At 45.2% G+C, this 274,214-nt stretch overlaps 1 protein-coding gene across 1 annotated transcript; it reads right to left on the bottom strand.

Annotated features, from left to right (window-relative positions):
* Nucleotides 1-61,505: 61,505 nt before the first annotated feature.
* On the bottom strand, nt 61,506-212,369 carry LOC134568169 (coagulation factor XIII B chain-like). The gene is made up of 11 exons (XM_063426526.1): nt 212,171-212,369; nt 211,180-211,353; nt 182,228-182,416; nt 142,243-142,425; nt 90,598-90,795; nt 89,585-89,764; nt 74,108-74,284; nt 73,284-73,481; nt 65,656-65,844; nt 61,622-61,686; nt 61,506-61,523 (listed from the first exon to the last, which is right to left on the bottom strand). The coding sequence occupies exons 4-10, from the start codon at nt 142,334-142,336 to the stop codon at nt 61,670-61,672; spliced, it is 1,053 nt and encodes a 350-aa protein (XP_063282596.1). The 5' UTR covers nt 142,337-142,425; nt 182,228-182,416; nt 211,180-211,353; nt 212,171-212,369; the 3' UTR covers nt 61,506-61,523; nt 61,622-61,669.
* Between the last annotated feature and the right edge of the window lie 61,845 nt (nt 212,370-274,214).

The raw sequence follows: 274,214 nt of genomic DNA, 5'->3' as shown, positions 1-274,214 counted from the left end.
AATATTGTTGAATGGGTAAGGCAGTGGCTGAGTGACAGGCAACTGAGGGTTGTAATCAATGGAGTATATTCGAAGCTTGGGCTTGTCACCAGTGGGGTACCTCAGGGATCTGTACTTGGACCCATTCTCTTTAATATTTTTATTAGTGAAATTGCAGAAGGTCTTGATGGTAAGGTGTGTCTTTTTGCGGATGATACTAAGATATGTAACAGGGTTGATGTTCAAGGAGGGATAAGCCAAATGGCAAATGATTTAGGTAAACTAGAAAAATGGTCAGAGTTGTGGCAACTGACATTTAATGTGGATAAGTGCAAGATAATGCATCTTGGACGTAAAAACCCAAGGGCAGAGTACAGGATATTTGATAGAGTCCTAACCTCAACATCTGAGGAAAGGGATTTAGGGGTGATTATTTCTGATGACTTAAAGGTAGGCAGACAATGTAATAGAGCAGCAGGAAATGCTAGCAGAATGCTTGGTTGTATAGGGAGAGGTATTAGCAGTAGAAAGAGGGAAGTGCTCATGCCATTGTACAGAACACTGGTGAGACCTCACTTGGAGTACTGTACACAGTACTGGAGACCATATCTTCAGAAGGATATTGATACCTTAGAGAGAGTTCAAATAAGGGCTACTAAACTGGTTCATGGATTGCAGGATAAAACTTACCAGGAAAGGTTAAAGGATCTTAATATGTATAGCTTGGAGGAAAGACAGGACAGGGGAGATATGATAGAAACATTTAAATACATAAAGGGAATCAACACAGTAAAGGAGGAGACTATATTTAAAAAGAAGAAAAACTACCACAACAAGAGGACATAGTCTTAAATTAGAGGGACAAAGGTTTAAAAATAATATCAGGAAGGGTAGTGGATGCATGGAATAGCCTTCCAGCTGAAGTGGTAGAGGTTAACACAGTAAAGGAGTTTAAGCATGTGTGGGATAGGCATAAGGCTATCCTAACTATAATATAAGGCCAGGGACTAATGAAAGTATTTAGAAAACTGGGCAGACTAGATGGGCCGAATGGTTCTTATCTGCCGTTACATTCTATGTTTTTATGTTTCTATGTAACATCTGAATGGTAAATTCATATAATGATGTTGCAAGTTTTAATTTCCCCAATGTCTAGCTGTGTGCAACTCTTAAATTCAAAGTTTCAGAGAACAGCAAATGCATACGTTAGCAAGTGGGAGAGCTCTAGTGCACAATTACCAGTACTTATGACTATGAGTTGCGGTCCAATAAGTACTTAATTGCCCAGGCCTGGGCTGGCCATAGGGCAAACCGGTCAAAAGCCTGGTAGACTGTGATGGCAATGGGCTGAGGCTGACAGAGGAGATCAAAGCCTAAAGAGGGAGCACTGCCACTTTAAGGGCTGGTGGGGACATTAGGTTCCCTGCAGTGAATATTGTGTGTGCTCCTTTGTAATCTGCAGCAATGCTCTGAACTGCTGGAGCTTGCAAGAGAGATAGATATGGTAATGGCCTGCACTTGGTGGAGGTGCAGACCAGAGATCAAGCACACTGGACTAATAGGGATCAGGATGCCCCTCTCCCTACCTGGTAACAACAGGGAGAGGGAAATAAATGTTTTAATTTTTTTTATGTTTAATAATTATTAAATATCCTATTCCACCCACTCCCTACACTGACACACACCCACACCATATCCCTATATACACACACTACACCGACTATGCATATAAACAGACACACACTATACCTCCTATACACACAATAAAATACCATGTACACATGCACACTCTATACCCGCAGTGGTGAAACTACCATGGTTGCACACCGTACCCTGGAGTTCCACCAGTCATTGGCAATGTACCTAAAAAATTACCTCAGAAACACTCATGGTTCTGCCGCTCAGTAAATGAGTTAGAGGCTCAGAGCACTGTATTTGGGTTACCTCGGTAGCACTCTGATTCATTGAGTGAGCTACAGACTGAGTGGACGTGCAGTCCATATACTCCCCCATTTCTGTAAGCGCTGCACTGCTGATGGAACATTATTGCAAATTTAAAGTGTAAGTAGGAAGTGGGAGAAAACTGCCAAAAAATGGAGCACTTGCAGGATACCTGAAGTGATATTTGCAATAACACAGAGAGCGCAAACTGAAACTCAGTTGAATCACCAGGCAAAGATTGGAAAGAAGACTTCAGGGACCATATCTGGACCACCAAAAATTATACCCTCCCTTCAATAAGGTAAGCAGGAAGTGTTAAAAAAGGTTTTTTTTTTTAAAATTGACATTACACCCACAAACACCACACTCAGATTACTCTGCACACAATCACATTCAGCCAGCCCTCACATACACATTCATCCAAGCCTCCCACACAACCACTCTGAGCCATCCCTCACACTTAGACAACTCTAGAAACACTCAGCCAGCCTTCACGAAAAATTTTAATTCAGTCAGTCCTGCACACATAGTTAGAGTCAGTCAGTACTAATACACAATCACACTCAACCAACCCTCACACACAATTACACTCAGCCAGCCCTCACACACAAAAATATTCAGCCAGCTCCACACACATCCACTCTCAACCAACCTCACACTCAGTCCCACTTAGCCAACCTCATAATCAGTCACATTCAGCCAACCAGGCCCTCGGCGACTTCTGCTAGGTCCTGGAGGTTTGGCCCTGGTTATGAGGGGGCCCTCCTGGACCTGGCCGGTGATGAAAAAGGTCTCCTTGCTTTGCCCTCTGCACCCCATACCTGCTTGAGGGAGCTTGTGGTCTGTATATCTATCAGGTGCAGATCACCCTTGCTGTACCCCAGAGCTTCTCTAAGGCTCAGTTGACTGTAGCCAGTGATTGCAGTCATTAACTATGAGACAGAAAATGAGGGAGTATTTGAAGTACCAATGGTTTTATTACCTAACCATGGACTTACAAATGGTAGCTAAATATAACCTAACTAGAAAAATAGTAGAATATATTATTTTTTTGTTAGGTCATCATAATGTTCAGTTTATCACGTATACAAGCCGGAAATCAGCTTACTCAGGTAAAACACCTTTAGATTGAGTTCCTTTGGGCAGGGCCTTCTTCACCAACTGTTCTGTATATTATACATTTTTTGTTATAATTAAATATTTGCCTTGTTTACTTATTGTCTAGCACTCAAACAGAATATGTTGGTGCTATCTAAATAATTTTAATTGTAAAATGGATGGGAGTGAATTCAGGAACGTGATGGGTCGGGTAATTTTGTTATTATTTGTTCTGTTAATAGCTTTGATACTGGAATGTTAAAAAAACAAAAAAACAAAAAAACTTTTTTATTTATTTGCTGTTGTAACAATTATTGTAATTAAAATAAAATATTTCAAAAAGGATTTCAAAAAGCAATAACAAATAATTATTTTTTGCTTAACTCAAAGTGCTTCTTTAAACTTTTTAATCACAATTTGTAAATTACAATTTGTTAAACAAATCTTTACTGGCAGCTGGAGTTGAGATTGTAGGAAATTCAGACCAGTATTTCTGGAAAGTATAAAAGTTCAAGGATTGACAAATATTTCAGTTGCTTGTGTTTAGGTCATTTAATATTGATTGGACCCTGGGCAAACATTTTCTTGGGTCTGATAGTCAAGAAATATGTCTATCAGAGAGTGTGTAAGAGGGAATAAGACAGAAGATAGGATAAAAGCTCTAAAACTGGAAAAAATAGGACTTCACCAAATCCCATAAGAATACACAAATAGAGAAAATACAAATATCCAGGAGCTTATACCATATAATAAATAAATATTAGATGTATACTATGTAGATAAATCAATATAATTCCAGAAACCTTGAAACATCCAGGAAAGAGTTAATAAACGGTTCCTTAATCTTATATATCAGCAATACATAAAAGTCCAATTTGTAGATAAATGAGGGATCAGTCCAAACATTAAAACAATTAATTAAAACCTATATAGTCTTTGAACATATATCATAAAAAACCTCTGACCTGCTTGGATATGCAACGCAGAATCAGATAAGGTTCTTATGACTTTTATTCTACTTTCATATAAGAAAGAAAAATGAAATGAAGTTTAAGCTTGTTAGTATCACAAACTAACAGCTTAATACACAGTCTCCAATATAAAAATCTTCGCTAACCGCCAAAAAACAGCAACTGTAGCAGACAGAATAAAAATAGATGTTAAAATGTTCTGTACTGGTGCTCTAGTCGTACTTTCGAGTACATCCATAAACATCAAAGATGACTTGTAGAAAATAGTAGTGTAAAAAATAGTTACTTTATTAGCTTTTTACAAATAATATAAGAATATAAAATACTGGGTAAATAATATACCACAACTTTATTCCGAAGAGAGAGAAAGTGAAAGGACCTTATAACCTGAACTGTTATTCCGGATGGCTGAGGATGGTGATACTCCACTTCCGAGTTGGTGCTGCAGAAGCTGGTGAGGACGGCGTCCGCGTTCTTCGGCACTTCACCTCCGACCTCACATCGAGAGGTGAGCCTCCAGAATGACGTCAGGTACCGGATAGAATCGTCTGTAGATGACTGAGTCCTGGCCTCTCCAACTCTCCTCTTCGTATTGATTTGTCAGCCTTATGTGTTTCATAGGGTACTGCCCTACTTCATCAGAGGCATATCATAATCTTAGTCCACATTAGTGTGTATATATATATATATATATACACACACACAATATCCTACAAGTCACCAATTTACTTCTAATTACATATCAGATCGGAACTTCAAATGGATGAACATAATATAAATACTAAAACTGTTATTGTGTCTATACAGGTGAAATACGAATGTATGTATGTCCTAACCACATAAATCAAACATATATATAAACAATTTATCTATAAAAATATATAAATCCATTGTTTCTGTCTTTTTGTCTATTATATTATATCAAAAATATATTAGTAAGATATATTAATTAGAACACGGAGCATTTTCATGTATGAGCAAAGTAAAATTAAAATTAAAATTCAGGTCCACATTCTAAAATGGAGAAAAAGGTAAAAGAATAATAGTAAATGGCACATAGAGTATAAAATAGAATAGATAAGAAATAAATATACAAGCCAGTTAATTAATACAAAAAAGGGGGGGCAGCAGTAAAACCCATATCTTTAAATAGAGAGAGTGTACCTTTTCAAGACTTCATAATATTTGATTGCTTATAGAAAATTTGTAGAAAATTTATCGTCCACTCAAGATTTCTATTTTGAGGATCTTAATATTAATGGTTATAGTAAAAATGCTATCTCTTTCTTACTTTATTCCTCAGCAGCAAAGAGAAAAATATAACCGAAAGAGAAAAAATGTAAAATATGAACAATATATAACAGATACAACCATATCTGCCTAGTAACAGGGCAGCCAATCAGCTTATAGGAACAGTCCATAAATGTCTTGCTATGCACTTCCACTTCCTCTTCTTTGCCTTCTGAACCGAAGACCCGAGCCGAAATATCCACTTCAGGAACTAACAATCGCCAACATGGTAGACGTCATCACAACGAAATCAAGCTGTAAAAACAGAGAAATAGGTGATAAACTCCAAACTTAGGATCTGAGTGTAACATATCAGAATCATGCGGCCTGTATACAAATTACACCATTGTCAGAATATCATATATATCACAATACAAAGACTACACCGCATACCCAAAAACAAGTAAATCATGGGTACTTACCGTGAGAGAAGAAGACCCCCCCGATTGAACCAATATCGTAAATCTGACCCAGACCCACGGGTGGGTGGGCGGGAATAATACTCGCCTCCGTGTCATTAATAAAATCATGACTTTACATAGTTACATAGTTACATAGCTGAAAAGAGACTTGCGTCCATCAAGTTCAGCCTTCCTCACATATGTTTTTTGCTGTTGATCCAAAAGAAGGTAAAAAAAAACCCAGTTTGAAGCACTTCCAATTTTGCAACAAGCTAGGAAAAAAATTCCTTCTTGACCCCAGAATGGAAGTCAGATTTATCCTTGGATCAAGCAGTTATTACCCTACATTGAAAGATTATATCCTTGAATATTCTGTTTTTGCAAGTATGCATCTAGTAGCTGTTTGAACATCTGTATGGACTCTGATAAAACCACTTCTTCAGGCAGAGAATTCCACATCCTGATTGTTCTTACAGTAAAAAAACCTTTCCTTTGCCTTAGACGAAATCTTCTTTCTTCTAGTCTAAACGCATGACCTCGTGTCCTATGTAAAGTCCGGTTTGTGAATAGATTTCCACACAATGGTTTGTATTGGCCTAGAATATATTTGTATAATGTTATCATATCCCCTCTCAGGCGACGTTTTTCTAAACTAAATAGGTTTAAATTTGTTAACCTTTCTTCATAGCTGATATGTTCCATTCCTTTTATTAATTTTGTAGCCCGCCTCTGCACTTTTTCTAGTGCCATAATATCCTTCTTTAGAACAGGTGCCCAAAATTGCACAGCATATTCAATGTGTGGTCTTACCAGTGATTTATAAAGAGGCAAAATGATATTCTCGTCCCGAGAATGAATGCCCTTTTTCATGCATGACAATACCCTACTGGCCTTGGCCACTGCTGATTGACATTGCACACTGTGGCATAGTTTGTTGTCTATAACAATTCCCAAGTCCTTTTCGTGTGTTGTTATCCCTAATTCGCTTCCATTAAGGGTATACGTTGCTTGTGTATTCTTTACGCCGAAGTGCATAACTTTGCATTTTTCAACATTAAATTTCATCTGCCATTTGAGTGCCCAGTCCTCCAGTCTATCTAAATCCCTCTGCAGCAAAGTAATATCTTGCTCACATTGTATTATTTTACAAAGTTTTGTGTCATCTGCAAACACTGAAACATGACTTTCAATGCTGTCTTCAAGATCATTCATAAACATGTTAAATAGAAGGCGTCCCAGAACAGACCCCTGAGGGACACCACTTGCCACCTCTGTCCAGCTTGAAAATTTACCATTAACGACAACTCTTTGTACTCTGTTTTTAAGGCGATGTTCTACCCAAGAACAAGCATTTTCATCTAGACCGATTTCCTTGAGTTTGAACACTAATCTTCTGTGTGGAACTGTATCAAATGCCTTGGCAAAGTCCAAATAGATCACATCCACTGCAACACCCTGATCTATACTTCTACTTACTTCTTCGTAGAATGCAATCAAGTTAGTTTGACACGACCTGTGCTTCATAAAACCGTGCTGAATTTTGCTGATAACCATGTTCTTCTCAAGGAATTCTTGAATATAATCCCTTAATAACCTTTCAAATATTTTACCAGCCACAGAAGTTAAGCTCACAGGTCTATAATTTCCAGGCAAGGATTTTGAACCCTTTTTGAATATAGGAACCACATCTGCCTTCCTCCAATCCTCCGGAACACTTCCTGAAAGAAAAGAATCTTGAAAGATTAAAAACAGAGGTTCACTTATTTCTACACTTAGTTCCTTAAGTACACGTGGATGGATACCGTCAGGCCCTGGAGCTTTGTTTATATTAACTTTCTTTAGTTGCTGCAGCACCTTGTCTTGAGTTAACCAATTACAATTATTCTGCAAGTTTTTAGTAGCAATCATTTGCACATCTATTGCCATGGGTTCTTCCTTAACATATACAGAGGAGAAATAGTTATTTAAAATTCCTGCCTTTTCCTGGTCTTCATTGACTAACACCCCCGTTTCAGTTTTTAGTGTAGCTACACTTTCATTTTTGGGTTTTTTAGAATTTATGTACTTAAAAAATGCTTTAGGGTTGGTTTTGCTCTCTTTAGCTATCATTTTTTCATTTTGAAGTTTAGCAAGTCTAATTGCCTTTTTGCACGCATTATTTGCTTCCTTATATCTTTTATAAGATGCATCTGATTTGTCCGATTTAAATGCTTTAAATGCCCTTTTCTTATTTTTAATCTCTTGTTTTACTTTTCTACCAAGCCACATTGGTTTTAATTTGTTTCTTTTATATTTATTTCACAATGGTACATACTGAGAAATGTACCTTTCTAATATTTGTTGGAAGATGATCCATTTATCCTCAGTGTTCTTTTCACTAAAGAGTTTATGCCAGTCAATATATTGTAAAGCTTTCCTTAACTTATTGAAATTGGCCTTTTTAAAATTATATGTTTTAGTATACCCCATGTGCTTTTGTTTTTTTGAGTTTATTTCAAAGGACACTATAGCTTGGAGGAAAGACGAGACAGGGGGGATATGATAGAAACATTTAAATACATAAAGGGAATCAACACAGTAAAGGAGGAGACTATATTTAAAAGAAGAAAAACTACCACAACAAGAGGACATAGTCTTAAATTAGAGGGACAAAGGTTTAAAAATAATATCAGGAAGTATTACTTTACTGAGAGGGTAGTGGATGCATGGAATAGCCTTCCAGCTGAAGTGGTAGAGGTTAACACAGTAAAGGAGTTTAAGCATGCGTGGGATAGGCATAAGGCTATCCTAACTATAAGATAAGGCCAGGGACTAATGAAAGTATTTAGAAAACTGGGCAGACTAGATGGGCCGAATGGTTCTTATCTGCCGTCACATTCTATGTTTCTATGTTTCTACTATATTGTGATCACTATTTCCCAAGTGCTCACCTACTTGAATGTTGGTCAAAAGATCAATGTTGTTTGTTAAAACCAGGCCCAGACAAGCGTCCATTCTAGTTGGTGCTTGTACTAGTTGTGACATGAAGGTGTCATTTAACAAGTTTAAAAACCTAATTCCCTTTGCTGAGCTACTAGTCCCTCTGTCCCAATTTATGTCCGGGTAATTAAAATCTCCAATAATTAAAGTGTTACCCAGATTTGCAGCTTTCTCAATTTGCTCAAACAGCTGTTGTTCCTCGTCAATATTAACATTAGGTGGTTTATAACATATCCCAACCAATAGTTGGTTTCCCTTATTTTCCCCCAAGCAGATATTTACCCATAAAGCCTCCACATTTTCCTCATCACATTCCATTTGCTTAAGATTTGGCTTTAAATCATGGTTGACATACAAACATACCCCACCACCCTTCTTGTTTTGCCTATCCTTCCTAAATAACATGTACCCATTTAAGTTAACTGCCCAGTCATGTGTCTCATCCCACCATGTTTCAGTTATGCCTATTATATCATATTGTTTAGTGTATGCTAATGCCTTTACGTCATGTTATTAGTAAAATCTGGGAATTTTATTAATGACACGGAGGCTCCTATTATGCTAGTTTAACCCCTTAAGGACACATGACGTGTGTGACACGTCATGATTCCCTTTTATTCCAGAAGTTTGGTCCTTAAGGGGTTAAAGCTGAGCCACAACTAACGAGGAAACATGTTCAATCTGGCGGAAATACAAATTGCGGAATGTAGATTCCTTAGACCAATCCGCCGCCTTCAAGATATCATCCAAACGACATCCCATCGTAGAAGCCTTCGATGCCATGGCACCTCTAACCGAATGAGCCGAAAAGATTGAAGTATCAATCCCTGCAGCGGAAAGGAGACTCTTAACCCAACGAGCCAATGTAGTCGAGGAGACCGGGAGAAACGGTGTCCTAAAGGAAATAAACAGTTGGGACAAGTCCGATGACTTCAACTGGCAGGTGCGATCCAAGTAAACTCGGAGACCAGCAAGAGGACACAGGGCAGGCCTGACTGAACACCTATGGGTAGTCCACCGACTTAGAAGCCGACTTAGTCTTCCTCGAGATGTTAAATGACATACCTTCGGGGGTGAATGAGATCACGTTCCAGTCCAAAGCTCTGACGTCCGAGACTCTCTTGCATAAAAGGAGACATAGAAGCATAACCAATTTCCATGACAACTGTTTGAGCGTTAACTCCTCATTACGGGGCCATGACTCCAAGAAACCAAGAACAACGTTAACATCCCAAAACGAGGGGGCGGAGCCTGAACGGCAAGCTGAATGGTCGCATCTTGAGGGAGCTCCTGCCACACATCGTGAAAAATAGCACCAAGACCCTAACCACAGCCTGAAACCATGCCGGGGTACGCTACCCAGATAGGGAGCGCCCTGGCGAATCGATTGATACCAGAAATGGGCATCTTGGACGACCACATCTTAAAAAAGGCACTCGGCGGCCCACGGGAGACGGAGAAGGGGAGAGGCGGCCGCTCTCACCGATCCCGCACCGGGGTAACTGAGATGGAGACACAGAATAGCAGCCTACCCACCCCCCCCCCCCCCAGGACCGGCGGGGGTTATCCCGGTCCACCACCCGGCAACTGGGCCACGACGCATGGACACAGATGTCAGCATAATGGCGGACGCCACATGCGCATCAGAGTGTGACTCAGAGGTGCCGGACCTCTCGACAAGACTCACAGCCATACTTACAGCCTTCTGGGCAAAATTGAAGAAAAGGGCACGGAAGCTCAAAGCCTGCAATCACTCACACAGTGAAAAACCCGAGCAACCCCGCCGTAAACGAGTTACTCCACGTACTAACAGCGCACCAAGATGGCGCCGCAAGCGAAACTGCCCCCTGCCTACAAACAAACACAAGACGAGACCGCACGCACCTAGGCAAGGACGCAGGATTCGACAAACCCTCCACATAACCAGCAACCGCCTGGGTCGAACCAAACAGCCACAGGAAACACCCTACCTTCCAACACGCTGGCAGACAAAGATGATACAGCGGAACCCACTTACAGCAGTCCTGATTTACCCCTCGCTGACTGACCTCCGCTGTGAAGGATATGCGGACCCAAAATCGAGAACCCAGCGACAGCAGCGCCCCCACATACAGCTAGGTCAGACACCTTTGCCGACTGCAACACCCGCGCACAAGCGGGGCATCGGCTGAACGGGACACACCAGTGATGCACCAGCCCTTCACCGCGAGGTGCAAGCAGGCCGGAGGACTGCCACGCAAGCTACACACACTCGCAAACCTGGACTTTCCCCTGCTGTCACTGCTGACCAGGTCTTACCTAACAAGTACCCCTCAGATGAATCTGAACTGATGCCACTTCATGTTATATTTTAATTTTATATTTACAGTCTGCTTTGCTTTGAATTCATGTCCAGTTAATGACAATAGGTCGCTGACTGACTGCCTTGCCTACAGGGAACCGTGTTAAATAATCTCATGTTAAGCAGGGTAAACTTGGGCCTAATTGCTTGCTAGAATTGAGAGCCTGTTGTAAACTAACATAGTCATATCTTGCCCATAAAGGTGCAATGCTACGAAGTAAGGCTACCCGGTTTTTGTTCTTCACGACTTGTTCCTCTTGAACTCTGGCCTGCTTTGCCTGGACTAATAGCTTTATTACTGGTTGGTTTATTGTTTTTTTTTTTATTATGTTTCCCTCTCGTTTAGAATCATAATAAGGTCTCCTGAATCCCTCCTGCATAGATGCTAATGTATGCCACTCATAACCCTTACCTCACATGTTGCTGTTACTTTTGTTTCTTCCTGGGGAGAAGTAATGTTAACTATGCACCACCTTAGATCTAGGCAATATAACTGTAAGCTAGAGAGCCCAGGAGACGTGGTCACACACTTTAGTAAATGCGCCCTAATATGCAATGTTACTGTTTAGAGTCGGTTACCATGTTCTGCCATTTTGACACCGCAGCGACTGGAAGTTATTTTTGCATAGCCTATAAACTGAGCATTGTTACAGAAACACTAGTTCTCATTATGCATCTTTAAACTGTTTGGGAACCGCACTGCAATATGTGAACGGACGCTTCAAATACCGCCGACGTGCCGAAGCCGTCGAAGTCCCTGAGGTAATCGAAGCGGCCGCCATTACAGTCGAACACGTGGCGGCGGCCATTTTAATGCAGGCACATGCGGTCATCAGCAACCAGTGTCCTCTCCGACGCTTTGACACGAGCCGAAGTACATTTGAATATTCGAACGCCGGTTTCGGATGGAACTTTACCGATTGTCCAGCCGGACCTCAACTGACCCCACAGCCGGAATCGGTGGAACTGGTTCTGGACTTACAAACCGGCGTGCAGTCGGCCTGAAAAGGACTTTTTAATATCTTTTGAACTATTGGGCGGATTCGCACGAAATTCGAGTATGTTGTTCCCCACTGTATGTCCTCCACAAAAATATAAGTTTTATTAATGTACTAGGTAAAATAAAGAAGTTATAAAAATGTATAAATATGTATAAGTTTCAGCTTGGAGATAATTGAGTAGATACAGTAGGAAACTCAATTATCTCCCAAACTGAGGGGAGGGCATTAGGGGGCTGTGCTATGTTGTTATTGGTTATTTTATACCTCCCTTTGGGAGGGGTGTGTGTGTACCTGATGGTAATAAAAAGCAGGTTGGGTATTCCCAACCTCAGTTCTTACTTGACCCTCAAATCGCTGCTTTGACTCGTTTTGTGGGCAGAAAGGTATCCTAGCGATGTGATAGCTAGTGGGATGACTCTACACTTACAGGACTCGTATGGAATACATTGGAATGGGTCCTCTCCCTCTTCAACAACTAGGAATCCAGACGTCCAAACGGTCCAGCTCTCAGCAAGCCTAAGGGTAACCGTAACATTTGGTGGCAGCGGTGGGATGGCGTCCTAGCGCAAGGAGCAGCACCCCAACAGCACTGGTATCGTATGAGAGTTAGTGAGGGCAACGCCAGTACCCGTACAGCGTCCCCACCAGCAGTCATGTTCTATCGATATGAAGGCGTAGATTTTGTTACTGAGGTACTGAGAAGAATAGCCAAATATGGCCCGAATCCCCGGAAGGAGATTGTTGATGCAGCTGTGCAGCAACTGCTTCAAGAGAACCAGAGGTCACGTGATCTTGAGTACGATTTCATCCTGTTAATGGTGAGACATGGTCAAGGAGATGAGGTAGCCGATATCCTCCTCCAACACAAACCAGAGAAACCCAAAGTAGAGGACTGCATGGAGTGGTACTGGAAAGGCCCCCAGCAGGCAGGTGGAGATGGGACCGAGGTCTCTCTACCGGCCCTACAGGGATGCTGGGCAGGCGGCCCAGATCCCCAACCCCAGGGTGAGTTACAGGGAGCGGAGAGCAACGACCTCCCTCCCCAGCGGCAGCCTGAGTTACAGGGAGAGGAGAGCAGCGACCTCCCTCCCCAGCGGCAGTGCACCGTACAGAGGGAAGAGACATCCAGTCTCCTTCTCCAAAAGCAGCCAGAGGTACCCGAGGCAGCGGGCCTCATAGACTGGTCCTTGGCGGACCCCCAGCAGGCAGGTGGAGATGGGACCGCAGTCTCTCTACCGGCCCTACAGGGATGCTGGGCAGGCAGCCCAGATCCCCAACCCCAGGGTGAGTTACAAGGAGCGGAGAGCAACGACCTCCCTCCCCAGCGGCAGCCTGAGTTACAGGGAGAGGAGAGCAGCGACCTCCCTCCCCAGCGGCAGTATACCGTGCAGAGGGAAGAGACAACCGGTCTCCTTCCCCAACCCCAACCAGAGATACCCGAGGCAGCAGGCCTCATAGACTGGTCCTGGGAGAAACCCCAGCAGGCAGGTGGAGATGGGACCGCAGTCTCTCTACCGGCCCTACAGGGATGCTGGGCAGGCGGCCCAGATCCCCAGCGACAGACCCAGCTACAGGGAGGGGAGAGCATCGACCTCCCTCCCCAGCCAGAGTGTGCCTTCCAGGGAGAGGAGACAACCGGTCTCTCTCCCCAGCCACAGCATGTTCCACAAGAAGCGGAGAGCATCGACCTCCCTTTTCAACAGCCGCAGGAATATCAGGAGGAGGAGGTAAGCCAATTTCCCCCTCCTCAGCTAACTCCTAACTGGGGCCCAGAGTTAACAGTGGAGATGTTAACCCCCACTGACCCCCACGTTCCCTTTGCCCCCGGGCAGGACTATGCCCTAAGTTCCCCAGCAGAAGAGCTGGCATCAGGACAGAGCGCCGCTGGCCTCTGCCCTACAGACCCCCTTGCTACAGGACTGGCCTGCAAACCCCCCACCCCAGCAGAAGCGCTGGCACCAGGGCAGAGTGCCGCTGGCCCCTGCCCCCCAAGTACCACCAGCTATTTGCCCAGCTGCGCCAGGAAGGCAGCGGGTGCTGCATTGTTACCCTACAACCTGGGACCTACAGGCCAGTACTATTTATTGTGGGGGGGCTTCTCTGCCAATGTTTATTTGTGGGTGGGCTGCGAGACTAACTTAGGCACTGACCGACAGAAGGTCAGGTGCCTGGTTAGTCTCCCTCCAAAAGGGGAGATATGTTACAAATCGTTATTTGTAACTGGCCCTTTAAATGGAAAATTGCCCTGCTTCCCTGGATTGTGGAGAAGCCTATTTGCCAGCCTCCTGCCTCATGACTATGGCCCCTGGAAGATTGTGCCCCTGAAAATTTATTAACTTTTATTGGTGTGTATGGCCCTTTAAGAACCGTCTGGGGACATATTGTGACTTTGGTGAACAATGCCCCTTTAAGACTATGTCCCCAGACCTGTAAAATAACTTGTTCCTGGCTTTCCCCCACTTGGTTCAGTAAATAGGGCTTACTGAACCGAGTACCACACAGGCGGACCACCCAGAAGCTAAAGTGTGCAGGCAATTTACCTCCCAGGCTGTGAGGTTACTGCCGGTTAATTGCACGTGGCGGCGGCCATCTTGGTTTACTCGAATGCGGTCAGCGGTGTATGCTAAAGATTCTGTGGAACTAAAATCGGCTACACATTCTGCCGAACACCGCTGGCCCTTACCTTCTCCCATACGGAACTTGCAGCTCCAGAGACTAAGTCCCGTTCGAAATGGGACTTAGTCGTTTTTTCGGCATGAAATTGACCGACCGCACAGCCCAAATCTATGGAACTGTTTTGGGCAGGAAATTGTGCTTGCGGTCGGTCATAAAGGACTTCCAGCTAACTTTTGATCCACTGGAGGGATTTGGCTGATTTTTGGAAGGGTTTATGTTTGATGTATGCTGATTCTGAATATGCAACTTTTATTGAAAGTTACAGTGTGTGTGTAAAAACTGTATTTTTATTGTATGTAATAATTGGTTTAACTGTTTATCTGAGGGGAGGGAATGTGTGGGCTGCACCAGATGTGTGATTGGTGATTTTATGCCTCCCCCTGGGAGTGTCCTGTTTGCATGTAACCTCAATAAAAGCCAGGCTGGGTGTTCCAGCATCGCAGACCTCTTCTGACCCTCTAACTTGCAGCCTCGACTCATGTTTGTAGGGGACAGCTATAATCACTACAGGGATTGCTATGCTCTGCATACTCCCTTAGCTACTGAGCTCTTGTAAGAGCTCTTGTTCCTGATCCTGCTTCGCTCGACAGAAGGAAGAGGTTCGCCTATTGGAACCTGGAGCCTGGTCGTAGGTCCAGGGCGCAGAGCAGACGGCGAGATACCAGCCCAGCAGCGGTGGTTCGTGGAGTCTGAAGTGCTTATGGTGGCTGCGGTGCGGATGGTCCTTTGGTAAGCGCTAGGAGCATCCATTTCTACGGTCCAACTTCCAGCCAGCCTGGAGGCAACCGTAACAAGCATGTATATGTATACCATAGTCACAAAATACTTACCCTTGATGTCAGTTTATATGCCAGTTGTTTATGATGTATGTTGCCAGCTTACTGACATAATCAGCGTTTAACTATGAACCAAGCATGACTAATATATACAAAAATTGTGCAGTCTAAATCTATGTCTATTAACCTAGAATCGCAGGTATCTGCTGTTGTGGCAATGCCTGCGTGTATGTACTCTCTATGCACACCAAAATAAAGAATAAAAAAAAAATAAAAAAAAAAAATCCCAAAACGAAGAATTCCTGGATCTCGGAGGTCTAGAGAAACGGATACCCTTCAACAAGCGACACACAAATGGATGTTGTCCAATCGGAGACCCGTCGATCCCCAGATGTCCGACTGATATGGCCGATCTATAGACATTAATGGTGCGATAGGCCAAACCAGATTCAAGAAACTGAGCACCTCATTCAGAGGGGCAGAAAGTGGATCCAACAGTCTTCCCACGCACCAGCCAGACCACACGCGCCATGCAGATTTGTAAGCTGTTCTGGTACCTGGTGCCCAGGCATTCTCCAAGAGTCGAGCAGTAGCTTGCGGAACGTCCGCGACACACCAGGGTCCCCTGAGATCAACCAAGCCATGAGTTGGAGCAGGTTCTGATCCACCAATTCGTGCGAGTTCCCATCCGGATCAAGAAGCACATCCGGTCGCATTTCGATCATCCGTGGGAAATCCATCGCCATCTCCAGGAGACGGGGAAACCACGGTTGAGTTTGCCAGGGGAGGGGAACTACCACCACCAACGTACAATCCTGTCTGGCCGAGTACGCCAGTGTCCGAGATATCAGGTTGAATGGTGGAAACGCAAAGTGACGCCCCTGCGGCCACGTTTGTAGGAACGCATCCACCGCCGCGGCCGATGGGTCCGGCCTCCAACTGAAGTATTGGGGCAGTTGGGAGTTTAGTCTGGACGCGAACAAATCCAGTTGCAACGGACCCCATAGCCGATCTATCAGCCGAAAGGTCGAAGGTATCAGATGCCAATCTCCTGAGTCTTTCAGGTAACGCGAATTCCAATCCGCCCATTCGTTGTCCAATCCCGGGATGTGTTCGGCCGTAACCGATACAGCGCTGTGGAGGCAAAACTGCCAGAAGTCCTTTGCCAAGTTCGCCAGTTGTTTTGATTTTGTTCCACCCAGGTGATTTATATACCTGACCGCGGACACATTGTCCATGCGTAGAAGAACGCAACAATTCCCCTGAGTCGGAGATAGACTCCGAATGGCGAATGATCCCGCTAACAGTTCCAGGCAATTTATGTGCAGACTTAACTCGACTTCGGACCACCTTCCACTTGTGGAGACACTGCCACAGCGAGCGCCCCAACCATGTAGGCTGGCGTCCGATTCTATTATCATGTCCGGAGCGGTACCGAAGATGGCCCGGCCGTTCCAAGCCTCCATATGGTCCAACCACCACCTCAGTTCTTCTTTGGAATCCCTGTCCAGGCTCAATTAGCTCTCGTATGAACCGCCCGACCAAAGATGGGATCCCTTCAGACGTTGTAGGGCCCGATAATGTAGTGGGACCTGGAAAAATCGCCTGAATCGATGAGGCCAAAAGACCGATCACCCTCGCCAATTGTCGTACGGAGAGAGAGGTGGCTCGTAGCGCACGCCTTATCTCCTTCTTCATAGACTTTAGCTTGGCCTCCGGAAGGAACAAGAACTGGGCGACCGAATCCACTTCGAAACCCAGGAATTCTATCCTCTGTACCGGGGCCACAATGGATTTCTCCCAATTTATGAGGAAACCTAAGCCTTCCAGGAGATTCACTGTCCATTCCAGGTGTCTGAGAAGTTGATCGGGGGACGAAGACATAATCAGTATGTCGTCCAGGTAGATAATCATGCGGACCCCTCGAGCTCTGAGGAACGCCACTACTGGCTTCATCACCTTCGTGAAACACCATGGAGCCAAAGATAGACTGAACGGCAGACAGGTAAACTGCCACTGACGTCCTTGCCACGCAAAGTGCAATAAGTCCTAGTGCTCTTCCGCCATGGGTATGGTCAAATAGGCATCTTTGAGGTCCAGTTTGACCATCCAGTCTCCTCAACGGAGTAGGTCTCTGAGACAATGAACACCTTCCATCTTGAAGTGATGGTAACGGAGGAAACTGTTGAGGTGTTTGAGGTTTATCACCGGCCGGACACCTCCACCTTTCTTGGCAACGAGGAACAAATTGCTTAGGAACCCCGGGTGATCGTAGGGGATTTCCTGGATAGCTCGTTTGGCAGAAAGTTCAGCGATCTCTGCTGTAATTAACCCGGACTGCTCTTCCGGTAACTTCAGTTCCTGTGGGACACAAATCTGGACAGGGGGAGACAACAAATCTAGGTGGAAACCCCTGACCGCATCCAGAACCCATAAAACTGTGGTGATCATGCCCCACATATCGAGAAATAGCGCTAGTCTGCCACCCACGCTTGCCCGTAAAACCATACATTCGGGGGTACTCACCGTAAGGGCATCTGTACGAAGGCTGTCCACGACCTCCTCGATTCTGCCATGGTCTCCCGCATGAGGGAAAGAAGGTGTTACAAATCGCTATTTGTAACTGGCCCTTTAAATGGAAAATTGCCCTGCTTCCCTGGATTGTGGAGAAGCCTATTTGCCAGCCTCCTTCCTCATGACTATGGCCCCTGGAAGATTGTGCCCCTGAAAACTTATTAACTTTTATTGGGTGTGTATGGCCCTTTAAGAACCGTCTGGGGACATATTGTGACTTTGCTGAACAATACCCCTTTAAGACTGTGTCCCCAGACCTGTAAAATAACTTGCCCCTGGCTCTCTCCCACTTGGTTCAGTAAATAGGGCTTACTGAACCAAGTATTACACAGGCGGACCACCCAGAAGTTAAAGTGTGCAGGCAATTTACCTCCCAGTGTGTTTGGTTACTGCAGGTTAATTGCACGTGGCCGCGGCCATCTTTGTTCAGTCTAACGCAGTCAGCGGTGTATGCTAAAGATTCTGTGGAACTGAAATCGGCTACACATTTTACCGAACACCGCTGACCCATACCTTCTCCTACACTTCGTTTTTCAGCTCCAGAGACTAAGTCCCGTTCGAAATGGGACTTAGTCGTTTTTTCGCATGAAATTGACCGACCGCACAGCCCAAATCTATGGAACTGTTTTGGGCAGGAAATTGTGCTTGCGGTCGGTCATAAAGGGACCTCCAGCTAACTTTTGATCCACTGGGGGGATTTGGCTGATTTTTGGAAGTGTTTATGTTTGAAGTGTGCTGAGTTCAAATATGTAATTTATGGAGATTGAATGTATAGTTTTAAAGTTACAGTGTATGTGTGAAAACTGTATTTTTACTGTATGCTATAATTATGTTATATGTTTATCTGAGGGGAGGAGACGTGGGGGTGGTACCATGTATGTGATTGGTTAATTTCAACCTCCCCCTGGGAGTGTCCTGTGTGTACCTTTTTGTAATAAAAAGCAGGCTGGGTGTTCCAGTCCTCAGTTCTTCTTGACCCTTCAAAACGTAGCCTCGTCTCGTTATTGGAGGGAATTGCTGTATCACACTGGGGATTGCTATGCTCTGCATATCCCCTGAGCTTTCAATCACTTAGCTCTTTTAGGAGCTTGTTCCTGTTACACTCTCCTGGAGGAGAGGTCTTCCCCACACGGTCCTGGAGGACAGAAGCCGATCCAGGGTGGAAGGAAGACGGCGCGGCTCCAGTTAAGCTACGGCGGTTGTGGAGCCTGCGGTGGTTGTGGTGTCGTCTGCAGTGCTTGGAGTCCTCTGTAAGCACTAGGAGCATCCATCAACGGAGGGTACTCGGTCGGAGTACATGGAGCTCCGTTACAGAAGGGCGCGGGCTTATAATCCTGGTAGGCCCGAGGGGCAGTAAAGGAACCTTTGTGAGTCCGTGAGGGACCTCGAGTTCCACGGCCGGGTGGACGGCTCCTATACCTCCCGGCCCCATGGAAAACCTTTGGGCCAAAAACACGCTTCAGGTTTGACTGGGCCTTATCTGGGGCAGTGAAGGTGCGTACAAAGGAGCCTAAATCTTTAACAAAAGACTCCCCAAAGAGCATAACCTTGGCTGAAGCACCCGGTTCTTTCACCGCTAGATTCACCAACTTGGGCTCAATTTTGAGCAAGATCGCCTTGCAGCGCTCAGCCGACATGGCAGTGTTTGCGTTGCCGAGAAGGCAAATCGAAGTAAAGGGGGTTGGTCCCTGCCTTAGCCGCCTCCAAAAAGCTTGGCAGCGGGTCCCAGGGTGTCCAGAATCTTGTCCTGGCAATTATGGAGTTAACACTCCAGTCCCTTTCTGGGTTTCCAACCCGTTTTTGACATGAACTGGGTAATTTGAGGATCAACCTCTGGCATCTTGCACGCCGCATCACGCACTGAAGGCCTCGGGCACTCAGCCCTCAATTTACTCCACCCCTCTTTGGATAGAGGGGTACGCATACGTAGTGCCAGATAACTGGCAGTGTGCACGGGTGGATCCCATTCCGCCAAGGTCATCAGGATCGAACAGGGGGTAACCCTGAGGATCACATATGTCCTGCCCCTCACCCGGAGGAAGCGCCGAAGCGTCAAACCCCGCCTCATCGCCGGTACTCCCTTCCTCATATGAGGCATAGTCAGGGGCATCCGAGTCCGTCTCCCCACTCTGATCGGTATCCGATCCATCATCACCACGGGCAGGCGCCCATTTCCACTTCTGGCCGATTTAGCCCGGCCAGCGGCTCTCTTTCGCGCTAACGCGCCATCTTGGACGGCCATAGGCACGTCAGTCAGGGCAGGTAACACCTGCATCACATCGGGAGAGACGTGTTTAGTCTTTGCCTGAGCCTTGCGACTCGCCTGAGGCTGTAGCACAGGCTGGGGAGTGGGCAAAAGAGAAGGGGCCAGGGGCTGTGTCAACGTCTGCTGAATGGTATGAGACAGGGACGAAGACACAGTCCCCATGGCCGAGGCCAGCGCCCTCTGCATGGTGGAATCAATGAGGGCCTGGAACTCTTGAGAAGGAGTGAGGCCCATCTCCCCAGTGATAGGGGTCTGTAAAGGATCCATACTGGGATAATTGGGGCTATCAGACCCTTTACCTCTAGCCTGCATAGTTTGCAGAGCAGAGAAAACACCACTCTACGGTAAGTAGAACTGTACCTTTAAATATATATTCACAAGGCAAGTGCAGGGTAGCAAATGTACCCTAACAGCAGAATGACAGACCAAATGGGGAAGAAACAATTAACCTAAACAGAGGGTTGAGTAACCCATATAGGAAATACCTTTACAGTAAATAAAAATGAGCAGGGAGAGGTACAGGGAGCCGACTGCCGAGTAACACCAGCCATGTGTGCGCCGAAGGCAAAAGATGGCCGCCACATGCAGGGCGCGCCATGGGTGCCTAGAGCCCCTCCCCCGTCAATGGCCGGGGAGCGCGTGCACCACACGTGGCCGGGAACTCCCTTGCACCAGCGCGTGCGAGGAGACCGATCGGGCCGGCTGATAAATATTTTGTATATGCATCTTTCTATAAATGTAGCAATCGATAATAGACAGAAATCTAGCAGTGAGGGAAACATGATAAACTGCAATGAAAGTGCAATTAAAGTGACAGTGATATAATTGCTATAAAAGAGCACATAAAAATAAGACATAAAAATAGGAAAGCAAATAGAAAAACAGCAGCATTGGGGAAACAGTAAGATATGGGGAGAGGAAATGAAACCCCAAAATGATAGTGGTAGTCAGAATAATTCTGAACCCATAGAATAAACATATAAAATAAATAAAATAGATAGAAAATGGGTTATTGTGTTTAATAGTGGAAACTTTATAAAAAGGCATTCAACTCAAAATCTACATTAAGACCCTTTGGTACTAAGGTGTTGAGGGTAAAAATCCATTTTGCTTCTTTTTGATCTAGATTATTTTCTAAATCTCCCCCTCTCCAATTAATTTCTACCTTTTCTATTGCCATAAACTCTAAACCTCCTGGATCTCCACCATGAAATTCTTTAAAATGCCTAGATAAGTAATGTGTGAGTAAACCCTTTCTCACATTACGTATATGTTCAGAGATTCTCGTCTTGAGTTGTCTTTTAGTCCTCCCCACTTGAGATATGGGCACATCACTAGATATATTACCCCAGATGTATTACAGTTCATGTTTGATGTGATCTTATATTCTTTCCCATCATCCACAGACGTGAATGTCACTCTCCTTTTTTCAAGTTTGGTGCCTTAGTGAAAATAATCTGGGGTTTATCTGATATAATTTCAGACAAACTAGGGTCGCTTTCAAGAATTCCCCAGTGTTTTTTAAGTATGTCCTCATTGTCAGGGCCGGACTGGCCCACCGGGATACCGGGAAATTTCCCGGTGGGCCGTCGGCACCTGGGGCCGGGCAGACATGTGGGTATGCTGGCGGCCGCTGGAGGAACTTTTCTGGCGGCCGCAGGGGAAGCTGTGCTGTGTCTGCTCTCCAGCACGCTACTGAATGAGACCGGGGCCGGAATATGACGTCATATTCCGGCCCCGGTCTCATTCAGTAGTGCGTGAGGGCGGGGGAGCAGACACAGCACAGCTTCCCCTGCGGCCGCCAGAAAAGTTCCTCCAGGGGCCGCCATCCCAGTTTCTTCTGCGGCCGCCATCCCTGCTCCTCCAGCGGCCGCCATCCCTGCACTGGCGGATCCAGGGGGGGGGCAACGGGGCAATTGCGAGGTTCTCCCTCTCCCCTGCCGGCTAATGCAGGGCTGGCCTGTCCAAGCGCCAGCCCTGCAATGTGCCTTCATGGACCGGAGGGGAGATCAGAGATCTCCCTCTCCGGTCCGCAGGCACTGTTTGCTGGCCGCCGGCAGGGGAGGGAGAGAGAGAGGACCTGGAGGAGCTCAGTCTGCAGCTCCTCCAGGTCCTTCTCTCGCGAGCACGGAGTGTTGCCAGTGAACATGGACCACCAGGGATTCCCCACCGGACCACCAGGGATCGAGAAATGTCCCCCCTCCTCCCTAAACAAAGGTAAGAAGGGAGGGGGGACATTATGTATATTTAAAAAAAAAATCATTTTATCAAATAAAAAAAAACATAAAAAAAGCCCCACATCCTTATCACACACACACCCTACAAACACACACATACACTGCCCCCACACACACACATTGTCCCCCAACTACATAGACTGCCCCCATACACACACATTGCCCCACATACATACACTGCCCCATACACACATTGCCCACCATACACATACACTACTGATCCCACACACATACACTGCCCACATACACACACATACACTTCCCCCATACACACACATTGCCCACATACACTGCCCCCAATACACACACACACACACCCTACACACATATTGATCCCCCACACACATACACTGCCTCATACACACAAACTTCCCCCCATACACACATTGCCCCCACTCACACTGCAACGCACACACACACACTGCCCCATTAACACACACTGCCGTCCTCACGTACACACTGCAACTTTCACACACACACACACACACACACACACACACACTGCTCACACAGTCCTTCTTACACAAACACACACACACTGCACCGTATCATGGAGTGTGTGTGTCTGTCTGTGTCATGGTCTGTCTGTTGTGGTATGTGTGTGTCTGTCGTGGTGTGTGTGTGTGTGTGTCTGTCATGGTGTCTGTGTGTGTTTTAAAAATAGTGTTTTTACTCACCTTTCCCCCTCCCCCCCCCCCTCCACGCTATGCTGGTCTCCCCTCAACTGGCCCTGCCTCTATGGCTGAGATCATCAAGCTTGCCATAGGATTGGCTGCAAAACGCTACACCAATCAGCATCTTCTCATAGAGATGCATTGAATCAATGTATCTCTATGGGGAACCTTCAGCGTCTCCAAAGCGTGGAGGACCTGCACACTGTGCAGCACACTGTGCAGCACTGACACAGGAAGCACCTCTAGTGACCGTCTGAGTGGCTGTCACTAGAGGTGTCACTTGGAAGCAATGTAAACACTGCCTTTTCTCTGAAAAGTCAGTGTTTACATTGAAAAGCCTGCAGGAACAGGCTATAGACACCAGAACCACTACATTAAGCTGTGTGTGTGTGTGTGTGTGTGTGTGTGTGTGCCTGCTAGTGAGCTTGCTTGCTTGCATGTGTGTGTGTGTCTGCTTCTGAGTGCGCTTGTGTTTTTATGTCAATGAGCTTATATATATCAGTGAGATTGTTTGTCTATGAGGCTGTGTATCAATGAACTTGTGTGTGTCGGTGACATTGGCTGTGTCTGCATGTGAGTATGCTTACTGTATAATTAAACGTTTTACTATAAAAGGACCAATATTTTATATTAGAAAAAGCAATATATATATATATATATTTACTCAATCATCTGGGGTGGCAAGACATAGCCTTACATATTACATGCGACAATATATGGCGCATTGACTTATGGGGCTGGCATATATTTTTTTTCCAGGGCTGCTTTGTATCCCCAGTCCGGCCCTGCTCATTGTCCTGTACAGTTGAAGCTTGATTATTAAATTGCGTAATGAATGCTGGTGTTTGGTCCTGTCCTGTCTGAGTTTTCAACTTTTTCTGTAGGATCTCCTCCCTTGGAATGCTTATGGCTTTTGTTAAGGCTTTGTCTAGAAGCGAAGTCGGATAACCTTTTGTTAAGAATCTCTGTTTCATCTCATCCATTTGTTGATTGCACACTTCCGGCTGTGAACAGCTCCTTTTAATCCTTCTAAATTGACTTTGGGGAATATTCTTAAGCCATGTGGGTTTATGATGGCTATGTAAAATATGAACAATATATAACAGATACAACCATATCTGCCTAGTAACAGGGCAGCCAATCAGCTTATAGGAACAGTCCATAAATGTCTTGCTATGCACTTCCACTTCCTCTTTCTTTGCTGCTGTCCTCAGACCAGCTAAGTATATTTTTTCTCTCCTGTATATTTGTGCTTATTATTGTTACCAGGATTGTTTACCTGTCGTAGCATTTTGTTGGATTGATAATTTGATTTCTAACTGTTGTTTCATGTGTTTCTGTGTATTTTAATTTTGCACTTGTATTTGTGTATTTTTCCATCCCCTGCGCCCTGCCCGGTTTCCCTGCCTGTTCTGCACTGTTCTTTTACAGGCAAGGGTCCCGGGCTAGCAGGGGACGTTTTTTCGCTTGGAGCTTTTCTGCTCCTTGGTTCCCCCTCCCTTACCAAAATAGGAAATCACATGGAAGGTATCCTCATAATGGGAGGGGATCTAAACATGTCCCTAGGCTCGAACCTAGACACCACATCCATGTCCACGTCCTACAACGCCCCCACTAAACTCAAGATTACTTAATTACTGGATAAAGCTTACCTGTTCGACAACTGGAGGATTACCCACCCACACACCAAGGACTACTCCTACTACTCCACGGTAAAACATACCTATTCCAGATTAGATATGCTCTTCCTCCACCACAGACACCTACACCTAATCCAATCTTGCAAGTACGGCCCAATCACTTGGTCAGACCATGCCCCGTTATCACTAGTTATCCAAATCCCTTCATTGACGCCCAACCGTACCCAATGGAAACTGAATGAAACCCTACTAAACGACCCAACCATCACTAAAACGCTCACTGATACAATACGACACTACTTTGAGGAAAACAAACCCACCATCTCCCCTACACCAATCATCTGGGAAGCCCACAAGGCGGTACTACGAGGTCACATTATAGCACTAGCCTCAAAGCTCAAAAAACAGAGAGAGGCACAGACAGCTGACTTACTCGTGGACATACGCCAACTAGAACAAACTCACAAACAAAATGTGTCCCTTGACATATACAAACAACTAGTGGACAAACGCACGACACTACAAACACTTCTTAACTCCAAGGTTAAACGAATGCTACTGCGCATTAAACACACTTACTACACACAAGGAGGAAAATGTGGCAAATTACTAGCGAGAGCCCTCCAACAAAACAACCAGGGGACATACATCACCACGATCAAACAGAAAGACGGCACACGCACACACCTCCTACCAAACATACTCAAGGAATTCCACACTTTTTACTCAGACCTATACAACCTGAGACAAGCCCCGCCCTCCAGTGAGGACGTGACCAATTTCCTTTCCACAAAGATCACCCACACTATCCCCTGAATATCAGACAAACTTTCGACAGCCCCATGACACCTGAGGAATTCACCGCAGTAGTCAAACGACTCCCCCTGGGGCAAAGCCCTGGACCGGACGGCTTCACAGCCAAATATTATAAAACTTTCACCAATATCCTAAAAACACCATTCGTGGACGCATTTAATGCGCTCATAACAGGGCACACCCTCCCAACCGAATCCCTAGAAGCCCACATAACCCTCATACACAAACCGGGGAAAGATCCTGAAGACTGTGGGAGCTACCGCCCCATTTCTCTGATTAATGGAGATCTCAAAATATTCACAAAGATCCTAGCTGAACGACTCCAACCACTACTTAGAGGGCTGGTCCACCCTGATCAATTCGGTTTCGTGCCTGGGCGCGAAGCAAAAAACAACACAACGAAACTGCTCAGCCTCATTCACGCCGCCAAGTCAGAACAATCCCAAAGCCTCAATCCCAAAGCCTCATCGATGCCGAAAAGGCGTTTGATAGGGTGGACTGGTCCATGCTCAAATTGACACTGCAAGTGCTAGGCTTCGGCCCGAACTGGAGAAAGTGGCTCTCAGCCATATACTCCAAACCAGGAGCACGAGTACGGGTAAATGGCCAACTTTCGGACGTGTTTCACCAACGGTACGAGGCAAGGGTGTCCCCTCTCCCCCCTGTTATTTATTCTCACAATGGAACCATTCCTACAGGGAATTAGGGACTGCCCGGATATAACGGGCCTTACAGTTGCACAAAACGAATACAAGGTCACAGCGTTTGCTGATGATCTTTTGTTCACAATCTCAAACCCAGTGACATCACTGACCCACCTCGTGCAAGAAATTGATCTATACCACCAAGTCTCTAACTACAAAATCAACGTAAGCAAGAGCGAGATACTCCCCCTCAACCTACCTCACCATACCCGATCTATACTTCACAAAACCTACCCATTCCAGTGGCCCTCAGATTCGGTCAAATACCTTCCTTCCTTAGACCGTACCTATGACATAAACTTCCCTCCCCTCCTAGCTAAGATAGTGGCTGACCTCAAGGATTGGAACAGGTCACAATTTGGATGGCTCTGCAGGATCCACATCCTAAAAATGAATGTACTCCCCAAACTTCTTTACCTTTACCCTCCCCATAAAATTCCTATCTCCTTCTTCGCAGAAGCTAAGCGGACATTTACAAAACCCCCCAGACTCCAATACGACTGCCTCACCAAAAGTAAACAGAGAGGTGGCCTAGGTCTTCCTGACCTGGAGGCGTATTACAAAGCCGTTACACTTGCATGAATATATGAATGGGCACACCCCCGTAACGACACACAATGGGTGAGGATTGAGGCCAACTTCTTCACAACACTGGGACAGGGGTCAAGTCCTGGGGAATAAAGTGTGGGAACTCACTTGTATGCATATATAAACGCCTGCAAACGCGTACACACACACACTCAGGTGCACACATACACTTACAGACACACAAAGACACACACAAACACAGACACACACACAAAGACACGCACAGACACACACACACACACACACACAAATTCACAGATAGACACACATACTCTCACAGACACACACACACTCACAGGCACACACAGACACACACACACACACACTCCCAGACACAGACACATACACACACACACACACACACATATACATACACTCACAGACACACACACTCCCACACACACACACTCCCAGACACATACATACACACACACTCACAGACACACACACAGACACCAACACACACATACACTCACAGACACACAGACACACACACACACACACACAAATTCACAGATAGACACACATACACTCACAGACACACACACACTCACAGGCACACACACACCCAGACACACACACACACACACACACACACACTCCCAGACACATACACACGCATACATACACTCACAGACACACACACTCCCACACACACACACACACACACTCCCAGACACATACACTCCCAGACACATACACTCCCAGACACATACACTCCCAGACACATACATACACACAGACACCAACACACACATACACTCACAGACACACAAATACACATACATACACTCACAGACACACACACTCACTCCCAGACACACACTCCAGAGGGGGCCAGGCAGCACACTGCCTCTTCTCTTCTCTCATCCAATAACTCTCGCGAGACCCGCGGAGCGTTGCCATGGCAACCGGGTCTTGCAAGAGTTATTAGCAGAGACGAGAAGAGAAGAGGCTGTGTGCTGCCTGGACCCCCTCTGCGGTAACATGGAGCCGGGGGCCCGCGGCTGCACACATAGATCGCTGCCAGAGCAGTCCGGGCCCCCCAGGGCCGCTGGGCCCGTGACAACCGTCATGGTTGTCACCCCCTGATGGCGGCCCTGCATACACACACACACACACACTCCCAGACACATACACATACATACACTCACATACACACACACTCCCAGACACACTCACTCACAGACACATACACACACCCACACATACACTCCCAGACACACAACACACACACATATACACAAGAATTATTTGTATTTTTTTTTAATTTAAAAATGTCCACCCAGCCTCCCTACCTGGAGAGCTGGCGTGGACCTTTCCCTGGGGTCCAGTGGGGCTTCAGTGCGGCCGGCTCTTGTCTCGCTGTCAGACGCGGCGAGGGAGCTGTCTACTGATGCCGGGAGCCGGAAATGACATCATATTCCGGCTCCCAGCATCAGCAAAAGGCGTGCGGCGAGAGGGAGCAGAGAGAACACAACTCCCTCGCCACATCTGACAGCGAGACAAGAGCCAGCCGGGGGGGGGGGGGCCCATGACAGGGGGAACACAGGGGCATTTGGGGCGGCATTTTTTGCCGCCCCCTGAGTGCCTGCAGGACCACAAACGGGAACGGCGTCCCTGCTCTCAAAAAAGTGCAGGAACGCCGTTCCCACACGTTCCTGCAGGATTCGAGCCCTGCACTGGGAAAAAGAACTGTCCACCCAAACAGGGGCGGACTGAGAACCCTCAGGGCCCCCGGGCAAAATAAATCAAGGGCCCCCTTACAGGCCCCACCCATACTCCGCAGCAAGCGCCACCCATGTCCTGCCTCCAGCCACACCCTACACAATCTTTAGACACAAGGAACAAAAGTGCAATAATCCCTTCAAGGCCCCAGTAGAGACTACAATTGAGGGCTAATGGGCCATGGAGGGGGGGTCTTTCTAGCAGAGGCTATCTCAGTGTACTTTAGAGAGTGTGTTAGAAAGAATCCCCTCCAGGCCCTATTAGAGACTACAATGGAGTCTAATAGGCTTGGAAGGGGGTCTTTCTAACAGAGGCCATCTCAGTGTCCCTGCTGGAAACAGTCACCTCCAGGCCCCAGTAGAGACTACAATTGAGGGCTAATGGGCCATGGAGGGGGGGGGGGGGGGGGAGCATTCTAGCAGACGCTATCTCAGTGTCCTTTAGAGAGTGTGTTAGAAAGAATTTCCTCCAGGTCCCATTAGAGACTACAATGGAGTCTAATGGGGCCTGGAGGGGGGTCTCTCCAACACTCTGGTTCCTATTCACAATATAGCAACACAACATAGCTCGCTGATACCTAGGCCAAGTTGGCTCCTCTTACCTTAATTACTGTTGCTGGCTGGCAGTCTGTGGGCTTGCTGGAAGGCTGTGGGCTTACTGGCTGCGGCTGGCAGGCTGTGGGCTTGCTGGCAGGCTGTGGGCTTGCTGGCTACTGCCGGCAGGCTGTGGGCTTGCTGGCTGCGGCTGGCAGGCTGTGGGCTTGCTGGCTGCGGCTGGCAGGCTGTTGGCTTGCTGGCTGCGGCTGACAGGCTGTGGCTTGCTGGCTGTGGCTTGCTGGCTGGCAGGCTGTGGCTTGCTGGCTGCGGTTGGCAGACTGTGGGCTTGCTGGCTGTAAGCCTAACTGGTGGCCTGTGGGCTGGCTGGCTGGCTACTGGCCAGCCTATGGGCTGGCTGGCTGGCTGGCCGGCCTGTGGGCTGGCTGGCTGGCCTGTGGGCTGGCTGGCTTGCAGGCTACTGGGGCACTTGTAGATTATTTAAAGAGATAATCCATGCACAATAACCACTACTGCTCTGTGTAGTCGTTATGGTGCCAGGAGGGCCGGGCCCCCCTCCCAGAGTAAGTAGTCACACCGTTTAAGAACAGTTTGACAACTTACCTGGGGTCTGCTGGGATATGAGGCTGTAGTAGGGTATAGGAGGAGTGGTGCAATGTGTAAGGGGTGCAGTGTGTGTGAAAGGTTTAGTGTGTGTGAGGGGGTGTAGTGTGTGAATGTGTAGGGTGTGTGAGGCAATGTGTGTAAATGTGTATGGTGTGTGGGGGGGCAGTGTGTGTGTATGGGGGGCAGTGTGTGAATGTGTATGGTGTGTGGGGGCAGTGTGTTTATGGGGCTAGAGTTCACTCTCACCACTGCGACCACCAGGAATCCCTGGTGGTCACAGTGTTGAGAGTGAACTCTAGCCAGTAGCTCCAGGGCTAGAGTTTACTCTTGCAAGAGCCGTAACGTTGCCGTGGTAACCTCGGCAACGATCTGTGCTCGCACAAGAAGGACCCAGAGGAGCTGAAGGCTGAGCTCCCGGGGCCTCTCTTCCTCCCTCCCCTGCCGGCTGCCCGCACGGTGCCTGCGGACAGGGGAGGGGGCAATTGCCCTCCTCTTACTCCCCCCTCCCCCTGTTCTTACCCCCTTCTTACTCCCACCCTCTTCTTACTCCCCCCTCACTCTCTTCTTACCCCCTTCTTACTCCCCCCTCCCCCTCTTCTTACTCCCCCTTCTTACTCTCCCCCTCTTCTTACTCCCCCTCCCCCTCTTCTTACTCCTCCCTCTTCTTACTCCCCCCTCCCCCTCTTCTTACCCCCTTCTTACTCCCCCCTCTCTTCTTACTCCCCCTCTTCTTAACCCCCTCCCCCCTCTTCTTACTCCCCCTTCCTCTCTTCTTACTCCCCCCTCTTCTTACCCCCCTCTTCTTACCCCCCTCTTCTTACTCCCCCCTCCCCCTCTCCTTACCCCCCCTTCTTACTCTCCCCCTCTTCTTACTCCCCCCTCCCCTTACCCCCCTCTTCTTACTCCCCCCTTCCTCTTTTTACTCCCCCCTCCCCCTCTTCTTACCCTCTTCTTACCCCCCTCTTCTTACTCCCCTCCCTCTCTTCTTACTCCCCCTCTTCTTACTCCCCCTCCCCCTCTTCTTACTCCCCCCTCCCCTTACCCCCTCTTCTTACTCCCCCTTCCTCTTTTTACTCCCCCCTCCCCCTCTTCTTACCCCCTTCTTACTCCCCCCTCTTCTTACCCCCCTCCCCCTCTTCTTACTCCCCCCTTCCTCTCTTCTTACTCCCCTCTCTCACTCTTCTTACTCCCCCTTCCTATTTTTACTCCCCCTCCCCCTCTTCTTATCCCCTTCTTACTCCCCCCTTCTTACTCCCCCCACCCCCTCTTCTTACCCCCCTCCCTTCTTACTCCCCTCTCCCCCTCTTCTTACCCCCTCCTCTCTTCTTACCCCCCTCCCTCTCTCTTCTTACCCCCCTCCCTCTCTCTTCTTACCCCCCTCCCTCTCTTCTTACCCCATCCCTCTCACTTCTTACCCCCCTCCCTCTCTCTTCTTACCCCCCTCCCTCTCTCTTTTTAACCCCCCTCCCCTCCCTCTCTCTTTTTAACCCCCCTCCCCTCCCCTCCCTCTCTCTTTTTAACCCCCCTTCCCTCCCTCTCTCTTTTTAACCCCCTTCCCCTCCCTCTCTCATTTTAACCCCCTTCCCCTCCCTCTCTCATTTTAACCCCCTTCCCCTCCCTCTCTCTTTTTAACCCCCTTCCCCTCCCTCTCTCTTTTTAACCCCCCTCCCCTCCCTCTCTCATTTTAACCCCCCTCCCCTCCCTCTCTCTTTTTAACCCTCCTCCCCTCCCTCTCTCTTTTTAACCCCCCTCCCCTCCCTTCCCCTCCCTCTCTCTTTTTAACCCCTCCCCTGTAGCGTGGCCGAGCTGCTCGCCGGTCCGCGGTGCCCGGCCGAAGTGATAGGAAGGTGCACACTGAGTGTGCACCTTCCTGTCAGTCCGGCCGGGTACAGGAAACAGAAACTCCTGTTCCGCGCGGAACAGGAGTTTCTGTTTCCTGTACCCGGCCGGACTGACAGGAAGGTGCACACTCAGTGTGCACCTTCCTATCACTCCGGCCGGGCACCGCGGACCGGCGAGCGTTACAGGAGAGGGAAGGTGAGAAGCTGCAGCCGCCTGAGGCTCTTAAGAGAGCGCTCAGGCGGCTGCAGCATTTAAAGGGGCGGGCCCCCTGATGGCGGGCCCCCCTCCCGGCCGGGCCCTCGGACCATGTCCGAAGTACCCGACCGGTGAGTCCGCCCCTGCACCCAAATACAGGCTAAAGACTGGCACAAAATTTTCCAAAACATCTTCCATACATCCAGGAGCAACAGCACCCACAAAAGCAACTATAAGCGAGTTGCCAGGTGGCACTATACGCCGACTCACATTAACAGGTTCTTCCCTAACACACCTAAAACATGTTGGAGATGCAAACAAGCTGAGGGAACCACAGGCCATATTGGGTGGCTCTGCCCTGTGATCCAAGATTACTGGAGAAAGATTGCCAACCTCAGACGCACCATCACTGGCATCATCCTTCCCCAAATACCTGAAACCATGTTATTCCTAACATACCCCCAACCACTAAACAAACGCCAACTCATCCTACTCAATCACCTCCTAACAGCAGCTAACGCTCTAATCCCCACGATGTGGAAACAGACCAAAGCCCCGACTATTAGAGCCTGGATTGCCAGGGTTGACTCCATTAGAACAATGGAGGAACTATCTTACTCCTTCACTCTCAAATATGACGAATACCACACCACCTGGACACCTTGGCTCCAATTCCTCCAAGGTAATCACAGATAAGGTGACAGCCACCACTTCTCCCATCAGGCCTAAACCCTTATCCACCCTCGAACATTGCCAACCTCCCAGGCTGATAAGCAGTATAAACCTCTCAAACTGTTGTGCACCTAAATATAACACCATCCAGTGTCTACATCCACACATTACTGCTTTATTCCTACTATACGGTAACAGCGCGCACCACCTTGCAATACCCGATGACCTGCTATAACGTCATCTTACGCTCTGCACTTTTTTTTTTTTGAATTCTTTATTTTTGCGTGCATGAAAGGTACAAGACAGCTTACCACGCCACAACAGCGTTTGTAAGTCTAAACATATCACAGTTATCGTATAGTTATGGCATTGAAACAGTGCACATTTTTTTCTTAAAGACACAAGCATATTCGTTTTAAGGCAGTATATAAACAAGAAAACCGTTAGGGCACGCAAATTGTCAATTCAGTAAACTAGAGGTACATAGAAGTAAGTCTGACAATGTTATAGAACAATCTTGTATTAGATTGGGTTATGCTTATTTAGTCGGACTGTTAACAGGAGACAAATACCAGGGTACAAGTTGTGAGCCGCTCGTATCATAGTGGTAATAGATAAAATAGATTAAGTGATGCTTGACAGGTTGGCTATGTCAGAGTGGCCCTAAGGTAGGAACAGACACTTAATTTGAAGTGGTTTAAATTATGCTGGTACAATATAAACCTCTGATAGGTAAATTGAAGCTCTATGGATAAGCGCACATTTTCTTTTTGAAAAGAAAAAAGGTGTATCTATCAGATCTGATTGCCTAAAGGATTAGACATATCTCGTGGAACCTAACTGTTAGGTGATATATCAGTAAGAGTGCATCAACTTAAATAAAGTTAGGAAAAAAATGCAAGTAAAAATAACAAGGCATCGGAGAGTATAGCAAACGCTGAAAGCTGTGCTTTTCTACACATAATTAGACTCAACATGCAGTCTATGGGCTACGGATAAAACATATAAGTATAATAACTATTTTAAGTGCATCATCCAGCTGGCTTACAAGAATCTCGTAATATTGAGTTAGCAGCCGCTAAACTCTGTGTCCCATGCTCAGGTAAATGCAGCTTGATGGCCCCTTATCTGTATTCAGCCGATTCCTGTGTTTAGTCTCTGCGTGACCCGTTCTGGTCGGTCTGGAGGTTCTTCCTGCCGGATTGAGAGTCGACCTGTTGGTGGTCGGTTGAGGTCTGTAAGTTGACCGTTTAGGCCTGCAGGGTGTCGCAGCTGCACGGCTTTTTTCTCCCCTGCTGTCTGTGTTTCGTGGGCTGGTCGGGTTGGTCCACCTGCTACTCGTTTCAGGCCACCGGGAGGTGAGTGATGTCGCTTGTTGGTCTTCCCTATAGTTTGTGCCCTTCTGCCCGGCTTGGCGCGGTCTGCTTCCCGCCTGTGTGTTTGTCCATGTTTGCTCCGTTTGCCGCCCGCCTGAAATATCTGCTGTGGGACATCATAGTAGCTTCGGCGGGTCGTCGGGCGGATCCACGAGGCTACAGTCTGGGCCGCTTGATGGTGGGGCATACCTCGACTGCTCATCATTTTATAGAAAGCCGAGCAGAGTCGTTCGAGGGCCTCTAGGGAGGTAGGCTTCTGACCGCTGCACTTGGTCTCTCTCAGTGGCTGTTGTCGGGCGGCCATCTTGGACGCGCTCCGACTGCCCCTCGCTTTTTCCATTTGGTTATGTGGTTCAGCTCGCTTGCTGTCAGCGTTCGTCCGCTTGTCGTGCGGGGACCGGGATGACCCCCACCGGTCCAGGGGGGGGGGTTAGGAGGTTAGCTGTGGTTGCTGGTGTATGCGGTGTCGGATAGAGCGGCCGCCTCTCTCCGGCTCCCGCTCCTGCAGGCCTCGGGTCGTCCCACGCTCTGCACTTTTTAACATACAATGTACTCTAGTTCGCCTTCCGTATTGTACTATTGTGTATGCAGACATCAAAGCCATATAAACCTCACCTACACGTAACAAACCCCCCTATACTACAACCACAGGTTTTACACTGAACTCTCCCTGTTATCAACAATGCCGATATATTTTTACCTATGAAATATCCTGTTACATTGTTGACCTCATTGTATTGCTCAATCGAACTCATATTGGAGTGTGCAGAGGTTTGGCCTGCACTAGATGTTTCATAATTCATATGGGTGGTAATGACATTAGTGTGTTGAAATCTTTGCAGTTACTAAATATTGTTAAAAAAATATTTGTTTTACAGTGAAAAATATATTTCCCTACACGATAATGGTTGATCTGAAGTGGTACAGCGCTTTCGTTGGCTGATCAACAGAGAGTTGAAACCCTTGGTAAGAGTGCGTGGAAAGTTAAATTTGGCACTATCAAGAATTTTGCCAGAAGTGGGAGGATTTTCATACAGACACTGTGAATTAGATCAGAATGAACAGGGTCTTTTTCTTAAAGATCAGGTTCATTTGTCAGACATAGGTCTGGATATTTTAATCTAGACCTGCAAAATATGATTGAAAAGGCCTTGGCTGTGGGAGGCCTCAGCTGGGGGTAGTTCTACCCCTGCCTGAGGCGGTGGGGCAAAGTCATCCTCAGGTTCAAATTCTGAGGATGGATATTGTTGAGTGGTGGTGTTAAAGGCGGTCAGGTTAGATATGACTGACTGGCACTAAGTGATGGAAATAAAGTAAAGTTTTTGTGAAGTGAAAAGTTTGAAGTTAAGTGAAAAGTTTACCTAACATGTTACCGTTTTTAAGTTTTGGTGTGCGCCCCAATTTGCAAGCTTTAATAAAAAACCACGGCCAAGCCCATTGAAATAAAATAAACAGTGTCTGTGTTTATTGTGTGGTCCAAGTTATTTATGCAAATTATTGCCTACCAGACATATAAAGTAAAAAGGACTCCAATTGCTTTTGCAGTTATCGTGATCTTGGAACAAAATTGAAATATACCTAAACATTTGACAAAAACACATAAGAGACAAAATGTAGACATGAATTGTGGTGGCTGCAATGAAACCAAAACAAAAACAGCTGAAGACTATTTTTTTAGAAGCAGCATTTGAGGGAGAACCAAGTCTGACACAGTCCCTACAGGAAATGGTTAACCCTGCAATTAGTGGTCCTTAAACACACAGTACAATATCATTACAATATTTAGCTGCTCACTGAGACTATACATCAGTGGTTGTCCCAAAGGTAGATCCCCAGATGTTGTAAAACTATAGCTCTTATAATGCTTTGCCTTTAGAATGCTTTAGAATCAAAATCATGGAAGCTGTAGCTCTACAACATCTGGGGATTTACCATTTGGCCACCCCGTATACATAAATAAACATTGTTTTGGTATTTTTAATCTACTTTTCCCAAATAAACTAAATTTGTTTTAAATAGATTTTTATTTTGCATGTATAGTAATGGCAAACATAAGGCAAATTGACAATCTGGTGCCTACGCAGAGGCATAGTATGTTGTGCAACAGATAAATAACTTGTAAACGGCTCTATCAAGTGCGACATAGGCAATAGTAAGCTGTTCACAGTAACTGGGTGACCATTCCACTTATGTTTGTAGTTAAGGGTAAAGCCACATATTTAGATGTATGTTAAGTAAGGAGAGCAATATCATAACGCTTTGATATCGAGTGTATGTGACTGGACTAATACAACGGTTAGGCATTTATGTAGTCCAGTGTCGTATATCAGCGTGTAGTTGGGTCAAACCATGTGGGGCTGCTGCTTTCATGTTGGTGTTAGAGAAGGCGTGACATGGTAGCTGAAGGACTCTATGCCTATCTAGGCTGGTGTAGGAATATATATTGAAACGTATTGCATGTGTGTCGTGGAGTACGTCTACATTCAGCATGCATGGTGGGCAGCGTGGGCCTAAAGGTTGTGATAGAATTTATCTTGATTCCAAGGCTCAAGCTTATAGGTGTCATATAATGATATCTTATATTAAAATTGGCTAACTTGGACTCAGGAAAAGCTTGATGCTTAACACGACACTTAAGACCATATATGTCTAGTTCCGGGAGCAGAGAGCCCCCACCTGAGATGTCTCTTCTCTAATCTTTGTGTTCTTTCTTACCTTGGAACTTACTTGTTATGTGTACATGACGTTTATCCCTATGTCTTATCTGTACTCCCTTCCTATTACCGTTCTATGAGTATTTGCATGTAAGCACTTACTTTTTAATGTATAAAACCCAGTTGAATTAAACGGCAGAGGCTTATTTTGAATACCAACAGGTATCTGGTGTCTAATTCTAGCTTCTCCAAGTGCACTTGTAATAATAATTTGGGCTTCCTCTGAATATAACAAAGATCAATATTTGGATCCACAACAATTTGGTGCCGTGACCCTGGGATCAGATGAATCCAGTTCATCCGGAACCAGAAGGGTTGGCTCGGAGCCCAGATGGTTAATCAGCTGCAGCGGGTAAGAAAAAGCTTTTATTTTTCTATCTATAAATGATTTTGACTCTCTGGTGCTGTTTGAGACCCCTGCCCGGGTGGGTAAGGATTTTAAAAACGTCTGATCTAAAGAACTTGTTTTCTGTGGTATTATGGTTATATTCAGGTGGATGTTGTGTTTTGTCTTGTGAAAGGAATCTTGAGATAGTGGAATATAACTGTGGGTGTTATGTTATTTTTATTGTTTGCCTTGTCATTTGTTTTATAATTTGAGTTAGAATCCTCCAAGGGCAGATCTCCTGACCTGTGTTTAGAATAACGAAGACAAAACTGTGAAAATTCCACTGCAGCGGTCATAAGTGTTTTAAATACACTGTTTTTGTACAGTTTGTCTTGTGTAAGGAAGTAATTAACCCTTACAAGTATTAAGATGGGTAGCTCTGAAAAGCACTCAAGGGGGATTTACGGCTTTGACTATTGTCAAGCATCTCAAAGGACAAGGAGCTATTAAGAATGTTAGGAGGTTACTTGAGAAAGCTGGCAGAGGGCACTCTAGACCCCCATATATGGAGTGAATTTATGGCAAATTACAGAGGTTGGTTAGAAGATAATGACTTAGTAGAAGTTTCCCAAAAATGGCATGATACTGCTGTTGAATTAACTAAATGTGGTTGTAGAGAAACCACCAGAAAAGGTGTACCATATTATCAATGTTTTGGACCTCTAGGGTCACAGAATGGGCAAGAAGGAGGGTAGTGCACCAGACTTAAGGGAACCCCTAGTTGCCCCCATAGACACCCGAGTGGGGCCATTAGCTCCACAATTTACTACTCCTATGATACCCAAAGTTGAGAGTGGATACCATGAGAAGAGACAGCCAAGCTCAGGTATCAAATACTGGGAAGAATATAAGCCCTGGACACCCAGTGAACAACTGGCAATAATACAGAAGCTGCCGGATGTTGAAAAGATCCCCTTAGCTCTAGTCCAGTCTCTATCCACCATTCAAGCTACTTACCAGTGTACTTGGATGGATTTAAAACAGATTGTTGCCCTAAAAGCTGGCCCCATTTGGGCTAGAATAATTGCTAAATATACTGATGTCCCTGCTAATCTACTAGGCAGTGATATACTGTCTGCTCTTAGTGCAAATATCCAGTATAGCCCCACTGGAAAAGTAACATTGTCTGGAGGACAAACAAATGATATCTCTTTCAAATGTTCTGGCAACTCTCACTATGCCCAGCCATGTGCCACAACCTACCACTGACTTGTCCTCACTCCCTGATTCCTTATGGGCTACAGGAAAGACATATACAGGCAGACTCTCTGTGCCCGCAGTCAGGGGAGGGCTGGCGGCCTTAGGCCTGGGGGGCAAAACCAGTCAACTGGCCCATTGCGCCACAAAATCAGTTCACCATCCATGCCCACCTTTTCCTGGTTTTATAACGGATATTGATGTTATGCTAATCAGTAGCTCTTTGCCATACCCACTCCTTCACGGCTCTGACTTTCAATGTTGTCAGAGCACAGGCTGAGAATCTCTGAGCCTGTGCTCTGACTCACTAACTGAGCGCTGGAACCACGAGGGAGAGGATATGATCTGACTGCACCTACTGCTGGTGCGCACCAGTGGACCACCAGCGAATCGTTTAAATTAAATATGCTGGTGTACCCAACTTGTGAGCTGTGTTGGCCACCGGGTGCCTCTGTTGTCATGGCACCCTGCGTGACCGCACAGCTTGCCCACCCCAACGGCTGGCCCTGCTGACACACACTGACGTTACTACTTAGACATCCCTCAATATTAATACAGACATCAGAGTAAACACCAATACACTGTGGAAACAGAGCTGATCCCCCCCAAATGTATAAAGATTTATTGTAAGATTAAATCATGCCTCCTCCTCTCTCTCCCCATGCGCTGCTCTGTAGGCTGGGAGGAAGTGAAGAGTAATCACAGTCTCCCAGCACAACGCCACCTGTGGCTGCATGGGGAACAGCTGTTTAATGTAATGCTTGCAGGACGGCCAGCTGCCGCAGAACCTCTTTGTTTCCGTCTCTGCAAAGGGCTCCAGGCACTGCTTGTTGTGAGTGTGAGCCACTGTAAATTAGGGGCAGAGGGCAGAGGGCACTTGCACTGCGGTCAAGACGGGTCTGGGCAGGAGGAGAGTGCAGTGCAATCAGTGAACTCCCCTCCTGTGGGTCACCAGTAGACTGGTGCACCTACCCAGGATCAGAGCCGGTGCAAGGATTTTTGCCGCCCTAGACAAAATATAAATTTGCCGCCCCCCCATGTGACATCACAATGCCCCACCCATATGATCTGCCATATGAACTAACGTCAGTGCTGCACACAGTGTGTGTTTACATTAAAAAGCCTGCAGGGACCAGCTATAGACACCACAACCACTTCATTAAGCTATAGTGACCCTTTAATGTGAGGTAAATTATAGATTAGTGTCACTAATAATATACTAGATTGCCTACTTACAATTAGATGAGGATGATGATGAGCTGCAGTTTGGCTCCACTGGTCTGGTGTAGAACAGGATCTCTGGAGGCTGTTTGCAACTGTGGTCACAAAATTCAATGTTCTGGGAGAATTAGAAGCAGCTCCATTTTTTGGGGGCCTCTTACACAGCTCAAGGTCTGGGCCCCAGGGCCTGACGGTGAGTATGCCCATAAGGCCCACTCATAAGTCCACTTATATGTTCCACCCACCCATGAGTTCGCTCACAGGGAGTGGAGTGTGTAGGGGATGTGTTATGAGTTATTGTAGAGGATCTAATATGTGTGCTTATGGTATGTAGTTTATAGGGATACCAGTTTGTGCAGGTGATGCAGTGTGTTTGTGTGTAGTGGAAGCAGTGTGTATTTGTGTATAAGGGATGTATTATGTGTTTCTGGTTGTGTGTAAGGGGTGCATTGTGTGAATCTGTGTTTGTATGCATAAGGGATGCAAGGTGTGTGTCTGTATGTGTGTGCATTGAGTGTAAGAGATGCATTGTGTTTCTGTGTGTATGTAAGAAAAGCAGTGTGTGTGTGTTTGCATTGTCTGTTTCTGTGTATGTGTGCAAAGGATGCATTGTCTTTGTGTGGGGGTTGCATTGTGTGTGTGTGTGTGTAATGGATGCATTGTGTGTTTCTCTGTGTGTAAGGGAAGCATGTTGTGTTTCTGTGTATGTATAGGGATGCATTGTGTGTTTCTGTGTATGTATAGGGATGCATTGTGTGTGTGTGTGCTCATAGTGTGACAGAGCTCCCTGTCTTGCCCCCTGTCCTATAGAGCTGTCCCTTCTGTCCCTTAGAGCTTAACCCTCCTACTTCTTCTTACTCCCCCTTCTTCTTCTTACCCCCTCTTCTTCTTCTTCTTACACCCCCTTCTTATTCTTCTTATCTCCCCTCCTTCTTATTCCCCCTCTCCCTCTTCTTACTCCTCCTCCCCTTCCCCCCTCTTTTTCTTATCTCCCCTCCTTCTTATTCCCCCTCTCCCTCTTCTTACTCCCCCTCCCCTTCCCCCTCTTTTTCTTATCTCCCATCCTTCTTACTCCCCCCTCTTCTTACTCCCCCCCCTCTTCTTCTTACTTCCCTTTCTTCTTCTTACCCCCTCTTTTTCTTATCTCCCCTCCTTCTTACTCCCCCCTCTTCTTACTCGCCCCCTTCTTTTTCTTATCTCCCCTCCTTCTTACTGCCCCCTCTTCTTACTCCCCCCTCCCCCTACTTCCCCTCCCCCTCTCTTCTTACTCCCGCTCCCTCTCTTCTTCTTACTCCCCCCTCCCTCTCTTCTTACCCCCCTCCCCTCTTACTCCCCCTCCCTCTCTTCTTACCCCCTCCCCTCTTACTCTCCCCCTCCCCTCTTCTTACTCTCCCCCTCCCCTCTTCTTACTCCCCCCTCCCTCTCCTTACTCCCCCCTCCCTCTTCTTACTCTCTCCTCCTCTTACTCCCCCCTCACTCTCCCCCTCTTCTTACTCTCCCCCTCCTCTTACTCTCCACCCTCCCCTCCTCTTACTCCCCCTCCCCTCTTACTCCCCCTCACTCGCCCCTCTTCTTACTCTCCCCCCTCCCCTCTTCTTACTCCCCCCTTACTCCCCACTCCCCTCTTCTTACTCCCCACCTCCCCTCTTCTTACTCCCCACCTCCCTCTCCACCTCCCCTCTAACTCCCTTCTCCCCTCTTATTCTCCCCCTCCGCTCTTCTTACTCCCCACCCCTTCTTCTTACTCCCCCTCCCCTCTTCTTACTTCCCCTCCCTCTCCTCTTCTTACTCCCCCTCCCTCTCCTTACTCCCCCTCTCTCTCCCCCTCTTCTTACTCTCCCCCTCCCCTCTTCTTATTCCCCCCTTACTCCCCACTCCCCTCTTCTTACTCCCCCTCCCCTCTTCTTACTCCCCCTCCCCTCTTCTTACTCCCCACCTCCCCTCTAACTCCCCCCTCCCCTCTTATTCTCCCCCTCCGCTCTTCTTACTCCCCACCCCTTCTTCTTACTCCCCCTCCCCTCTTCTTACTTCCCTCCCTCTCCTCTTCTTACTCCCTGTCACGTCTAAACATTTGTTATGAAGGAACACAACTGCAGATTTCTTATTGTTTGAATATTTATTATAAAAAGTAAAAGGTATTGACTTTAATTCCAATTTACAGGTACTGTAGCTTTAAGTAGTAAACGATAACTGAAGTCCACAATTATATGCACTGTAGCTTTAAGTAGTAAACGATAACTGAAGTCCACAATTATATGCACTGTAGCTTTAAGTAGTAAACGATAACTGAAGTCCACAATTATATGCACTGTAGCTTTAAGTAGTAAACGATAACTGAAGTCCACAATTATATGCACTGTAGCTTTAAGCAGTAAACGATAACTGAAGTCCACAATTATATGCACTGTAGCTTTAAGTAGTAAACGGTGACTGAATCAGAAAGAGTCCTTCAGTAGTATTAAAGCGGCACTGTCATGCCGAATTCCGTTTTTTTTTTAACCCCCCTCCCGCCTCAACTACATCCAATCGACCCCCTAGTCATCCCCAAATGCCCCTATGTCCCCCACATTACCTATTTTTTATTCTTTATTTTCTGCCCGATCTTTATTCAGGGCGCCGCCATCTTTGTGTGGGTAGGTGAAGTCCCTATGGGACACGTCATCTACCCACACTACACAGACTGTGAGATTCCCGCACATGCCCAGTGAAACACCTGGACATGCGAACGGGAATTTCACCTATTCATTCATTCATCAGACAGACGAATGAATGAATAGAAAAAATCAGACGAACAAACTAACACTGTGTATCAGTGTTAGTTTGTTCGTTCAGTTTATTACAAGAAGGGAGCTACCGGCGTGCAGCTCCCTCCTTGTAATATGTAACTATAGAAGCGGCAGGGAGCAGAGCTCCCCACCACTTCATAAGCCCCCCAGGTCCCCCCCTCACTCTATGGGGGTCAATATGACCCCCATAATAGCACAAGGGAGATTAAAATCTCCCCAATGCCCCTACTCGCTATATCGCGAGTAGGGGCATGTCCACTAAACAGTGAGCAGCCTGTGGCTGCTCACTGTAAAAAAAAAAAAAAAAAAAAAAAAAAAAGGGTAATAAGGGGGGGACGGGGGGCCTACTGTCCTCCCCCGCCGGCCCCCACCCCTGGACGGCGGGTGGGGGCCATAATGGGAATGAGGGGGGACCTACTGTCCTCCCCTCAGGCCCCCACCCCTGGGCGGCGGGTGGGGGCCATAATAGTAATAAGGGGGGGGACCTACTGTCCTCCAGCCCCCGGCCCCCACCCCTGGGCGGCGGGTGGGGGCCCTAATGGAAAAAAGGGGGGGGGGGGACCTACTGTCCTCCCCCCCGGCCCCCACCCCTGGGCGGCGGGTGGGGGCCATAATAGTAATAAGGGGGGGGACCTACTGTCCTCCAGCCCCCGGCCCCCACCCCTGGGCGGCGGGTGGGGGCCCTAATGGAAAAAAGGGGGGGGGACCTACTGTCCTCCCCCCGGCCCCCACCCCTGGGCGGCGGGTGGGGGCCATAATAGTAATAAGGGGGGGGGATCTACTGTCCTTACCCCCCCCCCGGCCCCCACCCCTGGGCGGCGGGTGGGGGCCATAACGATAATGGGGGGGGACCTACTGTCCTCCCCCCGCCCCCACCCCTGGGCGGCGGGTGGGGGCACTAAGTAAATTCCCCCCCCCCCCCCATCAAGGTGACTAGGGGTGCCCAAGCCCCTAGTCACCCACCCCCCACCCAAATAAAAAATGCCCCTACCTACCCCCCTCACCCTAAAAAATAGTGAGGGGGGAATAAAATTGCTAACCTGTAAAGTAAAATTAAACTTACCATTCGACGTCTTCTTTTTTCTAAAATCTTCATTTTTCAGCCCCAAAAAAGGCCAAATAAAAAACCATCATAGCCGTCGAACTAAAAATAAAATAAAAAACCCGAGCGCAAAAAAAAAACCCGACGAAAAAGAAAAAACCCGAGCGCACAAAAAAATAATCCATCTTCACCCATGGAGGGCTCCGCGCAGACTGAGCTCCGCAGGGCGGGGCAAGGCTTATAAAGCCTTGCCCCGCCCTGCAATTAGCCTAAGAACACTCTGATTGGTGGGTTTAAGCCAATCAGAGTGCTCTTTGTCATTTTACAAGCGTGGGAAAGTTATTTGGAATTTTCCCACGCTTGTAAAATGTCACAGAGCACTGTGATTGGATGGCTTGAAATCCATCCAATCACAGTGCTCTGTGTCATTTTACAAGCGTGGGAAAGTTCTTTGGAATTTTCCCACGCTTGTAAAATGACACAGAGCACTGTGATTGGATGGATTTCAAGCCATCCAATCACAGTGCTCTGTGTCATTTTACAAGCGTGGGAAAGTTCTTTGGAATTTTCCCACGCTTGTAAAATGACACAGAGCACTGTGATTGGATGGATTTCAAGCCATCCAATCACAGTGCTCTGTGTCATTTTACAAGCGTGGGAAAGTTCTTTGGAATTTTCCCACGCTTGTAAAATGACACAGAGCACTGTGATTGGATGGATTTCAAGCCATCCAATCACAGTGCTCTGTGTCATTTTACAAGCGTGGGAAAGTTCTTTGGAATTTTCCCACGCTTGTAAAATGACACAGAGCACTGTGATTGGATGGCTTTCAAGCCATCCAATCACAGTGCTCTGTGTCATTTTACAAGCGTGGGAAAATTCCAAAGAACTTTCCCACGCTTGTAAAATGACAGAGCACTCTGATTGGCTTAAACCCACCAATCAGAGTGTTCTTAGGCTAATTGCAGGGCGGGGCAAGGCTTTATAAGCCTTGCCCCGCCCTGCGGAGCTCAGTCTGCGCGGAGCCCTCCATGGGTGAAGATGGATTATTTTTTTGTGCGCTCGGGTTTTTTCTTTTCGTCGGGTTTTTTTTTTTGCGCTCGGGTTTTTTATTTTATTTTTAGTTCGACGGCTATGATGGTTTTTTATTTGGCCTTTTTTGGGGCTGAAAAATGAAGATTTTAGAAAAAAGAAGACGTCGAATGGTAAGTTTAATTTTACTTTACAGGTTAGCAATTTTATTCCCCCCTCACTATTTTTTAGGGTGAGGGGGGTAGGTAGGGGCATTTTTTATTTGGGTGGGGGGTGGGTGACTAGGGGCTTGGGCACCCCTAGTCACCTTGATGGGGGGGGGGGGGGGAATTTACTTAGTGCCCCCACCCGCCGCCCAGGGGTGGGGGCGGGGGGAGGACAGTAGGTCCCCCCCCCATTATCGTTATGGCCCCCACCCGCCGCCCAGGGGTGGGGGCCGGGGGGGGGGAGGACAGTAGATCCCCCCCCCCTTATTACTATTATGGCCCCCACCCGCCGCCCAGGGGTGGGGGCCGGGGGGGAGGACAGTAGGTCCCCCCCCCTTTTTTCCATTAGGGCCCCCACCCGCCGCCCAGGGGTGGGGGCCGGGGGCTGGAGGACAGTAGGTCCCCCCCCTTATTACTATTATGGCCCCCACCCGCCGCCCAGGGGTGGGGGCCGGGGGGGGAGGACAGTAGGTCCCCCCCCCCTATTACTATTATGGCCCCCACCCGCCGCCCAGGGGTGGGGGCCGGGGGGTGGAGGACAGTAGGTCCCCCCCCCCTTATTACTATTATGGCCCCCACCCGCCGCCCAGGGGTGGGGGCCGGGGGGGTGGACAGTAGGTCCCCCCCCCCCTTTATTACTATTATGGCCCCCACCCGCCGGCCAGGGGTGGGGGCCGGGGGGGGAGGACAGTAGGTCCCCCCCCCCCCTACTACTATTATGGCCCCCACCCGCCGCCCAGGGGTGGGGGCCGGGGGGGAGGACAGTAGGTCCCCCCCCCTTATTACTATTATGGCCCCCACCCGCCGCCCAGGGGTGGGGGCCGGGGGGGAGGACAGTAGGTCCACCCCCCCTTTATTACTATTATGGCCCCCACCCGCCGGCCAGGGGTGGGGGCCGGGGGGGGGGACAGTAGGTCCCCCCCCCTACTACTATTATGGCCCCCACCCGCCGCCCAGGGGTGGGGGCCGGGGGGGAGGACAGTAGGTCCCCCCCCCTCATTATCTTTATGGCCCCCACCCACCGCTCAGGGGTGGGGGCGGGGGGGGGGGGGACAATAGGTCTCCCTCCCTTATTTTACTTTACGGCCCCCACCCGTCATTTAGGGGTGGGGGGCAATATTTTTTTTATTTTTTTTCTACAGTGAGCAGCCACAGGCTGCTCACTGCTTACTAGACATGCCCCTACTCGCGGTATAGCGAGTAGGGGCATATTATTTACTAATACCAAGTCATTTTTACTTGGTGTTAGTAAATTTGGCTGAAAGACCAATTTAGGTCTTTCAGCCTTTTAGTAGATAGCTCCCTGATACCGTGGGAATTAGGGAGTTATCTACTAAGCGGCTGCAAGATGCAGCCACAGCAATGAATAGCATCGGAGTTTCATTCATTTGAATGAAATTCCGATCCGAACAAAGTACCGAATTGCATCCTAACACCAATGGAGAAACTCTTCTCATTCTGTTAGGATGCAATTCGGCAGTTTTGCCGGCGTTCTGTCTAAGTGACAGGACGTTCGGCAATACTGACAGGAAGCATTGTGGGAACTGGGAGGAAAGCTAGGGATCATGGGAAAATTGCTCTGACCAGCGGAAATGAAGCACACTTTGCTCCTCCGCTGGTCAGAGCTGGTCAAGCGGAGGAATCCCATAAGACAAAGAGTCCCTACTTTGTCTTATGGTTTTAAAGAAAACTAAAGAAGACAGGAAGAAAAGAATAACAGATCCTGAGAGAGGGGGAGAAGAGGAAGAGATTGAGGAAAGGTAAGTTCGGCATGACAGTGCCGCTTTAATTAATTAGGTGATAAGAAGTTACAATAGCTGTTCCATAGACTTTAACTGAAGTAAGACAGATGCAGCTAACTGAGACAAAGTATGAGTTGAAGTTAGCTGTAACGGGTTTGTTTTAACGAAGGACTTTGGAGACAGGAAATAACAGCTTTGAGATGCAACGCTTATCACAGAGGTTTTACTTAGCTTCCGGCACATAGAACACTGGTTCCCGAGATCTCCTCAGAGGCGGTTTATCCTGAATGGAGAGAGTTCCGCTTTAGTCGTGGATGAGGAAAGGTGAAGGGAACTTGAAGTCTTCCGGTCCGGTAATAGAGGGCTTTCACAACGATGTTGCAGCCGGTTCGTGAGTACGGAACGTAGTTCAATAATCCAGCCTCGATCAGCTGGTGCGGTCAGATTAAATAGGGAGACCGTGTCATAAAGAGGTGTGGCTAAGCTCCGTGGAACCAGGAAGTAAGAGGATATTATAATTAAGGCATGACACTCCCCCTCCCTCTCCTTACTCCCCCTCCCTCTCCCACTCTTCTTACTCTCCCCTCCTCTTACTCCCCCCTCCCCTCCTCTTACTCCCCCCTCCCCTCTTACTCCCCCCTCACTCTCCCCCTCTCCTTACTCCCCCTCCCTCTCCCACTCTTCTTACTCTCCCCTCTTCTTATTCCCCCCCTCCCCTCTTCTTACTCCCCCTCTTCTTATCCCCCCTCCCCTCTTCTTATTCCCCCACCTCCCCTCTTAATCCCCCCCTCCCCTCTTACTCCCCCCTCCCCTCTTCTTATTCCCCCCTCCCCTCTTCTTATTCCCCCACCTCCCCTCTTACTCCCCCACCTCCCCTCTTAATCCCCCCTCCCCTCTTATTCCCCCCTCCCCTCTTCTTATTCCCCCTCCCCTCTTCTTATTCCCCCACCTCCCCTCTTACTCCCCCCTCCCCCCTTACTCCCCCCTCCCCTCTTACTCCCCCCTCCCCTCTTACTCCCCCACCTCCCCTCTTACTCCCCCACCTCCCCTCTTACTCTCCCACCTCCCCTCTTAATCTCCCCCTCCCCTCTTACTCCCCCTCCCCTCTTCTTATTCCCCCACCTCCCCTCTTCTTACTCCCCCACCTCCCCTCTTAATCCCCCCTCCCCTCTTAATCCCCCCTCCCCTCTTCTTATTCCCCCCCTCCCTCTTCTTATTTCCCCCCTCATCCTTCTTATTTCCCCCCTCCCCTCTTCTTATTCCCCCCTCCCCTCTTCTTATTCCCCCTCCCTCTTCGTATTCCCCCTCCCTCTTCGTATTCCCCCTCCCTCTTCTTATTTCCCCCCTCCCCTCTTCTTATTCCCCCCTCCCCTCTTCTTATTCCCCCCCTCCCCTCTTCTTATTCCCCCCCTCCCCTCTTCTTATTTCCCCCCTCCCCTCTTCTTATTTCCCCCCTCCCCTCTTCTTATTCCCCCCCTCCCCTCTTCTTATTCTCCCCCCTCCCCTCTTCTTATTTTCCCCCCTCCCCTCTTCTTATTCTCCCCCCTCCCCTCTTCTTATTCCCCCCTCCCCTCTTCTTATTCCCCCCCTCCCCTCTTCTTATTCCCCCCTCCCCTCTTCTTATTCCCCCCTCCCCTCTTCTTATTCCCCCCTCCCCTCTTCTTATTCCCCCCCTCCCCTCTTCTTATTCCCCCCCCTCCCCTCTTCTTATTCCCCCCCTCCCCTCTTCTTACCCCCTCCCCTGTAGCGTGGCCGAGCCGGTCTCTGGTCCCGGCCGGAGTGATGGGAAGGTGCACGCTCAGTGTGCACTTCCTGTCAGTCCGGCCGGTTACAGGAAACAGAAACTCCGCGCGGAACAGGAGTTTCTGTTTCCTGTAACCGGCCGGACTGACAGGAAGTGCACACTCAGTGTGCACCTTCCCATCACTCCGGCCGGGACCGCGGACCGGAGACCGGCTCGGCCACGCTACAGGGGAGGGGAGGGGAGAAGCTGCTGCAGCCGTCTGAGCGCTCTTTACAGAGCGCTCGGCGGCTGCAGCATTTAAAGGGCCGGCCCGCCGCGGCCGGTCCTAAAAGAATTTCGGGCGGCCTGGGGGGCAATTGCCTCCCTGCCCCCCGGCCCAGCCCGCCCCTGCCCGCAGTCAAAATGAATCTCCTGCCCGGAGCCAAACCTCCCTATCAAAAATAATACCCCATAAGCCCAGCACAGGAAGATGCTATTTCGCAATCTGTGCAAGAGTTTCTGCAGGCAGGGGTAGTTGTCCAGACCACCTCCCCTTGTAACACACCATTGTACCCAATTAAGAAAAAGCGAGAGAAAGGCAAACCTGTGGTCTACCGTATGGCAATATTATATTACATTTCCAGGATAGCGATGCCACATTTTTAAATTTTTTTGTTGCTAATCTATAGGTTGAAAATACAAGCTATGAATCATAGGGTTAAACAGGCTTAGGGAATATGCAACACTAGGCTATTGGTTAAAAAGAGTTTAGATGCTAGACATGCTGAACTGTTGCGTCATGGTTGCTAACAGGCGCATAGTAGTGAGAATAAGACGTTAAAGTACAATTTGAATTGGCAACGTAGCACACATCGATCTGTTAAGCGACAAATCGCAGATCAGTTAGGTCCTGTTGACTAGCCTGTCAATCTAGGAAAAGGTCTGTCTAGCAGCATATTCAATAACGTTGTTAATCAGTGTGCTCAGGACAGGAAATATGTCTACAGCGAAGGCTAAGCTTTTCAACAAGAGTGTTATAAATGCTAAACAAGCTAAATGGGTTAATATATACAGTACTATACATGCTAAGGCTGGCCTGAGGGGACTGGGTGATGTTTTATTGGTAATCTATGCAAGCCTGTCTGATTGTGCCTTCTGTTAATAATAGATGTGGAGGCGTTGTGGTTAAATCGATTTACCCAGGCTGCCAGATTAGCGTTAGCATTGAAAAGTATGTGAGTTGAACAATGCAGGTTATGGCTGGTTATAGGTTGCTAGATACGATTACCTTCAAATTAATGCAGGCCCAGCCATTCAATTTGCTATATTAGTATTAACTGTAGAAAACATTACGGTGCATGTGAAAGGAAACCTTATGGGTGAAACCCTCAGGGTATGACAGTGTGTCTCTCTCGGTTACTTGGAGCAGTCCAAGGCATCGAGTGCTGCAAGTGTCCATGAATTTATTCAGCCAACCCCACATGGAGGAATCGTGCTGCAGTATGCGGGGACCAGTCCACTTGGTTGTGGGGGGCTGCCTCTATGGTCCGTCGCTCTGTTGAGGGTTGGGCCTGTTTCTCTAGGGTGTATGCTTTGACCCGCCGGGTGCTTGGCCCTCTGAGTTGTGGTTCCCCCGGTGCACCTCCCAGTTGTTTGTCGCTTGAGTGTCCTGTGTCTTCGGCCCGAGGCCTTAGCGAGGGCCCTTGCCACAAGTCCATTTACCCCATCATCAGGGTGATGGGCCCAAGGTTTTGCAGGATTCCGGTTGCTACCCTGGGTGTATGGGTGGCGGTGAGGAGTTACCCTCTGGTGCTTGATTCCCTCCCATGAGTTTGCCTGCAGGCAGAGGGTCTCTCCTCCTCCTGTGGCGCCATCTTGGGGCCCTGTGCCGTTTAGGAGTAAGGCGCAGGCGGCTGTGTTGCTTATGTTTCTTGTTGCTTCAACATGTGCTTGGTTTATTCAGCTGTGCCCGGTGCTCCAGCCGTGCCCAGAAGGCTTCGAAGATAGCGGTGAGTTTGGCTTCATAGTCTGTGTGGCGTTCAGGTGTCTCACCTGGTGCGCTTGCTGTCGCCATTTTAGTTGCGCCTCATGTTCGCCTGTCCTGGTGCTGTGTTTCCTCATGTTGTAGGCTCAGCCTATAGCCGTCTCTCCAGTCGCTTGTTGTGGACCGAGATGACCCCCATCGGTCCAGAGGGGGTGGGGGGTAGGAGGTGATGCCCTCGAGGTATCCCCGACCAGGTCAGTCAGCGCGGGAAGCGGCCGTCTCCCCGGCGCTCGATCTCCGGTAGGCCTCAGGGCTCTTTGTCGGGTTCCCGGTGTGGTATAATCTTGAGTTTGGTGTCGGGCTATTCTCCCGGGTATCCCCGACATGATTCCTCGTCTCTGGTGTGCGACTGTGCCGTGTTTTTAGGGGTTTATCCCAGAAAAGTACACTAATTAGCAGGAGCTGAGGTGTAGCACAGCCGCTCAGCCTGAGTGCCAGGCTCCGCCCCCTTGCCATGAGTATTGTACCCTATGATGGCCCAGATTGCCCATGGACCTACACATCTAGATGCACATGAACAGCATAGTAAATACCCATTGGGTAGCACCCGTATTTACTGTTGTAGCAGCTAAACATGATTTGCATGATTGCATGATTTGTGCTAGAAACAATCCAGGACAGGCTGTCAAAACACCAAGTAAGCATACACCAAGGCCACTTTACCCATTTCAAAGACTGCAGATAGACTATATTCAACTGCCTAAGGTAGGAGTGTATGAATATGTGTTGGTGTGCATTGATCTCTTCTCAGGTTGGCCTGAGGCCTACCCAGTGTCGAAAGCCACAACGAAGGTCACAGCAAGTAAGCTTCTGAAGGAACTGGTATGTAGATATGGAGTGATTGAAAGTGACAGAGGTAGCCATTTCATTGGGGAAATAATGCAAGAAATTATGAAAGCCTTAAGAATCAGTCAGGCCTTCCACACCCCCTATCACCCCTAGAGTAGTGGGAAAGTAGGGCAAATGGCACCTTTAAGAACAAGATTGAAAAAGCCATGCAAGACACGGTGAAGCCCTGGACTGAATGCCTTCCCCTAGCACTCTTTTCTATGAGATTCAGACCCAATTCTAGATATGGTCTATCCCCTTATGAGATACTGTTTGGATGTGCCCCAAAGACAGGCCTCTATTTTCCCCAGACCCTCCAGATGCAGCATGGTAGTATGACTGCCTATGTGCAGGCCCTACACCAAAGATTAGGCAGGGTGCATAAACTAGTCTTTGATTCTATTCCAGATCCAGATTCTGATTCTGCAACTCACAAACTGCAGCCTGGTGATTGGGTTGTGATAAAGAGGCATGTGAGGAAAGGACTTGAACCACGCTTTGACGGTCCATTCCAAGTGCTCTTGACTACAGCTTATCTCAGTGAAACTAGAAGGAAAAGCAATGTGGATACACGCCAGTCACTGTCAACAAGTCACTCCGACTGATCCACCGACATGAAGCTGTTCTTATCCTTTACCATTGTATGCTCTGTTCAGATATGCTACTCTGACTTGAGACCAGAAGATAATAATGCATAGCAGGGAAATATATAATTGCAGATAGTATTCCGTCATGATTCCTTTTTATTTCTGAAGTTGTGTCCCCAAGGGGTTAATTTAACCTCCTTTTGCCTCAACACTCTCCTCAGTACTGAAAATGCCATAGAATCTTGTCTTATAGCTGTCCCTACCCCGATCTCACTCTTGAGGAAGTACCTACATACCCATAGACCCTATAAATATCTACCCAAATAAATGATGCTGTAGCCTGTTCCCTTGCAAAGGGTTTAAATGCCACTTCAGAGGCCCTAGAAGACCTACTTATGGACAACCAGGCAAATAAGAAGGCAATCCTTGAGAATAGAGCAACCATTGACTTTACAAATTAAGATTAATTTTGTATTTTTTGCTATTAGCTATATTTGTTATTATGTCCATTTTTGTAACCTTTAGATTTTTCTCATGTCTACTAACCTCTCTATGTAAAAACAAACCTACTGTTGGTCGTACCTTAACTTACATTCCAGCTCCGACTTTGGAAGGGTTTTATGATGTTACCTCGCCTAACAAATGAAGGAACTCTCCTCCACTGATTCTGGTGGTCTCTCAGTCCAAGGCAATAAATGAAAGTCCCACAGGCTTTGGCTAGCAGGCCTGGAAATACCTTGGACATTTGGGTGACCTTTGGATCAAAAGAGGGGATTGTGATAGAATGTATCTTGATTCCAAGGCTCAATCTTATATAATGTCATATAATCATGTCATATAATGATATCCTATATTAAAATTGGCTAACTTGGACTCAGGAAATGCTTGATGCTTAACACGACCCTTAAGACCATATATGTCTAGCCCCCACTTGAGATTTCTCTTCTCTAATCTTTGTGTTCTTTCTTACCTTGGAACTTATTTGTTATATGTACATGACGTTCATCCCTATATCTTATCTGTACTCCCTTCCTATTACTGTTCTATGAGTATTTGCATGTAAGAACTTACTTTTTAATGTATAAAACCCAGCTGATGAATAAAATGGCAGAGGCTTTTTTTGAATACCAACAGGTGTCTGGTGTCTAATTCTCGCTTTTCCAAGTGCACTTGTAATAATAATTTGGGCTTCCTCTGAATATAACAAAGATCATTATTTGAATCCACAACAAGGTCGACCGCACGTTATAGTAGTGTCCATATAAACTAAATTTGAAATATATATTAGTAGACTTTTTTCATTTTTTTTTGACAATGGTTCACTTTGAAAATTCATCTGCCATTATCTGTATTGCCATCTGTTGTGTTATACTTGGATAGTTTTGTACTTTGAGATAATTGTCCATACTTTTAGGCACTGGCACGCATGACGGGGCCCAGCCGCCCTGCGACCGGGTATGTACGCCAGTTTGCCAGCCTCTTCTCCTGGGGGGCCCAGGAGCTGGCCACCTCAGGGCCCCCCGAGGCTGGCAGCGGTCTCAGCGGGCGCGCGAGGGAGCATTCTCCCCTGAGTGCTCTCTGCCCAGCTCCCTTGCGCGCACCGCACTGATGCCGGAGCCGGAATATGACGTCATTCCGGTTCCGACATCAGTAAGAGCTGGGCAGAGAGTGCTCAGTGCTCCCTCGCCGCCTGCAGGGCCAGCCGCCCAGCAGCACCACTGGACCCCAGGGACAGCTGTAATCCCCTTAGCACTCCCAAAGGTAAGGAGGCTGGGGGATTAAATAAAAAAAAAATGAGTGTGTGTGTATATGTGTGTTAGTGTGTGTGTTAATTTTTGTGTGTCAGTGTGTGTGTGTGTTACTGTGTGTGTGTGTGTGTCTCTTACGGAGTGTGTTAGTTGTGTGTTTGTTATTGAGTGTGTCAGTGAGTGTGTCAGTGAGTGTGAGTTTTTGTGTGTTAGTTGTGTGTTAGTTGTGTGTTAGTTTGTGTGTGTCTGCTAGTGAGGGTGAGTGTGTCATTGAGTGTGTTACTGTGTGTGTCTGTTACTGAGCGTGTTAGTTTGTGTGTGTCTGTTAGTGAGTGTGTGTTTATCAGTGAGAGTGTATGTTTTGTAAGTGAGTGTGTATGTATGTCTGTCAGTGAGTGTGTGTGAGCTAGTGTGTATGCGTCTGTTTGTGAGAGTGTGTGTGTGTGATTAAAACCCCTTCAGCACTTACCTTTCTCCCGTGCCGGGCTCCCTTGGCGCTGGGGATCTCTCCTCCCTGATCCACCTCTCAGCTCCGAATGCGCATGCACGCGCATTCAAACCTCCCGTAGTAAAACATTACTCAATGCTTTCCTATGGACAAGAAATGCAAAATGTGTGTATATAAGGCGCTTATTAATTAATAATGGACTAAATGATAATAGCAGCTACCACAAAAAAATAGGGACTCTCAACCCTATAAAGTAATGCAGAAAACCAGTATACACTCAGTGTAGGAGATAGATAATAACCACCACTAGTGTGTATGTGGAGCGCTTAGAATTTGTCTTACTCACCCATATAGGTTAACATACACATGTATGTGAGACGTATTACGTGACAGTATATCTGAAACGGGTATAAATACAAAATAGTGCAAATAATGTATGTAATGGGTACAATGAGACAGTGTTCTATATGGTCACACTCACATGTAACAGAGCTATATAGGATAGGCTCAAATCACAGCAGCTTGCGTGTACTTGTGGTGACACAGTACCCAATCGGTCCCATAAATACCAGAGAAGATCCTTATGCATACATAGGAGAAAAAGAAAAAAACAAGGGGAAGAGGAAAAGCCCCTAGTGCAGACTGTTTTAATATATAATATTGAGTAGCATAGAATAATTGGCTTCTCACCTTGTTAGGAGCCCTTATACCTGGCTCCTGATGTATGAGTGTCTGTGCCTTTAAGGGGGCTTCCACCCTTCTTTTAACAGCAACAACGGAGGATGGTTTCCAATTTGTAGCAAAATGTATTCAAGTAAGTAATAAAAAACTTACAATTAAAATATAGAAATATAAACAAAATAAGTTAAAATATATATATATATATATATATATATATATATATATATATATATATATATATATATATAAAAACAATGGAGTCCTTAATCCTCTCAGCCGAGACGCATTTCGCTGTGCTCAGACAGCTTTCTCGATCGGTGATGTGTATGTTGCTGTTCTTCTTTTAAATACCGTGGTCTTCTCTCTGTTTGGTTGTCCAACTCGGAGCCGAGTCACGTGACCTCAAGCGTCACGTACCGCGTCACAAGATAGGCGTGTTCGCAGATCTCGGTTCACAAAGTTCTTGCATCCATTTTGTAATTGGGCAAATGCCCTTTCTTTAGATAGTTCGTTCAAATTGGCAAGTTAATCACTCAAATTAAGCCATATACACAGAAAATTAAAAGGAGAAGGGGAAATAATGTTATTACATATTCTTCACAGTTCATTCATTGTAAACACTGTGAAGAATATGTACTGCACTAGGGGTTTTTTCTCTTCCCCTTGTTTTTTTCTTTTTCTCCTATTTATGCATAAGGATCTTCTCTGGTATTTATGGGACCAATTGGGTACTGTGTCACCACAAGTACACGCAAGCTGCTGTGATTATTTTGAGCCTATCCTATAGGGCTCTGTTACATGTGAGTGTGACCATATAGATGTCAGGGTACCTGAAGCCTCTACCTCTGAGAGAGGTAGAGACTTAGAAGTTTATCCGTCCGGACGGCATGTCTCCTCGGTTCCTCGCGGTTCACCCGGTCTTGCAAACGCCGGCCGCGAGGGAGTCACTTCCTTTTATAGCAGGAGGCCCGGAGGCCGACGTCATGACGCCAACCCGGAACGCCCTGTCACTCAAATCTGTGGAGACGAATCAGGACTCGCCAGAGGCGTGTCTTTTCTTCCTAACCAGGGTATTTAACAGTGTCTCTCTCATTTACTCATTGCCCTGTCGTGGTTCTAGTCTCCCTAGTCACACAGTGCTCTGTTTTTCTCTTGTCTTTTGGTTCTGACCCGGCTTTGTTATTTACTCACCTGTCTTTCTGTTATCCTTGACCCGGCTTGTCTCTCGCTTACCTGTCTTCTCGTTCCCTCGACCTCGGCTTGTCTCTGACCATTCTATACGTAGTTTTACGTTAAGTCCGGCCATTCTAAGGTCCGGTATACGTATCTGCTACTCTTTGTACTCTGCGTGTTGGATCCCTGACCCGATCCTGACATTACGACAGGGCCATGGATCCTGCAGGTACAAATTGTCAGCTTGGTTCTCCTGATCCTAGGTTTGACGCCATGGAGCATAGGATGGATCAGATGGCTCTAGCACTACAGGCGCTGCTATCACGTCCTATTAATCCACCTGAGGAGATGCGTAATACGTCTGCTTCTTCTGTGGGTTCAGGGCTAGAGGTAGCTACTGTAGGTGCTTCTTCCCGAGTTACCCCACCTGTACGTTATGCTGGTTCTCCTGAGAGGTGTCGTGGGTTTTTGAACCAGATCAGTATCCATTTCGAGCTACAGCCCCGTTCCTACCCTACTGATAGGGCAAAAGTGGGATTTATTATTACCTTACTCATTGAGAAAGCTCTGAGATGGGCTAATCCGTTGTGGGAGAATGATAATCCATTAGTCTATAACTATAATGCCTTTGTAGCTGCTTTTAAAAGAACTTTTGATCCCCCTGGCAGGAAGGTCAATGCAGCCAGATTACTGTTGCGCCTTAGACAAGACAACCGAACACTTGTGGATTACGCACTAGAGTTCAGGTCTTTGGCGGCAGAGGTAAAATGGAATGAACAGGCCTATATAGACGTATTTTTAAATGGATTATCCGATGTAATACTTGACGAGGTAGCGACAAGAGAGCTTCCCGAGAACTTGGAAGACTTAATTTCCTTTATCTCTCGTATTGACGAACGTCTAAGGGAGAGGCAGAATACTCGAGATAGAACCGGTAGATCTTCCTTTAGACTAGCACCATCATTTCAAATTTCTGAAACCAAAACTCCACAGTTTTCAGAACCTATGCAGTTAGGCCTTACTCGTCTGTCAGAGGAGGAGAGACAGTACAGGAGAAGGGAGGGACTGTGTATGTATTGTGGAGCCAGAGGTCATGTACGTTTGAGCTGTCCCAGTCGTCCGGGAAACGCTCGCACCTAAGTTTCTCTAGAGGACAGACCTTGGGTGTTTCGATTTTGTCCTCTACTCATAACTACAAAGAACATAGACTCCTATTACCTGTCTCTTTAACTTGGGAGAAGGGAACCTTAGAGACTATGGCATTGATAGACTCCGGCGCTGCTGAGAGTTTTATCGACCAAAAGTTTCTCACCAAACACACTATCCCATCCCAGTTAAGGAAGACACCCTTGGCTGTTGAAGCCATTGATGGTAGACCTTTAGTTGAGCATGTGATTTTCCGGGAAACCACACCTCTTAACTTAACTACTGGTATTCTACACAAGGAGGAAATATCCCTACTACTCATTTCATCTCCTTCTGTTCCCATAGTCCTGGGATACACCTGGCTTAAGAGACATAACCCCGTTATAGATTGGAGATCAGGGGAAATAGTTTCGTGGGGTCAGGATTGTCAAGAGAATTGTTTAAAGAAAGTGTCACCTCTCTGTAGTGTTAACGCACTTAATAACGCTACCGACTCTACCAAAGTACAGATACCGTCCTTTTATCAAGATTTAAAGGCAGTATTTGACAAAGGAAAGGCTGATACCTTACCACCACATAGGCCTTTTGATTGCAAAATTAATTTACTTTCTGGTACTATGCCTCCCAGGGGTCATGTATACCCTTTGTCTACGAATGAGAACTTAGTTCTAGAGGAGTATATTCATGAAAACCTAGACAAGGGGTTCATTAGGAGATCCTCCTCTCCTGCTGGGGCTGGATTTTTTTTTGTTAAAAAGAAGGATGGTTCTTTAAGACCCTGCATTGACTACCGAGGTCTTAACAAGATAACCATTAGAAATGCATATCCGATTCCCTTGATCACCGAGCTTTTTGATCGATTAAAAAGTTCTAAGATTTTCACTAAGTTAGACCTTAGAGGTGCTTATAATTTGGTGAGAATTCACGACGGACACGAGTGGAAAACTGCGTTCAATACTCGATATGGGCACTATGAGTATACTGTAATGCCTTTTGGTCTCTGCAATGCCCCGGCGGTATTTCAGGATCTTATTAATGAGGTTCTTAGGGAGTTTCAAGATGACTGTGTTATTGTATACCTTGATGATATACTTATACATTCCAGGGATATTGAAACTCACCATGGACAAGTCAGAAGGGTTTTACACAAACTTCTTCAGCATGGCTTATACTGCAAATTAGAGAAATGCAGCTTTGACCAATCCCAAACTACCTTTCTTGGTTACGTGATTTCTGGAGAGGGGTTTGAAATGGATCCGGAGAAGCTCCAATCCATATTAGATTGGCCTTTACCTAAGGGTCTCAAGGCTATCCAGAGATTTATTGGTTTCTCCAATTACTACAGACGTTTCATTAAGGGATACTCCTCTATCATTGCTCCCATCACCAATATGACCAAACAAGGGGCTGATACTAAGAATTGGTCTACTGAAGCACTTCTGGCTTTTAAGACACTCAAGGAGCTGTTTGCTTCCGCACCAATTTTAGTTCACCCTGATACTACACTACCTTTCCTACTCGAAGTTGACGCTTCTGAGACAGGTATAGGTGCCGTTCTGTCCCAAAGGTTGGGTGTAGATAAACCATTACATCCTTGTGGATACTTTTCCAAAAAATTGTCAGGTACTGAAAGCAGATATGACATTGGTGACAGGGAACTCCTAGCGGTTATCATGGCCTTAAAGGAGTGGAGACATTTATTGGAGGGGATTTTGCATCCTGTTACTATTTTGACAGATCATAAAAACTTATCCTATATTGGAGAGGCTAAACGACTATCATCTAGACAGGCTCGTTGGTCCATATTCCTCACTCACTTCAACTACATACTCACATATAGGCCAGGTTCTAAGAATTCTAAAGCCGATGCCTTGTCTGAGCCGGTTTTGTCCTCTATAGTACCCAAGTGTAACATTATCGCTAACACTACTCTCAAAATCCACTCTCCGCTGCTTGATCAGATAAGGAGCTTGCAGCATCTGGCACCTAGACTGACTCCTGCTTCTAGACATTTCGTTCCTCCTGAACTCCAACTGGAGCTCTTACAGTGTCTTCACGAGAGTAAGGTGGCTGGTCATCCGGGTGTTCGCAAGACGTATTCTTTGATCTCCAAGGATTTCTGGTGGCCTTCGTTACGGAGGGATATTAAGGATTTTATCGTAGCCTGTGAGGTCTGTACTAAAACTAAACTACCGCATTCGCTTCCTTGTGGTCTTCTACAACCTCTGGAAATTCCTGACAAACCTTGGTCCTGTGTGGCAATGGACTTTATTGTGGATTTGCCTGTTTCTAAAAGGCACACTGTTATCCTCACCGTAGTTGATAGGTTTACCAAGATGGCACATTTCGTACCTTTACCTAAACTTCCGACTTCTCCTGAATTGGCGGACATATTTGCTAAAGAGATTTTTCGCTTGCATGGGATCCCTTCGGAGATCACTTCTGATAGAGGCTCCCAATTTGTTTCACGTTTCTGGAGATCATTCTGTTCTCAATTAGGCATCAAATTGAATTTTTCTTCCGCCTATCATCCTCAGTCTAACGGAGCTGCCGAACGAACCAACCAGAAGATTGAGCAATACTTACGTTGTTTTGTTTCCGAACACCAGGACGATTGGGTCGGTTTGATTCCTTGGGCGGAGTTTGAGCACAACAATCTCGTTTGTGACTCTACTCATTCAAGCCCCTTCTTCATGAACTATGGCTTTCATCCATCTATTCTTCCCTCGGTTTCTCCTTCCCAAGGAGTGCCGTCGGTTGATGTCCATGTTGCCAATTTGAGGAGGTTGTGGGATCAGACTCGACAAATTCTTCTACACAATTCTATGCTGGTTAAGAAACATGCTGACAAACGTAGAAGGGCGGCTCCGAATTTTGTTCCAGGCGATAGAGTTTGGTTGAGTACTAGGAATATTCGCCTTAAAGTTCCTTCCATGAAATTCGCTCCTCGTTATATTGGTCCCTACAGGATCTTGACTCGAATTAACCCAGTGGCGTATCGTCTAGCTCTCCCAGCTACTTTACGCATCCCGAACTCCTTTCATGTGTCATTGCTGAAACCTCTAATCTGTAACAGATTCTCCTCCACAATCGCCCCTCCTCGCCCTGTTCAGGTGGAGGGTCAGGAGGAGTATGAGGTTAACTCCATTATTGATTCTCGTGTCTCCCGGGGGAGAGTACAATATTTGGTTGACTGGAAGGGTTATGGTCCTGAGGAGAGGAGTTGGGTACCACAAGAGGATGTTCATGCTCCTCGCCTTCGCAGGGCATTTCACTCCCGCTTTCCATCTCGCCCCGGCTCCTTCCGCCCGGTGGGCGTATCTGAGAGGGGGGGTACTGTCAGGGTACCTGAAGCCTCTACCTCTGAGAGAGGTAGAGACTTAGAAGTTTATCCGTCCGGACGGCATGTCTCCTCGGTTCCTCGCGGTTCACCCGGTCTTGCAAACGCCGGCCGCGAGGGAGTCACTTCCTTTTATAGCAGGAGGCCCGGAGGCCGACGTCATGACGCCAACCCGGAACGCCCTGTCACTCAAATCTGTGGAGACGAATCAGGACTCGCCGGAGGCGTGTCTTCTCTTCCTAACCAGGGTATTTAACAGTGTCTCTCTCATTTACTCATTGCCCTGTCGTGGTTCTAGTCTCCCTAGTCACACAGTGCTCTGTTTTTCTCTTGTCTTTTGGTTCTGACCCGGCTTTGTTATTTACTCACCTGTCTTTCTGTTATCCTTGACCCGGCTTGTCTCTCGCTTACCTGTCTTCTCGTTCCCTCGACCTCGGCTTGTCTCTGACCATTCTATACGTAGTTTTACGTTAAGTCCGGCCATTCTAAGGTCCGGTATACGTATCTGCTACTCTTTGTACTCTGCGTGTTGGATCACTGACCCGATCCTGACAATAGAACACTTTCCCATTGTACCCATTACATACATTATTTGCACTATTTTGTATTTATAACCGTTTCAGATATACTGTCACGGAATACGTTTCACATACATGTGTATGTTAACCCATATGGGTGAGTAAGACAAATTATAAGCGCTCCACATACACACTAGTGGTGGTTATTATCTATCTCCTACACTGAGTGTATACTGGTTTTCTGCTTTCCTATGGACGTCCAGTGTCTTTTCACTGTGATTTTCACAGTGAGAATTGCAGAAGCGCCTCTAGCGGTTGTGAGACAGCTACTAGAGGCTGGATTAACTCTCAGTGAAACATAGCAGTTTCTCCGAAACTGCTATGTTTTCAGCTGCAGGGTTAAAACTAGAGGGACCGAGCACCCAGACCACTTCATTGAGCTGAAGAGATCTGAGTGCCTATAGTGGTCCTTTAAGTGTATGTATCTGCATGCAGTGGCGTACATACCGCGGCTGCAGGGGTCGACACCCTGCGACCAGGTTCCCGCTGTGTTGCGGCGCCGGCCCGCACAGAGCAAGCGCAGGGGGGGTTGGGGGGCCCACGGATCAGTTTTCGCACCGGGGCCCCATGGATGCCACTGCTTTTAGGGTACTATTTCAGGTATTCAAACACATATTTCTTTAAATCTTGTATTGGTGCAAGCAAAAATGTAAATGATCATTTAAATAATACTTTGGAGTTCTGTCCTCAAATTTTACATCATCTAACATAAACATGAAGAAATGATAAACAACTCAATGTTTTTTTTTTATATATAATAAGCCAGTTTTTTATTTTATTTTTTTTTATTCTCCTAAACACAACTGAAATAACAGTATATAAAGAACAGTAAATGTATAGATCAGTCATTTCACATATAAATGTGATAAAAAAATAAAAATAAAAACCTATTCTTTAAATACTGATTCTTAAACAGCAACAACTGATTCTTAAACAGCAGTATATAAAATGCACAGGTCTTTGATTGATAATCACAGAAATATGTCATGCATCAATGCATCCTTTCAGTGGATCATTTTTTCAGAATATATACTTATAAAATATTGGAAGTAAACTTGCAAACGTATGGAAATCTCTATGTTGTCTTGTCTGCATTGTCTTTCCATTTTCTGCCAGCAATTTATACTGAAGATTCCCCTGGAAGAAAAGTTAGAGAAGACAGGTTATCGGGATCTGATAATCTATACTCTTCATTATAATGTAAAACAGGTATTGATGAGATAACTGCTATTCAGACCAAGTACACTTTTATGGAATCATTTGCACACACAAAAAAAGAATGATATTGATAGGATGTTGTGTATATTTTGCCAAGACCACTAAGGGTGAATCCCTGTTATGGATGCAGAAGTCTGGTGGTGCAATAAGCAGTAGATACAGTATACTCAACTGAAGCTGTCCTCTGTATGCTTCACCATCTTTTGCCTATTGTCAAGTTTTGTCAACTTCAGGCTTTACCATAAGATAAAACATTTACTAATTTGTCTTATAATATATTTTGACCACTTTTCAATTGAAATAAAGTTCTGATATATTCAGTGTGACTATTTCATAATCATGCATTCTTCGTGCTAGTAACAAAAATTCCAAGTGATAATGGAGCTTATTTCTTTTTTTTTTTTTAAGTACATTTAAATAATATAGCAGCACCTATCTATAAGTGTAATAGCTCATTAAATACACTACAATAAACAAACATTGACACCTCTTGAAAAATTAAAGATTTAAAAGGAATCATACCAGATTAACCTTTTGTTACAGTTAGGGGTGTGCCTAATTTTAAAGTTAATTTAACGCATAATCACCCTAAATAAGAAGTAAAAAATATTTTTTTTAGTTAACAGTAAAGGTTTTTCATTCCTGTAACAAATATATAGGATACAGCAAGAATACATCTCTAAAAGGTATACATACATTTAAAACTAAAAATAATGAGATCATTTTACATTAATGTTTTTTCATCTGTTTCACTATGGACTTAATTTATCATGTAATTTGTCTATGTGGTCTACAATACGTAGGCCGCACAATATGTCCATTTCACAAAAGAATAGGTGAACATGTGAATATTTTAAAGTGTTATGAGCAACATAGTGTGCCTGCACATTGTAAGAAATATCATAACATGAATCCGAAGGAACAGTTAACTAACTAAAAGCCATGGCGAGGGGTGATCATATTGTAAATATAGGTAGAGAGGAGATGAAATTGGTACATAAGCTCAGGACATTGGAACCTGATAGGTTAAATATAGAGTTTGATCTTTTGATATATTTTTATACACAGTTCTTGTGCATTTTTGCTTATATACATGATATTATGTGATCTAATGTTTTTCTTCCCCATTTCTCTCCTTTCAAGGTGCATGTATTGTATTCATTTTTTTTATTTTGATTGTATCCTTATTTGTTATTTAGTCAGGTCATTTTAGGATACTGCTATATATTTTGTATTTGTTTTTAATTGGCATTTCTCAATAATGTGTCTGTTTTAATATATGTTTGAGCATTCTTAATAAGTATTTTAATATGTGTTGCTTCAATTTGTCCTATTAGATTATCTGTGCTATATGTCTTTGAAATGCAATGCATAATCATTCTCCTTTAAGCATGGACATTCTGATATCCCTAATTGTGTTCTACATGTTTTAATAGCATGTTTTGATTGCATGGAAATGAAGGTTTACTTTGATACCTATTGCACAGCGCTACAGAATTTGCTTGCGCTATATAAATGATAAGATAATAATAATAATAGCCAATCACATGGAGGTATTAGCTGACGTTTTTGGCGAGTCCCATCCATAGAATGGACATAAATAACACTGTTAGCAGTGAAAGAGCAGATCTGAGGAATCCGATTGGATCGGCAAAACCTGTCATTCTAAGTGATGTCATGTGTGAAATGTCATTGCCCAGCCTCCCAGAACCAGAGTTGCAAGTTAGTGGTTCAGAGCCGGCAATTTTTTTCCCCTTCACTTGTAATGTCCATCTTTGCCGACTGTACTTTAAACAATCTCTTTATTTGTTATTGTCTCTTACCCTTTTCAGAGTGTCCCATGTGTGTTGTCAATGGGTCTATTCATTAAATGGTGAGTGAAAAGTTATCAAATGTTACTATTTTGACCTATGTTAATGTGTGACATGTCATGTCATGATTCCCTTTTATTCCAGAAGTTTGGTCCTTAAGGGGTTAAGCTTTTAGAGACTTAGCAAATCACTGTTTAGTGAATTGACCCTCAATTGTTTGTCTGCTTGATCTTTATTTAGGGAGACAGGCACATATTAAGAAACAGACTGGAGCAACAGTAGATAGAGACCTATCTATATAAATATACTGTCTATTACATACTGTACATCCATACACATACTGATATATATATATATATATATATATATATACATACACACACATACACACAAACTGCCTTATACATATAAACACACACCACCTAACAGTCATACACACATGCACACTGCCAAATACATACACACAAACTGCCTTATCCATACACACAACCACAAGCAAACTGCCTTATACTTATAGACACAAACACTGCATAATACATTCATGCACACAAAGTGCTTAACATACACACAGAAGCTGCCAAATACATACACCAAACACATACAAACTTCCTCATACCCACACACTTCATAATACATACACACACTGCCTAATGCATACACTCACACACTGCCACTTACACTGTCTAATACATACACACTGCCTAATACACACACACACACACACACACACACACTAAACTGTCACATACTCAGGTAGGAGCTGGGGCACTGGCAGCAGCCCATCCAGTCAATGTAGTGTAGTGTAGTACCTCCTTTGCAGCCATGCTTCCAGTTTTTCTATATGGTCCAGGAAAGGACAGGACATGAATGATCTGCGCTAGCTCTGCCCTCCTCTTCAAAAGTCCCAAGGCTTTTTGTCTGGAGTTCTTGAGAGGAGTGGGTAAAAACGGGGAGGGGTTGGAGCTGCACTGTTTAGGATTGGTGAAAGGTGGGGTTATATGCAGGGTGCATGATTAATATTTTGTGGACGGTCAGAGGCAGGGCTATATCGATAGAGCGAAGAATTCATTATAAGAGTGGAGGAGGGCAGGAGTAGTGTGGGGAGGGCGCTCCTGGAAGCTCTGTCACAGTAGGAGTCGGCACACGCTCTGTATATTGTTCAGATAAGAATAAGAACCCCTGCGGGCACCCCGTGTTACACAGCGCCCAAGGCCACTGCCCAACTGGCCTAATGAAAGCGGCGGCCCTGCCTTTATAATGGCCATAGTCATTACCATGACTCCTCCATTATTTTATACATGAGGTCTTCAAATACAGTTTTCACGTAAGATTAGAAAAGAAACATGAAAGCAGTAATGAACTAGGAAAGCTTTTCTAATATTATTTTAATTAATACAAAAGCACGAATTATATGACCTATGTTTCACATTATGAGTGAAAACAACTCAGAAGATATTTTTGGTTAGCAGATAAACAATAAATGAAACTGAATAAAACATGGTAAATTTTAACAGCATGTGTAAGTTTTAAGGGATAAGCGAAGCACCAAAACAGCATTAGCTAAATTAATCCGTTATGGTGTATAGATCATGTCCCTGCAGTCTCACCGCTCAATTCTCTGCAAGTTTAAATCAGCTTAATTATGCTCTCACCACAACAACCCTCATTGTGACTCACACAGCCTCATTAAAAATAAAAACAATTTACAGCACAGTATGTTCATTTTAGACGTTCTTATTTTTTTGCTCTGTTACTTGAACTATAATCACAAACAGAAGACTGATTTATGTAATTCAGTGATCAGATTCTAACTTAAATAAAGTGGGTAATAAAGGAAGTTTCAAAATTAGACTGTTTCTTTATGGAGTGTGTAGGGAGGCTATGTGAGTCACAGCCAGGAGAATTGTGGCTAAGGCTTCATAAACAAAGGGATTTAACTTGAATAGCAGAGACCTGAGCAGTTACAGCAATCAGGGCTATTATCTACACACCAAAACAGTTTAATTAAGCTAAAATATGTTTTATGCTTAGAACATTTCTTTAAATGGAAAAAAAGGAAATTGAAGACTCTACTTACTGAATGTGCAGGATGGATATGTCAGATTCCGATTCTCACATTTTCCAGTCAGTTCAGATGTGCTGTGAAACCCTATCTTACATTTGAATGTAATTGTTTCTCCATTTCCATAATAAACATCATAATTTTCGTTAGTATGCAGTTCCAAATTTTTTTCATCAAGTATCTCTTGACTTAAACGACAGGTTGCTTCAATACAAAACCAAGACAATTAAACAATAAGTACCAGCAGATCAATTTAATAGAGCCTAATGCATTTTTTTTAGTATGGGGCAAAGTCATATCTAAATGCACAATTTTCTAATTTTGTAACTTAGCCGCAACACCAAACAAAGGATTCTGACTGGAGTTAAATCAGTAATTAGGAAAACATAGACATTGTAATTCTGCTATAAAACATACACAGTGGAGCGCTATATTAAAAATATAAGTGCAATAAATCTAAATTTGGTGGTGATATCACTTCTAAAAATAAACCACTTAACTTTATATATCTTTATAAGTCAGTGTATATACCTTGAAAAAACAAAATAGTGTATAACATGTTGTAATATGCCATATGTTGTTGCTCATTTGAGGTTGTATTTACCTAATTTTACCTGATAATGAGCAGATGATGATTTTTTTTAGGACATACTGTATCCTGGTTCTCATCATATCTCCCCCAGAGATTTTTCAGTGTTTCTTTTTCTGGCAACCCTTCTGTTCTCCAAGGTTCTGTCCTTGGTCCCCTGCTATTCTCAATCTATACTGCCTCCATCAGGGTCGGACTGGCCCACCGGGATACCGGGAAATATTCCGGTGGGCCGCGTCACCTGGGGGGCTGGAGAGAGAGAGGGAGCCCTGCTCCCTATATTTTAATAATATCGCGGCCGCATGTCACTCTGAGGTGATTACTCACCTTGCGGCCGGCGGCCCCATCTCCTGTACTGACAGCTGTACTGCTGTCAGTATCAGTGAGTGTGCCGGGCGGCCGCCTAAGCGGCATAGCTGTCAGCACAGGAGGACTGAGGGAGGGGGCGGAGCTAACTACCATGCTCCCTCGCGGTTCCTATAATTCTCAGCTCAGCCACATCATAGAGTAATCACTACTCTATGATGTGTCCATGCTGGGAATTATGGGAACCGCGAGGGAGCATGGTAGTTAGCTCCTCCCCCTCCCTCAGTTCTCCTGTGACAAGGTAAGCAGGCACACAGAAAAATAGGGGAAGGGTGGGGGGGGGGGACAAGAAGAGGGGAAGGGGAAGGGGGGGACCAAAATTGGGGAAAACAAATAGAGGGGTGACACAGAGACTGAGGGGTAATAGAGAGACACAGGGACGACGACAAAGAGACAGAGGGGTAATAGAGAGACATAGGGCAAGGTGGGACACATACACAGATGGGGTAATAGAGAGACAGGGGATGGGGGGGGGACAAAGAGAGGGGTAATAGAGATACCAGGGAACGGGGGGGGACAAAGAGACAGAGGGGTAATAGAGAGACAGGGGATGGGGGTAATAGAGAGACACCAAGGAAGGGGGGACAAAGAGACAGAGGGGTAAGAGAGAGACACAGGGGATGGGGGTACAAAGAGACAGAGGGGTAAGAGAGAGACACAGGGAGGAGATGGGGAAGAGAGACACAGGGAGGAGAGGGAAGAAAGAGACACACAGAAGGTTTGTTGGGGGGACAAAGAGACATACAGTAAGGAAGGGGAACAAAGTGACAAGATTTGGGGGAGGCAACGCTGGGCTGGGAGAGACAGAGAGTGGCTGGGAGAAGAGAAAGAGGCACACAGTCTGGAGTTAGAAAGAGACACACAGATGATATTTGGAAGGGGAGAAAGAGACAAAGTGGCTGGGGCTAAGAACAACAAAAAAGGGGCTGGGGGAAAGAAATACAGAGGCTGGAGAAGGGTAAAAAGAAACACACAGGGACTGGGATGAAGTAAAAGATGCACAAGGGTCGCTGTAAGAGAAAAATAGGAGACAATTGGAGACAAGATACACTAAACGAGGTAAAGGTAAAAGACGTAAATTGATGTAATCCTGACATTAATACACACACATATATATATATATATATATATATATATATATACAGTTGCAAGAAAAAGTATGTGAACCCTTTGGAATGATATGGATTTCTGCACAAATTGTTCATAAAATGTGATCTGATCATCATCTAAGTCACAACAATAGACAATCACAGTCTGCTTAAACTAATAACACACAAAGAATGAAATGTTGCCATGTTTTTATTGAACACACCATGTAAACATTCACAGTGCAGGTGGAAAAAGTATGTGAACCCCTAGACTAATGACATCTCCAAGAGCTAATTGGAGCGAGATGTCAGCCAACTGGAGTCCAATCAATGAGATGAGATTGGAGGTGTTGGTTACAGCTGCCCTGCCCTATAAAAAAAACACACACCAGTTCTGGGTTTGCTTTTCACAAGAAGCATTTCCTAATGTGAGTGATGCCTCGCACAAAAGAGCTCTCAGAAGAACTACGATTAAGAATTGTTGACTTGCATAAAGCTGGAAAGGGTTATAAAAGTATCTCCAAAAGCCTTGCTGTTCATCAGTCCACGGTAAGACAAATGGTCTATAAATGGAGAAAGTTCAGCACTGCTGCTACTCTCCCTAGGAGTGGCCATCCTGTAAAGAGGACTGCAAGAGCACAGCGCAGACTGCTCAATGAGGTGAAGAAGAATCCTAGAGTGTCAGCTAAAGACTTACAAAAGTCACTGGCAAATGCTAACATCCCTGTTAGCAAATCTACAATATGTAAAACACTAAACAAGAATGGATTTCATGGGAGGATACCACAGAGGAAGCCACTGCTGTCCAAACAAAACATTGCTGCACGTTTACAGTTTGCACAAGAGCACCTGGATGCTCCACAGCAGTACTGGCAAAATATTCAGTGGACAGATGAAACTAAACTTGAGTTGTTTTGAAGAAACACACAACACTATGTGTGGCGAAAAAGAGGCACAGCACACCAACATCAAAACCTCATCCCAACTGTGAAGTGTGGTGGGGGCATCATGGTTTGGGGCTGCTTTGCTGTGTCAGGGCCTGGACGGATTGCTATCATCGAAGGAAAAATTAATTCCCAAGTCTATCAAGACATTTTGCAGGAGAACTTAAGGCCATCTGTCTACCAGCTGGAGCTCAACAGAAGATGGGTGTTGCAACAGGACAATGACCCAAAGCATAGAAGTAAATCAACAACAGAATGGCTTAAACAGAAGAAAATACGCCTTCTGAAGTGGCCCATTCAGAGTCCTGACCTCAACCCGATTGAGATGCTGTGGCATGACCTCAAGAAAGTGATTCACACCAGACATCCCAAGAATATTGCTGAACTGAAACAGTTCTGTAAAGAGGAATGGTCAAGAATTACTCCTGACCGTTGTGCACGTCTGATCTGCAACTACAGGAAACGTTTGGTTGAAGTTATTGCTGCCAAAGGAGGGTCAACCAGTTATTAAATCCAAGGGTTCAGATACTTTTTCCACCTGCACTGTGAATGTTTACATGGTGTGTTCAATAAAAACATGGCAACATTTAATTATGTGTGTTATTAGTTTAAGCAGACTGTGATTGTCTATTGTTGTGACTTAGATGATGATCAGATCACATTTTATGACCAATTTGTGCAGAAATCCATATCATTCCAAAGGGTTCACATACTTTTTCTTGCAACTGTATGCATGTATATTGATGTGTGTATTAGTAACATATAATTATGCCTATGATATTTACACATATAGTAATATACATTTATATTTGCATAATACACACATAAATGTCATTAATATATATATAGAATGAGCATGTATTGGCCCAGTCTTGTTCCTAGTTGCATACTCATGCACAATAACATATTCAAAGTGAAGAGCGCACCCATAGAACTTAAAAACAAACAAGATCACTTCATTTTTTTTAGTTGTGCAACTGCAGACATTCAGCATTTCAGTACCATTACTAAAATGTCCTTAATAGGCCAAAGTAGTTGTCCTGAAACATTGATTACATGCAAATGTACGTCTACTTAAAATAAAGGCGCTCTTTTGTTTATTTTGAAGCCCTATATGCGTTCTTTCGTTGGAGTAATAGTTTTCATTTTTAAGTTATTTTTTTACCCTCTATATCAGCACACTATGCTGGTGTGACGCATTATTGGGCTGGTATAGAATTTTTTTTCCAGGGCTGCTTTTAGCTCCCTGTCCGGCCCTGGCCTCCATTGCTAAATCAGCTCCTTTGGCTTCCAATATCACTTCTATCTATCTTTCCTCTTCTGATATCTTGCTGCCCTCTTTACTTGTGTCTCTAACCGCCTCTCTTTTTCTAAATGGATGGCTGCTCTTTTCCTTAAACTAAACTTGTCCAAAACAGAACTTCTTGTCTTTCCTCCCTCGAGTGTTGCTACTCCAGTGTCTCTCTCCGTCCAAGTCGATGGCATTACCTCACCCTCACAGACTCACTTCCTATGTGACTCCAAGCTCACCTTTACCCCTCACCCCTAACTTCCAGTTACTCACCAAATCCTGCTGTGTCCATCTCAAAAACATAGCTTGCATCTAACCCTAGAAGCCGCTAAGGTGTTAGTCCATGCCATTATCATCACTCTCCTTGACTACTGCAATTCACTTCTCAGTGGTCTTACCGTTTGCTTACAGTTTATAATTAATGTGGTGGCTAGGCTTGTCTGAGTGTTCATTTGCATCTCCTATACCTCATCACTCTGTCAGTCCTTACACTGACTCCCCATACATTTTACGGTTCAAATTGAAATTCTGGTGCTTGCTTACAAATCTGTATATAATATTGCTTCTACCTACCTATCCACACTAATGTACAAGTATGCCCCATTCAGGCCCCTATGCTCTACCGAAGACCTGCGACTATCTCCTGTTCGTACTTGCACCTCTGTTGCCAATCTTCAAAACGTCTCTAAGGCTGTGCCATTCCTATGGAACTCCCTTCCCAGCTCATTTAGACTCTTACTCAACCTCCAATAGCTTTCCCTTTCTGCACCTTTGTAACCCACTTTGCTTCTTCTCCTGTAACTGTCATCCAAAAATCTAATCCTTCATTGTAAAGTATTGTGGCAACCAACTTTTTTCCGTACACGAAATACATCCTACATTTACCTTTTGTGTCATTTTAGCCCACTCCCTCTAGAATTTGTGGAATTTGTCAGCTCTTAATAAAATATAAATAAAATGAATAATCATCTACAGTGTAAAATGTAGCCATTGCTGTGGTATTCTATTTTGCTAAAATCTTATTTTCAAATACACAGACATTACAAGGAACTTTTATTGCTATGGAGCTATGTGACATACTCATATACCAGACATTAATGTGACATTTATTGCTGTGGCGCACTTTCATATAACCTGTACATTATTGTGTGTAGTATATATCAATATGTCCCAGAGCCCCACAGCAATAAACATATTATTGGGATTTGTATTGATGTGACACTCTGGGCTACACACCAAACCTTGAACCTTGCCATGTATTTTTTGGGCTGGCAGTTTACCCTCCATGTTTCCATATTTCACAACCTCCATTTTCTTTGTCAACTGATTTAATATTGTTAAAAGCTTATTTGGGCTAAAGACTAATTATATTTTATTTTGCTATGTATGTGATGCCTTGGAGGATGGAGTTGTCATGAAGGTATGCCTGGAGCTCCAACCCTGGTGTTGTTGAAGAATAAAATACATGCAGGTTGTGACAAATGCTCCTTCCCAAGAACGTTTGCCAAGGACTCCTGGAGGAGTGTGGAAACCGGCCTCCTGCCCACTAACTATGGTCCAGGTCTAAGACCCCGTTCGGGAGTTACCCTGCCCAGCCGCTACAAGCCGCTTTCCCTGGGTGCCTCTGGTTCGGCACTTTCCCTTCTCACACTCACTGGCAACCGTTCTCATTTACCAAACCAACGAATGGTCCACGGAGGAACTAATTTTGTCATGAGGATTTTGTTGGTCCCCGGTCGCCTCAGCGGTGAATGTTATGGAAACTTAGCCGTGAATGTTATGGAACTGTGCGGTTCCCGGACAACATGATTCAGGGTTTTGAACAACTTTGCAACCCACCAGAAGAGTGCTTTTTGGAGGGAAGGTGCCTGAGACTAACGGGAACAAACGCACCCTGATAGTCAGGCAAAGCACCACGTATTGCAGTCGCAGGGGCTCCCGAATGTTGAACGGCAAAAGCACTAAACGCCCTAGGACAATTTTGGCATAGGACCATGTGTGCGGCTGGTCAGAACTTTAACACAGTGCGTTTCCACTACACTGCATGGATCTGAGCACTATTAGGAGAACTTGGACACTCAGATCAGGGCTATTTGAGGATGCACTTGTAGGTTTATTTTATGTTTTTATGAGGTTTTGGGGTATTTTTAGGTTTTATGTTTTTGTGTTTGCCTCTCTGTTCCTGGGAGATAATTAACTTACCTGTCTTTAACACAATTATCTCCCAAGCCCAGCGATTCCTGGGAGGGGCTTGTGGTGAAGAAAAAAAAAAGGCTGTGTTTGGATGCATTAAACCAGCTGTATTCCCAGAACTATGTGTCGTCTAGTTACTGGGAGGGGAAAGGCTAATCACTGCTCAGCACCTTGTTCCAGTCCTTGTAAGTACTAGAGCTCACAGGACTGTGTGTCATTCTGTCCCTGGGAGGGCATAGAGCTAGTCCCCTATCCTGTTCCAGAATGGAGAGGCTCCAGGAGGACCCCAGTCAAGCCATGGCGACTGGGGCAGAAGCGCTGAGGTTTTCCCCGGTTCCAGCTAGGAAGCGATCTTTGGCAGAGTTACCCAGTCGGGGTACAGGGAGCTCCGCTACAGTGGTGTCTGTGAGACCAGGCATGTAACAAGAGAGAGAGAGTTTTTTGGCTTGCACACTCTAAAAAAAAGAGAAAATTTACTCATGTATGTTCTTTAAAGGAACAAACTCAATGCTGTTGCTTTGATGTTTTGAGGTCTTGAGCACCATCCTACCTAAACAGATGAAACTGATTACAAATGGTTTAACCCCAAATTTGTGTAGCCAGCACCCATCCACTCTGTACCTGTTCTTCTAGCCAAGTCCTTGGCTTCAATGAAGAAGGTTCTCTTTTAATTACTTTCACAGGGTAGAACAGCACATTTCTCTGAAACTAAGTTAAAAGTATATCCCCAGTGAGACCTTACTTCTTGTTTCACCAGGTGTAGCATTTATGCCAGAACAGGGAATTTTTACAGTCCTTGGAGTCACAACATCGTCAAACACAAAAAAAAGACTTGCACCTTTTATAGTTTCCAATAGAGCGCTAGGAACTTTAACTAATAGGCGTTGCTGCACAGTTTCACCAGTTTGTAAATAGTAAATTTGTCACAATGCCAAAATTATGTTGGTTGTAATAAGCTGAGCTCTAACAGGGTTATTCACTAAAGTGAGAATTGCAGGGAAGTCAAAGCAAAGTCAAAGTAAATTTAACATTTAACGTCAGCTATGCTTTCAGTTCAGCTACTTTGGCCTTTCAAATTCACTTTAAATTCCCTGCAATTCACACTATAGTAAATTATGTGCATTATTGTATTAGTCAAAAATAAAGAAAATGTAAATATGAATACTACTTACATCCTTGAAAACATTTTGGATACTTCATTTTGCCATCATTGCATTCTCCCTTTAAGGGATTTCCCGAATTTATATTTTTAAAACCAGTTTTGCACTTAAAATCTACTTCATCACCATTTTCATAAATGTGCTCATCTTCCGGTGATATCAATTCAACATTTCTAGCATTGAGGTCTTTTGTGGAAATTTTGCATGGCTCTACAAAATAAAAGAAAGGAATTCACTTAATCTCAGCAATTGCATAAACAGAACCTGATACCGGAGAAACTGACGGAAGCCAAGCACAGAGAGATGGACACAGGTTTCTTCAGGAAGGAAGAGATCTTTATTCGATTCACCGACCGGGACTCAGAGGGACTAATGTCACCAAAAACAGCTAAAATCTGAGTCCTGATCGTACAGTGTAGGTCCCTTATACAGACATATAGCTCCTCCTATAATCAGTTCCACCTACATGTACTCTAACCCAATCAACAGAATAAAGACTAACTTTCCTGTTTGACCACTTGGCTTGCCCAGCACAATGGAGGAGGGGAATACTCGTATATCCTGTATTTCTGCACATGCTCCTTACACTACTGATTGTATCGTTGCCACGTGCAACCAACCGACCGATACATCAGCATATGCACGTGCACAAACCACGTGGCAATCTCGGCCTACTAAATGTATTTTTACCGAGATTCCACCACAAACCCTTTCAAGCAAGGAAGGGTGCCAAATAATGGAGAAGTTAAACATACCTGGGGAAAAAATACAACCATTTTGAGAAGGGAATGAATTGGAAAATACAGAATGTTCATCATGTTTCTTATTTTACTTACTAAGACACTGCGGAAGATCAGACCACTGACCCCCTTTACATTTAACACTTATAGGCCCAGAGAGCACATGTTGAGGATCACATTCAAATTCCACAGTGGAGCCTGAATCATAGCCACCTTGGTTTTGTTCACCTTTAAGTTTTCCATTTTGAACTTCAGGAGCGGACTTGCATTTTTCTAGAAATATAAACATTGTTTATAAATGTTAGGCTTTCTTATATTATCTCATCTCTAATGTGAAGCACCATCTGCAATCACATTAATGTCAACGTCTAAAATACATTATATAGACCCAAATAGACTTTCTAGACAAACAATATCAGTGAAAGTGAACAGGTACATGAACATTATTTCATTAAAATAAGGGATTAACATTTTAATTGATTAGTTATTCATTCCGATATTTCTGGCTGGGGTTTGATGCATGTTAAAAGAGCACATTGCAAGGAGATGAAGGTGTAAGTGTAAAAATAGGCTATTTCTGACCTTTGGAGAGATCAGAAATAAAAACACGAAGAAAGCTCTTAAACCCGTTGTTTTTTAGTTCTTTCATTATTAATTGTAAACTCCCAAATAAAAGACAAAGAGTTTCACCTCCTACCTAAAATAACTCCAATTTTCTTGTAATTTCTTAGAACCAAAAAAACACTAAAAAAACAAACAAAAAAAAAACATGTTTTGGGTCATAATTGCAACTCTTTTTGGTAGAAAATATATGGTGTGTAGAACTAGCTTGACCAAGAAAAAAATAGAATAGTATGAACCTGGCAAGACCATCTTGCAACATTTTGCATTACTGAGAACACATAGATGAGGGATCAGTGAGATTAAGATAAACTTACGGTAGTTTAAAAAAAAAAAAAAAAAATTTAAAAACTTTAAAAAGATAAAGCCTACTGTTTAACCATGAGAACGTTTGCACGGTAAGTAAAAAAAAAATCTGCATCTTCCATCAATATGAATATAACTCCTTATCTTTTAACTGAAATTCTATTTTTTTGATTAAATTAATTACCGGTATTCACTTTTTTATTGTAGTGGGGCTCATGATGTGGTTGTAAGCATAACATGTAAACAGAGAATACAGTAGGTATCATAGCAATACAAACAAACACAAACTGGAAAAAAACATGTAAAAGAAAATTCCAAAATTTGATATCATGTTTACAGATTGTCTCAGGCAGCTTAGGTTCATAAATGGTGAGGACCGCGCAAGGGTCCAAAGAATCAATAAAACTTAAAAGTAAGGAACAAGGGAACGTATGAGTACTTCCTTTTGGTTAGAGGGTTTAAATAACGAGGGGAGTTTTATGCTTCTAGAAATTAAAATGTTTAAATCATCAATGTGCTTGTCATCACCTCTTTCTAGACTGACCTTGTAAATGTGTAATCATTAGTGATGTTTAGTAAGATGACTGTTCATGTGATTCTTTTCATATGCATATTAACCCCTTAATGTCATTTCGGCGTACTAAAAAAGTAGGCTTAAAAGCTCATACGCCATAACAGTCTGCTGCCCCCGGAATTCTTACCTTACCCACGGATCCCGCTCGGGGGAACTGCTTGCCAACCCAGGCAGTTCCCCTGCAGCCAATCTGACCCTTCTGAACCATGTGATCGCAATGATATTGTGATAACATGGCCTGATCGGCAGTTTGTAGCACTATGTGCCCCTGCCAATTCCAACTTTTTTTTTTTTTTTAAATCAAATGTATATAAACGAACACACACATATACATAACAATGACGGTTCAGTCCCATGCAAAGTAGGCACCTCACACCATCAGCTGCCTTGTCATATTTATCTATATCTCATTGACAGTCTGAAATCTCTTCCCTTTGAAAGGGGATTTTAATTTTGGAAAAAGCCCTGCCTCACAAAGCACTTCTAGCAGCTATCTGAGGAGTGGCCAGTGGAGGCATCCCTAGACTGTAATGTAAACACTGCCTTTTTCTCTGAAAAGACAGTGTTTACTGCAAAAAGCTAGAAGTGATTATACTCACCAGAACAAATACAATAAGCTGTAGTTGTTCTTGTGACTATATGTCCCTTTAACCATGGATGGACGTTTCAAAGACACACCTCATATTTATCAAAATACACTCAGAATGAGTATATATTTATATATAAAAAAAAAAAAAACCCGGTGCGTCTGCGTGTGAACGTGCAATCGTGCGTGCTGACGTCATAATAACGTGCACCGGACACCTACTGTGTCTAAACAACCGTTCCCATGGATACACCTCCGTGACATGTATGTTACAAGGAGGAAAGAACTACTATGTCCAGAATAGACCAGCCAATATATATATAATATAATATATAATATATATATATAATATATATATATATACACACACACACACAATTTAATTATAAGTGTATATATATACACACACACATTTTAAAACAAATAGCGCTTAGAATTAAATGTTAGTATATATATATATATGAACGTGCAATTTTTATGTGAAAAATGCAAAAAGAAAATCTACACACTAACTTTGGCCTAGGTTTGTGACATACCCCATTTTGAATACCCTATGTTGTCTACTTTTGCAAATGGTATGCCATGATGGGGGTAATTCTCATTCCTGGGCTGCCATATGGTCTCAAAGGCAACATAGGCAGGGGTCAAGTCCTGGGGGAAAAAGTGTGGGAACTCACCCAAGATTCCCGTGTTTATAGTGAGTGCAGAGTGTGTATAATGAATGTAATGTGTTTGTAGTGAGTGCAGAGTGTGTATAATGAATGGAGTGTGTTTGTAGTGAGTGCAGTGTGTATAATACATGTAGTGCATTTGTAGTGAGTGCAGTGTGTATAATGAATGTAGTGTGTTTGTAATGAGTGCAGAGTGTGTATAATGAATGCAGTGTGTGTGTAGTGAGTGCAGAGTGTGTATAGTGAATGTAATGTGTTTGTAGTGAGTGCAGAGTGTGTATAATGAATGTAGTGTGTTTGTAGTGAGTGCAGTGTGTATAGTAAATGCAGTGTGTTTGTAGTGAGTGCAGAGTGTGTATAATGAATGTAGTTTGTAGAGAGTGCAGAGTGTGTATAATGAATGCAGTGCGTGTAGTGAATGTAGTGTGTTTGTAGTAAATGCAGATTGTGTATAAAGAATGCAGTGTGTGTGCTGGATGATGTCTGTGCGTGCGCTGGATGATGTGTGTGTGTATGTGTGCTGGATGATGTGTGTTAGATGATGTGTGTGTGTGCTGGATAATATGTGTGTGTGCTGGATAATGTGCGTGTGTGCTGGATAATGTGTGTTTGTGTGTGTGTGTGTGTTGGATGGTGTGTGTGTGTGCTGGATGATGTGTGTGTGTGTGCTGGATAATGTGTGTGCTGGATAATGTGTGTGTGTGTGCTGGATGATGTGTGTGTGTGTGTGCTGGATGATGTGTGTGTGTGCGCTGGATAATGTGTGTGTGCTGGATAATGTGTCTGTGCTGGATAATGTGTGTTTGTGTGTGTGTGCTGGATAATGTGTCTGTGCTGGATAATGTGTGTGTTGGATGGTGTGTGTGTGTGCTGGATGATGTGTGTGTGTGCTGGATAATGTGTCTGTGCTGGATAATGTGTCTGTGCTGGATAATGTGTGTTTGTGTGTGTGTTGGATGGTGTGTGTGTGTGCTGGATAATGTGTGTGTTTGCTGTATATTGTGTGTGTGTGTGTGTGTGTTGGATGGTGTGTGTGTGCTGGATGATGTGTGTGTGTGTGCTGGATAATGTGTGTGTGTGCTGGATAATGTGTCTGTGCTGGATAATGTGTGTTTGTGTGTGTGTGCTGGATGATGTGTGTGTGTGTGTGTGCTGGATGATATGTGTGTGTGCTGGATGGTGTGTGTGTGTGTGTGTTGGATGGTGTGTGTGTTGGATGGTGTGTGTGTTGGATGGTGTGTGTGCTGGATAATGTGTCTGTGCTGGATAATGTGTCTGTGCTGGATAATGTGTGTGTGTGTGTGTGTGCTGGATGATGTGTGTGTGCTGGATGATGTGTGTGTGTGCTGGATGGTGTGTGTGTGTGTGTGCTGGATGGTGTGTGTGTGTGCTGGTTGGTGTGTGTGTGTGTGTGCTGGATGGTGTGTGTGTGTGTGTGCTGGATGGTGTGTGTGTGTGTGTGCGCTGGATGATGGGGGGAAGCATTTTTTTTTTACTTTATGTGTTTATATTTTTTTATTTTATTCCCCCCTCCCTGCTTCTTACCTTGTCATGGAGGGGGGAGATCGCCTGGTTGTCTGGTGGAGAAAGCCAGCCGCAGCACACAGAGGCCATCACACGCTGTGTTACATCTCCAGCTCTAACTCTTGCGAGACTCGCCTGTGCAGAGCGTTGCCATGGTAACCCGTGGCAACGCTCTGACAGCCGCGGGTCTCGCGAGAGTTAGAGCTGGAGAGGGAACACAGCGTGTTATGGCCTCTGTGTGCAGGTAGCAGGGCAGGTCCTGCAGGACTGGCAATGGGAACGGTGTTCCTGCTTTGGAAAAAGTGCAGGAACGCCGTTCCCATGTGTTCCTGCAGGACTCGAGCCCTGATCATAGGCCCAGCAAACCAATATGGGAAACTCAAATGGACAAGCCCTATATTTATCCCTGTGACTTTCCAAATCCACATAAATTATATAAAACGTACACAAGGTACTGATGTACTTGTGAGAAGTTGTTGAACTCAAATATTAGTGTTTTACAGCAGTAAAATGTGTAATGACAGTGATATCATCTGTGAAAGGGCAGTTTATGTGAAAAAATGCAAAAAACAAATATGAACACGAACGTTGGCCAGGGTTTGTGACTAAGTGACTACTTCTATTTTCTTTTTAATTTCTTTCTCTCTCTCTCTATATATATATATATTTTTTTTTATTTTTTGAAAGATGGATGTATCCACTAAACACAGTGAGGCTATTTTCCAGTAACATGGACTGATCACCTAAACTATTCTTTATTACCATGAGTGACTTGAGAATGTATGCGGATTACACATATTAGGTGAAACCGTAATCCTGGATGCTATATTGCTACTTATATTTGCTGCTACTCTTCAAGAAGGTATTAGGCTGTTTTTTGTACATGTTTTCTGTATCTTTTGTATATTTTTCATTATTCGTGCATATACTCACTAGGTGTTGGTTGAGGATATAGAAGTATCTGCACTTTCATAATATTGTGTCTATTACTTAGTCTCATATTTCAGACATTTAGCCTTTTCACTTTCCAACCTAATGGTACTATAGTCACATAAATAAAATAGGATTCATTGATACTTTTTAAAACCTAAATTCTTTTGAGTGCGGTATCATTCTTGATAATTTACTAAAACATATACACCTTTCCATAGAGGGCATTGTTGTACCCATGAAACATAACAAACACGTGTGTGCTTTATTGCAGTAAAATCTAACCGTATAATGACATTGACATTTAGAATGCCATGCAGAACTTGGAAAATAACATTTCTTAATTTTCACACTTTTTTTTTAGATTTTATTCATATTAAAATATGTTCCATATATAAATATTTGGTGTGAAATGAAAGCACTATTTATAAGTGTGGGTGCACTTAATATAAACAAATAAAATTGTGATAGAACAGACACAATTCCAATTCTCAAATTTGTTTTGGTCTGAATTTGTACATTTGCCTCAGTCCTTAAGGGGTTAAGGTCTTAATATGTCAATGTTTTATATACCCTGTAGTATTGGCGACATTGTATAGAGGTAACCGTGTCTTAATTCAAATATACTTTCACTATTTTGTAAAACTTCTAATAAGGATTGTCATATTTTTTTTTTTTTTATAAAACTGCATTTAATCAAATGTTGGTCAAGGTTTTTCTTGTTCAACATTTGCCAGTGGAGCCGTTTCCACGAAACCAAGCTGCCATTTCACATAAACCACCCTGAGAACGTCCAAGTTCATGCTTCTGAGAATAAAATAGCATTGATAGTTGAGTTCTGAAAACACTGTATTGCATAAAGGCAAAAAGAGTAGTTGTAACAAGCGCTTATTTATACTAATAATTCCGATAAATCAATGTAATAAAAATTAAAATATAGCTGCTATACATTCAAGTGTACCCTTACAATAACACCATAACAGAGAAATGCAAACAGAAAAGAATGTAGCGCTTATCAATATGGATGAAATAATAAATCGCCTTTTTATCAGTTTTGATCGAAGTTTTTCTCTTTTAAAGAAAGGTAAATTATGTGGATATCTATAAAAGATATATAGACATAGTGCAGATTATACAAATTAGATAAAACCAGGTATAATGTTGTAGAGATATTGCACTCACAAACGGAGAGCTGTTAACTCAGCTCTAGTTGAAATCACTTCTAGGTCCGTTTAGGCGACCAACCCCTATTTGTGCTGTAATTTCTTTCTGTGTGGAAAATAAAAGCACACACAATTGCGCAGTATTGTAGGTACAGTGCCCAAAATATATAAAGAAATCCCAAATGGGTACTTACAAAATCAGAGTCATTAAGTAATGACTCAATTTTCAAACGTTGTGCAGGCTTAGCCTGTACCTACAATACTGCGCAATTGTGTGTGCTTTTATTTTCCACACAGAAAGAAATTACAGCACAAATAGGGGTTGGTCGCCTAAACGGACCTAGAAGTGATTTCAACTAGAGCTGAGTTAACAGCTCTCCGTTTGTGAGTGCAATATCTCTACAATATTATACCTGGTTTTATCTAATTTGTATAATCTGCACTATGTCTATATATCTTTTAAAGATATCCACATAATTTACGTTTCTTTAAAAGAGAAAAACTTTGATCAAAACTGATAAAAAGGTGATTTATTATTTCATCCATATTGATAAGCGCTACATTCTTTTCTGTTTGTATTGCATAAAGGGACACTATAGTCACCAGCCAGAGCAATGCAGCTTAATGTAGTTCTGGTGACTATAATCAATCCCTGCATGCATTTTTATGTAAACACTATCTTTTCAGAGAAAAGGCAGTGTTTACATTACCCCCTACAGACATCTCCAGTGGCCACTTCTCAGATATGCTCTGTATCAATGCATTCCTATGATGAAGCTCTAATGCACATTCGCATTAGGTTCTTGGCACTAGAATTAAAGGTAAACTATAGTGCCAGGAAAACAAGTTTTCCTGGCACAGTTGTTTCCCCTTCTGTCAAGGCCCCTTCCTGCGGCACTGAAGAGGTTAATAACACCTTCAGTCACTTACCTGGGTTCATCGCCAATATTTTTTGGGCGCTGCCTCAGCTACGCCCATGCCCTCCCCCCACTGCCGGCAGGGGAGACCTAATGCGCATGCGTGGCAATTATTATTCAATGCTTTCTTATGGGGAGTCCGGCGATGCTGGAGGTCCTTATGCATAGCGTGAGGACGTCCAGCATCGTTTAGACAACCAAAAGTCGTTTAAGAACCTGGAAGTCCCTCCAGTGGCTTTCTGATAGACAGCCACTAGAGGAGGACTTAACCCTGCAAGGTAATTATTGAAGTTTATAAAAACTGCAATAATTACCTGCTCAAAGTTAAGGGTGATGGGAGTTGGCACCCAGACCACGTCAATAAGCTGAAGTGGTCTGGGTGCCTACAGTGTCCCTTTAAGGTAAGTGTTAAAAGGGTTAACTTTTTCATGCTTATGGGGAGGTGATGAAATGGACCTAAAGTTTGGGACAGTGGCATACTACAGCACTAGGAATATAGTTTTGTGTTCCTAAAGATTTAGTGTTCCTTTAACTACATTACTATGACTATATAGAATGGATAGATTTAAATACAATAAATTAAAAAGTATTACATTCACAAAACGTTGCTTGCATTGTGCTATTTTACTTGCATGGCAAAACTGACATAGCAAAGCTTTGGTAAAAATAGCAATTCATTATCTTTAGAAATTAGCATTGTCCCATCATCTTTTGAGTTTTCAGCTCACTAAAAACATTGATAGTAAAATACATGCATATTACTATTATCAGCTTAATTTATATTAATATTAACCACTATAGGCACCCAGACCACTTCAGTTTAATGAAGTGGTCTGGGTGCCAGGTCCAGCTAGAATTAACCCTTTTTTTTAAATAAACATAGGAGTTTCAGAGAAACTGCTATGTTTATAAATGGGTTAATCCTGTAGCCCCATGTAGCTAGAGCGCAGCTAAGCGGAAAAAGGCCTTGACAGGGGTTAGGAGGCGGGCTTAGGAGGAAGTAAGCAAGGGTTGGATTATGGGTAAGTAGGATTGGCTATTTAAATGAGCAGCCATTTTAGGTGAGTCATTCTAACTTTCTACCTGGTTGAGTTTGTGTTCACCTCGGTGTGCGCGGACTTTGCTTGGTTGGATTTTCTTTGTCTCCTCTGCAGGGCCAATGGACGACGTGGAGCGGTTGCTGGAGGGGATCAGGTCGGCAGCACGGCATCAGGGTGTGGACTGGCTACGGGCACAGCTCGGCCCTGCCCTGGCGGAGGTGGCGGATCGGGACGGCGATGGCGGGAGACCGGTCAGGGCCCGGAGGCCCCCGAGGAGGCTAAGCCCGGGCACGGGGCCCGGTGAAGTTGTCCCCGGAAGCAGTGGGGTTTCGGTTGCGACCGGCAGCAGGCCCGGGAGCCGCGTGGTCGAGGCCTTGCCTCCCCGCGTGCGGACGGAGCCTCGGACGAGCACTCGGCGGCAGAAGGATGTCGTGGACGGGGGCGCTGCTGCTGTCGGGTCGGAAGTGGCCGGGCGGCCCCCTGGCGTTGCAAGACCCACGGAGGGGAGGTCTGGGCGGGCTTCCCCCCATTGGAGAGTACCGAGGATGACGAGGCTGGATCCGGGAGACCGCATGGCCGGCCTGGGAGGCAACAGGCAAGTGCAGGGGGCTCCGGCCGGGGCCCTCTTGGCGGGAAGGTCGTTAAGGGGAGCTCTGCCACGGAGAGAGGCGGGAGTAGGCCAGTGGGGGGTGCCCAGGCCATAGTCCTAAGGGGGGAGGGTCCCGGGGCCCCTAAGCGTAAACGTAGATCGAAAGGTGTGAGTTCCGGGGGCGGGGGGGTCTCGAGAGGTGGCCAGGTCAGAGAGCGGGTCCCCCGTAGGGGTGGTGGGTAGGTCCGGGCTGTCGGGGTCTAGTCAGCAGGGGGGTAAGGGTAAAGGGGCGGTGGTGGTAGGCGCAGGAAAAGGGGTTCCGGAGGCAGCCAGTCGGAAGTCTAAAGGAGGTCGGGGACCGGGATCCTCGGTAGTGGTCGGGCGGCGGGGGGGCCCGGATTCTGGGAGTGGTAGCGACAGTCCATCACCCGTTAGATCGCAGGGGTCCCGGGAGGCGCGGGGGAGGTCGGGTCGGCACTGTTCCCCCTCGGACAGCTCGGCAGGGGAATGTACGGCAGCCCCTAGGTATGGTCGGCAGGGGCGGCCTACTAGTAGAGACGGGAGGAGTCGTAGCCCCAGGGGTTCCAGGGTGCCACGTGGTGGTAGAGGTCAGCGGGAGGCTTCGGTACAGAGCAGGCGCTCCCGGGGTCGTGACGGGAGGGGTATTGATGTCCGTTACACCCTACCCAGGACTTCTTCTCCTTGTCCTAGGTCTCGGAGCCGTTCCGCCTCCTCGCAGGCTGGTCACCGGGTGGGCTCCCCGGTCGGCGAGACAGCAGCGGAAGTTCCTCTTCCTGGATGCCGGGCGATCTGCACTGCAGCCCCCACCGTCCCGGTTTCGGGGGGCTTGGCCGGTTAGTCCAGTGGGTCACTACACTCTAATGCTTTAATTACCACACTTCAGGCACTACTCCACTCATTGGGGGCGGGGGGTGACACTAGCGGCATTGGTCAGGTGTGGGCTCCGGGTGTTGTGGCTACGGGCTCTCAGGTTGGGAACTCCTCAGGGCCTAGTTCGGGCGGGGACATGGTGTTGCCGCAGGAAGTAGGGGAGATTGGGAGCGAGAGGGCTGAGTTGACCGGGGGTATTCCCGACGCGGCTAGACAGCACGCGTATGTGTCGTTTGCGGGCCCGTTGGGGGTCCATTTGAAGCAGGACGTGAAGGATAAGATATGGAAGGGGGAGTTTTGTGAGATCTTCTCCCTCCTCCCCTTGGAGGACTTTATAGACCTCAAGGAGGAGGATAAGAAGGATGAGAAGAAGGAGGAGGAGGAGAAGAGGAAGCGGTATCGCAAGATTCCGAAATCCTTTGGGAATTGGCTGAGGGCCTTTTGTGTGCTGGCTAGCGTGCTCGGCGAGAAATCGCCGGGGTTATGCTCCTCTCTGTTTTGTTATTTGGATGGCATTTGGGAAGCGTACCGGACTTACGGGGGGTTGGCGTGGTGGCGGTATGATGAGCAGTTTAGGCAGCGGCTGGCGGCTAACCCGGGTATGCGGTGGGACCAAATGGACCTGCCGCTCTGGATGAAGTTAATGATGGCGCAAAAGGCGCAGCCCTTTCAGAACTCGGCCGGCGCTAGGGGGCAGTCCGCCTCGTCGGCCGCCTTACCAAAGGGCTTATGTTGGCTCTATAATGAGGGCCAATGCAAATGGGGGGCCACCTGTCGCTTCAAGCACGAGTGCTCTGGCTGCGGAGGCGCTCATGGGCTCAACCGCTGCTTCAAGAAAGGGAAGTCCGGTGGCGCCGGGGCTGCGGCTGCGGCCGGGGGAGGGGGAGCATCCGCTTCCCCTGGGCTTAACCCCAGTGAGGCTAAGCGCGATGGAGCCATGGCTAAGCCGCTATGATAACAGGGCGGATGCCGCTGTGCTCCTGGCGGGTTTTGCGAAGGGGTTTTTCATTCCGTTTCAGGAGCGGGAGGGGGGATCGGGGAGGCTGCGCAACCTAAAGTCTGTGGCTGACTTCCCGGACGTGGTTAGGGAGAAGCTGGGCAAGGAAGTCGGGCTAGGCCGCATGGCGGGCCCGTTCGCAGTGCCTCCGCTGGAAGGCCTGCGGATTTCTCCGCTAGGGGTGGTTCTCAAGAAGGAGCCGGGTAAATTTAGGCTCATTCACCATCTCTCGTACCCGAAAGGGGAGTCGGTGAATGACGGTATTCATAAGGACTTGTGCTCGGTGTCTTATGCGTCTTTCGACCGGGCGGTCGATTTGGTCCGGCGGGCCGGGCGTGGGGCTCTGATGGCGAAGGTGGATATTGAGGCCGCGTTTCGGCTGCTGCCGGTCCACCGGGACTGTCATCACCTGCTCGGGTGTTTCTTCGAAGGGGACTACTTCGTGGACTTGTGCCTGCCCATGGGTTGTTCCATTTCGTGCTCCTATTTTGAGAAATTTAGCACTTTTCTCGAATGGGTAGTACGGGTGGAAGCAGGGAATCGTTTTATTGTACATTATCTGGATGATTTTCTGTGCGTGGGGCCGGCTGATTCCTTGGATTGCCTGCGCCTGCTGCGGACGGTTGAGTGGGTGGCGGGCCACTTCGGGGTTCCGCTGGCGGCGGATAAAACTGAAGGCCCGACCACGTGTCTGAGTTTCCTGGGTCTGGAGATTGACTCTGGGTTGGGTGAATGTCGGCTGCCACGAGATAAGCTGGACAGGCTTCGAGGGGCGGTGGCTGCTGTGGCGGGGGCACGCAAGGTTACTCTGCGGCAGCTCCAGTCTTTGATTGGGCTGCTCAATTTTGCGTGTCGGGTAATCCCGATGGGAAGGGTCTTCAGTCGCAGCCTGTCGGCTGCTACTGCGGGGGTTCGGTCTCCGCACCATTTCATCCGGGTGTCGGCGGCCATGAAGGCGGATTTGGGCATTTGGGATACCTTCTGGCGGGATTTTAATGGGACAGTGTTGTTCAGGCAGGAGGGCCAGTCATCGGCCGAGCTTGAGCTTTTCACGGATGCATCGGGCAGCGTGGGTTTTGGGGCATATTTTGGTGGCTGCTGGTGTGCGGAGAGGTGGCCGGACTCTTGGGGTTCGAGCCCTCTTATGCGCAACTTGGCTTTCCTTGAGTTATTCCCGTTAGTGGTTGCGATGGCACTATGGGGCGACAGGCTGCGTGATCGGAAAGTGGTCTTTTTCTCGGATAACATGGTGGTGGTTCACGCGGTGAATCGTCAGTCTGCGGCCTCAAGGCCGGTGGTTAGGCTGCTTAGGCGACTGGTATTGCTGTGTATGTCTCGGAATGTTGTTTTTCGCGCGCGGCATGTTCCCGGTTATTTGAATGAGGTGGCTGATGCTCTGTCTCGTTTTCAGTGGTCCCGATTCTGGCTGGTGGCGCCGGGGGCTTCGAAGGACGGGCAGGCTTGCCCGGACGAGATTTGGCAGCTGGGAACATCCTGCTTGGAGGACTTGTGAAGGCTTCCCTGGCGCCGGCCACTTGGGCCTCGTACAGTAAGGTTTGGGGCTTGTGGGAGCGGTCGCTGGACGGGCTGGCCATGGACAGCGGGGAGGCCCTGCGGGATGCTTTCCTGTGGTACACTTGTCAGTTGCTGGCGAAAGGGGCGTCGCCTGCCATGGTGGACAGGTCCATGGCGGCGATGGCGTTTTGGTTCAGATGGCATGGGAAGGAGGATTTTACTAAGACCTTCATTATCAGGCAGGCCCTGAGGGGCTATCGCAAGGGACGCAGGTCGCCGGATACCAGGCGCCCGGTGTCGGTTCGACTACTGGGGGATTTGGTGGGTTTGTTGCCCGAAATCTGTTTCGATGGGTTCGAGGCTTCGCTGTTCAAGGTGGCGTTTATTTTGGCGTTTTTTGGGGCATTCCGAATTGGGGAACTGGTGAGCGCTAATAAGAGGGTGCAGGGGGGCCTGCAATTTTCGGGGGTTCGGGTCTTGAATGGGAAGGTGGTGGTGCACCTCGGCAGATCCAAAACGGACGTCCGCGGCGTGGGCCGGGACGTGGCACTGGGGGCCTTGCCGGGCTCGGCTTTGTGCCCGTTGGCTGCTACGGCAGAGTACCTGGCGCGGAGGCCAGCGATGGGGGGTTCTTTGTTGGTGCATGCCGACGGATCCTCCCTCTCTCGGTTTCAGTTCACGAAAGTTTTTCGGTTGGGCTTGGGCAAGTTATGGCTTCGTGCTGAACGGTTTGGAACGCACTCGTTCCGTATTGGGGCTGCCACGGAGGCGGCTCGGTTGGGATTGGGGGACGAGGTGGTGAAGCGGATTGGGAGGTGGGAATCGGTAAGATTCCGTTCCTATGTCCGATTGGGTCTGTTGGAGTAATGTGTTTGGGGACCGTTTGATGCAAAAAAAAAATATATATATATATATATATTTTGGGAATAAGAGACTTGTAACTGGCGGTACTGAAATGGTTCACTGTGTTATTTGGGCTGGGGTGGGGGTCTCTGTCGGACTTCCCTCATCATTTGTTTTTTCCCCCCAGGGCGTGAGGCATGGATCGTGGGCCATTCTTTTGTCTTCTGGGCCGAGAGGAGGGCCGCAGCTCGAGCGCAAGGCCAGCAGCTGGGTTTTCCGAGAGGGGAGTTGGCGGTTCGCTGGTTTGGGTATCGGGGTTTCTGCTGGGGGGATGTTTGTGGTAAACTGTTTGGGATGCTGGCGGCGGGATACACGCCAGACTTACTGGTCCTGCATGTTGGGGGTAATGACCTGGGCCTTACGCCGCAGCGACGGCTGGTGAAGTGGATGAAGCAGGACATCAATAAGTTGAGGGGCCTGCTTCCGGGGGTCATGTTGGTTTGGTCGGAGATTGTCCCGAGGCGCCGGTGGCGGCACGCTCGGGATCCGTTAGCTATGGATAGGTGCAGGAAGAAGGTGAATACCTTGATGGCAAGCTTTGTGCGGAAGGTAGGGGGTGTGGTGGTAAGGCACCTTGAGCTGGAGGAAGGGTTGCCAGGATACTACCGCTCGGATGGTGTTCACCTCTCGGAGGTGGGTTTGGACCTGCTCAACTTGGGTTGGCAGGATGGTATCCGGATGGCTCTGTTTCTTCGGGGTGGCGGAGCTCAGACAGCTTAAGGGGTCAAGGTCTGAGCTTGTGGCGGGACGGGGAGCCGAAGGAGAGGAAATAGGCTCCCCTGGATGAACGTGAGGTGGAATAAACAGATTGTGGTCATCGGTGGTTGAGAGGTTTCGAGTCCTGGAGGTGACTCAGAACCTGGTGGGGCAGGGGTATCCGGGTATACCCCTGCCGTGGTTAATGGTTGGTTGGCACTTTGGAATGTTGGTGTATGTTATAAATATGTTATAAATATGTATAGGTGTTATTATATGGGGGTCATTGCCTTTTGTATGGTAGCCGAAGGAACAGGATGCGAGGGGGCGGAGTATGGGGGGCAATAACCCATGTTAAATATGTTAATTTATTATTGTTATTATTATTATTATTATTATTATTATTATAATTATTGGTTAATAAAGCTGTGGACAAATTTCCCCATAATACTTAGTGTCCGTGTGTTATTGGGTTAGGTTATGGGGGTGGTTTGTCCTGGATTCCGACTGCCCAAAATGGCGACTATACACCTGTCATGTAGCCCTATGTAGCTAGAGCGCAGCTAAGCGGAAAAAGGCCTTGACAGGGGTTAGGAGGCGGGCTTAGGAGGAAGTAAGCAAGGGTTGGATTATGGGTAAGTAGGATTGGCTATTTAAATGAGCAGCCATTTTAGGTGAGTCATTCTAACTTTCTACCTGGTTGAGTTTGTCCCACCCACCCTCCCTTTGTTTGTTATGTGTTTATTTAACCCGTTTCTTTCACAGCGGCGGGACGGGGAGCCGAAGGAGAGGAAATAAGCTCCCCTGGATGAACGTGAGGTGGAATAAACAGATTGTGGTCATCGGTGGTTGAGAGGTTTCGAGTCCTGGAGGTGACTCAGAACCTGGTGGGGCAGGGGTATCCGGGTATACCCCTGCCGTGGTTAATGGTTGGTTGGCACTTTGGAATGTTGGTGTATGTTATAAATATGTTATAAATATGTATAGGTGTTATTATATGGGGGTCATTGCCTTTTGTATGGTAGCCGAAGGAACAGGATGCGAGGGGGCGGAGTATGGGGGGCAATGACCCATGTTAAATATGTTAATTTATTATTGTTATTATTATTATTATTATTATTATAATTATTGGTTAATAAAGCTGTGGACAAATTTCCCCATAATAATTAGTGTCCGTGTGTTATTGGGTTAGGTTATGGGGGTGGTTTGTCCTGGATTCCGACTGCCCAAAATGGCGACTATACACCTGTCAAGCCTCTAGTGGCTGTCTCATTGACAACCGCTAGAGGGCTTCCACGCTTCTCACTGTGAAAATCACAGTGAGAAGACGCCAGCGTCCATAGTTAAGCATTGATAATGCTTTCCTGTGAGACTGGCTGAATGCGCGTGCAGCTCTTGCCGCGCATGCGCATTCAGCCGAAGAGGAGGCGGAGAGGAGGAGGAGAGCTCCCCGCCTGGAGCTGGAAAAAGAGGTAAGTTTAACCCCTTCCTCTCCATCCAGCCCGGCGGGAGGGGGGCACTGAGTATGTTTTCCTGGCACTAGAGTGGTCCTTTAACAATTTTCTTTTGAATAATAATGATTTAATGCTACTGCAAAGTTTTCTGATAAAACTATTACTATTATAGCATAAATACACAAATTACACTTACCTGCAAATAAACATTTTGGGTAATCTAACTTTCCATTCACGCAAGTTGCTTGCAGAAAATTTTCAGGCACCGTGTTTTCATAGCACTCAAAAGTAACTGTTTCCCCATTAGATATTTCACTACTCCTATTTAAATATATATTTTGTTGTTTCATTGTTGATTGTGATAACAAACAAGATCCTAAAAATATAAGCATATAATAGAAAGACTTAAAACATACCTCTCAATTTATTAGTGTGTAAGATAGTCTGTTTAAGGATTAACACTAATTGTGATTTATTTCCCCTAAAAAGGATCTGTGACATGTGGTAGTCTAAATATGAGTGTAACTTGACAGCAATATTGTCAAAGATTTCCTGTCATACAGCCTTCAATCAACCCAAAGTGCAGCACCCCCCATCTTCATCTATGTATAGTGTGTGTGTGTGTGTGTGTGTGTGTAAGCCCCGCCCACCCGCACATGTGTGTTTTGGGATAGTCGGCTACCCGGGTGGTGGAAAAAGGAAATCCTCCACCCGGGTAGCAGGTGCGCACAGTTCACATCTGGCCATGTGTGAGCTGTGTCAGCTGCCAGGGTGCCCCTGTTGCCATGGCGCCCCCACCATCTTCATCCATGTGTGTATGTGTGTGTGTGTGTGTGTGTGTGTGTGTATAGAGGTGTAGTGTTTGTATAGGGAACAGTCATACACACAGTTAGTAATACACACACACTTGCAGTCACACACAGGCAGACAGTTACACACAGACAGTCTCTCTCTCACACACACACACACACACACAGTTTCACACACAGGCAGACAGTCTCACACACACACAGTCTCACACACACACACACACACACACACACACAGTTTCACACACAGGCAGACAGTCTCACACCTAATATGTTAATCCAACCCTGGTCAGTTTAATGTTTACATTATATGAAAATGCATATTCCTTATCATGGAAGTGCTCTGATATTTTTATACTAATATAAATTGATTTATTGTGTTACAGAATATGACACTTACCAATTTTGGTGCATTTAGGATATAAAATCACTCCTCTGTTACACTTTACTCTTAGATGTGTTCTATTAGAAATCTCAAAGCCATTAATACACCTAAATTCCATATCATCATCATGTTCAAGGTAGAACTTATTGCGAGCTATCCATTTAAAATCTATATTGTTTTCTTTCATGTCTTTTGCATTTGCAGTGCATGGCTCTGAAATAAAGAAAATAAAACATTAGTTTGACTTTAGTTACATTCTCATGTCTAAAGGTTTTGTAATTAATTAATTTATACTACCATCATTTCATTACACAGACTAGTGCTTAGCCCCAAGATAATCTCTCCCTCTACCCTGTAAACATTGAAAAAATAAAATAAAACTCTTTCAATTAAAAAAACAATCGACTTAATGGATTAAACTCCTTGCCTGGTGTGACATGACAAAAGAATCATAGATATGTGCAGTGGTGTATTTTAAAATGGTGATGCCCTAGACATGACAGATCTTGGGTACCCCCTCATTTAAATTTACCCACCCCTTCCTGACAAGGCCACACCTCTTCCTGTTAACTTACACACACGCATGGACCAGCACACACTCTCAGATACACTGACATACACATACAATCAGTTGACACAATCTGACACACACACACTCCTTTAGACACACACTGACAGATACATACACTTACTGACAGACACGCACAATCACTCAGACACATTCATTGGACACTAGTGATGTACCGAACTGTTCGCTGGCGAATAGTTCCTGGCGAACATAGCGTGTTCGCGTTCGCCACGGTGGGCGAACACATGCGCGGTTCGATCCGCCCCTTATTCGTCATCATTGAGGAAACTTTGACCCTGTGCCTCACGGTCAGCAGAAACATTCCAGCAAATTAGCAGCAGACCCTCCCTTCCACACCCTCCCACCTCCTGTACAGCATCCATTTTAGATTCATTCTGAAGCTGCATTCTTCGATAGAGGAGGGAAAGTGTAGCTGCTGCTCATTAGATAGGGAAATTGATAGCTAGGCTAGGGTATTCAGTGTCCACTAGAGTCCTGAAGGACTCATCTGATCTCTGCTGTAAGAACAGCACCCCAAAAAGCCCTTTTTAGGGCTAGAACATCAGTCTGCTTTTTTTTCCTGTGTAATCTAATTGCAGTTGCCTGCCTGCCAGCTTCTGTGTCAGGCTCACAGTGGATACTGTGCCCACTTGCCCAGTGCCACCACTCATATCTGGTGTCACAATAGCTTAAGCTTGACATTTAAAAAAGAAAAAACATTTTTTTTCACTGTAATAGATTGAATAGCAGTTAGTTGTCTGCAAGCGTCTGGGTGTCAGGCCTTCAGTGTGTACTCTGCCAACCTCTGCCAGTGTACTTTGCCACTCATATCTGGTGTCTCTATAGCGTGCCTTTACAAAAAAAAAAAGTTTTTCACTGTAAGCTAATAGCAGTCAGTGTCCTTAAAGCGGGTGTCAGGCCTTCAGCGTGTACTCTGCCAACCTCTGCAAGTGCACATTGCCACTCATATCTGGTGTCACAATAGCGTTGATTTAGAAACAAAAATTGTTTTTTCACTGTTATAGATTGAATAGCAGTTACTTGTCTTCAAGCGGGTGTGTCAGGCCTACAGCGTGTATTCTGCCAACCTCTGCCACTGCACAGTGCCACTCATATCTGGTGTCACAATAGTGTGCATTTAAAAACAAAAAACTTTTTTCACTCATACCTGGTCTCACAGTATACTCATACCTGGTCTCACAGTAGCGTGCACGCATAGTACCACTAATCCAAAAAAAAATGACAGGCAGAGGCAGGCCACCCCGCAGGGGCCATCGTGGTCGTGGTGCTGTGATTCCCTTTGGCCCTAGAATAATGCCCAGTTTTCAGAGGCCACATACCCTGAACTTGAAAAGGTTTCTAGGGACAAATGTTGGAGCCTCGGCGTTGCCCCAATATGGAGGGAGCTTGGAGTTTGTTGGAGGCTTCGATGTGAGTAGCGAGTCCGGGGGGAGACCCAGTTGCCCCAGGATTCCCTCTGCCTCCTGCATGTTGCGTACGGAATGCTTGGCGTCATCCTTGGTAACCGCAGTGGAATGTACCCGGACGAAATTTCTTTGCACAAAAGGCAATCCCCAACCTGTACTCGATTGTGCAAAAGGAAGTAATGGCACACAGTGTTGGGGCAAGGGTCCATCTGACCACTGGCCCTAGAATAATGCCCAGTTTTCAGAGGCCACATACCCTGAACTTGAAAAGTTCTGAGGACATAGTTGAGTGGCTAACACAGGACACCCAATCTTCTACAGCTTCCGCTCGGAACCTTGACGCACCATCCTCCTCCAGCTTAGCTTCAGGTACCTCTCAAGATACCACTCACCCGCCTGCCGCCACCATCAAAACTAGCACCACAGCCGCTTCACTTGGTATGTCAGAGGAGTTATTCACACATCCGTTTGAAGAAATGAGTGATGCGCAACCATTATTGCCAGAGAATGTAGATAACAGGGATATGTCTCAGGCAGGCAGCATTACACACATGGACGTACGGTGTGATGATGATGATGTTGTACCCGCTGCTGCTTCCTTTGCTGAGTTGTCAGATACAAGTGAAGCGGTTGATGATGACGATGCGTCCATGGATGTCACGTGGGTGCCCGCTCGGCAAGAAGAAGAACAGGATGAAAGTTCAGATGGGGAGACAGAGAGGAGGAGGAGGAGACGAGTTGGAAGCAGGGGGAGGTCGTCGCAAGGAGCTAGTGGCACAGTCAGACAGCATGCATCGGCACCCGGGGTCAGCCCGACAGCACGCCAATCAACGCATGCTGTGTCCACCACCAGAATGCCGTCATTGCAGAGCTCAGCAGTGTGGCATTTTTTTTGTGTGTCTGCCTCTGACAACAGCGATGCCGTTTGCAACCGGTGCCAAAAGAAACTGAGTCATGGGAAGTCCAACACCCACCTAGGTACAACTGCTTTGCGTAGTCACATGTTTGCACATCACAAACGCCTATGGGATCAACACATGAGTACAACCAGCACGCAAACTCAAAGCCGCCATCCTCCTCCTGGTCCAGCATCTTCAGCCACGTCAACCACTGCTGTCCTCCTTGCCCCCTCTCAACCATCCGACACTCCGTCTCTCGCCTTGAGCAGTTCCCGCTCATCTGCCCACAGTCAGGTGTCTGTCAAGGACATGTTTGAGCGTAAGAAGCCAATGTCAGAAAGTCACCCCCTTGCCCAGCGTCTGACAGCTGGCTTGTCCGAACTATTAGCCCGCCAGCTTTTTTTTTTTTTAAATTCTTTATTTTTGCAGTGCAAAAAATCATAACAGCAGGCATGTGGTGCCCCAATAGCATTCCTCACGCTGATCATCAACATTTTTAACAATGGGGTTTTCATAAATCCGTGCACTTGTTTTGTTATTTATGTCGAGATTGTCCACGTTTACACATTACACTGAGTATACAATTAAAATTTGGTCCTAGTTTAGCTGAGCAGGTCTAACCTTGGCGGCACAATGCGTTATAACTTTATGGAGCATTCAATCTAGGCACTGGCTTATCTAACTGATCTAGGACACTTGAATACAAATGTAACATCGCTAACTATAGTATAAAATATTCAAAGCTCTTGTTACCCTGACTAGGCACAGGAAAAGCATTGAAAAGTAGTTAACAGCTGACTGATGATTAGTATAGTAGTACCTAGTTGGAATAATACTTATAAAAGTTAAACTATGTGTACACAGCTAGGGGGCGTCATACAGCAGTTAGCATTGCTTTTGCATAGGGAAATCACAGCTGGCTTTCAATACCATAACAGCTAGGAAAAGAATTTTTCGTTGATATGCATTTTTATTTCTTCTTAGATAACCAAAAAATTCTGAGACGACATTGGCAGGGCTATTCACTTGTGTGATCTGTCATGAATTGTAATTTGAATGTTAATTTGAACTGTGGGGCACAAGAACTTGAATAGAAAACATCTTAAAGCCAACTATGTTTTCACTAAGCTTAGTGAATAACTAACATTAACGAGTCGGATTAAACGCACTCTGCACTCGAGGTATGATCTGTTTAAATGACCCCACTCTGGGTCCTAAATGGTAAAACGTTTCACATGGGCATACGAAAGGTACACATGGCAATTAAAATAAAAAAATATGTAAAACATTTTTAGATATACTGGAAATTAGTACACCAATACGAATAAGCACGTTGACTAATAAAATAAAGAAATGTTAATCTATCAAAGCGGCTTGAGAAAATATATGTTTAAAAATATACAAAAATATAAAAATCTGCTTATAAAAAAGAAATACTGCCTTAAAATTCAAAATGCAAGTATGAATATTAGCACACACAAGCTATCTACCAAATGTGAAAACTATTATTTAGCTTTTCTGGCAACTAAAACTAACATACTACAGAGTTTACTATATACAGTGCAATATCTAAAGGAAGTACTGGCTAAAAAATTCAATGCAAAACTAGCAAAGTTGTAAAAAACGGTTGTTTTCTTTTTATCTGGTGAATAAAATGTTTCTACATTATATCACACAGCTATTTGTCGTCTTCAAAAAATTCTTCTTGTGGTTTTGTCTTTCTGTACTTTCAGGATTCATGTTTGCACGTTTTTTTTCAGAATCTATTTTTGAAGTTGTTCCCCTCCTCAGGGGCGTACCTAGAGCATTTGGCACCCGGGGCGGGTCCTATTTTTGGCACCCCCCTGCCCCCCCCCAAATTTAAATATAAAAACAACCAATTTTTTTTAAATGTATTTAGCACTAAGCAGTGTTTGTGTGTTTGAATGTATGCATGTTTTTGTATGGAGTATATGTTAGTGAATGTAGCGGTGTGTTTGTATGTAGTGTTGGCGTTTGAATGCAAGCATGCATTTGTGTGTTGTGTGGTATTTGAATGCAGTGGTATGGTTATATATAATGGTGGGGTGTGTATGTAGTTTTGACGTTGAAATGCATGAGTGTATTTGTGTGTAGTGTTGGCGAGATTGTTAGATGTCTGCACATATACACATATACGGACATACCCACATGCAGATACATATACACACAAACACAGTCACACACAGATACACATTGACACACATGCAGACATCGTGGCGACTCTAGGAACAATATATATGGGGGGGCACATAAGATACCACAGTCAAAACAGGAGGGGGAGGGGGAGCAGTAAAACTTCTCACTAGGGGATGGGGTAATATGCTGCCATTGGCTGTCTGATGCCAGCATGCTGTGTTCTGCATGCTGGCATCTGACTACACATTTGCATATTATTCACATTAGCCACCCAGATTTCTTGTTGTGGGCTGGCTGACAACTCTTAATTTCAATCTTTGTTTAGCAGATAACTCCTATTTGCTATCCTTTGTGGGATTGCCATATTTAAGGACACCAAATAAGGTGCTATCTGCTAAACTGCACCCTCATTTAGTATCTTTAAATATGGAAATCTCACATACGGGCACCAATTCAGGGAATGATCTACTAAACAGATAAAGGATAAAAAAATGCCCTTTTCTTATTTTCAGTTGTTTAGCAGATAAATCCCTTATTTGTTATCCTTATGTGGGATTGCAATATTTAAGGACAGGAAATAAGGGAGCTATCTACTAAACACATACGCAGAGATACACACAATCACACATAATCACAGATTTACACAAACACAATCACTGACCCACAATCACATACACACACACAAATATTACATACATACACACATTTAATCATTAAGAGGTCCACCCAGCCTCCCTACCTTGCTCTAGAAGGGCTGGAGTGGATCCTCAGTCCCTGGTGGTCAGTGGTTGCTGCTGGGATCTCTGTGCTCTTTCTGCACAGGTCCATCGCACGCCCTGTAATGATGCAGAGGCCGCGATGACATCATATCCTGGCTGCCGGCTCACTGCAGGGCGAAGACCGTCAGACACAGTCACTCACACACAGTTACAGGCAGACAGTCAAACACGCAGGCAATCACACAGGCAGACAGTCACACATACACACACAGATTCACAGACAGTCACACCCACAATCACAGGCAGACAGTCACACATACACACAACATAATCACAGACAGTCACACACACATAATCAAAGACGGTCACAATCACAGTTACACACTCACACACAGTCAAAGACAGTCACAATCACACTTACACACTCACACACAGTCAAAGACAGTCACAATTACACACTCACACACAGTCAAAGACAGTCACAATCACAGTTACACACTCACACACAGTCAAAGACAGTCACAATCACAGTTACACACAGCACACACAGTCAAAGACAGTCACAATCACAGTTACACACAGCACACACAGTCAAAGACAGTCACAATCACAGTTACACACAGCACACACAGTCAAAGACAGTCACAATCACAGTTACACACTCACACACAGTCAAAGACAGTCACAATCACAGTTACACACAGCACACACAGTCAAAGACAGTCACAATCACAGTTACACACTCACACACAGTCAGACAGTCACAATCACAGTTACACACAGCACACACAGTCAAAGACAGTCACAATCACACTTACACACTCACACACAGTCAAAGACAGTCACAATTACACACTCACACACAGTCAAAGACAGTCACAATCACAGTTACACACTCACACACAGTCAAAGACAGTCACAATCACAGTTACACACAGCACACACAGTCAAAGACAGTCACAATCACAGTTACACACTCACACACAGTCAGACAGTCACAATCACAGTTACACACAGCACACACAGTCAAAGACAGTCACAATCACAGTTACACACTCACACACAGTCAGACAGTCACAATCACAGTTACACACAGCACACACAGTCAAAGACAGTCACAATCACAGTTACACACAGCACACACAGTCAAAGACAGTCACAATCACAGTTACACACTCACACACAGTCAAAGACAGTCACAATCACAGTTACACACAGTCAAAGACAGTCACAATCACAGTTACACACAGCACACACAGTCAAAGACAGTCACAATCACAGTTACACACTTACACACAGTCAGACAGTCACAATCACAGTTACACACAGCACACACAGTCAAAGACAGTCACAATCACAGTTACACACTCACACACAGTCAGACAGTCACAATCACAGTTACACACAGCACACACAGTCAAAGACAGTCACAATCACAGTTACACACAGCACACACAGTCAAAGACAGTCACAATCACAGTTACACACTCACACACAGTCAAAGACAGTCACAATCACAGTTACACACAGCACACACAGTCAAAGACAGTCACAATCACAGTTACACACTCACACACAGTCAGACAGTCACAATCACAGTTACACACAGTCAAAGACAGTCACAATCACACTTACACACTCACACACAGTCAAAGACAGTCACAATTACACACTCACACACAGTCAAAGACAGTCACAATCACAGTTACACACTTACACACAGTCACAATCACAGTTACACACAGCACACACAGTCAAAGACAGTCACAATCACAGTTACACACAGCACACACAGTCAAAGACAGTCACAATCACAGTTACACACAGCACACACAGTCAAAGACAGTCACAATCACAGTTACACACAGCACACACAGTCAAAGACAGTCACAATCACAGTTACACACTCACACACAGTCAAAGACAGTCACAATCACAGTTACACACAGCACACACAGTCAAAGACAGTCACAATCACAGTTACACACTCACACACAGTCAGACAGTCACAATCACAGTTACACACAGCACACACAGTCAAAGACAGTCACAATCACAGTTACACACTCACACACAGTCAGACAGTCACAATCACAGTTACACACAGCACACACAGTCAAAGACAGTCACAATCATAGTTACACACAGCACACACAGTCAAAGACAGTCACAATCACAGTTACACACTCACACACAGTCAAAGACAGTCACAATCACAGTTACACACAGCACACACAGTCAAAGACAGTCACAATCACAGTTACACACAGCACACACAGTCAAAGACAGTCACAATCACAGTTACACACTTACACACAGTCAGACAGTCACAATCACAGTTACACACAGCACACACAGTCAAAGACAGTCACAATCACAGTTACACACTCACACACAGTCAGACAGTCACAATCACAGTTACACACAGCACACACAGTCAAAGACAGTCACAATCACAGTTACACACAGCACACACAGTCAAAGACAGTCACAATCACAGTTACACACTCACACACAGTCAAAGACAGTCACAATCACAGTTACACACAGCACACACAGTCAAAGACAGTCACAATCACAGTTACACACTCACACACAGTCAGACAGTCACAATCACAGTTACACACAGTCAAAGACAGTCACAATCACAGTTACACACTCACACACAGTCAGACAGTCACAATCACAGTTACACACAGCACACACAGTCAAAGACAGTCACAATCACAGTTACACACAGCACACACAGTCAAAGACAGTCACAATCACAGTTACACACAGCACACACTCTCTCACTTACAGTAAGATTGGGCTGGAGGAGGAGTGGATCCAGTCCCTCCTGTGCTGTAGTTGGGGAAGCAGGGACTCCTTCCTGCTTCCCCTCTCTCTGTGTGCAGCAGTATGAGGCTGCATTTAGCTCCGCCCCCGCATCCGGCTTGGCTCCGCCCCCACGGCCGTTTTAGCTCCGCCCCCAAATCTCCGTGCAGGTTTCCTGCTTCCAGCCCCTGCGTGTGAGCTGTGTCGGCTGCCCGGCGCCCTGCTGCTACGGCACCCGGTGCAGCCACACAGCTCACAGAATAGCAAGCCTGGCCAGCCCTGGTGGCACCCCCCTGCCTGATGGCACCCGGGGCGGACCGCCCCCCCCGCCCCCCCCTTAGTACGCCACTGCCCCTCCTCTTGACACGATCAATGACCTGAGAGTCTCCGTAAGCAGGGTTGACCTGTTAGTCCCGTTTTCCATTCAAGTTGCGCATGATGTCCAGGCTAGGTTTCTAGGGACAAATGTTGGAGCCTCGGCGTTGCCCCAATATGGAGGGAGCTTGGAGTTTGTTGGAGGCTTCGATGTGAGTAGCGAGTCTGGGGGGAGACCCAGTTGCCCCAGGATTCCCTCTGCCTCCTGCATGTTGCGTACGGAATGCCTGGCGTCATCCTTGGTAACCTGCAGAGTATGCGCTGGGCCCCAGCAGTACTTGATTTTCTGCATGCGCAGGAGGGAGGTAAACTGTTGCAGGGTTAACATACAAGGGTTAACATACAAGCTGGTGGAGTCTGAGGCGTTCAAAAAAATTGTGGCTATTGGGATACCGCAGTGGAAGGTACCCGGACGAAATTTCTTTGCACAAAAGGCAATCCCCAACCTGTACTCGATTGTGCAAAAGGAAGTAATGGCACACAGTGTTGGGGCAAGGGTCCATCTGACCACTGATACCTGGTCTGCAAAGCATGGTCAGGGCAGGTATATCACCTACACTGCGCATTGGGTAAACCTGCTGACGGCTGCCAAGCATGGAATGCGTGGCTCTTCAGAGGAGTTGGTGACACCGCAACGACTTGCAGGCAGGCCTGCTGCCACCTCCTCTACTCCTCCTAGTCCATCCTCTTCCATAACCTCCTCGGCTGAGTCCTCTTCTGCTGCTGCGTCTTGCTCCACATCAACGGCACCCCCCCAGCTCCCAGGTACTATTCCACATCCCGGATACGGCAGTGTCACGCTGTCTTGGGTTTGACTTGCTTGAAAGCAGAGAGTCACACCGGACAAGCACTCCTGTCTGCCCTGAACGCACAGGTGGAAAAGTGGCTGACTCCGCAGCAACTGGATATCGGCAAAGTGGTTTGTGACAACGGAACAAATTTGTTGGTGGCATTGAAGTTGGGCAAGTTGACACGTGCCGTGCATGGCACATGTGTGTAATCTGATCGTACAACGCTTTGTGCATAAGTACACAGGCTTACAGGACGTCCTGAAGCAGGCCAGGATGGTGTGTGGCCATTTCAGGCGTTCCTACACGGCCATGGCGCACTTTTACGATATCCAGCGACGAAACAACATGCCAGTGAGGTGCTTGATTTGCGACAGCCCGACACGTTGGAATTCAACACTCCTAATGTTCGACCGCCTGCTCCAACAAGAAAAAGCCGTTAATGAATATTTGTATGACCGGGGTGCTAGGACAACCTCTGGGGAGCTGGGAATTTTTTTGCCACGTTACTGGACGCTCATGCGCAATGCCTGTAGGCTCATGCGTCCTTTTGAGGAGGTGACAAACCTAGTCAGTCGCACCGAAGGCACCATCAGCAACATCATACCATTTGTTTTCTTCCTGGAGCGTGCCCTGCGAAGAGTGCTGGATCAGGCCGTAGATGAGTGTAAAGAGGAAGTGGAAGAGTTGTGGTCACCATCACCACCAGAAACAGCCTTATCAGTATCGCTTGCTGGACCTGCGACAACGCTGGAAGAGAATTGTGAGGAAGATGAGCCAGAGGAGGAATGTGGCTTTGAAAAGGAGGAGGTAGACCAACCACAACAGGCATCCCAGGGTGCTCGTTGTCACCTATCTGGTACCCGTGGTGTTGTACGTGGCTGGGGGGAAGAACATACCTTTATTGAGATCACTGAGGAGGAGGAACGGGAAATGAGTAGCTCGGCATCCAACCTTGTGCAAATGAGGTCTTTCATGCTATCGTGCCTGTTGAGGGACCCGTATAAAAAGGCTGAAGGAGAACGACCTGTACTGGGTGTCCACGCTACTAGACCCCCGGTATAAGCAGACAGTGGTGGAAATGTTACCGAATTACAGGTCAGAAAGGATGCAGCATTTTCAAAATAAATTAAAAAGTATGCTTTACACAGCGTATAAGGGTGATGTCACAGCACAACGGGAATCTAACAGGGGAAGAGGTGAAAGTCATCCTCCTCCTCCCACGACCACGCCATATCTGCCAGGTGACCCTATGTAGGGGGAACAGTCTCTATTCTGCTCTGTGTCAGTGTGTATCAGGGATCCTTAGGAAAGGTGTCAATCCATATTTGCCAAGTGACCCTATGTAGGGGGAACAGTCTCTATTCTGCTCTGTGTCAGTGTGTATCAGGGATCCTTAGGATAGGTGTCAATCCATATCTGCCAAGTGACCCTATGTAGGGGGAACAGTCCCTATTCTGCTCTGTGTCAGTGTGTATCATGGTCTCTGAGCACAGGTGTCAATCCATATCTGCCAAGTGACCCTATGTAGGGGGAACAGTCCCTATTCTGTCCCTATTCTGCTCTGTGTCAGTGTGTATCATGGTCTCTGAGCACAGGTGTCAATCCATATCTGCCAAGTGACCCTATGTAGGGGGAACAGTCCCTATTCTGCTCTGTGTCAGTGTGTATCAGGGATCCTTAGGATAGGTGTCAATCCATATCTGCCAAGTGACCCTATGTAGGGGGAACAGTCCCTATTCTGCTCTGTGTCAGTGTGTATCAGGGATCCTTAGGATAGGTGTCAATCCATATCTGCCAAGTGACCCTATGTAGGGGGAACAGTCCCTATTCTGCTCTGTGTCAGTGTGTATCAGGGATCCTTAGGATAGGTGTCAATCCATATCTGCCAAGTGACCCTATGTAGGGGGAACAGTCCCTATTCTGCTCTGTGTCAGTGTGTATCAGGGGCTCTGAGGACAGGTGTCAATCCATATCTGCCAAGTGACCCTATGTAGGGGGAACAGTCTCTATTCTGCTCTGTGTCAGTGTGTATCATGGTCTCTGAGGACAGGTGTCAATCCAAATCTGCCAAGTGACCCTATGTAGGGGGAACAGTCTCTATTCTGCTCTGTGTCAGTGTGTATCAGGGTCTCTGAGGACAGGTGTCAATCCATATCTGCCAAGTGACCCTATGTAGGGGGAACAGTCCCTATTCTGCTCTGTTTCAGTGTGTATCAGGGTCTCTGAGGACAGGTGTCAATCCATATGTCAAGGTGTCAATATGTCATATGTCAGGTGGCAATCCATATCCATTGTGATTTAGGAATGTTAGGTGATTTATGCCCTTTATGGATTAAAACCAGACTCTGCATCAACTGTGTAGTTTTCCATGGGAGTCTTGCCATGGATCCCCCTCCGGCATGCCACAGTCCAGGTGTTAGTCCCCTTGAAACAACTTTTCCATCACTTTTGTGGCCAGAAAGAGTCCCTGTGGGTTTTAAAATTCGCCTGCCCATTGAAGTCAATGGCGGTTTGCGAACGTTTGCGGAAGTTCCCGTTCGCGAACCGAAAATTTTGTGTTCGCGACATCACTATTGGACACACTCACACAATTCACTGATACACACACTCACTCACTTCCTCACATTCACTGACAAACACACAGTCAGATTCATTGACAAACACACACATTTCCCCCCAACACTCACAATTATTATTATAGAAATTTCTTTAAATTTAAATCCACCCAGCCTCCCTTCTTTTGGGATACCTGGGTGGATTTGTCACCAGGCGGCCGGACGTGCAGGTGGGCAGGCGCTCTAGGTTTTCAGCGAGGGAGCTGTGATCTCTCTGCTAAGCTCCCTCATGCCGCAAAGTGATGCTGGGAGCCGGACTGCAGGTCACGCAACGGAGCTGAGCAGAGAGAGCTCAGGGGAAAGTGCTCCCTCGCCGCACCCTCATACACACACAGCACCTTCAGACACAGACAGAACCATCCCACACATATACAGCACACTTTCACACATATATAGCACACTCTCACTGTTTATTATATAAATTAACCCTCAGTGAGTTGACAAAGACAATTAGAAACATAGAATGTGACAGCAGATAAGAACACCCTCTCGCACACACACACACACACAGCACCCCTCTTACACACACACTGCACCCCTCACATACATGCTGCACCCTTCACACATACACACAGCGCCCCTCACACATACATTACGTCCAAACAAATAATATATACACTCTGAATCCTCTACACACACACACACACACACACGATCTCCTATACACACTCTGGGTCCTTTACACACTAGATCTCCTACACACACACACACTGCACCACCTACACACACTACATTCCTGACATACAAGCTCTGGATCCCCTATGCACACACTACATTCCTTGTAAGCAAACACATACAACATTCTCTACAACCCCTACACACACTACGTCACCTATATACACACACACACCCACACACTACAGCCCGTATCCACACACTCGCTACATCCCCTATACAGACTATGCCCCTATACACACACACTCTACAGCCCCTGGCCACACATATTACACCACAAACACTAATGAAAATCAACCTCATCCTCTCCTTTACACAATACCATACCACAATCAGCTCACTCTACACACGCAATCCCACAAGCAGGCTCCAAACACATGCACCATACGCTTTCCTAGCCCTTTTGTCCTCTGGTATCCCACTTATGGAGACACCAGAGACAAGTTAAAAGCAAACAGCGCAAGCAGGTTATTAAATTTGCTTGCGCTAGGCAGGACAAATACAGGGCCTTTTTCTCATGCAAAAGCTCTTCTGCGGGGCTCTGCGCATTGAACCAACATGCTCACTTTGAGAGGGAGCGTGCTTGTCATTAGTCATGACAAAACACACCCTTAGTCATAACAAAACACACCCTTGAAAAATGCCCCGGACAAATTTTTTCCCCAGGCCGGCCCTGCATACAAGCATAATAATAATAATAATATATATATATATATATATATATATATATATATACACACACATACACTAGGAGTCTGTGTCTTTGTGTGGGTGTGTCTATAGGACTTCATGTGTGTTTGCATGAATATAGAATATATATATATATATAGAGAGAGAGAGAGAGAGAGAGACTCCCAGATGCCTACTCAGGCACAAATAGCCACATAGCCACATGGATGCAATAGGAGGGAAAGCAACACTGTACCTTCAACCCTGCTCCCTCTTATGCTGTGCGACCACCGCCTCTTCCTCCAAACTGGACACGTCACTCGCATGACCTTCATTCCATGTGGGGTCTAGGACCTCATCATCCTCCACATCATCTTCCACCCACTCCTCAGCCCTACCCTCCTTGCCGGTATGCACACTGCCGAAAGCCAAAACAGTTGGCACCTGTGTTTCGTCATCATCAGAGACGTGCTGCGGTGGTCCTTGCATGTCCACATCCTGACACATAAGTGGTTGTGCATCAGTGCACTCAATCTCTTCCACTTCTGGGGCAGGGCTAGGTGGATGGCCCACGGAAAAGTCCGCCAGCAAAGTCATCAAAAAGCATAAGAGACTGCTGCATGACTTGTGGCTCAGACTGCTTGGCTGATTTGCAAGGGTTTGAGGTGAAAGACAGGTGGCAATGGGCTGCAGGTGCCAACTCTGAGCTTTCAGCAGGGGACCGGGTGGGAGACAATGTGCAGGAACTGGAGGCACTGTCAGCCATCCAATCTACTATCGCCTGTACTTGTTCTGGCCTCACGATTCGTAGAGCGGCATTCGGGCCTACCAAATAACGCTGAAAGTTCTGTCGCGAGGAGGAAGGTGTTTCATGAGGAAGGTGTTTCACTTGTGCGTGTAGCTGGCACAGATCGACCACGTCCTCTCCTTGCAACAGGAGCTCCATCAACACCAGCAGCACCACGACCAGGGCCACGTCCCTTATTTGACGCTCTCCTCATTCTTAGAGTTCACCCACCAAACTAACAGATGTTTTATGTCAGGCGACATAATGTAACCGCCAACAGTCAAAAATTTTTTAGTTTTTTATTTATTGGACTGCAAGAAATGCACTGCAGGCCGCAAATGTACTATTAAGCACCAAAAAATTTAGAGTTTTTGAAAAGTGCGATGTAACCACAGTATTTGATGTTTCTATTTGACTCTCAGATATGAAGTGCAGGCACCAAATTGACTTTTTAGCACTTAAAGAATTAGAATTTTTAAAACTGCTATGTCACAGCAGTATTTGACAGTTCTATTTGACTCTCAGATATGAAGTGCACACACCAAATGTACTATTTAGCACCTAAAGCATTTGAATTTTTAAAACTGCAATGTAAGCACAATATTTGATGGTTCTATTTGACTCTCAGATATGAAGAGCACGCCCCAAATTTACTATTTAGCAGATTAGCACCAAAACAATTAGAATTTTTACAAGTGCGCTGTAACCGCAGTATTTGACGCTTCTATTTGACTCTCAGATATGAAGAGCATGCCCCAAATTTACTATTTAGCAGATTAGCACCCAGAAAAAAAGTATGTTTACAATTGCGCTGTAACTGCACTATTTGACTCTCAGATATGAAGAGCACAACCCAAATTTACTATTTAGCAGATTAGCACCCAGAAAATAAGAATGTTTACAACCACGCTGTAACTGCAGTATTTGACGCTTCTCTTTGACTCTCAAATATGAAGTGCACACCCCAAATGTACTATTTAGCACCCAAAAAAATTGACATTTTAAAACTCCGATGTAACCGCAGTATTTGACGCTTCTATTTGACTCTCAGATATGAAGTGCACCCCATTAATGTACTAGTTTGCAGAATTATTTCCTAATCTGTCCCTGAAAGCGGCAGCATCCTCTCCCTACACTAATAAGAGCTCATGTGCGTGCGGCGCTACGCGACTCCAGCTTATATATATAGAGCCGGGGTCACATGCTGCACTGGCCGATCACAGCCATGCCATTAGTAGGCATGGCTGTGATGGCTTTTAAGGGCACACGAGTTAAACGCTTGTTGATTGGCTGCCCTGTAGCCTTTCAAAACGCGCCATTAAATCGCCCAACACTGAACTCCAACCCGAACATACAGTTATATGTCCGTGTTCGGGACCAGGGTCCAAACAACGTAATGTTTGGTACGAACCTGAATTTTATAGCATGACAGGAGGCTTCATATTTGCTTAAGTCTCTCTTTACTAGAACTCCACAGCAGCACATTAACAGAGAGATAAACACCAAAGACAAAAACATAAGGTATCTATATAAGGCTCCTCCTAAGCCACCATTTCCTCTTTCTTTGCTGCTCTGCATCAGTACAGGTCAGAGTACCTCTGCCTCCTGCTTCTTGTGGGTGGCTTTGGGATTTAGTGTGATTTATTTATGATTGTTATGAACTATACTTGGTTGTGAGTTTTATGTGCCTTTCTGGCTCTTTTATTATCTTTGGTGAATGTTTCCTTTACCATACTGATAGTTTTTTTCATGTGTTTAGTTATACAGATTACTGACAGTTTGCCATGTGTTTAGTTATACAGATTACTGACAGTTTGCCATGTGTTTAGTTATACAGATTACTGACAGTTTGCCATGTGTTTAGTTATACAGATTACTGACAGTTTGCCATGTGTTTAGTTATACAGATTACTGACAGTTTGCCATGTGTTTAGTTATACAGATTACTGACAGTTTGCCATGAAGCCCATGGAACAGTGAAACAGGGGAGTGGGCCTTGACAAGGCCAGGAAGTAGGCAGGTGGAAAGTTATGGGATGTTTAGGGCGGGGCTAAGTAGGGGAGGAGTCAGGCAGTGTAAATAGGCGGCCATCTTAAGTGAGGAGCCAGTTAATCTGAATTGCACTGACCTGTCACTTGTGGCTGGTCGGCGGAGTTCTTTTTCTTTTTCTCCCTCTGCAGGTAATGGCGTCCCTAGAGGAGATTCTGGACGGAGTTCGGGCGGCGGTTCGTGACAGAGGGCTGGCGTGGCTGCATGAACAGATCGGGGCTGCTGCCACCCACGCGGAGGGACCGGAGAGGAGGTCGGCGCGGAGGACCAGGCCGCCACAGAGGTTGAGCCCGGGGGAGGCCCCTGCGGCCCGGCGGCGGAGGAGCCCTTCAGCGGTCGGCGGGTCGGAGGCCGGACCGAGTACAGCGGCGGAGGAGGGAATGCGGCAGGCGCCTTCGGGCGGGCCCGCCGGGCAGGCGACTGCGGGCGCAAAACGGAGGCCACGAGGTCAGAAGGCGCCCCGCGTAATGGCGGCCGGCGGGACAGCAGGAAACGGGACTGCTGCGACACCAGCGGACCATGCGGCTGCGGATGGCTTCACCCACGCGGCCAGTGGGCAACGGACTGAGCGTCCCGGTGAGTCAACCTCCAGCGGTATCACTGAGGGGCAAAGTGGGAATGCTAGTCGGGTTACTACAGCACCAGCGGTCCGCCAGGCAGTGCGGGGAGACCAGGCCAGCAAGGGATCCGAAGGGGCGGCCGGAGGGAGGGCCAGGACTGAGATCAGTGGACTAGGAGTAGAGGACAGCGGAGCGGGTCGGGCGGCTCAGAGGGTTTCTGGAGCTAGGAAGGCGACAAGCGGCTTATCCTTAGGGGCTAGGGCAGAGTCAGACGGGGCGGCCGGTGGGGGGCCAGGCGCAGCGGCTGTGGGAGAGCCTGTGGTTTCAGCACGATACCGGGGAGCAAGGGGTGGCAGTATAGAGCGGGGGTACGGCCTAGTGACTAGGCGGGGTACGGCCTAGTGACAGGGATGCGGCTGTAAAGGGCCAGGGCGGCCAGCGGCGCAGCAGCAGCGCCAGGTGCAGCAGTGACAGGAGCTGGTCGGGAGGACGGGACAGCAGGGACAGGAGCCATTCACGGCTAGGCCGCAGTGAGTCCAGGTTCAGCGTCAGGGAGAGGAGAAGGAGGTCCAGGTCAGAGGAAGGGAGGCGGAGCAGAAGGCACAGTGCATCGAGATCTTCAGAGAGGAGCTTCAGGGAGCAGCGACGGGGAGCACTCAGCAAGGGAGGTCGGAAGGAGCAGTGGAGAGGATCCAGGGCAGTCGGAGAAGAGCGTAGGGAGGAAGGGCGGGTAGGGAGCTACTCGGGCAGACTACCCAGGATGTCTTCTCCTTACAGGTCGCGGAGTAACTCACCAGCGGTTCCGAGGCGGGACCAGGCGGGCAGGAGTCGGCGTCTATTGGGAGCTCCAGTGTCAGAAATGGCGGATGGAGGGACAGCAACCCCGCGGCCTGCGGCGGCCAGGGGCATCAGCGGTGAGTCTTCCTCTACACCACACCCGGGGACATTCATACATTGTTTGAAGTCATTTATAGATTCATGGTCAGAGGATAGGGAGCCGCTTAGGTTCGATAGGGTTTGGTCAGCAGGTGAAGGCAGTGGGTCGGGGTTGGTGGGGGTATCCTCAGGAGTGACAGGTGGTACTAGGGAGGAAACGCGGCCCACTGATAAGCCTGATGGATCATCGGTGGGGGACGGGGTACTCGATGTGACGGGGGGGGGACATTACGGAAGCGGCACGTCAGAATGTACATGTGTCCTTCGCGGGGCCGTTAGGTTGCCATTTGAAAGGGGAGGTGAAGGAGAAGATTGCGAAAGGGGAATTCGTGGAAATATTTTCCCTTCTTCCCCTGGAGGAATTCTTAGATTTAAAAGAGGAGGACAAGAAGGACGCCAAGAAGGAGGAGGAGGAGAAAAGGCGGAGGTATCGCAAGATACCGAAGACCTTCGGCAACTGGCTGTGAGCTTTTTGCATTTTGGCCAGTGTTATTGGGGAGAAGCGGCCAGAGTGCTGCTCTCAGTTGTTTTGTTACTTGGACGGAATCGGGGACGCATACCGCACCTATGGAGGGTTGGCATGGTGGAGGTATGATGAGCAGTTCCGTCAGCGATTGGCGGCCAACCCTTCCATGCGCTGGGACCAAATGGACCTGCCGCTTTGGATGCGGTTAATGATGGCGCAAAAGAACGCGCCCTTTCCAGGGACTGCCGGCACCGCTCCCGGGGGGGCGGTGGCGGCAGGTCAAAAGAAAGGTACCTGCTGGGCCTTCAACGAAGGACAGTGTAAGTGGGGATCCGCTTGTAGATTCCGGCATGAATGCTCAGGGTGCGGCGGGAACCACGGGGTCAACAGGTGCTTCAAGAAAGGTAAGTCGGACGCAGGGGGAGGAGCAACGGGAGCGGCCGCTCCCACAGCTCCCGCTGGGGGTGTCACCAGTGAAGGTAGGCGCGATGTTGCCTTGGCTAAGGCAATACGCTGATCAAGCCGTGGCAGAATTCCTTCGGGCGGGCTTTGCCGAGGGTTTCAAAATTCCCTTCAAAGCCACGGGGCCGGGGGCACCTTGTGAGAACCTCAGGTCGGTCAGGGAACACCCGGGGGTAGTGCGGGAGAAATTGGCCAAGGAGGTGCAAGCGGGGAGGATGGCAGGGCCATTTCCGGCCCCGCCCTTGGCGAATCTGAGGTTGTCACCATTGGGGGTGGTCCCCAAGAAGGGAGAGGGAAAGTTCCGTCTGATTCATCATTTATCGCACCCGAAAGGGTCTTCGGTGAATGATGACATCGACGCCGACCTATGCTCGGTCTCCTACACGTCATTCGACAAAGCCGTCGAGCTGGTTAGGAGAGCGGGGCGTGGGGCGCTGATGGCCAAGGTGGACGTGGAGGCGGCTTTTCGGCTGCTGCCCATACACCCGGACTGTCACCACCTGTTGGGGTGCCACTTTGGGGGTGCAATCTTCGTGGACTTGTGTCTGCCTATGGGTTGTTCCATCTCTTGCGCTTACTTCGAGAGGTTTAGTACCTTCTTGGAGTGGGTGGTGCGCACGGAATCGGCCGGGGGTGCTGTAGTGCACTACTTGGATGATTTTCGGTGTGTCGGCCCACGGGACTCTGAGCGGTGTGCTCAGGTACTGAGGGTTTTTCAGCGGGTGGCGCATACCTTTGGGGTGCCGTTGGCGGGGGACAAGACGGTGGGCCCCACCACGTGCCTTAGCTTCTTGGGTCTCGAAATTGATTCGGAGCTCGGGGAATGCAGGCTGCCTAGGGATAAGCTGCGGCATCTGCGACAGCTAGTGGACGTGGTCAAGGGGGCGAGGAAGGTGACCTTGCGGGGGCTCCAGTCCCTCGTGGGGAGCCTTAATTTTGCGTGCAGGGTGATCCCCATGGGGAGGATATTTTGCCGGTGGTTGGCGCAAGCAACAAGTGGGGTGCGGCGGCCGTCGCACTACATTCGGGTGTCGGCCGAGATGAAGGACGATTTGGGGGTTTGGGAACAGTTTTTGGGCAACTTTAACGGGACAGTGTTCTTTCGGGAACCGACGGTGTCGTCGGCCGCGATGAAGTTGTTTACAGACGCTTCCGGCAGTATTGGTTTTGGGGCCTACTTGGCAGGTAAGTGGTGCGCGGAGGCGTGGCCGGAGCCGTGGAAGGTGAGTCCTCTGATTAAGAACTTGGCGTTCTTGGAGTTGTTTCCCATCGTTGTAGCGGTGGTACTCTGGGGTACGGAGTTGGCTGACAAAAAGGTGGTATTCTACTCCGATAACATGGCGGTAGTGCAAGCGATCAATAGCTTGACCGCCTCGTCGCCCCCGGTAGTACGCCTGCTTCGACAATTAGTGCTTAGTTGTATGTCATTCAACATAGTGTTCAGGGCTAGGCACATCCCGGGGCTCCAGAACGTGGTGGCTGACTCACTGTCTCGTTTTCAGTGGGAACGCTTTCGGGAGGCTGCGCCGGACGCGCTGGCCCAGGGTCAGGAGTGCCCGGGTGTGATGTGGCAACTCGGGACGGCCTGCTTGGAGACTGTGTGAGGAGGTCACTGGCGCCGAGCACGTGGGCGTCCTACGTAAAGGTTTGGAAACTGTGGGACGAGACGGTGGCCCAGGTGAGTAGCGCCCCTACGGAGGGGCAACGCTTGGATGCACTTTTGTGGTTGCTCTGTCGATTGTTCGCGTCTCAGGCGTCGCCTGCCATGGTGGATAGACATCTCTCTGCCTTGGCTTTCCTGTTTAAGTTCAATGGCTGGGTTGATGATACCAAACACTTCATGGTCCGGCAGGCAGTGAAGGGATTCAAGAGGGGGAAGAAAACGGTAGACACGCGTAGACCAGTGTCCTTTGACTTGTTGCGGGAGCTGGTGGGGGTTCTACCGGGCATTTGCAGCTCCACATTCGAGGTGTCGTTGTTCACGGTGGCATTTGTGTGGGCCTTTTTCGGGGCTTTTCGGATCGGGGAGTTGGTAAGCGCAAACAAGAGGGGCCTTGGGGGTCTTCAGCTCACAGATGTGGAGGTTCGCGAGGACAGGGTGCAAATCCAGTTACGCCGTTTGAAGACGGACATTTTTGGTAAAGGTCGCACAGTCGTGCTGTTCGGGCTGCCTGGGTCAGGGGTGTGCCCAGTTGAAAAAGGGTCGGAGTACCGGGCATTGCGCCCGGGGGGTGAGGGTTGCTTCTTGGTGCACCAGGACGGCTCGGCCCTGTCGCGCTTCCAGTTCGCGAGGGTGTTTCGGATGGGGGTAAGTAAGCTGGGCCTAGAGCCGGGGCAATTTGGGACTCACTCCTTTAGAATTGGGGCGGCAACCGAGGCCGCACGTCTGGGGCTGGGGGATGAGAGGATTAAACGCATAGGGAGGTGGGAATCCTTGCGTTTTCGATCATATGTTAGACCAGATAGGCTGGTGTGAGCAGGGCAGTGTTCTGCTGTGATGGAAGGGTAATCCATCTGTTTGGTATTAACGTGTTTTTCTTTGCAGGATGGAGAGTATGGATCTGGGGCCACTCGTATGTCTATTGGGCTCAGAAGAGGGCTGCTGTTCGGAGAAGTGGAGCACAGCTGGGTTTTACTCAAGGAGAAGTGTCGATTTCTTGGTTTGGCTTTAGGGGGTTTAGCTGGCAAAGCATCAGTAGTACGTTGTTTAGCAGGTTGGCCGGAGGGTCTGCACCAGACATAGTTTTATTACACGGGGGTGGGAATGATTTGGGTCTGATTCCGCAAAGGGAGTTGGTTAGACGGATGAAGAGAGACGTTGATCGGCTGTTGGACCTGGTCCCTGGCGTGGTGGTGGTGTGGTCGGAAATGGTCCCCCGTTTCACGTGGCGGCACGCCAGGGATCCAGCTGCAGTGGCTCGATGCAGGGGTAAGGTTAACAGGGCAATGGCGAGTTTTGTGCGGCGAGTGGGGGGCATTGTAGTTCGGCATAGGGAACTGGAGGACATGCTGCCGGGCTATTTTAGGAGAGACTGGGTACACTTGTCAGACGTGGGTTGTGACTTGCTCAATCTAGGCTTCCAGGAAGGGATTAGCTTGGCCCTGCTTCAGGGTGGTGGGGGGCGCACATGTCCTTAAGGGATCAAGTCATGTGCTATGGCGGAGCAGGGCGTGTTAAAGCCAGGAGTTAGCTGGAATTGAGAATGGACAGGCCAAGGCCTAGGCTGGAGTAGGCCAGATGGATTAGAGTGTTGGTAGGTTCAAGCTCTTCGGTGGCTACGAACCTAGGGGGTAGGGGTGTCTGGGTACACCCCTACAGTTAACAGATGGTTTTGGGGCCTCTCTGGTAGGCCGTGTGTTACTGGTTATATGTTAAGTGAATGTTAATTATTGTTCAAAAGATAGGGTCATTGTCAGGGGTATTGTGCGGGGGGATAGTAATATAATGTTAGCTGGACAATGACCCTAAATTGTTAATTTATTTATTTATATATTTAATAATTAATAAAGCTGTGGACGTTATAATCCAACAGATAAATTCGGTGTCAGTGTTTTATTTAAGGTAAACTAAAATAGCACCTGCCGAATAACGACGGTGCATATGTCATGTGTTTAGTTATACAGATTACTGACAGTTTGCCATGTGTTTAGTTATACAGATTACTGACAGTTTGCCATGTGTTTAGTTATACAGATTACTGACAGTTTGCCATGTGCTTAGTTATACAGATTACTGACAGTTTGCCATGTGCTTAGTTATACAGATTACTGACAGTTTGCCATGTGCTTAGTTATACAGATTACTGACAGTTTGCCATGTGTTTAGTTATACAGATTACTGACAGTTTGCCATGTGTTTAGTTATACAGATTACTGACAGTTTGCCATGTGTTTAGTTATACAGATTACTGACAGTTTGCCATGTGTTTAGTTATACAGATTACTGACAGTTTGCCATGTGTTTAGTTATACAGATTACTGACAGTTTGCCATGTGTTTAGTTATACAGATTACTGACAGTTTGCCATGTGTTTAGTTATACAGATTACTGACAGTTTGCCATGTGTTTAGTTATACAGATTACTGACAGTTTGCCATGTGTTTATTTATACAGATTACTGGTAGTTTGCCATGTGTTTAGTTATACAGATTACTGGTAGTTTGCCATGTGTTTAGTTATACAGATTACTGGTAGTTTGCCATGTGTTTAGTTATACAGATTACTGGTAGTTTGCCATGTGTTTAGTTATACAGATTACTGGTAGTTTGCCATGTGTTTAGTTATACAGATTACTGGTAGTTTGCCATGTGTTTATTTCTTTGTGCCTGTTTTCTCCTTGGGAGTTTTGTTTTACCCTGTTGGCTTTATTGTTTGTTCTGTTTCCTCTGGCTTATTGGCCGTGGTGGTCGCCGAGAAGCGGTCATCCGACCGCTCCCCGTGCCGACCGCCGGGACCGCGGAGAAAGACTCCTGAGGTCCCTCGTGTGTTGCCTTTGATTCCCGCCCGCCGGCTTCGTCCGCCGAGCGGGAATCCCCGTTTTGTTCTTTACCCTGCCCGCGTCTCCGCTCACTCGCTAACACTGTTGTCAGAGTGGGGACGGAGCAGGGATCTACTCATTTGCCGCGGGAGCCTCCGCTCCCGGTCACCTTCCCCGCGACCGCGTGGTCGGGCAGTGGGTGCGCGGCTCTCCACTGTGTTAGATGCGCGCGTCACTGCCTTATTAAAGGTACAGTGACTAGCTGGTCCGGTGTGTTTCCCCATCTCCTGGGCTGTTTGGGGGTGCGTATTTTTTTGGTGACAGCTTTCTTTTCTGTCCATGTGAGGCAGCTCTGTGAGCCCTTGCATCATAAATTATGCCCCATATATGAGGGTCGCAGATTCAATCCCCCTCACCTTCCCAAGTAACTAAGCAATAGACTTTAGTTTTCGATTCTTTGCATGTGTGCTTGCCCTGCATGTTTTTCTATGGACATGGTTTTACGGTTTACTGGTTCTCCTGACTTCCACATGGCACTGCGTGCCTCCTGCAGGTGTCCCTGCCTGGTGTCCTTACCCACTTATTGAACTAGGACTGCTCTAATCAAGCCTCGGTTGCCTGATGGAGGTAGCACTGGCGTCAAAAGCCAGGGATTGTGGGTTCAGGCCCCATCTGGGTGGTTGAGCATGGCACTCGTATTTTGTGGCCTAATGGATTAGGCACAACCATATAAAAACTAAAGTGTTTCGCTATCTTGAAGAACCTTGCCTATGAGGACCCAGCTTCGTCTCTACCCTGCACCCTAATAGTCAAGATTCTACTACATGTCTAAAAGGATCTAGGTTTCCGCCTGCATTATACCTCTGGGTCGGTACCGCCCGTACCCTTATACTGGCCTGCCTTGTCTGTGCCTTTATAATTGGCCTGCTTTGTCTGTGCCCCTTGATTGGCCTGCTTTGTCTGTGCCCCTTGATTGGCCTGCTTTGTCTGTGCCCCATGATTGGCCTGCTTTGTCTGTGCCATACTATGCATGCTATTGGACTGGTGGCTCCATACCCTGGATAACGGTTTGTTGAGCCTGCATGCATTATTACTTGCCTCTGCCAACACTAGGGGTGCTGCCCCTTTTGCCTGCTAATGATACCTGTTTTCTAGCTTCGTAGGTATCAAGTATCATAGACTCAGACTTTATGGACGCCTCTGCACAGGAGCAGAATTTGCAGGCTTTACTTAATGCGGCTGTGACCGCATCTGTTGAAAAAGCCCTGGCTAGGGCCCTCCCTCAACCACATAAGGACAGGGGTGTGTGTGGAACCCCTCAGTTGGCAGAAGACTCGGATGAGTCAGACTCTCAGGTGCGAGAGCAGGCAAGTGCGCGAACGCGCTATTGAAAGGGTGAAGACCCTGAACCACGCTCCCGGATGGGCAAGACTCCGGCGAAGTGATGTGGTTTGAGGTTATCGGGCGCAGGGGAGGAGGCCTCCTTACCCCCCCCCCCCCCAACCTTGGCCGTGCTGGATGTGTGGCAGGCAGACCAGCCTCCCTCAGATGGAGAAGATGTTTGGGTTGCGGACCTTGGCGAGGGTCCCGGTGGACGCTGGGAAGAGGAAGACGCGCCACCGACTAGGGCCCCCACGACAATGTTGGGGGACGATACCCTTTTGGGCACTACTGGAGAACCTCTGTTAGAGCCTCAATCTATCCGACGCCCCAGGTCCTCGGACTAGTCACTGCCCGACCACTTGGCACAATTTGTGCGCTACTGGGTCCGTAGACCCCTTGGAAGTGAGGCCTGCAAGAAGCTGCGGGTGGAATGCCCCAGACCGGTACTGCCGGACAGGGTGGCGGTTACCCCGGATGTTGGCCCTAACAGACGAGGCCTTCACAGAAGGTAGGGCTCTGGACCCAGCCACCATGAGGGACTGGGCACTTTGTTCAATTTGCCTGCTGGGCAATGCCACTGTGGCCCTTTGCACGGAACCCAGGAAGACGGCACTCTTCCATATGGACAACAAGCTGTCGGATTTGGGAGCCGAAGATGTGGGTCCCCTGGCTAAAGGTCTGCTGTTCAGGGAGCCTTTCGTTGAGGAACTGCAGAAACAGGTTATTCTGTTTACCTCCCGGGATAAAGCGAAGTCTTCGATCGGGAGGGTCTTCCGCCCACGGTTACCTTCAGACGTATGGGTCCTTGGGACAGTGCGGAGTTATGTCACAGACTTCCACTCTTCCCCTACACAGGTTGGACGCCCGAGGATCCCCGTCATCACAAGAGGCCAACAGCCCTTGTTGGAGGTGGAAGTTCGAGCAACGCTAGCCAAAGGCGCGGTCCTACAGGCCCCGGATTTGGGGGGTTTCGTCAGCTCGATTTTCTCCTGGTAAGGGAGAAGTCTGTAGAATTCCGTCCAGTGATCAATTTAGGAGAAATGAACGCCTTCGAGGTATACAACCACTTCGAGATGGAGGGCATTCACCTTCTTCGATGCCTTCTCTGGCCAGTAGACTGGGTCGCGAGACTGGACCTAGAAGACGCTTACCTCTCCATCCCGGTGAACGGGGCCTGTCGCAGTCCCCTCTGATTCGTATGGAGAGACTCTCCGTACCAATTCCCATGCCTCCCCTTCGGCCTCAGCTCGGCCCCTTGGTGCTTCACCAAGCTCCTGAAACCGGTGGTCACCCAATTCAGAGCAGAGGCCGTACGCTGCATCATCTATCTGGACGACTTGCTTATCTTTGCGAGGACCCCGCCGGGCTCAGATTTCGGACGCGCTCTGCGTTTTCCTTGTTGGAATGCCGGGGGTTCGTGGTCATTCTGAAGAAATCGGCCTTGGAGCCTGCGCAGACGGTGGAATTCTTGGGTTTCGTAGTCGTTGCGCAAGACGGCATTCTCCGCCTGCCTGTGGCGAAGATAACGACCATTCGGAAGGAGATCAGACGTGTTTTCGACAAGACCGAACTCCCCTCCGGAGGTTGGCTCGCGTGGTGGGTCTCCTCTTGGCCTCGATACAGGCGTTCTACCCGGGCCCACTACATTACAGGGCCATGCAGCGGCTGAAGGCGCACTCTCTACGCAAGAGACCCTCTTAGGACCAGATGATCTCCTTGGCCTCGGACGTGCAGGCCGGATTGAGCTGGTGCCTCCCGCATATATCCGCCTGGAACAGCAAGGCGATATTCGGGATGACCCTGGATCTCGTGTAGGAGTCGGATCCGAGTCTTTGGGACTGGGGTGCCTCATGCACGACGAGGTCCACGGGGGGCCCGTGGTCAGACAATAGATCGGAATCCCGCATCAATTGCCTGGGGTTGATTGCAGGTTCGTTGGCAATTCGGAGCCTGGCGAAGCATCTGTCGGACTGATGCGTGCTCCTTCGGATGGACAATGGTTCGGCGGTGCAATACATCAACCACTCGGTTTCGAGCACTAGAGGTGTTATCTCTCAACATGGAGCTCCTGGTTTCGCTGGTGCTTGGAACGGGATACCGATCCCTTTACGGGCCCTGTATCTAGCGTGCTGAATTTCTTGTCTCTTGTCTTTGACCTGGGTCGGTCATATCGCTTGGTTATCGTGGTTAGATCAGCTATCTCGACGGCACTTGTCCCGCTTCGGGTTTTTCCCCATCGGCCAGGATCCGCTAGTCTGCAGGCTCCTGCGTGGAATGAGACTGGTGCGCCCTCCGGCGCCCAAGTATTCTTCCCTCTGGGACGTGCGTTTGGTTTTGGCGTTCTTTCGGAATTGGCCTGATAACCAGGACCTTTCTCTTCGCCAGCTTTCAGCGAAATTTGCCCTCTTGTGTCTGGTCTTGTTCAGATGTGTTTCGGATGTCCGGGCCTTCGATGTCGGCGCTTTCTCGTTTTTCTCCAGAGGGGGTCTCCGTCAAGGTGCTTAGACGTACCAAGTCGGATTCGACGGTTGTATCATGCCCTTACTTCTAGGACTCGCCTAAGCTTCGTGTAGCGAAGGCACTGGCGCGATGGATAAGATGTCTTTTGGCTCTGGCGGGCGTGGATGCGACCTTCGGAGCGCTTTTGGTTAGGGGCGCCGCAGCTTCCGGAGCTTTTTTGGCGAGCGCTTCCCTTCAGGACATTTTGCGTTCGGCGGACGGGTCCCGTGTAGAGTTTTTTCGCCTATTTTACTTTAGACCGTCGGAACATGCTTCTTTTGCTTTGCTGTCGGAGCGTTAAAACTGCAAATATGAAGCCTCCTGTCATGCTATAAAATTGTAGATTATACTAGCTTTAGTGTAACTATAATCTTAATTTTATTAATGACAGGAGGCGAATATTTCCCACCCAATTTGATTTCTTCCCCCCCCTTGTTTTGGATGGATTGCATTGATTGTATTTCTGTTGATTTGTCTGATTATCTGGGCTAGGTTGGTTAGTCTGGGGTGATGTTGTGGGAAGTGCATGTTATACTGTATTGACGGTCATTAGTATGGATTTCGTGTCTTTATTCTATCAGTACTGGATCGTGGGATTTATGTTTTATCAGTACATTTCGTTCACTAATCAGTGTTTTCGATTCTGTTTATTTCGTTTCAGTTTAATGGTTCGACTTCAGTTCATAGGATCGGCCGTTTGGCGGGATAAAGATCAAGTTCATCCATTATCCGAAGTTTTTCCAGATGACATTCATCGTTATGTTGTGAATTTTTCTTTATTTAGTTATTGTCATTGTTGTGTACGTTACGTTGTCGCAGCGTGAAAGAGGAAATGGTGGCTTAGGAGGAGCCTTATATAGATACCTTATGTTTTTGTCTTTGGTGTTTATCTCTCTGTTAATGTGCTGCTGTGGAGTTCTAGTAAAGAGAGACTTAAGCAAATATTCGCCTCCTGTCATTAATAAAATTAAGATTATAGTTACACTAAAGCTAGTATAATCTACAACTTTACAGTCCATGTTCGCTCAACTCTAGCCTTAGCAACTGCTGATTGAAATTACACAATGTTGCCTAGTTTGTTGTCTATAACAATTCTCCTTCTCATGTGTTGTTTTCCATAATTCACTACTATTTAGGCTGCAAGTTGCTTGTGCATTATTTACCCCGCAGAGCATAACTTTGCATTTATCTATATTCAGATTAATTTTCAATTTGAGTGCCCAGTCCCCCAATCTATCTAAATTGCTCTACAGCAAAGTAATATTCTGCTCACATACACACAGAGATTTGTGTCATCTGCAAACACTGAAACATGACTTTCCATTCATATTCCAAGATAATTTGTAAATATGTTGAACAGAAGTGGTCCAGAACAAATACCTGAGGGACACCATCAGTGGTGGATCCACAGCCTGGTCTTGGGAGGGGCACTTGTAGAGTATTTAAATAAATAATCCATGCACAATAACCACTACAGCTCTGTGTAGTGGTTATGGTGCCAGGAGTGCCGGGACCCCCTCCCAAAGTAAGTAGTCAAACCATAAGAACAGTTTAACAACTTACCTGGGGTCTGCCGGAATATGGCGCTGTAGTAGGGCATAGTAGCAGTGGTGTGTGTGAGTGCTGCAATGTGTGAGAGGTGCAGTGTGTGTGAAAGGTTCAGTGTGTATGTGGGGCAATGTGTGTATGTGGGGCTATGTATGTATGTGTGGGGCAATGTGCATGTGTGTGGGGCTTTGTGTGTATGGGTGGGCAGTGTATGTGTGTGGTGGGCAATGTGTGTATTGGGGCAGTGCATATGTGTGGGGCAATCTGTGTATGGGTGGGCAGCGTATATGTATATGAGGGTAGTATATGTATGGGGCAGTGTATGTGTGTGTGTAGCAATGTGTGTGTATGGTGGCAGTGTGTGTGGGTGGGCAGTGTATATGTGTGTGTGGGGGGGCAGTGTACGTGTGTATGGGGGGGAAATGAGTGTATGGGGCAGTATGTGAATGTGTGGTGAGGAAGGTAGAGGGCTTTTTATGTGAAGGTAGAGGGCTTTTTATGTGAACTCCCATAAGAATTTTAATTTAGACCAATTTCTTTTAGTTTGAAAACGAACATATTGTGTGGAAAAGTAAAGAACACCTTGACAAAATCCAAGTAGATCACATCCAATCAAAACTCTCTATTTCAACTTCATTTGACATGAGCGGTTTCAGAAAAACATGCAGATTTTTGCTAATAACCACGTTCTTCCCAATGAATTCATGAAATGTACTCCTTAATAACCATTCAAATACGTTCCCAGCCACAGAAGTTAAAGGACCACTATAGTACCAGGAAAACCATCTCGTTTTCCTGGCATTATAGGGTCTTTGGGTCTCCCCCACCCTCAAGGTCTCACTCCGACCAGGCTGAAGGGGGAGGAAGGGGTTAAATTCTTACCTTTCTCCAGAGCCGGGCTCCCTCGGCGCTGGGGACTCTCCTCCCTCTTCTGACGTAATCTGCCAAATGCACATGCGCGGCATTCAATCAGTCTATGGACGGCAGCGTCTACTCACTGTGAAAATCACAGGGGGAGGGGAGAAATTGCCTCGGGGGGGGGAGGGGGGAGGGGGGGTGTTACAGCTGCAGGGTTATCCCTAGATGGACCTGGCACCCAGACCACTTCATTGAGCTAAAGTGGTCTGGGTGCCTATAGTGGTCCTTTAAGTTCACATGTCTATACTTTCTGGACATAACTTTTCAGAAATACATAAATCCTGTCGAAATGAAGCCCTTCATGAATGTTAATGGGAATCCTGTGGAGAAGACAGTATCACACTAACTGAGACATGCTGTATTAACACTTGAGGCAGCTTTTTTATTGTGCTCCTATTAAAAGTTAGTGTAATTTTCAGAGCATTGCTGTATAACAATAAGTTGTAAAGGATAATCTGCACTAGAAAGTGCTTCTGTTTTGTGCTTCTTTTTAAATATGTGAGGAATATATGAAGTTAAATATTTCCTGTGCTCTTAAAGTGGTAATGATGTAGAATTATTAAAAATCTTTATTGCACCTGTATTGAATTATTGTACTAACTCCATTTTAATTTCATATTATAACAAATCCTCCATTTTGACTACACTGCATGACAGAATTTCCTAACAGCATTTAGTATAATGAATAGAGACTGTATTTTCTAGAGAGACATGACTAACCCCGGAATTATTGAATCTCCTGTAACATGCAACAAAGTATAGCCAAGGCCATGAGAAAGCTGCCCAAATGAAATGTTCTATTCATAAAAAGAATCCTGCACCTGACCACGAGTCTGACATCACTAACTACCCAAAATGACGCTCAAGCCCCCCTTCCCACCGAGTAAGCCTCGTGCTGGGTAAGATGGCGCTTGAGCCATCTGTCCACACCCGTGTCCAGAACAATACCACCTCCAGGTGGGAGGACACCTAGCTAACCACTTAGTTCTAGAGCCAATTAATAATATTGATGGGCGGACATTGACATAGCCACTTAACATTTAATCCAATTAATGATGTTTATTCACTGATATCTCGATAATCAATGATGATGTAATTTTGCTCTTATAAGGGTCTGCGAGCCCGCTTTTTGTTCAGATGCCATTAAATTTTCTCGAAGTTATTTTAACCTGAACTCCGTGTGTCAGTGTGAATTTACTTCTGCGTATACGCAATTTAATCATCTCAGATTTGGACAGGAACAGATAGATTTTTAAACATATTTGTTTATTTCTAAATTAATCTACATCAATTTGGCGCCCAGAACGTGGGGCACCGGGCTATGGCCTCTGGCCGGTAAGCCCACCTAAGGAAGACGCTGTTGGACGGAGGAATCCGGGGGGAAGGAAAGGAGATTGATCACCTCCCTGTACACGGTAGAGACTACTGCAGAGTTTATCCGGTATGTTCCAGCCCCTTTGATTGACCCGTCCACGTGTCTGTGACTGCTGCCGGGAGGACATCAAAGACAGGTAATATCTTGCCCGTCTTGTTGTTACCCACCTGTTTACCTGCATTTAGTCTATCTGTTGCCTGGGTGTGTTTGTATTGGTCTGTCTTTAGCTTAAGTGCCCGGGTGGAGTGTTTGACTGTGTGCCCCTTTTTGGGATAAAGTGGGGGTGGACCTGTGGTCTTTGCCTGGGGGTCCTCTGTTGCCTGTTTACCCCTTTTAGGAGCCACGTGGCTGTGGCTGTAGGGAAAAAGGGAGACCTGTGGAAGACCTGTGGAAGTTTTCCTGGGGGTCTTCTTTGCCTGTTTACCTCTTTTAGGTGCTGGGTAGCTGTAGCAGTAAGGAAAAAGAGGAGGGGGGAATCTGTGGAGGGGGTGTAGACTCATTGCTTCCTGGGGATTCCCCATGGTGTCACTTTGATAGCCTTGCTAGCCTCATTGTGCACATAACTCTGCTTGCAGAGAGGTGGTACCCTCCAGCTTCGAGCGCTGAGGCTGGTGGAATTCCAATTTTATTTGTGGCGGGTGGATTCAAGCAGGTATTGCTGTCTCCAGCACCACGTGGTAGTGAGACTTACGGGTGGGTTCGTAGGGGCGCTACGGGGGTGAGGATAGTGGTGGCCACACTTAGTGGACTGCTGTAACAAGGGAGGCTATACAGGATTCGGGTCGGAGATGGTTGCTGTTTCCTGTGGCCGCTGGTAGTGAGACACACTTCTCGCCCCGCTCCAATCCGTGACTACCACCTCGGGTAGGCGGATTTAGTGACTAGTCTACGTTTTGGGAAGACGCACTTGGGGGGACCCACCCTTTCTGAGTGGCAGTCGAGCATTGTAGACGCTCTGTTTCATTTTTCCTTTCCCTATATCTGGGACGCCTTTTATAGGGGGATATGGGACAGGGATTGAGTAAGCCCGGTAAGGGCTGGCTAGCGTGTGATTTAGTTGAAGATAGAGAGGGTGAAGAAATGGTTAAAGGAATTGAAAAGATTGCTAAAGTGTGTAAAATTGCTGTGCCTTCATGTGGTAGATTGCAGCCAGAAAGCTGGCGTAGATTACTGACAGAGAAGAAAGGCAAGCTTACAGATAATGATTTATTACGTACTGCTGAAGCATGGTACAGAGTAGCGAAGGCTATTCAGCAGGAAGGCTGGGTTGAGGAAGAAATAGATCACAAAGGTGTAAAATTGTTTGTGTATAATAATAATTGTGTTGCTGGGGCATTCCCTCAGCCAGCGCCCCAAAATGGCGCCCAGGGGATTTCCATCCCCAAGGTTCAGTCAGCAATAAGTGACAGCCACGTTCCCCATGTTCCCCACTCCCAATCCTCCCATCACCCATCCCATCATTTCCCCTGTTTGTCCGGTCCTGAATTCTGATGGATCATTATTCTCCCCATCATCATCCCTAACATTCCCATCATCCTCATCCACTGCTGCACTACCTTCTCTGCCTAATCCAAGCATTACATCCGCCATTCCTTCTCTACGCTCTCTCTCCGTCAATAATCCTACCCTCCCATCTGCATCCACCCAGTTCACTAACCCCTCCTCCCTTGCTACTGTCAATCCTACTACACCCGCTCTGGCTCCTCCTACTACACCTGCCTCTGCTAATCCCTCTCCGTTCTCTCCCCTTCCCACTCCTCCCACAGCCCAGGTTCCCACCCCTTCAGTTCCCGGATATCCCACCTCCTTCCCTATTCCCTGCCCAACTAACCCACCTTCCCCAGGTTCCGCCCAAACCCCCACCCAGTTGTCTTGGCCCTACCCCTTCCCTTACCCCTTGGCCCTGCCCTATCCAAACCAAGCCTACCTCCTGTCCCAAGCCACTCCCCAGATCCCGGTCATGCCCAGTCCGGCACAGTCTGGCCCGGATGTGCCCACATCCAACATGGCCGCCACTTCTTCCCTTAACCCTAACGCAGTGTCAGGATCGGGACAGGGATCCAACACGCAGAGTACAAACAGGTACAGGGTACGTATACCGGACCTTAGAATGGCCGGACTAACGTAAGGAGTAAGCAAAGAATGGTCTAGAGACAAGCCGAGGTCGAGGGAACGAGAGAGCAGGTAAGCGAGAGACAAGCCGAGTCAAAAGGGTAATAGAGGTAAACGAGGTAGAACAGACAAGCCGGGTCAAAACCAAAGAGACTGACAAAATACAAGAGCACTGAGTGACTAGACAAGCTAGAACCACGACAGGGCAATGAACAAATGTAGAAAGCCCTACTTTATACCCTGGTTCCAAACAGGTAATCACGCCCCCGACGAATCCTCATTCGTGCTTGGGGCTTGATTGACAGATCGGGTCGGGTTGTCGTCATGACGTCGGCTATTGAGCGCCGCGTCATAAAAGGAATAGATCCCTCGCGGCCGGCTTGTAAACGACCGAGGGAACCGCGAGTAACGAGTGATTCAACCCTTTTGTAAGGAAGAACGTCCAAGTGTCTCACCTCCACAGAGGTAGAGACAACAGGTACCCTGACAGTACCCCCCCCCCCTCAGAAACGCCCTCCGGGCGGAAGGAACCGGGACGGGAGTGAAATGCCCTGCGGAGGCGAGGCGCATGCACATCCTCCTGAGGTATCCAAGACCTCTCCTCAGGACCATATCCCTTCCAATCAAGCAGATATTGTAATTTCCCCCGAGATATACGAGAATCGATGATGGAATTGATTTCATACTCCTCTTGTCCCTCAACCTGAACAGAGCGAGGAGATGATGCAGTGGAGGAAAATTTGTTACATACTAGGGGTTTCAACAAGGAAACATGAAAGGAGTTAGGAATGCGTAAAGCAGATGGAAGAGCCAGACGATACGCAACAGGGTTAATTCGAGTCAAGACCTTGTAAGGTCCAATGTAACGAGGAGCGAATTTCATAGAAGGAACCTTCAAGCGAATGTTTTTGGTACTCAACCATACCCTGTCCCCTGGGACAAAGACTGGAGCCGCCCTTCTATGTTTATCAGCGTGTTTCTTGAACAACATGGAATTATGCAGAAGAATTTGTCGAGTCTGATACCACAACTTCCTCAAATTGGTCACATGAACATCAACCGATGGTACTCCTCGGGAAGGAGAAACCGAGGGAAGAATGGAAGGATGAAAGCCATAATTCATGAAAAAGGGGCTAGAACGAGTAGAATCACAAACGAGATTGTTGTGTGCGAACTCCGCCCAAGGAATCAGACCAACCCAATCGTCCTGGTGTTCGGAAACGAAACAACGCAAATATTGTTCAATTTTCTGATTAGTGCGTTCAGCAGCTCCGTTGGACTGGGGATGATAGGCAGAAGAGAAATTCAATTTGATACCCATTTGAGAACAGAATGATTTCCAAAAACGGGAAACAAATTGGGAACCTCTATCGGAAACAATTTCGGAGGGTATCCCATGTAAACGAAAAATCTCTTTAGCAAATATCTCAGCCAATTCAGGAGAAGATGGAAGTTTAGGTAAGGGCACGAAATGAGCCATCTTAGTAAACCTGTCAACCACCGTGAGAATCACAGTCTGCTTTTTAGAAACAGGTAAATCGACAATGAAGTCCATAGCCAAACAGGTCCATGGTTTCTCGGGAATTTCCAAGGAATGTAACAACCCACATGGAAGCGTCTGAGGTCGTTTAGTCTTCATACAGACCTCACATGCTTCGACGAAATCCCTAATATGTTTACGTAAGGAAGGCCACCAGAAATCTTTAGCTATTAAGGAACATGTCTTACGAATGCCAGGATGCCCAGCCACTTTACTGTTGTGAAAGCATTGTAACAGTTCTAGTTGGAGTTCAGCAGGAACAAAGTACCGTGACTCAGGACTCTGTCTAGGAGCCAGATGTTGTAACTTCATAATCTCGGCAAGCAACGGAGAATGAATCCTGAGGCTAGTGTTGGCGATAATATTGCACTTGGGAACTATAGAAGACAAAACCGTCTCAGATATAGTAGAAGGTTCATGTTGGCGAGACAAAGCATCGGCCTTAGAGTTCTTAGAACCAGGTCTATAAGTGAGCACGTAATTGAAGTGGGTAAGGAACAAGGACCAACGAGCTTGTCTGGCGGATAAGCGCTTGGCCTCCCCAATATAAGACAAGTTCTTGTGATCCGTCAGAATAGTAACAGGATGCAAGGTCCCCTCCAATAAATGTCTCCACTCCTTTAAGGCCATGATAACAGCTAGTAGTTCCCTGTCACCAATATCATATCTGCTTTCAGGCCCAGATAGTTTCTTGGAAAAAAAAACGCATGGATGTAATGGTTTATCCACGCCTAACCTTTGAGACAAGATGGCACCTATACCTGTCTCTGAGGCGTCTACCTCGAGTAGGAAAGGTAAAGTTGTATCAGGGTGAACTAAAATTGGTGCAGAAGCAAAAAGTTCCTTAAGTGTCTTGAAGGCAACGAGAGCTTCAGTAGACCAATTCTTAGTGTCAACCCCCTGTCTGGTCATATTGGTAATAGGAGCAATAATGGAAGAGTATCCTTTAATGAAGCGCCTATAATAATTGGAGAATCCAATAAACCTCTGAATGGCCTTGAGACCCCTGGGTAATGGCCAATCTAAAATAGACTGGAGTTTCTCCGGATCCATCTTAAAGCCTTCCCCAGAAATCACGTAACCAAGAAAGTTTATCTGAGATTGGTCAAAACTACATTTCTCCAATTTGCAGTACAACCCATGTTGTAGGAGTTTGCGCAATACCCTTCTGACTTGTCTGTGGTGGGTCTCAATCTCTCTAGAGTGTATTAGTATATCATCCAAGTATACAATAACACAATCGTGTTGAAATTCATTGATCAGTTTCTGAAATACTGCCGGTGCATTACAGAGCCCAAAAGGCATTACCGTGTACTCATAGTGCCCATATCTAGTATTGAACGCTGTTTTCCACTCGTCTCCCTGCTGAATTCTCACCAAGTTATACGCCCCTCTGAGATCTAACTTGGTGAAAATCTTGGAACCCTTTAAACGATCAAAGAGCTCAGTAATCAAAGGGATTGGGTAGGCATTTCTAATAGTTATTTTATTCAAACCTCGGTAATCAATGCAAGGCCTTAATGTGCCATCCTTCTTATTCACAAAAAAAAAAAACGGCCCCGGCAGGTGAGGATGATCTCCTAATGAATCCCTTGTCTAGATTCTCACGGATATATTCCTCTAAGACTAAATTCTCCTTAATGGATAAAGGATATACATTGCCCCTCGGAGGCATAGTACCAGGTAGAAGGTTAATCTTGCAATCAAAGGACCTGTGTGGGGGTAAAGTATCAGCATTCTTCTTGTCAAAGACTGCCTTTAAATCCAGATACAGAGGCGGTATCTGTACGTCTGTAGACTGGGTGGAGTTATCCGGTGTATTACCTACGCAAAGTGGTGAGACTTTCTGTAAACAGCTGTTCTGGCAAGCCTGACCCCATGAGGTTATCTCCCCTAGCTCCCAATCAATAATAGGGTTATGTTTCTTTAATCATGGATACCCCAGAACTATAGGAACAGAAGGGGACGAGATAAGCATAAGGGATATACCCTCCTCGTGTAAGATGCCGACAGTCAAATTAACAAGTATAGTCTCATGGGAAATAACAGGTTCAGATAATGGTCTACCATCTATGGCCTCAACGGCCAAGGGTGTGTCTCTTAGCTGAGATGGGATAGAGTGTTTGGAAACAAAAACTTGGTCAATAAAGCTCTCAGCAGCTCCGGAGTCTATCAATGCCATAGTCTTTATTACTCCCTTCTCCCATGCTAAAGAAACAGGTAGCAGAAGCCTGTGATCTTTATAATTGTGTCTAGAGGACAAAATAGAAACACCCAAGGCCTGTCCTCTAGAGAAACTTAGGTGCGAGCGTTTCCCGGACGATTAGGACAATTTAGGCGAAGATGCCCTCTTACTCCACAATACATACACAAGCCCTCCTTTCTCCTGTACTGTCTCTCTTCTTCTGAGAGGCGAGTATTGCCTATCTGCATAGGTTCAGAAAAAACTGGGATAGTGGTTTGAGGACTTTGAAATAAAGGAGCTAGTTTAAAGGAAGGTCTATGAGTATTATCTCGAGTGTTCTGTCTCTCTCTTAGACGTTCATCAATACGAGAAATAAACGAAATTAAATCCTCCAAATTTTCAGGAAGCTCTCTAGTAGCTACCTCGTCTAGAATTACATCAGATAATCCGTTTAAAAATACGTCTATATAGGCCTGTTCATTCCACTTAACTTCTCCCGCCAAAGACCTGAACTCTAGTGCATAATCCACAAGGGTTCGGTTGTCCTGTCTAAGGCGCAATAGTAATCTAGCTGCATTGACCTTTCTCCCTGGAGGGTCAAAAGTTCTTCTGAAGGCAGCGACAAAGGCATTATAATTATAGACTAACGGGTTATCATTCTCCCACAGAGGATTGGCCCATCTCAGAGCCTTATCAATGAGGAGTGTGATAATGAATCCAACCTTTGCCCTATCTGTAGGGTAAGAGCGAGGTTGTAATTCAAAATGAATACCAATTTGGTTTAAGAAACCACGGCACTTCTCCGGAGAACCACCATAACGTACCGGGGGTGTAATACGGGAAGAAGCACCTACAGTGGCTACTTCTAGACCTGAACTTACAGGAGAGATGGACGTGGCTCGCATCTCCTCCGGTGGATTACTAGAACGAGATAATAACGCTTGCAGCGCTAGAGCCATCTGGTCCATTCTGTGATCCATGGCTTCAAATCTAGAATCGGAAGAACCAACCTGAGTGTTTGTACCTGCAGGATCCATGGCCCTGTCGTAATGTCAGGATCGGGACAGGGATCCAACACGCAGAGTACAAACAGGTACAGGGTATGTATACCGGACCTTAGAATGGCCGGACTAACGTAAGGAGTAAGCAAAGAATGGTTTAGAGACAAGCCGAGGTCGAGGGAACGAGAGAGCAGGTAAGCGAGAGACAAGCCGAGTCAAAAGGGTAATAGAGGTAAACGAGGTAGAACAGACAAGCCGGGTCAAAACCAAAGAGACTGACAAAATACAAGAGCACTGAGTGACTAGACAAGCTAGAACCACGACAGGGCAATGAACAAATGTAGAAAGCCCTACTTTATACCCTGGTTCCAAACAGGTAATCACGCCCCCTGACACGCAGCTTCCTTTCACGCCTCCAATATGGCGGCCCCCAGTCATCCAGGACCCCTAATGCCGGTACTTCCCGGTGATTACTCACCCCAAGCATATGATCCACTGGCCACTCCAGCTTCTGGGATTCCCTAATTTCCCCCGGTTCTGACACCTCAAGTGGCCCCATTAATCAGAGGGGTCTGGGTCACAGACGAAGATGAGTATGAGGAGGGATCCCAGGGCTCGCAGGAGGCCATGGGGCCTCCGCCTCGCCGTTCCCTCGATGATCCTTTCGGACATACGGGCCGGGGGGATAGGGCCCCTCCTAAATATGTAGCTTTTAATCCTACTCAGGCTAGTGCCCTGATGAAATCACTCCCTGACCCAGAAAAGCAACCTATGCCTTTTTACCGAGGAATAGTTCAGATTCAAAAGACTTATTCTGCAGCATGGCGTGATTTACTGAGCATTTGTGCTATCAAAGCCGGGGATGCATACTGGCCCAGCATGGCCCGCCACCTCAGTACAGATCTGCTAATAAGTGATATTGATTACCCCTCCGGAGAAACCTTTTGTAACCAGCTAAAAGAATGGGCTGAGGACAAACTTGCAGATCAGGCTGCTGGCCTTACTGATATTGTACAAGACAAAGGAGAATCAGTGGAAAGGTTTCATGCAAGACTGTTTCAAATGTTTACAGATTTAGGATTTGATCTTACAGACAAGATCCATTCTCAAATGCTGTCTGGTGCATTTGTCCAAGGTGTTAAAGACTCCATACGCAAGGGAATCATTGCTGCATGCCCTGAATATAAGGTAGTCCCTCTGGATACCTTACTCTTAGTTGCTAGGGGTCTGGAATCTGCCCAGACTCCTAGAAGGCCCAGTTCAGCTCCCCTCATGGTGTCCCGCACCGGACCTGTCCCAAAAGGCACCAAACCCGAGGATGGACATTGCTTTAATTGTGGTGCTAAAGGACATTTCAGAGGTGAATGCCCAGAGCCCAAGAAAGAGCCCAAGAAAGTGACAAAGGCTGCACCTGTTCCCAAAGCCCCAAAAACAGTTCCAATTGTTGAGGAACCAGATGATTAGGAAATTGGCAAGCCTGTGTCATTAACCCCTGTCATGGCAGTGTCTTCAGGGGATAAGGGGGGGGCACTTGCCACTGTGACTCTACCCATTGAAGGACAACCTACTACATTTCTTGTTGACACAGGTGCAGCCCGAAGTGTTCTACGAGAACAAGACCTGCCAGACCCATCATTTCTGTCAAATATTGATGTCTCTTGTGTTGGAGTGGATGGCCAACCAAGACACAGTCCTTTAACAACTCCATTACGAGTTGGCAACTACCCTAGCTTGCTTGCTCGTTTTGTGGTATCCTCCACATGCCCAATTAACCTGTTAGGCGCTGATGTCCTCTCACGCCTGCAGGCATCTATCATCTTCACTCCAGATGGACAAGTAGAATTGTCTACTCCTCTATCTGAATCAGACACCTCAGCCTTGTGCTCCTTGCCTCTGATGCTGCATTTAGAAGAACCCCGTGGGGAAGCAAAGGAACAGAGGTCCAATTTTCCAGATGCACTAAAGACAAAGGTACCTGCAAAATTATGGTCCTCAGGCCCAGAGGACATAGGTCACCTAAAAGTTCCACCTGTGGTGGTAAAGCTCATTCCAGGAGCAAAGTTACCAAGAAAACCACAATATCCTTTAAAACCAGCTCAAGCTGCAGCTATTTCAATTCAAATCAAAGAACTCTTGGAGAAGGGTGCTCTTGTGAAATGTGAATCAAAATGCAACACCCCATTATTTCCTGTGAAGAAGAAAACTCCAAAAGGTGAACCAGAGAAGTACAGAATGGTCCAGGATCTCCGTGCAGTGAATGAAGCAACAGTCCTGGACACCCCTATTGTACCAAACCCACACACTCTGCTCTCTGGGGTCCCACCCTCTGCAAAATACTTCACAGTCATTGATCTGGCCAATGCCTTCTTCAGTGTACCATTGGATCCAATTTGCCAATACCTGTTCGCTTTCACACATGAAATGCAACAGTACACATGGACTGTCATGCCCCAAGGGGCACAAAACTCCCCAAGTCAGTTTGCAAAGGCCATGTGCTCTATCCTTGATCCATGGCAAGCAGACCATCCAAAAGTTGTCCTGCTCCAGTATGTGGATGATTTACTGCTCTGTGGAGATGACATACCTACAACTGAAGAATGTTCAATTAGTCTCCTTTGCTATTTAGCAGAACAAGGATGCAAAGCTTCACTTCTCAAGCTGCAATTCTGTCAACCTACAGTAATCTTCCTTGGACATTGTCTATCTCAAGGTACCAGACATCTCACCCGTGACCGAGTCAGAGCAGTACTGGACATTCCACCTCCAAGGACTTCAAAATCTCTACTTGCCTTCTTAGGCCTCATTTCCTATTGCCGAGCATGGATCCCAGAAGCCTCTCTGCTCATGCAACCACTCTATGATGCATTCAAGTCAGACCCATTCTGCCTGACCAATGCAGCACTGGATAATTTCAATACACTAAAACGTGCTATTGCATCTGCCCCTGCTCTAGGCCTACCGGACTATACCAAACCCTTCAAATTGTTTGTCTCTGAAAGACAAGGCCATGCTACAGGAGTCCTTACCCAAACAAATGACTTAAGAGGCCGTCAAAGGCCTATTGGATTTTTCTCCTGCCAGCTGGATATCGTGGCCAGAGGGACCCCTTCTTGCCTTAGGGCCGTTTTTGCAGCAAGAGAACTCATTGAAAGAACTGCAGACCTGGTCCTTGGCCACCCTCTAGTTGTCTTGGCCCCTCATGACATTTCTGCCATTATCAACCAAGTACAACTCAAGCATGTGTCTCCTGCAAGACACCTACGTCTCCAATGTCATCTCCTGTTACCTGACAATATTACCATTCAAAGGTGTCAAGTTCTCAATCCGTCCACTCTTCTCCCACTTCCTGAGGGAGGTATCCATTGTGGGTTTATCATGGATGAAACCTACATCTACCTTCTTGCTGGTACAATCAAGAGAATGCATCCTGATTTATCCTTTCATGATGAACAAGCTCCTCTCTGCGAGGGACCAGGATATGCCTTCTGTACCACGTGGTACAAGCCAAACAGCACTCCTGAGCCTTGCTACGAAGATGAGCTTTATCACCTGGTGGAGGTGAATCTCACTGCTCAAGACTTCTACTGTGACTCTAAGGGCAACAGCATGGCCTTGATTCAATTACCTTCAGAACTCAAATACTTGTACCGTCATTGGGATACTGCTATCCCACATGTCCCTGTCACCAAGTTGAAAACAAAATCATGGAATGATCTTGGGCCCATGGCAAAATGATGGGCCACCATGGATGAATCACAGCTACAGGAAAATGGCATTGTCAAATACCCAACAACTGACCATCTTGAAGCATGGCCACGCCACTTCCTGGAAAATGAATTTCAAGATCTGGTCATAGTGAATGATTATGACCCAGAGACACCTCATGACTGTTTTGAACAGATGAAAATGGAGACAATACACTTACCAACTGTACATGAGAATCCATTAACAAATACTGATTTCACCCTGTTTGTGGACGGTTCAAGGTATGCTGATGAAGAAGGAAAATACCACACAGGATATGCCGTAACCACAACAGATGAAGTTATCAAATCATCATCTTTACCACCAGCAATGTCTGCACAAGAAGCTGAATTGCAAGCCCTGACTTCAGCATGCCAAATCTCCGAAGGAAAACGTGCCAACATCTACACAGATTCAAGATACGCTCTGGGTGTGGCACATGACTTCGGCCTAATTTGGAAAACAAGAGGATTTCTTACCACTGCCGGTACGCCAGTCAAACACAGCTCTGCAATCAAGGAGCTAATGGATGCCCTCCTACTCCCTGAAGAAGTGGCCATCTTGAAAGTGAAGGCACATGGGAAGTTGGATACAGATGAAGCAAGGGGCAACCATTTAGCTGATCAGGCTGTTAAGCAAGCAGCAAGAAAATTGCAGGAAATGGATGAAGAAGTGTCCGGACACAAAGAAATTCCTATTTTTGCCTTGCAGACACTTCCCACTGACCTAAGAATTTTACGGGAACAGCAAGCTGCAATTACCCCCGAGGAAATACAGAAATGGAAGAAGAAAGGAGCAGTCCTAAAGGATGGAGTATATTACAACAACTTCAGATTCTGCCTTTCTAAAAAATTATATCCAGCAGTTGTCCAATGGGCACATGGACCTGCACATCTGTCAAAAGACTTAATGGCCGCCCTCATACAAAAGTATTATGAAGCACCCGGAATCACAACATTGATCAACAGCTTCTGTAAGGCCTGTGTCATTTGTGCAAAATGCAACCCAGCAAAGCCAACCAAAGTGCCTTTGAAACACCTGGCTAAGCCCATGTACCCATTCCAGAGAATTCAGATTGACCACATACAAATGCCCAAGAGTGGGCCTCATGAATATGCACTAGTAATAGTGGACATGTTCTCAGGCCGGCCAGAAGCCTACCCAGTGGCCAATATCACTGCAAAAACAACTGCAAGACGCCTACTTACAGATATTGTCTGTAGATTTAAACTACCAGAGGTCATTGAAAGTGACCAGGGCCCAGCCTTTACAGCAACAGTGACTAAAGAAATTTGGAATGCTCTGGGAGTGACCCTAGCTTTTCACACCCCTTACCACCCGCAAAGTAGTGGCAAAGTGGAACGCATGAATGGCACCCTAAAAGCCAGAATGTTAAAAATGTCACAAGAAACAAAGATGCCCTGGCCAGAAAGCTTATCAGTAGCTTTATTCAGTGTTAGGCACACACCTAGAGGGAAGCACTCACTATCCCCATATGAGATTCTATTTGGGACTGCACCCAGACTAGGTTGTTATTACCCGCAACAGTTGCAGCTTCAAACTGATGTTTTAGTAGACTATGTAACTGAACTTGCAAATGCCTTAAACAAAATACATGCCCAAGTTTTCTCTTCAATTCCAGATCCCGAATCTAATACGGGTACCCACAACCTGCTTCCCGGAGATTGGGTTCTGGTCAAGAAATTTGTGCGGAAACATACCCTGGAACCAAGATTTGACGGGCCATTCCAAGTTCTCCTGATCACTGCAACCTCCGTCAAATTGGCCGGCAGGTCACATTGGATCCACGCTTCCCATTGCAAAAAAGCTCCTACCCCAGAGGAAGCAGATACCGCACAACCATGTACCTCTGGTACATCTTCTCCTTAGTTAGCTTAACTAAGACCCAGCAAGTAGACCATCACCAAAGATGCCAGTGGGTATACCTTCTGGTACAATTCTTCATGTACCCGTGTGGCTACTTATACTTTTGATTACTGTGACATTGTAGAATGCCCATTCCCTACATCACAGATTCAAAATATCTATAGAGATATCCCTCACTCAAAGGACCCCTATGTTTGTGTAGTTGACAAACAATGGGGGCACAATTGTAACCATTGGGGGGTGGCGGAATGGAATGCCGGGCCTGCCTGGGGTTACAAACCAAAAAGTGCCTTATCTAAAGTAGATGATCATGGTAGATCCCTCCTCCAAAGAATGACCCTAAGGAAGCCTGGAGGAGGCACACCCATGAAATTAATCCTAAATATTGAGCATCCCAGTCCAACAGATGCAGATCAGTATGTAATGGGAATGTATTGGAAGAAAGGTTCCTATAACAAGTTAGGACACTTCTACCTTAAAGATATGTGCCACTCTCCAGAGTGGCAAGGGGCCACCCATATGGTCTCAAATCCATTAAAACCACACATCCAGTCCTTTAAAGACATGATGGCCATTGCAAACCCCACCTTTGAAGATACCATGGCCGCTGAAACAGGTTTTAATTATGTTAATCTATGGTTGGAATGGATGAAATATAATGCCAACAAACATAACAGAACCGCATGCTATGTGTGTGGTGGTGCCCGGCCTCACCTCGGCACCGTACCTTTAACTTTGCCAGTAGATATAGAAGAATGTGTTTTGAGTCTTTTGCCTACCACTATAATTTCAATAGGTCCCTCTGCAAAGCATGGACAGTGGAATATCCTCTTTTAGCCAAGGATGTCAAACCCCCAGATGGTGTTACAGTTTATAAAGGTAACTACACCTGTTATGCTAATTATGATGGAATTGGTAAATTCTTGGGTAACTTCTCCAAAGGGTATTGTGCCACCTACAGAACTGTCTCCATGAACCTGCTGCAATTCCATACTAGGTCATTGGGGGATATTTACTGGTTGTGTGGGGATTTACAGCTAAGATCCAGGATGGACAAGGAATGGTGGGGGGAGTGTACTCTGGCTAAAGCCATTATGCCTATACATATTATCTCTGACACACACCCTGACACACATGAGTCCAAACACACACCAGCCAAGGTTAAGCGTGAAGCCCCAGTAAAAGGCAGTTTTGACCCTCACATTTACATTGATGCCATTGGGGTGCCTAGGGGGTGCCCAATGAATTTAAAGCAAGAGATGAAGTTGCTGCAGGATTTGAATCACTTTTTACCATAGTTACTGCAAACAAGAATTTGAATTGGATAAATTACATTTATTACAACCAACAACGCTTTGTTAATTACACCAGGGATGCCCTCCAGGGATTAGCTGAACAGCTGCAGGCTACATCTCAAATGTCCTTCCAGAATAGAATGGCCTTAGACATGATTCTAGCTGAAAAAGGGGGTGTATGTAAAATTTTGCCCGACACCATGACATGTTGTACTTACATCCCAGAAAACACAGGCCCTAATGGTAAAGTCACCTTAGCCATAGAAAAATTAAATGAGCTCTCTGAAGAGTTAAAGAGAAATTCTGGGATAAAGGATCCCTGGGAAAGATGGTTTGGTTGGATGACAGGATGGAAAAAGGCTTTAATGTATATTGGTATGGCAATACTAATTTCTCTTTTTATCTTTGCTCTTCTCGTTTGTTGTGTCCTCCCTTGTCTGAGAAAATTCCTACAGAAGACTGTAGACCAAGCAACACCAACTTTTGCTCATCTGGCAGTTGATGACCAAGATTTTCAAGATCTCAACTCACCCTGTATACCGCTGCAAACTATCCCTTTTGTTGATAAAGTGCAAGAGTTCTAGGAAGGGACCAGCTTAGGGACAGCATCCGTCTGTAATGGGTAAAGTCTCCGTGTGGAGAAGTGTTGGACAAGCCACCATGGGCCACCCATGGGAGTGAAGCGTTCGAGAGCCATGCTGACGGATGAGTTAGCCTACTAGGGTCAGATTAAGGGACAGAATTGCACTTTGCATTAACACCTAGCTAGCGGCCACAGGGTTTCTGTGCCTTTGGGCTAACACGTCTTCTGGTATTAACAAATAAAGTTTTTATCTTTTTAGAATCTAACATTTCATAGGGGGGGCTGATGTAGAATTATTAAAAATCTTTATTGCACCTGTATTGAATTATTGTACTAACTCCATTTTAACTTCATATTATAACAAATCCTCCATTTTTTTTTTGTCAATCTTTCTTTTATTGAGGCAGAGGTTAAATGGGATACAGAATAAAGAGGAGGGGATGCAAAGTAATTGTACATAGTGGGATCATTGTAACACAGTAGTACATCTCCTACGATTGGTGGCCTCATTTTTTTTTTTTTTTTATTATTAAGTACGCTTTCCAAAGGGTTAGGAACTTGTGTTGAGTAGTAATTGTGAAGGTAGCTTCGAACTATACGGTGGTACCGTCAGCGTTAAAGTAATAGAAACAAGAGTAAAAAACGTTATGTTGCTATAGGGTGAGCATCATTAAACAAATTCAATCGAGTGTTTACCGTTACAGTGAAATAATTGACTGTTGCTGGCTTTTGTCTATGGATTAAATAGTAAACAAAAACAATCTATCTTAACGTCACCTTGAAAGATGAACTTTTGCATGCTTTCGTTGTAGGAATACAATACTATTCATGTTATTTCCAGCATAGGCTATTCCATTCCGTTGTTCACTTTTTACATTTTTAAAGTCTGTATGTTATTTGTGCATGTTATAGATATAGCACATCGTGCCACCACAGCTAGAGTATGCTTAATAAAATACAGGTGTACATCATATAGGCAGTGGAAAGACTTTGCACGTTTTTTAAAGTTTTAAAAATGCGTAACAATGAATTATGTCTATGCTGAGTTTTGAAAAAATTACAAAACCGGATTAACTTCAGGCTGGTTATAAAAGTGATAGGTAACAGTGCATGATATTCGTTTGTTCAAGCTTACGTATCTATGTAGTGATTTGCTGTGTCTGACTAAACATGCTGTGCAGCTTGATTCTGGTAGTTGCAACCTGTCTATGCTATACATTTCAACGACAGTGTTAATAGATTTAGGCATAAAATAAACATGAAATAAAATAAAATTTAGCATTGATATACCAGTATATGAGTAAAAATAAAAGGCTGGAGGGACATAGTCCATAAGGGCTGCTTAGATGTAGAATCATGTCGGCAGTCCAGGCCGCCGTGCGGCGACGAGAGTTAGTGGGTGTCAGCCTACACCAGTGGTCGGTTCTGGCAGATCGCATACCGGTAAGTCCCTCGGGTCCAGTATGATCAGGGGAGTCGTCGTGGTGCTGAGGCTGCCCTGTATTCTCAGGCCATGTGGATGGTTGGCTGTGCAAGTGTCTTGGTCGGTGTGCCCCCCTCCGGCTTGCCTCCTGAGCGTTGTGCTGCGGGCCTGGTTCTCAGTGAGTGTCGGGCACCGCTTAGACCCTAGTCTGGTGCCTGGGGCTTGTCTCCGCTGGGTAGAGCCCTGCCATTTTAGGTGTGGGGGTCCGCCCTTGCCCCGGAACCTCGTGGGGGCTGGTGCTCGTGAGCCATGAGCCTGGGGTCCTGTGTGGCCCAGGGTCGCCCCTTTTGGGGTGGAACGGAGGTATGTAGTCGGTCGCTTGCGTAGTCGCTTCATTGCTCTCCGCCAGTATGGCTGGCACCTCTGGGATATACCCAGTGTTGCTCCCGGTCCAGGAGGGGCCTTGACGCGTGGTTTTAGAGTATCCCCCTTCCCCCTACTGCTGACGGCTCTGACCTGCGCGGGTGGGGTCCGGTTCGGTGTCTCAGGCTGTAAGTATGCATCCAACTTGGCCCAGAAGTGGTCAAAGATTAATGCAATAGGGTCCTTTGTGTGGTCTATAGTTCCTGTTGTAGTATGCTGTTGCCAGCGCTTGTCCGACACTCTCGTGTCAGAGTGAACCGCCATCTTGGTGACCCCTTGCTCCGCTCCATGTTGGGGGTCTATGGTGTCCGTCGCTTGATGTGGCGCACGGGGTACCCCGTCCGGCGGAGACCGTGATAACCCCCATCGGTCCTCAGGGGGGGGGTGAGTGCATATCTCTCGTTCCGTGCGGGAAGCGTTTGGCGGGAAGGTGGCCATCCTACCCCCATGCCTCCGATAGGCCTCACGTGGCTGCTGCGGTACCCGGCTGAGTTGGGTGTCGTGATTGATGTCGGCATGTCCGTGTTGGTTTCACCCGTTCAGATATCGCACTTGTGGAAATTTCCAGCAGGTATTTTTACATTAATCGTCGAATTTGGGCCCTGCAGCACAGGAGCTCATGCAGTGTGCGGCCGTTCAGGTTGCCGGTTGGCTCCGCCCCCTCACAAATCCTCCATTTTGACTACACTGCATGACAGAATTTCCTAACAGCATTTAGTATAATGAATAGAGACTGTATTTTCTAGAGAGACATGACTAACCCCGGAATTATTGAATCTCCTGTAACATGCAACAAAGTATAGCCAAGGCCATGAGAAAGCTGCCCAAATGAAATGTTCTATTCATAAAAAGAATCCTGCACCTGACCACGAGTCTGACATCACTAACTACCCAAAATGACGCTCAAGCCCCCCTTCCCACCGAGTAAGCCTCGTGCTGGGTAAGATGGCGCTTGAGCCATCTGTCCACACCCGTGTCCAGAACAATACCACCTCCCGGTGGGAGGACACCTAGCTAACCACTTAGTTCTAGAGCCAATTAATAATATTGATGGGCGGACATTGACATAGCCACTTAACATTTAATCCAATTAATGATGTTTATTCACTGATATCTCGACAATCAATGATGATGTAATTTTGCTCTGATAAGGGTCTGCGAGCCCGCTTTTTGTTCAGATGCCATTAAATTTTCTCGAAGTTATTTTAACCTGAACTCCGTGTGTCAGTGTGAATTTACTTCTGCGTATACGCAATTTAATCATCTCAGATTTGGACAGGAACAGATAGATTTTTAAACATATTTGTTTATTTCTAAATTAATCTACATCAGTAACCCCTATTTTCATACATGGAGCATTTGACAGAGAGCTAGTACAAAACGCTCTTCCAAGTGTGAGTACGACTTCACAAAGTTTACTTTAGTGATTATGTATTTGTAGTGTTAAGCTATACAGTTTGATTTGTGCTGTTTTTTGTTTTATATGTATATCGTAAAGATACAAGTCTTACAGTGCTCGTGTATCACTATAGGGTGTGAATTACATAAGTATGAATCAGCTTAATGGTACACTGATTACATATTTTGTTTATTTAATACTCAACTTTTCACAGTAATGAGCACCAGTTCTACATACTGTTTTAGGTATTTGTTGGTAAATTAAGTAAATGTTAAGTGTCTTTCTGACAACAAGGCTGGAGATAAAAATCCATTAAATCTGAAACATTCGTATTCAGGGTTCCAATGCCTGAAACAAGGGGTCTGCGTGCCAACTAATGGTCTCACTTTTTTATGGACCTTGGTAAATAAATATTTTAACAGGTGACTGCAGCACCAAGTTAGGAGCCAGCATTATCTAACATTTATCTAATGCACTCCCTTTCACAGCAATACCCAAATTAGCCAAAAGTTTAAAATGGAAACTATTGAAGGTATGTTTGTTGAGCATCAGATGTGCCTCCTTATCCTCCAGCGGTTGCATAGTTTCCATATAGTAATCTATTGAATTAAGGATTGCCCTAGATTTGTCTGCTTTTCTGATGACTACTACATTTTTAGGGCTTTGTATTCTTCCATAAACAAATTAGAATGGACACCATATTTATATTCAACCTTACTGCCTAATTCAACTATATCTCTTTATAAAGATCTCACTTTAGGCTGAACTTTGGAAACTGGATTAATATCCCCACTTCTATCTCTATCAATATTATCCCATTCTAAATCATCCCACATTGGCAAACGTGACGTCTCCCAGCTAACATAAAATGAGAGGATATGATGTCTGAAAGAATATTGGTTCTTATATAAGGGGGATTTTACATCTAGTAAACGCCCATGGAAGTGTTGCAACTTCAGCTTGAGATTTCTTCCAATGTAACAGGGTAAATATGATAGCAATTCATACATAAACTGTGAAACAAGGTTTGTTGTGCGTTTGATTAGTTGCAACTTCAGTCATGATCAATATGTCGGTAGGACAACAGCAATAGGAAAACCACAGTTGGTAAATATTTTATTGAAACGTATTCTTATACTTAGATATTCCAGCCTTTTAATACCAGGGTATAGATAGCGGAGATCTCACCTGGCTTTTTTTGCAGAAGAGAAATGTACTGGATTTTTCCTCTCGAGATCATATATCCTTTAGGTTTAGCAACTGAACGGGAAGTTTCCCTCAGATACTAGCACTATCATATTGTAGGAGAATATAGAGATCATCTGAGAATGCATCTTTTAATTGTGTGGATAAAGGTGAATTATATGTAGACCCTTTATTTAAAAGAATGAATGCATGGATCGTACGGAGTTTGGTATGTGTGGCAGTCTTGCCTCAACAGGAATTGTGTAACGCCTATAAGAGTGGACATCTTGTATCCTTAATCATTTGTATCCTCTTTTTTTTGTGTTAGAACATATAATTACTTTGTACAGGATGGGCGTGTGCCTCTAGGGGAGAGCAAGATTTTATTTTAATTTTTATTCTTTATTTTCATTGTGCATGAAATAACAGGCGTGCAGAGCCACGATAGCAGCTGCAGGCTTTTCATAACATTTTTACAAATTAAATTGTGGCAGATTAAACAGCACTTTTTTTTTTTTTTTAAACAAACATGCAAATATCTGGCTTTATAACAATAGTAGATAGATTTAAACACACGAGGCTATACAAACCTATGAATAGTTTAGTTTAGTTACGTTTAAGATTATGTTAAATGTTATGTCATGTCTATGGCACTGCATTTCTGAGGAGGTCAAACGTTTACACTTATGCCATGTTTACAACTGTTTAAATTCTCTCTTTAGTTAGGAATCAAGATGAGCCTGACAGGTAAGAAAAGTCAGAGGAGAGACACAGAGTGAGAGCACTGCATTTGTGGACATCTTATTGTAACTATGTAGCGTTCCTTTTTCTGTTCCGGGTTTTTCGCTTGTGCGTTCCAGTGTGGAACGCATAGAAGAGTTTCATCGCTGAACCGGAAGTGACGCCGGACATACCGAGTGCGTTCCAAGCTGAAACGCACACGACGGAGGAATTACACAGGTGAAATACATTCCGGCTTTCTGGCGGTACATTTAAATGGCGAACGATGGAACAGAAAATCAGAATCCCTGAGGAAGTCACTTAGACGAAACGCGTTGGATTACACTACTTGGGGGACTAACTTTGTATGCTGTATGCCGTCGATACCACCTTGGAGTGGATTACATGCTTTTTTATTTGGACCCTGTTGTAAGTGCATTGTAAAATAAATTTCTGTCAAGTTTTATTTCCACCTGCACTATTATTTGGTCTCTTTTACTTCACAAGGATATATAGAAGATTTGGTCTTAAACATTCTGAAGATCCCTTTTTGACTGAGGATGATGAGCTTGATATTCACTGTTATCGTGTGAGTTCCACATAGTCATCCTGCGTGTCTTGATATATTTCTGTTCTGTATTACACTATGTGCGATTCATTTATTTTTATATAGATCTCGCCCACTTCGTTATTATAAGTTTGTATAAATTTTATATCTGCACCTTAGAAGTGTTTATCTCTTGTTCTGCATCCCTACTTATTTCTTTTGTTATATTATTATTCTGGTGTTGTTGGAGGGCACACTATTTAGTAGGTTTGCTACGCTTTGTTTGTTTAGTGGTTTGGGTACTTTTATTGCCTTATCATTGTCCTTTAAAACGTTTAAAGACTTAGGAATATTATAACTACTGGATAAAATATAAAATTAATGAGAATTTAACTTGTTGCTTAGCAATGATGACAATCAACTAGAAGTCAAATCACACTTACCTAGACAGACTGGTGGGTCTCCCCATACTCCATTCTCACATCTAACCGATGTTTCTCCTTCAGTTTTATAAAAATTTGGACACTTATACTGCATAGTATATCCTGATTTATAATAATTTTGTTTCGGTCCCAAATAGTCTCCATATTGTACAACAGGTGCTGGGCCGCAGCGCTCTCCTATTTCTAAAATAGAAAAACAATAAAAATGATAAAACAAATATACATAACAGATAAGATAAACATCAATTTAGAGCAAATTTAGAGACAAACAAAACAGCAATTAAGAAGGAAATGAATGTATTCCAGAGAGTCATCTGTAATCATGTTTTCAACTCTACCTGTTAGCACACCTTGCTTGAACTGAGAATTGATGATTCACTAAGAAAAACAGAGACCTTTCTCCACCTGCCCAACAGCATGTTCACTCTGACAGCTAATTTAGCCTAATGATATTAACAAACACCTATAGTGTTAGAATTCAACCCAACTATGTTATTGGTCTGGGGTGTATTCAGACAATTCATCACTTCAGGAGTATATTTCTGGGTTAGAATAATGACAACAGATGGACCTATTACTGCCACAAAAAAATCATCAATCTCTGAAGCCATAATTCCTCCTACCCCTCCCTAATATGTAAAGCAACCATTATAAACAGTTAGCTTAATTATTATTGTAATATGAATAAAGCGCCAACAAATGCTGTAGCGATGTATAATGGGGACTATATTAACCAGAAACTAGACAGTGATTATATATGTTACTTCTTTCACATGTGTGGAGATCATCATTCCCTGTATAGTCAACCTCATATGTTGTTCAACAAGGTTATATAAAAAGCCGCAAAATGCAGGTAAAGGTTTTGTTTTCCAAATGGGAAGCTCTTTATTTTATTTTTGGCCCACAGTCATAGGGTTAGATATACCTTTTGTCTGTGCCGTTCAGGACTGGCTCAACTGTTACGTGAACTATGCATTCGCCAAGGGTGCCAGACTTCTGGGGACGCCCACATGATATTTCCTGGTGGGCTCCCCCTGTCCTGGGACCCAGCACTGGGTGAGGGGCTCAAGAGCCGCCCCCCACCCCCAGTGCCAGGCCGATTCTCCAGGCGCCTGATATTGAGGATCCCTGTCACAGGGGACTGAACTAATGGTCATTTGGCCACCTCAGGGTGCCCCCAAAGTTGTACTTCGGTATGGCAGATCAGGCACGTGCTTACCCTGATTGCAGGTGTCTGCTCTGCCAATGAATTCTGGAGGAGAGGAGGCAGGCGACGGCAGTGAGGCTCTTCTTGCGGCTCCCCACTCCTCCCTCGGGCGCCCTCTGTGATTGCGGGAGCCGGAATATGATGCCATTCCAGCCCCAGCATAATAAACACTAAACAGCATACTCATGTTATAAATTAGAAAAACTATTATTGAGGGAAATAAAGATAAAATGGGAAGTTGCCACGTTGGATAAATACACCAGGGAGAAAATTACTCCAAGAGGCCTAAGGTTCACTAAAAGTCCCTCGTTCGACCAAGAAGAGGAAGACTTTATACAGGAATGGACGGACCTCTTGGAGAGTTTCTCCTTTGGTATGATGAATTTAATTATTAGGAGACGAAATAACTCCCTACCAAAAATAGATCCGGAAATAATCGAGATAAAAAAATTTCTGTTAGAGAATATGACCAAAGAAGAGTATACTAATGCCATGAATGAGATACAAATTAATTTGGAAAAAAATGTCATAGAAATTAAAAAAAGGAAATATTTACGTGATCAGAGGGATTATGCAACAAATCAGGTCAGGACGTATGCAAAGGGGAAGGAACCATATCATATGTATGGGAGACAGAATAATAAAAGAGAGCCAAATAGGAACAATAAATCAGACTTCAATGAAAATGAAAGGAGGAGGGGGAGAGAACAAATGAGGAGAACCCCTATTCATAGAAGCAGTAGAGAACGCCATCAGAGGAAAAGGTCACCACCAAAGGTTTATGACTCATCTGCGTATAATGAGGGCAGATGGGAACAAGTGGTTAGAAGGAAACAACCAAGATCCCCAATAAGAGGTAGAAGAGAAACCTTTAGAGATGGCCCTATAACTACAAATGATAGACAAGTATATATGTCTAAATCTCCTATGAATAAAGATGAAGTCCCAATACAGAATAAGTTCCAGATTCTCTCCACACCCCAAGCAGAGGAGGATTTTTGGCACAGACAGGCAAGAGGGAGATACAAAGAACCCTCACTCCCCAAGACGTCTCCAGGCAAACGGAGACGCAGTATAGAAGAAGGGGAGTTAGAGGAGGAACATTTTTACAAAAAAGAAAAGAAAGAAAGGTATTCAAACAAAACTGAATCTTTAACCTTTCCCAAAAGGAACTAACCAAGCCCCAAATCAGTTTATTAACCAAGGGTTTAAAGTTCGCCCCAACTCCTCTTTCTTTCCTCGTTACTATATTTCCGAAGAAATTACGACATTTGAAAAGATGGTAATGAGTGACATAAATAAAATAAAGAAACCTAAGATTGGTAAATACAATTTGAACATCCATGAAAGACAGGCCCTGAAGCAACTTAGAGAAGATGAATCTGTGGTAATCAAACCAGCCGATAAGGGCGGGGGGATTGTAATCCTCAGTATAAATGATTATAAAGAGGAGGCAAAAAGATTGCTAAGTGATGAATGTACATACCGCATTCTAAAAACAGATCCTACTAAGGAAATTAAACTTAGCTATAGCAAATTAATCGAAAAAGGCAGAAGTATAGAGGTTCTAAACCATAAGGTATACAAATTTTTGGATGTACGGCATCCTAAAATTCCTGTATTCTACTATTTGCCAAAAATTCATAAAAATAAAGATAGACCTCCAGGAAGACCAATAGTTTCCGGAATAGGGTCAATTTCCAGCAAATTATCACAATACATTGATAGGTGTCTGCAGCCTATTGTCTGTAATTGTCCCAGTTACCGTAAAGACACCATCAGTGTATTGCAAATAATTAAAAATATAGAATGGAAGGAAAGTTACTATCTTGTAACTGCAGATGTCAACTCATTGTACACAATAATCTCCCATGCAAAAGGCTGTGAAGCAACAAAGCACTTTTTGGAACTTTCCACAGGAGCAAATAGACTTCATAACCGAAGGGATAAATTGGATTTTAACAAATAATTATTTTTGGTATGGCGAACAGTTCTTTTTACAAATCTGTGGCACGGCGATGGGCACGAGATTCGCACCCAGCTATGCAAACCTATTTATGGCGCATTGGGAAGAAGAATATATCTATGGGGACCATAGATGGGATGCGAATCTTGTGTCCTACCGTCGCTATATCGATGACATATTCTTCATCTGGGATGGAGATGAGGTGTCAATGATTCAATTTTTAAATCTCAACACAAATGAATGGGGCATTAAGCTCACAAGTAATTTCAGTAAAGACTCTGTGGAGTTTCTGGATCTTAATATTTATGTGGAACAAAATACACTAAAGACCTGTACTCACTTCAAAAAGGTGGACGTTAACAGCTATATAGGGGAGAGGAGCTGTCATTTTTCCCTCTGGCTGCTAAACGCCCCTAAGGCACAATTACTTAGAGTTAAGAGAAACTGCACGGATCAGCATAAATTTGTAGAGCAATCAGAGAAAATTATTAACGATTTTAAGGAAAAAGGATATAAAAAGGACCTTTTAACAAAAGCCCTCACAGAAGTGACAGGCAACGATAGAATGGAACTATTAGAGTATAAGAGTAGAGTATTTTATTCCACACATAAGATAGTTCAAGATCACCATAAATTTGATAGATCACCAATTTGGGGAATCATTTGAATATTTTAAGTCTCTTTTTTAACTATATGAAATGTTTTTTTTATGTGATTTTTTAAAATATTGGTGTATATGATTTTACTGATTGTATTTTATATATATTTCCTTCCTCTTTGTGTCCCATAATGCTCTAATATGAGCATGATATCTTTAGAACAAAATGAAGATGAACTTATTATATTATGGACGTTCCATAAGTTGCCAACACTTTGCCAGTGAAATGGATGAAAAATGGAATCTAAGACAAGGGAGGTTCGGCTATAGATCCGTGGAACAGGAAGTGTAACCAAAAAACGGACCTAACCGGATGTGCAATAGAGGAGATACTACTCTCCCAGTTTCCCGGAAGTGACATCACATGCACGTTCATTTGTGGGTGCGTGATGACGTCACTATTATGGGACAAAACAATACAGCTGTGAAAACGCACCCTCCCCCATAACAACGCCGGTGATTGGTTGGAAAGTGATTTGTGGCCACCAATTAGGGCGGAAAGTGGGAAATTTAACCGGAACGAAGCAGGTTAGAAGACACCAATTGAGAAAGCCGAACGGAATCGGTTTTTTGAATGTATGTATCAGATTGATTTTATATGTTTATGCAATAAATGCTCTTGATAGCTGAAGTATATACATTTGAAATTTCATCAATCCTGCTGAAAGAAGGGAGAGAGCTGTCCCTGAACTAGCTCATACATTATTATACTGGGAGCCAGGTTACAGGCTCTTAACCAGGTGAGGAGCAACCCTTACTTATATACTATTATTATATTGTGTACATAAGGATTTCAACACCAAGGCAAGTTCTTCCTGTTCTCCCCCTGCTTTTGTTTCCCTTTCTGAGGAATATACTCTATCTGGATGCTGAGGTGTGTGTCACCTGAATGACACAAAGTAAAAGTGATTAGAGCCAATCCGAATAGGCTCTAAACCATGTGAGTGCTTCTTAATCACAAGGTGTATAATTATTTGAAAAATTTGGAATACACTATGTACTTTTAAATTTCTTCTAGCTACCAGGAGACTATCCATACCCCTAAAGCAATTTGGGGAGTAAGTAAACATTTTATAGCGCTACACACCTTCACTAGTACACACGGGTTGTGGAAATAGTGTACTTTCTATATACTAAACTGGGCGCTGGAGGAGGGAGGGTCCCCACACTGGACCCCATGGACATAGGGAGGCTGGGTGTCTGAGTCTGTGTGTCAGTGAGTATGCAAGTGTTTGTGTGTATCTGTCAGTGAGTGAGTGAATGTATGTCAGTGAGTGTCTGCCTGTGTGAGTGTCAGTCATGGAGTGTGTGAGTGTATGTCAGTGAGTGTCTGTGTGTCAGTGAGTATGTCTGTCATTGAGTGTGTGTGTGTCAGTGAGTGTCTGTCATTGAGTGTCTGTGTGTCTGCTAGCGTGGGTCTGTTAGTGAGTGAGTGATATTAGGAGGCGGCAAATTGGATCTTTGCCTAAGACGGTAGAAATCCTTGCACGGTCTCTGGTGCCGTTGTCACTACTATTTTATATGAGTCGCAAGTATTAATTTTGTGGCTCATAAGTCGAAAGATAAGGCTTTAAGGGCTTCAGGAACAATGTGGCAGAAAAATATATTTACCTTCAATATTTAATACATAATATATTTACCTTACCAAGGTGGGTTGAGTGCTTGATTAAGTCTGGACTTAGCATAGTCATCTATTTTTTTAAAAAAACAAACAAATTGTCATGCTCTGGATTTTGTTGCGTAAGTCTTTTGGCTCTCTCACTGTTAATTTGGGCACTCAGGCTCAAAAAGGTTTACCATCACTGCTCTAGGATATGGTTAGGAGTAGGTTAGGTTTAGGAAGCTTTTAGCATTAGACATCTAGGACTGTGTAGGCATGTCCAAAGGACCAGGTGGGAGAGTGTCACAAAAATATTAGCAAAAGAAAAAATAAACAAAGTTGTTTTTTTCAGGAGTGCATTTCAATTAAAATATAAAAAAGGCACATTTACACCTTTGAGATAAGTGTGTTCAAGAAATACATTGTGTATCTATTACTTTAATGTCTAATTCTGCTATTTTTCTTTCTCCTCTTACGGTCATTTCTCTTTTGCTGCTGGAGGAACTTTTGAGAGCAAACTAAGTGTAATGGATCAACGGGCACGCCGACTTGGTACCTCCATTGAAGAACGCTCCTAGCGATTCCTAAGGAATCCAAGCATTGCAGCAGACACCATAACCACCGTAGACTCCTCCAGAGAGCAAGGCAGTAACAAGCTCTTACAAGAACTTAGTAGTGATTTAGCAAGGGAGTATGGCAAGCACAGCAATCCCTTGTAGCAGATTCCCCCAATAAGAGACGGCACTCCAAAATGAGGGTGAAGTAGAACTGAAGCTTTTTAATCAAACACACTGCTTTTATGCACATTTTGCACACATAGTACTGCCCACATGGTTTTGCAGAACAACCAATCAATACGTACAATACACTCAGACACTCCCAGCAATTACACACAAAATCCTCCCCTCTGCCTGTGATATAATTACTGAACACAATTGGTTAATGTAATTATCACAGGCAGAGAAATAGTTTTTACACACGTACTGTAACTTTAAAAAATATGCATTCAATCTTCATAAAAAGTACATATATTATTATTGAGCACACTTTAATTATAAACATAGTCAAAATGCAGCCAATTCCATTCAGAGGTTAAAAAGTTAGCTGGAAGTCCTTTTATGACCGACCGCAAGCACATTTTCATGCCCAAAACATAGATTTGGGCTGTGCCGTCGGTCAATTTCACACAGAAAAAATGACTAAGTCCCATTCGAACATGCGTCTCTCTGCAGCTGAAAATTCAGTGTAGGAGAAGGTAAGGGTCAGTGGTGTTCGTGGAACTGTGTAACCGATTTCAGTTCCATGAATTTGACTCCACACACCGCTGACCGCATTTGAATGAAAAAAGATGGCACTGCCACGTGTTCATTTGTACGAACGGCGGCCCCCCAGTGTTTGGTAATTTACCTACAGCAGGCTCCCAGCCGGGGAAATAAATTGCCTTCACGTTTCCAGTTCTGGGTGGTCTGCCTGTGTGGTACTTAGTTCAGTAAGCCCCACTTACTGAACCAAGTGGGAAAAAGGCACAAACAAAGTATATTAGGGGGACAGGGAACACAATATTAACGGGGCATTGTTCCCAAAAGTCACAGTATGTCCCCAGATGATTCTTAAAGGGCATAATGAAATACAATATGCCCAAATACTGTATTTAAAGGGCCAAATCTCCCAGGGGCCATAGTCAGCAGGCAGGAGGTGGGCAAACAAGCTTCTCCACTGCCCAGTGGCGAGGTTGGTTTTGCCACACTAAGCATGTACAGGTTTTGGTCACTTTTATTAAAGACAGCCAATTGTCAGAGATGTCTGTATGTATACTGAGAGGTGGAAAGACTGCTTTTACTTTTACCTTTCTGCTTTTATTGATAACGTTCATTTAATGGGTGAAAAGGCATCTGGCCAGTTGCTACTACTTACAGACGCCTACTGAGGAAAAGACTGGCTCAGTCTCACGCACAAGGAGTTTGGTGAGGGTAGATGGAACATTGATGCAATGCATTTAACTTTATTCAATAAATGTATGCGTGCGTTTGTATATACACATTTCCAGGTCCTTGGAATTCCTGAAGCTTGCTTAGATATGGATGTTCTGAAACATCTGCTGGCACAACCTTTCAAGTAATTTGCACAAGTTGAAGGAGTGAAGAATTTGAGAACAAAGCAGACTGCAGAATCCAGGGCCCGATATAAAGTATGGGGGGAAAAGGTATTCAAAGTTTTGTTTTTTTTCCCTTTTTCTTTCCTCTTTGCCCTTTTCCTACCTTTTTTCTCTCCCCTTTTTCTTCCCCATCTTCCCTTCTCTTTTTCCCCTTTCCTTTCTTTTATCCTAGAGTACATTTTCCTTATTTCTATATAGAAGCCAGGGATTCCATGAGTCTCGATAAGAGATACAGTTTCCACATATATATATATATAGCTATAAAATTAATCTCCATTATATATTAATAATCTAGCAGATTTATTATTTCTTGCCATAATGGAGGTTGGTTGGATTTCCAATTACAAGCTATATATATATATTGTAAGTGCAGAGAGAATGAGTAATTCAATATTTATATTTTTTCTCCATTATGGGGAATTCTAGGTTGAATAGAAAAAAGGAAGGTGTAAGTAATATCGTATCCGGCATTAGATCTGAGATCAAGGAGAATATAAGGACTTTGATATCTTTTAATAAATCGCAACTATACCATATATGGAGTATCGTGCCAGTCTCTTTTTTACATCTCCAACATAAGGGTGAATATGCTTCATATATTTTATGAAACTTAGAAGGAATCAGGTACCATCTGAATATAATCGAGATGTAATTCTAACAGAGATATACAATGGATATTTTTAATTGGATAGTAGTAGTTTGGTACCATTTGAAAGGGGTATAAGATAAATTGAGATCCTTTTCCCATTTAACAACGTGAGGATTTTTTTGAGCATCAATATCTCCTTCCAACAGCTTAAAAGTATCTAGTAATTAAGCCATTCGATCCTTATCTGTCTAACCATAGATATAATGTTCAAAAATAATGTTTTTTTTCTATTTAGATAGTGTTTAATTCTTAAATAGTGAAAATAATCTCTAAAGGGTATGTTATATTTATTTTGTAAACTTGGAAAGCCAAGCATTATTTTATTTTCAAAAACATCTGCAATTCTATTTATACCCAATTGCCTCCAATTATACATACTATATCTATCATGTTGTATTTAAGCATTTCTATGGGGGCATGCATAAGGATTGAATACTAAAGTTCTAATTTATTCTTCAGTGTTTTTAGGGTGTCCAACATATCGGCAATAAGTTGGTTTGAGACTTTTTAAAATTGATTTGGTTTAGCTTATCTGTCCATAATATAGTATTCAAATTACCTTGTGAACAATTCTCTTGTTCAATCTGAAACAAAGCGTTATTGATATGCCATTACATTCACAACTAAACAGGCTTGATGTATCTTAGCAATGTTCGGAAATGATGTACCGCTTTTATCATGTTTGTTTTGTAGGATCTTTTGAGATATTCTTGGATGCTTATTTGCCCAAATAAAATTTGAGAATCATCTTTGATATTGTAAGATCCAGTCATCATGGTCTTGAGCCTTCGAGGGCACTTAGTATAGGAGAACTTGCCTGAAACTGGCTGTATCTCTGTTATTATGTAAGGTGATCGCAAAAAACGCACGTTTTTCGATAGGGCGGCTCTTCAGTGGGGAAAAAAGAGCCACCTTACCTGGTTTAGGTAGTTAGCTTCGGCTTTGACTTTAAAGCCTAGGTGCCCTTGAAGGCACAGCTCAGTGGATTTTCAAAGATCTTCCAGCGACGCCAGTTTGCTAACACCTTACATAATAACAGAGAGAGAGCCAGTTTCAGGCTAAGTGCCCTCGAAGGCTCAAGACAGTGATAGTTAATTAATCTCAGGGGTGTTAGCACTACAACTATGTACTACATCTACGAAGGTGGTGTCAACTCTATTTTTAATCTGACTCAGTGACACGTGTATTCAGCAGCACCATTCAGTTCATGTCCAGAGAGATTGGAAAAAGAAAAGATTTAGAGGGACGAATTACAGAGAAGGAAGGAATCAAAAAAATTAGAATGAAAACAAAATTGAGGTTCAATATAGGAATACCGAAGGATACCCCAAAAAATGTGTAGCTAGGAGAAATTCAAACAGTAAGGAGACTAACACTATAGTAAGACGAAAGGAGACCACTAGAAATATGGTGAATGATGGCAAGAAGGGAAATTATGTTCAGAGAGGAGGTTTTTTAGAACATCGCCAGAGAGACAACCATTGGCGAAGCCCAAAGGCTTGGCCCCTAAAAAAACGATTCTCCCCCCTAGAGATGACTCAAACCCCACCCAGGAAGAGAAGCAACTGGAGGAATAGGGGAGGTCGAGGAGGGAGAAATGTCAGATTAAACTCAAATAAAAAGGAGGAGAAGATGGGATTTTTAATTTATCAAAGGTTGTTTTAAATGCAGAATGACTAACAATTTTAAATAAGGGTTTAAAATTTGCCTCCCAAACAGAATCAAACACATTTGAAATTTTTATAGATACCCAGAAATTTTTAAGAAAATTAACAATTAACAGATTTTTTGAACAAAAGAAAGAGATCGAGAGTGACTCAAGAACATCGATAGGGACCCTAGAAACTATAGAGGATGACATTAATACAATTGAGACTTCATTCTGGCCTAAAGAATACATCAAAATTCTTCCCAACGTGGGAAAAGGGGGGACATATCCCCGCTTTCAGTGACATGATCATGACTGAGTTAAAAAAAAAATTCTAAGAATAAAGGTAGAGAGAATTTGACAAAAAAAGAAAAACAGGCTCTAAAACAACTAAAGAAGAATAAGGAAATTGTCATCAGACAGGCAGATAAAGGGGGAGGTATAGTGATCGTAAATAGAGAAGACTACATGAAGGAATCAATGAGAACATATAAGATACTGAAAAATAACCCTATGAAAGAATTTAAAGGGGAATTGCACGGTATATTGACTGAGGGTCTGGATAAAGGGGTGATTGACAAAGATGAATTCAATTATTCATCAATTATTATTCAATATGTAGACTTTTTCCTACATAAATATGTGATACAGGCAGGATCATATACTAAAGACTCCACCCAAATTATTAAAAAGATTGAGGGCCTAGACTGGAAAGAGCAATATCTATGGGTGACAGTTGATGTCACCTCATTGTACACAGTCATTGACCACAAAAAAGGTTTAAAAGCAGTCCAGGAGATTTTAAATAGAGATGGCCATATGTCTAAGGATCAGGCACACTTCATCTTAGGAATTATTCGTTTATTTTTGTTCCATAATTTTTTTTGGTTTGACATATTACCTTCAAACATGTGGAACAGAGATGGGCACCAGGTTCGCACCAAGTTATGCCAACAATTTTGTGGCGGACTGGGAATTAAAAAACATTTGGGCTAACAACCCTTTTGGTGCGAACCTGGTGCTATGGAAAAGGTACATCGACGATGTTCTGATCATATGGGAAGGTGAGAGAAGCACCTAATTTCTTAAAATATATCAATTCAAATACATATGGTCTCAAATTTACAGTGGAGATAGAAGAAACTTTGACAAATTTTCTGGATCTAACACTATTTATTAAAGTAGGAAAGGTGTGTAGCAAAACTTATTTTAAGCCTACTGATGGCAATGGTTGTATTGAATTTTCTAGCTGTCATCATAAAAATTGGCTGAGAAATATCCCTAAGGGACAGCATATTAGGATTTTAAAGAATTGTACTAAGGAAGAAGATTTTAAAGAACAGGTACAGGTTTTAAACAAAAAGTTTTTAGATAGACATTATCCTGAAGATTTATTAACGACTACACAAAAGCAAACTGAGGGGCTTAAAAGAGAAGAATTTTTGGAAAATAAAAATAGGAGGAATAAGACCTCGGTTAATAGTTTTGATTTTGCATTTCTAACTAAATTTAGTAATAAATCTCATTTGATTGAGAAAACTTTTAAGAAAAACTGGGCAATTTTGATGCAGGATAAATACTTAAAGAAAATTCTACCATGCAAACCAAAAGTGATTTATAAGAAAAATAATTTAAATAATATTTTGGCTCTGAGTGTCCTACCTAAGAAAGAAAATGTTATAGGAAATTCACATTTTTTAACTGTTAAACCCAATGGATTTTTTTGAATGTGGGTGATGCAGTACTTGTAGATATCAAGCTAATAAGATCACACAGTTTCAAAGTTATGTTACAAAGGAAATTTTTTATAGCAAACATTTTATTAATTGTCAAAGTCAATTTGTAGTTTATCTACTACAATCTAAGTGCGGCATCCAGTATGTTGGACGCATGATAAGAAAATTGAGGTTTTTAGAACATTTCAAAGGCATAAATAAGAAAAATTTGAAACATAGCGTTCCGAGACACTGTACAAATTGCAAGGATTTTAACCCCTTAAGGACACATGACGGAAATATTCCTTCACGATTCCGTTTATTCCAGAAGTTGTTCCCTAAGGGGTTAATTACCAGAGTTTCATATGTATTGGAATTGACATTGTCACCTCCCACTGGAGAGGTGGTGATATGGAGAAAGCATTGGCCATGAGGGAAACAGAGTGGATTTATAAACTAAAAACCTCTGTTCCCTCAGGTCTAAACACGGATTTAGGCATATTCGCTTTTATGGACTAATATGATTTTATATATTAACTATAAATTGTAAAACATGCATGTTATATTTATTCTGGTTCTAATCCTCTCTTTTTTATCTCCTTTATTTATTTTGTATTTTTAATTAATTTTTTCATCATCATCAGGATCCCTCCAAAGAATACAAGATTTTGAATATATTATATAAAATGGAATTTAACTCTAGTTTATGATGAAATGTTTTCTCATATACTTAATTGCGTTTATTTATATTGTTTAATTGTTCTTATTATATATATTTTATATATTTTTTATATGTCTAACTGTTTTGTTACACTTAATTGTTTTTTATATTCAATTGCTGTTTTTTAATGATTTGTTTTGGGGGTCTTTTAAAGATTTTTTAAGATTTTAAGATTCTTCGGATAGTTAAGATCTTCCCTGTAGCCATATAAGCCCCTTTGAATCCTTCCTCACAATTGATGTGTTTTTCATTTGCCTTCTTATTAATGAGTAAGCTTTCCAATATTGTATTAAACTTAGATATACTATGTTAGACTCCTCCATTATAATTGTAATTATTATACCAATATTAAATATGGGTTATGTATGAAGGGAATATTTTCATACATACATTCTACTTATATATATATTTTTTCTTTTTTACACACTATGAAATACCGTATATACTCGAGTATAAGCCGAGTTTTTCAGCACATTTTGTGTGCTGAAAAACCCCAACTCGGCTTATACTCGAGTCAATAGTCTGTATTATGGCAATTTGCATTGCCATAATACAGACTGGGGGCTGTCAGAGATGTTACTTACCTCTCCTGCAGCTCCTGTCAGCTCTCTCCTCCTCCGCGCCGTCTGTTCAGCACCTTGGTCAGCTCCCAGTGTAAATCTCGCGAGAGCCGTGGCTCTCGCGAGACTTACAGTGGGAGCTGACAGAAGAGCTGCACGGACCGGCGCGGAGGAGGAGAGAGCTGACAGGAGCTGCAGGAGAGGTAAGTAACATCTCTGACAGCCCCACAGCCCCCCCACTGAACTACCAATCCCACTGGACCACCAGGGAAGGAGCCCCCCTCCCTGACCAGCTAGCAAGCAGGGAGGGGGGACAAAAACATTTATAATAGCAATAAAAAGAAATTAATAATATCACAAAAAAAATGAAAATAATATTAATACAATAATAATAAAAATAGTAATAACAAAATAATAATATAACAAAAATAATTAAAATAATAATAATAAAAAATATATTAAAATGCCCACCCCACCAAGGCTCTGCATCACACACACACTGCACTCATACATACACTGCACTCATACATACACTGCACCCATACACACACTGCACCCATACACACACACACTGCACTCATACACACACACTGCACCCATACACACACACTGCACCCATACACACACACTGCACCCATACACACACACTGCACCCATACACACACACTGCACCCATACACACACACTGCATTCTCATACGCACACACTGCATTCTCATACGCACACACTGCATTCATTATATACACACACTGTAAATAAATATTCAATTAATATAATTTTTTTAGGATCTAATTTTATTTAGAAATTTACCAGTAGCTGCTGCATTTCCCACCCTAGTCTTATACTCGAGTCAATAAGTTTCCCCAGTTTTTGGGGGTAAAATTAGGGGCCTCGGCTTATATTCGGGTCGGCTTATACTCGAGTATATACGGTACATAAAATAATTTTTTTAATATATTCTCTTTAATATATTATTTTTGCATATGTCACGTATTCATCCGCTTATAAAAATGTGGTAAATGACAATTACTGTCCACACAGGAAAAGTTATGCCGAGCAGCAACCAAATCCACAGAAGGGTTAAGGCTGAGCAGCAATTATGCAAATGGGAACCTGGTAACTGCCTTTGGGGTCAAAGGCCGGTTACAGCCTATCAGACCTAGAGGATGGGTATTTAGGCCCAGTTCTCATCCTGCTCAGTGCCCTGTCGTGGTTTCCCTTGTGGTTGTCTGAGAGCGCGTTATTTATTCTGGTAATTCTGGTTATTTGACTTTGGCATTGTTTTTGACTTCCCTGTTTTCTGGCATCCCTGACTCCTGGCTTTTCCTTATCATTGTGTCTCTCTCGGTTTCCCTTGACCTCGGCTATTCCTGACTATTCTTTGGTACGTTAGTCCAGCCATTCTTAGGTCCGGTATGCGTTACCTATCAGTCCTCTGTGTTACACAATTCTACGTGCTGGATCATTCTGTAATCCTGACAGTATATATGGAAACAGTTTAATATCACATCCTTTTCGATCTTTGGAGAAAAGGTTTTTAATATAAGTCCCATTCATACCTTTGTTTCTTAAAATTGAATTTAGATTTTACTGTTAGCTGTTTTTTTTTTTTTAGATATTGATGTAAGCACAGATTGCACTGATTCTGAGCCATGCTAATATTGCTGGCACAGTTGTGTAAATATGTAGATTGCCAATAAAGTTATGTTGCATTCCACGGTGGTTATACGTGCATGTGCGGTACCAACGTCCGAACGTCATGACGTATGACGTTGCGTTCGTAGTGGTCCGCGCATGCGCGATCATCAATTGGGACGCGAAGACCGGCACGTTTAAAAGCAGGAAGATGGGGACAGAAGACACAAGCTCCTGAGGAAGTCGGACGCCGGACGAAACGCGTTGAGCACAGTGACAGGCGACCCTATATGATTGGTATCAGCAGTTTGATGTTATATGCATTTGGCACTTTGATTTTTTTGCACTTTAACTCTGCATTGGGGTACTATTTGTTAGTGACTCCTACTGTACCATTTCTATTCCAAATAGCCCATCTACGGCTATTATCCCAAGTGGATATTGTGAAGGGATAGTGTATGCTAGTGGCTATTTATAGCCATTTATCTTTACTTCTGGTTCTTTTGCAGTGTTCACTTTATATTGTATTTTTTCAGCTGCTGACCAAAGGGTCCTGAGCCTATTGAGGCTATTTTTATTGGATTTTATTTTATTGTGTATATATTGTATTATTATTTTTTTGATGCCTGAATAAATTGTAAAACTTTACTATACTGATCTTATTCCGGCTATAATTGATCTCCTTTTAGATCTATTAGAGACAAGCTGGTAAAGACAAGTGATTGTAGCGCCCTGTAAACTGTTATTATTTTTTGCAACTCTATTTTTAGTCTGACTCAGTGACCAGTGTATTCAGCGGCACTATGCAGTGCATGTGCACTTGCATACTTTACCTCTTAGACTGCAACATTGTTGCTCTTCAATTTCACAATTTGTTACAACAGAACTAGCAACTGTATTTTGCGCTCCTAGTCAGAACTTTCTGGTTGACACACTATCCTGGTACTACCATCTTTTTTATTTTTCTCTCATTTTTTTAATGTATAATGTGTTTATGGGATGCTCACATTTTTAGTACATTAGTTATTTTCTAACTATGCAGTGTTTTGTCCTTTTAATTTATACAAACTCTTTTCACCTTTTTAAAATCAATATCCAATAAATATTAAAGGACCACTCTAGGCACCCAGACCACTTCAGCTTAATGAAGTGGTCTGGGTGCCAGGTCCAGCTAGGGCTAACTAATTGTTTTATAAACATAGCAGTTTCAGAGAAACTGCTATGTTTATCAATTAGTTAAGCCTTCCCCTATTTCCTCTAGTGGCTGTCTCACTGACAGCTGCTATAGGCGCTTGCGTGATTCTCACTGTGAAAATCACAGTGAGAGCACGCAAGCGTCCATAGGAAAGCATTATGAATGCTTTCCTATGTGACCGGCTGAATGCGCGCGCAGCTCTTGCCGCGCGTGCGCATTCAGCCGACGGGGAGGAGAAGAGGCGGATCAGAGGAGGAGAGCAGGAGGAGAGCTCTCCGCCCAGCGCTGGAAAAAGGTAAGATTTAACCCCTTTCCCCTTTCCAGAGCCGGGCGGGAGGGGGTCCCTGAGGGTGGGGGCACCCTCAGGGCACTCTAGTGCCAGGAAAACGAGTATGCTTTCCTGGCACTAGAGTGGTCCTTTAAGTTTTACGTTTGATAATTTACTTTCTGATTTTGTGGTCAGAGCATCTGTCCAGTTTCTTGTGCACTCTTCCTTACACAACATTTGGTAGGTAGTAACTAGTGTAGCCCGTGAACATCGCACAAGACTTGTCATTTTGGAGATGCTCTGACTCAATTGTGTAGCCATCACTAGTTGGCCTTTGTCAAAGTCACTCAGATCGTTTTGCTGGCCCATTTTTTTGTTATTTTTTTTTATTCCAACCTATGAAATTCACTCATTCACTTGCTGTCTAAAATATACCACCCCTGGAAAGGTGCCATTGTAACAACATAATCAATGTTGGTCACTTCACCTGTGGCTGATCAGTGTATGGTCTTATAGCCTTGTTGCAAGACACTAGGCTGCCACATGTTAAAGAATATGAAAATTAAATATATTAATGCCAAAAGACCTGAAGCCAGGAGTTAGTCTAATGCCTCACAAACTTGAAACTTCACAAGCTGCCTCTGATCTTGAATTAAAGTATTTAACAATGCTAAAAACCCACACAAACCTAAGTCAAACCAACCCAAAGTCATTCTAAATCTAAACATTGCTTAAGTGTATTCTATATTATTTGAAGTAACCCACATACTCTAAATCCTACTACATGTGGAATCCTCATGCAGCTTTGACCCTTGTGCTTAGAAAATAGTGTATGTAACGGACCGTTTCAGCAGACGATAATCCCCTTTGCAGAGACACAGGCACAGCTACTGTAGAATCACCAAAACTCACGAATTGGATACAAGTGAATGCACTAAACTCCCGAACTGCATACAAGGGAATAAGGTAGCACTCCAAACTCCTGAACTGGAACCTCACGAATAGCTTCTAGCAGACGAACAGGAAAAGCTCCCAAGTGGCTTACACTCCTGGCAATCAGTCTCTAACAGCATACAGTGAATCCCCCCAATAACGAGACAGGGCTCCGTGTTGAGGGTCAAGCAGTGGTCTCAACTGTAATGGCCACACACTGGCTTTTATGCAAGTCCCTATGCAAGAGGACATCCCACAGGGTGGGACACAGTACAACCAATCATTTACAGGAGAACCGTAAAACACACCCAGCACAAACATACAATCCCTCCCCTCTGGCCTGGAGATAATTGGGAAGGAATCCAATTATCTCCAAGGACCGAGGCAAAACTCCATTACACACATGGCACACAAAGGACAATAAACGACATCAAAATACATACTGTTACATTTAGTACATAATACATATACATTCCACATATCCCCATATAGCTTAGATCTGAGAGCACATTATCACAGAATGGCACTCAGATCACATATATACAGTTCAATCGCCATGGAGCCAAAGTCTTTCATACAGTCGTTCAGTATACGGCTGGGCTCCATGGCATAGCTATCTGGGGTAGCATGGCTTTAACAGTCCGCAGAAAGGCACAAATAAGCCTTTCTTCAGGTAAAATAAAAGTTTAAAATGCAGGACCATAGTCTAAAGGGAGCAGGCGGGCAACCAGGCTTCTCCAATGCAATGTGGCGAGATTGCTCGCGTCACAGTGTATATTTTAATTTAAATTATAATTACACCTCTTGAATGTGCCAAGTGCAGTTTTCACATTTGGGTCTTTGCTAAATCCTTCAGTCTCAAGTTTAATATTTGCATGCGTCACATTTTCTTAAAAAATATAGGGGGGCGTGGCCTGACCGCTCATGAAGACGGACGGGTGAGCGATCGGCTCCGGGAGAGAGTACCCTAATACAGCAATTATACTAGCGATTATTGAAAAACCTACCTGCCTCTTACTGTCCAGCCGCATTAGAACACCGTCAGGACGCGACGGCACAACGCTCCATTAAAAAGAATAAGGCGAAAGACACACTTTCACTACAGGTCGCGGCTATGGCCTCGCCGCCACTCCGCGCACAAGATGGCGTTGACGGAACAGTCTCACCGGCTTCAAGTTCCGACAGGAGTGATTTCACCTCTATATCCCATAAAGAGCTTCCAGCAACAGAATCCGCAATACAAAAAATGCTGAATGGATTACAGATCTCTTTACAAGCAGATTTTGCCAAACTGGCGAGAGAAATACGAGCTGATGTCAAAGCGCTGGGGGATAGGACGGACTACCTCGAAAATAAAACTGAGGAGCTTATTAAAGCACACAATAATGTGGCTGCGGCCTACAAGGAGATGGAAAACAAACTATCATCTATTGTTACCAAACTTGCGGATCACGAAGACCGAGACCGCCGGAATAATGTACGCATACGCGGCATTCCAGAGGATATAGGCCCCAATGAACTGGGGAGGTATGTTACTACACTTTTCCATCTGCTGGCACCTGATCTTCCAGATTCGGCACTACTGCTAGATCGAACCCATAGACTACCAAGACCCAGACACCTCCCACCTTCGACACCAAGGGACACCATAACTAGAATACATTATTATACTTCCAAGGAAACTATAATGTCAGCTTCCAGGAAACGGCCTACACTGCCTGAAGCTTTTAAAAGGCTCCAATTGTATACAGACCTTTCAGCAACCACGCTTAATGCACGTAGAAGCTTTTTACCTATAACTAAAGCTTTGAGAGCGGCAGAGATTCCCTACAAATTGGGTTTTCCAACTCGTCTCATAGTTAGAAGGAATGGAGCTGAAAATCATCTTCTCAACCCAGAGGAAGGACAAAAGGTCTTGGCGGAATGGAACATCCCGATAACAGATATGGCGAACAGTGCGAATTCACAAAATATGACACCTGCGCCAATGAAAGTGACCTCCGACTGGGAATCACAGGCTGCAGATAAGTGACTCTCTCAGACAGGGCAGGTTGAGCCCATGGTAAACCCGCATATGTCCTTTGCTTAATATGGGGTACCGCAGACGTGGTGAACCCCTATCCCACACGGTTTTATATGTTCTTTTTCCATACTTTTATAGTTACCTGTTATAATGTCTCTGTGACGAAGTGCCCTTCGCCACTTTGTCCTGGAGAGGCCTGCTTGCCTGCCTCCTCCCCTGCGACTATGGTCCTGGACTATATTGCACTGTGAACACTATACTCGGGCATATGGATTTGTATTAGGCTGACTCTAGCCCTTTAACTATGCTGTAGGTCTGGACTGCTAATATAACCGAACAACCAGGGGATTTAGGCGAATATATTGCATGGGAATACCATCACTGGAGAATACAGCCGTTCGTATGATTTCATACAAATTCTTTGTGCTCTGAATAGGTGGCCGCCATTTCGGGACTTTTACACGTGTTCGCGGCCATCTTGCGTGCGAACAGCGGTGTTTGCCTGTGAACGCATGGAACTGAAATCGGAAGCGCAAACAGGCGAATACCGCTAAGACCTCCAGACATCCAGAACTACGTACGGAAACTACCGAACGACCGGCCGTTCGGTAGTTATACTTAACTTAGTATGGGGATTCTAGCGACCGCAAAGATGCGAATGGATGGCAAGAATTTCGTCTATTTTACCGTGCGAACGGAGACCGACCGCAAGGCCAAAACTCATGGAACTATTTTCGGCTAGTTGGTCTGTGCGGTCGGTCAAAACTTTGGAGCTCTGTATCTCCCGAACCATTCATCCGAATGGGCTGATTTTTGGACAGACTGTTCCCCTGAACAAGGGCTATTTGGGGTTTTTGGGGTACATCCAGAACTTGGGTAAAATAATGTACGTTTTAATTGGGTTATGTGTTTATCTGAGGGGAGGAGACGTGGGGGTGTTACCATGCATGTGATTGGTCAATTTCATCCTCCCCCTGGGAGTGTCCTGTATGTACCTGATCCTAATAAAAAGCAGGCTGGGTGTTCCAGTCCTTAGACCTCTTCTGACCCTCAATACGTAGCCTTGTCTCGTTATTGGAGGGAACTGCTATATCACACTGGGGATTGCTATGCGCTGCATATTCCCCTGAGCTCTTAATCACTTAGCTCTTTTAAGAGCTTGTTCCGGATACGCTCTCCAGGAGGAGAGATCTTCCCCACACGTTCCTGAATGCTGAAGGTTCATTCCAGGGTGGACGGAAGACGGCGCGGCTCCAGTTAAGCTACGGCGGTTGTGGAGCCTGCGGTGGTTGTGGTGTCGTCTGCAGTGCTTGGAGTCCTCTGAGAGCGCTAGGAGCATCCATCAACGGAGGGTACTCGGTCGGGGTACACGGAGCTCCGTTACATTGGTGGCAGCGGTGGGATGGCGTCCTAGTGCGAGGAGAAGCAGCTCAGAGACACTGGTAACGTTTGGAGTTACAATTGAGGGCAACGCTAGCCATTGGGCAGCGCCCCTGGCTACAGCAGGATGGAATCAGCTGGTTTGCGGATAGCGTTCCATGATGAGGAGGAGGAGGAGGCCGCAGATTACAGGGATGCAGCCAGAAAGGAAATCTGGTATGATGCCCTGGAAGACGCCCAGTGGCGGCGAGGTGAGGGCCTCCCCAGTGATGAGCAGCGGCTACAGAAGCGTGTGGCAATGCGAATATGTCTATTGGGGGAGCAGCCCCTGGATGAGTGGGTGGCAAGACTAGAGACCCTGGTATGGCGAGAGATCGGGCTAGACAACGCATACCAGGCCCTCTGGTGGCATACCATTCGACTTACTCCCTGGACGGCCGAGCACGACCTACCGGAGGGGGATGATTATGATGGTCCTGGTCTACTTATGGATGCCATGGAGGAGGATCTTGATTTCGGCAGCACGGAGGAGTCTAGGTTTTGGGACATCTACGACTACCGGATGGGCATGTATGTCTGGGCTGACGAACGCGAGGTGAGAAAAGACATGACCCACCTGGCAACAAGGGAGTGGGAGCTGGAGCAGGACTACATACACCTACTCAGCTTCGCGCAGCCCCAACCTACCCGACAAGCAGAACCAGACCTCCCTGACTGGTCCGGCGATGAACCCCAGATGGCAGGTAGAGATGGGACCGATGTCTCTCTACCGGCCCTACAGGGATGCTGGGCAGTCGGCCCAGATCCCCAGCGGCAGTGTGTAACCCAGGGAGCTGATGGTGTCGTCCATCCTCCCCAGCGGCAGTGTGTACCCCAGGGGGCCGAAGGTGCCGTCCTTCCCCCCCAGCAGCAGTGTGTCCTACAGAGAGCAGAGACAGTTGGTCCCTCTCTACAGCAACAGGACAATGTTACGGGAGTGGAGACAGGCGGTCTCCCTCTCCAGCGACAGCCTGTGTTTCCAGGAAAGGAGCACAGCACCCCCTCTCCCCAGCGGCAGCTTACCCTAACAAGGGGAGACACCAATCCCCCAGACGGCGCAGATGGGACCGTGGTCTCTGTGCCTGACCTCCAGGGATGCTGGACAACCTGTCCAGATCCCCAACTGCTCTCACCGGGACAACAGGAGGAGGGGGTAAGTACAAATTCCCCTCCCCAGCTAACTCCTAGCGTGGCACCAGAGTTAACAGAGGTGAGGTTAACCCCTACTGACTGCCATGTTCCCTTGGCTACTGAGCTGGACGATGGTCACAGTACCCCAGCAGACGAGCTGGCAGCTGGGCAGAGTGCAGTCGGCCTCTGCCCTACCTTTGTCCCTGGTCCAGAGCCTGATGCCCTGCAGGCTACCCCAGCGGAAGAGCTGGCAGCTGGGCAGAGTGCAGTCGGCCTCTGCCCTACCTTGGCTCCTGGTCCAGCGCCTGATGTCCTGCAGGCTACCCCAGCAGAAGAGCTGGCAGCTGGGCAGAGTGCAGTCGGCCTCTGCCCTACCTTTGTCCCTGGTCCCGAGCCTGATGTCCTGCAGGCCACCCCAGCAGAAGAGCTGGCAGCTGGGCAGAGTGCAGTTGGTCTCTGTCCGTCAAGCACCCTCGGCATGTGGCCTCATTACCACAGCCAAATACCCAGGTGCCGTGACTGTGTGTTGTGGGTGGGCTGTTCATGTACTTTGATGTTGTGGGGGGGCTACTCGGACATCTGTTTATTGTGGGTTGGTGGATCGACTAACGGAGGCACTGACCGACAGAAGGTCAGGTGCCTGGTTAGTCTTCCCCCCAAAGGGGAGATGTGTGACGAAGTGCCCTTCGCCACTTTGTCCTGGAGAGGCCTGCTTGCCTGCCTCCTCCCCTGCGACTATGGTCCTGGACTATATTGCACTGTGAACACTATACTCGGGCATATGGATTTGTATTAGGCTGACTCTAGCCCTTTAACTATGCTGTAGGTCTGGACTGCTAATATAACCGAACAACCAGGGGATTTAGGCGAATATATTGCATGGGAATACCATCACTGGAGAATACAGCCGTTCGTATGATTTCATACGAATTCTTTGTGCTCTGAATAGGTGGCCGCCATTTCGGGACTTTTACACGTGTTCGCGGCCATCTTGCGTGCGAACAGCGGTGTTTGCCTGTGAACGCATGGAACTGAAATCGGAAGCGCAAACAGGCGAATACCGCTAAGACCTCCAGACATCCAGAACTACGTACGGAAACTACCGAACGACCGGCCGTTCGGTAGTTATACTTAACTTAGTATGGGGATTCTAGCGACCGCAAAGATGCGAATGGATGGCAAGAATTTCGTCTATTTTACCGTGCGAACGGAGACCGACCGCAAGGCCAAAACTCATGGAACTATTTTCGGCTAGTTGGTCTGTGCGGTCGGTCAAAACTTTGGAGCTCTGTATCTCCAGAACCATTCATCCGAATGGGCTGATTTTTGGACAGACTGTTCCCCTGAACAAGGGCTATTTGGGGATACCAGATTTAAAGCTGTACCCCCTGTTTTTGGGGTACATCCAGAACTTGGGTAAAATAATGTACGTTTTAATTGGGTTATGTGTTTATCTGAGGGGAGGAGACGTGGGGGTGTTACCATGCATGTGATTGGTCAATTTCATCCTCCCCCTGGGAGTGTCCTGTATGTACCTGATCCTAATAAAAAGCAGGCTGGGTGTTCCAGTCCTTAGACCTCTTCTGACCCTCAATACGTAGCCTTGTCTCGTTATTGGAGGGAACTGCTATATCACACTGGGGATTGCTATGCGCTGCATATTCCCCTGAGCTCTTAATCACTTAGCTCTTTTAAGAGCTTGTTCCGGATACGCTCTCCAGGAGGAGAGATCTTCCCCACACGTTCCTGAATGCTGAAGGTTCATTCCAGGGTGGACGGAAGACGGCGCGGCTCCAGTTAAGCTACGGCGGTTGTGGAGCCTGCGGTGGTTGTGGTGTCGTCTGCAGTGCTTGGAGTCCTCTGAGAGCGCTAGGAGCATCCATCAACGGAGGGTACTCGGTCGGGGTACACGGAGCTCCGTTACAGTCTCTATACTGTGTTAGTCCCTATTTGGTGCCGCACAAATGCTGAGAGAAGCCTGGGTACCTCCCAGTGCGTTGTAATGAGGGTAAACATCCTGAACAGCGACAGGGTCTACCTGCAAGGTTACATGTGGATATCTGTCAGATACCATACCATATGCAACTCATTATCAGATGCGGCTCATGCCACACAACCTTAATGTCCAGTAACAACAGACGTAAAGCATAGAGTAACACCACCTATTTACTGACTTTATATGCCCACAACACATCATACCAACTGGCGAACCGCGAACGCTAAGCGTTGCTGCCGTTCCCGAACCAATCTAAGAGCTCCAATACAAAAGTACATAGAAACAGACACTACACTAAGATTCTGGTAGTACCCCTCACCTCTCGACCCCCTTGCCTTGGCCCGTAAGTTTGAGATGACTACATGGATCTGTTCTATGCCTCCATACTAGAGACGGTGGAGTTACCCGGTCCTTGTCAGACTTTAAAAGTTAACACAACGTGTTCTCATTTAGTTCCATAGTTTTATGGCTCAACACTAACTTCCTTGGCTCCTAAACTAAGATTGCAATAGAACCCATTGGGAACCATAGGTTGGTGTGACAGACACTTGGGGGTTATCTCTGAATGCCTCAACAAGAGGGTAATATAAGAATAGGAGGAAAAAAACAAAAACGATAATTATAGGTGCATATAACATTACCAAATAAGTTATCATTAATGTTGAGCTGGAGACACTCTAATGTCAGCACTCTGCATAAATAATAAAAAAAAAATCAATGCTAGCCCTTCAATGATAGATCTCACCCGAAGGTAAAGGGACTCTCCATCCCCCGAGAGGGCTTCAGTGCCCAATAAGTACCAAGACAAGTAGGTCTCATGTTGGAGACCTTTTTTTTCGTATATAGCTGGTTACACTTTTTTAGTTACCCCATCCTTCCCTTCCCCCTTCTTCTCACGGCGACGCAACACCACCAGGTAGTGTTTCTACCCACCTTACCTACACAAGAGGTTAAAATCAAGTGTCAAATCATCCAAATCCAATACCGTACATCACCATTGTATAGGACTATCCCACTATGGATACAAATCAATGGGCCTGATCCACCACAATACTTAGATAGGGATAAAATACTCTTCCAACATCCTATTAGCACCCACACATCAAGACTCAAATGACGCTGAACATCTTGTCGATCAAAGCTAAGGGACTTAATTCGCCCCATAAGCATTGAATGGCCTTACAAGAAGCGAAAAAACATAAGGCCCATATAGCCTTCTATCAGGAAACCCATTCTCAGACTGACAACCACCCAAGATTCTCCTCTAGGTCATACCCGTTGGGTTATCACTGCACATATAAAAAAAAAGGAGAGGAGTCACGATTCTGATAGGCAACACTGTCTCTTTCCAACTAATAAAACAAGTGAGCGATAAAAAAGGACAATACCTCCTTATACAATGCATAATCAACAATGCCCAATATACATTAGTATATTAGTAAACGTATATGGCCCACAAAGTGGTCATCATGTATTCCTAGACCACATTCTTACTCTAACAAATGCCCACAAATTTGGAGAAATTCTCATTGGCTGCGACACTAATTTTATTTTAGACCCAACATCGGACACCACTTCTTCATCTATGTGGTGAAACCGACCTCGCCACGTGTCCTTGGAGGGGGCTGCTTGCCCGCCTCTTGCCTTTGGACTATGGCCCTGGGAGATTGGGCCCTTTTACAAAACGTATTCGGCCCTAACAGAGTGCATGTCACTCATTCTGGCCCTTTAAACACAGTGGGGCCATTCGGTACTTGCCCTGTGTGAGCAGTGATACTCCCAGATAGCTATGCCATGGAGCCTATTCATATAATGAAAGACTATGGGAAAGACTTTGGCTCCATGGCATTTAAACTGTATTTGTGTGGTCTACATGCCATTCACCTAATAATGTGCACGCAGACCTGAGCTATCTGGGGATATGTTACATGTCTGTGTTTAATGTATAAAAAGTAACTTTATATATTTTAAAACATAATCCTGTATTTAGGTCCCCACATGTGTAATGGAGTTTTGTCTTTGACCTGGGAGATAATTGGATTACTTCTCCAATTATCTCCAGGGCAGAAGGGAGGAAACCAGGATGCATTGTGGGGATGTTTTACTTTTACTGTTTGAGTCAGATTAAAATACTACCAGCCAGGGGGAACAAAAGATACTTTTACTAACTTTTGAACCCCTGGTCTGATTCATGCCATTTTTTTAATATGTTGTTCCCCTGAATGGATTGATTGTGGATATGTATTTTTATGTGAATGTGATGTATGGTTTTAAAGTTACAGAGTATGTGTGGAAACTGTATTTTTACTGTATGTAGTAATTATGTTAATTGCTTATCTGAGGGGAGGGGATGTGTGGGTTGTACTGTTACTTGATTGGTTGTTTTATGCCTCCCCCTGGGTGTGTCCTGTATGTGCACAACCGTAATAAAAACCAGGCTGGGTGTTCCAGACCTCAGATTCTGCTTGACCCTCAAACCGATGTGTCGTCTCGTTTTTGGGGGAATTGGATTGTATGCTGACTGCCAGGAATGTAAGCGGATTATATGCTTTTCCTAGTATTGTGATTAACACTGTAAGTCCCGTGTAATGGATCCAGGAGCTGGTTCACTTAAAAAGGCTTTGTTAAAATTCAGGATGAATTTAGATGATTTTATAATCACAGTTTTCTCACGATTTTTCACTTCACTATGTTAGGGGTGTTGTATTAGGACAAGAGGAGCTGGGGCCTGTTTGGAGATTTTTTTGGAGGGAAGATGGGAGCTGTACTATTATTACTACTAACTGTTGGCTTTCAGCTAATAGACTAAGAGTGTTATACGACTTTACTAGCCTTGCTTTGATAAATCAGTGCATACAGCACTGTGGATAGTTCCAAGAAGTATTGAGTTCGTTTATATTCAACAGGGGAACATCTAAGTATCCCATATCTACACTATCTACCAGTCAGTGCATACAGCACTGAGGTTAGTTTTAAGTAGTGTTGAGTCTGTTTATATTCAATAGGGGAACATCTAAGTATCCCACATCTATACTATCCACCTAGTACTTTATGTTACTACCCTGTATTTAGCTATAAAGGTGTGACCAAATGTATTTTTCTGCACTATTTTAAGTTGCAGTACCCTCTTATGTTACTTTGTGACGGCCATATGATCCACCTGTGACCTCTAAGCAAGTATTTAACATTACCTGTTGCAATATCTTGAAGTGTTATATTGTTAAGAGCTCCTTGGCTCTATACCTCCATACGAATATACACTTCTGCGGTCCAGTGTTAAGGGTTTGGCTCTGTTACAATTCAGCCGGGTAGTTAAGTGTACAGTGGTACCTCCCAATTGTATTCCCCAGTAATGAGTATACATCTAGAGCACTTTTGCCTAAGTTGATATCTCATCCATTACTCCCTGAGCCCCTTTCAATCTCCTCTTGCACAGTTTTTGGGTGATTTTTTATTTTAAGTATCCACATTTTGTTGTTTTATTTGTTCATGGTTAAGTATACCTTATTAAAGATTATTAATTTTAGCAGGCTTCTGAGATCCGTATCTTACTTGTGTTACCTAGACCTTGGGTCTTAGGCATACACTACCTTTACTTGATACAACCATTTACAACACAAGAAATTGTAGACATCCTCAAACACCTCCCAAAACACAAATCCCGAGGACCAGACGGGTTTACAAACCTATACTACTACACCTACAAAGATATACTAGCACCCTACCTGATGACACTATTCAATCACTGCTTCCAAAAAGGAATTATGCCCACAGGGATGCTGCAGGCCCATATTACTACTCTACCGAAACCAGGGAAACCTCCAACCCATTGCCCCAACTTCCGACCGATTTCTCTATTAAATTGTGATACTAAAATGTATGCTAAACTCTTAGCGAATAGACTAAACCCTATATTAACTCGTATAATACACAACGACCAATCAGGATTTATTAAAGGCAGACAGGGATCCGACAATACCAGAAAGATTCTCAATATATTGTCCCACATTGACTCAGAAAAAACAGAAAGCCTCCTATTGGCACTAGATGCTGAAAAAGCATTCGATAGACTTAACTGGACATACATGACAACGGTCCTCGCTAAATATGGGCTCCCAAAGGAAATGATACAAGGCATAATGTCATTGTATACAAATCCTGCGGCCCGAGTTTCTCAATCCGGGTTCCTTTCATCACCCTTTCATCTTACTAACGGCACTAGACAAGGGTGCCCCCTATCCCCACTTCTCTTCATACTTGCCTTAGAACCCCTGGCAATAAAAATTAGACAAGATCCACTAATCTCGGGCATACCTATAAAGCAGTCAAATTACAAATTATCGATGTTCGCGGATGATATCCTCCTAACCATCTGCAATCCTGATACATCGTTACCACGCCTTATGAACCTATTACAAGAGTATGGAAAAAATATCATACTATAAACTCAATGCAGCTAAGACACAAGCTTTACCGCTTCACGTACCCACACAGCGAGTGGATAAATTACGCCAGACCTTTCTATTTGATTGGAGACAAAACCATATAACATACCTGGGAGTGAAACTTGCTTTACACGCAACCAAAACTGTAACTCTGAACTACATACCTCTATCACACACATGCACCACGCTCTTTCAGGGTTGGGAACAAGTCCGCTTATCATGGCTCGGAAGAATCCACACTATTAAATGATAATATTACCCAAAATTCTATATGTGATCCGAATGCTACCCCTACCTACCCCCCACGCATACTAAAAACACTACAGACGACTATATCCAGATTTATAAGGCACAAGAAAAAACCTAGATTACCTATCCACTTACTCCAACAGATGCAATCCACAGGGGGCCTAGGGGCACCAAAAATTGCCGCCTATTATGAGGCAGCTATTCTCGAGTCCGCCATAAAGCTCCATGCCCCTAAACACACATTCCAATGGGTGGACATGGAAACGGACAAAGCACACCCCCATCCTATCTTACATATAATGTGGGCACCGAAAATACATTGACTGCAAAAACTAACATTGTACCCCTCCTCTTCAGTGACCCTCAAATACTGGGATAAACTTATGGCTATCTTATCAGAAAAAGGGAAATACTGCATACACGCTCCGCTGGAAGCACTAACAAGGTTAACCCCATGGTTAAATTTTCCTAACTCCTTTGTCTTTCAATACCTACAGCTTAAAAGCATTATAAGTACACATGTCTCCTTTCAAACACAAACCCCATCACAAAGCATCATACAGGCATTAAATGCTATTTCCAGATGCCACACAGCACCGGTTAAACCCAAATCCCTCTCTCTGTGTTATAAAGCGACACTGAACCAAGTTCAACCCCACTCTTTTAAATATGTAGAACAATGGGAAAAATAAGGTATCCCTAAGCTTACAGACGAACAATGGATCAAGGCACTGAATACACTGAAAGACCTTACGTCCTGTTTCTCACACATAGAGGCGCATAAAAAAAATCATATATAGATGGTACCTTACTCCGCATAGGTTACACCAAATTTTCCCCTCCGCAACCCCAAATTGTTGGAGATGCGAGTTAACGGAAGGCAACATGACCCACATATGGTGGGAATGCCAAGTGATAAAACCACTGTGGAAACAGGTTCAACAAATACTGCTCCAATCTCTGAATTACACAGCTCCTATCACACCAACGTTGGCACTGCTAATGATTTTTCAAGATCGCTGGGACAAAAAATATAAGAAAATAGCTTCCCTAGTTATCCTGGCAGTGCGTAACTTAGTGGCCCAATACTGGAAGAGCACAAAATGTCCCTCTCGCAAGGAACTCATAACCAAAACTTTGCAATACTATAAATATGAGATACTCTCTGCAGAATCCCACATAAAAAAGAGAGAGAACAAATATGGCAGCCGTGGCTCACTCTGGTGGATGACAAATTTGGAACCGCTAGCCAGGAATCTAGACCTTCTAGCTAAAATCCCCCACCCCCAGCCCGATACACAACACTATTAAGACATCATAATATCCCCACTTGGGAAACCTTACTTGGAGACACAGAACTGGGGGACTAGAACATGACCCCAATTAGGATAAGATATGGGTTAAAAACTGTGTTGATCTATATGCCTATGGCTAGCATAAGGCGTATATCTAAAGTAGGGGATTGATGATTTTTGACATTGGGATGCACAGTGTGATGTAATTTGATATTTTGAGGTATTCTCATTTTGTCATCTACCACTGTTAGAAATATTGTTAGACTTCTTGCTTGACTCACTTTGTCATATGTAATCAGTTGTATCGTATATATCTTATTCTGCGTAAGGAAAAACACAACAACCTGTCGCCCCTTGTACCCCCCCTCCTTTCTTTATTATGTATCCCTCCCTATTCTTTATGTTTTACCTATTTTTGTCTTCTACTCTCCTGAAAATAAAAATCTTAAATCTTAAAAAAAAAGGAAATATAATCTAGCGGACATGTACTAATCATTTTGTTCCGAAATGTAATTATTTCTAAATTATTTTACCATAATATTTCAATTATGTCCTGGGCCCACAGAAAATGCATTGTTACAAGGGGGTGCAGTCTAATATTAAAAATACACGTGATGATACGTCCCTGGCATCTCTATCCCTGAAGATTGATCAGTTTAAGCCTAGTATAGCCTGTTGGACTCTTTGTATTAACCTGTACTTTTCCCGCTAGCAAACGAAGCGTCACTCCAATTCAGTTGGAAGCGATATGATCCTGACGTCTCTGTTACTGAAGTTGTAACAGTTCGGGCCTTGTATCGCCTGCACAAACTTCCACTAGCTCACCTGGCAAACTTCTACCCTGCACACTAGGACTCTGCTACTTGAGTCGCTAGTCCCCAGGATACACTGCAGAGTTGCTCTGGGTATTACAGGACATTCTATCTATAACAGAACCGCTTGCACCCCGACCGGGTACCTTCTGTTGATGGATGCTCCTAGTGCTTCCCGAGGACTCCAAACACTCTGCCCGACACCATAACCACTACAGACCCCACAAACCGCTGCAACTTGGTTGGGGTCTTGCCGCCTCCACCCACTCTGGACCCAAGACCAGGGCCCAGCTTCCAGTAGGTCAACCTCTCCGAATTCCAGAGAGCAGGAACAGGAACAAGCTCTTAGCAGAGCTTAGTGATTATACCCTGGGGAGTATAGTGATTATAGCAATCCCCAGAGTGTAGTCCTCCAATCCCCCAAACATGAGCCGAAACTTCATGAAGGTACAAGATGATCTGACTTTTAATGACCACATACTGGCTTTTATGCAAGTCCCCATGCAAGGGGACATCCCACAGGGTGGGACACAGTACAACCAATCATTTCCAGGAGAACCGTAAATACACCCAGCACAAACATACAATGCCTCTCCTCTGCCTGTGATATAATTACTGAACACAATGGGTTAATGTAATTTATCACAAGCAGGAAAAACACACTTTTTATACATACACTGTAACTTTAAAAAATATGCATCATATTCACATACATATTCAGAATCAGCATACTTTAAATATAAACATAACCAAAAATCATACAAATCCCTCCAGTACATAAAAAGTTAGACGGAAGTCCTTTATGACTGACCGCAAGCACATTTTCCTGCCCAAAACAGTTCCATAGATATGGGCTGTGCGGCCGGTCTATTTTATGCAGAAAAATTACTAAGTCCCATTCGAATGCACAAACGAGGCCGTTCGTGCATTTGGCTCAGTATAACAGCGAGTTCAAACTGCCGAACGGGACTTAGTCTCTGTAGCTGAAAACGGAGTGTAGGAGAAGGTAAGGGTCAGCGGTGTTCGTGAAAATGTGTAGCCGATTTCAGTTCCATGAATTTGGCTACACTTACTGCTGACCTCGTTCGAATGAACAAAGATGGCCACCGCCACGTGTTGGTTTGCAAGAACTGCGGCCACCCAGCGGTCGGTAATTTACCTACAGCAGGCTCCCAGCCTGGGAGGTAAATTGCCTGCACACTTCCACTTCTGGGTGGTCCGCCTGTGTGGTACTTGGTTCAGTAAGCCCCATTTACTGAACCAAGTGGGAGAAAGCCAGGAACAAAATATTTTAACCAAGTCTGGGGACACTGGGGACACCGTCTTAAAGGGGCATTGTCGCACAAAGTCTTAATATGTCCCCAGACGGTTCTTAAAGGGCCAGCATGGTCCAATACAAGTCCATAAGCCACAATGCAGTTCTTAAAGGGCCAGCAGCAGCACAATATAAATCCATTAGCCCACATAATGTTTGAAAAGGGCCATACAACCCAGGGCCATAGTCATGAGGCAGGCAATCAGCCTCCTTCAACAGCCAGGGGCAAAGGGCAGCTTGTCACTTAAAAATCCAGTGACAAAAGGCATTTCCTCACACTATCTAACTAAAAACCTGTAGCAGTACTTACCCTCTCCAGGGGCCAGCCGGGGTCCTCTCTTCTCGCCGTGCGCGGTCCTGCTCCTGCACGAGCCGTGCGCGGCTCGTCCGACGTGTTCAGGAAGGCGGGCAGTGACCGCAAGAAGCGGTCACGTGTCCCACCTGACACTAAGAGCGCGCCGTGTGTCTCGGGCACGCTCTTAAAGGGACAGTGGGAGACAAAATTAGAATCTGTCTCCCATTGGCCCCTGTCATGCTACGTTCCCCATACACTCATGTTTTGGGGGCGTGGATATGACAGGGGCCAATCAAAGTGAACACTAGGGTATTTATACTCACCTGTTTCCTTTGTACCTTGCCCTATCATGGTTTCTGTTCAGTTCCCTTTAGTGCTTGTATCGTTCAGTTGGTTTTTTGGTGCTTGACCTTGGCTTTGTTCCTGACTCCGCTTTCTCTTTATCCTTGCTTGTATCTCCACCGGTTTGCTCTCCTGTGTACCAGTCCCTGGCATGTTCTACTTTACGCTGTCTCTCCGCTCCCTTGACCTCGGCTTGTTCTGGACTCTGTATTTTCTTGTACTCGTCTAAGTCCGGCCATTCTAAGGTGTGGTAAGACGAATCCTGTTTTCTTGTCTCTTGACTATCTGAACTATTCCTGCGTGTTGGGGTATATTACCGTGACATTACGATAGGGCCATGGACCCCGCAGGTTTAGGACAACAGATGGCCACTCATGAGGCTAGATTTGCAGAACAGGATCACCGTATGGATCAAATGGCTCAAGCCATCCAGACACTTTTATCCAGAACAGCTCCGGTACCTGTACCTGCGCCTCCTGTAACCCCTGTACTAGACACAGCTAATATGCCTAATGCTTCAGCACATCTAACCCCACCACCTAGGTATGGAGGGGACGCTAAGACATGTAGGGGATTCCTTAATCAAGTGGAATTCCATTTCCCACTGATAGATCTAAGGTGGGTTTTCTTATGCACCAGCTTACTGATAAAGCACTTGAATGGGCAAATCCTATTTGGGAGGCTAATGGACCTATGGTACATGATTTCAATAGCTTCCTCACGGCTTTTCGTAGAACATTTGACACGACTAAAAGGTCAAAGAATGCCGCCAGGGCGTTAATGAGAATGAAGCAAGGATCTAAATCTGTAGCCGATTATGCTATTCAGTTCCTTACCCTTGCTACACAGGTAGATTGGACTAACAATGGGCTTACTACTGCGTTCATGGAAGGCCTATCAGAAACTATGTTGGATGAGGTAGCAGCTAAGGACCTTCCTGTACCCCTAGAGGACCTTATTGACTATCTCATCGATATAGATAACAGGATCCGTGACAGGTTATATACCAAGTCCAGGAATAGACGCTTTGTCCCCGTTAATCCTCCTAGAGTTGAGACTCCCGAGGGATCTAAAGGGTCAGAGGAGGAACCCATGCAGTTATGGGTTGCTAAACTTACTGACGCCGAAAAACTTTATAGGAGAAAGGAGGGACTTTGTCTCTATTGTGGTAGGAGGGGCCATATGAGACAAGAATGTCCTGTGCGTCCGGAAAACTATCGCACCTAAGACCGTATAGAGGACAGGCCTTGGGTGTGACATCAGAGTCCTCACATTTGCCTCTTAATAAATTGCTTCTCCCTGTTTCCCTGCACCTTGGTGGAAACTGCATAGCAGGGAATATACTAGCCCTGGTTGATTCCGGAGCGGCGGAAAACTTTATTGATTCCAGTTTTGTTAAGGAGAATAACATACCCACTAGAGAGAAGAAGACATCCTTGACCGTTGAGGCCATAGATGGTAGACCATTATGCTCTCCAGTTATCACACATGAAACTGTACCACTACATATGTCTACAGGGGTGTTACACTCTGAAACCATTCAGTTTCAGATCATTACTTCTCCTTCCTCTCACCTCGTGTTAGGGTATCCTTGGTTGCGTACTCATAATCCCACTATTGACTGGGAGCCAGGACAAATAGTATCTTGGAGTGATGCTTGCCAAGAGTCTTGTATTGTTAAAATCACCCCTTTGAATTCTACTAATATTCCTCCCGTGTCTACTGTTATACCCCCTCAGTACTTGTCTCTTAAATCTGTTTTTGATAAAAGGGAGGCTGAAAAGTTGCCACCTCACAGACCTTACTACTGCGCTATTAATTTACTACCTGGTACTATGCCTCCCAAAGGGAGAATATATCCTTTGTCTCCTCAGGAGAATCTTGTTATGGAGAAATATATTAAGGAAAATATACAAAAGGGAATTATAAGAAGATCCTCTTCCCCGGCAGGGTCTGGTTTCTTCTTTGTATCCAAAAAAGATGGCGAATTAAGGCCTTGTATTGACTATAGGGGCCTAAATAAAATCACAGTCAAAAATGCGTACCCCATACCTTTGATCACGGAACTATTTGATAGGCTTAAACATGCCACGGTTTGTACTAAATTGGACCTTAGGGGTGCTTACAATCTCATACGTATAAAAAAGGATCACGGATGGAAGACCGCATTCAATACCAGGAGTGGTCATTACGAATATACTGTGATGCCCTTTGGTCTTTGTAACGTCCCAGCAGTTTTTCAAGAATTTATTAATGATGTCCTACGTCAGTACATACACACATTCGTAATAGTATACTTGGACGACATATTAATTTATTCAACTGATTTACAAACTCATCACATGCATGTTAAATTAGTGTTGAGGACTCTTCTTGTTAACGGTCTATATTGTAAACTCGAAAAATGTTCATTTGATCAATCAGAAGTCCAATTCTTGGGTTATATAATCTCTGCTAAGGGTTTTCGTATGGATCCCAAGAAACTTTCTGCCATCATGGAATGGCCTCTACCTCAGGGTTTGAAAGCCATTCAGCGTTTTCTGGGTTTTTCTAATTATTATAGGCGCTTTATTAAGGGTTTTCTGCCATTGTAGCACCTATAACCAGAATGACCAAAAAGGATGGCAATACTCATGTCTGGAAACCAGAAGCACTTGAGGCCTTTGAATTCCTGAAAGCTTCATTTGCTTCTGCCCCTATTTTACAGCATCCTGTCCCTTCCCTACCATTTATTCTTGAAGTTGATGCTTCTGATATTGGGGTAGGTGCTGTCTTGTCTCAAAGAGATTCACCTGAAAAGCCGTTGCACCTTTGTGGCTTCTTTTCCAGACAAATGTCCAAAGCAGAAAATAATTAGGATGTAGGCAATCGCAAACTCCTTGCTATCATTTTGGCACTCAAGGAATGGAGACATCTACTAGAAGGTACTAGGGATCCCATCCTCATTTTTACGGATCACAAAAACCTCTCCTACCTTAGTGAAGCTAAAAGATTGTCTTCTAGGCAGGCCAGGTGGTCTCTGTTTTTGTCTCGTTTCAATTACATAATCACATACAGACCAGGTGATCGTAACACTAAAGCAGACGCTCTGTCCAGACAATTCGAAACTGCTGACAATCAAGAAATTGATGTTACCCCTGTCATTCCCCCCGTGTCAGGATTCAAACCTGGGAACATGGCAGTTCTGGTGCTTTGTGTTACCTCTGAGCCATATCTCCGCTTTACTGTTACCTGTATCTAGCCCTGTCTAGTATCTAGCACTGGAAGCTGGACATACGTTGGAACTACTCCTGCCACTCATGTTACACCTGAGCCTGATGTCTCATTAGCCAGATATATAACACTGCCTCTCCCAGAAGGCAGTGTCCGTTCCTTGACTCTGGTGATCTTTCTGCTGTTTCGTGTTCTCCAGTTTATTATTGACCTCTGGCTTGTTACTCCGAATATCCTGACTTCTGGCTTCCTCTGACCCTTGGCTTCCCACGACCATTCTCCTGGTTTATTTGTTCCTGTACCGCGATTTGGATTTACCCTGCACAGCCCCCGTGCACCGACTCACAGGTCAGGTGAATTCTTGCCTGACCGCCTTGGCCTGTGTTTTCTTGCAAGGGTGAGCATATTTCTCTGCCTGCCGGACTCCCAACCCAGGTAAGCCGTGACACCCCGACAGAATAATTGCTACTACTGTTCTATCAATTTCTTCTTCCCTCTTACAAGCTATACAGGCTAAACAAAACATAGCACCTGGAGAGAGGCCTGCTGATAAACTGTTCGTTGATATCCCCGAGAGACGGGACATTATGTCATTGTATCATGACACAAAAACTGCTGGACACCCTGGTATTTCTAAAACGTTATCAGCAGTTTCTAGATATTTCTGGTGGGCTTCCTTACGCAAGGACGTCACCGATTACGTAAATGCTTGTACTACTTGTGCCAGTATGAAGTCCTCCCACAGAGTTCCTTGTGGGTTGTTGCATCCGTTGCCCATACCCGAGAGGCCTTGGTCCAATCTATCCATGGATTTTATTGTTGAATTACCCCCTTCGAATGGTAAAACTGTCATCCTGATGATAGTGGATCGTTTTTCTAAGATGGCTCATTTTGTGTCTCTTTTTGCCCTCGTCCAAGGAACTTGCCTCTGTCTTCGCCAGGGAGGTGTTTCGGTTGCATGGTATTCCTACTTCGATCGTGTCCGATAGGGGTAGCCAGTTTATTTCCAGATTCTGGAAAGAATTTCCAGTCTAATGGAGCTGCTGAACGTGCCAACCAATCTCTAGAGCAGTATCTTCATTGTTTCGTATCCCACCATCAGAACAATTGGGCTGACCTTCTTCCTTGGCTGAGTTTGCTCGTAATAACGCTGCTCATGAATCCTCCAGTAAAAGCCCTTTTTACGTTATTTATGGCCAGCATCCCGTGGTTCTTCCAGCTGCATTCTAGTTACAGGGCATGCTAGCTCTGGATGAACATTTGGCTGGTTTACGTAATACTTGGGAGCAGGTTCAGTGTTCTTTGGTGGAGTCCGCTGCTCGCCAGAAGGTTCAGGCAGACAAGCATCGCAGGGCGGCTCCTTCCTATGCCGTGGGGGACCGGGTTTGGCTTTCTACTCGCAATATTCGCGTGCCTTCTATGAAGTTGGCTCCTCGTTTTATTGGTCCTTTTCGTATCTTGCATGTGGTTAATCCTGTTTCGTATGCCTTGGATCTTCCTAGGAATCAACGCATTCCTAATGTATTTCATACCTCCTTGTTAAAACCCCTCCTGTGCAACCGTTATACCCGGCATGTTCCTCCTCCCCCTCCAGTTTCTGTGGAAGGCCATGAGGAATTTAAAGTGGCTGCTATACTCGACTCTCGTTTTCTTCGGGGTCGCCTCCAATATCTGGTACATTGGAAGGGCTATGGGCCTGAGGAACGCAGTTGGATTTCCGTTGACGCCGTTCACGCTCCTCGCCTTGTGCGTTCTTTCCACTCTCGCTTTCCTGCTAAGCCTGCTCCTCCCCGCCCGGTGGGCGTGTCTTCAGGGGGGGGTACTGTAGCAGTACTTACCCTCTCCAGGGTCCGGCCCGGGTCCTCTCTTCTTGCCGCGCGCGGTCCTGCTCCTGCACGAGCCGCGCGCGGCTCGTCCGACGTGTTCAGGAAGGCGGGCAGTGACTGCGAGAAGCGGTCACGTGTCCCGCCTGACACTAAGAGCGCGCCGTGTGTCTCGGGCGCGCTCTTAAAGGGACAGTGGGAGACAAAATTAGAATCTGTCTCCCATTGGCCCCTGTCATGCCACGTTCCCCATACACTCACGTTTTGGGGGCGTGGATATGACAGGGGCCAATCAAAGTGAACACTAGGGTATTTATACTCACCTGTTTCCTTTGTACCTTGCCCTATCGTGGTTTCTGTTCATTTCCTTTTAGTGCTTGTATCGTTCAGTTGGTTTTTTGGTGCTTGACCTTGGCTTTGTTCCTGACTCCGCTTTCTCTTTATCCTTGCTTGTATCTCCGCCGGTTTGCTCTCCTGTGTACCAGTCCCTGGCTTGTTCTACTTTACGCTGTCTCTCCGTTCCCTTGACCTCGGCTTGTTCTGTACTCTGTCTTTTCTTGTACTCGTCTAAGTCCGGCCATTCTAAGGTCCGGTAAGACGAATCCTGTTTTCTTGTCTCTTGACTATCTGAACTATTCCTGCGTGTTGGGGTATATTACCGTGACAAAACCACTAGTGATTCTCCTATGAGTGATCGCACTATAGCAGACTGTAGATAGTTACAACAAAGAAAGAGACTAGATAGTTTCTTCTTCATGTAAAAGTGAACTCCAATTAACTGATTTATTGTCTGAGCACACAGCTTTTTCTACATTTACAGTCATGACACTTGTTTGCATAATACAAGGAGTATGCAAATACCGTAAACACAGTGGGGAAATGGTCAGAGCCAGCTCTTGCAATTCCATAGGTCTCCTTGACCATCTTACTTTAAGCTTACAATCGGCAATATTGTCATATTGTTGACTCAGTCCCATGTTGACAGGGATCTCTTACAGGATTTTAGACTGTAGAAAGATTTGAGTGTGTCTTTGAGGTTATTCTATAATTGTGTTGCTCTGTAGGAGGATGAGGATTGCGCTACTTTCTTTTTGTAATGTGGTATACTAAAGTTCAGGTACTGGGTCAGAGTATATAGGAGGCGGAAATGGCGGTGGAGAGCATTCTACTCAGGTAGGGTGGGAGCTTCCCAAAAAAGCTCTTAAATACAAGGTTGGAAAGATGGAGGGCGCATTTCGATTCCAGCGAAAGCTAGTTTAGCTCTTTTAGAATGTCACAATGGTGGGTCATGTAATTACATTGTAGCACAACGCATCAGAATGAGTTATACAACACAGTACGTTTATGAAGGTGGGTTTGCGGCGCCAGTGCATAAACTACATCCCTATGTTCAATGACAATGAGCATTAGCATTTATTGTACAATCTGTTTTCTTACCATGGGGCTTAGGCAGGATTTGTTTCTGTATAGGGCACATAGTTTTGAATAAAGTTTTGATTTGAACTAATTTGACAGTCTAGAAGTTTAAAAAAAAATGAAACAAACTTAAAACAAATGAATTTGGAACGAAGTCAAACATATTTTTGGTCCATTTATTTTCATAAGAATAGCAGATTAGAGAGCTATCTACTAAGCAACTGTAAAAGCAAAATAAGAAAAGGGGCTTGTGGCAAACCTAGCCACTTCTGGAAAATTAGAGTGACTGTAACTGTAACTGTTTCTATGCTCGTTTTATATGCAGTATGTGGCATTCGTCTGAATTTTATATCAGTTATGTATTTTTATGTAAAACTGTATATTTTGCTGTACGGAGAGTGTGGCAAACCTAGCCACTTACAGAATGTAATTGTATATCCCAGCTATGTAAAAAGGGGTCTGTTAGCTACATAGCAGTAATATTGTGTCAGTTATGGATTGTAATGTACAAACTGTATTTTGCTGTACTAGGAGATAATCTCATTGACAATACATTCTTGGGTGCTTATCGCTCTAGTACAGCAGTGTCTGATGGGAAATCAGCTTGTGAGCTCAGTCCTTCATGTAGTCCACTGCTGTACAGGCCCTGCAGTGTGACTTGAGAAACCCCTTGCATTTGTAACCGCATAAATGCTGTGACCTATGATTTAAAAAAAGGACAGTTGGCTCCCAGACTATGTGTCGTCTAGTCCTTGGGGAAGAGGGATTATTATTACGCTGCCTGTGTTTTACCGTCTTTATACTGACTACCAGAGGAGATACCGTAGATTATACTGCTACTCCGCTACAGGGCTTTTTCTTAATTTTGATCAGTTGGCTGTACAATAGATAGCTCCCTAACTTTGTATCTTTAGACCAAATTGCCATAATTAAGTGTACCAAATTAGGGACTTGTCTATTAAGCAACTGAAAGCAAAATTAAGAAAATAGCTTTGGCAGCTGCTTAGTATATAACTGTAATAAGCCTAATTTGGTATCCTTATCTGGAATTACCAAATTAGAGAGAAATTTTATAAACAACTGAATGATAAGAACAAGCTCTTTCATTTTAATAGTTCAGCTGTATTTAATACATTGCTGCCTACTTGGTTACCCTTATGTAGGATATCAAGTATATAAAGTAGTATGCTGATGAGAAAAGGGGGGTCCGGTTTACATATTTTTTCATTAAAAAAAAAAAAAAAAAATTCTTCTAGTTTACAAAACTTTAACTGAGATATTTATCTATTGCAGACACCTACGTCGACAAACAGGTATAGATTTCCATTGTGTCTCTTCACAAATTGCTTCAGATTTATCATTTGTTTTTTTCTCAAAAGCATATCCATTGTAGCATCTATATCGCACTTTATCACCAGATGCATATTGATTCTTTTTATTACCGGTAAGCACTCCATTTTCAATTTCAGGTGGTGGTGAACACGCGATATCTAGGAAATAAAGAATAGTGATAATTGTTGGTTAATACATTTGTATTTGGGTTTTTTTTTTAGAACCATTCTGCTGAAATCTAAAATGTAACTTATTACAACAGTTGGTTATCAAAAAGATTATTTTTCTCAGGTTGCACACATTTCCCCTAGTAAATATTTACAAAGACAAAAAAAAAAAACATCTAATCTTGTATTTGCACTGCTTATCTGCTTGTAGACAAATAGAATATCATATACAGTATGCTTTCGGTTAGGTGCCCGATTTGCAGGGAATAATCTTGGGACCTGACTTGCACAGATACCATGTACCCCAGATGGCCAACACCTTGCAGAGGCCCCTCTTTAGAACAGATGATTGGCTTCCCATGATACAATTAAATATTTTATCTTTTTACTCTATAAAAGAGTCCTATGTGTGGTACTATCTATACTAATAGTAACAGTAATCCCAAAGCAATATCTAATGTTACATTATTTTTCAATAACTATATATTACCAGTACTATTTTCTACAGACCTATGTGTGTCATTGTCTCTAGCTGTTGATTAAGTATCTGTTTAAGGGAGACATGTCTAACTTCTTCAGACATGTGGTAACTTGACTTTTCTATGTTCACCCCCTTCATATGTAGTCAGAATAATTATACATTTTATTACTAACTTGTCATGCATATTTTTTATTTGTCAATTTTCATACATGAGAAATACATAACATCCGCGATGGCGGAGGGGGTACAGAAAAGAAAAAGGGAAAGGGAAGGGGGGACAACGATATATATCGCATCGATTTTTGTACAGAGGTAAATTCAAACAGATTTACATAATTACAATTATAGGTACATTTGTTTGGTTAGCATGACAAGTTAGTAATAAAATGAATAATTATTCTGACTACATATGAAGGGGGTGAACATAGAAAAGTCAAGTTACCACATGTCTGAAGAAGTTAGACATGTCTCCCTTAAACAGATACTTAAATCGAGACATATGACATTTTTATTTGTTAATACCCATATAACGTTGTATGCGTTAACCGCAATGCATTCAGTCCTAACTAGGTATTAGGGGAGATGAGGGAGAGGGGGTGAAGGGGGTAGCAGCATCTTTCAAGCTTGTAACCTCTACGTCATCCATGGAGTTGTTAATAGCCTTAATAGCCTTGTGCCCTATTAATGTTGCTAAATGCTGGTGGTTATTGTGTGTGGGTGTTATTTACTATTATTACTGTTTTTTTTTATTTTTCAATTTCGTGTTTCTCCTTGTCTATATTCCACCCATCTATGCCAGCGTGTCGCATGTTTGGCTTGGTTATCTATTAGTCGGCTTGCCATGCATTCATATGTGTAGGTTGAATCTAGCCTACTCAGAATCTCTGGCAAAGTGGGCGCTTGTGTAGATTTCCATTTATGGGCTATTGCGGTTTTGGCTGCTATCAGGCAGTGGATCGCTAAATATAGTTCATCATCAGGGAGGGTGTCCGTGAAGATGTGGAGCAAAAAGCATTCAGGGCTCGTTTGTATCTCGATCCCTAGATTATTGCATAGAAGCGACGCTATGTCGCGCCACATTGTGGTGATTTGTGGGCATGTCCAGAAGATGTGGTAGATACCTTCCTGATTCAGGCATCTCCGACACACATTTTTTGTCCCTGGGTAGATATGAGCTAGCTTGGTGGGAACCAAGTACCAGCGCATAATTAATTTGCAATAAGATTCCCAGTGGGTGAGACTACGGGTGGCCTGCTTTGTTTTCTTTTGGGCACGGTTCCATATTTCTGTCGAAAAACATTTGCCCATATCTAATTCCCATTTAGCCATGTAGGGTGGCTTGAATTGCGCGTTCTGGAAAAGCAGTGTGTTGTAACAAAGAAAGGAGGAAAAAGGCTGCGCCAAAAATGACCTAAAAATACAGTGAAATAAGTCCCATAAAAAGTGAAAGAATAATAAAATAAAAAGTAAAAAGTGCTTATTTTAAAAAAAAATTGTCAATGTTTGTTGCACTGGTTGTACTGGTAGAGTGTTCTACTGGTAGAGTGTTCTCTCTTCTTATGATGCTTTGGATCCTCCCGTGATATGTAAAATATAAAAGGGAAAAGGACCAATTGTGCAGGTTGTGGGGTACGTAGTAGATAAAAAATAAAATGTAAAGAACTCACATTTGCATGAGCTATAACCAGCTCAAGGGGAATAGACGTTCTGCAGTATAATCCCTGCTAGTAGGATATCACGGAATTCTGGTCCACTTTGGGTCTGGTGCTGTCCAATTCTCAGGAGAAGGGAGAGAAATATATAGACAAACGATAGTGCTCTCCGAAGATAAAATGTGGTATAGATGCAAAACAAAGTAAATATACTCACAGTATAAAGTGCAGATGACACTGCACTTGAGATATGGCGTGGGTGGTATAATCCCCACCTTAGGATATATAAAATAGCCAGGAAAGGAAAAAATATAAAATAGAAGTGATAAAAATATATAATAAAAAATATGAATGGCACAAATATAAAGCCAAACGTAATTTATTATTAAAAGTATATAATAAAATCCATTAACGCGTTTCACCACTTGGGTTTTATCAAAATGGAAAAAATGGATTCCATTTTGATAAAACCCAAGTGGTGAAACGCGTTAATGGATTTTATTATATACTTTTAATAATAAATTACGTTTGGCTTTATATTTGTGCCATTCATATTTTTTATTATATATTTTTATCACTTCTATTTTATATTTTTTCCTTTCCTGGCTATTTTATATATCCTAAGGTGGGGATTATACCACCCACGCCATATCTCAAGTGCAGTGTCATCTGCACTTTATACTGTGAGTATATTTACTTTGTTTTGCATCTATACCACATTTTATCTTCGGAGAGCACTATCGTTTGTCTATATATTTCTCTCCCTTCTCCTGAGAATTGGACAGCACCAGACCCAAAGTGGACCAGAATTCCGTGATATCCTACTAGCAGGGATTATACTGCAGAACGTCTATTCCCCTTGAGCTGGTTATAGCTCATGCAAATGTGAGTTCTTTACATTTTATTTTTTATCTACTACGTACCCCACAACCTGCACAATTGGTCCTTTTCCCTTTTATATTTTACATATCACGGGAGGATCCAAAGCATCATAAGAAGAGAGAACACTCTACCAGTAGAACACTCTACCAGTACAACCAGTGCAACAAACATTGACAATTTTTTTTTAAAATAAGCACTTTTTACTTTTTATTTTATTATTCTTTCACTTTTTATGGGACTTATTTCACTGTATTTTTAGGTCATTTTTGGCGCAGCCTTTTTCCTCCTTTTACCTGTACATCCTTATCCCAGAGGGTTAGAGGGTGACCCTCTGTTAGGTTGCTGCCTTTTTTATATATTATTAGCGCTAACCTACTCCCCACTTTTTTTGTTGTAACAAAGAGACAGTGCCTTAGCTTTCGGCAATTTCCCCATGCATTTTTGGATGAACGGCGGCAGCAATGCGGGTTCCCCAAGCCGTAGTAGTTTAACAAATAAAAATAAAGGCTTGCAAAATACCTTTTTGTTTCCACACAGTTTCAGTAGTCTTTTTTGACTCACAGTCTCTCTGTCTCCGCCCCAGCTCTTCACAGGAGAAAGTGATTTCACTCTGCATAGGGGTTATGTAGCTCCCTAATTGATGTACTAGAGCAACCTGATTTTTAACCCCCTCTGGTCAGGGAACACTGAAAGTGCCATTCTAAGGCTAATATAGCAGTGTTCCCTTACACTGCCACAACACACACACACACACACACACATACACGCACATATAAATTTAATACATAACAGGTAATAAATATATTCAACCATGACAGATGCATTCTGTATTGAGGTATATTGCCATAGATCTCTTAAAGATTTTAGATTGAATGAAGATTTGACTGTGTCCCTGAGGTTATTCTATAATTGCGGTGCTCTGTAGGAAAAGGAGGATCGAGCCACCTGATTTTTGTATTGCGGTATGCTAAATATCGTGCTAGTACTGGATCTGAGGTTATAGTAGGAAGGAACAGCCGGGGAGAGCATTCTACTCAGGTAGGGTGGGAGCTCCCCAGAAATGCTCTTATGCATAAGGCTGGAAAGATGAAGAGCGCGTTGGGATTCCAGCGATAGACAGTTTAGCTCTTTTAGCATGACACAGTGGTGGGTAAAGTAATTACATTCTAGTACAAAGCGGCAGAACAAATTATATAACATATTGAGTTGATTAAGGTGGGTTTGCAGTGCGGGTGCATACACTATATCTCCATAATCAATGACTGTCAAAAGCCCTGGCATAATCAAGGAAAATAGCTCCACTTAAGTCTCCTTGTTCCATGTCAAATTGGATGTCATTGCAAACTTTTAAGAGGGCAGTCGAAGTTGAGTGATTTGGAAGAAAGCCTTATTGATCAGGGGTCAGATAATTTGATCATTGATAATATTCACATAGTTGCGTATGGATGCATTTTTTCCAAGATTTAAGACAATGCGGGGAGTAATGATATCAATCAGGCGATAGTTAGATACCAAAGTATTGTCTCCCTTCGGAGACTGGGCCGCAGGGCAGTATTCCAACATGATAACGACCCCAAACACCTCCAAGACGACCACCTGCCTTGCTAAAGAAGCTGAAGGTAAAGGCTGGCCAAGCATGTCTCCAGACCTAAACCCTATTAAGCATCTGTGGGGCATCTTCAAATGGAAGGTGGGGGAGCGCAAGGTCTCCGTGATGTTGTCATGGAGGAGTGAAAGAGGACTCCAGTGGCAACCTGTGAAGCTCTGGTGAACTCCATGCCCATGAAGGTTTTGTCAGTGCTGGAAAATAATGGTGGCCACACAAATTATTGACACTTTGGGCCCAATTTGGACATTTCCACTTAGGGGTGTACTCACTTTTGTTGCCAATAGTTTAGACATTAATGGCTGTGTGTTGAGTTATTTTGAGGGGGCAGCAAATTTACACTGTTATACAGGCTGTACACTTACTATTTTACATTGTAGCAGAGAGTAATTTCTTCAGTGTTGGCACATGAAAAGATATAATAAAATATTTACAAAAATGTAATGGGTGTTCTCACTTTTGTGAGATACTGTATATATATATTTGTGTAAGGGGCAAATAGCCGTATATGGAGTAAGGATACAGCATAAGCGTAGGATAGTATAAAGGGAGCAAGTCGGTTGTGGTGTGCCGAGACCGACGATACGGTTGGCCTGTAAATAAAGAGGGCCCACCAAGGAGTAAGAAAGTAAAGTAAATGGAAAGAAAAGAGAAAGTGTTGAAATGAGGAGTGGGTGGGAGGGTCATTCTGATGCTGACCTCAAGCGATATGAGTCAGGTAAGGGGTGTCCCTTATATAGGGGAGTGAATTAATTTAAGCCCCTCCCACAAATACAGACCAAACGGCCTTAATACATATATATATATATATTTATAACAACAACAGCTCCTTGATAAGCACACAATGCAACCCCAATACACATACACTCACAATGCAGCGCCTAGATGCACATGTTAACGCTTTACTGACCCTCTCAGCACACACACACACAATCTCAAAGGCTCCTATACATGAGCACGTGCTCACACTACAGCCCCTAGTTACACATAGTACCTGTTGACCATATTCTTCTTCAAACTTTTCAATCACTCGGCCTCTGTGACACTGTCCTCTCTTGATTTTCCTCCTATCTCTCCCAACGCTCATTCAGTGTCTCCTTTTCTAATACCTCCTCCTTTCGTCCTGTCTCTGTTGGGAGTCCCCCAAGGCTCTGTACTAGGTCACCTTCTATATTATCTTTATACTGCCTCTCTTGGCAAACTTATTACCTCATTTGGATTCCAATACCACCTGTACACTGATGCCACTCAGATATACGCCTCCTCCCCGGACCTCTCCCCTGCTGTCCTGTAATGTGTCACTGCTTGCCTTTTTCTTCCATCTCTGACTGGATGTCCTCCCGATTTTTGAAACTCAATTTCTCTAAAACTGAACTCCTTGTCTCTCCTCCTCCTAATTTCTTCAAGTTTCCTCCTAATACGGATCCCCCTTCAAGTGAGTGGTACCCACATCAGTCCATCCTTGCAAGTGCGCTGTCTTGACGTTATACTTGATTCTGGTCACACATTTGAGCCTCACATCTGGTCTCTTACCAAATCCTGTAGATTCCACCTTAAAAACATAGCCCGCAACCGCCTGTTTCTTACGCAAGATGCTACTAAGGAGCTTGTCCATGCTCTAGCAATCTCTCGCATGGATTATTGCAACTCTCTCCTAATCAGGGCCGGCAATACCTGTAAGGCGGACTAGGCAGGAAGGGGTGCCCCCAGGAGAGCCGCCCCCCTCATGCTGCAGCCGCCCGAGTGCTCTGTAGAGAGCCTCAGGCGGTTGCAGCTTTGCCCGGGCTGGTGCGTCCATGAGGGCGCACCGCCCGGGCGCAGCATGAGGAGAGGAGCAGACAGGAGGGAAGCGTTCAGCGCTCCCTCCTGTCACTCCCTCACTGTAGCGTGGCCGAGCCCTGTATGGTCTGCGGGTACAGGCAGCCTCTGTCTCCTGTACCCGGCCGGACTAACAGGAGGTGCACACTGAGTTTTCACTTCCTTTTAGTCCGGCCGGGTACAGGAAACAAAAGCTCCCTGTACCCGAGGACCATACAGGGCTCGGCCACGCTACAACAGAGGTAGGGGAGGGTGGGGGGATAAATGGAAAGGGAGGGGGGGTAAATGGAAACGGAGGGGGGGCAATAAATAGAAAGGGGGGGGTAATAAATTGACAGGGAGGGTGGGGAGATAAATGGAAAGGGGGTAATAAATTGACACGGGGGGTAATAAATTGACAGGGGGGGAATAAATTGACAGGGAGGGTGGGGGGAATAAATTGAAAGGGAGGGTGGGGGGGAATAAATTGAAAGGGAGGGTGGGGGGAATAAATTGACAGGGAGGGTGGGGGGAATAAATTGAAAGGGAGGGGGAATAAATTGAAAGGGAGGGGAAAGAAATTGACAGGGTGGGGGGAAAGAAATTGACAGGGTGGGGGGGAAAGAAATTGACAGGGTGGGGGGAAAGAAATTGACAGGGTGGGGGGAAAGAAATTGACAGGGAGGGGAATTGACGGGGTTGGGAGGGAGAATGAGAGTGGGGAGGGGAGAAGAGGGACAAGCAGAGGAGAAGAGAGTGACAAGGGAGGGAGAGGGGGAGAAGAGAGTGACAAGGGAGGGGGGAGAGATTGACATCCATCACACACACACAATGCACCCCTTACACACAAAGACAATGCACCCCTTGCACACAGAAAAACACACAATGCATTACACACAGAGACACACACACACAAGCAATGCAACCCTTACACACAATGAATTCCTTACACACACTCAATGCACCCCTTACACACACTCAATGCACCCCTTACAGATGCACACACTGCATCCCGTACATACACAGAAACACACCTTGCAGCCCTTACACATACAAACACAGATTCACACAATGCATTCCTTACACACATATCAGGGCATCCCCTACTCCACCTCCTGTGAACAAACTCATTGGTGGAACATGAAGGTGGACCCTGGGACCCAGACCTTGAGCTGTGTAAAGGGCGTTAAAAAAATGGAGCTGCTTCCCGTTCTCCCAGAACATTGATTTTTGTGACCACAGTTACAAACCGCCTCCAGAGAGCCTGTTCTACACCAGACCAGTGGAGCCAGACTGCAGCTAGAGCCCATCATCATCCTCATCTGGTTGTAAGTAGGCGATCTAGTATATTATTCATGGCACTAATCTCTAATTTACCTCACATTAAAGGGACACTATAGTCCCCAGAACCACTGCAGCTTAATGTAGTGGTTCTGGTGTCTATAGCCTGTCCCTGCAGGCCTTTTAATGTAAGCACGGCGGCACTGCAGCACTTGCGTTAGTTAACATGGCAGATCATATGGGTGGGGCATTGTGATGTCATATGGGGGGGGGGGCGGCAAACTTTACTTTTGCCTAGGGCGGCAAAAATCCTTGCACCGGCCCTGCTCCTAATGGGTCTTCCCACAAGTTGCATTGTCCCGCTACAGTCTGTAATGAATGCTGCAGCTAGACTGTTTCCTCTTCTGTCACTCCTCTCACACCAATCCCCTCTGTCAGTCCTTACATTGGCTTCCTGTTGTCAAGGTTAATACTCCCCAGCACGCAAACCAGTGAACAATAAAGGCAAGCACAGTTAGACATATTACCGGGCCTTAGAAAGTATATATAGGAGAAGAATAGTCGGACAAGCCAAGGTCAGGATTAGAGAGGTACGAGCAAGCGAGAAACAGAGCCAAGGGTCAAGGGAGACAGAAACGGGAATAACCAAATAACAAGCCAAAGTCAGAAACCAGAAAAAAACAAGTAATCAGAACGCAGTCTCGGGCTAAAATAAACCACGGCAGGGCAAGGAAGTGATGTCAGAAGGGGGTTTAAATAGGACAAGGTGGAATCTGATAGGTTTAGACAGAAATGAGGCAGAATATAAATTGATAGTGGTAATAGGCTACCATCACTTTAAATGCAAGAGTAACGTCTACCCGTGTTGGCTACCTGCGTGCACACGCCCTCAGACGCGTTCCCAGGCGTGCGCACGAACCTGGAGGCGTGCACGCGCAACGCTGGCCCGAGATCCGCACCGCTCGGCAGGAGAGGATAGATGGCAGGACCGGGACGGCGCGGGAATGCCTACTGGAGGAACACCAGAAGGGCGAGAAGGAAACCAAGCATGGAATGCACGAAGAAGTCGGGGCGTATGGACTTCAGAAGCAGAAAATCACGAGTGCTCTTCGGGCCCATAACCCCTCCAATGGACTAGGTATTGAAGCCACCCACGGGAGAAATGGGAGTCGACAATATGTTGTATCTCGTACTCCTCCTGACCATGCACTAAAACAGGAGGAGGACGAGACTGAGAACGGGAATGACTATTGCAAACAAGTGGTTTCAGGAGGGATGTATGGAAGACGTTGGGTACACGGACGCTTTTGGGCAAATCCAAGGCATAGGACAGAGGATTGACCCTCCGCAAAACCTTGTAAGGTCCGATGAATTTAGGAGCCAATTTCATAGAGGGAACACGCAAACGCAAGTTGCGCGTAGACAACCAGACCCTATCGCCAGCAACATAAGAAGGTGCCGCCCTATGGTGCCTATCAGCATACGCCTTCGGAGTAAGCGCAGTCTTCTCCAAGATGGCATGAACCATTCTCCAAGTGTCATGTATGGTGGACAATTGTTCAAATCTAGAACCGGCAAACCCTTGTGAGAAAACGAAGCCGGAAGCAGATTCGGATGACAACCATACGTGACAAAGAAGGGACTGTGACCAGAAGCAGAGTGCTTAGCATTATTCCTGGCGAATTCAGCCCAAGTAAGAAGGTCAGCCCAGTTATCTTGGGGTTGAGACGTAAAACAATGGAGATATTGCTCAAGGCTTTAATTAGTTCTTTCAGCAGCACCATTCGTGTGAAGATGATAGGCTGAGGAGAATGCAAGTTCAATCCCCATGTCTTTGCAAAATCCCCTCCAAAACTTAGAGATAAATTGTGAACCCATATGAGACACAATGACATCTGGCATCCCGTGTAGGCGCAGTATTTCCTTGATGAATATGTTAACTAATTCAACAGAAGAAGGCAGCATTTTCAATGGTATGAAGTGCGCCATTTTAGAGAAGCGATCAACCAAAACTAAAATAACCGTAAAACCCTTAGATTGTGGTAGTTCGACAATAAAATCCATAGACAGTTGAGACCAAGGAACTGACGGCACAGGAAGGGGATGCAGAAGACGATATGGGACTTGATGGGAAGACTTAGACTGAGAACAAACGTTACAAGACGATACGTAAACTTCCACTTCCTTTCTGAGAAATGGCCACCAATACTGTCATGTGATCAAATCAATGGTCTTTGATACCCCCATATGTCCAGCCATTTTACTGTCATGGTAATGGCTAAATACTTCCCCTCTCAGCTCGGGAGGCACGTAGTATTTCTCAACTGGTTTATCACTAGGTGCCCTAGCTTGAACCCTTTGGATTTTGTGCAGAAGAGGGGAAGATACCCTGGTTCTAGTCAAAGCAATGATTGTCTCCTGAGCTATAATGGGTTCTATCATGACCTCCTCTTTATCAAGAGTGGAAAACTGTCATGAAAGAGAATCAGCTTTGATGTTACGATCACCCGGTCTATATGAGATCACATAGTTGAAGCGGGAAAGGAAAAGAGCCCATCGAGCTTGTCTGGAGGAAAGTCTTTTAGCATCACTCAAATAGGACAAATTTTTTTGATCGGTGAGAATCATGACAGGAAGTGGAGATCCCTCAAGTAAGTGATGCCATTCTTTGAGAGCTAGTATTATGGCTAATAACTCTCTATAACCTATATCGTAATTCTTTTCTGCAGGTGTCAGCTTACGAGAAAAGAATCCACAAGGATGCAACAGAGTGGTTGGAGACGCCCTCTGGGAAAGGATGGCTCCCACACCGGTCTCGGAGGCATCAACCTCAAGGATGAAGGATTTAGAGGGGTCTGGATGTACCAGAACAGGAGCTGAAGCAAAAGATTTTTTCAAGAGAGTGAAGGAAGCCTTAGCTTCCATAGACCAATTGACATGATTAGCTCACTTTTTTGTCATAGTGGTGATAGGAGCAATAATCTGGGAAAAGCCCTTAATTGACCTTCTATAGTAGTTAGCGAACCCAATGAATCTCTGTATGGACTTCAATCGAATGGGTAGGGGCCATTCAAGAATAGACGATAGTTTTTAGGGGTCCACTTGAAAGCCATCAGCAGAAATTATATACCCTAAAAATTGAATAGAGGTCTGATCGAATAGGCATTTCTCAAGTTTGCAATACAAGCCGTTAGCAAGAAGGGTCTGTAAAATGTTCTTAACTTGTTGGTGATGTGTCTGAATATCAGGAGAATTAATTAGAATATCATCAAGATACACAATAATGCAAGTGTGCAAATAATCTCTTAAAACATCATTGATAAAGTCTTGGAAGACAGCAGGAGCGTTACACAGGCCGAAGGGCATAACCGTGTACTCATAATGACCACTGCGAGTATTGAATGCTGTCATCCATTCGTCTCCTCTTTGATGCATACGAGATTATAAGCACCTCTAAGGTCTAGCTTAGTAAAGACCTTAGAACCACAAAGCCTGTCAAAGAGCTCTGTTATCAAAGGGATAGGGTACGCATTTTTCAGTGTAATTTTATTCAAACCCCTATAATCTAAGCAAGGACGTAAATCCCCCTCCTTTTTGGCAACAAAAAAAGAAACCAGCCCCTGCAGGGGAAGAGGAACGTCTGATGAACCCCTTACTTAGGGATTATTGTACGTATTCCTCCATAACCTTATTTTCTTTTTGAGAAAGAGGGTAGACTCTCCCCTTAGGGGGCATGGTACCAGGGAGGAGTTTGATGGCACAATCGTTGGGCCTATGTGGAGGGAAACAATCTGTCTGTACTTCATCAAATACCTTCACCAGATCTTGGTATTGAGGCGGAACTTTAGTGGAAAGTGGAGGAGCCGCAGGAAGGAACATTAAGAAAACAAAGGGTTTTAATTTGATTTAAACACGTAAGGTTACAAGAAGGACTCCAAGACAGAATTTGAATCTCTCTCCAGTCAATAACAGGGTTATGTTTTTTTACCATGGAAAACCAAGAACCAAAGGGCAAAAGGGAGAAGAAATTACCTGGAAAGACAACTTATCTTGATGGTTAGCACCTACTAATATAATAACAGTCTTAGTTTGATGCGTAACATAGGGGACTGTTAATGGTCTACCATCTATGGCCTCAATGGCCAAGGGTGTTTCTTTCTCCTCCAAAGAAAGAGAAAGAGATGTAGCAAAGGTCTGGTCGATAAAGTTGTCGGCAGATCCAGAGTCGATGAGGGCCATAGGTAGATAACTAACTCTTTCCCAGAAGAGGGTTACAGGTATAGTACACCTGTATGAATTTGTTTTAGGGGACAGAGACATTACACCCAAAGCCGGTCCCCTGAACGAACTTAGGTGGCAGAGTTTTCTGGACGTGATGGGCAATTGTTTTACGTAAGTGTCCCTTACTACCGCAATACAGACACAACCCTTCCCTTCTTCTGTAAGACTTCTCAGCCTCACAGAGTCTGGTGTTCCCTAGTTGCATGGATTCAGAATCAGAGTCAGGGGCTGGTAAAGCGAGTAATCCAGGAGGAGTGATTCTTCCTATTGCCCTCCTTTGTCTATCTAAATGAAGGTGCTTCAGTCTAACCCTTATTTCAATCTCTGACATGTATTGTATAAGGTCTTCTAGGAGTTCTGGTAAATCCATAGCTGCCACTTCATCCTGTAAGGACTCAGTAAGACCCTCAAAAAACACAGCTGTCAGGTAGCCTATAAGAAACAAAAGGGGAAATAGAAATATAGGGTGTTCTACCGATAATCTGATAACAAAACCCCTTGTAAAGTTCTGGACTTATTTTAAAAATAAATTAGAACTAAGAAATAAAATATTACCCGCTCTGCCTTTTAAAAGCTTGGAGTGCTGGATGGAAAATCTAGATACGTCAGAATGGATTGGAAATGGGATCAAAAAAGTAGCGGATATATTAGAAGATAGTAGGATTACCTCCTTTCCTGAGATACGGAGAATCTTTGGTGTTTCATATTCACAGACTTTTAACTTTATTAGTATCAAAAGTTTTCTACAAAGTTCCCTAGGTAGTATATCGAAGTCACCCTCAATAGCTAAATTAAATGAACTAATGGACTCAGAGAAAGATACAAAAATATTAACCAGATGCGTTGAGATTATGAAAAGTATAAAAGGACATGTTCAGCCCCTAGCTAAAATCAAATGGGAAAGAGATTTATCAATAGAAATCGATTTAAAGGAATGGAATAGGGCTCTTCAAACAGTGTACTCTATGGTACACTGTTTAAATATCAGGGAAGCTCATTACAAGCTTCTAAATCGATGGTATATGACCCCAAATAAGATCCAGAAATTCTCTAAGGAAGTGATCTCTAGTTGCTGGAGATGTGGCAAGGAGGGGGCGAATGAACTGCACATATGGTGGGAGTGCCCTCCAATTAGGGAAGCGTGGGATCAATTTACGGGTCATATAAATAATCTTCTGGATACCACACATAGCTGGACCCCAGATACTCTGCTCTTACATTTAAACCTCCCGCAATTAACTAAAGATAAGAAATGTTTGCTAATACACGCTTTGATGGCTTTTAAGATGTCTATAGCAAAAAACTGGAAAAAGACTTTAATCGACTCATGGTCGCATATTAAGGCAATCATTATAACCCAATGTAAAATGGAAAGGGGTATAGCATCCAGTCTAAGCATTAATATCCGTCAATATGAGATATGGGATAAATGGATAAAGGTCCTCGAAAATCAAACAGAGGAAAGACTACTTAATAATAATAGGAGTTTTTAGAAAAGGGGGTATCTTATATGGACTAGGAGTGGTATAATTCATAATAGGAATGACAAAGAAAGAAATGTCAACTTCATTGTTGTTTGTCTGTCTATTTATCTGTTTATTATGTGTACGAGAGTAGAGTTGGAAGTGAAGGATATTTAGTTTCCGACACTTTATCCTCTATTGAAGACAGCATGCTTGAAGTATATCTCGTTGCTCAATACTGTTGATGATAAACATGATATGTAAGATTATATATGCTTCTTTGCAATCGTATATGTATACACTGTACTGCTCGTTGTATGTTTTTCATGTATGTACAATATATTTTAAAAATACCAATAAATAAATTCTAAAAAAAAACAAGAAAAAAAACACAGCTGTCAGGGCACTGTTATTCCAAGTCACTTCAGAAGCCAATGCACGAAATTCGATAGCATAGTCGGCTACTGATCTAGAACCTTGTTTGATTTTTAACAGTGCTCTGGCTGCTAGCCTCTTTCTACCTGGAGGATTGAACACATTACGAAAAGTTCTGAGGAACAGTTCAAGATTAAATACAACCATATCATCATTCTCCCACAAGGGGTTTATCCAAGCTAGAGCCTTGCTTTCTAATAGGTTCATAATGAACGCTATATTGGACCTATCAGTAGGGAATGAATCAGGAGCCACTTCAAAATGTACTACCACCTGGTTAAAAAATCCCCTGCATAACAATGGTTCCCCAGAGTAACGAGGTGGGGGAGTTAGGCAAATGGATGTAGTGGAATGAGACGTAGGGGGTAGAGAGACAGCACCTTGAGAACTATTGTCTTGAACTGCTATTAAGGGATAATATTCAGGAATTCATTGAGAAGAACTGTGTTATTAGCAATAATCAGCATGGTTTTATGAAACATAGGTCATGTCAAACTAACCTAATTGCATTCTACGAAGAAGTAAGTAGAAATATAGATCAGTGTGTTGCAGTGGATGTGATCTACTTGGATTTTGCCAAGGCATTTGATAGGGTTCCTCACAATAGGTTAGTCTTCAAACTAAAAGAAATTGGTCTAGATGAATATTCTTGTTCTTGGGTAGAACATTGGCTTAAGGATAGAGTACAGCGAGTTGTCATAAATGGTAAATTTTCAAGCTGGACAAAAGTGGTAAGTGGTGTCCCTCAGGGTTCTGTTTTGGGACCGCTTCTATTTAACATATTTATAAATGATCTTGAAATGGGCATTGAAAGCCATGTATCAGTGTTTGCAGATGACACAAAACTTTGTAAAGTAATAAAATGTGAGCAGGATATTGCCTTGCTTCAGAGGGATTTGGATAGATTGGGGGACTGGGCACTAAAATGGCAGATGAAATTTAACGTAGAAAAATGCAAAGTTATGCACTTTGGGGTTAAGAATGCACAAGCAATTTACACCCTAAATGGTAGTAAACTAGGGATAACCACACACGAGAAGGATTTGGGAATTGTTATAGACAAATTGGGTAGCAATATGCAATGTCAATCTGCCGTTGCTAAGGCCAGTAAGGTTTTGTCATGTATAAATAGGGGCATAAATTCTCGAGATGAAAATATAATTTTGCCTCTTTATAAATCGCTGGTAAGACCACACCTTGAATATGCTGTGCAATTTTGGGCACCTGTTCTAAAGAAGGATATCATGGCACTAGAAAAAGTGCAGAGACGAGCTACAAAATTGATAAAAGAAATGGAGCATTTAAGTTATGAAGAAAGGTAAAAAAAAAAAAATTTAAATCTCTTCAGTTTGGAAAAACGGCGCCTTAGAGGGGATATGATAACATTATATAAATATATTCGGGCCAGTACAAACCATTATCTGGAAATCTATTCATAAACAGGGCTATACATAGGACACAAGGTCACACATTTAGGCTTGAAGAAAGGAGATTTCATCTAAGGCAAAGAACAGGTTTTCTTACAGTAAGAGCAATAAGGATATGGAATTCATTGCCGGAAGAGGTGGTTTTGTCAGAGTCTATACAGATGTTTTAGTTGCAATTGGATAAATACTTGCAAAAACATAACATACAGGGATACAATTTCTAATTAGTGGGGTAATAGCTGCTTGATCCAAGGAGACATCTGACTGCTATTTTGGGGTCAAGAAGGAATTTTTTCCTAGTTTGTTGCAAAATTGGAAGCGCTTCAGACTGGGTTTTTTGCCTTCTTTTGGATCAACAGCAAAAGAATATGTGAGGAAGGCTGAACTTGATGGACGCAAGTCTCTTTTCAGCTATGTAACTATGTAACTATGTAACTATGTAGTTCTAGAGAGGATAGTTTGCAAGACTTGTGCAAACTGATCCATTCCACGGTATAACCCCTCCATTCTATTTTCACATCCTGCCATTTGTTGTTCTAGGTTTGCAGGGTCCATGGCCCTGTCGTAATGTCAAGGTTAATACTCCCCAGCATGCAAACCAAAGGACAATGAAGGCAAGCACAGTTAGACGTATTTACCGGGCCTTAGAGTGGCCGGACTTAACATATATACATATACACATACACATACACATACACATACACATACACACATATATACACATACACATACACATACACACATATATATATATATATATATATATATATATATATATATATATATATGAGAAGAATAGTCAGACAAGCCAAGGTCAGGATTAGAGCGGTACGAGCAAGCGAGAAACGGAGCCAAGGGTCAAGGGAGATAGAAACGAGAATAACCAAATAACAAGCCGAAGTTAGAAACCAATCAGAACGCATTCTCGGGCTAACATAAACCACGACAGGGCAAGGAAGTGAGGTCAGAAGGGGGTTTAACCCCTTAAGGACACATGACATGTGTGACATGTCATGATTCCCTTTTATTCCAGAAGTTTGGTCCTTAAGGGGTTAAACAGGGCAAGATGGAATCTGATAGGTTTAGACAGAAATGAGGCAGAATATAAATTGATAGTAGTAATAGGCTACCATCACTTTAAATGCAAGAGTAACGTCTACCCCTGTCGGCTACCTGCGTGCGCACGCGCACGTCCTAGGACGCGTTCCCAGATGCGCGCGAGCACCTGGAGGCGCGCGCAACACTGGACGGATATCAGCACCGCCCGGCAGGAGAGGATGGATGTCAGGACACGAGGTATGACACCCAGGGCTGCCATCAGAAATTTTGAGGCCCCTGACACAGTTCAAAGTGTGGGCCCCCTGGGCCCGCCCCCCGAGACCCATTCTGAGTCCGCCCACAAGGATGCCCTGTGTGGTGTGTAAAATGGATCCAGATTGCACATTTGTATAATGGATGTAGTTTTGTGTGTTTTAGATAAAGTGTGTGTTTGTGTAGTGCTTTTAGTGTGTGTATGGTGAATGCTGTGTGTGTTTGTGTTGTGGTTTAAGTGTGTGTATGGTGAATGCAGTGTTTGTTTTTGTTGTGGTTTTAGTGTGTGTATGATGAATGCAGTGTGTGTTTGTGTTGTGATTTTAGTGTGTGCATGATGAATGCAATGTGTGTTTGCGTTGGGGTTTTAGTGTGTGTATGGTGAATGAAGTGTGTGTTTTTGTCGTGGTTTTAGTGTGTGTATGATGAATGCAGTGTTTGTGTTGTGGTTTTAGTGTGTGTATGATGAATGCAGTGTGTGTCTGTGTTGTGGTTTTAGTGTGTGTATGGTGTAGTTAAGATGGTGCTGGCTGTCCCCCGTCTACATTGTACAGGTAGCCGGGGCCCGAGGTGAACATATAGATAGCGATAATCACTATCTATACGTGCACAAATTGAATGTGGGGCCCAGGACTCCCAGAGCAGTCCGGGCCCCCCAGGATCGCCGGGCCCATGACAACTGTTATGGTTGTCATGCCCTGATGGAGGCCCTGATGACACCTGTATCCTATAGGAGTCAATTCAAGGTACAAATCCACACCTATAAAGCACTGACCAATTATAGCCCCTCTTATATCTCTTCACTGATCCGCAGGTATGCCCCTTCTAGATCTCTCCGCACACACTTTCTGATTGAAACACAAACATTTTCTCACAAATTGCTATTTTTATTTACATCCATCCAGCCTCCCTACCTTTGGGAGAGCTGAGTGGATCTTTCCCTGGCATCCAGTATGTCTCCTCTCAATCTTCCTACAGTTTCTCTCTGCTCCCCTGCGCGCTCTCTGTAGTGATGCCGGGGCCAGCGTGACGCCATGTCACTAAACAGAGCACAAGGGAGCAGAGAGGATCTGCAGGAAGGTTACTGCTACCTCATGCATCGCCTCCATGCTCCCCGCGGCGACGACTTTAATGTTTCCTGTGCGGCTTAGCAAAGGGCTGACAAATAACAGGCGCCAGAGCTAAATGTCTAGTCGCCCTGGAGACATGGCATGTGGAATTTGTCGAGCCCTGTGTATGTATGTGTGTGTATGTATGTGCCCCCCTAAGTATGAATCCTGGAGACGCCACTGATTGGCATCCACCTTTTACAGCTCTGCAGCAACCAAGAGCATGTTACCTGACAGGATAGGAGCCATGAAGCAAGTAAGGACCCAGGTAAGAAAGAAAGCTTTTGCAAAATAGCTGTTCCATTACTGGAGAACAGTCCCAGGGAACTCCTGTAATCATAACCACTATTGTGGGTTGAAGTGGTATTCTTGGAGTAACTCTATAATCTAGTTAACTGCTAGCTGCTAATAGTAAATATTAAGTGGTGCATTCTCCCTTTTGACCCGGTTTATTCTTCTAGTTTCACCTGTGTTGCTACAGATCTTTATTGGAATAGCAAGAATTTCTGGCAACTGTAGTTCAGCTGACCGCTTTCTAGTTAAATATATATATATATATATATATATATATATATATATATATATATATTGTGCACAATACATTCAAATTCAAGCATGGTTTGAGGATCAAAAGTGATATCATGTCACATTACCTGGCCCATTCACCTGACCTTATATTGCCCAATGGCATCATGCTACATGCTTGCATTCTGGATTTACCAAAATCATTCATACCAGCATCTGGTTGTCAGGTTTGCATTTAAAGGACCACTATAGGCACCCAGACCACTTCAGCTTAATGAAGTGGTCTGGGTGCCAGGTCCAGCTGATACCGGAGAAACTGACGGAAGCCAAGCACAGAGAGATGGACACAGGTTTCTTCAGGAAGGAAGAGATTCTTTATTGGATCACCGATCGGGACTCAGAGGGACTAACGTCACCAAAATACAACAAGTTCTGAGCCCCGGACAATAGTGCAGGCTCCTTATATAGGCACATAACTCCTCCCATATTAAGCTCCACCCGCACATTCTCTTGACCAATCAATACAAATAAGAATTAACTTCCTGCTTGACCGCATGGCCTGTCCAGCACAATGGAGGAGGGGAATACTATATCCTGTATTCTTGCCCATGCTCCGTACATTACTGATCGTATCTTGCCTCGTGCAACCAACTGATCGATACGTCAGCATATGCACGTACACATGCCACGTGGTAATCTCGGCCTACTAAATTTATTTTTACCGAGATTCCACCACATTCCCCCCTTTGATGCCTCTTGATATTCCACAATTACTTGAGGCATCACTTAACCTTAGTTTGCATACACCGCAAGTTACCTTGAACCAGACCAGACTTAACTTATGATGTGAATCTTCAACATTCATCTTCCTGCATTGGTTCTCCCTGATCTAGAGCCTCATATTTATAAATTGCCATTATCTGTGCAGCAGCCTTCCTCTCTGCTATATTTTCTATCAGACTTTGCACAGACCTAACTACTAAGGGTATAAGACACGGCAGGAGTAGACACAACATTAAAATCAGTAGGACTCCACCTACCACTGCCTTAAGCCCTCCAAACCACTCATACCAGCTACCAAACCAACTACTTGGATTATACCCTTTCCATACCTGAGTAGGCACATGCGCTAGTTTAACCATATGGCTAGTAAGCTCAGCTATTGCTTGCCCTTCGTCATCTATTTGAAGACAGCAATTGCTCAGGTTAAACTTCCCACATACACCTCCCTCTACTGCCAAAAGGTAATCCAAGGCTAATCTATTTTGGTAGACTGCTGTCCTCATCCTGGTATTATGCTTCGCTAGAAGATTGAGCGCTTGTGATGTCTCGTTAGTGATAATCTCAACCACCGCCTGTAATCTTATAATACGGTTGAGCATATAAATAGGGGTTCTATAACCAAAGGTACCATCTTTTGCCCACGTGGCTGGCCCATAATAATCTATAATACGCTGGGGAGGCCATTCATCATCTTCCCAGGCGCCTATCTCTATGGGTCCCCTTTTCTTCCTATGATTCACATCATATACTTTAACACCTAAAGTCTCACCTGTTTCAATAGGTAACAAGAAGAAGGATGGTTTGAGCATACCCAACACACATGCCCCTTCCCAGTCCTGTGGCAACTCCGAATAGGCTTTCTTACCACAGATCCAGTACAAATTTGCTGGGGCTCTCCAGGTAGATGTGATGGATAGATCAAACGGGTTAGATGGTTCTGAGACATTTGAAGCCGACCACCAAGTTGTATTCTTTGTATCATCATCATAAGCTTTTTGCCCTAGACAAGTTAATTCTCCTACAGAAGTATTATACATTATTCCTTTCCTTGCTATGCAAACATAACCTATGATGGAGGTCTTTAATCTCCACTCAGATTTACCTCTAACACTCGTATGATAATCGGCTTGTGTAGATATTAATTGGTCAACTGCCTCAGAACCGGACATTACCTCCTTTGCTTCCCAAGGCCATTGGTCTCCCATGTTAGTACCTCCACACACATAGCAGTTGGTAACATTAAGACTACCGGCAATACTTTCGGCTAAATCGATGAACAGGTTTTTAGCATTATGGGGGATCTTATTATCTATACTCATCTCTTCATAAAAGGAATGGTATACTTGATGAATTTGGGAGGATACCGTATCAGTCTCTATCCCTATAAACAATACTTTCCCAGGATCTAAACCCGTCCCATATATTTGGAACCCAAATAAATTACCATACTTGTCTAAGAACTTGTCGGGGTTATTTATAAGTATATGGACTGGGTTGCATTCCATAGACTTACAATATGGGCTGGTAGGCAACTTAGTCACTATCATGTCCTTGTCTACTGTCTGTCCCCAAGTTGCCCACCCCACACAAGACCAATATGGGCAAAAGTTATAATCTCTATTTGGGCATCTAGGACTCACATATTTATTTTTACTACTGGGACAAATATATTTATCGTTAGATCCATACGTCCTCTCCCATCTAAGATCCCCACATACATTCCACGGCTTTCTACCACTTGATATCGCCTTACATGCATCAAATAGCAGAACACCCGAAGAATATACGGATTCTAATACTGTCTTGTTAATTAGGGTCCCCTGAGGATCTCCATTCCTGAGAGTCAACCAAATTGTACGAGGTTGATACTCTGGACTGAAGCACTTAGGTTCTCCTACTCCTAAATGGCACACACTATATTCTATATTAAGGTATCTACATCTTGATACATCTCCTTTACACTCGTATTGTGAATGCCAAATTAGGGTTTGGGAAATATGGTTACCTGTTCTTGTAGTCTTAATGCATACCTCACAGCTAGGAGTGTCGGTACCTCTACCTTCCTGAATATAAAAATACACATAAATAAACACTATCAAAAACACATCTTTCGTCGTCATCCTCAGTCTTCGTCCGTGCGAAGGCACCTCAGCTTCCAGGATGTAAGGGCTGCAGGGAATGGAGTTCTGCTCGTCTTCACAGGAGTCCCTTCGAGACTTTCCCTGGCTTATACACTATACGTCGGTGAGCGGACAGGCTTTATTATGGCCGTCTAAACACTCACTTCACCAAATCTCTGTAACAATAAAATTTTGTAATCCACAAAGTTCCTCGTTACTCCGACTGAGTCGTGCGTTTTAACCGGATCTTGCAGGGATTCTCTGGATCTGCTGTAACTTGCCAAGAATCGACTGCTGCTGGTTTAACCCTGGAGTGATGTATCCACGGAGTCACTTCGGCTACGTTTATCGCTGTAGGGGTAGACAAAAGAACAACATAAGGACCTCTCCACTTGGGCCCTAACGGTACATTATTCCACTCTTTAATCCACACTTGGTCTCCTGGGTGGTAACTATGAACTGGGGGATAAATATTCACAGGTAATCTATCTTGTACCCATTTCTGTACCTCCTCCATAGTCTTACCCAACTCTACAACCTGCTGCCGGGTAATTCCTTCTCCCAACTGACTCAAATCCCCCCTTAAGTTACCAAGTACGGGAGGTGGTCGCCCATACATGATTTCAAAAGGAGAGAGGCCCATCCTTCTGGTAGGGGTACTGCGGATTCGCAATAAAGCTATGGGTAAGAGAACGTTCCACTTAAGTTGGGTTTCCTGACACATTTTAGCCAACTGATTCTTAATAGTTCTATTCATTCTCTCTACCTTACCAGAACTCTGGGGTCTATATGCAGTATGAAGCCTCCACTTTATACCAAGCATATGAGTCAGTTGTTGTAGGCACTGATGAACAAAAGCTGGACCATTGTCCGATCCTATAGAGCAGGGTAGTCCATATCGGGGTATTATTTCTCGTAACAGGAATCTCACAACTTCTCCTGCTTTCTCTGTACGAGTAGGACATGCTTCTACCCAGCCTGAATAGGTGCACACAATTACCAGCAGGTAACGATGTCCACCCGATTTAGGCATCACTGTAAAGTCAATTTGTAAATCGGACATGGGGAGTCCCCCCATAAACTGGACTCCTGGTGGCTTTACTGGTCCTTGTCTTGCATTATTTTTAGCACACGTTACACATCTTCGTACAATGGCCTGAGTCAAGTTGGACAATCTTGGTATGTAGAAATGTTTTCTGAGAGATTCTTCTGTGCTGTCTCTCCCAGAATGTGTCCCGTTATGATAATTTTGGACAATTTCTACCGCTAGTGATGCTGGAATGACTATTCTTCCATCTTCTAACTGATACCATTTGTTCTCCAAATACTTTCCAGGTTCAGTCTTTAACCACTCCTCTTCTTGAGCTGTATAAACTGGAGTCCATTGAGACAGTGGAGTTGGTATAAGAGCAGCTATATGCCCCACATACTCCTGTCTTCCTGATTCAGCGGCACGCTTAGCCGTACTGTCTGCCATCCGATTTCCTTTAGTTACATCACCATCTCCTCTCAGATGCGCTCGACAATGTATGATACCGACCTCTTTCGGCTCCCACACTGCTTCCAGTAGTTGTAGGATTTCAGCTGCATATTTGATTTCTTTGCCTTCTGAATTCAATAGTCCTCTTTCTTTATACAAAGCTCCGTGGGCATGAGTGGTTAAAAACGCATACTTGGAGTCCGTGTAGATGTTTACTCTTAAACCTTCAGCCAATTGTAACGCTCGTGTCAGTGCTATCAATTCTGCCTTTTGTGCTGATGTTCCTTTCGCCAGTGGCCGAGCTTCTATCACCTTGTCTATTGTTGTTACTGCATATCCTGCATAGCGGATCCCTTCTTTCACATAACTACTGCCGTCGGTGTAATATTGAACATCGGGGTTCTGGATGGGAAAATTACGAAGATCTGGTCTACTTGAAAATACTTCATCCATTACTTCCAAACAATCATGTTGACTTTCAGTAGGTTGTGGCAAAAGGGTAGCTGGATTTAAGGTGTTTACAGTCTCTAAATGCACTCTTGGGTTTTCACACAACATTGCTTGATACTTGGTCATACGGCTGTTACTAAACCAATGATTTCCTTTGTAATCCAACAACGTCTGTACTGCATGTGGGACTCGTACATAAAGTTCTTGACCCAGAGTGAGTTTATCGGCTTCAGCTACTAGCAGGGCGGCTGCAGCTACGGCTCTTAGACAAGGTGGAAGTCCGCTGGCCACTGCATCCAGTTGCTTAGACATGTAGGCAACAGGTCTTTGCCATGATCCCAAGTACTGTGTCAATACTCCCACAGCCATTCTTCTTTGCTCATGTACATACAGGTAGAATGGTCGTGTGTGATCAGGTAGACCTAATGCTGGGGCACTCATCAAAGCCTTCTTCACATCTTCAAATGCCGTTTGCTGTTCTTGAGTCCATAAGAAGGGGTCGTGCTCTGTACCTTTGATAGCTGCATACAGAGGTTTTGCCAGTATCGCGTAGCTGGGAATCCATATCCTACAGAAGCCTGCTGCCCCCAAGAATTCTCGCACTTGTCTTCTATTCTTGGGTATCGGTATTTGGCACACAGCTTCTTTTCTCTCTGGCCCCATAATTCTTTGACCTTCAGAGATATGGAATCCCAGATATTTGACAGTTGGCAAACACAACTGAGCCTTCTTTCTAGACACTTTGTACCCTGCCTTCCAGAGAAGGTGTAGTAGATCGTGCGTTGCTTGCTGACATATTTCCTTTGTAACTGCTGCTATCAACAAGTCATCTACATACTGTAACAATACACACTCTCCTGGGATGGACTCGAAATCCAGTAGATCTTGACTTAGAGCTGAACCAAATAGGGTAGGTGAATTTTTAAACCCTTGGGGCAGTCTTGTCCAGGTCATTTGGCGTTTTGAGCCCGTTACAGCGTTCTCCCATTGGAAAGCGAAAATACATTTACTTTCTGCGGCAATTCGGAGGCAAAAGAAGGCATCTTTGAGGTCTAAGACTGTAAAGTAAGTAGCCCCGCCCGGAATTAAAGCAAGCAGGTTATATGGATTGGGTACGACTGGATGTATACTAACAACCGCATCATTGACTGCTCTCAAGTCCTGCACAGGTCGATACTCATCTGTACCGGGCTTTTGAACAGGCAGCAATGGGGTGTTCCAGGGGGAAGTACAGAATTTTAGGATACCATACCGTATGAACTTATCCAGATAAGATTGTATGTTCTTCTTAGCCTTCTGCGGGATGTGATATTGTCTTAGGCTCACTGGATAAACCCCAAGTTTTAGTTCAATTTTAATAGGTGGAATATTGCGGGCCAGTCCTGGTGGGTTGTTCTCTGCCCAAACTCCTGGTATATTGAATAAGGACTCATCACTCCTAGGGTTTTGGCTAGTCAACGCTGTATAAAGTCGCCACTCTTCTTCCTTTGGTACGGATAATGTCATAATACCTGAAGGTCCATTAAACTTTAAGGATGTTGTTCCGTTTGGTAGGAAAGTAATCTGCGCTTGTAATTTAGATAGCATATCACGTCCCAGCAATTGGACTGGACATTCAGGCATATAAAGGAATTGATGTTTTACTACGTGGCCTCCCAATGTACAGAGTCGACTTTTAAGAACCGGTTTTTCTTCTTCCAGTTGCTCCTATCACAGTAATAGTCCTTCCAGATGGAGGAGCAACTAGATTAGTCACCACCGAATGTTCAGCACCAGTGTCGATCATGAACGCACTCCTTTTTCCCCCTATTGATACATCGACCATAGGCTCCGCTCGACCAAGGGGGATGGAGCCCGGTCGGTATCAATAGTCCTCCATGACCGTGTCAGCCAATCCCACAAAGTCCCTACCTTCTCTATCGCGGGACCTTTGCGCTGCTGGGAAATACCTATCTTCCCTAACACTTCCTCTGTTCCCATTGCTCCCTCTATTACCATTACTCCCTCCGGGGCCTCCTCTACCTCTCGCTCTGCCTCTAAAGTTTCCGTAACCTGTCCTAGGTCTGTCTCTCTCAGACTGTTCTCTTCGCGGACACTCATTTCTCCAATGCCCTTCTTCTCTACAGTATGCGCACTGATTTCTACTTAGAGGTTCCTCATTCCACTTACTATCGCCTCTATCTGGGCCCCGTCTATCTACGCCTGCGATCGCTACCGCTAGCATATCTGCCTTTCTACGCATCTTGCGCTCTTCCTCTTTCTTACTTTCTGTTTCCCTATTCATATATACTTTATTCGCTACCTCCATTAGTTGGGTGATAGACATACCTGCAAACCCTTCTAACTTTTGTAGCTTGCGCTTAATATCTCCGTAAGCTTGGCTGACAAAGGTGGAGTTCACCATTCGGGAATTATCTGCGTCTTCCGGATTAAAGGGGGTATACAAGCGGTATGCCTCCAATAATCGGTCATAAAAGACACTGGGCGCTTCATCACTTTTCTGAATCACCTCAACTGTCTTCGACATATTAATGGCTTTCTTTCCTCCGGCTTTCATGCCAGCAATTATAGCGTCTCTATAGGCTCTGAGTTGAACCATATCAGCACCATTTACATTCCAATCGGGATCGGTGTTAGGATAGTGTGTTGCGGCCCATGCTGCTGGATTGGCTTGATTCAAAGCACGGGCTCTATCCTCTAGTGCTTTAATGGCCGCTTGATTAATTCTTGTCCTTTCCTCATTGTTAAACAAAGTCATTAATAACTGCTGGCAATCAGCCCATGTCGGGTTATGTGTCTGAACTATCGAGGTGAACAGATCAGTCATAGCTTGTGGTTTCTCAGTATACAAGGAATTGTGGGTCTTCCAATTTAAGAGATCGGTTGTAGTGAACGGGACATATACAAAGACTGGGTCAGCATGTGCCATTTGACCTGCGGCATCGATATAGGCTGACCCGGGATTCAGACGAAGAGGCATCTGATAGTGTTTTAATTGTTGGGTACCGGTCAGTTGTCGGGTTTGTATGGGGCTACGTGGAGGGGCGTCAGTTATGGGTTCCAGTCGGGGAGAAATAGGGTATGAGGATGTGGGAGCTTGGTTTTGGGAAAAGGTAGTAAATAAAACACTTCGGGTCGAGCTAGAAGAAGCTTGACCGGAAGTCTGAAGTGGCGCCAAATCAGGATATTCAGATCTAATGGGGGTTGGCTCTGATTCCGGAAGGGGAGATTTAGTACGAGAGGGGGTGGATTCTGTACTGGAGGAGGAAGCGGAAGTGGATGAGGGCAATGAGGGGAGGGTTGCAGGACTTCCTGCATTTGCGTCACTTCCTCCTAAAGGAAAGTAAGGGGGCGGCAAAGGGACTCAGGGGGCGTGTCCAAAATGGGCCTAACACCAGTCCTAGTGGACAAACAAGTCCTAGCCACCATGAGGCGACATTGCTCCTCGTGGCATGTCTGGATCCATTTTGGCGAGTCATTTACGGCCTGTCTCCAACAATCAATATAAGGAAACTGTCCGTAAAGTTCAGGCCTACCTGATACAGCCATGTGTAAGCGCTGTACCAGAGTTGGATCCAAACTGCCACGTGGCGGCCATGCCGCAACCAAAGTAGGCCACTCCCTAGTACACAAAGTGACCAAACGTACAGGAGACATTTTAACCCCAAAATCACAGGTTTTGAATCCCTTTTTAAAATTCTTCACCATACAACCTAAGGGATCCGGAATCGTTGACTGCGACGCGCCCATACTTATCAATGGAACGTCGTTGACAACAAATACTATGCACGCGTACTATTCAACAGTCACACCCGTTTCCTCTGGCAACAGCACCACGTGGTACGGTTACCAAGTGAAACGTACACAATAACACAATAAACACTCAGGGAATTCCCGTACACACACAGCTGTTACACCAGTCACTATATAATCAATATTATGCCCTTTGGCGAAACTATACAGTCACCCACGCTATAATTCTCTATATACGAATTACCCGTCTATAACACACCCCAGTAACATCGTCTTTTACAAATAGCGGTTACAGTACGGTTAGCATAGGTCAAAGCACAATTTAAGGTCACAATACAATTATTAGTGGTTATGGTGTTAAACATGCAATGGACGACAATGATTAGTACTTATATACAGTGTCAGTAAATATACAGGGTTATGGTACCGTGCACTATGATACAGCAACACACTATGAACACTCTCGCTAGACGGCTGAGCTCGCGCTATCTAACAAGATATACACTTTACTAAACAATCTTTAACACATTTACAATTCCCAACTAAACTATTGGCCAGTACCTTGAATGGACTACCTAAAAACAATCTACATACGTTTTGGTTAGCCACACTGCCCAAGCACCACATATAGCGAGCTAGAGGACCGAATTTAGACAGACGCCTCTTAGTCGATAACTATCAAAAATCTAGTGGGTTCCAAATTTACACGCCTTCCCACTTAGCCAAGATAGGTTGAGAGCTAGCGAACCGAATTTACACAGACGCCGCTTAGTCTCCCGGTCCCTCCGACCTAGCGAACAAAATATACACCCTAGAACGCTAGTCTAGACAAGACACCGGTGTCCGGCTAGGGCTATTTACACCAGAGCCCCGCCTGACTAACAAAATCAAACGGTCTGACTAAAGAGCATTCTGGATTTACCAAAATCATTCATACCAGCATCTGGTTGTCAGGTTTGCATTTAAAGGACCACTATAGGCACCCAGACCACTTCAGCTTAATGAAGTGGTCTGGGTGCCAGGTCCAGCTGATACCGGAGAAACTGACGGAAGCCAAGCACAGAGAGATGGACACAGGTTTCTTCAGGAAGGAAGAGATTATTTATTGGATCACCGATCGGGACTTAGAGGGACTAACGTCACCAAAATACAACAAGTTCTGAGCCCCGGACAATAGTGCAGGCTCCTTATATAGGCACATAACTCCTCCCATATTAAGCTCCACCCGCACATTCTCTTGACCAATCAATACAAATAAGAATTAACTTCCTGCTTGACCGCATGGCCTGTCCAGCACAATGGAGGAGGGGAATACTATATCCTGTATTCTTGCACATGCTCCGTACACTACTGATCGTATCTTGCCTCGTGCAACCAACTGATCGATACGTCAGCATATGCACGTACACATGCCACGTGGTAATCTCGGCCTACTAAATTTATTTTTACCGAGATTCCACCACACAGCTAGGTTTAACCCTTTTTTCTATAAACATAGCAGTTTCAGAGACAGCTGAGAAGATGCCAGCATCCATAGGAAAGCATTGTGAATGCTTTTCTATAAGACCGGCTGAATGCGCGCATGTCTCCTGCCGCGCATGCACATTCAGCTGAAGAGGAGGATAGGAGGCGGAGAGGAGAGCTCCCCGCCCGGCACTGGGGAAAGATGTAAGTTTAACCCCTTCCTCACCCCAGAGCCCGGCAGGAGGGGGTCCCTCAGGGCACTTTAGTGCCAGGAAAACGAGTGTTTTCCTGGCACTATAGTGGTCCTTTAAGCACATTGATAGTTTTAATAGTCACTATCACAAACACATAATTTCTGTGGACATTAGAAAATGCTGCCACAGAACAATTCATATAGAATCTGTTACACATAGGTGTAGATATCTTTCTAGTGCTGTGTAATATCTGTACTTACAAACACAAGTAGGGACATGCCACCATTTTCCTTCAAGACACGTTGCTGGTTTCTCTTCAGTGATTTTGTAGTTATTCACACACACATATTGTGCATATTCACCATGCTTATATTGTTTATTTTTGTAAGCAACTTGTGCGTTGGTTACACTTGGAGGCTGGCCACATGGGTCCTCTAAACAAACAAAAAAAACAAAAGAGGATTATGTATTTAATGCACCACAGTATGTACAAACATAAATAAATATGCAGTCTACCATGGTTCACAATGTATGAATATGCTTCCACCAAAATGTTCACTTTGGATTTTTACACCCAGTTTTAGAGAGAGTTATAATATAGTGTGAGGCAATATTCCATACTAGCAAAATACATAGGCAAGAGAGGGATTCATTCTGGAGCAATGCACATGGGAGTTTGGATTGCATCCTCACAGCACCATTCTCCTGCTGATTAATTGCAGCAGTAAGTGTATTGGGTTCTCTATTGGCATAGTACTTCAAGAAAGAGGAGGCAGGAAAGATTTATGCAATTATATGAATTAATGCTCAATTCTCTTGTGCATTGGGTTTGTTTGCACTAGACCACAGGCCAAAATCTACTATCCCTTGTTTGTACAGAGTCATGCTCAAGAAACCATTACTTGTGTTTCATACTGCTTCTTACAGTTATGAAATAAAGCACTGTATCACTTTATAGCTCTGTATCACTTACAAATGAATCCTAGAAATAATGAAAGCATTATTTAAAGTATTATTTTGTGGATTCTAAGAATTTTGCTTATCTATTTCTCCCAATTGTTCTTCTGTTGGTATTTAAAATTTTAGTTTAGTATAGTTCATCCAGATTCTACACATTTATATAAAGGTAAATATTTCCCAACAAAAGTGTTATCTATACAATAATCTTCCTTTAACGTCAAAAGGTTGAATTAGAACATCATTTCTGATAATCTGTAAATGACTTTTATACATGTTGAAAAATATTTTTACCAGTGCATTGCGGAGCGGCCAACCATGTTCTTTCTGTGCATCGACTTTCATCTGACCCAGTGATGTGGAAACCAGGGTTACAACTGTACTTCACAATGTCATCCGTGAAATATTCACTCTTTCTTGTTTCTTCAGTAATCTCCCCATCTTTTATAATCGGTGGCTTGGGACACTTTTGTAAAGCTTGAATATAAATAAGAAAATATTTATCCTATTTTAGACTGTTTACTCTCTAGTTTTAAGTATCCTGTTTAGGGTGGCCACATATATACATATAGTTTGCATTATCTTGCTTTATATTAATCAGTAAGGGTCTGAGGGTATCCCTAACTACCAGTGTATGCTGCCGGTTTACAATTCTACGTATAGCTGCCTTTTAGCGGCTTATCCTATTTTCTATTATTTGTACATATATTCAAAGTGACTAACATTTCTTTTTTCTTTCAGTTTTCCTTTTCTTATGTGTAAAATCTTCTGCTTTTTCTTTTTTTCTGGTTTATTGATATATACGTCTTTTGTATATATAGTCTTGGGCCAAAGGCTCGCCACATTAATATACATCTATATTAATGAAAAGTACTAATACTCAATCTGACTTACGGTTTCTTCAGGTTTATTCTTAGTTACTGATATATAATAAAACAACAAAGGATGTTACATGATCATGGATGTTCAACAGCAGATGGTAATTGCTGGACTTCTGAAGGAAGAGTTACATCGTTACATCGAGAGAGAGAGAGAGAGAGAGAGACAGAGAGAGACCTTGTGTCCCTTTAAGTTACTATATAGATGTGCCCATACGGACGTCAGACTATAACTCTAGCCATATAAGGACAAGACCCTCAATCCACATTCCAGAGTTCTCATACAAAGAAAGCCATGTGACAGACCATCTGTTACTTATGTCAATCCAGACATCCATAAATAATCAATAGAAACATAGAATATGCAATATTCTACATTATGCCTCTTGTATCTTAATGATTTTACTTATCTCTTTGCCAATTGCTTTTAATGTAATTAATTATCTTCTATTCCTTGCGTTGCATATTAAAGCGCGAATGTCACTATCTGGGGACTTTGTAGAATTCGCAAAGATTCTATCTTTATGAAATACTCATCTTTCAGGGGGATTGAGATTATGTGGGATTATGTTGATAGATGGATTGTGGAAAAATAAGCTAAGCAACTGAAATGAAACTTTGCTTAATGGAACATTATGGCGTTATGAATACAAATGTGTATTCCTAAAGCTATAGTGCCCTAGTCACCCTCACTAGGGTTAACAAGATATGTTACCTTTTTTTACCATACCATTTTGGCTGAAATAATCAAGACTAATGATCTTAGCCAATCCAATGTTTTCTCTTAGGAAAGCATTGGGGACAAGTGTGCATGCGCATAAATATGTGTGTCTCTCTATGAGACCATCTGATAGAAATCACTGAGTGGTTATCACTCAGACATGTAAGCCCTGCAATGTAAACACTGCCATTCATGCAGGGTTAAAACTAGAGGGATGTGGTACCCAGGCCACTTCATTGAAATTAATGTTTTTTTTAAGCCCTGCCTATATATAACAAAAACAAATAACAAGGAGAAATAGAAAGACAAAAAAAAGAACTAATACAAAAGCAAACACTGCAAAGTGACAGCCGCTTTAACAATAAAAATGCAAATTACACCTTGATATCAAACAAGTTAAGAAATTGAGCCTATTGTTATCACAGTTACATAGTAATATGGGCAGAAAAATGATAAATCCATCAAGTACAGCCTTTCAAAAGTCTGTGCTACTGCTGTTGATCCATAAGAAGGTGAAAAAAACTAATTTGAAATGATTTCAATGTTGCCATGGAATAGGAAAATAATCATTATTGACTTGATTTCTCCTTACAGCAACAAGCCATTACACTATATACCAGCTATATTATCTTAAAAAATTCAGTTTTACCAAAAAAAGCATCCAGATCATGTGACGAGACCAATCTCGCCACATTGCATTGGAGGAGCCTGTTTGCCCGCCTGTTGCCTTTGGACTATGGACCAGACTTTAAAAGACTTTATTTCCCCTGCAGAAAGGCTTATTCGTGCCTTTCTGCCAGGGTGTTCGGTAGATTTTATCTACCGAACAAAATACCGAAGGCGCGACCATCGGGAAGCTGGCGTGTGCCTTCAATTGACCACCCAGTATCTGCGGTTAACAGCAGCTTAATTGATGGTTACTGGGTGGTCGTGTTTACACATAGCCGCCACACACGATGGCGGTGTTATGGAGCTCCCCTGGGCAGCCAGAGCTGTTCTGCCTGGCTTCAGCACACCAAACATGAACACTTTTCTGCTAAGCACCGCTGAGCTACCAGCCTGCAGGTTTTCGGCTCTGTTCGTGAACCGAACGGCGGAGTATTTGGGACTTTGTAAAATAAAACGTAATCTATGTGAAAGTACCCAGATAGCTATGCCATGGAGCCTGTTCGTGGAATTAAAGACTGTGGCTCCATGGCGATTAAACTGTATTTGTGTGGTCTGAGTGCCATTCACCTAATTAATAATGTGCACTCAGACCTGAGTTATCTGGGGATATGTTACATGCATATATTTATTGTACCATTTGTCATACTGTACATTTTAAAGTAATACTCCATCCTGTGCTCACCATGTGCATAATGGCGATTTGCCTTTGTCCTGGGAGATAATTGAATTACTTCTCAATTATCTCCAGGGCAGAGGAGAGGAAGCCAGGATGCATTGTGGGAAAATATTGTGACTGTATGTCCTAAACTGATATCTGTCTGTCTTTTGTTACAGTCCCCCATTTGGTCCCCTAGGGGAGTGTCCACCAAGTGGTAGACCTGCATAAATACTGGGCGGGTAGCCCATAATAAAAGAGACCACTGCTTGACCCTGAACATGCTGTTAGAGACTGATTGCCAGGAGTGTAAGCCGCTTGGGAGCTTTTCCTGTTCGTCTGCTAGCAGCTATTCGTGAGGCTCCGGTTCAGGAGTTTGGAGTGCTACCTTATTCCCTTGTATGCAGTGATTGCACTGAGTTCGGCCCCTGTGACGTTGGAGGGGGCGTGGAAGTTAGCGCCTGGATGCTGGATTCCAGATAAGTAAATGATCTTTCTTTGCATGTAATACTGCAATCAGAGGGGGTGTATAAAACTCATGGTACCCAATAGAGCATACTAAACCCCCAAAGGGTTGGAGTAATGCTCAACGTTTTTCCTAAAGAGCTTTCAAATAATGATGTGTGTGTGTATATATGTGTATATATATATATATATATATATATATATATATATATATATATATATATATATTATCCACAATGATGGCTGCACTCCTCGGTCTTGATTAAAATCCAAATAACTTTTATTGAATGTGCATTAAACATAGATCAACGTTTTAGCCCCACTCTGGGCTTTCTTCATTTTTTTTAACCTTGAAGAAAGCCCAGACTGGGGCTGAAATGTTGATCTATTTTTAATGTATATTCAATAAAAGTTATTTGGATTTTAATCAAGACCAAGGAGTGCAGCCATAATTGTGGATACTCTATGTGGACCAGCCAGTAGGCTTTTGCACCCGGCATCTAACAGGAAAGCGTGAGTGCACGGAACCCTTTTGTTTTTTATATATATATATATATATATATATATATATTAATATATTAAAAACAAAATAATAAAAATAATAATAATAACAATAATAACAGGGGGATAATTGTAACTAATATATTACGATGCTATAAAATGTGTGTATATATATATATATATACACACAAGCCTTATATTAAAACAATTTCAATGCTCATATATATGAATTGGGTTATATTATGTACAGTGAGGGAAAAAGTATTTGATCCCCTGATAATTTTGAACGTTTGCCCACTGACAAAGAAATGATCAGTCTATAATTTTAATGGTAGGTGTATTTTAACAGTGAAAGACAGAATAACACAAAAAAAATTCCAGAAAAACGCATGTCAAAAAAGTTATAAATTGATTTTCATGTCAATGACTGAAATAAGTATTTGATCCCCTATCAATCCGCAAGTTTACTGGCTCCCAGGTGTCTTTTATACAGGTAACAAGGTGAGTTTAGAAAAACTCTCTTAAAGGGAGTGCTCCTAATCTCAAGTTGGTACCTGTATAAAAGACACCTGTCCACAGAAGCAATCAATCAATAAGATTCCAAACTCTCCACCACGGCCAAGACCAAAGAGCTGTCCAAGGATATCAGGGATAAGATTGTAGACCTACACAAGGCTGGAATGGGCTGCAACACCATTGCCAAGCAGCTTGGTGAGAATGTGACAACATTGGGTGCGATTATTCGCAAATGGAAGAAACACAAAATAACTGTCAGTCTCTCTCAGTCTGGTGCTCCATGCAAAATCTCACCTCGTGGAGTTTCAATAATCATGAGAACGGTGAGGAACCAGCCCAGAACTACACTGGAGAATCTTGTTAATGATCTCAAGGCAGCTGGGACCATATTTACCAAGAAATCAATTTGTAACCCACTACGCTGTCAAGTACTGAAATCCTGCAGCGCCAGCAAAGTCCCCCCACTCAAGAAAGCACATATACAGGCCTGTCTAAAGTTTGCCATTAACATCTGAATGATTCAGAGGAGAACTGGGTGAAAGTGTTGTGGTCAGATGAGACTAAAATCAAGCTCTTTGGCATCAACTCAACTCGCTGTGTTTGGAGGAGGAGGAAAGGTGCCTATGTCCCCAAGAATACCATCCCCACCATCAAACATGGAGGTCAAATCATTATGCTTGGCGGGTGTTTTTCTGCTAAGGGGACAGGAGAACTGCACCGCATCAAAGGGACGATAGACGGGGCCATGTAACGTCAAATCTTGGGTGAGAACCTCCTTCCCTCAGCCAGGGCATTGGAAACGGGTCGTGGATGGGTATTCCAGCATGACAATGACCCAAAACACACAACCAAGACAACAAAGGAGTGGCTCAAGAAGATATTTGCCTAATAATGTTGGTTTTATGTCCTGTTCAAGCAAGAGGTGGTAAAAAAAAAAAAAAAAGTATATTTCTAAGCTGGATTCTTCTAGGAACTTTAGAAAAAGGGAACATTCTCAGTACAGGTGGGACTGGCAATGTAAGAAAGGGTAGTCAGCTTGTGGTGGAAAGGGAATATGCTGTTCCAACCAGAAAATTTGCTGTCTCCTGGATGCACAGATCCAGAATGTTGTTGATAGAGTGGGTTAATTATCGAGATGGGGCTGGGGATGATATTGTCATGATACTTGTAAATATAAATGACAAAGTCAGAAGAAAATGAAAGGTTTTCTAAAAAAAATTAGTTCAGGAAACTAGAAAGTAAATGGAATAAAAGGACCCACCAGGTTGGATTTTTAGAGATAATACCTATGTCATGCGCTACAGTAGAAAGGCAGCAGGAGATTAAGGAGATTAGAGGAGGATTTGAGCTTGGGTACAATTTCTATAGCTTTGATGGATTACACCTACGTACACAGAAGAGGGTCTGTTGTGCAGGGGGACAGGATGGCTAGAAGATTGGTTTGAAATGAACACAAAAAATGCAAATGTACATAGGGTATACTAAAACATATACTTTTAAAACTGCCAATTTCAATAGGATTTAGAATAACTAAAAGAATACTCTCGCTTCTGGATGGAATATCCAGATGCTTAGAGCAGTGATGGCGAACCTATGGCACGCGTGCCACAGGTGGCACGCCGGGCCCTTTCTGTGGGCACGCGGCCATAGGTTCGGCATCACTGCAGAGTAGGCACCTGCCTGCCCGGAATGGCAGGCGCCTACTCTGCTTCCGGTTCGGGAGGCAGGGGAGGATCTGTGAAGCAGCTCCCCTGTCCTCTCGCGAACAAGCTGTGTGGAGCGTTGCCGAGCGTTACCATGGCAACGCCCCACACAGCATCGCGCGGGAGGACAGGGGAGCTGCTTCAAAGATCCCTCCCCTGCCTTCCGAAACGGAAACCATACTTGCCACCACCGGACCACCAGGGTCATTAAAGGTAAGAAGGGGGGGGGGACAAGATAATAATTTAACATATTTTTTTTTAAAAACGTTTACATACCCCCACACACCCCATCCCCACAAACACAGCACTCCTACCCCCCACACACACGTCACCCCTACCCCCCAGCAGTACCCCTACCCCCCACACACAGCACCCCTACCCCCACACAGCACCCCTACCCCCCCACACAGCACCCCTACCCCCCCACACAGCACCCCTACACCCCACACACACAGCACCCCTACCCCCCAGCAGTACCCCTACCCCCCACACACAGTACCCCTACCCCCCAGCAGTACCCCTACCCCCACACAGTACCCCTCTCCCCCACACACAGTACCCCTCCCCCCCACACACAGTACCCCTACCCCCACACACAGTACCCCTACCCCCCACACACAGTACCCCTACCCCCACACACAGTACCCCTACCCCCCACACACACAGTACCCCTACCCCCCACACACAGTACCCCTCCCCCCACACACACTACCCCTCCCCCCACACACAGTACCCCTACCCCCCACACACAGTACCCCTAGCCCCCCCACACACAGTACCCCTACCCCCCACACACAGTACCCCTACCCCCCCACACAAAGTACCCCTCCCCCCATACACACAGTACCCCTACCCCCACACACACAGTACCCCTACCCCCCCACACAGTACCCCTACCCCTCCCCACACACAGTACCCCAACCCCCACACACACACAGTACCCCTACCCCCACACACACAGTACCCCTACCCCCCACACACAGTACCCCTAGCCCCCCCACACACAGTACCCCTACTCCCACACACACAGTACCCCTACCCCCCACACAGCACCCCTTCTCTCCCCAGCACCCCTCCCCTCCCCCACACCCAGCACCCCTCCCCTACACCCAGAATCCCTCCCCTCCCCCTTACCCCCCCACACACACAGCACCCCTACCCCCACACACACAGCACCCCTACCCCCCAGCAGTACCCCTACCCCCCACACACAGTACCTACCCCCCAGCAGTACCCCTCCCCCCCACACAGTACCCCTCCCCCCACACACAGTACCCCTACCCCCCACACACAGTACCCCTGCCCCCCACACACAGTACCCCTCCCCCCACACACACTACCCCTCCCCCCACACACACTACCCCTCCCCCCACACACACAGTACCCCTACCCCCCACACAGCACCCCTTCTCTCCCCAGCACCCCTCCCCTACACCCAGAATCCCTCCCCTCCCCCTTACCCCCCACACACAGCACCCCCCCACACACAGCACCCCCACCCCACACACAGCACCCTTACCCCCGCCCAGCACCCCTACCTCCCCACACAGCACAGCGTCCCTCTCACACACACACAGCACCCCTCACACACACACAGCACCCCTCACACACACACACAGCACTCCTCACACACACACACAGCACCCCTCACACACACACAGCACCCCTCACACACACACACAGCACCCCTCACACACACACACACACACAGCACCCCCACACACACACACACACAACACCCCTCACACACAGCAACCCACACACACACACAGCACCCCTCACACAAACACATACACTACACCCCTCAATGCAGTATGTGTGTGTATTCAGCAGGTTGTGTGTGTGTGTGTGTGCGTGTATTCAGCAGTCTGTGTGTGTGTGCGTGTATTCAGCAGTCTGTGTGTGTGCGCGTGTATTCAGCAGTCTGTGTGTGTGTGTGCGTGTATTCAGCAGTCTGTGTGTGTGCGTGTATTCAGCAGTCTGTGTGTGTATTCAGCAGTCTGTGTGTGTATTCAGCAGTGTGTGTATGTATTCAACAGTCTCTGTGTGTGTACTCAGCAGTCTGTCTTTGTGTGTACTCAGCAGACTGTCTGTATGTGTATTCAGCAGACTGTCTGTATGTGTATTCAGCAGACTGTCTGTATGTGTATTCATCAGTCTCTATATTCAGCAGTCTGTGTGTGTATGTATTGCATTTGTTGGAGATACTAATAAATATAAGCTTAATTTTATCTATTTATATCATTATTTAAAATTTGTATAATTGAACTCTCTGTTGTTGTGTTCTTTTAAAACAAAAGTTGTTAATTAGTTCGGACAACAGTATGAGTTGTTTTTTCTAAACTTAAACCTCAATATTCAGGTTTAATTGCCGTGTTGGCACTTTAAGGAAAAAAAAATTGGCATGTATTGCGGTTTGGGCACTCGGGCTCAAAAAGGTTCGCCATCACTGGCTTAGAGTATGCACTGGAATAATTAGAGTGAAATCTTCGTAATAATGGTTAATAATAAAGAGTAAATTACAGTACAGCATAAATACCCATTCATAGTAGTCAGAATCCCATAAGTGATAATCTTGCCAAATGGCTCGCCTCCAAATGTCCTAGTCACAAGAATATATGAAAATCTATGTCTCAATAATGCTACAGACTGCAGACTTTAATTCTATTACGTGAGGTCAAATGTCTGAAAGCTAGGAGATTAAATTATCATGTCCATGAAAAAACGGACATACACATATAACTAGGAAACTGGTCAAGAAACAAAAAGCTATTGTATATCGGCACGGCTATCGGTAGCTATAATATAAATACTCAAAAACTACCTTATAAGTCTCAGAATACAACTAGAGTACTATAGGAGGTGAAAAAACAGGCTTATAAGAACATAGCTGCAAACGCACCAGCATGACTAGAAATTAGATTGCTACAGTTGAATCAAAAAGTCCAATTAAACTATAATGTATCTAATGGTCGCAGTTACAGTTTAAAAGCTGTACTGCTGCAGCACATCTTAACATTGTATCAGCCTTAAACGTGGGCTAATGTGCAGAACCATACTTAGATTGTTGGTTACCTGCACATGTCAACAGAGTGCCCTAGTGAAATTACAGTGACAGAGAAAAAGATTTCTATATGAACTCAAAAACATTCTAGATCAGGCACTCCAATCGCACTTAATTACGACAGAGGAATATAGATTCCTGTTTAACAAAAAGCCCACAATAGCAACTTTTTATGCACTGCCTAAGATTCACAAACAACAGGCAATACTATCTGGGAGACCAATAGTATCAGGCAGGAACAACCTCACACAGAATTGTAGTGTATACGTGGAGTTCATTTTACGTGACCTGGTTAAGACTCTCCCCTCTTATCTGAGGGATACCAAACAGACTCTGAATGACATGACAATGCCTCTGATTGACTATTGAATGACATGACAATGCCTTCAGATTCAAAGCTATGCAGCTTAGATGTTGAAGGACTTTACAGTTCCATCCCCCACAAAGTAGGGATCAGGAATGTACAATGGTTTCTTCAAACCAGGGACCCGTCTTTGAATGATCATAACACATTTGTCCTGCAACTTTTACAATTCATCCTTACACACAATTATTTTTTGTTTGATGGTACCTACTACCACCAGGTGAGGGGTACAGCTATGGGGACAACTTGTGCCCCCTCGTACGCCAACCTCCACCTAGGGTGGTGGGAACAAAACATTGTCTTTAGTTCACAGTTCACTAAATACCTGGGTTACATCAAATTGTGGAGGCGCTACATTGATGACGTCCTGATTATATGGACTGGCCCTTTAGATATGTTCAACAGCTTTGTAGAGGAATTAAATATAAATGATATCAATCTCAGGATCACCCATGAGATTGCTGGACATAAACTCAACTTTCTGGATATCACTCTAGAGACCACCTATGACAATCATCTCTCCACCACTCTTTTAAAAAAAAAAAACCACAGCTACTAACAATTTTTTAAACTGGGATAGTCATCATCCCACTGCTCTGAAGAGAGGAATACCAATTGGCCAGTACCTTTGGATAAGAAGGAATTGCTCCTCTTTGGAGGAGTTCAAGTCAAAAGCTCAAACTCTCAGGTCTCAATTTAAAGGGAAAGCTTACTCGAATAAATGTCTCAAGACAGCATACCGAAGGGCACTTTTAATGGAGAGAGAGGACCTTCTTACTGAGAATCCCAAGCAAGAAAAGATCCAGAATATCATTAGGTGTATTGGAACCTTTGACTCTGGCTGGGATCCAGTCAAACAGATTCTAGATAGATACTGGCCCCTCTTATACCAAGATCAACATCTTAAAGAGGTTCTGACCCCCTATGTCTTGCTTACGGCCAGAAGGGGCTGTAACCTTAAAGATATCTTGGTACCAAGCCATCTTTCTTTATCCACGGGTCCAACTACATGGCTTAAATCCCCAGCAGTAGATACCTTCCAATGCAGCCGTTGCAAGGCTTGCAAATACATCAGGAGAAAATCAAAAACTTTTTCGAATTCAACTAATACTGAGACACATGTAGTTAAAACCTTTTTCAACTGCCAAACCTCTGGATTGGTTTACCTCCTCACTTGCAGTTGTGACTTGAAATATGTGGGCAAGACGTTCAGACCCTTTAAAAATCGTATAATGGAACACATTAATTCAGTGAATCCCTCCAGACAGATCGATACAGTAATTTCACGTCATCTTAAAATCAAGCATGGAGGTTCGGCACAGGGTCTACGTTTTAATGGCATTGAGAAAGTTAAGCTGGGTCCGAGAAAGGGTGATATTGATACAAAACTTTTACAACGTGAAAGTTATTGGATTTATAGACTTAAGACACTATCCCCTTCAGGCCTTAATGAAGGATTCTCTTATACGTCCTTCATCTCTGACTAGATCCCACCACCAACATTTATTGAGCACGCAGCAAATATTGATAGTATTCTAGTTGTAAATATTGTAAATATGTAAATAGGCACAGTACAGTTCACCTACCTTCTGCAGGTATCATGTTTAGCAGCGTTCGCTGCTGACCCCTATTGGCTAACTACGGTCAGTGTAAGTATTGACTACTGGACATATCGGGTCCTTCTATTTATTATAGGATTCTAAATAATACACATGAGAGTTTGTTTACTTTATCCAGATGTTTTGATCGCTGGATCTACATATATTCATCAATATAGGGTATTGGTTAACGACCAACTTTGGCTATTATCCACCCCTGGATTCCTTTGCTTTTGGGTCCATTTATAGGTTGAATCGACATTCATTTCACAACGCCACTAAAATAGAAATACGGCTGCAGTATTGGATAAGTGTATCCACTTTACAATGTATACACATATTAAACATTAATTCAATAAGGATTGAAACACTGCTAAGAACGAACATATGGTCAGTGAATATCGGTAGTACACATATCCAGCTGACTATATCAATATAGCTAGCAAGTGTAGACCAGAAGGGGATCCATATATATGTTCTAACATTTAATGCAATAGAATGCAGCGACATCTCTTGACACAGAACTTCTCCCTTCATAGATTAGGGACCTGTAATATTCTTTAGTTTTCCCACAACTACCAGTTCTGGTATGGCATTGGATGGGTTAACATCTAATCAATTATACGATTGGCACCAACCCACCACTCAACATACATTGTGGGGTGGTATTACTTATTGGAAGTTCTTTCATTGACTTTTTTTAACCTTACCAATTATGTATCATTTAACAGAGGGATTACTGGATCTTTACCGATCTCAGTTCACACTATCCATGACTTACCGGCATACATATATCTACTGATTGGATAAAAAGGTCAAGATTCATACAGTATTATAGAACATCAGCGATCATTTTTGTTTTTACATTGAAGCAATTACATTTACAACTAGACACTCTCTATAATATAGACCCGCGCAATTAGGTACATATATGGTTAACAGTCAACTCCACTGACGTCAGAGCTAGTCTTGCGTGATTGGACGATGCCGATAGTCTCATTCGCATAATCAGGTGTTGGGAGTTTGGCGCTCGAAACTGTACTTACGCCTTATTCTGATAGGTTCATTTTGAATTACCAGCTAAGGGAAGTGATGTCGCGAACATAACATTTTCAGTTCGCGAACGGCGAAAGCGAACTTCCGCAAATGTTCGCAAACCCGGGCGAACCGCAATAGACTTCAATGGGCAGGCGAATTTTAAAACCCACAGGGACTCTTTCTGGCCACAATAGTGATGGAAAAGTTGTTTCAAGGGGACTAACTCCTGGACTGTGGCATGCCGGAGGGGGATCCATGGCAAAACTCCCATGGAAAATTACATAATTGATGCAGAGTCTGGTTTTAAGCCATAAAGGGCATAAATCACCTAACGTTCCGAAATCACAATGGATATGGATTGACACCTGACATATGACATATTGACACCTTGACATATGGATTGACACCTGTCCTCAGAGACCCTGATACACACTGACACAGAGCAGAATAGGAACTGTTCCCCCTACATAGGGTCACTTGGCAGATATGGATTGACACCTGTCCTCAGGGACCCTGATACACACTGACACAGAGCAGAATAGAGACTGTAACCCCTACATAGGGTCACTTGGCAGATATGGATTGGCACCTGTCCTCAGGGACCCTGATAAACACTGACACAGAGCTGAATAGGGACTGTTCCTCCTACATCGGGTCACTTGGCAGATATGGATTGACACCTGCCCTCAGGGACCCTGATACACACTGACACAGAGCAGAATAGGGACTGTTCCCCCTACATAGGGTCACTTGGCAGATATGGATTGACACCTGTCCTCAGGGACCCTGATACACACTGTCACAGAGCAGAATAGGGACTGCTCCCCCTACATAGGGTCACTTGGCAGATATGGATTGACATCTGTCCTCAGGGACCCTGATACACACTGACACAGAGCAGAATAGGGACTGTTCCCACTACATAGGGTCACTTGGCAGATATGGATTGACACCTGTCCTCAGGGAACCTGATACACACTGACACAGAGCAGAATAGGGACTGTTCCTCCTACATAGGGTCACCATTTTTAGCCCAAGGCAGCTCATCTCATCAGGCCTTTTTTAGTCGAATGTATCACCCACTGTCAGTCCTTTCGGGATCCATGCCTCATTCATCTTAATAACGGTGAGGTAATCTAGACTTTTTGGACCTAGGCGACTTCTCTTCTCAGTGACAATACCTCCTGCTGCACTGAAGGTCCATTCTGACAGGACACTGGGATAGCTCAGGCCACAGGTCAAGCCTGCACACCCAGTAGTCAAGGGGTAGTCAAGGGGTCCTCAGAGTGTCGATATCTGCAGTTAAGGCGAGGTAGTCTGCTACCTGTCAGTCGAGTCGTTCTCTGAGGGTGGATCCCGAAGGGCTGTGGCGATGCGTAGGACTTAAAAAGCTCCGCATGTCCTCCATCAACAACACATCTTTAAAGCGTCCTGTCCTTGCCGGTGTGGTCGTGGTAGGAGGAGGATTACTTTCACCTCTTCCCCTGTTAAGATTCCCATTGTGCTGTGACATCACCCTTTTGCAAATGCTGCATCCTTTCCGACTTGTTGTAATTTGGTAACAATTCAGCCACTTTCTGCTTATACCAGGGGTCTAGTAGCGTGGACACCCAGTACAGGTCGTTCTCCTTCAGCTTTTTTATACGAGGGTCCTTCAACAGGCACGACAGCATGAAAGACCCCATTTGCACAAAGTTGGATGCCGAGCTACTCATTTCCCGTTCCTCCTCCTCAGTGATCTCAATGAAGGTATGTTCTTCCCCCCAGCCACGTACAACACCACGGGTACCAGATAGGTGACAACGAGCACCCTGGGATGCCTGTTGTGGTTGGTCTTCCTCCTCCTCCTCAAAGCCACATTCCTCCTCTGACTCCTCTTCCTCACAATCCTCTTCCAGCGTTGCCACAGGTCCAGCAGGCGATGCTGATAAGGCTGTTTCTGATGGTGATGGTGACCACAACTCTTCCTCTTCACACTCATCTACGGCCTGATCCAGCAGTCTTCGCAGGGCACGCTCCAGGAAGAAAACAAATGGTATGATGTTGCTGATGGTGCCTTCGGTGCGACTGACAAGGTTTGTCACCTCCTCAAAAGGATGCATGAGCCTACAGGCATTGCGCACGAGCATCCAGTAACATGGCAAAATAATTCCCAGCTCCCCAGAGGCTGTCCTAGCACCCCGGTCATACAAATATTCATTAACGGCTTTTTCTTGTTGGAGCAGGCGGTCGAACATTAGGAGTGTTTAATTCCAACGTGTCGGGCTGTCGCAAATCAAGCGCCTCACTGGCATGTTGTTTCGCCGCTGGATATCTGCAAAGTGCGCCATGGCCGTGTAGGAACGCCTGAAATGGCAACACACCTTCCTGGCCTGCTTCAGGACGTCCTGTAAGCCTGTGTACTTATGCACAAAGCGTTGTACGATCAGATTACACACATGTGCCATGTGTCAACTTGCCCAACTTCAATGCCGCCAACAAATTTGTTCCGTTGTCACAAACCACTTTGACGGTCTCCATTTGCTGCGGAGTCCTCCACTTTTCAACTTGTGCGTTCAGGGCGGACAAGAGTGCTTGTCCGGTGTGACTCTCTGCTTTCAAGCAAATCAAACCCAAGACGGCGTGACACTGCCGCATCCGGGATGTGGAATGGTACTTGGGAGATGGGGGGATGCCGTTGATGTGGAGCAAGATGCAGCAGCAGAAGAGGACTCAGCCGAGGAGGTTATGGAAGAGGATGGAGTAGGAGGAGTAGAGGAGGTGGCAGCAGGCCTGCCTGCAAGTCGTGGCGGTGTCACCAACTGCTCTGCAGAGCCACGCATTCCATTCTTGGCAGCCGTCAGCAGGTTTACCCAATGCGCAGTGTAGGTGATATACCTGCCCTGACCATGCTTTGCAGTCCAGGTATCAGTGGTCAGATGGACCCTTGCCCCAACACTGTGTGCTAGACATGCCATTACTTCCTTTTGCACAATCGAGTACAGGTTGGGGATTGCCTTTTGTGAAAATAAATTTCTGCCGGGTACCTTCCACTGCGGTGTCCCAATAGCTACAAATTTTTTGAACGCCTCAGACTAAACCAGCTTGTATGGTAAAAGCTGGCAGGCTAATAGTTCAGACAAGCCAGCTGTCAGACGCTGGGCAAGGGGGTGACTTTCTGACATTTGCTTCTTACGCTCAAACATGTCCTTGACAGACACCTGACTGTGGGCAGATGAGCGGGAACTGCTCAAGGCGAGAGACGGAGTGGCGGATGTTTGAGAGGGGGCAAGGATGACAGCAGTGGTTGACGTGGCTGAAGATGCTGGACCAGGAGGAGGATGGCGGCTTTGAGTTTGTGTGCTGATTTTACTCATGTGTTGATCCAATAGGCGTTTGTGATGTGCGATCATGGGCCTACGCAAAGCAGTTGTACCTAGGTGGGTGTTGGACTTCCCACTACTCAGTTACTTTTGGCAAAGGTTGCAAATGGCATCGCTGTTGTCAGAGGCAGACACACTAAAAAAATGCCACACTGCTGAGCTCTGCAATGACGACATTCTGGTGGTGGACACAGCATGCGTTGATTGGCCTGCTGTCAGGCTGACCCCGGGTGCCGATGCATGCTGTCTGACTGTGCCACTAGCTCCTTGAGACGACCTCCCCCTGCTTCCAACTCGTCTCCTCCTCCTCTCTGTCTCCCCATCTGAACTTTCGCCCTGTTCTTCTTCTTGCCGAGCGGGCACCCACGTGACATCCATGGACGCATCGTCATCATCAACCGCTTCACTTGTATCTGAGAACTCAGCAAAGGAAGCAGCAGCGGGTACAACATCATCATCATCATCACACCGTACGTCCATGTGTGTAATGCTGCCTGACTGAGACATATCCCTGTTATCTACATCCTCTGGCAATAATGGTTGCGCATCACTCATTTCTTCAAACGGATGTGTAAATAACTCCTCTGACAGATAAAGTGAAGCAGCTGTGGTGCTAGTGTTGGTGGTGGCGGCAGGCGGGTGAGTGGTATCTTGAGAGGTGCCGAAGCTAAGCTGGAGGAGGATGGTGCGTCAAGGTTCCGAGCGGAAGCTGTAGAAGATTGGGTGTCCTGTGTTAGCCAGTCAACTATGTCCTCAGAACTTTTCAAGTTCTGGGTACGTGGCCTCTGAAAATTGGACATTATTCTAGGGCAAAAGGGAATCACAGCACCACGACCACGACGGCCCCTGCGGGGTGGCCTGCCTCTGCCTGTCGTTTTTTTTGGATTAGTGGTACTATGCGTGCAAGCTACTGTGAGACCAGATATGAGTGGCAATGTGCACTTGCAGAGGTTGGCAGAGTACACGCTGTAGGCCTGACACACCCGCTTGAAGACAAGTAACTGCTATTCAATCTATAACAGTGAAAAACGTATTTGGGTTTTAAATGCAAGCTATTGTGACACCAGATATGAGTGGCAATGTGCACTTGCAGAGGTTGGAAGAGTACACGCTGTAGGCCTGACACCCGCTTGAAGACAAGTAACTGCTATTCAATCTATGTAATAAGTGGGGGGATGTGATTAACAGCCAAACTGTATGCCAATGAAGTGTTATTGTGTTCTAATACAGGGATTCAAACCCCCATTCTACCTTTAGGCAATAATGGATTCCTCTGTGAAGCATATGGCCTTTCACCAGGCAAAATCAGTTGGGTTGTTGATAAACTCCTCCTCCATTCCCTTCCAATGCAATCCCCCTTCCCCCAGGAGGCACTCTGGTTCTGTTACATCCTAAGGGATTGACTAAGGGAGGTGTGTCCGGCAGAAGGAGGGGCTAACCTGTTTAAAGCCCTGTGAATAGCACATTTTCTCTCTCTTTGGAATTACCTCTCTTTGAATTCACTCTCCTCACCTTCTCTCTCTCTCCCCTCTCCCCACTATACACACCCTCTCTCTCTTACTCTTAGCCGCTGATCGATGCAGTGGTAACTGTATCATGTGTCTATGCCTGTTTTGTTATGTTAATTAGCCTACTTTCCATTCAATGATTAGTTTTTAGTAGCAACATATACTAGCCTATTTCAAATGTATATGTATTGTTTATTTGTTTAATTAGCCTCTCTTAATAAATATTATTGAATTGCCGAAAGCAAGGAGTGTGGACTCTGACTTTACACTCGGTTTTGAAGTTATTATTTTAAGTTATTATTTTTAGTTATTAATGTTATTAGTAATTCCAAGTTTATTCCAACTTGCGAGTTAAACGTTTATTACAATCTATAACAGTGGGAAAATTATTTTTTGTTTTTAAATGCACTCTATTGTGACACCAGATATGAGTGGCACTGTGCACTGGCAGAGGTTGGCAGAGTACACGCTGTAGGCCTGACACACAGACGCTTGCAGACAACTAACTACTATTCAATCTATTACAGTGAAAAAAAATGTTTTTGTTTTTAAATGCAAGCTATTGTGACACCAGGTATGAGTGGTGGCACTGGGCAAGTGGGCACAGTATCCACTGTGAGCCTGACACAGAAGCTGGCAGGCAGGCAGGCAGGCAACTGCAATTAGATTACACACACACACACAAAAAAAAGGGCTTTTTGGGGTGCTGTCCTTACAGCAGAGATCAGATGAGTCCTTCAGGACTGTAGTGGACACTAGTCTAGCTATACATTTCCCTATCAAATCAGCAGCAGCTACACTTTCCCTCCTCTATCTAAGAATGCAGCTTCAGAATGAATCTAAAATTGATGCTGTACAGGAGGTGGGAGGGTCTGGAAGGGAGGGTCTGCTGCTGATTGGCTGGAATGTGTCTGCTGACTGTGAGGCACAGGGTCAAAGTTTAGTCAATGACGAATAGGGGGTGGATCGAACCGCGCATGTGTTCGCCCGCCGTGGCGAACGCGAACACGCTATGTTCGCCAGGAACTATTCGCCAGCGAACAGTTCGGTACATCACTATTTATGAACCATGCATCCGTTTGTGACAACTGTCTCATTACAAATCTTTATCTTTGAATGAGACTTGATTCACTCTGCAAGCTGAAAAAGCACATACATATAATTATGTCATTTTTCTGTCATTAAAGGACTGGTCTGAAACTGAGCTGGGTGGATAAGAGGGAGTGGGGTTAACTAAGGGATACTCCCCTAGCTTTGAGTTGAGCCCAATAATTCAATCTGACCAAATTTATAGTAAGTTTATAAATATTTATTGCATACTTTTCAAAGTTTTTTTTGCTTTATTTTGGTTTGTATATTTGCTTAAAGGATCACTATAGTGTCAGGAAAACAAACTAATTTTCCTGACCCTATATAACCCTTATGTCCCCACCACCCTCAGGGCCCCCTCCCTTGGTGCTGAAGGGGTTAAATCCCTTTCAATTACTTACTTTAATCCAGCGCCGGGCTCCCTCGGCGCTGGTGACCTCTCCTCCCACTCCGACGTCGGCTCCCGAGTGGAGCAGAATGCGCTTACGTGGCAAGAGCCGCGTGCGCATTCAAACAGTCCATAGGAAAGCATTTCTCAATGCTTTCCTATGGACGTTCTGGACGCTGAATGCAAATTTTTGCATCCAGCATCACAGAAGCTCCTCTAGCGGCTGTCAGGAAGACAGCCACTAGAGGCTGGATTAACCCTATAATGTAAACATAGCAGTTTCTCTGAAACTGCTTTGCTAACAACTGAAGAATTAAAACCTGGGGGACCTGGCACCCAAACCACTTCATTGAGCTGAAGTGGTCTGGGTGACTATAGTGTCCCTTTAAAAGTGTTTGCTTGCCGGTTTCAAAAATAATTGTCAAATAATGCATGTCCCTTTAACAATGTGAGCTGGCAGTACCTGTTCCTGCCATATAAGTGTTTGGACACCTCAATAGGGGAGCTAAACACAGCGACCCTAAATACAACCTACACAAACCTTCACATAAAGGCTCAGGACTCCATCCATTTGCATTGCAAATCACATCTCCATTGCTGTATGGTTTATATTTTTTATTGCATTTGAAAGTTAGTTTTTCACCCTCATCGTAGATTTCTTTAGGATTTTCTACAATTCCATTTGTGATCATTGGTGCTTTGCAAGTAATTGCTGAAGAAAAACAAAAATGAAACACATTAAAAAAAGGTCTGATATTTAAATATAGCAGAAGATATATCTGAATATTTAGAATATTTAGAACATATAGAAGATACTTCATGGAGTGACACAATACACATTATTGTGATATATCTAAGTCACAAAATACACCATGGATATTTGCAGTACCACCCCATCTGTATCCTGACTCGCCTAACATATATTATTGCAACGGAAGATGGAGCAAGAAGTCATTTCTTTACAGTTAAGTGTGGAAAACATATTTTCGGTAATTTCCCATTTACTGACACAAACACAGAATTGCCATTACAACATGGATGACCTGGCAAATCTAGCCAGAGTGATTTTCAAACAGTTAAAATAAATTATTACTTTATCATATTTTAACCACTAATTAAATAACCTGTTGAAAATCAATCATTTTCACAACTGCATTTTGGGCTGGATTGTTGATTATTACAAGACACTTTCTCCTGCTATCCTTTTTTTCACTTTACTTTATCTATCGAATTTTAACTTTAGGATCTTGTTTAACCCCTTCAGGACGGAGTCAATAGTGCACGTTCTGATCAAAACAAAACGTAAACAAAAACTGTAACTTGCGCTATATGTCTGTTCACCCATAGTTCCCCTCTTTCAAATTATATGCACCCACACTTATTATATATCCTTTTGTTCAGGAGAAACAGGGCTTTAATTTATCATTAACTATTCATATATGGAACATAATTTATTATGAATAAAATTTAAAAAGAAATGTGAGAAATTAAGATTTTTTTTTAAATTTGCATTTCCGTCTGACATTTTAACTGTGAATGCACATATTTCTAATAAGCGATGTGTCACGAGTACAACAGTACCCCCATTAACAGGTTTTATGTTGTTTTGGAAAGTTACAGGGTCAAATATAGAACATTCCATTTTCATATTGAAATTTTCCAGATTAGTAATGTTACCTTTGAGACGGTGTGGTAGCCAGGAATGAGAATTACCCCCATAATGGCATAGCATTTGAAAATGCAGACAAGCCAATGTATTGAAAGTGGGGTATGTTTAGTCTTTTGTAGTAGCCACTTAGTCACAAACACTGGCCAAAGTTAGCGTTCATATTTGTTTTTGTGTGAAAAAAGCAAAAAAACAAATATTTGGCCAGTGTTTGTGACTAAGTGGCTACTAAGAAAGACTGGACATACCCCACTTGCAATACCTCGGGTTGTCTACTTTTGCAAATGGTATGCCATCATGGGGGTAATTCTCATTCCTGGGCTACCATACGCTCTCAAAGGCAACATAACCAATCTGGCAAATTTCAATGTCAAAAAAATGAAATGCAAGCCTTATATGTGACTCTCTAACTTTCCAAAACACCATAAAACCTGTACATGGGGGGTACTGTTATTCTCGGGAGACTTCACTAAACACAAATATTAGTGTTTTAAAACAGTAAAACATATTACAACAATAATATAGACCATAAAAGTGCTGTTCGCTTGTAAAAAATGCGAAAAACGTCACTTTTACTTAAAATATCATCGTTGTAATACAATTTACCAGTTTGAAACACTAATATTTGAGTTCAGCGAAGTCTCCCGAGTAAAACAGTACCCCCTATGTACAGGTTTTATGGTGTATTGGAGAGTTACAGGGTCAAATATAGTGCTTGCGAATGAAATCCCCTGCACTTTCTCCCTGTGTTGTCAGGCATGTCAATCAAATTTTAATTAATCAAATCACATAATTACGTTAAAAGATTATTTAAATATACACGTAGAATTTTAATATATATGCATTTATAGGTATTTAAATTCTACGTGTATACTAATGTAATCTTTTATGTAATTATATGTATTTATCTATATATATATATATATATATATATATATATATTTGCGGTTATTTGTATTTTATATATAGATAGATATATTTAGAATGTCATTCTAAGTGTATTTTGTTACCGATATATATATATATATATATATATTAATAACAAAATACAGTTAGAATGAAATTACATATGCATATATAATTTATATTACATTTTGTTTCAATATTTTATTTATTTATTTTATTATTTTATTTATTTATTATTTAGTTATACGTATTTATATATAATATATATATATATATATATATGTACATCTATTATATATAATATATATACATATTATATATATGTAACGTCATTCCAAGTGTATTTTAATATTAATATATACTTAAATTAATATTAAAATACACTTTGTATGACGTTACATATATATAATATATATATATATATATATATATATATATATATATATAAATATATTTATTTTTACACATGTCTAATTTTTTTGTTTTTACTTTCCCACCAGCAGGGGGACTGTCTGATATTTCAGACAGTCCCCCTGCTGGCAGATCCATAGCCAGCTATAGGGGGCCATGTGATCGCTCTTTGAGAGCGATCACATGGCCCCCGGGGGCCTCATTTGCCGGAGGGGGGCTGCCTGGGCTGTCAGGCAGCCCCCCAGAAGAGGATCGCAGCGGAGGTGAGTACACCTCTTTTCCAGGTGCTTAAAGCCGTTACGACGTACCATGCCGCCGCAACGGCTTTAAAGCCCACTTAAAGCGGGACGGCATGGTACGTAGTAACGGCGTTAAGGGGTTAAATAAAGTTTATTATTGTTTTTTGTTGTTTTGCCATTACCTTTGAATGACTCTACTCTATACCAAGGTATTGCAAATGGGGTATGTCCAGTCTTTTTTAGTAGCCACTTGGTCACAAACACTGGCTACAGTTAGTGTTAATATTTTGTTTGTGTGTGAAAAATGCAAAAAACGAATTTGAACGCCAATTTTGGCCAGTGTTTATGACTAAGTGGCTACTAAAAAAGATTGGACATACCCCATTTGAAATACCTTGGGTTGTCTACTATTGCAAATGGTATGCCATCGTAGGGGTAATTTTCATTCCTGGGCTACCATATGGCAGGACTGAGATACTTGACAGGGTATTCACTGAATTGAGGAATTACGGAAAAGGTAATGTGACGAGACCAATCTCGCCACTGTGCATTGGAGGAGCCTGGTTGCCCGCCTGCTGCCTTTAGACTATGGCCTCATGTTGAAATGCTTGATTTCCCCCTGCAAAGACACGAAAGCCGGGTCATTCGGTGCTTGCCCTGTTGGAGCGGTGATACCCCAGATAGCTATGCCATGGAGCCTATTCGTATAATGAAAGACTATGGGAAAGACTTTGGCTCCATGGCAATTGAACTGTATGTGTGTGATCTGAGCACCATTCAGTAATAATGTGCGCTCAGATCTGAGCTATCTGGGGATATGTTGAATGTACCTGTTTTATGCAATGGCTGCACAGTTATATATTTTTATGTGTTTTATTGTTTTTTGCTGCCATATGTTCAATGGAGTTTTGCCTCTGTCCTTGGAGATAATTGGATTTCTTCCCAAATATCTCCAGGATAGAAGACTCTGTGGAACTGGTTTGGGGCAGAAAAGCCATGCTTCATTTGGTCACAAAGGACTACGATCTATCTTTTGAACCACTGGACCAATTTGTAAGTTTGTATTTGGAGTATGCTGATTCTAAAAATGTCAGTTTTATGTGAATGTGATGCATACTTTTAAAGTTATGAATAATGTGGAAAAACTGTATTTCTCTGCCTGTGATAATTACATTACCCATTGTGTAAGGTAATTGTATCACAGGCAGAGGGGAGGATTTTGTGTGGGAGTGTCTGAGTGTATTGTATGTGTTTATTGGTTGTTTTCCAAAACCCTGTGGGTGGTACTAATGTGTATATAAGAACAAATAACCCCACAGCTCTGTCTGTTCCTGCTTTACCCTCAAAACGGAGCCTTGTCTCATTCTTGGGGGGATTTATTGTATGCTTTTCCAGTTTGACTGCTAGGAGTGCAAACCTATTCGTATGGTTTTTCCTATTCGGCTGTTTACAGCATTCGTGTGTTTGAGAGCATTCATATGCTTCTCCAGTTCGGTGTATTGTTGTCTACAGTAGCTGTGCCTATGTCTCTGGAAGGGAAGATCTACTAAACTGCGGTTTAACCCTTTTATGCCTGGGGGTGCCGTTACAGGTAAGTACGTTGGGACAGTTACCATCCGAGCTCACTGAGACGTGGTATCCCAATAGGACAGTATCTCAGACTGTGGAGAAAAGTGGAGTGATATCAATGATTTCAAATTGAAAGCTCAGACACTCAGACAACAATTCAGAGAAAAGGGATACCTGAATAAGTGCCTAAAAAGAGTCGACAGGAGGGCGTTGGAACCTGAGAGAAATGCTCTGTTAAGGAACCACTCAATGTCTGAGAATAAAAACGAAAATAAAACTATCCGTATGGAATGAGGTTCAAAAGTGTATCCAAATATTTTGTCCAATCCAGACGAATGACATCCATCTGAGAGAGCTCCTTGGCCCACGGGTGAATATCACTCTCGTACTTTTTTATTATTTCAATAGTGGGATTTTTATTCAATTTCTTATAGGTAGTAACTAATAATAAGTCTTGATTTTATGTCTTATTCCTCATATTTAATGATTTATTTTTTTGCCCTTCCGTTTTCCATATTTAAATATGGTTGCTCTTTGAACTTACAACTGTTGTACATCCCGCCCCCCTCCCTTTGAGCAAACATGAATGTCATCATGTGATCGCCAGACAGTCTCGCCATAATGACGAAACCGGAAGTGACATCATCGGCAAATCGACAACCGGAAGTGACGGGCCGATACTAGCCGCGTACCGCGGCCATCTTGTGATATCACTCCACTTTTCTCCACAGTCTGAGATACTGTCCTATTGGGATACCACGTCTCAGTGAGCTCGGATGGTAACTGTCCCAACGTACTTACCTGTAACGGCACCCCCAGGCATAAAAGGGTTAAACCGCAGTTTAGTAAATCTTCCCTTCCAGAGACACAGGCACAGCTACTGTAGACAACAATACACCGAACTGGAGAAGCATATGAATGCTCTCAAACACACGAATGCTGTAAACAGCCGAATAGGAAAAACCATACGAATAGGTTTGCACTCCTAGCAGTCAAACTGGAAAAGCATACAATAAATCCCCCCAAGAACGAGACAAGGCTCCGTTTTGAGGGTCAAGCAGGAACAGACAGAGCTGTGGGTTTATTTGTTCTTATATACACATTAGTACCACCCACAGGGTTTTGGAAAACAACCAATAAACACATACAATACACTCAGACACTCCCACACAAAATCCTCCCCTCTGCCTGTGATACAATTACCTTACACAATGGGTAATGTAATTATCACAGGCAGAGAAATACAGTTTTTCCACATTATTCATAACTTTAAAAGTATGCATCACATTCACATAAAACTGACATTTTTAGAATCAGCATACTCCAAATACAAACATACAAATTGGTCCAGTGGTTCAAAAGATAGATCGTAGTCCTTTGTGACCAAATGAAGCATGGCTTTTCTGCCCCAAACCAGTTCCACAGAGTCTTCTATCCTGGAGATATTTGGGAAGAAATCCAATTATCTCCAAGGACAGAGGCAAAACTCCATTGAACATATGGCAGCAAAAAACAATAAAACACATACAAATATATAACTGTGCAGCCATTGCATAAAACAGGTACATTCAACATATCCCCAGATAGCTCAGATCTGAGCGCACATTATTACTGAATGGTGCTCAGATCACACACATACAGTTCAATTGCCATGGAGCCAAAGTCTTTCCCATAGTCTTTCATTATACGAATAGGCTCCATGGCATAGCTATCTGGGGTATCACCGCTCCAACAGGGCAAGCACCGAATGACCCGGCTTTCGTGTCTTTGCAGGGGGAAATCAAGCATTTCAACATGAGGCCATAGTCTAAAGGCAGCAGGCGGGCAACCAGGCTCCTCCAATGCACAGTGGCGAGATTGGTCTCGTCACATTACCTTTTCCGTAATTCCTCAATTCAATGAATACCCTGTCAAGTATCTCAGTCCTGCCAAAACGGCATTGGAAATAAACAAAACTAATTAATGAAAAAGCACTTTTCTACCAAATAACCAATACTCTATAATATGTGTTTGCACATGTGCAGAAAAAACACCACAAACATATGACTTTATGATGTGTACAAGTAAAGTTAATTATACTCATTAATTAGTTACACCGATTAAAGTAAAATTTACATAGAAGTGACTGTTCCTTACTACATCTTCACAGTAATAACACAGAGGAGGTAATTAAAAGATTATATGCTATGTTACTGTTTCCACCACCCAATGATACTGTGTGCATACAGATGCACACTGTGTTATCTTATGGATATTTAACTACTTTACATACATTGTCAAATTATCCCACACAGACCAACCACTGGTGTATCTTATTTGGTGTATTTTATGCTTTAATACAGGGCCGGCGCCACCTGTAAGGCGACCTAGGCAGCCGCCTAGGGCGCAACTTACCAGGGGGCGCCGGATCCCTGTGCCCGGTGTGGCTCCTCATGCTGCGCCGCCTGAGTGCTTTAACAAGCCCCAGGCGGCGCAGCACTGCTGTGTGAGGGCGGCCGGGTTTGAGTGACCGGCAGGAGGGAAGCAGGAGGCCGGTCTCTCCATGTAGCGTGGCCGGGCGGCGCGGAACGCGGGACAGGAACCTCTGTTTCCTGTACCCGGCCGCCGGCGGAATGACAGGAAGTGCTCACTGCTCGAGTGAGCACTTCCTGTCATTCCGCCGGCGGCCGGGTACAGGAAACAGAGGTTCCTGTCCCGCGTTCCGCGCCGCCCGGCCACGCTACATGGGCAGAGGGGAGGGTAAGGACCACCATGGGAGGGAGGGAGGAGGGGGGGGTAAGGACCACCATGGGAGGGAGGGGGTAAGGACCACCATGGGAGGGAGGGGGGTAAGGACCACCATGGGAGGGGTGGTAAGGACCACCATGGGAGGGAGGGAGGGGGTAAGGACCACCATGGGAGGGAGGGGGTAAGGACCACCATGGGAGGGAGGGGGGGGGAAGGACCACCATGGGAGGGAGGGGGGGTAAGGACCACCAGGGGAGGGGGGGATAAGGACCACCAGGGGAGGGAGGGGGGATAAGGACCACTATGGAAGGGAGGGGGGGGTAAGGACCACTATGGGAGGGAGGGGGGTGTAAGGACCACTATGGGAGGGAGGGGGGGGTAAGGACCAACTTGGGGAGGGAGGGGGGTAACGACCACTATGGGAGGGAGGGGGGGATAAGAACCACTAGGGGAGGGGGGGGGATAAGGACCACTAGGGGAGGGGGGGGGATAAGGACCACTAGGGGAGGGAGGGGTGGATAAGGACCACTAGGGGAGGGAGGGGGGGATAAGGACCACGAGGGGGGGTAAGGACCACGAGGGGGGGGTAAGGACCACGAGGGGAGGGGAGGGTAAGGACCATGAGGGGAGGGTAAGGACCACTAGGGGAGGGGAGGGTAAGGACCACTAGGGGAGGGGAGGGAGGAGTAAGGACCACTAGGGGATGGGAAGGTAAGGACCAGTAGGGGAGGGGAGGGGGGAGCAAGGACCACTAGGGGAGGGGAGTGTAAGGACCACTAGGGGAGGGGAGGGGGAAGTAAGGACCACTAGGGGAGGGGAGGGTAAGGACCACTTGGGGAGGCGTGAGTCAGGACCACTGGGGGAGGGGGATGAAGGAACACAGGGGGAACGGGGTGGGGAGGTAAGGACCACTGAGGGAGAAGGAGGGGAGGTCCACTAGGGGTTTGGGAGAGGGAGGACCACTAAGGGGGGGAAGGACCATCAAAGGGGGGTAAGGAGGGAGGACTACTAAGGAGAGGGGAGGAGGGTAAGGACCACTAAGGGGGGGAGATTACCACTAAGGGGGTGGGGGGAGTAGGGGAAGGTCTACTAAGGGGTTTGGGAGAGGGAGGACCACTAAGGGGGGAGGGGGGAGTGAGAAGACCACCAAGGGGGGACTGCAGGGGGACAGGGGGCCAAGGGAGAGCACTAAGTGACAGAAGGGGAGAACACAGAGGGACAGAAGGGAGGGGGAAATCAATAATTGACCGGAGGGGAGAGGACTATGAATTAAAAAAAATAAAAAAATAAAGAGCTGTTCCCCTCTCAGTCCCTATCCTACGCCACAAACCCTCTATTTTACACTACACACATACACAATGCATCCCCCCCACACACACACAGAAACATACAATGCATTCCTACTCACACACAGACACACCCGAAACACACAATGCATCCCTTACGTTCTCTTACATAATTAATGCCCCCCTTACAGACACACACTGCATTAAATTACATACACAGAAACAAACCTTGCACCCCTTACACACACACACAGAAACATACAATGCATTCCTTACACGCAAACACACACTACATCCCCTATAAACACACTACATCCCTTACACAAATTGCACACATAAAACATCCCCAACTCATGGATGGGCCATGTAGGTGGATTTATGGGTGGGCATTGTAGGCGTATGCCCCCTGGGGGCCCAGACCTTGAGCTGTGTAAGGGGCCCTAAAAAATGGAGCTGGTTCCTGTTCGTTAATTGTTGTGAGCACTGTTAAAAACAGTCTCCAGAGAGCCTCTTCTACACCAGACCTGTGGAGCCAGACTGAGCCCATCATCAGCCTCTTGTCTTCATCTGGTGGTAAGTAGGCAATCCAATATATTATTAGTGGCACTAATTTCTAATTTACCTCACATTAAATGGATACTATAGTCACCAGAAGCACTACAGCATAATGTAGTGGTTCTGGTGTCTATAGCCTGTGCCTGTAGGCTTTTTAATGTAAACACACTGTCTTTTCAGATAAAAGACCCTTTGTGAAGACTGGCGTTGGCCCATATGGCAGAGCATATGGGCGGGGCATTGTGATGTCACATGGTGGGCAGGACATATGGGGGGGGCGGCAAAAATTTTTTTGCCTAGGGCGGCAAAAATCCTTGCACCGGCCCTGCTTTAATATGCTGCTAATTATTTCACAAGATTATGTCAAAGTTTGCCAGAAATTTATTTTTCTTTTTTAGTATTTTTACATACACATACGTATTTTTTTCTGTGCATTTTGTAAATCTGATATGTTCCACTTTGATTAAAGGACCACTACAGTCACCCAGACCACTTTAGTTCAATGAAGTGGTCTGGGTGCCAGGTCCCCCAGGTTTTAACCCTGCATCTGTAAACATAGCAGTTTACATTGCAGGGTTAATCCAGCCTCTAGTGGCTGTCTTCCTGACAGCCGCTAGAGGCGCTTCCCTGATGCTGAGTGCAAAAAACGCAGAACGTCCATAGGAAAGCTTTAATAAATGTTTTCCTATGGGCATTTTTAATGTGAGCACGGCTCTGTCCACTCGGGAGCTGACGTCGGAGGGGAGGAGAGGTCACCAGCACCGAGGGAGCCCGCAAAAACCGAGCGCAAAAAAAAATAAAAATCCAATCAGAGTGCTCTGACAGGTAAATGAAGAGACTGACAGGTAATTTCTTTGGAATTTTCCCGTGCTGTGTAATTTGACTGATACCACTTTTTACTGCCCCCCCCCTCCACATTCTTATTTAGGGCCCCCACCCATCGAACAGGGGTGGGGGCAATAGGTTTTTTGTTTTTACAGTAAGCAGCCACTGGCTGCTCACTGTTTACTAGACACGCCTATACTCGTGGTATAGCGAGTAGCGGCTGAATTTACTAATACTAAGTAATCTTTACTTAGTACTAGTACATTTGGCTGAAAGACCAATTTAGGTCTTTCAGCCTTTTGGTAGATAGCTCCCTAATACCGTGGGAATTAGGGAGTTATCTACTACGTGGCTGCTTATTTAATGTATTTTATGTTATTTTAAGTGATTACCCTATCCACATTTGTTTGCAGGGCACTTGTCCTACTCTTACCCCATTTTACTTCCATTTGCAGCCCTCTAGCCCTTTCCAGGACTTTTTTAGAGGCATTTTAGTGCCCAAAAGTGCGGGTCCCCATTGACTTCAATGGGGTTCAGGGTCAAATTCAATCCCGAACCCGGACTTTTTTTCGAATTTCGGCCGAACCTGCCGAACCCGAACATCCAGGTGTCTGCTCAACTCTAATGAAAAGGTGTTTCTAAACAAAGTGTGCAACTAAGCTGCTAACAAATACAAATTGGCACTGTATTGATAGAAAATGGCCAGTGGGCAGGTTTATTTTACTTTTCCTCCCAGTTTAATGTCTTATGAGTAAAACATTAAAGATAAATGGCACAATCTGGAATTAGATTTTTCTTTTTACGGTTTGTTTTAACTGAATAAAAGCCCACTGGAAATAAAATCATTGGCAATCTGCAGTTGCACTATCAGTTGTGCCTGTAAATGACTATTGCAATGCAGTATATGCGTTGGGAAGTGAAAAAAGGTGTTGCTTCACTTTAAGTACATTTTCATTTTACATACATGCTCTGGTCCCAGTGTGTACGTAAAAGTGGGGTATGCCTGTATATATATATATATATATATATATATATATATTGACAAAAAAATTGAAAACAAATTTCTTTTTATTTTGCTATTCCCTAGTTAATTCCTGACAATTTCTAGTGTACTTAATGAGCCTGTTAATAATCAACATTTTCTGCAATTCTAGCTTTGTAAATAACCTCATTAATGTTTATTAATGTTAGTTACAAACTGAGTTTATGTAGCAATGCTGCTCACGTATTTATTAATTATACCATTCCAGGTTACTTGATGTTAGATGTTTACGAAGAGGTATTTTAATAATTTGACATTTTCATGGGAAACGCAAACTTGTCTCAGATATGGGTCATCATATTGTGAGTTTACATTACCTGCACATGCTGGTAGTGCAGGTTCCCAGCCATTTGAAAAACACTGGCTTATCTCTGCTCCTTTTAACTTGTATCCTTCAGTGCAAACAGATTTCACAATGTCATTGAGTTTGTAGACTCTTTTGAAAGGCCAGTATTGAATGAGATCATTTCTGGGTATAGAGCATGTGGTTCCTAAAAGAATGATTAACAGTGTTAAAAAAACAAAACATGCAGTTAACAAATATTTGTGAGGTGGAGTCAGATCATCTGTTTTTAAAGAATAACTGTCAGTTCCTGATTTCTGCGCAACTTAGTGTAGAGTTGTGCATTTTGTAAATATTTGTGTGTTTTGTAAAAAGAAATGGTTTATATATATATTTTGATTTACATTATATGTAAGGTTATGAAAGCACAAGCACCATACTGTTTTCTAGACTCTTATGGTGCCATGTGCTGAATGTACTGTGAGGACATTTGTGCATTCACAGTACCATGGAAGGAATCATGCACTTGTACACTACTTTCAAAGTAGATGCTCAGGTGAATGCATTTAGAGTAGCGTGTGGCTAAGATGACTCCCACATCTGGAATAGTTGTGGTGGTGAGTTTGTTATTTACTTACCTTCACTTCCTTCCCACTACAATAAAAGCTTCAATGGCTTGGGGAATGACAGACGGGAATCCCTGCGCAAAGCTAACTCAAGTAATTTTGGCCATTTAATAATGGTGAAAGGTGAAATGTAAGCTAATGGTACTTTTGTTTTTGTAACACGTGCATATATGTGGCATACACATAAATCAGAGTTAAAAATATATTCCGGGGGGCGGGGCCTGACAACGGAACCGAGCGGTCGCACATTGCTGCAGCTCCCGCTTGGATTTCTAAAATCCAGCCGGTTTGAGGGCATCCAACACCAACCTGGGTCGCAGAATCTGGGTCTGAGTCCGGGACAGACAGCCGACACTGCCGATGCCGTTCTTCAGCCGACACTGCCGATGCCGACGGCAGAGAGACTCAGGGGAAGGAGTTTGGCCCTGGGGAGCACCAGACCTAGACGACTGGTACCATCACCTGCCACACACAGGTGAGATGGGGCGCAAATCTCAGAAGCTACCCACACATACCCCTAAGCCACAGCGCGACATAGGCCAGATGTTACAGGCCCCAGGCGCAACGCGGCCCACGTCTCAGCGATACGCTTCACTACTACCCTCAGAGGAGGAAGACCCAACAGATAGCCCACCACTCACTCCCTGTCACCCAGCTCACTCACGGGTAACGGAGGAAAATGCCCCAGCATCCAGGAGCGATATCCAGGCTATGCTGACAGGCCTACAGCAGAACCTCAAGCAAATGTGGGAGGCTGACCTGGCAGCGCTGAAAGGTGATGTGCTTGCAGTGACAGCACGTACACAAGCCACGGAAACTGTAGTGGGGACCTTACAACAGGGCCTACAAGAGCTGGAGGAGAAAGTACAAAAAATGCACACCACTCAGACTACCCTATCTAGACAAGTCAACCTGCTGGACGACAGGGGGAGACGCAAAAACATAAAAATCAGGGGGGTGCAGGAATCCGTACTGCTGGAGGAACTACCACATTTCATCAGACGCCTCGTAGCCGCACTACTCCCGGTCAGACAAGCCAAAACCTTCTTATTCGATGGAATATACAGAATTGCGAAATCCCCGCAGGCACCTACTGCAGCCCCACGAGACGACATACTACGGTGCCAGTCCATGTCAGACAAACTAGGACTCTTAGCAGCGCTACAGGGAAAGACACCTCTGGAATTTGAGGGTTGCCGACTATCATTCTTCCAGGACTTGAGCAGAGCCACACTACTATGGCGTAAGCAAATGCAACCACTTACTAAACCACTCCACGCAGCAGGCATCACCTACAAGTGGTCCACTCTGGGAACCCTGTGGGTTACCAAAGACAACAAACATTATAAGGTCATGGACCCCTCCGAAGGTCCTGCTCTAATGGCAACACTGGGACTCCCAACTCTGACGACAACCTCACAGCCGCAACCAGGCCACTGACCCAGGAAAGTGGAGGTGCCAACAGCAGCAGCAACTAGACCCTGTGGAGACACCAAGACCTGAAATATCGCGCCGGGTCTGAGACCCTTGGACTATTACTGAACTCTCTCAATAACAAAGTTGGCAATGTTTGCAGACTTCTATATTTCTGGTTCGCCTCCTTTTTTGTTGCAATGAGATAATGACCCGTTGGAGACTTCACCAACTGGCCCTGGTGACCCTCTCCCCACCCACCCCCCCCCCACCCTAGGGTAACAGGGCATTTCAAGCAAGGGAGCTCTATATAACACATACTCTAATGACCTCGCACAGATGCTTTTACTCATCTCCCACCCACCTAGACACCTCCTAGACTCGAACACTCGTTACCTCGCGCTTACACATAGCCACCTTCACCACTGTAAATAGCCATGCCACACAGCGCACCTCCAGTCCAGGCGATAACCATGCAGCTCCTAAAGGAAGGTATAATAGAGATAGACCAAAACCACATAGGGAGCCACTACGGGGAACGTCACAGCGCCCCACACACCAAACGCGGCTCTAGTCCTGGACCCCACATGGAGCATCATCCTTACACGGATATCAGGGATCGGGTGGGATTTAACCTACACAGGGAAAGGCATACCGGACACTACACGCCCCACACGTTAGATGTCTCCAAAGTACCCGCGCTGGCACAAATAGACGGGTGTATATTCCCCTAAACTCTCACCAGTTAAGGCCCTCGATGCAACATTCCAGCCCATTAAATTTTAAAAAATGTGTACCTCATCAGTTTAAACCATGTTAAAAAAATTTATGAGCCATGTTCACACGTATGCGGTATTATCAACCTGTTTGTTTTTTACACCGCACGCAAAAATAAAGATTTACAAAAAACAAAACAAAACAAAAATATATTCCACCTCCTCCTCATGTTTTGCAGACTGTAGTTTAGCCCTGGTGGGGATTTTTTGGAGTTTGCTCAGATCCTTAAAATCACGAGGCTCTGCTAGCTGTTGTGAAATGCAGAGACTGGCAGTGAAGTAACCAGTCGCAAGGGTCACATCTGCGACTGGGCCCTGTTGAACACAGCTGCCCTGTCGACCCTTACCCTGGCCCACAGGGGAGCGCACAGCGCATTGTTTCCCTCCCGCCAGTCACTGAATGTAGCATGGCCAAGCAGATCACAGTCTGACAGGAAGTGCTCACTAAGAGCAACTAGCAACTTCCTGTCAGACTGGGTACTGCAGTCCACTTAGTCTTGCTACATGGTGGTGAGCAGATACAGGAGGGGAGGTGGGTGGGGCGCTGACACATATGGAGGAATGAGACACATGGAGGGGCTGGTTGGGGGAATGAGACACATAGGGGGTTGGTTGGAGAGAAAGAGACACATAAAGGGGCTGGGGGCATAAGAGACACATAGATGGGGATTAGATACATAAGGGGCCCTGGGCAATTTTTGCACCGGGACCCAGTGGTTTCTAGTTACGCTTCTGGAGGCTGGGGGTTTCTAGTTACACCTCTGTCTGTAGCTCGCACTGTGCTTATACAATAATTTACAATGTGTAGTCAGCCTTAACTTATTCTCTGACTGTGGTGTCAAGCTTGGCCCTTTACACTGTGGAGCGCCAGCCAATTTGAACCGCCCTAGATGGTCTCAATTAAGTGAAAAACAACTCAGAGCTAAATTTAGCAAGGCAGCTGATGTAGTGGTGCTACAGTAGCACCACAGCAGTGTAACAAACATGTCCTACAGGCATCTGCTGGGGCTTGGTGGCTGTCTTTAATTCTTTAACCCCTTAAGGACCAAACTTCTGGAATAAAAGGGAATCATGACGTGTCTCACACGTCATGGGAGCTCAAGTGCTCTCACAGCCCAGCACACTTTACAACCACCTTAACAACATCAGTGATTTAAAGTGGTCATGAAGGCAGGAATACATATGTGGAGTGTTTCAGCTTGAAACACTGTGCATACTGATTTATTTTTATGGCTAGATGTACCCCTAGCAGAGGCGGCTCTCTAATTAGGTGGTTTAGATGGCCGCCAGTGGCGGCTCTAGACTTTATGAGGCCTTAGGCAAAACTCAAACAAGAGGCCCCCCACTAACACTCATAGTAAAAAAAACATATAGGGGTTGAATTGTGTGTATAATGAGCTGTAGTTATAATGTATGACAGGTTTGCAGCGCTGGATACAGAGAGCTATTCTCTATATTCACTGTTGGGGTGAGTGTGGCACGGTTGAAGGAGAAAGGGTGACAGGGCGAGGGGAGGTGAGAGTGACAGGATGAGGGAGGGTTATGTGACAGGTGAGTGTGGCATGTCTAGGCAGGATGAGTGACAGGATAGGATAAGTTAATGTGATAGGGTGAAGAGGGGATGAGTTGGACAGGGTTATGGGTTACGTGTTGCACGGCTGGAGGAGGGAGTGTGACAAGGCAAAAGGAAAGTGAGCCGGACAGGATTACGTGACAGGGTGAGTGTGGCCTGGTTGGGCCCACGTGAAAGGGTTAATGTGAAAAAGGATGAGTGTGACAGGGTTGGGGGTGAGTGTGATAGGATTAGGGGTATTAATGTGATAGGGTGAGTGTAGAAGAGCGAGGGCCGGTAATTGTGGTATGGATGGAGGGGGTGAGAGCAACAAGATTAGGAGAGGTTAATGTGAGCGAGGCTGGGTGAAGGGGGCATGACAGCATGTTGGAGGTGACAGTGTGTGGGGTGGCTGTATGTGTGTGGAATTGTGACGGTGGGTAGGTGAGAGTGTGGGATGCAGTGTTGGAAAGGGTGACAGTGTGTGCAGGGGCAGTGTGTGGGAGGGGTGACTGTATGTATTGGTGACAGTGTTGGGGGCTGACGAGATGGGTGCAAGTGTGTGAAAGGGTAACAGGGTGAGAGAGCAGTGTGGAGGAATGTGACAGTTTTGGGGGCAGGGTGTGAGTGGGTGACAGTGAGGAGGAAGATGACAGTGTGGGGTAGCAGTGTGGAGGATGGTGACAGTGTGGGGGGCAGTGTGTGAGGAGGGAGGGCAAGGTGTGTGGGACACAGTGTAGTGAGGGCAGGGTGTGTGACAGTGTAGGGGGACAGGGTGTGTGACCATGTGGGTGGCAGAGTGTGTGGGAGAGCAGGGTGTGTGACAGTGGGGGGCATTTTGTGTGAGAAATTGTGTGGGGGCAGGGTATGTGGTGCTCACTGTGGGTGTCAGGGTATGTGGGGGAAGGTTATGTGGTGGTCAGTGTTGGGGTCAGGGTATGTGGTGGTCAATGTGGGGGACAGTGTCTGTGGTGGTCAGTGTGGAGGGCAGTGTATGTGGTGGTCAGTGTGGAGGGCAGTGTATGTGGTGGTCAGTGTGGGGGGCAGTGTCTGTGGTGGTTAGTGTGGGGGCAGTGTATGTGGTGGGCAGGGTATGTGGATGGCGGGGCAGTGTATGTTGGAGCAGGGCATGTTTGAGACAGGGTATGTGGGGGGTAGGGCAGTGTGGGGGGTAGGGCAGTGTGCGTGGGAGGGCAGTGTGCGTGGGAGGGCAGTGTGCGTGGGAGGGCAGTGTATGTGGGTGGGCAGTGGGGTGGGAGGGCAGTGTTGGGGTAGTGTGGGTGGGAGGGCAGTGAGGGTGGGCGGGCAGTGTATGTAGGTGGACAGTGAGGGTGGGAGGGCAGTGTTGGGGCAGTGTATGTAGGTGGGCAGTGAGGGTGGGAGGGCAGTGTTGGGGCAGTGAGGGTGGGAGGGCAGTGTTGGGGCAGTGAGGGTGGGATGGCAGTGTTGGGGCAGTGTATGTAGATGGACAGTGAGGGTGGGAGGGCAGTTTTGCGGCAGTGAGGGTGGGTGGGCAGTGAGGGTGGGTGGGCAGTTTTGGGGAAGTGAGGGTGGTTGGGCAGTGAGGGTGGGTGGGCAGTGAGGGTGGGTGGGCAGTTTTGGGGAAGTGAGGGTGGGTGGGCAGTGAGGGTGGGTGGGCAGTTTTGGGGAAGTGAGGGTGGTTGGGCAGTGAGGGTGGGTGGGCAGTTTTGGGGAAGTGAGGGTGGGTGGGCAGTGAGGGTGGGTGGGCAGTTTTGGGGACAGTGTGTGTGGAGGCTGTGACAAGCCTCCACACACTAAAATACCTTGTTTTACAATTTAATTCCCTGGTGGTCCAGTGGCAGCACTCCCTGGTGGTCCGGTGGGATGACTGTTCTGTCTGCAGCTCCGTGAGAGCTGCAGACCTCGTTCTCGCGAGAGCCTGTCAGAGCGTTGCCGCGAGAACCACATTATGTGATCTGCAGCTCTGCACTCGGCGGAGCTGCAGATCAGAGGCTGGCTCTCCCTGTGGGCAGACCATGTGGAGGGGCCACCCGGCGGCATACTGGGCAAGCCGCCAGGCCCCCTCTCACTGTCGGATACTCGGTCATGGACCGAGGACCCGGCAGTTCAGTCTGCCCTAGGGTGATTTAGGCGGCCGCGAGGCCCCAGCAAGCGTGACGCCTTAGGCGGCCGCCTAAATCGCCTAATTAGAGAGCCGCCTCTGATGGCCGCCAAAGGCTTCGCGCTGCCTGGGGCCTCGCGACTGCATAACCGCCTTTGGGCAGACTAATGTGTCGAGTCCTTGGTCAGTGTCACCCCTTCCACACACAGTATCCCCCCCACACACAGTATCCCCTCCCTCATACACACTGTAACCCCCTCACACACATACACTGTCATGAGCCCCACACACTGTCACTCCTAACTATGTTGTGTTACCATACTCCCTCACACTGTCACCTCCCTACACATTGTCACCTCTCCCACACTGTCATCACTCATACACTGTCACCCCCCTCTCTCACAATATCACCCCACTGTCCCACACAATATCACCCTCCTCCTATACAGTATCACTCCCTTCCAATACAGTATCACCCACCCACACACAGTATCACCCCATTCCATATAGAATCACCCCTCAAACACACACACAATGTCTCCCCCCACACACAGTATCACCCTCTCACACACACTGTCACCCTCCCTCATACACACTGTCACCCCTTCACACACACACACACACACACACACACACTGTCATGCCCCCCCACAAACTGTCACCCACAACAATGTTGTGTCACCATACTCACACACATTGTATGCCTCCCAAGACACACTGTTAGCATCCCCTCACACGGTCACCTCCTCACACATTGTCACCCCTCCCTACACTGTCATCACCCCGACATTGTCACCCCCCCCCACACTGCCAGCCTCTTCATGCATCCACACTCACATTAACCACTCCTAGTCCTGTTAATCTCACCCCTTCCAAACTCACCTGCCCCAACTCTGCCACACGCACCCTGTCAAGTTAACCCCCATAAATCTGTCACACTCACCTTCTCTCACTCTGTCACACTCTCCCCCCAACCCAGCCACACTTATCCAGTCACATTAATGTCTATAATCCTGTCAACTCTGCCACACGCACCCTGTCACATTAACCCCCCTTAATCCTGTCACACTCGTCTCTCCTACCATGTCACAATTGCCCTGACACACTTACCTCCACTCGCCCTGTCCCAGTCCCTCATCAAACCATGCCATACTTCCTGTCCCTCACTCTCTCTCATAATCCTCCCCACCCTATCCCATTTACCTCCTTCACCCTGTCACGCTCTCCCTGCCACTGGTACCCCTTTACTCACCTTGTCACAGTCACTAGCTGAAGACATTCATCATACACACACAGTCAGGAAACATAGCTTTGCCATAAACACAATGCACAAAGGCCACAGGCAGACTCCCATACACACAACACACTTCAAGCAGCTACCTCATACACATACGGTCCCAGACAAAAACGCAAACATGCTCACAGAGACATACATTCACACACACAGGATGCTCTCTGTCAGACACACACTCTCAGGCACATACACAGGTAGACAGTGCATCAATGTGTATATGTGTGCATGTTTTGCACTTTGTTGTTCGTGGGGCCTCACATTTGAGTTTCGCCTAAGGCCTCATAAAGTCTAGAGCTGCCTCTTACCCCTAGCACGTGTGACTATGCTTCGGGCTGCCTAATGTAAATTTTGTGCAGATTTTGCGTCTGTCATCAGACGTGACAATCTTTCCACTTGCAAGCATAACAGCTGCAAGGGGAGGATTGCTCTACTCTCCCCTCCCAGCCACTTTGTGCTCCCAGCTGCCTCTCTCAATTGCACACATAGGTGTATTTTGCTTTAAAACCATCCCTCCTCATTCCCTCACTCCTCTTGCCGTGTCAGATAAACTGGAAACAGGGTGGAGGACAATATGTCAAATAGTGTGGTGGAATCTCGGTAAAAATAAATTTAGTAGGCCGAGGTTGCCACGTGGTATGTGCACGTGCATATACTGATGTATCGGTCGGTTGGTTGCACGTGGCAACGATACAATCAGTAGTGTACGCAGCATGTGCAAGAATACAGGATATAGTGTTCCCCTCCTCCATTGTGCTGGGCAAGCCATCTGGTCAAACAGGAAGTTAGTCTTTGTTCGGTTGATTGGGTAAGAGTATGTGTGGGTGGAGCTGATTATGGGTGGAGTTATATGCCTATATAAGGGACCTACACTATTGTTCGGAGCTCAGATCTTGTTGTATTTTGGTGACATTAGTCCCTCTGAGTCCCGGTCGGTGAATCAAATAAAGAATCTCTTCCTTCCTGAAGAAAACTGTGTCCATCTCTCTGTGCTCGGCTTCCGTCAGTTTCTCCGGCATCATTTGGTGCATTGGCCGGGAAGCTCATCGTTCAACGGTAGCTGAGAAGCAGAGGCGTGAGACGGTCTATCTTTGCCCACGCTCTCTATGGCTGCACCCCTGAACTTCTGCGTGGACCTCCCTTCGTCTCGGCGCCACTGGTCTGTTGTCCAGGAGATCATCGGCCTCTACGTAGTAAGTGCTGGGGTGTCCCCTTCGATGAGTGTGAACTCAGGTTCAGGAACGAGGAGGTAAGACGACCACTGTTTTAGACAGTGGACCCACTAGGGGTATTGGATACCGATTGTGCGGTAGGCCCATAAGGGGTTATTTGTGTATGGAATCTGCCCCCTCCAGTGGAGGGAAGGAGCGAAGGCGCACCGCACGTAATTAAACGCCCTGTAGTCAGCCCGTTTAATTTTGGTTTGGAGTCAGGCTGGGTTCTGTGTAAATAGCCCAAGCCGGACACCGGTGTCTTGTCTAGACTAGCGTTCTAGGGTGTATGTTACGTTCGCTAGGTCGAAGGGACCGGGAGACTAAGCGGCGTCTGTGTAAATTCGGTCCGCTAGATCTCAACCTATCTTGGCTAAGTGGGAAGGCGTGTAAATTTGGAACCCACTAGATTTTTGATAGAGTATATAGACTAAGAGGGTGCTGTTGTAAATTCCGCCCTCTAGTTTGCTATATGTGGTGCTTGGGCAGCGTGGCAAACCAAAACGGATGTAAATAGTTTTAGGTAGTCCATCGAGGTACTGGCCAATAGATTAGTTGGGAATTGTAAATGTGTTAAAGATTGTTGTAATAGCGTGTATATCTTGCTAGATAGCGTGAGCTCTGCCGTCTAGCGAGAGTGTGAATAGTGTGTAACTGTATTATAGCGCACGGTACCATAACCATGTATAATTACTGATACTGTAAATAACTACTAATAACTGTTGTCTATGTTGTATGTTTAACACCATAACCACTACTAATTGAACTGTGACTTTAAATTGTACTCTAACCAATGCTAACCGTACTATAACTAGTGTTTGTAAAGATGATGTTACTGGGGTATGTTATAGACGGGTAATTCAGATATAGGGAATTATAGCGTGGGTGACTGTATAGTTTCGCCAAGAGGCGCAGTAATAGTTATTTAGTGACTGGTGTAACAGCTGTGTGTGTACGGGAATTCCCTGAGTGTTTTGTTGTGTGCGTTTCGCTTAGTAACTGTACCACGTGGTGCTGTTGCCGAGGGAACGGGTGTGACCGTTGGAAGTGTGTTTGTTTGGTTTCTGTTGGAGACGACGCTTCATTGTTAGTATGGGTGCGTCAGATTCAACGATTATGGATCCCTTAGGATGTATGTTGAAAAACTTTAAAAAGGGATACACTGTGTATGATTTTGGGGTAAAGATGTCTCCAACACGCCTCACTACTTTATGTAGTAGGGAATGGTCTACTTTAGTGGCTGCATGGCCACTACGTGGCAGTTTGGATCCTAATCTGGTACAGCGTGTACACGTGGCTGTATCAGGTAGGCCCTAACTTTACTGCCAGTTTCCGTATATTGACTGTTGGAAGCAGGCCGTAAATGACTTGCCAAAATGGATACGGGTATGCCACGAGGAACAATGTCGCCTCATGGTGGCCAGAACTCGCTTGTCCACTAAGGCCGTAATTATGCCTATTTTGGACACGCCTCCTGAATCCGAGATCCCCATGCCGCCCCCTTACTCCTCCTCCACAGGAAGAGGAAGAGGAGGTGCTGTTGGTAACGCTACTCCCCTTGCCCCGTTGTCCCCACCTACCCCCTCCTCTAGCTCAGAGCCCAGCCCTCTTGTTTTAAACCCTCCCCTTCCGGTACCTACCTCTGTTAACCCCACCTATCCAGATTTGATGTCATATCTAGTTCCTGGTCAGGCTCCTCCTAGCCCGGCCCGGAATATTTTACTCACTGATCTCCCCCTCAGTAAAGCGTCCCCTTCCCCTCGTCTTACTACCCCTCGACCGGAACCCCTAACTGACGCTTCTAAACGAAGCCCCATACTAACCCGACAACTGACCGGTACCCTCCAACCCCGACATTATCAAATGCCTCTCCGACTGACACCAGGCCCGACACACATTAACGGTGACGGCCAGTTACAACACGCTGATTCTGTATTCGTCTATGTTCCCTTCACTACTACTGATCTATTTAACTGGAAGACCCATAACTCCTCATACACCGATAAACCTCAAGCCATGACAAATTTGTTTACCTCCATAGTCCAGACACATACTCCCACTTGGGCTGATTGCCAGCAACTGCTTATGACATTGTTTAACAACGAGGAAAGGACACGGATAAACCAAGCGGCAATTAAAGCGCTGGAAGAAGTGGCCCTTACACAAAATCAGGCCAACCCAGCAGCATGGGCCGCAGCACATTATCCAAATGCTGATCCGGAGTGGAACGTCAATGGCGCAGATATGGCCCATTTAAAAGCATACAGGGACGTTATTATTGCTGGCATGAAAGCCGGAGGGAAAAAGGCGATTAATATGTCTAAGACGGCTGAGGTATTGCAGAAATGTGATGAATCGCCCAGTGCCTTTTATGACCGATTATTGGAGGCATACCGGTTGTATACCCCCTTTAATCCAGAGGCTCCTGAGAATTCCTGAATAGTTAACTCTGCCTTTGTCAGCCAAGCCTACGGAGATATAAAGCGCAAGCTACAGAAGTTAGAAGGGTTTGTAGGGATGTCCATAACCCAACTAATGGAAATAGCAAATAAGGTCTATATGAATAGGGAGACAGAGACGAAGAAGGAGGAAGAGCGAAAGATGCGAAGGAAAGTAGATATGCTAGCGGTAGCTATCGCAGGCGTAGATAGAAGGGAAAAGGAAGCGTATAGGGGAACGGATGAAGGCGAGAATAAGTGGAATGGGGAGTCTTTGAGTAGGAACTAATGCGCGTACTGTAGGGAAGAAGGGTATTGGAGAAGTGAGTGTCCACGGAGGGAACAATATGAGAGAGACAGACCTAGGGCAGGGTATAGTAATAATTATAGAGGTAGAGCGAGAGGAAGAGGAGGCCCTGGTGGAAATAGTGGGAATAATAGAGGAAGTGTTAGTGGAGATAGATATTACCCAGCAGCGCAGAGACCCCGAGAGAGAGAGAGGATAGGGACTTTGTGGGTTTGGCTGACACAGTCATGGAAGACTATTGATACCGACCGGGCTCCATCCCCCTTCGCCGAGCGGAGCCTACGGTCGATGTAGCAATAGGGGGAAAAAGGAGTTCTTTCATGATTGACACTGGTGCTGAACATTCGGTGGTGACTGACCTAGTCGCTCCTCCTTCAGGAAGAACTATCACTGTAATAGGAGCAACTGGAAGGAGTGCCGCTAAACCGGTTGTTAAAAGTCGACTCTGTACATTGGGAGGCCACATAGTGAAACACCAGTTCCTTTATATGCCTGAATGTCCAGTCCAACTGCTAGGACGTGATTTGTTGTCGAAATTACAAGCACAGATAACATTTCTACCTAACGGAACAACATCTTTGAAGTTCAATGGACCTTCAGGTATAATGACAATATCTGTACTAAAGGAAGAAGAGTGGCGACTTTATACAGTGTTGACTAGCCAAAACCCTAAGAGTCATGAATCCTTGTTCAATATACCAGGAGTGTGGGCAGAGAATAACCCACCAGGACTTGCTCGTAATATCCCACCAATTCGTATCGAATTAAAGCTTGGGGTTTATCCAGTAAGCCTGAGACAATATCACATTCCACAAAAGGCCAAGAAGAACATACAATCTTATTTGGATAAGTTCATAAGGTATGGTATCCTAAAATTCTGTACTTCCCCCTGGAACACCCCATTGCTGCCTGTTCAAAAGCCGGTACAGATGAGTATCGCCCTGTGCAGGACTTGAGAGCAGTCAATGATGCGGTAGTAAGTATACATCCAGTTGTGCCCAATCCATATAACCTGCTTGCTTTAATTCCGGGCGGGGCTACCTACTTCACAGTTTTGGATCTCAAAGATGCCTTCTTTTGCCTACGAATTGCTGCGGAAAGCCAGTGTATCTTTGCATTCCAATGGGAAAATGCTGTAACGGGCTCGAAACGCCAGATGACTTGGACAAGGCTGCCCCAAGGGTTTAAAAATTCACCTACCCTATTTGGATCAGCTTTAAGTCAAGACTTACTGGATTTCAAGTCCATCCCAGGAAAGTGTGTACTTTCTTTGCGACATCTTGCGATGTCTCATTGGTAATTATCTCAACCACTGCCTGTAACCTTATAATGCGGTTGAGCATATATATTGGGGTTCTATATCCGAAAGTACCATCTTCTGCCCAAGTGGCTGGCCCATAATAATCTATGATACGCTGGGGAGGCCATTCATTATCTTCCCAGGTACCTATCTCTAGGGGTCCCCTTTTCTTCCTATGATTCACATCATATACTTTAACTCCCAAAGTCTCTCCTGTTTCAATAGGCAACAAGAGGAAGGATGGTTTGAGCATACCTAACACACATGCCCCTTCCCAGTCCTGTGGTAACTCCGAATAGGCCTTCTTACCACAGATCCAGTACAAATTTGCTGGGGCTTTCCAACTAGATGTAATAGATAAATCAAACCACACGTCCTTTAAATTGGCATAACTTGCAAACGGGTTAGGTGGTTCTGAGACATTTGAAGCAGACCACCAGGTTGTATTCTTTGTAGTATCATCATAAGCTTTTTGCCCTAGACAAGTTAGTTCTCCTACAGATGTGTTAAACATTATTCCTTTTCTTGCTATGCAAACATAACCTATAATGGAGGTCTTTAATCGCCACTCAGATTTACCTCTAACACTCATTTGATAATCGGCTTGAGAAGATATTTGTTCAATTGTCTCAGAACCGGACATTACCTCCTTTGCTTCCCAGGGCCATTGGTCTCCCATATTAGTACCTCCACACACATAGCAGTTGGTCACATTAAGACTACCAGCAATACTCTCGGCTAGATCAATAAACAGGTTCTTAGCATTATGGGGAATCTTATTTTCTACACTCATCTCTTCATAAAAAGAATGGAAAACCTGATGAGTTTGGGATGCTACGGTATCGGTCTCTATCTCTATAAATAATATTGTCCCAGGATCCAAAACCCGTCCCATATATCTGGAACCCAAATAAGTTTCCGAACCTATCTATAAACTGTTCAGGATTATTAATAAGTATATGGACTGGGTTACACTCCATAGACTTACAATACGGTTTGGTAGGCAACTTAGTAACAATCATATCCTTATCTACTGTCTGTCCCCAAGTTGCCCACCCCACACAAGACTAATACGGGCAATAATTATAATCCCTATCTGGGCATTTTGGACTTACGTACTTATTTTTACTACTGGGACAAATATATTTATCGTTAGACCCATACGTTCTCTCCCACTTAAGATCCCCGCATACATTCCACGGTTTTCTACCACTTGATATCGCCTTACATGCATCAAATAGCAGAACACCCGAAGAATGTACGGTTTCTAATACTGTTTTATTTATTAGGGTCCCCTGTGAGTCTCCATTCCGGAGGGTCAACCAAATTGTACGGGGTTGATACTCCGGATTGAAGCACTTAGGTTCGCCTACTCCTAAATGGCATACACTATACTCTATACCTAAGTATCTACACCTAGACACATATCCCTTACACTCATATTGTGAATGCCAAATTAGGGTCTGGGAAATATGATTACCTGTTATAGTAGTCTTAATGCAAACCTCACAGCTAGGTGTGTCGGTACCTCTACCTTCCTGAATAATAAAAAACATAAAAATACACATTATCAAGAGCACTTCTTTCGACGTCTTCATCCTCAGTCTTCGTCCGTGCGATGGCACCTCAGCTTCCTGGATGTAAGGGCTGCAAGGAATGGAGTTCTGCAGGTCCTCTCTTCCCTTCACAGAGGTCCCTTTGAGACACCCTGGCTATGTCACTGGGTGAGTGGTCTGGCTTTATTATGGCCGACAAAACACTCACTTACTGATCTCTTTAAACACACTTGTAATCCCAATATCTCCTCGTTACTCCGACTGAGTCATGCGCTTTAACCGGATCTTGCAGGGATTCTCTGGATCTGGTGTAGCTTGCCAAGAATCTACTGCTGCTGGTTTAACCCTGGAGTGATGAATCCACGGAGTCACTTCAGCCACCTTTATAGCTGTAGGGGTAGACAAAAGAACAACATAAGGACCCCTCCACTTAGGCCCTAACGGTATACTGTTCCACTCTTTAATCCACACTTGATCTCCTGGATGATAGCTATGAACAGGGGGATAAATAGTCACAGGTAATCTATCTTGTACCCATTTCTGTCCCCCCTTAAGTTACCAAGTACGGGAGGTGGACGCCCATACATGATTTCAAAAGGTGAGAGACCCATCCTTCTGGTAGGTGTACTACGAATACGTAACAGAGCTATAGGCAAAAGAACATTCCACTTAAGTTGAGTTTCTTGACACATCTTTGCCAATTGGTTCTTAATAGTTCTGTTCATCCTTTCCACTTTCCCAGAACTCTGAGGTCTATATGCCGTATGAAGCTTCCACTTAATACCAAGCATATGAGTCAGTTGTTGTAGGCACTGGTGAACAAAGGCTGGACCATTATCCGATCCTATGGAACATGGTAGTCCATATCGGGGTATTATTTCTCGCAACAGGAATCGCACAACTTCTCCTGCTTTCTCTGTACGAGTGGGACATGCTTCTACCCAACCTGAGTAGGTACACACAACTACAAGTAGGTAGCGATGTCCGCCGGATTTAGGCATTACCGTATAGTCTATTTGAAGATCGGACATAGGGAGTCCCCCCATATACTGGACTCCCGGTGGTTTCACTGGTCCTTGCTTTGCGTTATTCTTAGCACATATTACACATCTTCGTACAATGGCTTGAGTCAAGTTGGACAATCTTGGTATGTAGAAATGTTTTCTGAGAGATTCTTCCATACTATCTCTTCCAGAATGTGTCCCGTTGTGATAGTTCTGGACAATTTCTACAGCTAGTGATGCTGGAATGACTATTCTTCCATCTTCTAACTGATACCATTTGTTCTCCAGGTATTTCCCAGCTTCTGTCTTTAACCACTCTTCTTCTTGAGCTGTATAAACTGGAGTCCATTGAGACAGTGGAGTCGGTATAAGTGCAGCTATATGTTCCACATATTCCTGTCTTCCTGATTCAGCGGCACGCTTAGCTGCATTATCTGTCATCTGATTTCCTTTGGTTATGTCACCATCTCCTTTCAGATGCGCCTGACAATGTATAATACCAACTTCTTTCGGTTACCACACGGCTTCCAGTAGTTGCAATATTTCAGCTGCATACTTAATTTCTTTACCCTCTGAATTCAATAGTCCTCTTTCTTTATACAAAGCTCCATGGGCATGAGTGGTTAAAAACGCATACTTGGAGTCCGTGTAGATGTTCACTCTTAAACCTTCAGCCAATTGTAACGCTCGTGTTAGTGCAATTAGTTCTGCCTTCTGTGCCGATGTTCCTTTTGACAATGGCCGAGCTTCTATCACCTTGTCTATGGTTGTCACTGCATATCCTGCATAGCGAATCCCTTCTTTCACATAACTACTGCCGTCCGTATAGTACTGGACATCAGGGTTCTGGATGGGAAAATCACAAAGGTCCGGTCTACTTGAGAACACTTCATCCATCACCTCCAGGCAATCATGTTGACTCTCAGTAGGTTGTGGCAAAAGGGTAGCTGGATGCAAGGTATTAACAGTCTCTAAATGCACTCTTGGGTTTTCACACAACATAGCTTGATACTTTGTCATGCGGCTATTACTAAACCAATGATTGCCTTTATAGTCTAGCAACGTTTGTACTGCATGCGGGACTCGCACGTAGAGTTCCTGACCCAGAGTGAGCTTATCAGCTTCGGCTACCAGCAGGGCGGCGGCAGCTACAGCTCTTAGACAAGGTGGAAGACCACTGGCCACTGCATCCAGTTGTTTGGACATATATGCAACAGGTCTTTGCCATGATCCCAAGTACTGTGTCAATACTCCCACAGCCATTCTTCTTTGCTCGTGTACATATAAGTAGAATGGACGTGTATGATCAGGTAGACCTAATGCTGGGGCACTCATCAAAGCCTTCTTCACATCTTCAAATGCCTTTTGCTGTTCAGGGGTCCACAGGAAGGGATCGTGTTCTGTACCTTTTATAGCTGCATAAAGAGGTTTCGCCAATATTGCATAACTGGGAATCCATATCCTACAGAAGCCTGCTGCCCCCAAGAATTCCCGCACTTGTCTTCTATTCTTGGGTATTGGTATTTGGCATACAGCTTGTTTTCTCTCTGGCCCCATTATCATTTGACCTTCAGAGATATGGAATCCCAGATACTTGACAGTTGGCTGACACAACTGGGCTTTCTTCCTGGACACCTTGTATCCTGCCTTCCAAAGAATGTGTAGTAGATCATGTGTTGCTTGCTGACATATTTCTCTTGTAACTGCCGCTATCAACAAATCATCTACATATTGCAATAGTACACACTCTCCTGGGATGGACTTGAAATCCAGTAAGTCTTGACTTAAAGCTGATCCAAATAGGGTGGGTGAATTTTTAAACCCTTGGGGCAGTCTTGTCCAAGTCATCTGGCGTTTCGAGCCCGTTACAGCATTTTCCCATTGGAATGCGAAGATACACTGGCTTTCCGCAGCAATTCGAAGGCAAAAGAAGGCATCTTTGAGATCTAAGACAGTGAAATAGGTAGCCCCGCCCGGAATTAAAGCAAGCAGGTTATATGGATTGGGCACAACTGGGTGTATACTTACGACCGCAACATTGACTGCTCTCAAGTCCTGCACAGGGCGATACTCATCTGTACCGGGCTTTTGAACAGGCAACAATGGGGTGTTCCAGGGGGAAGTACAGAATTTTAGGATACCATACCGTATGAACTTATCCAAATACGATTGTATATTCTTCTTGGCCTTTTGTGGGATATGATATTGCCTTAAGCTCACTGGATAGACCCCAAATTTCAGTTCGATTCGAATTGGTGGGATATTGCGAGCAAGTCCTGGTGGGTTGTTCTCTGCCCACACTCCTGGTATATTAAACAAGGATTCATCACTCTTAGGGTTTTGGCTAGTCAACGCTGTATAAAGTCGCCACTCTTCTTCCTTTGGTACAGATATTGTCATTATACCTGAAGGTCCATTGAACTTTAAAGATGTTGTTCCATTTGGTAGAAACGTTATCTGCGCTTGTAGTTTTGACAACAAATCACGTCCTAACAGTTGGACTGGACATTCAGGCATATAAAGGAATTGATGTTTTACTACGTGGCCTCCCAATGTACAGAGTCGACTTTTAAGAACCGGTTTAGCAGCACTCCTTCCAGTTGCTCCTATTACGGTGATAGTTCTTCCGGATGGAGGAGCAACTAGGTCAGTCACCACCGAATGTTCAGCAGCAGTATCGATCATGAACGCACTCCTTTTTCCCCCTATTGATACATCGACCATAGGCTCCGCTCGGCCAAGGGGGATGGAGCCCGGTCGGTATCAATAGTCCTCCATGACCGTGTCAGCCAATCCTACAAAGTCCCTATCTTCTCTATCGCGGGATCTCTGCGCTGCGGGATAGTATCTGTCTTCTCTAACACTTCCTCTATTGCTACCATTACTCCCTCCGGGACCTCCTCTACCTCTCGCTCTGCCTCTATAATTACCATATCCTGCCCTGGGTCGGTCTCTCTCATACTGTTCCCTTTGTGGACACTCACTTCTCCAATGCCCTTCTTTCTTACAGTATGCGCACTGATTCCTACTCAGGGGTTCCCTATTCCACTTACTATCGCCTCTATCCGTTCCCCTATATACTTCCTTTTCCCTTCTATCTACGCCTGCGATTGCTACCGCTAGCATATCTGCCTTTCTACGCATCTTGCGCTCTTCCTCTTTCTTTGTCTCTGTTTCCCTGTTCATGTACACTTTATTCGCTACCTCCATTAGTTGGGTTATGGACATCCCTACAAACCCTTCTAACTTTTGTAGCTTGGGCTTTATATCTCCGTAGGCTTGGCTGACAAAGGCAGAGTTAACCATCCGGGAATTCTCAGCGGCCTCTGGATTAAAGGGGGTATACAAGCGGTATGCCACCAATAATCGGTCATAAAAGCCACTGGCGATTCATCACATTTCTGCAATACCTCAGCCGTCTTAGACATGTTAATCGCCTTCTTTCCTCCAGCTTTCATGCCAGCAATAATAGCGTCCCTGTTTGCTTTTAAATGGGCCATATCTGCACCATTGATATTCCATTCCGGATCAGTGTTTGGATAATGTGCTGCGGCCCATGCTGCCGGATTGGCCTGATTTTGTGTACGGGCCACTTCTTCCAGCGCTTTAATTGCCGCTTGATTTATCCTAGTCCTTTCCTCGTTATTAAATAATGTCATTAATAATTGCTGGCAATCAGCCCAAGTGGGATTGTGTGTCTGGACTATCGAGGTGAACAGATCAGTCATGGCTTGAGGCTTTTCGGTGTATGAGGAGTTATGGGTCTTCCAATTAAATAGATCAGTAGTTGTGAAGGGAACATAAACGAATACTGGATCAGCATATTGTATCTGGCCGTCACCGTTAATGTGTGTCGGGCCAGGTGTCAGTCGAAGTGGCATTTGATAATGTTGGGGTTGTAGGGTACCGGTCAATTGTCGGGTTAGTATGGGGCTTCGTTTAGGAACGTCAGTTAGGGGTTCCGGTCGAGGGGTAGTAAGACAAGGGGATGGGGACGCTTTACTGAGGGGAAGGTCGGTGAGTAAAATATTCCGGGCCGGGCTAGGAGGAGCCTGACCAGGAACTAGAAATGGCGCCAAATCTGGGTAGGTGGAGTTGACAGAGGTAGGTACTGAGAGGGGAGGGTTTAAAACAAGAGGGCTGGGCTCTGAGTTAGAGGAGGAAGTAGGTGGGGACAACGGGGCAAGGGGAGGAGCGTTTCCAGCAGCACCTCCTCTTCCTCTTCCGGTGGAGGAGGAGTAAGGGGGCGGCATAGGGATCTCAGACTCAGGAGGCGTGTCTAAAATGGGCGTAATTACGGCCTTAGTGGACAAGCGAGTCCTGGCCACCATGAGGCGACATTGTTCCTCGTGGCATACTCGGATCCATTTTGGCGAGTCTTTTACGGCCTGCCTCCAACAATCAATATATGGAAACTGGCCGTAAAGTTCAGGCCTACCTGATACAGCCACGTGTACACGCTGTACCAGATTAGGATCCAAACTGCCACGTGGCGGCCATGCGGCAACCAAAGTAGGCCATTCCCTACTACACAATGTAATCAAGCGTGCTGGAGACATCTTTACCCCAAAATCACATACTGTATATCCCTTTTTAAAATTCTTTATCATACATCCTAAGGGATCCAAAATCGTCGAATCTGACGCGCCTATAGTTAACAATGGAGCGTCGTTTCCAACAGAAACTATACAAACACTCTACCAACGGTCACACCCGTTCCCTCGGCAACAGCACCACGTGGTACAGTTACTAAGTGAAATGCACACAACAAAACACTCAGGGAATTCCCGTACACACACAGCTGTTACACCAGTCACTAAGTAACTAATACTGTGCCCTTTGGTGAAACTATACGGTCACCCACGCTATAATTCCCTATATTTGAATTACCCGTCTATAACATACCCCAGTAACATCGTCTTTACAAACAGTAGTTACAGTACGGTTAGCATAGGTTAAAGTACAATTTAAAGTCACAGTACAATTAGTAGTGGTTATGGTGTTAAAACATGCAACATAGACGACAATTATTAGTACTTATTTACAGTATCAGTAATTATACATGGTTATGGTACCGTGCGCTATAATACAGTTACACACTATTCACACTCTCGCTAGACGGCAGAGCTCACGCTATCTAGCAAGATATACACGCTAAAAAAAAACAATCTTTAACACATATACAATTCCCAACTAATCTATTGGCCAGTACCTTGATGGACTACCTAAAACTATCTACATACGTTTTGGTTAGCCACACTGCCCAAGCACCACATATAGCGAACTAGAGGGCGGAATTTACAACAGCACCCTTTTAGTCTATTTACTCTATAAAAAATCTAGTGGGTTCCAAATTTACACGCCTTCCCACTTAGCCAAGATAGGTTGAGATCTAGCGGACCGAATTTACACAGACGCCGCTTAGTCTCCAGGTCCCTCCGACCTAGCGAACAAAATATACACCCTAGAACGCTAGTCTAGACAAGACACCGGTGTCCGGCTAGGGCTATTTACACCAGAACCCCGCCTGACTCCAAACCAAAATTAAACGGGCTTACTAAAGGGCGTTTAATTGAGCGGTGCGCCTTCGCTCCTTCCCTCCACTGGAGGGGGCAGATTCCAAATAACCCCTTATGGGCCTACTGCACAATCGGTATCCAATACCCCTAGTGGGTCCGCCGTCTAAAACAGCGGTCGTCTTACCTCCTCGTTCCTGAACCTGGGTTCACACTCATCGACGGGGGCACCCCAGCACTTACTACGTAGAGGCCAATGATCTCCTGGACAACAGACCAGTGGCGCCGAGACGAAAGGAGGTCCACGCAGAAGTTCAGGGGTGCAGCCGTAGAGAACGTGGGCAAAGATAGACCGTCTCACGCCTTTGCTTCTCAGCTACCGTTGAACGATGAGCTTCCCGGCCCAATGCACCAAATGATACCGGAGAAACTGACGGAAGCCAAGCACAGAGAGATGGACACAGGTTTTTTCAGGAAGGAAGAGATTCTTTATTCGATTCACCGATCGGGACTCAGAGGGACTAATGCCACCAAAAAACAGCAAAGTCTGAGTCCTGATCATACAGTGTAGGTCCCTTATATAGGCATGTAGCTCCTCCCATAATCAGTTCAACCTACACATACTCTTATCTAATCAACCGAATAGAGACTAAAATCCTGTTTGACCACATGGCTTGCCCAGCACAATGGAGGAGGGGAAATACTCGTATATCCTGTATTCCTACTTATGCTCCCTACACTACTGATTGTATCTTAGAACTGGTACATCAACATATGCAAATGCACATACCATGTGGCAATCTTGTCCTAGTAAATTTATTTTTACTGAGATTCCACCACAGTATAGCTGCTCTTATACCGACCCCTCTGTCTCAGTGGACTCCAGTTTATACAGCTCAAGAAGAAGAATGGTTAAAGACTGAAACTGGGAAGTACCTGGAGAACAATTGGTATCAGCTAGAAGATAGAAGAATAGTTATTCCAGCATCGCTAGCTGTAGAAATTGTCCAGAATTATCATAACGGGACACATTCCGGAAGAGATAGTATAGAAGAATCTGTTAGGAAGCATTTCTACATACCAAGATTGTCCAACTTGACTCAAGCCATTGTACGAAGATGTGTGATATGTGCCAAGAACAACGCAAGGCAAGGTCCAGTGAAACCACCGGGAGTCCAGTATATGGGAGGACTCCCTATGTCCGATCTCCAAATAGACTATACGGTAATGCCTAAATCCGGCGGACATCGCTACCTACTAGTAGTTGAAAGCAGGAGAAGTTGTGCGATTCCTGTTGCGAGAAATAATACCCCGATATGGACTACCATGCTCTATAGGATCGGATAATGGTCCAGCCTTTGTTCACCAGTGCCTACAACAACTGACTCATATGCTTGGTATTAAGTGGAAACTTCATACGGCATATAGGCCTCAGAGCTCTGGGAAAGTGGAAAGGATGAACAGAACTATTAAGAACCAATTGGCAAAGATGTGTCAAGAAACTCAACTCAAGTGGAATGTTCTTTTGCCAATAGCTCTGTTGCGCATTCGTAGTACACCTACCAGAAGGATGGGTCTCTCACCTTTTGAAATTATGTATGGGCGTCCACCTCCTGTACTTTGTAACTTAAGGGGGGATTTGAGTCAGTTGGGAGAAGGAATTACCTGGCAGCAGGTTGTAGAGTTGGGTAAAACTATGGAGGAGGTACAGAAATGGGTACAAGATAGATTACCTGTGAATATTTATCCACCTGTCCATTGTTATCATCCAGGAGATCAAGTTTGGATAAAGGAGTGGAACAGTGTACCGTTGGGGCCAAAGTGGAGGGGTCCTTATGTTGTTCTTTTGTCTACCCCTACAGCTATAAAGGTGGCTGAAGTGACTCCGTGGATTCATCACTCCAGGGTTAAACCAGCAGCAGTAGATTCTTGGCAAGCTACACCAGATCCAGAGAATCCCTGCAAGATCCGGTTAAAGCGTGTAACTCAGTCGGAGTAACGAGGAGATATTGGGACTTCAAGAGTAAACAAAGAGATCAGCAAGTAGGTGTTTTGACGGCCATAATAAAGCCTGACCACCTACCCACGTTACATAGCCAGAGTGTCTTGAAGGGACCTCTGTGAAGGGAAGAGAGGACTTGAAGGACTCCATTCCTTGCAGCCCTTACATCCTGGAAGCTGAGGTGCCATCGCACGGACGAAGAATTAGGATAAAGATGTCAGGAGAAATGCATTTGATAATGTGTATATTTGTGTTTTTAATTATTCAGGAAGGTAGAGGTACCGACACACCTGGCTGTGAGGTTTGCGTTAAGACTACAAAAACAGGTAATCATATTTCCCAGACCCTTATTTGGCATTCACAATATGAGTGTAAAGGATATGCATCTAAGTGTAGATACTTAAGTATAGATTATAGTGTATGCCATTTAGGAGTAGGAGAACCTAAGTGTTTTAGTCCAACCCCGTACAATTTGGTTGACCCTTCGGAATGGAGACTCACAGGGGACCCTAATAATTAAGACAATACTAGAAACCGTACATTCTTCGGGTGTTCTGCTATTTGATGCATGTAAGGCGATATCAAGTGGTAGAAAAACGTGGAATGTATGTGGGGATCTTAAATGGGAAAGAACGTATGGGTCTAATGATAAGTATATTTGCCCCAGTAGTAAGAACAAGTATATAGATCAAAAATGCCAAAATAAGAATTATAATTATTGTCCATATTGGTCTTGTGTAGGGTGGGCAACTTGGGGACAGACAGTAGATAAGGATATGATTGTTACTAAGTTGCCTACCAAACCATATTGTAAGTCTATGGAGTGTAACCCAGTCCATATACTTATTAATAATCCTGAACAGTTTATAGATAGGTTCGGAAACTTATTTGGGTTCCAGATATATGGGACAGGTTTGGATCCTGGGACAATATTATTTATAGGGATAGAGACCGATACTGTGGCAGCCCAGACTCATCAGGTTTTCCATTCTTTCTACGAGGAGATGAGTGTAATAAATAAGATCCCCCATAATGCTAGGAACTTGTTTATTGATCTAGCCGAGAGTATTGCTGGTAGTCTTAATGTAACCAACTGCTATGTGTGTGGAGGTACTAATATTACCTTTGCCCTGGGAAGCAAAGGTAATGTATTCCGGTTCTGAGACAATTGAACAGATAACATCTTCTCAAGCTGATTATCAAATGTGTGTTAGAGGTAAATCTGAGTGGCGATTAAAGACCTCCATTATAGGTTATGTTTGCATAGCAAGGAAAGGAATGATGTTTAATACATCTGTAGGAGAATTGACTTGTCTAGGGCAAAAAGCTTATGATGATGATACAAAGGATACAACTTGGTGGTCAGCTTCAAATGTCTCAGAACCACCTAACCCGTTTGCAAGTTATACCAATTTAAAGGATGTGTGGTTTGACCTATCTGCTACATCTAGTTGGAAAGCCCCAGCAAATTTGTACTGGATCTGTGGTAAGAAAGCCTATTCGGAGTTACCACAGGACTGGGAAGGGGCATATGTGTTAGGTATGCTCAAACCATCCTTCTTCTTGTTGCCTATTGAAACAGGAGAGACTTTGGGAGTTAAGGTATATGATGTGAATCATAGAAAGAAAAGGGGACCCCTAGAGATAGGTACCTGGGAAGATAATGAGTGGCCTCCCCAGCGTATTATAGATTATTTTGGGCCAGCTACGTGGGCAGAGGATGGTACTTTTGGATATAGAACCCCAATATATATGCTCAACCGTATTATAAGGTTACAGGCAGTGGTTGAGATAATTACCAATGAGACATCGCAAGTGCTCAATCTCCTAGCGAAACATAATACTAGGATGAGGACAGCCGTTTACCAAAATAGATTAGCCTTGGATTACCTATTGGCAGTAGAGGGAGGTGTATGTGGGAAGTTTAACCTAAGCAGTTGTTGTTTTCAAATAGATGATGAAGGGCAAGCAATAGCTGAGCTTACTAGCCATATGGTTAAACTAGCGCATGTGCCTACCCAGGTATGGAAAGGGTATAATCCAAGTAGTTGGTTTGGTAATTGGTATGAGCAGTTTGGAGGACTTAAGGCATTGGTAGGTGGAGTCATGCTAATTTTGATGCTGTGCCTTCTCCTACCATGTCTGATTCCTTTGGTAGTTAGGTCTGTGCAGAGCATTATAGAAAATATAGCAGAGAGAAAGGCTGCTGCACAGATAATGGCTATATATAGGTATGAGGCTCTAAATCAGGGAGAATTAGTACAGGAAGAGGAATGTTGAGGGATTCGTATCTTTAGGGAGTCGCAAAGTCTGGTGTGGTTCATGGCAACTTGAGGTGTAAGCAAACTATGGTAAAGTGATGCATCTGGAATTGTGAAATATCAGAAGCATCAAAGGGGGGAATGTGGTGGAATCTCGGTAAAAATAAATTTAGTAGGCTGAGGTTGCCACGTGGTATGTGCACGTGCATATACTGATGTATCGGTCGGTTGGTTGCAAGTGGCAACGATACAATCAGCAGTGTACGGAGCATGTTCAAGAATACAGGATTCCCCTCCTCCATTGTGCTGGGCCAGCCATGTGGTCAAACAGGAAGTTAGTCTTTGTTCGGTTGATTGGGTAAGAGTATGTGTGGGTGGAGCTGATTATGGGTGGAGTTACATGCCTATATAAGGGACCTACACTATTGTTCGGGGCTCAGATCTTGTTGTATTTTGGTGACATTAGTCCCTCTGAGTCCCGGTCGGTGAATCGAATAAAGAATCTCTTCCTTCCTGAAGAAACCTGTTTCCATCTCTCTGTGCTCGGCTTCCGTCAGTTTCTCCGGTATCAATAGGACATATCATAAGGAAAAGGTCCCCCCTCCAAAGGGTTGGAGTAACCCATTAACTGTATCTATTCATACCAGCATGCTGTACTGTATCTAATGTAATCACCATCCCCTTTTCTATGTAAACAAAGGCATACATAATGGAACGCAGACAGGCAGCCTGATATGGTGCCTGTATACAGTCCCAGTGCAGCACACTGAGTCCATATATAGTGGTACATATAGCGCAGACTGACAGTCAATCTGAATCCATCTCCTTGTTCTCTGCCAAATACTCTTGATGAAAATCTGCTAGTACGGAAAGTCTGCATAGGGGCAGGAATGTAACTGCATTGCTCCCTACACTGAGAGAGAAGGGCTGGGATGTGTTTATTTGCTCCAAGTTGGCCAATACCCCAAGGGTCATTGTTATGAAAGACCTTTAAGCCATTTACACAGGAATGTTGTAGTAATCAGTGTTGATTTTGGCAGCAAATTTCAATTTTGTTTTAATCATAGTCTTTTGACTAAAAAGTCATTTTAGTTTTAGTCGTATTTTAGTTTTCTGAATTGTTTTAGTTTTAATCTAGAGTTTTAGTCAACTAAAATCTCCATTAGATTTTAGTTGACACAACTTAAGTCTAATGCGTTTAGTTAAAGCCTCTATCTGTCACATTTGCATCCCCAGCCTCCCCAGTCCCTCAGTCTCTCTTTGTCCACCCTCCCCCACCCCCCACCCCCCACCCTAACCCCTCTGGATGTTTCTCTCCCAAGCCCACATCTGTCTCTTTTGCCCCTCTGTGTCCCTGTGTCCCCCCAGTCCTTCTGGGTGCCACCCCTCCCCCCAACCCCTGTCTGTCTCTTTTGCCCCTTCCCCAGTCCCTCTGTGGCTCTCACATTCACACAGACACTCCACAGAAATAATATGATGATCCTTTGGGGACAGTGTAATGCGATTGTTGGTGATAAGTTCTAAGGGTGCTGAGGTATTTGTGTAGGTGATCTGATTTGAGGTATTGGAGGTGACAGGAATATGAATGCAAGAGATGGGGTTGGAGTGGGGTTATTGCAATGAGGACTATCATACAGTGATTTATATAGCTGGGAGATTGTGAGTAATTGGGTCTATGGAAAAATAGCCTGTTGATGGAATTAAGAGGCCTTATATTTAGGTTTGCCTAAGGACTCACAAAGTCCAAAGTTACTTCTTCTCCTAAATGATGTGAAGGCCAAGATTTCCCTGATTCAGTGAGTGCAGAGCTTAATGATGTGATGATTCAGGATAAGGATATATGGGAATATGAATCTTAGGGCAAACAATGTGGTAGAAATGAAAAGAGTATAAGTTACCCAAAACAGATGACTGGAAAAGGCTTCAAGCTTATAGAGGGTGAGATAGTGTGAGGCTCTGAAAAGCATGGGGCATACAATTTGCCAGCCCCAGCCTACTCGCTCCTGTTGAAGGCCATGTTGTGCTATTTGGGACAGTATGATTTTTATTACACAGAAAACAATATGGATGCTGGTAGACTTGCATGGACATTACTGGTCAAACTATCCTTTTGTTTAACAACCCTGAGAAGTAAACAGGAGAAATTCTTATCTCTATTTGCACCCTGAGATATACTGAATGTGTATGAGGATTACAGTGAACAATGAGGCATTATTAAGATGGACTTTCCCACCTGAAATTCCTAGAATCCATAGAGCTTCAAAGGACCAAAGGAACAATGAGTTGTTTGCCCATAAATATTACAAACTTGAATATTTTCCAGCCCTCAAGATCCAAAGTCTGAGGTCTCACAGAAAGCTCACTTCCATATTATAAGGAATAGAGCCTGATTAAATATACTGGAACCATGTATGATTTACAAATGTACCCTAATATATGCAAATGCTTTCATTGATTGATATAGAGGTAAAAAACATTCATATATATATACACTCATTTGATGTTTGTATAGATAAATATATTTATCACTGATTCATACAGGTTAGATTATTAAATTATATATACATATTATATAAAGATATATATATATATAACCAAACATGTCATGGGTTAAAGAATACACATAACCAAAGACGGATATTTAAAGTAATTAATTTTAACTAACACCAGTATGGGTGAATTAAAGATTTCCCTGCTCAGCTCCCTCGCATGCACAGCAGTGATGCTAGAGCCGGAATATGACGTCACTCCGGCATCACTAAGAGGTGCGCAAGTGAGTTGAGCAGGGAGATCACTGCTCCCTCGCCGCCCGCACGCCAACCGCCCAGCAGCCCCACTGGACCCCAGGGACCGCTCACCAGCTGCTCAGGAGCCCCACTGGACCCCAGGAACCTCACATCAGCCGCTCAGCAGCCCCACTGAACCCCAGGGTCCAATCGCCAGCTGCCCAGCAGCCCCACTGGACCACAGGGACTCTGTGCCAGCACTCCTAAAGTTAGTGGGGCTGGATAGAGTAAAATGTAAAAAAAATAAATCAAATATTGTATGTGTGTCTGTTAGAGAGTTTGTATGTGTTTGTGTGTCTGTCAAAGAGTATATGTGTGTTTGTCAGTGAGAGTGAATGTGTGCTTGTCAGTGAGTGTGTGAGAGTGTATGTGTTTGTCAGTGAGAATGTATCTGTTCTTGTCAATGAGAGTGTATGTGTTTGTATGTGTGTTTGTCATTAGGAGTTTATGTGTGTCTGTCAAATAGTGTGTGTGTTTGTCAGTGAGAGTGTGTGTGTGTCTGTCAAAGAGTATGTGTGTCTGAGTGTGTCACTGTGTGTATCTAAGTGTGTGTGTGTATGTGCCAGTGTGTATCTGTAGGTGCAAGTGTGTCTATGTCACTGTGTGTATCTGAGTGTGTGTGTATTTGTGAGTCAAGATGTTGTGGCGAAACCGAACTCGCCACGTGTCCTTGGAGGGGGCTGCTTGCCCGCCTCTTGCCTTTGGACTATGGACCAGACCTTATGTGAATGTGTTAACCCAGATAGTTATGCCATGGAGCCCATTCGTGTAGTTAAAGACTTCGGCTCCGTGGCGAGTGAACTGTGTGAGTAGGATCTGCGCGCTATTCGGTAGTTTTGTGCGCGCAGATCCCAGCTATCTGGGGATATGTGAAATGTCTGTGTATTATGGATAAAAAGTAACTTTCTGTATTTTAAAGTATTTTATGTCTTTTACTGTCTTTTTGTCTGCCATGTGGGTAATGGAGTTTTGCCTCAGTCCTTGGAGATAATTAGATTCCTTCCTCAATTATCTCCAGGCCAGAGGGGAGGGATTGTGAGGCATTGTGGGAGGTAACCGGTCTGAGCTGGAAAGTCATGCTAACAGGGGTTTTAAAAGATACTTTACTAACTTTTGAACCCCTGGTCTGATTCATGCCATTTTTTAATATGTTGTTCCCCTGAATGGATTGATTGTGGATATGTATTTTTATGTGAATGTGATGTATGGTTTTAGAGTTATGAAAGTTGGGTAGAAAGTATGTTTTAACTGTATGTGTAATTGGGTTAAGTGTTAATCTAAGGGGAGGAGATGTGTGGGAGGTAACATCTATGCTATTGGATATTTTACACCTCCCCTGTGGGCAGGCTTAAATGTGTAAGATGGAAATAAAAGCCAGGCTGGATGTGCCAGTCCAGAGTTCCTGCTTAACCCTCAAAAGGAAGTGTCGTCTCGTTCTTGGGGGGGATTGGATTGTAAGCTGACTGCCAAGAGTGTAAGCCGATTGTATGCTTTTCTTGTTCAGCTGTTCCAGTTCGGAGTGTTATTTCGTATCCAGATCGGGAGTGTGGTGTTCTGCAGTAGCTGTGCCTGTATCCAGAAAAGGGGATTATCGCCTAAACTGGGTTTTATCCTCTTGTAAGTGAAACGGTCCGTTACATTGGTGGCAAGCGGTGGGATGGCGTCCTAGTGCGAGGTAAAGCAGCTCAGAGACACTGTTTGGATTTACAAATTGAGGGCAACGCTAGCACTTGTGCAGCGCCCCTGGGAGCAGACTAATATGGAAGGTTCTAGCTCTGGAGATGATTGGCTGGCCGAGGTGAGGCAGCGAGTGGCCAAGTATGGGGATGATATACCCATGGAGACACGCCGGGTGATCTGGAACCAGGTCATGGCCGAGCGAAACACAAGGCTGGACCGAGAATTCCGGTTGGCGAAAGAGAGGAAGTATGCTCAGCAGCAGGAGCGTTACAGCAGCCGAGTAGAGGCTGCATCCGAGGAGGTTAGCCGTCTTTCCCTGAGGCGGCGGGAGGAACCCGAAGTGGGGGTCCTCATAGACTGGTCCTGTGAGGAACCACAACAGGCAGGTAGAGATGGGACTGCGGTCTCTCTACCGGCCCTACAGGGATGCTGGGCAGTCGGCCCAGATCCCCAGCGGCAGTGTGCGTTACAGGGAGCTGAAGGTGCCGTTCTTGCTCCCCAGCGGCAGTCTACGGTGCAGGGAGAGGAGCCTGTTATCCCCTCTCCCCAGCGGTTGAAGGTGTGTAAGGGAGAGGAGTTTGTTATTCCCTCTCCCCAGCGGCAGCACAGCTCACCAAGGGGAGACAGTAAGCCCCTCACCAGCGCAGATGGGACCGTGGTCTCTGCGCCCTGCCTACAGGGAGTACAGAGGGTCAGCCCTGCTCCCCAGCGGCAGAAAGTGTGTAGGGGAGAGGAGTTTGTTACCCCCTCTCCCCAGCGGCAGCTTAGCACACCAAGGGGAGACAGTAAGCCCCACACCAGCGCAGATGGGACCGTGGTCTCTGCGCCCAAGTTACAGGGAGCTGAAGGGGCCGTCCTCCCTCCCCAGCGGCAGTGTGATTTGTTGGGAATTGGGAGCCCAGTCTCCATTCCCCAGCGGCAGAGTATCCAGCAGGGAATGGAGAGCCCAGCCCCCTTTCCCCCTCAGCAGGACTCTGTGCTGGGAGGAGAGACAGTCGGTCTCCCTCCGCAGAGACGGGAAGTATGTATGGGAGAGGAGATTGTTACCACCTCTCCCCAGCGGCGGATCATTAATGTACAGGGAATAGAGAGCCCAGTCTCCATTCCCCAGCGGCAGAGTGTTCTAATGGGAGAGGAGCTGGTTACCACCTCTCCCCAGCGGCAGCTTAATGTACCAGGGGGAGACTGTAAGCCCCACACCTGTGCAGATGGGACAGTGGTCTCTGCACTTCCAGCACAGGGGGTAGGGACGGTCGGTCCTGCCCCCCCACGACAGGGCTGTTTAGCCAAAGGGGAGACAGTCTGTCTCCAGCAGCAGAGCTGTGTACCCAGAGGGGAGACGGTCGGTCTCCCCCTCCCACAACCAGGCTCCAATCAGGCTACTTCAGTGGTAGCGCTGGCACCAGAGCAGAGTACCGCTGGTCTCTGCCCACTCAGCAACCCACCAAGGCAGACTACCAGTCCCCCACACAGCCGTGGTGAGGCACCTGGACCTGGACAAAGTTCTCCTCTACCCAGGTGTAGTAACCAGTTATTGTGGGTGGGAGGTACTGCTGTTTGTGCTTCATGGGTGGGTTGCTGGACTAACCAGGGCACTGACCGGCAGGAGGTCAGATACCCTGTTAGTCTGGGGGGTAAAGGGGAGAAGTGTGGCGAAACCGAACTCGCCACGTGTCCTTGGAGGGGGCTGCTTGCCCGCCTCTTGCCTTTGGACTATGGACCAGACCTTATGTGAATGTGTTAACCCAGATAGTTATGCCATGGAGCCCATTCGTGTAGTTAAAGACTTCGGCTCCGTGGCGAGTGAACTGTGTGAGTAGGATCTGCGCGCTATTCGGTAGGTTTGTGCGCGCAGATCCCAGCTATCTGGGGATATGTGAAATGTCTGTGTATTATGGATAAAAAGTAACTTTCTGTATTTTAAAGTATTTTATGTCTTTTACTGTCTTTTTGTCTGCCATGTGGGTAATGGAGTTTTGCCTCAGTCCTTGGAGATAATTAGATTCCTTCCTCAATTATCTCCAGGCCAGAGGGGAGGGATTGTGAGGCATTGTGGGAGGTAACCGGTCTGAGCTGGAAAGTCATGCTAACAGGGGTTTTAAAAGATACTTTACTAACTTTTGAACCCCTGGTCTGATTCATGCCATTTTTTAATATGTTGTTCCCCTGAATGGATTGATTGTGGATATGTATTTTTATGTGAATGTGATGTATGGTTTTAGAGTTATGAAAGTTGGGTAGAAAGTATGTTTTAACTGTATGTGTAATTGGGTTAAGTGTTAATCTAAGGGGAGGAGATGTGTGGGAGGTAACATCTATGCTATTGGATATTTTACACCTCCCCTGTGGGCAGGCTTAAATGTGTAAGATGGAAATAAAAGCCAGGCTGGATGTGCCAGTCCAGAGTTCCTGCTTAACCCTCAAAAGGAAGTGTCGTCTCGTTCTTGGGGGGGATTGGATTGTAAGCTGACTGCCAAGAGTGTAAGCCGATTGTATGCTTTTCTTGTT

Source organism: Pelobates fuscus, chromosome 7, assembly GCF_036172605.1.
Source record: "Pelobates fuscus isolate aPelFus1 chromosome 7, aPelFus1.pri, whole genome shotgun sequence".
Taxonomy (NCBI): domain Eukaryota; kingdom Metazoa; phylum Chordata; class Amphibia; order Anura; family Pelobatidae; genus Pelobates; species Pelobates fuscus.
The sequence above is the reverse complement of the archived record's forward strand: the minus strand, read 5'-3'. Positions and strand labels throughout refer to the sequence as shown.

Bases quoted from the DNA above. Each gene is read 5' to 3' on its own strand.
- LOC134568169 (XM_063426526.1), bottom strand. From the start codon at position 142,336: ATGCAGTATAAGTGTCCAAATTTTTATAAAACTGAAGGAGAAACATCG. The intron at 90,796-142,242 runs GTAAGTGTGATT...TCTTTATTTCAG, and splicing joins AGACCCACCAGTCTGTCTAG to AGCCATGCACTGCAAATGCA. The intron at 74,285-89,584 runs GTAAGTGTAATT...TTATATTTCTAG, and splicing joins CCCAAAATGTTTATTTGCAG to AAAAATGCAAGTCCGCTCCT.